We start from the raw sequence: 275820 nt of genomic DNA on the forward strand, positions 1-275820 counted from the left end.
TATTGTATATAGAAAATATTTTTTGAAAATTAAAATAATATCAAAGTGTTTTCGTGCAAATAAGCGTTTGTATTTTTCTATGTTTTACATTAAGAGCTTTAGAAATTCGTTTGACACTGCAAAGAATTCAATCACCTGAAAATGAATGAAGTTGAAATTTTGTACTTTACCTTATTAACACAAAACAAGTTATATATTATATTGGTTAAATTAAAAAAACAAAATGAACTTATTTAAAGAAATTATGTGACACAGTAGATTTATTGTAATGTAATTTTTGTTAATGTTTGAAATCATGCAGTGGAATTATTCTTGACTCAGAAACAGAAAATAACAAATTTGACGTCGATTTTTTTTCACATGATGCAGAAATAATCCATCGATAAACAAATATTATGTTTTGGATCAAACATTACGCCTTTCAAAAATAATAATGAGTTTCAAAATCATGCCTCAGAGTCGGTAGATTGTCGCATTTTTTTATTGTTACTATAATTAATATTTGACTATTCAAAATTTGGTCATTAAAATAAAATATGTCAAGAATTTGAATTTCGTATTCTAAACATTTCGCATTTGTACCAACATCGTGAAGTACGATCCAGAAGTTTTAACGATCTTGAAATCATTAAAATCAAATTAAAAAAAAAAAAACTCAACAATAATTGAGTTTCGTATTTATAAAATATAAATTTTTACCGAAGTAAAAGTCTCCATTGATAGTACAAGAATTTTTCCTGCAGTAAGTTGACATGAAATTTGGCTTCTCATGATTAGTAAAGTCACCAATCGCTGGGCTTTCACTGAACAAAGGTACCATTTTCCGTTCATTCTACCAAAAAATTAATTTCCATTTTCTACAAGGTTCATTCATAATTATGCAGAGCTGCGCTCTCCCTAATTATAATTTTAATAATATTTCTTCATGATTCTTCAGAAATTTTTTTTTCAATTTCTTGTTTGACATTCGATGGAAAAATAAAATTTCAACATATGAAGAAGTTCGAAATTTTGAGTCGGTTATGGGATGAATTATTTCTTCAAGGATCGAAAATAAAATTTTATCGCAATTTTTGTAATGAATAATTACAATTTTTGTGACAAACAAGTTAGTAAAACAAATCAAAACATTAACTTTTGATAATTGTCATATATCGTCAAAAACTCAAATTAATTTTCATTTTTTCCAAATTAAAAATTGGTGATCGTATTTCCGCATAGTTTTATTTGTATATTTATTAAGTATTTATCAATATTCGTATACTTACGCGCATTTTGGAATCAGTGAGCTACTGGTCAAAAGCTTTTGTGACAGAAAACAGTAGAAAAAAAGATGCAGCAATTGTACACCAGCAAATGTACCGTATTTCATAGATTGTATCACATTAGATGTCCCAGTCGTAAGCTGATAAAATATTCGAAATTTCTGTTTGGTATTTTAAATAAATTACCAATTTAGAAATATGTATTTTTACCTGCATCGCAGTTACACTCATTACAGGCATGTTCAATGTTATTACAATTCCAAAACACCATACGTAAATAGATTCAAGATTTTCAGCAAATCTTCAATAATTTCCAATTATTTTTCGTGAATATTAAAAAAATAATTTAATACATACTCTAATGCCCGTTTATGGCTTCTCATACATCTGACATAGTGTTCATATGCGACATCTTTCATTTTTTCTTCTGCATTTTCTTTGATTGGAACGTTTTCCAATAAATATCTGTATATTATAATGAAATCATTGAACTGTAAGAAAAATTCAAATATTCAGTAGCTATACTTACCCTGTGACTGAAAATAAACCAGTAACATGCTGCAATAGATTTATAAACATTGCGTCACTAGCGCAAGTGATACTTATAATAAAATTAGTATTCAATGTTTGAAATGATATTAAGTAATAGTAATATTTTTCGATGTCTGGAGTTTTCCAATATATAGGGATAGAAAATCTCTTGGGAATCGTTTCATTTTGGAACAGTTTGAAGAATGTTTGCTCGACGATAGGTTCCGTCATGAATACAACGGTTACCATATATACCGCTCCTGAAAGTAATTGGAAATTTTACCATTTTTGAGTCATAAGTTTCAGACTAATTAAAAATTCTATTTTGTCTGTTAAAATTTTTGGTCGCTAATTGATGAAGGCAAAATCCTTATTAAGGTAAAAAAATCTAATATACCCGACAAAAAAAACTTGAGAAGAATTATTGTTTCAAATGCATGCTTAAAGTACAGGTTAGAATTTTTCCAGTTTTCGTTTTTACACGCAGAAAAAGTGTAAATACACGTGCTTCTGAAATAGCGCTAGTACATAGAAGTGAAGGAAAATAATTTTTTCCCAGCATCGAGCCCTTTAACCGTCTCAATCAGTTAATTCGTTCGAGAAATATCGCTGAAGAAAAAACGGTAAAAAATTTTCTTTTTTCGAAAACAAAGGCATACAATAATATTTGCGAGCTCGAAAATGTATTCAGAACAATATTTTCGAGCTCAAAGAGGTTGAAAACAGCCGGAAGTTTTAGGGCTGGCCCGCAGGGTCAACCGATAGACAAATTTTTTTTTTTTTTAAATAATCGTATTAATTACAATAATTACCGACATATCCTAAAGAAAGAATTTTTCCCAAATTTGCGTAGTACTGCAGTATTTTTTTTTCCTCTTTGTTGGTGTATATTTTCCAATCCTGTTTGATACTTTCTAAAAGACCTATAATCTAAAAAAAAAAAAAGTAAATTAATTGTAATTAAATCACAATAAATGTGCAATAATCATCAACACTTATTTATAAAATATAAACAAACACTAACTGTATCCATTTTACATATTGTCGTTATATATTTAGCAAAAGTTATGACATCAACAATTAATGGTGAAATAGTCTCTAAAACCACTTCATGCTTACTTGAATAATTATCATAGTTACTATAAACCAGCATCTGAAAGTTTTATTTTAAAAAAAAATCATTAGTTTTGTTATTTAAATAAACGTTGATTTAGTATATATTATATAAAAATTAACCCTATGAAACATAGTGTATGACCACAGAGTAGACAGTATTATCGTTATAACCACTCTTTCTTTAAGAGTCTGATACGGCCAACGTCCTATCAAACACAATAAAGTTTTCATCCCTTTGTAGTAGTGACTGTCGAAAAAATCCATTGTTGAGTTTTATTTTGATATGAGTTCTTGATTTTTTATCACGCAATGTCTTTCACTCTTTGTATTCATATTTATTTTTTAGCTACTACAACATAAAAACTGTCAGTATGATTGACGGACATTTAAATTGCTTGTCGTCGCGGTGTCACGCCGGTGATAGACACATCAAATAAAAAAGTTTCGTGTAAAATGTAGATGACTTTTCCGTCTTATAAATTTTTTTTATTTTAAAGTCGATTTTGTTGCTAGTATAGTCATCAAACTGTCACGGAAAGTAACACGAGGGACGTATTTTTTCTGAAGTTACTTACAATTTCAATATTATAAGTTACAAAAGTAATATTTAAAAAAAAAAAAAACATTTTTAACATAAAAAAATATTCAAGTTTTCAGTTGATAACAATTCAATGATTTTTGAAGACGGTATCAATGCTCAAGTAGTTGTAAAATTAATTATGACTAAATGATATATTTTTTTATCATTTTCCGACAGTGAATAGTTGGAAAATAATTGAAGCATTTTATCTTTTCAAATGGTTTCTTGTATAGTGGAGGTTATGAGTGAATTATTATAAAAATTTGCTTATCAAAAAGTAATAGATTTTAATCAGAAATTTAGGGTCATGAGGATTTTGGGTTTTAGCTTCTCTTCAATCTCAAATAATTAAATATACTATGTATTGTTACGTAGAGAAAAAAAATGCGTTCACTGAGAAAAAATATATGCTGTGACTGCAGCGTTTTTCACTCAAATATTTAGTGTCATTGAATCAAAGGTAATTTTGATGAGTGGACTAAATCTAATTTGCAGAATATTTCTTTTTCTCAGTGTAAAATTACGTTGAATAATAGAGCTTAAAAAAAAATCACTGCATACAGAATAAATAGGAAGTTTGTTTTTCCAGCTGAGTGATCTGAATTTTATTTCAATCTGCATTCACTCATCAAAAATATCCAATTTTTAATGTGTTAATTAATTTTTCATTCGATATTGGTATCATTTTTTACAAACCTTCTTACTAAATATTAATACGTTGTCTGGTAGAGTTTTGGGTAAAGCGAATACTTAAATTTTTTTACAATTGCTGATGTATAACAAGTAATCATTAAATTCAGTTCGAGCGATTGTAAATAAACATTTATAATACGCAAAGACATGATATATTTTTTTAGTAACATAATATTCAATATTAGATAAATGATATTTATTAACACATTAACTGAAATTATAATAAAAATTATAATGAATGGATATTGATCATTGGACTGAAGTTAACACCGTAAAATATGACATTGACGTACGCACCACCTTAAAAAATTTTTGATTCATAAATAAAGTTTCAATTTCGTATAAATTATTAAAGTTTATTAACATACTGCGCTAAAATTTTGCATATTCAAAGTATAAAAACTCCCGGCTGTCAATTGACATGGAACAGAACTTCTCATTATGAATAGCTGGAGAAGCTTCCGCGATCTCATAGAAGTCAAGTACCATGCGCATCTGGTTCTATAAATATTTTTTGAAAAATTATGTAAATACAGTATTTGAATTTTTTTCTCAACAAGCGACGATTGAAAACGGTTAAAAAATTTTACAAACGTAGTTTCACTTATCCGTGCACTTTCGTCAGCCAATCTCTGAGACGGCCAGCTTTGAAAAAATAAATGAAATGTTTGAGTGATTGTGAATCCCGCATATCTAAAAGCTTCATCAGGGCGATCTAATTTCGTCGCAGCCTGATAATAAATACATGAAAAAATCGCTTATTAATTATTCGATTCTCTGCAGAATAATGATTAATGAAAAAACACTTACTTGAAACCCACTAAAAGTAATAGTGAGCATATTGAATCCTAATTGAAAAAAAAATGAAAGCGAATTTGCTGATTGGATCATTTGTGCATATCTGAAAAATAAAAATAATCAATGATCGGTATTATTACTTACATTAACTGTTCTTTATTCAAAAAGCATTTATATTTACGAACTTAAGAGCTTTACTATGTTGAACAATGCACTTGATCATTCTTTTATATGGTTCATCATTTGAAATATGTGGATGATAACAGAAATTAATGCTACTGTCATCCGCCAGATGTTCTAAACGATTTCTACTTAAAAGTAAATTTTTTTTTACTATTTGCTGATAGTTGTTTTGGTGTTAATAATGTTAATAATACCCGATGATGGCGAAAATTGCGCAAGCATGCTGGACATAGACCATAAACATCGAGTCGATTGCAACAGCAACGGTCATGTACGCTGTTGTACCGAAATATGAATGAATAACCAACGGATAGTAGTATTTATCTAAATCATAGAAGTATTCGACGTGGAAAAGTACTGGTTTTTCAAGAACGATACTACTGTTCTCGGGTAAAAAACCCGCAGGCATGAGCCTACAAAATATTGGCACTAGTGGACCCAGCATGAATGGAGCCATGGTTCCATAAAGAGCACCTGAAATATTATCAACAATTATTTCTATTTGAAAATTAAATTTTACATGTTTGCATACTTTGAATGAAATCACGGAAGTACCTGCATACATAATTGTATTTTTTCTACTGTCTTTAGCCCACGAGTGTAAAATTTTCATTTCTTCTTCATCACTTATTGAATTCCAATCAGCTTGTATACATTCGAGAAGTTTTTTCATCTGTTATTTGTTATTAATTTTAATAAAATAATTCACTATTATCATTTATAATTTCAATGATAGACGAACCTTATCAGCATTGTAATTGAAATTTACAAATTTAACGAGACACATGAAGCTTATTAAAACTGGTGCAATTGATTCCATAAATATCGGCTGATCACACTTGGCGGCTATCATCCCACCGGTCTTTGAAATAAACATTGAAATTTAATTAAAAACACTTTTCCATTAGAGTACGATTTAAAAAAAAAAAAATTTGAGTGATTACAGTACCTGAAAGTATGCCTGAGTAAGAAGAAAAAAAACCGCGTTTATTAGCGCAAATATTTTAGAAACTTGTTCTTGCTCTGGCCATTGTCCGAGTGATGACAAAAAAAGTCGATTTATACGTAAAAAACTGTCTACTGAGTTGTCCATTATGGCTCCCACGGCCAATGTGACTGTACCCCGGAATTGCTACTAAGTTGCAATCCGCTTGCGTGTCAGAAACTCAAACATTTAGCATCGACTCTAATTTTATATTCTCTTGGATCTTATATGTCGCGTTTGATATTTTTTCGGCTTTTGATATTTTTCATCGTTCTTTCTTCGACAATATTTTACCAAGAAGTGGCTAACACAAAGTAAATTATTTTTAATATTACTTTTAACATTTTTCATTGTTCTTTCTTCGAGAACATTTTACTAAGAAGTGGATAACACAAAGTACATTTATACTTTGTCATGTGAAATGACAATTTCATTCTCTTTCAAGTATTTATATAGTTTTTTAATTCTAGAAACACTTGCTTTCTTTTATCATTCTCTTGTGTCCGCTCGTAGGGTTAAAAACCGAACATATCTTTTATCAAAAAATAAAAAGTCTATTTCGATATTGTCGTTCTACATGGAAATTTATTTCAAACCGAATGGTGAATCAAGTTAATAACAAAAAAAATTAAAAATGATCATTACTCAAAATTGCTTGTTTGTATAACATATATGTAAGTATCAATACTTTTGTATATTTATTGCAATATTTTATCAATCGTGAAACAATGACATCACCTAAATATCGGATTACCTTCTAAAGAAATATTTTTTTCCTTTGGAATTTGTAATGAACAATTCAAATATTTATGATTATGCATTTTATTAATTACATACTGAAAAATATATTTTTGACATTAAACAATATTCAAATTTCTAAATTCATGAAAGTTTAATATGTTCAAAAAAAAATCGTAAATTTTTATAAACCATGTTCTCAGTTGATGACTTTTCGGTCTGAAAACTTCTCTCCTTAATGAAAGTCATAATTCTGAAAAGTGGATTAATACGGGCCAAATTTATTTTTTTAAATGTTAAAAGTATTTTTACTCCATACTTTTTGATGTTCGTATATCTTATATAAAAAGGCGTTGAGAATAAGAAGATTATGAAATTTTATTTACAACAAATGATGATTATTATAATAGAAATATTTATTATAAAATTCAGTACCAGTAATCATGAATAAGCATACTTACAATAAACAAATATTATATTTTTTTTAAGTTATACGATAATTTTGATGTTTGATTAAAGTAAATCTAGACAATTAACTAATGTCCAATAAAACATAAATGATATTGATCAACAAATATACACGGAGGAAAATTTACCACAACAATTACAGTATATTATAGGAATGGCTCCCATATCGTATAGTAACAGGTTTTTTTTTAAATATCGACTACAAAAATGGCACCCATACACTTTATGGTTACCATTTATATCAATATGGGTTTCATTTTTATACAATATTAGAATAGTTTCTATAGAATATGTGCCATTATGGCAATCGGTCCCATACTACTATGGTCACTTCCACCATTTATTATGGTAATGGTTATCTCAATATTATGGTAATATTTCATTTTGATATGGAACCGGTTACCATAATGGGGTTTATTTCTATATGCACCTAGGAACCGTTCCATGTGGTCATGGGATTCATTACTTTTACCATAATTATAGAAAGTATTCTCGTAGTTATAGAATTTTTCCCGAAATTATGAGCGTATATCCTATAACTCCAAAATATTAATACCATAACGTTATGGCTGATATATGGCTGATTTCATAAACAAATTAGGACCGGTTACCATAATCTTCTCTTCGTATAATGAGATAAATATCATACTTATTATAAAATTATATTAATCATTGCATTGAAGTTAAAACCGTGAAATATGACATTGACGTACGCACCACCTTAAAAAAAATTTAAATCCATAAATGATAAGAATCAATTCAATATTAATAATCAAATATAAATTATTATTAGTTAACATACTGCGCTAAAATTCTGCATGTTCAAGTCATAAAAACTTCCAGCTGTTAATTGACAGGGAACAGAACTTCTCATTATGAATAGTTGAAGAAGTTTACGCGATCTCATAGAAGTTGAGTACCATGCGCATTTAGTTCTATAAATATTTTAGAAAAAATTTAATAAAAAACGGAAAATTTTTTCGAAATCATTAAAAGTCAAGAAGAGTTTTAACAATTTCTATTGTACCTAAAATTTTTTGAAGATAACTTTACATACGTGTATTCGTTAATTCGCGCACTTTCATCAGCCAATCTTTGAGACGGCCAGCTTTCAAAAAATAAGTGGAATGTTTGGGCGATCGTAAAAGTTGCATATCTGAAAGCTTCGTCAGGGCGATCTAATTTTGTAGCAGCCTGATAATAAATACATTAAACCATTCATATATATATTGATTTTCTGCAGAGAAAAATTGCACTCACTTGAAATCCAGTGAAACTAATGGTAACCATATTAATTCCCAATTGAAATAAAAATGATAAAGAGTTCGCTGATTCTATCATTTGAGCATATCTAAAAATAATTAAAACAGTCATTGCTTGATTTTCTGATTTATTTAAAGCGAAAATTAAATTTACTAACTCGAGACCCTGACTGTGTTTAACAATACATTCAATCATTCGTTTATAGGGTTCGTCATTTGAAATATGTGGATTGAAATTGATGTTAATACTGTCGTGATCCACTAGACGTTCCAAACGATTTCTATTTAACAATTAATTTTAATATTATTATTTGCTAATAGGAGCACGTTTTGATAATTTTAACCATACCCGACGATGGCGAATATTGCGCAGGCATGTTGTACATAAACCATAAACATCGAGTCAATCGCAACGACGACAGTGATGTAAGTCATTGTACCGAAATAGGAATGAATGACCAATGGATAGTAGTATTTATCTAAATCATACAAGTATTCGACATGAAACATCACTGGTTTCGCTGAAGCCATACTATTATTCGCGGGCAACAAACCCTCAGGCATGAGTTTGATAAATATGGGCACCAGTGGGCCTAGCATAAAAGGAACCATGGATCCATAAACGGCTCCTAAAATTTAATCAAACATTATTTAAATTCAAAAATTAAAATTTATTTATTTCCACAGTTTGAATATAGAAGTACCTGCATACATAATTGTATTTTTTCTACTGTCTTTAGTCCATGAGCTTAAAATTTTCATTTCTTCTTCATCACTTATTGAATTCCAATCGGCTTGTATACTTTCGAGAAGTGTTCTCATCTGTTATTTGTTATTAATTATAATAAAATAATTGATTAGTCGTTTTCTATAATGTTAATGGTTAACAAACCTTGTCAGCATTGTAGTTAAAATTAATATATTTAATAACGCACATAACGCTTATTAAAACTGGTGGTATTGATTCCATAAATATTGGCGGATCACACAATGCAGTTATCATTCCTCCGGTCTTTAAAATAATTATTTTAATTAAAATTAAAAATTCAATTAAACAAAAAATTATTCAATCTAAGGCTTGGAATTTTTTTTTATTTTTTTTTTTTTTCTATTAGACATTTTTCCATCGAAGTGAAATTACAAAAAGTATTTTTGTGATTGAAGTACCTGTAAGTATCCTTGAGTAATGAGAAAAAATATAGCACTTATAATCGTACATGTTTTCGAAACTCGATCTTGTTGTGGCCATTGTCCGAGTGAAGACAAAAGCAATCGATTTACACGCAATAAACTGTCCAGTGTGTTGTCCATTATGATGTCTCCAGTGTTAATGTGAATGTATCCTTGGGTTGTGTGAAAGGTACAATGTGCTTGCGTGTCAAAACTCAGACATTTGATATCCACCCTCATTATATATTCTCTTGGATAGTACATACAGCGTTTGATATTAATAAATTTGCTAATACTGGCCATTGTCTGTTCTTGGATAATATTCTACTAAGAAGCTTTTATCTCGAAATATATATTGATAATTTTTAATGTGAAACGTATATTTAATATTCACTTTTAACAGTTTATTATTATACACTTTCAAGAAATCATAACTCAACTTTGTTATTCAATCATTTCTATATTTTGCAATTGAAAGATCGACATCTAGGCGCCATAATTATTCTACTCGATGTTTTAAATTTAAATGAAAATTTATTCACTCCCGAGCAACAAAGCAACTTGACAAAAATAACAAATAATAGTTACAAAATTATGTATCTACTAAATATGATCAAATTTAAAATATGTATGCAGGTATGAAAATTTTATATACTTGTGATATTTTGTTATTGATTGTAAACCAGTTACATGTAATGTGAGCATAAAAATGATTTCAATGAAAAAAAATTTCTCCTGGAAAATTATATTACAATTTTTATATATTTTAAATTATTTACCGCTCATGAATTCAAATGTCGAAGATGGAAAATTTTAGATTCAGGTAAAAAAAAAAAGCTTTTTCTTGTACTATTCATTTTATAAAATCTTTTGTAGGATTCGCTTATATAAAAGATCTATTTCAGTGAATGAAAAGTTGAACTTAGACATTGAGAAAAAAAAATTAGATCGATCTTAAAGAAGTATAGACTAATATATCAGCTATTTCCAAAATCTATGCAATGATGAAATAAAAATTTACCAGAGTCAAAATAGCTTCGAAGTTCAAGGTAAACTCAAGAGTCGGAGGTAACTGGAGGTACAAATATATTATTTTGTTACAATTTTGAGTAACTAATTTTTCATGAAATGAATCTTATATAATTTTATTGTAGTACACAGAAATATACCGATCGTTTCAAACAATTTATTCCACTAACACAAATGTATATTTATTTTATTCATTACAGAAACTCTTCATTTCATTGAATTTTCTTCAATATTTTCCATGTTATATGTTTAGTACGATCATTTGACGTGTGTACATTTGAGTATTTTGAAATAAGGATCACTGCATTGAACACAAAACCATAAAATATGACATTGACGTACGCACCACCTTGGAAAATTAAAATTTAAAAATTAGTACCAATTTTAAAATAAATAAAATCATAGAAAATTTACATACTGCGCTAAAATTTTCCATGTTCAAAATGTAAAAACTCCCGGCTGTTAATTGACATGGAACAGAACTTCGCAGTATAAATAGTTGAAGTAGCTTTCGTGATCTAATCGAAGTCAGGTACCATGCAGATCTAGTTCTATAAATGTTTTTTAACAAATAACGTTAAATAAAATATTTGTAATTATTTTTTAATGACCAACGATTGGAAACGATTGAAAACGTTTTCAACCGCACGTAATAATTTTTGAATATAAGTTTACAAACGTAGATTCAATTATTCGGGTACTTTCATCAGCTAATCTCTGTGACGGCCAGCTTAAAAAAAATAAAACAAATGTTTGGGCAATTGTAAAAGTCGCATATCTGAAAGCCTCGTCAGGACGATCCAATTTTGTGATAGCCTAATAAATATATGTATGCTAGTAGTTTATATATAGATTGCGTATAAGATATGAGTTATGATGTTCGACTACCAAGCCGGAACTCGGTTGTCAATCATCGCAACTCGGATCTTTTACGGATCTGTATTAGAAATATACATTAGTTTTTGTAAAAGATACTCGAAAAATACACCAATGAGTGCCTATAGGAAAAATTTTGTCACAAAATTACTCATTGACTTACTTCGATATTTTTTGTACACTACACAGAAAAAAAAGTTATCTTGAGTCAAGAAAATATTTTTGAAGACAAACGTTTTCGGGAACCAAGTCAAGATTTTCTTGAGCCAAGAGAATTTGTCTTGGTTAGAAAAAATTCGTCTTGGTCGGAGAAGGTTTCTACTTTATCTGAGAAAGTTTAGGTTTCCAAAAAAATTTTCTTGAATCAAGATTATTTACCTTCAGTTGAGAATTTTTTTTTTCTGTGTAGTTATAGTGCATGTGACTTAAAATTATATTTTTTTCACTGCTGATGTCGCAATTTGAATGATTAGGAATATTTACTACCCGTTATGTGATATATAATATTTTCAACTGCTGACTATAGGCGCTTCTAACGTACATTATAGCGAGTATGTGTTACAAAAAACATACATGTGTAAGGTAAGAGACCGAGTACCCGATCATTAATGCATTGGTATATCTATGTTTACTAAATATAGATACACGAATGCGTGGCGTGATCAGGTAATAGGCTTCTCCTTAAATATAAATTGTTTTTGGTAAAAAATAATTATCACGAAATAGCACTTACTTGGAAACCAGTGAAACTGATGGTAATCATATTGAATCCCAATTGAAAAAAAAATGAAAATGAATTTGCTGACTCGATCAACTGCGCATAACTAAATAATTTAAGTAATTTTAAAATCTTATAGTTATTTAATTGAGGAATTGTTTTTTATAAAAAAGTATGATTAAATTAACTAACTCAAGAGCCTTACTGTGCTCGATAATACACTTGACCATTCGGTTATAGGATTCGTCGTTCAAAATATTTGGTTTTGAATTAATATCAATGTTATCATTATCCACTAAATGTTCCAAACGATTTCTAATTGAGAAGTAATTTAGTTGTTTTTATTTCGTTCGATTAGTTTATTTGTTACAATAATGTTAACCATACCCGACGACCACAAATATTGCGCAGGCATGTTGTACATAAACCATAAACATCGTATCGACAGCAATAACGACGGTGATGTAAGTCATTGTACCGAAATATGAATGAATGACCAATGGATAGTAGTATTTATCTAAATCATACAAGTATTCGACATGAAACATCACTGGTTTCGCTGAAGCCATACTATTATTCGCGGGCAACAAACCCTCAGGCATGAGTTTGATAAATATGGGCACCAGTGGGCCTAGCATAAAAGGAACCATGGATCCATAAACGGCTCCTGAAATTTAATCAAACATTATTTAAATTCAAAAATTAAAATTTATTTGTTTCCATAGTTTGAATATAGAAGTACCTGCATACATAATTGTATTTTTTCTACTGTCTTTAGTCCATGAGCTTAAAATTTTCATTTCTTCTTCATCACTTATTGAATTCCAATCAGCTTGTATACTTTCGAGAAGTGTTCTCATCTGTTATTTGTTATTAATTATAATAAAATAATTGATTAGTCGTTTTCTATAATGTTAATGGTTAACAAACCTTGTCAGCATTGTAGTTAAAATTAATAAATTTAAAGACGCATACTATGCTTATCAAAACTGGTGGTATTGATTCCATGAATATTGGCGGATCGCACCATGCAGCTATCATTCCTCCGGTCTTTAAAATAATTATTTTAATTAAAATTAAAGATTCGATTAAATAAAAAATTATTCAATCTAAGGCTTGGAATTTTTTTTTATTATTTTTTTTTTTTTTCTATTAGACATTTTTCCATCGAAGTGAAATTACAAAAAGTATTTTTGTGATTGAAGTACCTGTAAGTATCCTTGAGTAATGAGAAAAAATATAGCACTTATAATCGTACATGTTTTCGAAACTCGATCTTGTTGTGGCCATTGTCCGAGTGAAGACAAAAGCAATCGATTTACACGCAATAAACTGTCCAGTGTGTTGTCCATTATGATGTCTCCAGTGTTAATGTGAATGTATCCTTGGGTTGTGTGAAAGGTGCAATTTGCTTGCGTGTCAAAACTCAGACATTTGATATCCACCCTCATTACATATTCTCTTGGATAGTACATACAGTGTTTGATACTAATATACTTTTCAATACTTGTCATTCTAACCTTGATGATATTTTAATCAAAGGCGCTTTTCCAAGATACATCTATCGTTTTTCCCGTTAACTGTGCCTTTTGTCATTCTTTATTAACAATGATTCTTTTTTACTTCTGAAATACTAACTCACCTTTGTCATTCTATTGATAATTCTATTCTCATACTCCAAAACAAGACACATTTGATCGAAGTAAACATTGTCTTACCATGTAAACTGAGTTACACAGTGTTCGATCTTGAAGAATAGTTTCAAAAAGTTTTATAAAAAAAAATGAAAAGAAATATTATTTAAAAATTTATAAAAAAAATCAACAATTAATTGCTTATTTATAAATTATAATTTATACATATTGCTTAATTTTATTATGATATTTTAAAAAAATAATTATTTAACGCATTGAAGATAATACAGTGAAAAAAGACATGGCATTTTTGAGTACCTTTGAAATAAAAATATAGAGTATTAAATAATTAAAATAATTATTAATTTTTATAATTAACTTACAATGCTAAATGTATCCATTGATAGAATATATAATTTTCCTGCGCTAACTGTGAATGGTTTAATACTTTTCAATAGAATAATATTGAGCAGATTTTGGTGATAACGAGGGAGATTATACCATTCAGATTCATAACTAAAAATATTTTTTATTTATAATAAAAAAATTGTTGCTTTTTTTTCTTTTTTTTTTATATTTTCGTCTACTCACATAGAGTTAAAAACTTTTTCGCTTTGTGTAATGAGTATTTGTCCTTGAAAACTGCTATAAAATAGATGAAAAAATGCGCCCATTGTAAATGCCCCAAATTTAATTGCCTCGTCAGGTTGATGCAGTTTTATAACTGTCTAAATATTTTTTATAATTTTTTTTATATTTATTTTTGACTATATAAAAAAAAAAAAACGTAAAAAAAGTGACTTACCGTCATACCAGTTACAGTAAGAACTAATAAACTTAACCCCAATACTATGAAGTAAGCAATATTTATAGATGCATCTAATTCCAATGCAAATCTTATCAGCCAGTGAAAAAAAAAGAAAGTGGTAATTAAATATACTATTTTAAACTTTTGCTTGAGGTAATTCATGCAGGGATAATATGAGATAGTAAATATACTCTCTAAATCTGAAACAGTGAAAACCACTGAAAAGTAGTGTATATACACTGTTTCAGATTTAAAGAGTATATAAAAAAAAAAAAAGCAGAAACGCGATATCAAAAAATTCTGGTAATATGTTTTTTGCATCAAATTTGAATTTGAAATGTAATTAATTAGATAAGAATGATCTGTTTCTTGTGTCACACATGTACAGTGATAAATATGTCTAATTTGCAATCATCTTCCAGGAAAAAATAATTTAGATCTAATGAGATCTAATTAGGTCAAGCGGGATTTAATTTTTTCAAATTTCAGATCTACTTTGTTATCAATTTAGATTCACTCCAATTTATCTAAGTCTCGTAAGATTTCAATTGATTTTTTTTCTTGAAAAACTTTAAATCTCTTTTAAAATTGAAATTTTGAATTTGTAGAAATATACTTTTTTTTTAAATGACCATAGATCCAAATAATGACAAAATTAGATCTAGGTAAATCTGGAGGATATAGTGCTTTGTAGATTTTAAATATTTTTTCCCGGGCTTTATTTACAGAAATTTTAAATTTGAAAAAAAAAAAATATTATAAGTTTCATATTATATAAATTATATATTAATTACTTACTCTAAGCTATTTTGATGCATATTAATACAATGAATTATTTTCTCACGTATTCTGTCCAATTTTTCCTTATCGTAAATTTTTTTTGCATCATTATCTATGTGTATTTTTGACAAATATGTACTAAAAAAAAAAACCTTTATTTAAACAGTTGAATTTTATAATGCATCACAACTTGGGATAATAAAAAATATCAAAACCTGAGTATTTCTAACATTGCACAAGCATGATGAATAAATGTCCCGAGCATGTTGTCAAAAAAAACGATGCCACCAACAGACAACGGAACAGTAAAATACGCGTGCAAAAGAATGGGGACGTAATATTCATCTTGATCAACATAATATTCCGTTTCGTATAAATATATGAGATTACGAGTTTCGTTCAATGGTTTAATAATGTCCAAAACTTTCGGTATAGCCGGTGATGCCAAAAACAATCCTAGTATTGGAAACATGGCAGCTATGCCAAAGCTTCACGTCACCAATCGTACTCAAATAAAGCAACAAAATTTAATGAACAAAGGAAAGTATTCTTTTGAGTCATTGATAACACAAAAAAATATCTTAAAAAATTTAACTTTACATGGTCATAGTAAAAAAATATATAAATGCATTAATACCTGTATAGGCAGATGTTATTTTTCGAGTACGAATTAGCCATCTTTCCATTATTTCTTTATCCTCTTCACTTTTCAACGTTTTTCCATCGCGTTCAATCAGCGAAAATAAACGTTTTATCTAAAAAATTATTAATTTTTTTTTTTTAAATTAAATATGCACGGAAAAAAGTGGGAAAATTACAGTTGCAAATATCAGCAAAGATTCTCTACATTGAAACTGTAAAAATTATAGGACGTAGAAATTATAAGGGTTTCGTCTGTTCAAAATACATTCGAAATTGTAAAATTTGACTTTTTTACAAGAAGTAGTCGAAATTATTACAGTTTTCAACTGTAATTTTTGAAGTTTGTTTTATAAGGACCCGGTTTTTGCACTAAAAACTGTAATTTTTTCACTGCTTTATTTCCATGTGAGTTGGAAAAAGAAGTACTCACTGATTTAGCATTGAATATGTAATTGATAAATTTAACAAAACCTAATAAATGTACGCAAAGCATCGGAATACACTGAATCATGCCATCAATATCGCCAAAATATTCAATGAACTTGATAGTCTGCTCGAATAAGTTATTAGTTTTTTAAAATAATTATTAACATTGAAAATTTATGAAAAATTTCAAAATTATAAGAAAAACCTTGGGTGTGAAAATGCTGAATATTCCTGTTGTTATAATAAATCTCAACAAATATTTGTTGCAACCAGACTGATGTGGCCACACTCCATAGCAGGAAATAATAAATCTATAGTTTATAAAATGACGGTTTTTAAAAATATCCATGACTGTTTTCTTGCGTTACCTCAAATACAATGTCAGCAATTGATGTGATGTCACTGTTTCCTCGGCTCAAGTTGTTGGAATCATTTAAAATTCTGTTTGAACTAGTAAACGCTACTTCTGCTGATAGACAGTCTTTTTCTTTAATTTTTAATAAACCAATTTTTGGTCGGTTAAAAATTTATACATTTCTTGTTAAGAATATCAATAGGAAATATAAATCAAACAGCATGCAACCATTTTTGATAAAACGTTGCAGTATTCATTTTTGCGACTGAAGTTCAGCTACATCTGCTGTACAGTTTAATAGTTTGAAATTATACTTATTCATAAAAATTGTTAGGAAATTTTCTACTGGGTAACTTTTAGACATTTATTTTGTAAAATGTATGATTCAGAGCTTAATTAATTGGAGAAAAATATTTTATAAAAAAATAGTTAAAATTTTCTTAGATAAAATAAATCTTTATTCTTTGAATTTATCGACATTTGCATAAATTTCGGTAAATTTGTATTGTATTTAGTGGAAAATGGATCTAACGCATTGACGATAAAACTGTGAAGAAGGACATTGCGTTTTTCAGAACCTTAATCAATAAAATATTATACATTAGATGAGTTTTTGAAATTTTATAGTTATAAAATAGCGAACTTACGATACTAAATGTATCCATTGATAAAATATACAACTTCCCTGCCGTAACGGCGTTGGGTCTCACACTTTTCATAATTATAATGCTCAGGAGCTTTTGATGATAACAAGGCAGATCATACCATTTAGATTCATAACTAAGTAATCAAAATTTATAATTAGAAATTTCAGTATAACAATATATGTCTTTTTTTTTTCGGAAAAAAATCTTAACTTTTTTTTCACAAGACGCCGAAATCTTTAGTAAAAAAAATTTTTGAACTTGTTGTAGTTTAATAATTCACTACAAATTACTTACATGGCGTGAAAAACTTTTTCACTTTGTGTAATGAGTATTTGTCCTTGAAAACTGTTGTAGAAAAGATGAAAAAGGGAACCCATTGTAAATGCACTAAATTTAATGGCCTCATCGGGTTCATTCATTTTTATAACCGTCTATATATTTTTCAATTATTGTAAATTAAAGTATGTAATTCAAAAGTGAATTTTTTTTTTATTTATTCTTTACCAGCCACAATAGTTTTTATAACAGAAAATATTTATTATTAATTACAAAAGTAGCATTAATTAATCAATAAATTTATTTTTGTGTCTATGAATTAATTTTGTCTGGTAAATTAATAAAAAAAAAAAATAATAATAATAATCGTACCGTCATCCCAGTAACAGTAAGTATTATTAAATTAAGACCTAGGACTATGAGCCATGCTATATTTATGGATGTATCCAATTCCGAAGTAAATCTAATAAAAAAAAAAAATTTTGCAAAAAATAAATATTTGATTTATTGTAAAAAATATTAAAAATCTATATAAATTTCTTACTCTAAACAATTTTGATGCATATGAACGCAGTGAATTATTTTCCTACGTATTCTTTCTAGTCGAATTTGATCATCTATTTTTTCAATTTTGTCTACATGTATTTTTTCTAAATATGTACTAAAGAAAAGCTTATTTAAATTGTTGAAGATTATTTATAATATTCGCTATATATATATATTTATATATATAGACGTAAAAAAATATTAGAGTGAATCGAAACCTGAGTATTTCTAACATTGCACAGGAATGATGAATAAATGTCCCAAGCATGTTATCAAAAAAAACGATGCTACCAACAGACAATGGAACAGTCAAGTATGTATGAATAAGAATTGGAACGTAATATTCATCCTGATCGACAAAATATTCCGTTTCATATAAATATATGAGATTACGAGTTTCGTTCAATGGTTTAATAATGTCCAAAATTTTAGGTATAGCCGGTGATGCCAAAAACAGTCCCAGTATTGGAAACATTGCAGCTATCGAGCATACATATACTCAAATTTCCCCATAATCAATCGCTCTCAAATAATTCTACCGAGTTTGATTAGCAAAACGAAATATTTTTTGTCATAACAATAATAAATAAATTAATTAATACCTGTGTAAGCAGATGTTATTTTTCGTACGCGTAGTAGCCATTTTTCCATTATGTTTTTGTCTTCTTGGCTTTTCAAATTTTTTCCATCGCGCTCTATCAGCGAAAATAAACGTTTTATCTAAAATGTCACACAATAATGCTCACAATAATTCCATTTATCACATAAAAGAAATTTTATAGTCCCAACGTACTAACAGAGTTATAATTAAATGTATAATTATAATATTTAACAAGACCCAGTAAATGGACACCGATCATGGGTATACATTGAATCATTCCATCAACGTCACCAAAATATTCAACGAATTTAATTGTCTGTAGAATCAAAAATTTTATTTACTTTATTAACATTACATAGTTAAATTTAAGTCGACAAATATATTAATCGTTTATTTGAGAAGCCCTATAAGTCAAGAAAACAAAATTTTTCAGGAAACACAAAAAACATTTTTCTGGAAAAATTTTTCATTGAAATAATAAATAAATAATTGAAGAAAATAATGTTTGCGATTCTGAAAAATATTCAAAAAAGAAAAATTCAATTTTTTAATTAAAACTACTTAAAAAAAATTATTTAAAGTTGATTGATTTATGGGGTTTCTCAACCAAACGGAAGAAAAAGTTATAAAATCATTGTTTTTTTAATTTTTCCACTCAAATAATTTATTAGACTGATAAAATGAAGTATATAATATGTATTCAAACTCTGAAACTCAGAAATTACAAAAAATAATAATTAATTTAAGTATTTTAATTATTCATATAATTTTTTCTTTTAAAAAAAAAAGCGCGAATTTTAAATAAAAAAGAAAAAAATTATTTCTTTAAAACTAAAACTGCATATGTTTATTTAAAAAACCCCATAAGTCATTGATTTATGGGGTTTCTCAATGAAATAAAATTTCTGTCACCCCGTTAATTGTTTTTTAAACACTGATTTGATGGATATTTTTATTAATTTCTATGGGGGTACATCCAAAGAACCCAAAAATGCAAAAAACCAAATTTCGAAAAAACATGACTTATGGGGTTTCTCAAATAAACGATTCATATGTGAATATATACATACATATATATATTTTTTAATACCTTAGGTGTTAAAATACTCAATACGCCCATTGTTATGAGGAACCGTATACTATTTTTTTGAAAATGTGACTGATATGGCCACTGTCCATAGCAAGTAAATATAAATTTATAATTTTTGAAATGACGGTTCTTCAAAATATCCATTGCCGTATTGTTACTTTTATTGAAATGTCAATGACAAACAAGCTACTCTGTTGTCTCGACTTAGTAGTTATTATCTTAGTTAAAAATTCTGTTAGAAATCAGTTACTCTGGCTTTTCGCTATACTGCGCAGTCTCTTGCATTAATTTTTAATTACTCAAGTTTCTTGTTAACCATAAACGTATATACGTCTCGATTTTGACTTCAAACGGATGATAAATCAAAAGACACGCAGGTAAATTCGCTGAAAAATTCAAATAATTTAAATAGTCCACCGTTTTCCTTGTCAAACTCTTAAGTTCAATCATTCTGCTCACAGTTGATGTTAAATAATGTTTCAGTTTTTAAATCTCATTGCTGAAATTTTTAAAAAAATAATTGTTCTCTTTTCTGTTACTTTACCTTTTATTCCTCTTTACTAAAGACAAAATACTTTCTCAACATTGATACAGATTATAAAAAAAAATCTATCTGTTGTGAAAATATGAAGAAATAACAAATATAAAAAAAATTTATGTTGCTATAAAATATAATGTATCAAAAATAATATTTATAATTTTGTTAAAAAAAGTGGTATTGAAAAATAGATATATTTAATTTACAATCAATGCTTATATAAACAGTATAATTATCGAGTCGATGACAGGACAGTAAAAAATGACATTGCTTTTTGGATTACCTAAAAATAATAAATTTATTTATTATAATAATGACCATTAGAAAAAAAATATAAAATTTATTACCATGCTAAATGTATCCATGGATAATACAAATTTTTTTCCTGCAGTAACTGTACAGGGTTTCAAACTTTTCATCATTATTGGAATTAGAAGTCGTTGGTACTGAGGAGGAATATTATACCATTGGGACAAATAACTAAATAAAATTAAAAACAGATATATTAATTAATTTTTTATATTGAGTTTTATTCCATGTTAATATAAAAAATAAAAATCATAACACATACACGGCATGAAAAACTCTTTCACTTTGTTGTATCAGTTCTTGGCCCTGAAAACTCGTATAAAAAAGGTGGAAAACGGCACCAATAGTAAATGCAAAAAATTTAAATGCTTCATTCGGTTGATCTAGTTTCATAGCAGTCTGTAAGTACTCGAAAATTTTTCATTGTTTTTTTATTGTCATGCTCAAAAATTTTTACAAATTAGAAAAAATATGTGTGTAGATTCTTACCACCATTCCAGTTATAGAAATTATAGTTAAATTATAAAACAAAACTATTAGCCAAGCAAATGAAACTGATGATTCTAAATCATTTGCAAATCTGAAAATTAAAATAATTGTTAATATTATTTAGATATTGTAAAGTCAGATGGGGAGAGTACCAGAAAAATTTTTTTTTAGTCGTTTTATTCATAAATTATATTTTTGACTTGAAATTTATCAAAAAATCATATTTTGGAAACGTAATTAAAAATTTGAATTTTTTTCTTTACGCTTTTCTGTTTTCGTTGTTCGGGAAAAAAATTTTCTGACTGAAATAAAAATTTTTATTCACCTCAAAGCATTTTTGTGCATATCAACACACCGGATTATGCTTTTACGTATTTTACGAGAATGTTTTTCAGCATTAATTATAGTTATTTTACTAACGTCATATTTAATATTTTCCAAATATGTACTGAAAGAATTTGCTATGTCATTAATAAAAAATATTTAATATCAGACAAATTCAAATTACATGTAAATAATATTTTTTACCTGAGTATTTCAAATATTGCACATGCGTGAGCGACATTTGTTGCGAGCATGTTGTCAAAATAAACAATTACAGCCAATGAAAATGGTACAGTCATATATGCATGTATCAATATATGAACGTAGTATTTATCTTGATCGACAAAATATTCTGTTTGATATAAATATATTCTTCCACGGGGTTCATTCAATGGAGCAATCATGTCCATAAGTTTTGGAAACACCGGAGATGAAAGATACAATACGAGGATTGAAAACATAGCAGCTGAATATGTAAAATAATTTTCAAATATTTAATTACATTTTTTATTATTATAAAATTTAATTACTGATCTTTCTTACTTCCGAGTGGTTTCGCTTATTTATTTTTATAGAATTAATCAGATAAAATTACATGTATGCATATATAATTAGTATATTAATGTATGACATTAAATTTGAAAAATGGCTTATTAACGTATTGAAATTTTCTATGATTTTAGAAAAATCGCAAGTCATTTTCCAATACTTTTAAAACCAACTTATCTAGATATTTGTTGAATTCCTGGTATTTAAATACACTGTAAAAAACGGAAATAAATTCGAAGTGATTACGGCTTTTATTTAAATCCGAATTCACTCCGATCTGGAGTGAGTTTCGCTCCAAGGTGATTAAGTAAATAACAAATCATCGGTTCCAGATTTACTTCAGATCTAATTCCCATTAATTTTGAAAATTTTTTAGTGTAAAAATATTTGAATTTAGTAAATATATAAACGAAGTTTTTCGAAAGTACTTCTACTGGAAATTGTATGTTATACTTATTGATAACTCATACTTGTATAACTCAATGAAATTTTTCGTATGTGCTCTAACCATTTTTTCATTATTTTAACATCTTGATCAGCTGTCAATTTTTTTCCGTCTCGATCAATAAGAACAAATAAATGGTTTACCTATTCATAAATATACATTATTATGTTTAATAATAAACCACAATTGGATATTCAGGGCACGATGAGGTACTTCGGGAATTATGTTTTTGAAAAATTTTTTTTTATCAAAATTTTGCATTTATTTGAATTTATCAAAAATTTTGAGTAAAATGGAGCATTCGAGTCATCTAGAAAACATTAGGTAACAAATTTTTTTCTGGTTCTCCATTTTGTCTAAAAAACTTTTTTTTTTTTTACTAAAACTATTGAAAAGTGATGACAAATTCGTTAAAATTACATCATCAAATTTTATACAGCCAATTACCCGCATTTGTGTACCCCTTCGTGTTCTGTTTTCTCTTCGTCTTTCTCTACCATAAAAAATTAAATTATCACGCGTCAATAAATTATAATTTTATAAATAACTAAAAATAAAAAAAAAAAAAATTTGTTGTTGAAATACCTTTTTCTCATTGAATATCCAATTGAAATATTTTGTAAGACTCACTAAATGAAGAATCACCATCGGTAAACATTCAATAACTTCATCAACATCTTTAATACTTTCAATTAATTTGATCATCTATTTCAGCCACATTTATTTATTTACTTATCTATTTTCATTTATCAATAAGTATTAATACATATTTAGTGCTGACAATTACCTTTGGTGTTATGATACTGAAAATAGCCAAGAGTACAACAAAACGTGCACAATATCGTTGACAGGGTGATTGAGAAGGCCACTGTCCCAGGACAAGGAGAGCGATTTTGAATTCTCGAAAGTGACGACTTTGTAGGATATTCATTTCACTGTACTTTTGATAATACGACTTTTAGATGGATGTCTGAAGCTTAATGTCCATTTACATTATTATAATTTAAACAGCTTTGTGTCTACCCTTCAGATGTTAATGGCGACAGTCTCATAATAATAATGTTATATGACATGCGATTCGTAAATAATTAATTAGCTCGAGCGTTTGATGGATGGAGAATAAATTAATTTATTATGATTTTCTTTACTCTTATCTACCTCTTTACAAATCACGCTATTCTTGATTACGTTTTTCAAAGCCAATCATAATATTATTTTCTTCTTAAAATTAAATTCGTCGAGACTATTACCAAAAAAAATTTTTTTTAATCATCTATTGGAAAATAAGCAAATAGTATACATCATCTGGTAAAATTTATATTTGTTATCAGAATGTTACAGTAAGTAATTTGATTTTTTTTTCTACATGTTCTGATGATGATATTTTGATAGGTTTATTTATTTTCTTATTTTTTATAACAAATATTTTTTAGAAATAATATGATATCAATAAAAACAATTGTATCACTTTTTGTCGAAGTTGTATTGCCAGTTGCTTTCAACGCATTGACGAGAGGACCGTGAAGAACGACATTGCCTTTTGAATTACCTTTTTGATAATATATAAAACAATTGGGTAAGTCGTCAATATTATTTTTATAATGAACAATCATGTTAGTTTGTTTTAATTAATTAGAGCAATGGTTATTGAAAGTGAACTTACAGAACTGAATGTATCTAGAGATAAAATATATACTTTTCCGGCAGATATTCTGCAAGGTGTCACACTTCTCATCATTATTGGAATAAGAAGTTTTTTATAAAAAAGCGGAATATTATACCACTCGGATAAATAACTATAAAAATTTATTTATTTAGTATTTTAGATTTAAAATTAGGATAAATAACGATAATAATAATAATAATAATAATAATTATAATAATAATAATAATTATAATAATAATAATAATAATAATAATAATAATGAAAAGGTGAAAAAATAACTGACGTCGAATAAAAAACCGCTTCACTTTCTTCTATAAGCAGTTGGCCTTGGAAACTTGTGAAAAAAAGATGAAAAACATGGCCTATGGAAAATGCTATAAATTTAATTGCTTCACTTGTTTGATTTAGTTTCATTACTGTCTATAATTATGAAAATATTTTTTTTATTAATCCTAATAACTACAGAAAAGATGTGGAAAAATTTATTTACTTTTATATGTTGAAAAATCATTTTTTAAAATTAAGATTGCTTTGAAGGTTATTTCGATTGAAAAATAAATTCGGGTAAAAGACATTTTCCCGATAGTAAAAGTCCATGTTTTCATTTTTAAAAACTCTTCATTTTTTTTAACCTAAATGTGATGGAGAAAAAAATTCAGACCCCCGTAAATAAAAAACATGAACCTTTTTCTATCCAGTATTCGTCGAAAAATTATTATCCTACACTATAATTATTATTATGAACCTCAATATAGAGATTTTTATTTTATACTATAATAGAATTATTAATTCCTAATTTAGAATAATAATATTTACAACAATTTATCAACAAGTTTTAAGTGTATAAAATATTTTTTAGTGTAGCATTATAATTTTTTAGTGACTCGACTTTTTATTTCAAGTTTGGTCGACAGCATAATAAAAATTCATAAATTTATTAATTTTTCAATTTTTTTTAAAGTAAAAAATTTTTTTCCATTTCTTTCTTTATAAAATATATATGTAATATATATATTTATATATTGGTAAATAAACTAACCGCCATTCCAGTAAAAGTGAGCGCTATTAGACAATAAGTTAGTAATATAAGCCAAGCAATATTGTAAGACGCTTCTAGTGCATTGGCAAATCTAAAAAACCAAAAAATAAAAATTTATTAAAAAAAAAAACTGTGTACAAGTAGTTAAAAATCAGTGTTTTTACTTACTCTAATGTATTTCTGTGCATATCAATGCAATGCATGATTTTTTTGCGAATTTTATTAGATATTTCTTCATCATTCAATTGTGTGTTATAAATATCGACATGTATTGTTTCTAAATATGTTCTAGGAAGGAGGAAAAACAATAATTTCAGTAAAGTACATGGAAGTAAAATTTTCCAAGTAACCTATAAGTAATTGATACCTGAGTACTTTGAACATAGCGCAAGCATGGTGTACGTGTGTTCCAAGTAAAATATCAAAATACACAAGAACAGTTACAGAAATTGGAACAGTCATGTATGCATGTATCAGTATATGAACGTAGTATACTTCTTGATCAACATAATATTCCGTTTGGTACAAGTATATGAGAGGACGAGATTCATTCAATGGACTGATTGCGTCCATTATTTTCGGGATTGCTGGCGATACGAGATACAATGCGAGGATTGAAAACATGGCAGCTAAATTCTCAGGTAGGAAAAAATACTCGAGTAATATGAAATTTGATAATTATGACTTTATCACATAAAAAAAAAATTTACTTAAAGTAGACTTTTTTTTACACTGTCAAAATATTTTTAATGTTTAGGGATAATTGACCTGGAAATTTAATAAAATTCATCAACTTTACATGAATATCAAAATGTTCACATTATTAAAAGTAATTAGAGTAGTCTTTAATGAAAATACAATGCTACTATTTAAAAATATATTTTCTATGTAATTAATCAAGATATCGGATTAGATTTACATTGAAAAAATTTTAAACGTACAGTATTGATGTTTTTCTTTCAAATCTTGATTAGTTTTTGATAATTATGCGTTATTAAATTCTTGCTATAGAATTGCAAGTCTTTAGAAACTAATTATTAGTGAAAAAAATTTTTAGTTGATGATAATAAAATAAATTGTAATTCAAATTTTTGTGACTTGAAAATTTAACGTTATCTAAAATCAAGATTTAAATTTCGAATAAAATTTTTGACAGCGTATGTGACTAAAATTAAATAACTATTTTCTGTTTTTAAAAAACAATTCATACTTGCGTAAGCGGTCGTAATACTTTTTATACGTTTTAACCATACCGTCATAATCTCAACATCTTGATAACTTTCCAGAGTCTTTCCGTCCCGTTCGATAATAATTAGAAGCTTTTTGAACTGTGCCAATTCAAATTTTAGGATTAAAGTACATTAATTTTAATTTATTACTAATAAATTTGAATACCTTATCCGCATTAAATATCCAGTTTAAATATTTAGTGAGACTTGCCAGGTGAACAAATATCATAGGTAGACATTCGATAACTCCATCTATATCTCTGATTACTTCAAAAAATTTAATCATCTATACCATCCACAAAGTTTAGGGTTATTCGTTTACTTTTTACATAGTTAGTGAAATATAATAAATTTATCATATCCAACTGTTACCTTTGGTGTCAGTATACTAAAAATTGCTAATAATACAAGAAAACGTGCGCAATATCGTTGTAGGGGTGACTGCGAAGGCCATTGTCCAAGAAGGGTGAGTACGACTTTGAATTCTCTAAAGTGACGACTTTTTATAATATTCATTTTTGTACGGTGTCTATACTACGACTAATATTTTGTTAGATCATAAGCTGAATTTTCATTTGAATAATTATTATTATCGGAGCTCGGTTCTCTATTCTGTATGATGTTTATGGCGACAGTGCCATAATAATAATAGTAATGAGATAGACGTATCAATAATTAATTAGCTCTATCTTTTGATGTGCGCGTAATATGTTTTACTTATTGTCAGCTTTAGTATTGCCTTCACATTAAAAATCACGCTATTCTTGAGAACTTCCAAACATGTCGTCATTTTATTACTTATCTTTTTCCGAAATAATAATTTCCAAGTTCACAATTAATCAACTTCATGTTCCTCGGTTTTACTTTTAGTGAATCATTATTTAACAAATTATTCTATGGAATATGAAGCAATGAGTTTGATTCTTTTTTATAAATTTGAAATTATTTAAATGGGAAATTAAAAATATTAAATTGACACTTTGAAACAATTAGTCATTAGTATTTTCGAAAATTGTCAAGTAATTTATTAATTATGTTTATTTACTATTTTTTTTAACAAATGTTTTTTAAGAACAATCCAATAACAATATTAATAAAAACAATTGTATCACTTTTTGTCGAAGTTGTTTTGCCAGTTGCTTTCAACGCATTGACGAGAGGACCGTGAAAAAAGACATTGCCTTTTGAATTACCTTTTTGATAATATATAAAACAATTGGGTTAGTCGTCAATACGATTTTAAAAATGAACAATCATGTTAGTTTGTTTTAATTAATTAGAGCAATGGTTATTGAAAGTGAACTTACGGAACTGAATGTATCCATTGACAAAATATATACTTTTCCAGCAGATATTCTGCAGGGTGTCATACTTCTCACCATTATTGGGATGAGAAGTTTTTTATAAAAAAGCGGCATATTGTACCACTCCGAACTATAACTACAGAATTTTATTAATTTAGTGTTTGAGATTCAAAATTAAGATAATAAATGATAACAATAATAATCATTGTGAAAAAGTATGAAAATTACTGACGTTGAATAGAAAATCGCTTCACTCTTTTCTATGAGCAGTTGACCTTGAAAACTTGTGAAAAAAAGATGAAAAATGTGCCCTGAAGAAAATGCTATGAATTTTATTGCTTCACTTGTTTCTTTCAGTTTTAATACGGTCTATAAATTTTTTAGATAATTTTTTTTTTTTTTTTTCAATTCCGAAATGTTCAAATTTTGACTAAGAAACTCACCGCCGTTCCAGTGAAAGTAAGTCCCACAAGACAAATAGTCAGTAATACAAACCATGCAGTACTATAGGATGCGTCCATTTCATCCGCAAATCTGATATAAAAAAAAAAAAATTATGTAAAAAAGTACAAACAGAAAATTTCAATTTTACTCACTCTAATGTATTTTTGTGCATATGAACACAATGAATGATTTTATCGGACTTCGCTTTATCACTTATTTCTGTGTTACAAATACTGACATGTACTGATTGTAAATATGTCCTAGGATGCCGAAAAATATATTTTGATAAAATTCAAATAGACGAAATTACCAAAAAAGACACTATAATGATTATTTGATCATACCTGAGTATTTCAAACATAGCGCAGGCATGGAAAACATGTGTGCCAAGTAAAATATCAAAATATATAAGAATTCCCATGGAAACAGGAACAGTCATATATGCATGCATTAATATAAGAACGTAGTATTTTTCTTGATCAACAAAATATTCTGTTTCATACAGATTAATTAGCGGCCTAGACTCATTCAACGGATTAACAAAGTCCATTATTTTTGGGATTGCTGGCGAAACAAGAAACAATCCGAGGATTGAAAACATGGCGGCTAAATTTTCAGGTAGGATCAATATTCAAAGTAGTATGTAATTAAAAAATACTAATTTTATAATGTCAAAAAAAAAAATTGACTAGTAGTTGTATTTTTTTTGTACATTACCAAAGTTCAATAATTTTTGTTCTAAAAATCAATGCATACTTGTGTAAGCAGTCGTAATGCTTTTTATCCGTCTTAACCAGTCATCCATGATCTCAATATCTTGACGAACTTGTAAACTATTTCCGTCGCGTTCGATAAGATCGATTAAATTTTTGAACTGTGCCCATAAAAATTTGAAAATTTCAGTACGTTGACTTTTACTAATTATCATTTAAAAAACAGAAAAGTTAAATTAAATTACCTTGTCGGCATTAAGTATCCAGTTGAAATATTTAGTAAGACTTGTAAGATGGACAAATATCATGGGTAGACATTCAATAACTCCATCGATGTCGTTAATTACTACAATACATTTGATTATCTATATCATCCACAAAGTTTAGGGTTATTCGTTTACTTTTTACATAGTTAGTGAAATATAATAAATTTATTATATCCAACTGTTACCTTTGGTGTCAATATACTAAAAATTGCTAATAATACAAGAAAACGTGCGCAATATCGTTGTAGGGGTGACTGCGAAGGCCATTGTCCAAGAAGGGTGAGTACGACTTTGAATTCTCTAAAGTGACGACTTTTTATAATATTCATTTTTGTACGGTGTCTATACTACGACTAATATTTTGTTAGATCATAAGCTGAATTTTCATTTGAATAATTATTATTATCGGAGCTCGGTTCTCTATTCTGTATGATGTTTATGGCGACAGTGCCATAATAATAATAGTAATGAGGTAGACCTATTAATAATTAATTAGCTCTATCTTTTGATGTGCGCGGAATATGTTTTAGTTATTGTCAGCTTTAGTATTGCCTTCACATTAAATATCACGCGATTTTTAGAAACTTCAGTTTTTGAATCTCGTGTCTTATAACTATTCAGACTAAATGATATTAATAGTGACAAATTTTACATGTATATAAAATTATTAGAATATATACATTTTAAACAGGATGGCACTCATCAGTGAGAGTGATTTTTAATATCAGTAATAGTCTGAGTGATTTTGTAAAATTTTTCATATATTTTCAAGGTAAAATGATATTTATAAACGGATTTAAGATATAATTAACTTTTGTGGATACTTTAAAGTTTGTCATGAGGTTATTTACGAAAATTTACATCGTAATGATGTTTTTTATATTCATAATGTTTCAAACTATGGTATAAAGTCTCCACAAATAGTGCAGTATCAAAAACAGGTGCCTCTACCATATGCTAATTTTACTAAAAAATAATTATAATTTCATTTTCAGTCGGCACAAATATTGATATTTTTCGTATATAAATTTATATTATTATCTAACAATTGTTGGCTGTAAAAAAATTTTTAAATTATTGACTTTATTAATCAGCCGAAAATGTTCCAGTGTCGAAAAAATTTATCAGATTTTTTTTTCACAGTTTTCCGGACTGGTTTGTTGGAAAAAACATTTTTGTCGAAGGAAGCTTAATCAGTATACTTCCATATGTAATTAGTATATTTCCACTCATTTACTTGTACCAGCAATTATCGCATTGATGACAGAACAGTGAAAAAAGACATGGCGTTTTTGAGTACCTCATTAAATAAAACAAAACATATATAGTTTTTGAATTAATTACCAAGTCAGATAATGGACTTACAATACTGAATGTACCTAATGATAAAATGTACAATTTTCCTGCGGTAAGTGTACTTGGTTTTGCACTTCTCATTATTATAATACTGAGCAGTTTTTGGTCATAACAAGTAAGATCATACCATTTGGATTCATAACTGTAAGAATTTTTTATTTTGTAGTTCAAAAACTTAATTTAAAGAAAAAAAAAGCTTATAGATTATGGTATTGGCGGGTAATAAGGCCTAGCTAAGGGAGATTTTTAATAGTCGAAAATATTGCATTTAGTTATCGAAATGTATTATAAATCTTTATTTCAATACATTAGCCATAAAATATGATGAAGCAGTGGTAATTTATTAGACTAAATATTCAAGTTGTACATACATAGCATGAAAAACTCGTTCACTTTGTTGTAATAGTTCTTGGCCTTGAAAACTCGTGTAAAAAAGATGAAAAACTGCGCCGATAGTAAATGCAAAAAATTTAAATGCTTCACTCGGTTGATTCAACTTCATGACTGTCTATAAGTATTAAAAAATAATTTATTCTTAACTATTAGTACAGGGAATTTAAATATCGCATAAAAAATTTATTTTCATGGATACGAAAAAATTCTTACCACCGTACCCGTTACAGAAATTATAGTCAAACTATAAAATAATATTATTAGCCAAGCTAATGAAACTGAAGATTCCAATTTATTTGAAAATCTAAATATTTCAACAATCATAAAAATAATTTATTAAAATAGTTTAGTAAAACAATAATAAACTTACTGCAAAATATCTTTATGCATTTTTATACAGTGTACTATGTAATGGCGTACTGCATGGGACATTTTTTTATCACCTCTTGTAGTTATTTTTCGAGCGTTAATGTTTTCTAAATAAGTACTGTAAAAATGTAACTTTAATGGAAAATTTTATATTTTGTAAATAAAAGGTAAATATTAAAATATGAATACACGGTTAAAAAATATTAAGGCCCTTAAGATTTACCTGAGTATCTCGAACATGGCACAAGCATGATGGACCTTCGTTCCGAGGACGTTATCGAAGTATACGAGAACAGCCACTGAAATAGGCACAGTCATATATGCATGTATCAAGATATGAAGGTAATACTCTTGTTGATCGATGAAATACTCTGTCTGATATAAATATATCCGTTCACGGGTTCTATTCAGCGGTGAGACCATGTCCAAAATTATTGGAATACCCGGTGATGCAAGATATAATATGAGAATTGAAAACATGGCAGCTACACAGATATATACGAGTGTTTTCACTCGATTAGAATTGTAAAATTTGCGATAGAATTCGGGTGGGGGACAAAATAAGGTTTTTAAGGAAATACTGATTTCTATTAAATTTTTTTTTTTTTTTATGATATTCTAAATAAATAGAAATAATTTCTGAAAATTTAAATTTCCATAATTACTTGATGACAAGGAAGAAAATAAATTTTTTACTAGTTTTTATCATAAAACAAAAGTCATTAACATTTTTTTGCAAAATTAAAATTTTTCAAAAACATTAAAAAATTCAAAATAATGCTTAATTGTATTGATTCCAGATTTTAGTCGCAAAACATTTTACAGTATGTTGTAAATGTAAAATAATAGTTCATACTTGAATAATTAGTTGAAACAGTGCTTATACGCTGCAGCCATTTGTTCATAATTTCAACATCTCGATCTAATTTCAAAGCCTTTCCATCACGATCGATCAGTACAAACAAATTATTTACCTATTGTAAAAATATATTTATTTTGAAAAAAAAGCGATAATTTATTTTTAAAAAAATAACTACGGCTTAGATCATTTGTGCCTACTAATCAAGAAGCAATTTGTATACATTAATAAATTGAATTGAAATTTGTTATTAAAAAAAAAAAAAAATTTGAAATACCTTTTTTTCATTGAGTATCCAATTGAAATATTTTGTAAGACTGACTAAATGGAGAATTATCATCGGCAAGCATTCGATAATTCCATTGACATCGTCAATAACTTCAAAAAATTTGATTACCTACCACATCCATATTCATTTTTTTTTTTTGCGTTAATCAGTAAATAATTTCGTGTGCGCAGAGTATTACCTTTGGTGTCAATATGCTAAAAATGGCTAACAATATCACAAAACGTGCGCAAAATCGTTGTAATGGTGGCTGGGTCGGCCATTGTCCAAGGAGAGTGAGCACGACTTTGAATCCTCTATAGTGACGGCTTTGCAGAATGTTCATTTCAAATGTAAATTTCGACTGCGACTTATACTTTCAAATAATACTTCAAATCACAATCAACTTTAGTTCTAGAAAATACGTTAAGTATTCTCTTAGAACTTGGTCGCGACAGTCTCATGATTATAACAGACACAGAGAAACTGACATGTTAATAATTAATAAGCTATAGCTTGAGAATACAAGAGTTAGTAAGCGCTTATTTAGTTTTACAAACACGATATGCATCTCACGCGACTTATCACTGCCTGTAACTGCACTTAGTAATGACAGTTTTTGTAATAAAATTTTTTTCTGCAACAAGTTTTTATTCAAAAGCAAAATTACAACATATTTTTTAAAGAAGTTGGCAGTAAGTTTATTTTATATTTTTATAATTATCAATACTAAATATTTATTAATATAAATGTCAAAAACATACTTCTACATATTTACTAATTCATTGTCTATTAAATTTTTTACTATTACAATAATAATATATCACACTTTTCTAATTCTACAATTATTCATAACGCGTTTAACGCATTGATGACAGGAGAGTAAAAAAGGACATGGCTTTTTGAATTACCTAAAAAGTATGTTAAAATATAAATTTTAATTTCAAAGCAGTTTTAGCATTGAAACAGAATTTATTTAACCCTTGACAGCCGCATGTGGTGACTAGTCACCCCAGGCTTAAAAAAGTGAAATTAGGAACTTATTACCTTTCAGATAAATTGATCAAAAAAATGAAGTTACCCCAAATGGCTGTTATGTGGCCTGGGTGAGGTGTGGCCGTTAAGGGTTAAATACACGATAGAATAAAATTATTGTTCGACATATTTAGATATATAAATTGAATCACTTACGGAACTGAATAAATCCGTGGACAAAATAAATATATTTCCTGCTGAAATTTTGCAGGGTACCATACTTCTTATCATTATCGGAATCAGAAGTCGTTGATATTGAGGCGAAATATTATACCAATCAGAAAAGTAACTGTATAAAATAGTTTTTTTTATATTACCTCGATGAAATTACTACTCACATAATATATGGTTTAACTTTAAATTATTTTTCAATTGAACAGTAATAAATTTTACTAACGCTGAGTGAAATACTGCTGCACTTTATTCTATAAGCTGTTGTCCCTGAAAAGTAGTGTAATAAAGATGACAAACATTGCCTGATGAGAATGAAATATATTTAATTGCTTCCATTGGTTCGTCTAGTTTCATAACTGCCTATTAAATTTTTCAAAATTACTATACAAAAATATAGAAATTTGACAACATTAAGATAAGGTGAAATACTGACCACTGTTCCAGTTAGAGTAATTACAAAAGTACATAATGTTAACATTATGAGCCAAGCAGTGCTGTAAGATGATTCTAATTCATCAGTGAATCTAATTGATTAGATATAATTTATTAATTATAACTTATAACAAATATCATATCATATTACTAATTCGAAAAGGACACATTTTTATTCGTCCTTTTGGCTTTTAAGAGTTTCGTAGAATCCAAAGGGTGTATAATTTTTTTTTTATCACAAATTTTTTTGGAAATTTATTTCAAAGCTCAAAATTAATAAAAAATTTTCAGCTTTAAAATAAGTCTACCAAAAAAAAAAAAAAAAATAAAAATAAAACGTCCTTTCGCGAGTAAAAATATGTCTTTTTGGAATTAGTAACTTATTGCAATTGAATAAAAAATATTTTGGAACATACTCTAATGTGTTTTTGTGTATTGTAATACAATAAACTATTTTTCTGTTAATTATTTCAGATTTTCTGGGATCATGATTTTTCATATTATGGATATCAAGATGGATTGTTTCTAAATATGATCTAGAAAAAACATAAATATAAATTTTGATAAAATAGATACAAATATAAATAACAAAATAATAAAAGTGAGTTCTTGATACCTGAGTATTTCGAACATAGCACAGGCGTGATAAACATGAGTCCCAAGCAAAATATCAAAGTACACAAGAACAGCTACGGAAACGGGTACGGTCATATATGCATGCATCAATATATAAAGGTAGTATTTTTGTTGGTCAACGAAATATTCCGTTTCGTACAGATTTATCAGAGGCCGAGATTCGTTCAAAGGATTTATTATGTCCATTATTCTCGGGATTGCCGGTGAAACGAGAAATATCAAGAGGATCGAAAATATGGCAGCTACTCAGGACATGCACAAATCCTCAGGTAGGAAATAATGCTCAAGTAATGTGAAATTAATAGTCATATTAAATTAGGTAGTGTAAGAAAAAAAAAAAAAAAAATTTAATTATAATCTTTTACTGAAATCAAATAATTTTTATTTGAAAAAGAATCCATACTTGTGTAAGTGGAACCAACACTTCGTATTCGTTCTAGCCAATTTTCCATGATTTCAATATCCTGATTGACTTCCAAAATTTTATTGAAAAACACCATTACCTTCTTTGCGTTAAAAATCCAATTTAAATATTTAGTAAGACTTACAAGATAAACAATTATCATCGGCAAACATTCAATTGCGCTGTCGATATCGTGGATTATTTTTATAAATTTGATCATCTATATCATCAATTGATTATTTTTTTATTTATTGCTTTATAAAAAAAAAATGAACAAGTTGTTCATTACCTTTGGAGTCAATATACTTAAAATAGCCAGTATCACTACAAATCGTGTGCAGTTTCGTTGAAGGGGTGGCTGAAACGGCCATAGCCCCAGGAGAGTCAGCACAATTTTGAATTCTTGAAAAATATTCATTTCAGTTTCGTGTCAATATTGTAACTGAAAACTTCCATAGAAACTCTTTATGTCTATTTTACCTCAAATATTACTATATTTTAACCTTTGTCGACAATTCCTTCTGAAGTCTTTAGCTACAGACAACTCATAATAATATAAAGATGTACGACGGCTTAAAAACTAATGACCCTGCGCTTATAATATGTTGATAATAAATCTACAACTTTGACTTTATATGTCACGCAAATTTTCTTCATTTTAGTTACTAATTTTAAACTACATTTCATTTTATCTGCACCATAATTCAGTATTATAATAATTACAGACATAGAAATTTTATTATCAAAAAAAAAAAATTAATTTTATGAATATTTTATTAGTATACAATAAAAAATTTTTCTATTAATTATTTCAGATGTTTTTGGATCACGCTCTGAAGTATTTTCAATTTCAAAATGTCTTGATTTTAAACACGATTTAAAAGATTAAAAAAATTTGAAATTTCTGTAAAATATATTCAGCCAAAATTGTTGAATCAAATTATATATATTTTACCAGAATGTTTTAACCATTGCGCAGAAGTAGGAGTATACATTCCAGATTATAATTCAAAAAAGTACTCCAACAAAACTTGGTACGAATACATGGACTTAATATTAATCTCGATCAACGAAAAATTTCCTACAATTCAAAATGCGATAATTAAATAAAATAAAATAATTAATGACGTCCAAAAGTTTTGGACTGATTTGAAAAATGACTTCTTCAGACATGCGCAAATCCTCTGGTAAGAACCAATAATCGGACAACGTGAAATTTAACAGCAATAATTTCATCATATAAAAAAATATTTATATAGTAATTTTTTTTTTTATTTTTTTTCTAAAATTATATGAAAGATTACATTAATATATGATTAAAATAATTATGTATAGATATGAGTATAAAAAAGTTACAAAAACTAATTGATACGTTATATATTTTGACTTAGTAGTAGCAGAAAATACTTGGTACGAAAAAGCGGCGCAACCAGTCCATTATTGTGCAAACTTTATTTTTGGTGTAATCATAGTTTGGTTATTTAATTTTTAAAATTAAACACGCATGGATGCAAACACAGTAAGGTATGAAAATGATGTTTTTACAATCTTTAAAAAGAAGTAAATGGTTCTTTTTAGTTTATATTAATTTAAACTACTTTTTACATATTACTATTTACTTACCATACTGAAACTTTTTAATGACATTTCAAACATTTTTCCTGCAGTTATTCTACAAGGTATTGCGCTTCTTAGTAGTAATGGTACCATAAGTTTTTGGGAACGTGTTGATGTGTTATTCCAGTTTGCTTGGTAACTAAAAATTTATTTATATTAATAAAAAAAATCAAATTTTAAACTAATTTGCGTGGAAAAAAAGTTCCTCTCTCAATACTAACCCAAAATAAAATATTGATTCACTGTGTTTCAAAATTAACTCTCCCTGCCAGCTGCTGTAAAAAATATGGCAAATTTCACCTAAAGTAAAAAATGCAAATCTTCCTGCTATCTCTGTGTCATTCATCGCCAGTTTGAAAACCGCCTAAAAGTTTATCAAAAATTATTTTCTTTATAAATTTCTCGATGAAATTTCGGTTACTTCAAAATAATATCTTTTAGAAAATTTAATATTTTTACCACTAAAGCAGATGTTGTCATCATTATTATGTTGATTCCAATGACAATGAGAAAACTAAGATGATTGGCGTCTTCAATAAGATTCGCAAATCTAGATTATACAAGAAAAAATTTTTTCATTATTCAAAACGAAATTTATTTTGGATGCTACTAATCCAATGTTTTTTTTTTTTTTTACAAAAAAGTACGAACTCAATTGCGCGGTTGTGAATAGCAATGCATTTGACTATTTCCCTGTAATCAATATCATCGAATTCTGCTGTAGACCGGTCGATATTTTGGTCATTTTTGGCAATTCGTTCCAAACATAATCTATTAATTATTCAAGATTTTTTTATTAATCACAAAATTGATTCATTTTGTACAGTAAATTTCTTACCCAAGTATTGCAAATTTAGCGCACCCATGTTGAATATAAACCATGAGCATCGTGTCAATTGCAATAATAATGGTCAAAAATGCAACGGTCCCCATATAATTATGAATGAATAATGGGTAAAAATATTTCTCAGCGTCAACTAGAAATTCGATTTGTTGAAACATCAAATGTTTCGGATAGCTTTCATTCATAGGAGCTATTACATCAAGTATAAGTGGAGTAATTGGTACTATAACTAGAGGTGCCAGTGTACCATAAAGTGCACCTGAAATATCTTTATTCAATTTCTCGTTCTTCTTATTTTTAATTTATTTATTGCTTATATTTATTAACCTGTATAGTATATAGTAACTTTACGCCCAAAATGAGCGTACTCGTTCAAAATTTTATTTTCAGGCCCCGATGCGTACATCTTCCAATCTTCTTCCATCGTAAGAAGTAATTTTTTCATCTAATTTCAAAATAATCAATGTTAACGAAATCAATTTATCTAATTATCTGATAAATTTTTTTTATATAAAATACCTTTGCAGCATTGACTGAAAAGTTGAACATTTTAATTCCGCAAATAACATCAGCCAAAACTGTTGGAATGGCTTCCAAAAAAACATCGATATCAATGCGCGCTGCTATCATTCCTGCAGTCTGTTATTAATTTTTCACATTAATAAAATATAAAAAAAAAAAAACTTGTAATGAATGCGTGTGTTCAAAATTTTATTTTGTTTTTTTGAATAATTTTTAAATGCATAAAAAATTTTTTATTTATTATATATATAGTGAGCACAAAATTTTTGAATCGTACATTAATTATTTGAAATTGATTTGATTATTCGTGTGACAACTCAAGTAATTATTAAGAAGGAGAGACGATTAATTTTTTGAGAAAAATTTGTGTTTTTCTTTTTTTTTTGAAAATTGCAAAATTTATTTTGTTTATTTTCAAGACACGTTAATTAATATCACCTGAAGATAACCCTGAGTAGAACAGAAAAAAAATAAAATAAGGTAACAAATCCATTTTGATTTTGTTGATTGATGCGGCCATTGACCGATGACACTCAGAAAAAATTTATTTATTCTATGATATGGTGTAGTGTTAGTTTCCATTATGACTATATTGCTAGTTGAAGCAGTTAAATGACTATGAGTTAACTGATATGACAGCGTTATTGCTGTCTATTGATTGTGATTATAAATTCTCTCAGTTGTTTTACTTCCTAGTATTTATGACCTTACGTGGTACAAATTGTCACGAAATTTGAATTTATGATCATAAGTTGTTACGCTAAAATAGTCGGCTATTTTGACTTCAATGTGGGACTTTGAAGAATAGACAGAAAATTAAATGTAAAAGGTTCTTACTTTTGTTGTTTTGTTACAATTCATTCTACTTAGACAAACTAGAGCTAACTGTGCTTTGGATTAGTGCTGTAAAGTTTATAATCAAGAAATTTTAGGCATTTTGGATTCTCAAAATTCTTTAATTATTGGAAATTTTAAAAGCTGGTAATTTGTGAAGAAATTATTATTACTACAACTAACTTACATGTGACTATCATTTTATTTTTATATAAAAATATATAACAATGAAAAAAAAAAATCCAAAGTCATTTTTTGTAAAAATTTTAAAAATTATTGAAAGGAAGTGACGTTCAAAGTATTTTTAGGGTTTAAAATATCAAAATTGAACAAAAAGACATTTTCACTGAGTATTTGTTATTGGAGATTAATCAGTAATGAGTTTGATTATCGCTTTATTTGTCGAAAATTCATAATTATTGTACTGTTTCAAAAAATAACTCACCATTATTTTAGTAGCAATCAAAAATTGCTGCCGCTAAAGAGATTTATAAAATCTTCCATTGACTAGAATTTTTGAAAAATTTCGAGCTAAGACTATGATAAATAAATAATTGAAAAATATAAACTGCAAGTGAGTATTTTTGAATATTTTATCAATATTAAAACATTTGGCGTGTTTTCAATCAAACAACATGGCTGCAAAAAGAAGTAAATTAACACATGAGAATTTTATGAAAATTTGAAAAGACTAGGAAATATATGATAGCTCTGAAACATTAATTAATAATTAGATTAAAATATTTATTATCAACAAATTAATAACTTAACGATCATCATAAAAATATATTAACGAAAGTTTATTGCATGGATAGAAGAACAGTAAAGTATGATCCGGATGTTTTCATCATCTGTAGGAATACAAAATTTACCAGAAAAAATTTTTTAAGAGCGTTTAGCAACAAATCTCATTGAAATCTTACCATTCCGAAGCTTTCTATAGATAAACCCATAATTTTTCCTGCGGTTAAAATACATGGCGCTTGACTTCTCATTGTCATCAAGATCAACAATTTTTGTGACTTTGTCGAAATATTGTACCACTTTCCATTAGCTCTATTCAAAATAATTGATAATGATTAGAGTAAATTTTACAAACAAGTTTAAAAAAACTTTTTCATTACTGCATATGTACATGTGTTGTTGAACTCGTAAGCTCATATCCGTCAATTGCTGGGATAAAAAACATTCGAAAAAGAGATGTAGCATCTGAGCTCCGGTAAACATTACGTATTTTATTTTCTGCTGCAACGTGCCCGATAGTGCAATAATCTGGAAAATTTCATTACATTTTTTTTTCTAATTTCCTTAATTTTCATAAAGAGAAGAATAAAAAATGGCAGTGTTACATGTCTACTTGCATCATACCTCAAGGAAAATAGTTTCAACTCGACTCACAAAGAACTTCTACCTTATCGATAACCTCTAAAGTAAGTGAGTAGAGTTGAAGCTGAGCTAAAAAATATTTTAGTCAATTCGATGGTGAGTAAAGATGTAAATGAGTAGAGTGATAACTATTTTCCTTGAGTAGACATGTAACTCTGCCGAAAAAAATATATATGTAAAATTTTTATGACTACCTGAACGCCGGTAATACTCATGAGCGGCAAATTTAATCCTACTACAACTCCGAAGCACCCAGCAAAAGTGCTTTCAATTAAATCGACATATCTATCTCAGCATGGCAATTTTTTTAAAATTAATAATGTGTTGATCACTTTTTCTTAAATAATAATTTTTTTTACATACTTCAAAGTCATTCTATGAATTCTTATACATGAAACCAGATGTTTGTAATGAACATCATGTGAGTTTTTCAGGGAATTTCGTTTTCTGTTGATAATTTTCAAACTTTCATCATTTGGCAAATTTTCAATTCGGTGACTATGAAAAAAGAACACTTGTTGAAATAAATTATAAATCAGTGTGAAAATAATAAATACCCTGTAATTGCAAATAATCCACAGGCATGGTATACAAAAGTTATAAATATAACGTCATAAGAAATTAACACTGTTAGAATCACCATAATACAGATACTAGAATTACTTAACAATAACCAATAATATTTTTCTTTGTCAATTATGATCCATTCCATTGGATCAGCAAATTTATGGGGAGCAGATAAATTCGTTTTCAAAATATTATTTAATAGTATCGGTAACACCGGTTCCGTTATAAACTGCACAGTCGCTACGTATACAAACCCTTAAATCAAATACTACTTTGATATTTAATAAACAATAAATTTAGTCCAGACAATGATGGAAAATTTAAACTAATCAAAAAAAAAAAAAAAAAAAAAAAAAAAACACTTTTATCATCAACCATTCAAAGCAAATAAACAAAATTTGAAAAATAAAAAATTTTGAAGTAAATATTTAAATCGAATTTTTTCAACCTGCGTATCCAGTCGCCATAAGTTTTCCAAATCCTGCATAGCTTTCTAAGATAATCTTTTCTCTTTTATCCGTCACTGATTCCCAATCATCTTTAATCCTTTCAAAAAGTATTTTAAGCTAAATATGATTATAATAATAACAATAATAATAATTTTATTATACAATGATCACTCAAAATTATGAGGAATTTTTCAAAAACGGTAACAAGGAGATATTTAAATAATTCAAACAATTATGCAACAAACCATTCTTGCATTGACAAAAGTGTTAATATATTTAGCAAATGCCATAACGTTCGTTATAGTCGGTGCCAATGTTTCGAGTATTAGTTCTTGATCATCAGAGTGCACTATGTCAGCTAGTATCTGCGAAAAAATTTTAACTAAATGTTACTATTCATAGTAAAAATACTTTTGATAGATAATTTGTAAATAAATTGTTTTGTTATCACAATAACTCTTGTACTTTTGGTCCGACTTGTAAAATGAACGCAGAAATAATGACGATCCCTATCAGGAAACTTTGTAAACTCGACTGGTACGGCCATCGACCTATCGAACGAGCAAAATTTCTTGGTAGCGTAAAATATGACTGCTCGAAAAATTTCATTGTTCTGAGGACTTTTTATTTCTGACACATTTTATTTTTTATTTCTGACATTTCTTACTTTTCTTTAAAATAGAAAACCTATTATTTAACGTTGATACTAAGCCCCTTCTCGTGGAATATTTAAGTGACAATGATGGACGTTTAAGCTGTTATTTCAATCATCTGTCATGATATCCCACTTTTGTGTTCGTAATGTTGTTATGGTAACTTCGATTACTTTTTTTTACTCTTATTGTTAGTGAAAAATATAACGTCGTTCATTCACCAGTTTTTTTTTCCACAACACAAACTATTTGAAAGTAGGCAAACTGATATTTCGAGGGTGCATTGACACAACTTTGTATCTTTCGATAATTTTATTTTGAAGATTCAATGTTTTGCGATAGTACTTTCGAATTTTATTCTACTATTTACTTTTTTCGTCTTTTTGTAATTTTTTTTTTTTAGATTTAACTAAATTAAAAAACGCACGAGATAATTTAACGCAACTTGCAGTTTTGGTTTCACTGAAAATAAAACTTGAACATTGGTATGTACAATTTTAAATAAAGTATATCTACATTTAATAATAAAAAATCAAAACTTAAGTGTTTGGTAATATAGTAAACAAAATTTATTAAATCGCTGAAAATTTAAAAAAATATTGTTACAGTTTTCCATTTTTATTTCCAAAAAAATCATAATTCAACGGTCATCATAAAAAATATAATGATGATAGCATTCATTGCATGGATAGAAGAACCGTAAAATATGATCCAGATGTTTTGATCATCTGTAAAAATATAATGCATAGCAAAAAATGATTGTGTGTGACACATTCTCAAAATATACGTCATCACTGTAAATCGACGTGTTATAATTTAAAACACCTGTGTTTAGTTGCCATTTAAATACACTGTAGTCACTTTCTAAACGTTTGCAAGTGTGTAGAAAGTGACTACCATGTATTTAAATGACAACTAAACGCTTGGGTGATTTAAATTTAAACACTTCGATTTACAGTGATTGAGCTCCTATATTCTGCCGCTAAAATATTGTATATACCCTGATAACACGAGTTGATCGTGAAAAAGTTGGCCATTCATTAGTTTCCGACCAACTTGACGACAAGTTATAGACAACTTCAGCTTTTGCAACTTTTGGCTACAAGTTACCGCCAACTTTCTCAGAAAGTTGGCGCCAGTATGGAGCCGCAACTGGAATGCAAGTTTCTGAGACAATTGAAAGGAAACTTACCGTCAACTTATGATTACCAATTTTTGCAAGCAACTTTTGCCACCAACTTTCTCAGAAAGTGACCGTCAACTTTTTGGATTTACAACTTTTGCCACCAACTTTCTCAGAAAATGTCTATCAACTATTGGAGGTACCAACTGTTGGCGGCCAACTTGGTATCCAGTTGCGGCTGCAAGTTTCTCGTCAGTTTCTCACCAACTTGGCTATCAGGGTAATCATTCAAATTGAGTCATCTTGTGACAAAAATTTTCATACATCAAGCGCCGTTTATTACCAGCGGCTAGTAACCTGCCTTCTATAGGCGCTCATTGGCGTACTATTTTAGTATTTCTTCTAAAAACCAATGTATACATTTAGTACTATTTCGTATAAGACGCTGGTTGTGTTGACAACTTTACCTCTGGGTCGGTAGTCAATCGTCACAATTCGCGTCTTATACACAATCGCACTATATATAAAAACTACTATTTCGATGGGAGTAAAAAATAACATCAAACTCTTACCATTCCGAAGCTTTCTATCGATAAACCCATAATTTTTGCTGCTGTTAAAGTACAGGGCACTTGACATCTCATTGTCATCAAAATCAATAATTTTTGTGACTTTGACGAAATATTGTACCACTTTCCATTAGCTCTATTCAAAATAATTGATAATGATTAGAGTAAATTTTACAAACAAGCTTAAAAAAACTTTTTAATTACTGCATATGTACATGTGTTGTTGAACTCGTAAGCTTATATCCGTCAATTGCTGGGATAAAAAACATTCAAAAAAAAGATGTAGCATTTGAGCTCCGGTAAACATTACATATTTTATTTTTTGCTGAAATGTACTTGTTTCTGCAATAATCTGGAAAATTAATTTTTCTTTAAATTCTTAAGATCTTTAGGAAAAAAAAAAAAAAAAAATAATAAATGTGGCATTTGCGGCTCAACTTGAATCCCAGTAATACTCATTAGCGGCAAGTTTAATCCAATAACTACTCCGAAGCATCCGGCAAAAGTACTCTCAATCAAATCAGCATATCTTAGGTAGCATGTTAATTATTATTATGGTAAATGCATTATTGGAATCGTATATTTTTTTTACGTACTCTAAAGCCCGTTTATGAATTCTTATGCACGAAACCAGATGTTTGTAATGAACATCATCTGAATTTGATGATGCATTTACTCCTGATGTAAGATTATTTTTACGTACTACATCATTAGGCATGTTTCTAATCCGGTATCTACAGAAAAACAAGAAAAAATTCAATTTGAACCAACTTGAATCAAATTCAAATAAATTTGGAAAAAATTGATACCCTGTAATTGCAAATAATCCGTAGGCGTGATGAATAAATGTAATAAATATGACGTCGTAAGAAATGAGTACAGTTAGAATAACCATAATACAGACACTAGAATTGCTAAATAGTAACCAATAGTACTTTTCTTTATCTATAACAATCCATTCCATCGGAACAGGAAACTCATGCGGAGCAGATATGTTTGTTTTCAAAATTAGATTTATAATCATTGGCAATAACGGCTCCGTTATGAACATCACAGTCGTCATGTATACAAATCCTTAAAAAAACTACATTGACGTTAAAAATAAAATCATTTAAAAGCAATTTAATTATTTAAGCCAAAGTTATGTTTAATGACTGCCCATTCAAAAAGAGATATTTAAAAAAAAAAAAAAAGTTGGGATTTATAGAAATAAATTTTCACAAATCCCGCATACATACAAGAGGAACCGGTTTTACTAGAGTTTGAAAGCAGAAAATAATCGTATTCACCCCAAAAATACGATACCATTTTTGGCAACTTCAAGAACAGTTTTGGATACTTCAAAAAATTTAACCAAAATAATTAGCAGCACAACCAATGTTATGATTACTTTTTTAAATGTGTTCGAAGATACTTTTATTACACTATGACAATGGAAATTTTTTTTTTTTTATTAAAATAGAGTATTGAAGGCCCAAAAATGGAGCAGTGGCCATAAACGGTACTTCCACCCTATCTTCTTTTGAATAGTCACTCTTCATTTATTCAAATATGAAGATATGAAATCTCAAAAAAAGAAAAAAAAACTAATGTAAGTCAGTATAATGGGCTCATTTTTAACCTACGTATCCAGTTGCCATGAGTTTTCCCAATCCAGCATATTTTTTCAAAATCAGTTTTTCACTATCATTCGACATATATGTCCAGTCGTCTTTGATTCTGTGAAGGATCTTTTTAATCTATATGCATTAAAAAATTTTTTATCATAACATGTAGTCACTAACATTAACAATACAAGTTTATAACACGTTTTGAAAAAAAGTAACTCCAAAAACAAACCATTTTTGCATTTATGAAAGTATTCATATATTTGGCGAATGAAGCGACATCCGTTATAGTTGGTGCCAATGTTTCAAATATTAGCTCTTGGTCATCAGAATGCACTATATCAGCTAGAATCTGTGGAAAAATATATACTTGGTTATGTAACTAAGAAACACTTTATAATTATATTGCTTGAATAGATTATTCAAATATATATTTATATTGTTGTATTATCACAATAACTCTTATACTTTTGGTCCAACTTGTAAAATAAATGCAGAAATAATAGCAATTGCTATTGTAAATCTTTGTCGCTCCGACTGGTATGGCCATCGGCCTATTGAGCGTGCAAAGTTTCTTGGTAGCTTGTAATAAGGCTGCTCAAAAAAGTTCATTGTTCTAAGACCTCTTTATTTCTGATATATTTTTCCTTTTGCGCTACAAAAATATCAACATATCATTTAACGTCAACACAACGATTTCCCTCGAAGAATATTTGAATGACGATGATGGACATTTTTGCGGTTGCCTTCAATCACTTGTCAAAATCAAAGAGTTTGTATTCACGAGGTTGTTATGGCAACTTCGATTACTTTTTTTTCACATTGTCGGCATAAAAATGAAGTATTGCTTATCGATTAGTTTTACTAGTGAGTACAAATAACTTATACTATAGGATAAACTCTTTTCGAAGGTCCATAGATACAGCTCCAGTAGTTTATGTGATTTTTATTCAAAAGATTATACAAATATTTTTTGTTAATGTGCTGACTTTATGGTTTTTAATGATTGTCGATTACATACAATGACATTTAATTTATAATATATATTGTAACAATTATAAAACGACTTGCATGAAATAGTTGACAATATTCCTGATTAAAAAAAGATTTAAAAATGGTGGGTACAAAATAAAATAAAATATTCATATATTCAATAGGATTTTCACTATTTTAAGCAATGTAAGGCCTGACAAACTGTTAATCAATAATTTTCGTCAGTTGCTCATCAATTGGCGGCTTCAGAATTGGCTATCAGTCATTTTATAAATTCAAAGGAAGTTTTAGCGTAAAAAAATTGATCATAACTTATTTGACATTCATTTGACGTCAGTTTGTTATTTTTTTTTCTTTATCTGAGTGACTTAATGATCAAAATGATTGTTTTTTTTAATGATAACGCTTGTCTTACTACTTATCTAATCATACCTATTGAAGCCCCGTGTCTCTCTTCTATCCCATATACGATTTTGGTTATTTTAAACTTTTTATACCCCGACTAACCTCTGAGATTCCCATCGCATTATTAGAATCCTGTATGTGTTTAATCCATGATGGCTAGCAAACTTAGTGAGAGTGAAACACATACAGGCTTTTGAAGGAGATCGAGTGTGAATTGGTCTGAATTACAACCCTTCTTATAAGTTTCATTTAACCCTTTCCCGGTTGACCTTCAGTCCCAACTCTCAATTTGAATCGTACGTCTTTGTCTTAAAGCGAGAAAGCGCGAGCTTGTTGAAAAGAAAAGGGGCAGAAAAAATAGTAGAACGGGGCGTTTGCATGTCTTACTACGATTAAATCGTTTCTCACACAACCTTAACAAAGAACTTTGATTGGCGCTACCCCCTTAGAGTTCACACTGATACATTTCGATACACACTTTCGGGAAAGGGTTGAAAACAGAATTTTAGGTTTTCTTGTTTTAGAAAATGCTAAAAATTGTTTATTCGATGGCTCAAATTTTTATCAGCAAATAAAAAATTCGCTGAACCTTAACCCTTTACATATGAAATTCATTGTCACTTAACGCATGGACAGAAGAACAGTAAAGTAAGATCCAGCTGTTTTTACCATCTGTAGAAAATATTAAATACGGTATGAAAAATAATATTAGGAAAATTACTGAAATTTTAATTTTACCTTTCCAAAATTTTCTATAGATAATTCTATTATTTTTCCTGCAGTCAGTTTACAAGGAACTTGACTTCTCAGTATCATTAAAAACAACAATTTTTTTGATTTTGCTGAATTATTGTACCAATTTACTCTAGTTCTATACAAAAAAAAATTTTAATATCATTATAAGTGTTCAGTGTGTAGATATTTGATAGAAAATTATAGTTTTATGAAAAGTGTATAATTTTCGAATATGGTGTAAGTGGAAAACTAAAAAAATTGAATATTAATCACTCGTACATGCATTGATGAACGTAGGAGCTCATGTCAGTTAATTTTTGTGCCATGTAGCAGGTGAAAAAGAGATATACCAATTGAGCTGAAACATCTGATATATTTTTGACAATGTCTTCGATTGTAGCGGATGGTGAAAGAATCTAAAAATTAAAGTTTACTTTTTATTAATCAGAAGGTTACTAAAAGTTGAGAATAATGTTAATTGATAATCAAACCTTGACCCCGGTGGCACTTATTATAGGTAAATTGAGTACAACTAATGCTCCAAGAGATAGGGTATAAATTTCTTCAATGAGTTTAGAGGATCTATTATATCGTATAAATTAATACAATAATAAACTTGTTCTGACATAATAATAATAATAAAAAATAATATCAAAGATTTAAACACTAACTCTAAAGCTCGCTTATGATCTCTAACACACGATACAAAATGATTGTACATGGTGTCGTCTAAGTTTGTAAAAATTTTTTTTTCTTCGATCGTAGAATCATAGCTTTCAACATTAGGCGAATTTTCTAAACGAAATCTGGTAAAATATCAGAATTAATAAAAGTGTATAATAAAGAACTAGAAATATTTCTGATTGCCGTGTATAAAATATAAATATGTTACCCTACAACAGCAAATATTCCACAGACATGTTGCACTAGTGAAATAAAAATAACATCATAGCAAACATAAACTATCGAGTATAAACTTATACAGATTGATGAGAAACTCAAAACTGGCCAATAATATTCTTCTTCGTCAAATATAATAAATTTCATGGGGACAAGAAATTTGTGAGGCGCAGACTCATTTGACTTTGAAATAGTATTTACAAGTATCGTTATAACTGGATCCATTAAGTACAATACTGTTGCTATCAACATTCCAGCTAACAGAAGAAATTATTATATTTAACAATAAATTAATTTATACTTCGGCTGTCCAATTTCAAAACACAGTAACTGAAAAATTTTTCAAAATCAATTTTTTGGTATTTTTTAGTTCCATTTGAGTCTTGTGAACTTGATTCAATGCATTTTTAAAAAACTTTTTTTGTCAGTTACTGTGTTTTGAAATTGGGCAGCCGACTTATTCAATTATAGCTTCTAATTATTTACCTACATAACCAGCTGACATTAATTTTCCTATGTTTAAGTGATACTTAAATACATCTTTTTCTTCATCATTTTGTAGTATTTTCCAATCGTCTGGAATTCTATCGAGGAATATTTTTATCTGAATTTCGAAAAAATTCATTAAAACTTTACACCATTACAATGAACTTTCTCTCTCTCTCTCTCTTACTTTTACACTCCGTATTTTTAAATTTCCCATACCCATGTTGTACGGAAAAAGTGTTTGTCTACTTCCGTGTATTCAGTAACTTTGATTTAAGAAATTTAAAGCTCCTCGTTGTCAAAGTTAGAGAGAAAAAGACAGAGACCAGTGTATCAAAAAAATAATACAGTTGATTATTTGGTTCCATGACATCTGATCCCCGATAAGTGATCACACGAAAATTGATCCCACAGACTAAATCCAACTGACAACTGATCGGTCGGTGGGATCAATTTCTAGGGATCACTTGTCATGGTATAAAATTGTTGGAGTCAATTGACAGCACACCTTATTATTTATGTAAAAAAAAACTAATCACTAACCGTTTTTGCTCTGTTAATCAGGTTAAGAAATTTTATCATACAGTCTATTTCCTGTACAACTGTTGTCAATAATTCAAACATTAAGTCTATATCGTAACTATCTACAAACACGGTGATTATCTGTAAAAATATATAATGTATATATGTAAATATTAATGTTTGTCTCTTTCAGACATTGAACGCGATAATGATACTTGAGGAATAAATTGGACGATATGCGTGATCCATAATGCAGTAGGGTATAGAACTCTCTTTAGTCGAGGCTGATAAGGCCACAGTCCAAGAAAACATAAGAAATTAATCATAATTTTATAGTATGATTCCTCGTAAGTATCCATTTTACTCAACACTATAACTACTGACGCTTTTACTACTCTGTGTGTGTATTAAATACATTATTTTACCTCATATATTTCCCCGGAAATAAATTATTCATTCAATAATAATACACTTTTTACTTCCTTTATCTATTTTCTTAATTTTACTACCTTAAGTATAAATAATTAAAATACTAATGATAGACTCTTAACTTCTTTACATATTTTCTGCACTTTATTACCCCAACGATAGATTATTAAAATAGTAATTATAGACATTTTAGCTTCTTTAGTTACTCTACTCACTTCGTTTTCTCAAGTATGAATTATTAAAATAATAATTATAGACCGTTTAGCTTCTTTGCTTATTTTCCTTATTTCATTTCTTGGAATTTAAATTGTTAAAATAATAATAATAGACTTTTTGTTTTCTTTATTTGCTCCCCACATTTTATACCCTTAAGTACAAAGTATTAAAATATTGATAATGGACGGAAAATTTCTATTTTAATTCACAAAGAAAACTGATCCCCTTTTGTAGTTTGTTAGTTGCTAGGGTTACTTCGATTTCGCTGCTACTAAAACTTAGTATTAACAAAGATAATAATAAAAGGCGCAGTTTACACATTCAAAAGTTCAGTAAGTGATCTTTATTAGCAAACATAGTATAAAGGTTTAAAATTAACTAATATTGTTTTTTTTATTTTGTTCAAGCATAAGAGCACTAATGATTATGAAGTACTTATGAAATTAAAAATATCTTATTAAGGTTGAAGTAAGAAAATTAAAATTAAAATGGAATGAAGATTTTTTTATATTGGCAAAAAAAAAAATGTGAATAGTGATCCAGTTATTACTTTACCCAGGTAAGAAAATTTCAAGCCGAAATAATGTTAAAATGTTTCTCTTCCGAAAAGTGGTCGAAAAAAGGCCTAGATAGTGAACGTAAAACTGAATTAGCTAGGCCGAAAAATAGTCGATAATTAGACCCAAAAGACATCGAAAACAGTCCGAAAATTAATCGGCCTATTTATTGAGAATAAAAAAATTCTATGGCTTCAGCAAGATTTTCGCCGAATTTAGGTTTCTTTGAATAAAATTCAATGGTTTTGGCTAGCTATAGCCTTTTCGGAAAAATATTTTTACCCGGGTAGGAATAATTTTTCTCAATGTTGCAAATAAATTGAACATAATTTCGGTAAGAAAATCATACTATTAATTTATAAAAGTATAAAAATGACACTGGGGAATACTTATATTCGATAAAAAGTGAATATCTCTGGATAAGGAAAATCTGGATAACGGTTAACCCTGTGGGCCAGTTTCAAAACTTCCCGCTGTTTTCGAGCTTCTTGAGCTCTGATAGTACAATTGAAAAATTTTAATTATTTTGAATAATTATGTATTTTATGTTTACATTCAGACGAATATTTTTTATTGTTGTCGTTAACATAACAAATTTTTTTCTCCCTTGAAGAGCAAATAGGCTTGAAGGTGTTGGGTCGGAAGATAACAGTCTTATTACGATTTAACGCATTGACATGAAAACAGTAAAATATGACCCTGCTGTTTTCATCATCTGCAGAAAATAGTCACTATTGTAAAGAAACTTTTGTTCAAAAAATAAATAAAATACCTTTTTATTTTTACCATTCCAAAATTTTCTATAGACAGTTCCATAATCTTTCCTGCAGTCAGTTTACAAGGAACTTGACTTCTCAGTGTCATCAAAATCAACAATTTTCTTGATTTTGCTGAATTTTCGTACCAATTGGCTTTAGCTCTGTACAAAATAATTTTTATTTACTATGAATAAATACTCCGTATTTGCATTAGAATGCAGTTATCAAATTAATACAGAATAAGATTTGATTAATAAAAGGTGATTGCATTTCTTAAGAATAATCAGCAAAAAATTAATAATATATACATGGAGTGCTGAATTTGGGAGCTCATGTCCGTCAATTTTTGTGACATGTAGCAGTCAAAAAACAGGTGAAGAATTTGAGCTCCAGTAAACATGATATATTTCATTGTTCCTTGCATTGAATTCGATTGCGTTAAAATCTGGAAGTAAAAAAATTTTTTTTGTTACTCAGAACTGAATCAGCAGTAGGCTGAAATGTTAACAACTAAACCTGGACTCCGGTAATACTCATTAGTGGCAAATTAAGTCCGACCACTATTCCAAACGATATGGCAAACGTTGATTCGATGAGTTCAGCGAATCTTTAAAAACATAAATATAACCAATTAACCTTTAAACGGTAGCCCTAAAAATTTGTACGCTACGGATGACGCCAGTCTGACAGACCACTATTAGTACACTCGGTTTTTTTATATTTAAGAAGGGAACTTTAATAAAACTGTATCATCATGAAAAAAAAAAACATGATTTAGTGATATTATAAACTTTATTTTGAAACTTGACATTAACTAAAAAATTTTATTGATTTTAAATTTGATTAGCAGTCTGTCAAACCTGGGTTAACGTTTAAAAGTTAACAATCATAGCATCATAAAATATTATCAAACCTACTCTAAAGCTCTTCTGTGATCTCTAATGCAGGATACAACATATTTATAATAAATATCTTGTGAGTTGATGCTAAATCTTGTTCCTTCAAGCAAATCATGGGAGATTGTATCACTCGGTGAATGTTCCAATCGGAATCTGAGTAAAATATCCCATGTGAAAAAAGTAAAAAATACATAAAAAAATAATTCAGTTATTGAACTTGATTTTGAGTTAAATAATGCCTTGAATTATGAGCTTGTAGTGTTATTAACAACCCTTATTAAAAGAAACGACTTGAAATAATTCGAAAAAAAAAAATTTGAATACTTTTCAATGCTTTTGAATACGTTGAATACTTTTGAATCACCATTCTTATGGAAGTTTAACATTGCAAATCGTTTCGAATCGTTTCTTTTAATCAGGGTACGACATAAGTACTCGCGTCTATTCTTATTGGTCTGCTCATACGTTGATTATTTCCCTTTCTCCATTTAAACTTGCTGCTTGCCCAGAAGAAATTGGAGACAGAAATTTTCCAATATTAAGTACTCATACAAGCTAGCTTGTCTTAAAATAGTGTAAAGTGTATTGCGAAACTTACAAGCTGACATAATCTAAGCATTACTTATCAAAAAACATCTGATAATTATTTTTTATTATCGATATTAAATAGATAGACGTTACCCAACGACTGCAAATATTCCACAGACGTGTTGCACAAAGGTGATAAAAATGACATCACAGCAAACAATGACATTAATTATAAAAATTATGCAAATATTTGACAAACTCGATAGTAACCAATAATATTTTTCTTCGTCAAATATAATAAACTGCATTGGGACACAAAATTTAAATGCCACGGAATCGTTTGATTTTGAAATAATATTTATGATTATTGGTAAAACTGGATCCGTTATAAATATCAATAATGTCACGTTTACAAACCCTTGACATAAAAAATCAAATAAGTGTGTATTTTTATTTAAAATTAAAGCTCGAAATTAAATGTACCTGCATAACCAATTGACAGATATCGTCCCATTTTCAGATGAGACTCTAGGACTAATTTTTCGTAATTATTTTTAGGTATTTTCCAGTCATCTCTAACTCTCTCGAAGAGCGTCCGTATCTAGATTTCATAACTAGTCGTCAGAATTTAACACTAATTACCAAAAACACATATTTCAGGCAATAGTTTAATAAAATAATACTTGAAACAAACCATTTTTGCTTTTTTAATAGTATTTACATATTTAGCAATATATATCACATCTGTTATAAATGGTGACAATGATTCCAACAGGAGTTCTTCATCGTCGGAATTAACAACCGCAGCAATTATCTATAAAAAATATTTATTTTAAAATCCATATAATATTTATCTATTTCACGAATTGTATCTCATACTTGTGGGATAACTTGAATGATAAATAAAGTCCATAATACTGATCCGAACATAAAACTGTGCAGTCGAGATTGGTAAGGCCACTGACCTATGAAAGAAGCGAAGTTTTTAGATATTTTGTAGTAGGGTCGCTCGTAAATGTCCATTGTACTGACAACAATTACGTCTGACGCGACGCATTTACCCTTATTGTTGGATCGAGTCTATTTTCTTGCTTTATATAATTTTCCCATCATAAAGTATTTAAAAGACATTGATAGACATATTAATTCCTGACGTCCGTCACAAGTCAAAGTGATCCGCGTTTGTAGCTATATAGTGTTGCTACGGTAACTTCGATTTCTCCGTTATTATGATTTATTATGAGTTAAAATAATACATTGGATAGTTTATACATCGGAAAGTGTACCTACTGATGTGCAAAAAAGCAAGGAATGTAGAGTATTTTTTATATTGAACGTTTTTTTTCTTATCATACACAAACGGAATTAAAAATATTTATTATAGAATTCAACTATACTTGGGTATTAGCTTAATTTATTTAAATATGTGTTTAGATTGAAATCTATTAACGTTTCTTCTGCAATGAAAACTGGCTGAAATTGTTGCAGTTCAAAAACAGTGAGTTTAATGCACCTACTACTCAAATGATTACGATATTTAAAATAATCGGTAGTCATGTTCATGATTACTCTTAACTCAATCGAATTAAACTTTTTTCTGGGAAGAGGGTCTTTGAGAGAGATCGTCTTGAGGCGATTTGTCGTGGGACCAATTGTCCGGGGATCAAAACGCAGGGGACTGATTTAAATATTTAATATCATAGATTCTGAGAGGTGACAGTTCATTTTTATTGAGATAAAAATAATGATGATTTTCGCTTATTTAATAGTTCCATATTAATAAATCACTACATACTACTATTTGAATTAGTGATATACTTTTCACTAGTAAACAATGAATAGTCATTATATTTACTATTTCGAATTTTTGAGAATTCAGAATCCATACTCTCTAAAATTTAGTTAGTAAAATTTATTGCGAATTTGTATGCTGAATTTTCCACCAACTTTCAGTATAACACTAATTCAACCAGCGGTGTACTTATCGCTAGTTTGCAGTGCATATTAGTTAATTTGTAATTAATTTTACTAATTGATTTTAAGGGGTATAAAACAACACGAATTAAAAATTTTAAAAATTAACCGTGAAAAATTTAATTGCAAAGTTTAAAGACTAATTATAAAATATAAAAATTTATGATGAGTTATACATATTTAGTAATCATTAAAAAATTCATAATTCATTGCACAGAAAAAAAAATATCTTGAGTCAAGAAAATATTTTTGAAGACAAACGGTTTCGGGAACCAAGTCAAGATTTTCTTGAGCCAAGAGAATTTGTCTTGGTTAAAAAAAAGTCGTCTTGGTCGGAGAAGATTTCTACTTTATCTGAGAAAATTTAGGTCTCCAAAAAAATTTTCTTGAATCAAGAATATTTATCTTCAGTCGAGAATTTCTTTTTTTCTGTGTGGTCATAGTATAAAGTATATAAATAAAAAATTATTGCATAGATAGAAGAACAGTGAAGTATGATCCAGATGTTTTCATCATCTATGGAAAAAAAAATTGAGTGAAATTTTTTTTTGATACATGCAGCAACTTCCGTGTACTTCTTACCATTCCAAAGCTTTCTATAGACAATTCCATGATTTTTCCTGCAGTTAAAATACACGGCACTTGACTTCTCAGTGTCATCAAAATCAACAATTTTTGTGATTTTTTCGAAATATTGTACCACTTTCCATTAGCGCTATTCAAAGTGATGATTAATCATTAAATTTAATTCTATTAATAATAAAAAATAACAGTTCAATTACTGCGTATGTACATGTGACGTTGGATTTGTAAGCTCATATCCGTTAGCTGTTGGGATAGAAAACACTCGAAAAAGAGATGAATTATCTGCGCAACCGCAAACACAATTAATTTTATTTTTTGCTGCAATGTATTTGTTTGTACTATAAGCTGAAATATAAAATTTTTTTTATTCATTACAACGCAACAAAAAAATTCAAAAAAAAAAAAAAAAAAAAGTATATGTAATATTTGTGTGACTAAACCTGAACGCCCGTAATACTCATCAATGGCACATTTAGAAACACAACAACTCCAATGCCCACAGTAAAAGTATTTTCAATCAAATTAAAATATCTTCAGTGTCATGAAAATTATTTAATATATATATATAAAATATTAATTGGGTTTTTACAACAACATGATGTTTGTACGTACTCTATAGCCCGTCGATGAATTTTGATACTCGAAACCAAATGTATGTAGTGAACATCGTGTGAGTTTCTTAATAGATATGATTGCGTTAGCTTACTGTTTAAGTTGACATCAGTAGGCAAATTTTGAAGTCGATATCTACAAACAAGTACATAATTTATGTCAATGAATGTGTCTTTAGATTAAGGTATGATTAATGTCATTTATTACCCAGCAATTGCAAATAAACTGCACGCATGATGTACGAACGTAATAAATATAACGTCACAAGAAATGAGTACGGAGAGAATTAACATAACACACACTGTGGAATTAGTGAATAATATCCAGTAATATTTTCTTTTGTCTATTATAACCCATTCCATTGGACAAGAAAAGTTATATGGAGCAGATATATTTGTTTTGAAAATAAAATTTATGATCATTGGCAAAGCCGGCTCTATTACAAATATAAAAGTCGCTATGTACACAAAACCTTTAAACAAATTTTATCTCGACAATAAAATCAATAAAATAAAAAACTAAAAAAAAATTTTTTTTTTCAACCTGCGTATCCAGCTGAAATAACGCTTCCTAATTTCGCATATTTTTTCAAAATAATTATTTCCCTTCTGTTCGTCACTAATTTCCAATCATCATTAATTCTTTTAAAAAGGATTCTAAGCTAAATATAATAATAATAATAACCTCATTATCTTAGTATATGATCAGCTTAATGATGAGTTAATAAAAAAACTAACAAGCATAACAAACCTTCTTTCCGTTTAAAAAAGTATTAAAATATACAGTTAATGTAGCAGCATTAGTTAAAAGTGACCCTATTGTTTCAAATATCAATTTTTGATCATCAAAATGCACTACGTCAGCTGTTATCTGTGAAAAAAAAAATATATTTATTTATAAATTAATTATAGAAACGTTACAATTTATATTCAAGATTGTTATATTTTATATTAATGAAATAAATTGCTTCGTTATCACAAAGTTTTGTACTATTGGTGTGAGATTTAGAATAAATGCAGTAATGATGATGACTCCTATCACAAAAGTTTGTAGTCGAGACTGTTCAGGCCATCGACCTATAGAACGTGCGAAGCTTCTCAATAACTTGTAATATGGTTGTTTGGAAAAGCTCATTGTTCTAAGACTTTTTTGCTACTAGTGTCTTGTTTTCTATCGTGCTTAAAAAATACGAACCTGTCATTTCACGTCAATACTACCTTCTGGCTCGAGAAATATCCGAGTGACGTTGATGGACATTTTCACGGCTGCCGTCAATCAATTGTCAAAACCAAATTGTTTGTATTCATAATGTTGTTATGGTAACTTCGATTACTTATTTCCTCATATTAATGGCGAAAAATTTAACCCCTTTCTTTTTCAATACTTATTCTTTGGATTACAATATATAACACATTTAGAAAATATACGTTTCGAGGGTTCGTTGGCTCAGCTCTATAATCACTGAGTATTTTATTTAGAAATATCATTTTTATAGTGTCCGCCACACTTTCTTCCATTCCGTCCATTTAAATTATTAATATTAATTTAGTTTGATTTAATTAAATCCAGGTAAGAAAGCTGAAGATTTTTTTCAGTGAGAATATTTTTTTCCTGAAATTGAAACTCAAAAATAAATATGTACGCGTCGAATAGTGTGAAAATTATCGATAATGATAGAATATCACTATAAAATTTTGTGTTTTTTATCCCAGTTTTATTTTATTTTATATTTTTAACGTGAAACATCAATTATGTACAATAAAAATTATTGCAACTCTCAAATGCTCAAAGTGTGCTTATAATTATCATAGTCAATTTATCATGAGTTGTTTTCTTTTGAACCATTTTTTTTTGTGAGAGATTTCTCTACTCCTATTTTCTCGATTCTCTAGAAAATAAAATTTGTGAACATATACCTTTTCAATTTTTTACTAACAAAAACTAGAATAAGAAAAAAGTGACGGAAGAGCAGACCGAGGGTCATTTCAATGGAAAGTGAGTAAATTAATTAATCAAAATTGTAGTGGTGATGTGGTAATAAAAATGAACCAACAGACGATATTTGTTGCAGTGTTATAAAATTGTAATTATAAAATACTGCAATTGATGATTAGTTATATCTATTTATTCACTATCAATAAATTCATAACTCAGTGGTCAATATAGAAATACATTAAATAAAATTCATTGCATGGATAGAAGAACAGTGAAAAACGATGCAGATGTTTTCATCATCTGTAAAAATATAAAATGTACCAGCACAATTTTTCTCCAAGGAAATAGTAAATAATAACATTTAACCTCTTACCATTCCAAACCTTTTCATAGATAATTCCATGATTTTTCCTGCTGTTAAAATACACGGTATTCGACATCTCCGTGTAATCAGAACCAATAATTTTTGTAATTTTGTCGAAATATCATAACACTTTGTATTAACTTTATTTGGAATAGTTATTCATTATTACAGTTAGCCATATTAACAAGTAAAAAAAAAGACGTTTTAAAATCAAATAGTGCGCATTTTAATCAGATATATTTTAGTGAATAATAAATAAAAACTAAAATATATGATTGAGTATGAATATAAAAAATTTTAAAAATTTGAAAATTTTATTTTGAAGCGAAGTAAAAATCGATTGAAAAACAATATTTGTAAAAAATATTAAATCTAAGACGGTCTTTGCTTACCTAAAAATATTTTTAACTATCTACATATAATAAATGTGAATTAATAATTTCATATGATTAATTTAATATGATTTTCGTAAAGAAAAAAAACTTGTAAAACTGTTATGTCTGCAGAAAAACCCCAAAACTCTCCGCTGTCTTCGAGTTCATGGAGCTGAGTGTAAATTATTTTTATAATTTCTTAGACAACGATCCTGATCAAAATTAAGCCGTCCGTTGGATGCTTGAAAACTCGATTTTCGAAAATCGGACCGAAACCAAGAATTTCCTTTTTTCGAAAATTTTAAATTATCATGGCGGAAAGTTTAAAAAAATGAGCTCTCCAAAGAGCATAAAGAAACCATATTAGTTGCAAAGTTTCAAATCCCTTAGTATAAAATATTGAAATTTATAATAAGTTGTACATGTTAATTCATCATTAATAAATTCATAGTTCAATGGTCATAGTATAAAGTATACAAATAAAAAATTATTGCATAGATAGAAGAACGGTGAAGTATGATCCAGATGTTTTCATCATCTATGGAAAAATAAAATAGAGTGAAACATTTTTTTTGATAAATGTTGCAACTTTCATGTACTTCTTACCATTCCAAAGCTTTCTATAGACAATCCCATGATTTTGCCTGCGGTTAAAATACATGGCACTTGACTTTTCAGTGTCATCAAAATCAACAATTTTTGTGATTTTTTCGAAATATTGTACCACTCTCCATTAACTCTATTCGGAGTGATTATTAACTAATCACGTAAATTTGACCATTAAATAAAAATTATAACGTATTCATTGTGTACTTACATGTCTTTTTGGATTTGTAAGCCCATATTTGTAAGCTGTTGCGATAAAAAACATTCGAAAAAAAGATGCATTATTTGACCTGCGGTAAATAAGACCAATTTTATGAGTTCTTGCATCGTATTTGTTTGCGTTATAATCTGAAAAATAAATTATTTTTTTTGGCAATTTAAGAACAAAATAAAAAAAAACATGCTATATTCGTGTGACTAAACCTGGACCCCAGTAATGCTGATTATTGGCAAATTTAATCCAATCACAACTCCGAAACATCCAGCAAAAGTACTTTCAATCAAATTGAAATATCTTCAGTAGCATATTAATTATTAAATAGTTATTATTATAAATAAATTTTTTAAATCGCATAATGTTTTTACATACTCTAGAGCTCGTCGATGAATTCTAATACATGAAACTATATGTACGTAATGAGCATCATCTGCGTTTGTTGATAACTTTAATTCCGTCAGATTATTCTTATAGTATTTAGCATTCGTAAGATTTTTGATTCGGTATCTACACAAAAATATACTATCGACCCAAAAAAAACCACTTTTTATAAAATAAAAATTAGTATCGCATATTACCCTCCAACTGCAAACAATCCACAGGCATGAAATACAACAGTAATAAATATGACGTCACAAGAAACAAGTACACTTAAAATCACCGTTATACACACACCCGAATTATTCAATAATATCCAGTAATATTTTTCCTTGTCTATTACGACCCATTCCATGGGAACAGAAAATTTGTGCGGAGCAGATAAGTTTGTTTTGAAAAAAAAATTAATAATCATTGGCAAGGCTGGCTCTGTTACGTACATCACCGTTGATACATACACAAATCCTAAAAGTAAATCCTATTGTAGCATTAAATTTATGCGAAAAAAAAAAAAAAAACTTTAATGACAGTTATTAAAAATAATTTTGACCAAAATAAATCATCATACAAAAGTAGTTGAATAAAATTGTTTTATTAAGGTCATTTTCAAACCTGCATATCCAGCTGCCATTAAATTTCCTAATTTTGCATATTTTTCCATAATGCACTTTTCATCACAACTTGTCACTACGTTCCAATCGTCGTTAATCCTTTGAAGAAGAATTTTGAGCTAAATATAATAATAATAAAAAAAATTCTATCACTTAAAATCAGATTAAACAATAAAATTTTCCAAACAAACCGTTTTTCTTTTTATAAAAGTATTCATATATTTAGCAAATGAAGCAAAGTCCGTTATAGCTGGGGCTAATGTTTCAAATATTAATTTTTGATCATCGGAATGCACTACATCAGCTATTATCTGTAAAAAATTTACAAGCATTTACTTAATTAATTAATTAGATACAAAAGTATGACAGTGTACAATAAAAACTGTTATATTTCATTTTTTTAGAACTAAATTGCTCTATTGTGAAATAATTTAAATACTATTGGTACGAATTGTAAGATGAATGCAGAAACAATAAAAATTCCTATAAGCAAAGTTTGTAGACGAGTCTGATCCGGCCATCGACCTATTGAACGTCCAAAGTTTCTCGGCAACTTGTAGTAAGGCTGCTCGAAAACGTTCATTGTTCTAAGACTTTTTTATATCTGGTATATTTTTTTCTATTGGGCTTCTAAACTCTGATCATATCATTTTACGTCCATACTACCTTTCCGTTCGATGAATATCCGAGTGACGATGATGGACATTTTCACGGCTGCCTTCAATCAATTGTCAGTCAAATTGTTTGTATTCATAAGGTTGTTATGGTAACTTCGATTACTTATTTCTTCCTACTGGCGACCAAGAACTGAACACCTTATTTTCTGATTACTTTTTTCTGAATTGTAACACATTATACACTGAGAAAATATTTTTTCTGACGTCACGACAACTTAACATCGTTTCTCTGGTGTTTTTTATTTAAAAAATATGATGTTGCTACAGTAGTACCCTTAAGCTTTTTTTTTTTTTTTTGATCCAGTCTATACCAATTTTCAATTTGATCATAACAAGTACGATAGCTGAAGACTATTATCAGAACAAATATATTTTTTGAAAGGAAAACTCGAAAATTGTGGTATGTACACTTTAATCAGTTAGTAAACTATTCATAAAAATAAATTACAACCGTGAAATTTTGAGTTTTCCCCTTAGTTTTTTTTTTTTCAAGAGATTTTTCTTTACTTAATTATTAAAGACAAATTAATAGAAATAAAAAATATATTCCTCCAGTCTACGTGCGGCCGGGTGGTACTATTTTTAAGGTAAAATCATTAAAGTTTTCATTGTATAACTTACACTTTCATAAATAAACAATAATACATTCGTTTCTTACTACAATACGGTTTTAATAACTTTATGTTGAAAAAACATTTTAACAAATTGATTTAGCATGGAGAAATTTGTGTAAATTTTTTTTTTACATCGACAAAATCATCGTGATATGATGCAGATGTTTTTAGTACCTGTAAGAGAAACGTTAACATAAGTTACACAGAATAACAAGAGTTAATGATAATAAATAAAAATATTTATATTATTACGACTGGGAAATTTTCAATAGATAAATCCATTATTTTAGCAGCGGTTATTTTACAGGGCACTTGACTTCGCATTGACATCAAAATTCGCAACTTTTGTGACTTCAGTGAGTTATTGTACCAAGTCGCATTACCTCTGTATAGTATAATTATTTAAATGTAGTATCAGGAACATTGAATTGATCACATAAACATAATTAATTAAGATGGATACCTCTAAGCCTTCTACAATCATTAATTTACTCAATTACCTGGACCACAATCATTACGGTCGACTAAAAAAATTCATAAAAAATTAAGCTTAATTTTTTTTAAACCACTCGAGTTTATTTCAAATCTTATCAATTTGATCATTTTCAATATTTTTATGTCTAGCGTAGACTCCTCCCACTTACAGACCAATCGAAATACTAGAAGAACTAGAGGCTTCTGGGAACAACGAATTGATCGAGGGAGGTTCAATTCGAAACTGCGAGCTCATCAGTAACTTGCTACCGCGCACTGGATTCACATCGTGCTGTTATTTTTACAAACTACTTGTAAGCTTTTGAAAAATTTTTTTTTCTCGTGTATTCTAATTTTGATTCATTTTCATAAATCAACTAAAAATCGTATGGCTTTAATTATACTGTTTTAAATTCTAAGGTTAATTAAAGTAAGAAAAATATCTAGTACGGAATTTATTACACCATAATTACATGTTTCTGGGATTCGTACTCATGTCTGTTGACATTTGTGACAAAACATTGAAAAAAGAGATGCGACGCCTGAGACAATGTGAATATTGCGTACTTTAGTAACTGCTCTAATGTATTGGATTGTGTTATAATCTGAAAAAAAATTCAATCATAAATTTATTTTGATAAATATATTGAAGCAGATTTGACAGACTACCGTTGGCGATAATTATCACTATTCCTTATATGAGTGATTACATATGCTGGTGCGAAGGATTATTATTATTACTCTTATTTGATTATTATTCAGAGATGATAATTATTATTTGTCAAAAACTGGCGGAGTGAATGTGGAGTGTATGATTGTTTATTTATTTAATCCTCTCGGAGTTGAATTCACTTCCAAAATGTGTTTATTTTTATATTAAAACTCCGAATTGGAGTGAATGCAGATTAAAATAAAATCAAGATCACATAGTGATCTTTTTTTAAGACTCTGGAACTCTGAGTGACAGAGTGAATTCAGATTGAAATAAAATCCGTAATCACTCTGAATTCACTCGCAATATTTTACAGTGTATAATCCAATTATTTTCAATAGTACTGTAGTTGGAAATTGAAAAATGACTACTATATTGTTAATACATTAAAAATACCCGGTAGCAAATACTACCATAAAATTCTTAGCATGTATTCTGAATTAAGTTCAAGACGAGTTTTTTTATTTAATTCGCCCGGTTGACAAATAAAAAGTGAATTTAAATTTTATTGCATCGACAGAAGCATCGTGAAGTATGATCCCGAGGTTTTCACCATCTGCAAATAAAATTGTAATTTTTAGGACGCACTTATTATTTAATATAAAGAATAGTAGTATTTATTCCTGAGTAGACACCCTTGAAAAAGTTACATCAGATTCACGCATGTAATTTATATCTAACGACACTTCAAAAATATATTTCTCCTGATCGAACTGATCAAATTTTTGATAAACTTTTTTTCTAATCGTAGGAAATTTTTTCTAAAAAATGCGATCCAAAATGGTGCGCATTTGAAAAAAAGACAGGGGTGATTTTTTCCCGTTGTGTCTTTTGAGGATTAATAATAGAACAAGTTTTGATTTTTACCACTCCAAAATTTTCAATGGACAATTCCATGATTTTGCCAGCAGTCAGCTTACTAGGCACTTGGCTTCTCATTATCATTAAAAGTATCAATTTTTGTGATTCTTTAGAATTATCGTACCATTTCACATTAGCACTGTATACAAAAGAAATGTTTCATTATATTATTGGAAAAATTTGGACAAATAGGGCTCAATGGACTAACTCAAAATTAGAAAAAAAACTTGGTTCTACAGTAAACTATTATTTTTTTTTGTTACCTACAAGGAAATTAATTTTTTATTGTTTAATTTGAAAACAGCGGTAAATTTGAATAAAATGTTTTGAAAATTTGATTACACGATTATTTAAAACCCGTATAAAGTTTACTCATGCATTGTATGTCCGACGTTTCCACTATGCCCTATCTTTCCGTGAGTGAATGATAAAAATGATTAATACATGCAATGCGGAATCTGTGAACTCATATCCGTTAAATTCTGTGATAGAAAACAGTCGAAGAAAAGATGGAGCATTTGGGCAAGAGCAAACATGAGGTACTTAAGCATTTGTTCCACTGTATTCGATTGTGTAATTAGCTGAAAATCAATTTCAATTAATACTGTTATAAACTAAGTTATGACCAATACATAATTGTTATGTTTATTGCCATACCTGCAATCCGGTAATACTCATAATTGGTAAATTTAATGCAACGACCACTCCAAAACTTGTAGAAAATGTTGTTTCAATGATTTCAGCAAATCTTTGATAACACATCAATTAATTGTTAAATTTAAAAATTATTGAATACAAGAACACACAATAATGCTTACTCTAGAGCTCTCCTGTGACTTCTGATGCATGATACCAAATGTTTATAAGCAACATCTTGTGAACTTTTCCGTGAACTTGCTTCTTTTTTATTCTTGCCCGTAATTTTACCCGTGGGTGAGCTTTGTATTCGAAATCTATGTAAAATTATAATAAACGAGTACATATACTTACAATAATGCTGTTAAAATATATAAAAAACAATGTAGTATAATTAAATAATTTTTTACCTACCCTACAACTGCAAACAGTCCGCAAACATGTTGTACGAATGTGATAAACATGATATCACAGGATATAATAACAACTATCATGTTAATAGCAAATATATTCGTAATGATTAACATTAACCAATAATGGTTTTCTTTTTCGAATATTATGTATTCCAATGGAAGAGCAAATTTTAGTGGAACAGATTCATTTGAGTTTGTTAATTTATTAATGATCCTCGGCAAAATTGGCTCCGTTACAAATATAACCGTTGTTATGAATGCAAACCCTTGAAATAACTTTTCGATAGTCAATGAAAATTATATACTTGTCTTATGATTTAAAAGACATGCCCACTAATTTACCTGCATATCCAACAGACATAAGTCGTCCAAGATCGACATGATATTCTAAAATTTTTTTTTCTCTATCTTTCGGAAGTAATCTCCAATCTTTTTTAACTCTCTCGAATAGAGTTTTTATCTAGATTTCATAACTAATTGTCAGAATTTATTACTCATTATCGCTTACAATCATGTTACAATAGAAACTTATATATAAAATAAAATACAAATTAAAAATTTTAATTAGTAATAAATAAACACAAACGAACCAATTCTGCATTGTAGAATGAATTCATATATTTAGCTACACAAACAATATCTATTATAAATGGTGCTAAAGCTTCGAGAAGTACCTCTCGATCATCAAAATGGGTAACAATTGCGATGATCTAAAACATCATTTGAATAAATATCATTATCGAATCTAATGAATGGAAAACATAACAAACTATTATTATTAATTCTCTGATACTTGTGGAATAGCTTGCAGTATAAATGCAATCCATATAACAGCGACTATCACTAAGCTCTGTCGTGAAGACTGATATGGCCATCGACCTATCAGAGAAGCAGAAATTTTAGTTATTTTGTAGTAGGGTTTATCGTATATATCCATCGTTCTGAGAACTTTGACATCTATCGCGTTGACCATTACCTTCGTTTTAAATTTAGTATTTTCCCTCAATTATTTTCCTCACTATGAGATATTTAAATGACGTTGACGGACGCCTTAATTGCTGCCTTTACTTCACATCAAAATCATCCGGCTTTGTGGATATAGTGTTGCTACGGTAACTTCGATTGCTTTGTTACCAGAACTTACTATTAGCAAAAATATTACAATGGCTTACACACTAAAAGGCTTTGTCGGTGATTTTCGAAGTTATTTGTAATATCAAAATCTTGATATCGATATTAAATGTTTGTTAATATTCAATTTATTTTATTTGCCTTCAATGTTTGTTTATTTTGTTTAAGGACTCAATCGATCGATCAAGTGAGTGTAAATTTATCTTTAAAAAAAATCGTCTCTGCGGTACAGGAACTTTTTATCCAGATTTTTATCACAGATTATCTTCTTTTCAACTAGAAGGACTTAAGATAAAATCATGCAGAAAATTGGGTAATGAAAATATTATAAAATAGAAATCATAGAAAAAATTCAACCAAAGATCATAAATAAACAATAAGTTTTACTATTTTAGTGACACTATATTTACTCTGTAGACCTTTTTTGTTTTATTTTACTCTTGACCTCCAATTTCTAACTTTGAACTTTCGAGTGAATAAAATTTAAAAAATAGTAAAAAGCAGTTTTTGGCTCTTTCTATTCTTCGAAAACACAAGACAAAAATTTTATTAAGCTCAAAAAAAGTGTCAGGTCTTCGGGGCGCAGCGCAGATTCTGTTTCTGAAATTTTTCAATGATCTTTACTTACATTAACGTCATGTCACATGATTTTGTAATATAATTAGAATAAATTCGTCGCTCTTAGTTCTAGATCTAGACATAAATATTTAATTCTCATTAAAAATAGAAAAAACGTAAACATTTAAAAATATTAATAAATAAATCTGAACTTCAGTAATATCTAATAATCTGATTAATTTTCATTTTTATAGTTATATATAAGCATAGAACTGGTGTAGAAATCAAAACTTTACCCATATTAATTTATTTTATTTAAAAAATGAATTGAAACAATCAGTTAAAAATAATGACGTCATTAAAAACTGTTGAGTTTTTGATACCACCATAAGACAAACTCATTTATTATCACAATTTTCCTCAAGTATAATATTTTATTTTTTTTTTTTTTTTCAATCAAATGGTTTTCCGTGAAATTATCACTCATGCGTAGCAATTTGAAGCCAATAGAATTTCTATTGCATTGACAGAAGCATCGTGAAATATGAGCCGGAGGTTTTCATCATCTTAAAAGAAAATATCAAAAGTGCCATTGAGCAGCAGTGATAATAAAACATTAAGTATTTTTTACCATTCCAAAATTTTCAATAGACAATTCCATAATTTTGCCAGCAGTCAATTTACAAGGTGTCTGACTTCTCATTGTCATCAAAAGTATCAATTTTTGTGACTTTTTCGAAATATTGTACCATTTCATGTTAGCTCTAAGTAAAAATTGATAAGTTATATTATGAAATTTTTGAAAATTGAGGGGAAGGTAATAGTATGAGGTAAAAATTATGGCAAAAATTTTTATTGCCATAAATCGTTTTGACCAAAAAATTTTATTTAACGACTAGTATGGAAAATTTAAAGATACTGAAAAAAAAAAATTTTTTAATAATTTTTTAGCGCAGCCCACTTGAAAGTGAAGAATAAAATGCAATAGAAGTTTACTATATTTCTATAAGTGTAAATATTTTCATTAATAACTAGTACCTTCCCCTGTACTAATTAGTACAATAATCATAATGTTTTAAAAATGTGTATACATGCACTGCGGAATTTGTGAACTCATATTTGTTAAATTTTGTGATAGAAAACAGTCGAAGAACAGATGCAGCACTTGGGCAAGGGCAAACGTGAGGTATTTCAATGTTTGTTCCACTGTATTCGATTGTGTTATTAGCTAAAATAAATTTTAAATTATATATTTTCAAAAAAATTATTGTTATGTCGATAACTATACCTGCAATCCGGTAATACTAATCATTGGTAGATTTAATGCAACGACCACTCCAAAAGTTCCAGTAAAAGTTTCTTCGAGGAGTTTAACGAATCTTTTACATAAATCAATCAATAATTGAATTTAAAAATAACAAAAAACAGTCACACAAAAACACGTACTCTAGAGCTCTCCTGTGACTTCTGATGCATGATACCAAATGTTTATAAGAGACATCGTGTGAATTTTTCCGTAAACTTACTCCTTCTTGCCTGCTGTCCGAAATTTTACCCGTTGGCGAATTTTCTATCCGAAATCTATAAAAAATTAATAAATATGTTCTGAAATGTTGTTAAAATATATAAAAAACAATGTAGTATAATTAAATAATTTTTTACCTACCCTACAACTGCAAACAACCCGCAAACATGTTGTACGAATGTGATAAACATGATATCACAGGATATAGTAACAATTATCATGTTGATAGCAAACATATTCGTAATAGCTAACATTAACCAATAATGATTTTCTTTTTCAAATATTATGTATTCCAATGGAAGAGCAAATTTCAGTGGTACGGATTCATTTGATTTTGAAAAGTAATTGATAACCCTTGGCAAAATTGGTTCAGACAGAAATATTGCCGTGGTCGTGTATGCAAATCCTTGACATTACTTTTTGATAGTCATAAAAAATTATATTTATTTGATAACTTAAAGCTCTATTGATAAAATTACCTGCATATCCAGTAGAAATAAGTCGCCCAATATTTGTATGATATTCTAGGATGCATTTTTCTTTAGCACGTGATAGTAATTTCCAATCCTGTTTCATTCTCTCAAATAGATTTATCATCTAGATTTCATAACTAATTGTCAGAATTTATTACTCATTATCGCTTACAATCATGTTACAATAGAAACTTATATATAAAATAAAATACAAATTGAAAATTTTAATTAGTTATAAATAAACACAAACGAACCAATTCTGCATTGTAGATTGAATTCATATATTTGGCTACAAACATTATGTCTATTATAAATGGTGCTAAAGCCTCGAGAAGTACCTCCCGATCATCAAAATGGGTAACAATTGCGATGATCTAAAACATCATTTGAATAAATATCATTATCGAATCTAATGAATGAAAAACATAACAAACTATTATTATTAATTCTCTGATACTTGTGGAATAGCTTGCAGTATAAATGCAATCCATATAACAGCGACTATCACTAAGCTCTGTCGTGAAGACTGATATGGCCATCGACCTATCAGAGAAGCAGAAATTTTAGTTATTTTGTAGTAGGGTTTATCGTATATATCCATCGTTCTGAGAACTTTGACATCTATCGCGTTGACCATTACCTTCGTTTTAAATGTAGTATTTTCCCTCAATTATTTTCCTCGCTATGAGATATTTAAATGACGTTGACGGACGCCTTAATTGCTGCCTTTACTTCACATCAAAATCATCCGGCTTTGTGGATATAGTGTTGCTACGGTAACTTCGATTGCTTTGCGATTATAACCCTCATTGGCAAAGATTGTACGATTTAGTCATAATACTTACATCGGTAGAAGTGCATGTTCATAATCATTCGCTACGATAAATCAAAAAAATCAAATACAAAAAAAAATCAGACTTTTATTGTTATTTTTAATTAGTAATCGGTTATTGAAAAAACAAGAATACTTAACCTCCCTGATAAGAAATCACCAGAAATGGCATCTGACGCACTACTATTTTTTTTTTAATTACAAAAAGTAATTTTCACAATAATCAAAGTATGTTTAATCTAAACTAAATTAATTTTACTTTTTTTAAAAAAACTATTTACGCATTAATACGTACTTATTGTGGAAACATATCGATTTTTTGACTGTGGCCAATAAAGGGGACTGGCCGATAGAGGGGTCACTTACCTTATAATTTACTCAAAGTTTTATTTTTTTATTTATTTCTCATTATTAAACACAATAACTTTTTTGTACTCTCAATATTTTTGAACGGTACTAAAAATTGTGAATTAAGTCATTTATACGTTGATAAGTCATCAATTTACTCGAAAGTTGATGATATACTTTCAAAATATCTGAAGCTGCCTGTTATCTTGGTATCATAAATACTGTGGGGTAAGTTTATAATTATCACTATGCATTATATGAGTGATTATTTATGTCAGTGTATTTATCTTATAGTTTTTATGATAATGATTGTATGAACAATACGATTCTTATTTCTTGTATTCAATACAAATAGTTAATCTTCTTACTGATAAGTTGTAAAATATCTAATTGAAACGAATCATGTCAAAATAAATTTTTTTTTAGATTAAATTACTAAACAAAAAGATTTCATTATATAACTTATATTTTCATAAAACAATAACAATGTATTTGTTTTTGATGCTACAACAGAGTTTAATAAACTCTACATTCAACTAAATTATTCTGGGTAGTGAAAAATGTAGAAGTTTGTTACTGGAACGATAAAAGCATCGTGAGGTACGATGCAGATGTCTTCAACATCTGTATAAAAAATATAAATACAATTAAAAAAGGATTGTGATAATTTGATAATTAATAATATTTTTTTTTTTTAAATTTTATTATTACCGTTGCAAAATTTTCAATTGATAAATCCATTATTTTAGCAGCAGTCAATTTACAAGGCACTTGACTTCTCATAGTCATCAGAATTAGCAACTTTTGTGACTTTACGGAGATATCGTACCAGCTTACACCAACTCTATAGATCATAATTTATAAATGTGTTACAAGGCACGCTGTCTCAATCACACAAAAATAATCAATTAATCTGCATATTCTAAGCCTTATACGATCATCAATTTACCCAAATATCTGGACCTGATCACTACACTGTAAAAAATTTAAGGAGTAAACGCGGAAGGGATGATTGTTTCTTTATTTAATCTTCTTGGAGTAAAATTTACTCCGAAGCGGAATTCATTTCAATATTGAAACTACGCATTGGAGTAAATTCGGATTTAAATGAAATCCAGATCACTCTGAAAATACTCCGCTGAAAAGACAAACTCCCTATTTACTCTATATGGAGAGTGATTTTTTGTAAAAATTCTGAAACTCCGAAGGGCGGAATGAATTCGGATTTAAATAAAATCCGTAATCACTTCAAATTCACCGACGATTTTTTACAGTGTACGGTCGACTAAGAAAATTTATAAAAAATTAAACTTAGTTTTTTTTAAATCACGCGAGTTTATTTAAAATCTTATCAATTTGATCATTTCAATGTTTTTATGTCTAGCTCAGACTCCTCCCATTTACAGACCAATCGAAATACCAGAAGAACTAGAGGCTTCTGGGAACAACGAATTGATCGAGGGAGGGTCAATCCGAGACTGCGAGCTCATCAGTAACTTGCTACCGCGCACTGAGTTCACGTCGTGTTGCTGCGTTTACAAACTACTTGTTTGTTTGATATCGTAATAAGTGCAAGTGATTATTTATCTTGATAATCGATTTCGTTGTTTTCTCGAGTGTTTTAATTTAATTCATTTTTATTGATTAACTAAAAATCGTACAAGGCTTTGATTATACTCAATAACCGATAAAAGTAGAGTAACAATTTCATTGTTACATGCTTTCTTGCATTTGTAAACTCTTGTCTGTTAACTGTTGTGACATAAGACATATAAAAAAGAGATGTGCCGTCTGAGAAAGGGCGAATGTTGTAGTTTTCAGTAACTGTTCTGCTGTATTGGCTTGTGTTACTACCTAAAAAATTAATGCATCTATTTTTAACATGAAAATATTTTCATTAAAGAGTAAGCCGGTAAATTACATTGAAATCATGAACCTAAACTCTGGAAAATAATTTTTTTTTTTTTTTTTTTTTTTTCAAAAGTTTCTGGGGGTTCTGTCGTGCCCGGGATGTTCGTATTGCTTTTAAACATGGTAAATGTATCGAACTCATAAAAATGTTAGGATTGTAAGAAAAAAAAAACCTCTTACCCAACATTGTGCAAAAACGTTGATAAAAGTCAGAATTGACGATTAATTCCAAATTTAACAAAAAAAAAAAAAAAAAACACATTTTTACCAAATTTATGGGGTATTTCGTTGTAATATTACCTGAACTCCGGTAATACTTATAAGTGGTAGACTCATTACTGCAGCCAATCCAAAATTTAGACAATAAGCGTTTTCGAGGAGATCAGCGAACCTTTAATGACATGAAAATAGATATCATTTACAGCACCAAATATTCATCATTATAATTTAAAATTATTTTACATACTCGAGAGCTCGCCTGTGGCCCTTGATGCAAGATACCAAATGTTTATAAGAAATATTTTTCGATTTTGACAAAAAATCTCTCCCTTTATGGCCTTCCAGATAATCTTTATCGACCGGTGTATTTTTTAGCCGACATCTACTCAAACATATTTACCATCAGTCAAAAATAGTTATTAGCAAAAATACCCTGATAGCCAAGTTGGCGAGAAACTGACGAGAAACTTGCAGCCGCAACTGGAACCAAGTTTACCGCCAACAGTTGGTACCTCCAATAGTTGATGGACATTTTCTGAGAAACTTGGCGGCAAAAGTTGCTTGCAAAAGTTGGCAATCATAAGTTAACGGTAAATTTCTTTTCAATTTCCTCAGAAACTTGCATTCCAGTTGCGGCTCCATACTGGCGCCAACTTTCTGAGAAAGTTGGCGGTAACTTGTAGCCAAAAGTTGCAAAAGCTGAAGTTTTCGATAACTTGTTGTCAAGTTGGTCGGAAACTAATGAATGACCAACTTTTTCACGATCAACTCGTGTTATCAGGGTAAGGAGTACATTGTACATTAAATACTTGGATGTTACCCTATAACTGCAAATAATCCACAAGTGTGTTGCACATAGGTTATAAAAACAACGTCGCATGAAACAATGACAGCTATAATATTATAAACACATATATTTGAAATTGTTAACATTAACCAGTAATGCTTCTCTTTGTCAATTATTATGTACTCCAATGGAAGCGCCATTTTTAATGGAACACTTTCATTCCTTCCTAAGACTATATTTAAAAATCTTGGAAAAACCGGTTCCGTTGTATAAATCGTCGCTGTCCCAAAGCAAATACCTTAATAACGTTTATAAATTATGGTCAGATGAAAAATTTAAATCGAAATTAATAATTTATAATTATCATTACCTACATATGAAGCTGAAAATAAATATCCCAGAGTTGATTGATATTGTAGTGGAACTTTTTCTTCTTCGTTCAGAAGTAGTTTCCAATCACGTCTAATACGTTCGAATAATTGTTTCATCTAATTTTAATAACTTATTGTTACTTAAATATTTGTCATGTTATAAAATTATTAAGTTTTCAACATCAATATAAATTCATGAGTTGATACTTTGCGCTTACTCAGGGAGCTAAAGACCTTTATTGTCAATGAATTTAACCGATTTTACTTTTTTATTATAACAGAATTATTGACTCGAAAGATCTGATAGTAAATTTGATAATTTAATTTATGACTTCTCCAGAACATGTTAACAGATTGATAAATATTTAATAAAGTAAAAGTCGACTAAAGTCGTTGCACTCCCTTGTGCACTAGCAAAATTTTAATATGTAGGTGCTCGAAGAGTAGATAAAAATAAATAAATCGATATAAGACATACCAGATCTGCATTACAGATTGCATTCATATATTTGATTATAAATCCGATATCTATTACCAATCCTGAGAATGCTTCAAATACAACATCTCTTTCTTTTATATGTACGACAAAAGCTATAATCTGTTACGTAAATAATGAAAAAAAAGTCGTTAAAATAAATGGTATAAATTTAGTATACTTGTGGAATAAATTGCATGAAAAATGCAATCCATATGATAGTTATTGTAATAAACTTTTTCGTAGGAGACTGAGACGGCCATTGACCTGTCAAACAAGACCAAATTTTTACTACTCTATAGTAGGGTTCTTCGAAAATATCCATTGTTATAATATCTCTTGATTCTGACGTCTTAAAGTTCGCAAGTGAATCGAATCTACTATTTTACTTTATTTTTTCCCTCTTTATAAATTTTTAAATGACATTAACAGACACTTTAATTTCTTACCTGTTTTATGTCAGATCGTTAATTATTGTGTCACAGTTATGCCATAGTAACTTGGATCTTTTTATAATTGAAAGTTCCCTCGAGGAAAAATACTCTACTGAATATTTAATGCTCCCAAGTGCGGTGTTCGATATCCTTATTGTTATAATATAGAGTAGAGTGCATCAGTAGAACAGTAAATTTATTTTACTTTGCACGTACTTTATAAAGTAACATTATAAAATACGGGTGAATGTAAGTTTTTTATCTTGGCAATAAAATTATGAAATTGTAAATTTAATTATTATTTTATACACCAAAAAAATCAGCCATAAAACTAACGATGCTTCACTGTGAAAAATTTAAGTGTGAGAATCGACTCGGAGAATTTTACACGCTCGTGTAAATTTTCCATCCGTGTAATTTTAACACGGTGTAATCTACTTTTTTTACGCCATTCCTTGTTACTCAGTATATTTTTTTTGGATGATATACAATTGATCATTGAATATTTTTAGTTACTTGGTCTTAATCCTTAATTAATAATATTTATATATTAAATAGTTTGTTGAACATTTCAATATATTTATTTCAAACATTTTTATGATTATTAATCTTGATTATATATATTATTATATGTCATTATAAATATTATTAAAACTAGTTATATAATTATTATAGGTAATTAGATAAATTCCATTATACAAATTTTAAATTCACACTGCCTAAATTTAACACCGGATTTCGTGTAATTTTAACACCAAAATTTTTACACGAAAAATTTACACTACACAGAGTCCAAAAAATTTTTTACAGTGTAATTGGTCAGAAATAAATGGGTTAAAATTAATGAAATTCTTAAATAAAATTTACAATTATAAATTACCCTTCCTCATTCTTTTTTTATAAATTAATTCTATAACGACCCGGATAAATTAAGATCCGGCTCTGGAGGACCATTATTATTTCCAGTGGTAAAAATAATTGAACTTTTAATAAAAAAAAAAAAATTAATGGTAAATTGACTAGATGGAAAATTTTGGGAACGGAATACATTTTTAGGCGAATCGGGCAGGTGGTTTATGAGTTATTCTCAAAAAAACTAAAAAAACAAAATTTCTAATTTTTATTTTTCATATAACTTGTAAACTACACGACCGATCGACTCCAAAGTCAAACCAATTTAAAGTCTTGGTGAGCCCTTTCGGGGGTATACTTCCATGTACATAAATGAACAAAAATATATATATTTTTGTCATGATAACAAATTTTAATAAATTCTACATAAGTATATTTTAAATTGGTTTTTACCATATAGTGAAGAATGTTGAAGTTTGTTATTGCGTCGACAAAAGCATCGTGAAGTATGAACCCGATGTTTTTACCATCTGTATGAAAAACATAAATACATTTTAGAAATATTGATAATAGTAAGGGTTCGCAAATGATTTGCGTATCCTTATTATTAGTATCTAATAAAATAATTTGAATTTTCGAATATTTTGAAAACTTCGCATTATCTGAAAATTATAGACTAAGGTTTTTCTTTAATTTATGAAACTTTTTAAAAAGTTTAAAATTCGATAATCGAAATTTGTATCGGGTATTGAAATTGAAATTGATTCAATTAGTATTCGGGCACCCTTAGTCTTAGATCAATGATAATATAAGAAATTTTTGATCATTACCATTCCGAAATTTTCAATAGACAAATCCATTATTTTAGCAGCAGTCAATTTGCAGGGCACTTGACTTCTCATTGTCATTAATATTAACAATTTCCGTGATTTTATCGAGTTATTGAACCATCTCACTTTAGCTCTGTGTAATAAAAATATTGGAATGTATTAACAGGAATATTGAATGAGTTCATTAAATAATATTGATTAACATATGTCATTATAAGTCTTCTTCGATTATTACTTTAGCTATTTACCCGGACCATAATCCATTCGCTGAATAGATGGAATTTACGTAGCATCAAACTTATGTTTTTAAAATTTCTCAGGTTTATTCTAAACCTAATTAGTTTATCACTACACAAAAAAAATATTAGTAAATATTACTGAGTAGAACGTAAGATATTAATAAAAGATGCATTTTTTTGACAAGTGTCTTGTAGTTTTTCAAGATTCAAGTACACTGTGAAAAATTTCCAACAAATTTTACTATGGGTGCATTGTAACCCTGGACCATAAAAAAACTGGTACAAAATTTACAAGCGTCCCATAGTAAACTTATGCGCATAGGTCCCAATCGTGTCGTCTGCGCATACCGTTTACTATGGAACACTTGTAAATTTTGTATCAGTTTTCTTATGGTCCGGTGTTACAATGCACCCATAGTAAAATTTGTTGGAAATTTTTCACAGTGTAGTAATTTTAAATAGTCAAGCAGTATGTTTAAACGATTAACTGTTAATTATAGCAGTTTAAACATTAAAATCATAATTTTACTGATTGAAACGACATTAGTTATTGAACATAACATAAATAATTACAAGTTGAACTACAATTATTATCAATTATTTTTTTCCATGCATTCCTAATGCCTTTACGATTCCTTCTCCTCGCAAACTATTAACTATTCTAGAAGAATGAGAGGATAAGGCTTCTAGGAACAACGAATTGATTAAGGAAGGATTAGATCCGCATTATGATCACACCGTGTTTTTATTTCATAAATTTTTTGTATACTTCATATTATAGCAGGTGTAGTATTCCTTATCAATTTTTGATAGAAAATATTTCAACAATATTTTTTAATTTTCTCGTGTGCTCTACTTACAATAAGTTTTTATTAATAAAGTGAAAATCGCAGAAGACTTAAAATATACGTGATAATCAATAAATTTGATATTGGATTTGATCAGTCCATAATTACATGTTTTCTTGAATTTGTAAGCTCATGTCTGTTAACTGTTGTGACATAAAACATTCAAAAAAAAGATGTAATATCTCGGTGAATGTAAATGATGTGTATTTCAATAACTGCTGGATTGTATTAGATTGTGTAATAATCTAAAAAATTATTGATATATATATATAAACACAGAGAAAAAAAAATTTCGATTGAAGGTAAATATTCTTGATTCGAGAAATTTTTTTGAAAACGTCAATTTTCTTGGATAAATTAGAAATCTCCTTTGATCAAGACAATTTCTTTTGGCTCAAGAAAATCTTGATTCGGTTCCCGAAAACACTCGTGTTCAAAAATGTTTTCTTGACTCAAGATAACTTCTTTTCCTACACTCCATATCAAATATATTAAACAATTTACCTGGAATCCGGTGACACTTATAACCGGCAGATTGAGTCCTACTAGCAATCCAAAACTTACACAATAAGCGTTTTCGAGAAGTTCCGCAAACCTTGAATAACATAAAAATAATCATCATTCACATCAACACATTTTACTTTATTAAATAGTATGAATTATTTTACACACTCTAAAGCTCGCCTGTGGCTTCTTATACAAGACACCAAATGTTTGTAAGGAACATCTTTCACGTTTGATAAATAATCGCCTCTTTTATGGATTTCCCCATCATTTTCATCTATTGGTGTATTCACTAGTCGACATCTACTCCTCAAACATGGTTATCATAAATGAAGAATCGTTATTCGAAAATATAAAACTAAAATTCAATATTAAAAATTTTTATGCTACCCTACAACTGCGAATAATCCACAAACATGTTGCACAAATGTAATAAACGTAATGTCACATGAAATAATAACAACTGCAATGTTTACAATGAGTAGATTTGTAATAGTTAACATTAACCAGTAATGTTTCTCTTTGTCAATAATAATATACTCTAACGGCAGCGCAAATTTATGTGGAACAGTTTCATTTGTTTCAATGAACATATTTATAATTCTCGGAAAAATCGGTTCCATTATAAAAATCATCGCTGACATGTATGCAAATCCTTTTGTAATATTAAAATTAAGTTTAACCATTAACTTTAGCTTCTTATTTGGAAACTACTGATACAATTACCTGCATATCCTGATGAAAAAATACAGCCGAGGTTGGTATGGTGCTGTAGTGTACTTTTTTCTACATCATTTAATAGTAACTTCCAATCAGATACCATTCTACTGTATAGCTTTTTCATCTATATAAATTTAAGAACCTATTGTTGCATGAATATATTATATGTAATTAACTTAAAATATTTCGTAAATTAGCGCGGACTTATTGGATCACTCTTTGCTTGTACACGAGGAGCAAATTGCCGTCACTGTCCTTAACCTTTCATCCGTTGTGTATCCTTTACGGAAGATCGTTAGTCTCACGATGAGATAATCACCACAATGTTAATTTTAATGCAATGTTGTTGCGTCGATTTCGAAGTTAACCAATTAACATTAAATTATTCATTTTTTATTCACATTTTTTAAATAAATACTATCGGTAAATTTTATTTAGAATTTGTCGGATAAGGCTTCATATATTGTTTAACTTATTGAATCAGCTGATAACGTTTTTTATAAATATGGCAAACACGAGGATTCCCTCATTGCGCGACAGATGAAAGATTAAGATTATTAATTAATTTTCTTTTTATTAAAAAATGAAATAATTCAAAGGGGTTAGAACTTAATGAACATAAGTGACAAAAAATTTATTTTTCTCATATTTTTTTTTTAAAAAAAAAGCTAAATTTTCTGAGCTTAAAATCATGATCAGCGGTTATAACCTCTTTAATTTTTGAAAACATGATTTCGAACTTGAAAAGCAGCTTTGTGTCTTCTACAAAGTAGTCTAACGTTTGAAAGCTAATTTAGGGTGACAGTTGACTAAGGTAGTTTAATTCTCCTGTGCACAAACCAGAATTTCCATTCAGAATATTCGCATTTGAAGAGTCAATAAAAAAAAAAAATTTTAATAAAAAAAAAAAACAAATTAATTTTAAAAATAACATACCAAATTTGCTTTGTAAATTGCATTGGAATACTTGAAAACAAATGCTAAATCAATTACCATCGAGGAAAATGCTTCAAATAGAATATCCGGATCATCGAGATGCATCACAATAGCTATAACCTTAGACACAATTATTTTGAAAATAAAAAAAATAGTTTAATAAATGGTATAAATAAAGTATACTTGTGGAATAAACTGCATGAAGAAACCAGTCCATATGATTATTGTTATCATCATTTTTTTCTGCGGAGACTGATTCGGCCACTGGCCAATCAAATGAGAAGAATTTTTCACTACTCTATAGTAGGGTGCATCGAAAATATCCATTGTTATAATATCTTCTGTTTCCGACAGTTTCAAGTTTACATATGACTTAAATCCACTATTTTACCTTATTGTTTCCCTCGCTATAATCTTTGCTTGACACTGACAGACATTTTAATCGCTCAATTGTCTTATTTTGAAATTGTAATTCACTGTAGATGGAGGGCTGTCATGGTAACTTCGATTTTCTCATTACTACAGCGTTCCGCATGGAGAAACAATATCTTGAATATTTGATACTTTGAAACTAGGGTTCATTACTCGTACAGTTGTATTATAAAGGACTTCTTTTAGTGAAACAGCAAAGTTACTGTTCTCAAAATATATTCTACGAAGTGCTATTGACAGAAACAAATTATTATAAGTTATGGATCTTTATTGTTTTACATAATTATCACTGCTATAGTTATTTATAAATAATATTACATTTGCAGATTTTTTTAATATCGCGCAAAAATCAAGATACAATTATATATCACCATTTGCATATCATTTTTTTCCAGGTAACAACAAAATATAGTTATTTTCTTCACAATATCAGGTTCTGAGTAATTCACCGTAGGTATATTTCAAACTAAAAAGTCAACTACGGTAAATTGATTCTTGTGTACAAAGACAAAAATTGCCATCCAAAATTTACGCATGTAAAGAGATAATAAAAAAGGGTTAAATATTCAAATATTATTATATTTGAAATATACTAGATTCATTTTACAAATTATATTGATGTATTTTATTGCGGTCACGAAATCTACTGCCGGCAAATTCAATGCAACTACTGCTCCCAGACTAATAGAGAAATTAGTTTCAAGCAGTTCAGCATATCTTTGAAAATATATTACCCGATATTATTTGAGCCGGATAAATATACAAATAAATAATTAATTTATGATGTAACTATTTTTCGACCCACTTCAAAGCTCTATTGTGAGCTTTGACACATGAAACGTAATGTTCATACCGAGCGTCTCGTAAAGTTGACGAATTATTTGTTTGACTATAATTTTGTCGTATTTCAACCCTTGGAGGTACATTTTCAATGCGAAATCTGCGTAAAGATATTGTATGTGTGAATAACTCATCCAAGACTGCAAATAATCCGGTCACATGATGAACACACGTTACTAGTAAAACATCACTGGCAATAACAACGCTCTTGATCAATGATAAAAAGACATTCGATATGAATAACAATAACCAATAATATTTATCCTGGTCAAAAATAAGATATTCCAGTGGAAGAGGAAATTTACGTGGAACCGGGTTGTTTGATTTATAAAATATATTTATAATCCAGGGTATTATTGGCTCGAGAATATACATTATACATGCTGAATAAACGGACGCTTGAAACACAAAAGTTATAATTATTCAAAAATTTTTTCAGCTCTATAATAGAAATATGTTGTGATTTACTTAAATTACAATAACATTACCTGCATATCTAACTGCTACCCATTGTCAAAATTTCGAATGATGAAGTAGTATCTCTTTTTCTTTATCATTAATCAGTAATCCCCAATTCAATTTAATCCTGTCGAAAAGTTCTTTCATCTATAATTAATAACTAATCATCAAATTGAAACTTGTATTTGTAATTTAAAATACCATTAAATATAAATCGCTGGAAAAAATTTAGAGTCTGCGGTGTGGTGTGAATGATTTGGTTTGAAAATTTTCAACACCACCGATGTGAAAATTACACAACGAACGGTGTTAAATTTTTTTTTTTTAGCCAGCTCTAAAACTTTTCGCTGTTTTTGAGTTCACAAAGCTCGAAAAAATTACTGTGAATACATTTTCAGACCGAAATGGATGTAAGTAATCAAAATAAGGAATTGGATGAGTTTCAACCTTAAATCAGAGCGCCAATATTAAACGATGGCAATAGTGATCATCCCGGGTGTTAAATTAGTATAAAGATCATTATCACTAAAATATTTGCTACTGTTGTTATATCACATGAGTATTATAATAGTCGGAGACAATTATGAGAAACCGTTGATAACAGAATTAAAAAAAATTTTTTTTTTTAGTTGTTTAGAAATTTCTCAAAAACGACTAGATAAATCAATTTTAAAATCTGACCAGCTCTAGAACTCAATAAAATGCGTCGATTGCCACCCCAACCTTCTCAATCGGTCAATTCGTTTGAGAGATATAGTGGGATAAAAATGATAAAAAACATTGTTTTCGAAAACAACGGCATACAAAAGTATTTTCGAGCTCGAAAATGTATTCACAAAAATTTTTTCGAGCTCAACAAGGAAATTTGGGGGCTTGCCCGTAGGGTCAACTGATAGACCGATTTTTTTTTCTGTAATTTAATCTATTTTTAGAACATATTTACTTATACATATAATTTTATAAAAGTGTATCACCCAAGAATTGAGATATAATTATATACAACCATTTATATATGATTATATATCATTATTTCTTCTGGGTAATAACAATATATATTTACTTTTATCGCAATATCAGTTTTTGCCTAATTCTTCATAAATATATTTAAAACTAATTTTTACTACATGAAGAAGATTGTGGAAGTTTGCTATTGCATTGACAAAAGCATTGTGAAGTATGATCCAGATGTTTTTACCATCTACATGAAAAACATAAATATCCCTTAGAAATAATGATAATAACAATAGTGTGCGAAAAATTCACACTCACTAATTATTAATGTCTAATCAAATAATTTGGATACTCAAATAATTCATAGGATTTGAATTTTTCGTGAATTATAGAAAATTCATTTTTTTAATTTACAAAATATGAGTTAAAAATTCAACAAAATAAATTCAGAAGAAATATTTGAATTCGAGTCGATTCAAGCATTATTTGGGCATCCTTAGATGTTAATTAATAATAGTAAAAAAAGAAAAAATGATTATTACCATTGCGAAATTTTCAATAGTCAAATCCATGATTTTAGCAGCAGTCAATTTGCAGGGCACATGACTTCTCATGGTCATTAATATTAACAAGTTCCGTGACTTTATTGAGTTATGGAACCATTTCACATTAGCTCTGCGTAAAAAAAATATTTGAATATATTAACGGAAATAAAAAATTACTGATTTAAATAATATCAATTAACATATATTAACTAAGCCTTGTACGATCGTTAACTAAACTATTTACCTGAGCCGTAATTAATACATCGTAAGCTTTTAATTCTTTTTCTGTATCTCGAATTCCTTTTACTTACAGATCAATTATATTGCCAAAAAAATAAAAGGCTTCCGGAAACAATGAATTTCGTGACTCTTCAACAATTTCGTGATTTTCTCGAGTTTTATAATTTTTATTAATTAACTAAAAATCGTACAAGGCTTTGATTATACTTGATAATCAATAAATTTGATACTGGATTTGATCAGTCCATAATTACATGTTTTTTTGAATTTCTAAGCTCATGTCTGTTAACCGTTGTGACATATAACATAGAAAAAAGAGATGAAATATCTGAGAGAGTGTGAATGTTAAGTACTTTAACAACTGCTCTATTGTATTTGATTTCGTTATAATCTTAAAAATGATATATAGATATATATATATGTATATATATTAAATGTCTTTATCATTTTACCTGGAATCCGGTGATACTTATAAGTGGCGCATTGATTCCTACTAACATTCCAAAACTTGAACAATAAGTGTCTTCGAGAAGCTCCGCATATCTTGTATAACATAAAAATAATCATCATATATCAACACACTTTACTTTATTAAATAGTATGAATTATTTTACACACTCTAAAGCTCGCCTGTGGCTTTTTATACAAGATACCAAATGTTTGTAAGGAACATCTTTCACGTTTGATAAATAATCGCCTCTTTTATGGATTTCCCCATCATTTTCATCCATTGGTGTATTCTCTAGTCGACATCTACTTTTCAAACACAGTCATCATTAATCAATGGTTAATATTTGCAAAAATAGTAACTATGTTCTACATTAAATACTTGGATGTTACCCTGTAACTGCAAATAGTCCACAAGCGTGTTGCACAAAGTTAATGTACAAGATGTCATTTGAAATAAGAATTATTATTATATTATAAACAAATAATGATGTAAAGAACAACATTATCGGGTAATGCTTCTCTTTGTCAATAACAATGTACTCCAGTGGAAGAGCGAATTTATATGGATCAGTTTCATTTATGCTTATGAATATTTTCAAAATTTTTGGGATAATCGGGTCAAATACAAATACTGTTGCTGATATATATGCGACTCCTTTAAATAAGTTGATAAATTATGATTAGCCATTTTATTTTACGTACAATTTGGAGACTGTAATTATCATTACCTGCCCATACAGATGAAATTATAGAACCAAGGTTGGCGTGCTTCGCTTGTGTATTTTTTTCTTCATCGTTACGAACCATTCCCCAATCAGCTTTTATTCTATCGTGTAGATTTTTCATCTGTATAAATTTAATATCTTATTGTAGCATAAATATATATTATATAAAATTAAAATGGAATATTTTGTAGATCATTGCGAAATAATTGGAAATCTCTTTGCTTGTACTCAAGGAATAAATGACCACTACTGTCTTCAGTGCTGATGAGTAGAATTTTTTCTGATGAGAATAATGTTAAATTCGAATAAAAAATATCATTAAATTTTTAAATATTTTATGACATTGTGCAAAAATTTAAAAAAAAATTAAAATTTTATATAATTTTAGAAAATAATTTTCTTACAGATTATTAAACAGATAATTTAAAACGAATAAAAAAATCAAACAAAAAAAAAAAAGAAAAGAATTAATTTAAGTGGGATTCGTACCCACGCTCGCTAGGTAATTTTAAAAATAGTTGTTATAATTATTATTATTTCAGGCCTGGTTTCATCGTATTTATTCTTATGCTTCATCTTGCACGGTCAAAACAGGCGTCTTTTAGACGTTGAATGAAACATCAACCTTCTACAGAGAATTCTAATAGAACAGTATATTGAGGTAGTTTAATCCGTTTGTGCAAAGGCGAAAATTACCATTAAAAATTTACGCATTTGAAAAGATAATGAAGAACAAGGGTTAGATACTCAAAAAATGATATACCCTAGCTGATTTAGACATTGCGTTGATATATTTTATTGCGGCCCCGAGATATACTGCCAGATTTGAACATGCTTCGAATTGAACATTTGTATCATCGATATATACCACAATAGCTATAATCTTTAACGTAATTAATAAATTAAAATTTTTTCAAAAATCGTTATAAAATTAGTATACTTGCGGAATCAATTGCGCGAAGACAAAAACCCAAACCATAAATATAATAAATATCCGTGTTCTACGCGACTGATAAGGCCATAGACCTATTATTTTCGCAGAGTACTTCATTAGTCTATAGTAGGGTAAATCGAAAATATCCATCGTTAGAAGTACTCTTGTTTCTGTCCCCTCTAAGTTTACAAATAAATAAAAACCACTATTTTACCTCATTATTTCCCTCTATATAAATTATTTAAATGACATTGACGAACATTTTTAATTTTTACTTGTCTCATGTCATGAGTGTTCACCGTTGTAGATGGAGAGCTGTCTTGTCAACTTCGATTTTTTCGTTCCTACAATGCCCCACGAGGAGAAACAATATAATGAATATTTAATTATTCTAAAAGTAGGGTTCGTTATTATTACAGTCTTATTATAAAGAAAGGTCTTCTAGTGGAATAGTAAATTTATATTGCGAAGTGCGATTATAAGAATCAAGGAAATTTATTTTAATTTATCGCAACCAAGTCTAACATAATTTATTCTTAATATCTATAGGAGTGGGGTTCATTATTCTTATAGTGATATTTTGAGAAAGGATGGATTGTCCAAAAAGTGAATTTATTTCGTTGAATATTCACGATCGTTTCGAAATTCTCAAAAATGAGAGAATATTTTTTATTTTTTTTTTTTTTTTCATGTAAAACTATAAAATTACGAATTTTTTCATTTGTTGATACTAAAAAAACACAAGGAATATTACAATTTAATACAATAACGCGGCGTTTAAAATTGAAAACTAAAAACATATGGAATAATTATGTGAAAATTACAGCTTCAAATAATTATCTTACTAAATATTATTTTCAGCAATAAGTTTCAAAAGTTGGCAAGGACTTTTGACTCAACGTCAAGCGAAATTGTTTTCATTCGAAACTGTCATTTTTTTAGTTTTTGATTCAAAGCGTTGCGTTACTGATACACTGTGAAAAATTCCCATTAAATTTTACTATGGGTGTGCGCATAGGTCCCAATTGTGTCGTCTGCGCATACGTTTACTATGGGATACTTGTAAATTTGGTACCAGTTTTCTTGTAGTCCGGGGTTACAATGCACCCATAGTAAAATTTGTTGGAAATTTTTCACAGTGTATGTGAAATTGTAATGTTCCTTATTATATGTTTTTATATGTTTTTCGTGTATAACTGCTATAATTATTGAGAGATTATAATAGTATAGGTACAGATTTAGTTTAGTTTACATACAAATAATAAAATATCGAGTATCGCGTTGACAGTATAGAGTATTATCTATTTTTGAAAACCTTTTACTTGCATGATTAGCAAGTATAGAAACGTGTGTAGATAATCATATACTTGAAAAATTTTTCGATCATAAAGCACTCTCTGATGCTTCACATCATGAGTCGTGCAATTGTATGCTTGTATAATTTTTTGAAAATCCTTGCTGTTTTATTTTATAAAAATAGAATAATGGTGTCCCATAATGGGATTTTCTTTTATTGTTAACCATAAATAAATTTTATAATTTTTAATCCTCTTGCATGGAACTCAAAATTGTGAAATAAGACATTGTTGTTTTGAGAATCTTCGAACATGGAAATAAAAAATATATTTATTACTAAAAATGACTGAGAATAACGTTGATTGTAAATTTTCAAAGTTTGAGTCTCTTACCATACCGAAAGTTTCCATCGACATAATAATCATTTTTCCGGCTGATACAGAACAAATAACTTGACTTCTCATAATCATGAAAGTTAGTAGTTTTCGTGATCTCATTGACAGAGTATACCATTTTATCATACTTCTGAAATAATAATAACAATGCAAAGCATTTTTTGTTATGTATAAGAGATTACCGGGCTAATTACATGAATTTTTGATGTTAACTGAAAAAAGAGTTTTCAATCAAAATATGGTATTCCAAAAAAAAAAAAAAAACAATTTGCCCAGTTTTCTTCTATATTCAAAATTAAAAAAGTAATATTTACATTGCATCATTAATTCCACCACTGTAATTTATTAATTGCTGAGAAATTGCGTTTTCAATAAAAACGTGAACTAGCTGACCGAATGCAAATGGTCCGTAACGGAACAATCCATCAATATTACTCATTTGTGATACTAGCTAATGAAAAAAATATAATTACTTATTTATCAAAGCTAAAAATGACAAACTATTGAACTATAAAACTTCAAAATTTTAATTTTAAAAAATATCTTTTGGGGCTTTATAGAAAAAATTTAAAAAAAATCTTGAAATTGAAAATCTAATAAATTTTATCAGATTTAAAACATCTATTGACATCAATGCACTGTAAAAAATTTGTGGAACATCAATCTGAAATCACTACGATGCGAAAAAAACCCCTATTTAATTTCATATGCGGGGTAATTTTTTTGAAGCTTTATAATTCCAAGAGGCGGAGTGAATCTGGATTTAAATAAAATCCATATTCACTCCTGAATTTTCAATGTGCGTAGATTTAAAAGACAAAATTTTTCAAAATAATTACCTGTACACCTGAAAATGTCATAAGCAGTGTTTCTAAACCGACACTTATGAAAAATATCCAACAATATGAATTTTCAAGTAATTCTGCAAATCTTATCAATTAAATTTATATGTAGATATATAGATATTTTCTACTTACTTTAAACTTAAAAAAAAAAATTTATTTCGCTTACTGAATTGCCTTATTGTGTTTTTTTATACAATCCGAAATTACCCAAAATGCTCTGTCATTGATTTTGCTTGGATGTAGATCGATATCCAAATTACTCGAACTCACCAAATTTTCTAATCGATAACTGAGGGATATAAATAAAAATTAAAAAAATAAATCAGCAAAATATCATTAAAAAAATATCAAACCTTATTATCTTAAAAATTCCGCATATGTGCTGAACCAAAACAATAAAAAGCGTGTCAGCAGCTATAATTGTTGTAATAACAAGCGTTGAACAGAAACTTATATGCGTTTCTATAGCATAAAAATATTTATCGTGATCAACTCCATAATTAACTGGATACGGAAAATCAAAATCAGCCGGTCCTTGCGACAACCCCAACCACGTCATAACTTTTGGCCTCATCGGTAATAAAAGAAATACGACCATCGAATTATAATACCATACTGTAAAAATATTTATCGATTCATTACGTTTATCACTTTTTCGAATAAAAAAATTATAATTAAAAAAACCATAACTCGATATAAAAAGAGTCAATTTTTTTCCTTGATCCAAATGTTTTTTCATAATCTCACATTCGGTTTCCGATTTTAATTTACTCCAATCTTTTTGTATGGTTACCAATAATTCTATTATCTTCAAAAAAAAAAATTTCGATTAAATATAATTATTAGCATTTTTTTTTTTTTTTTTTTTTTTTTAGCTATACCTGATTAACTTTTAAAGTACTTATGATCATTTTGGCACCAGCAATAATAGCGACTGTGAATGGGGGAATAGTTGACGTTAATGTATCCATTCCAAAATCAGTTATGCAAACACATATCTAAATATTTATAAATAAAAATGAAAAAAAAAAAATATGTATATATATTTGATAATTGTAGAACATAATATATTTACTTGTGGTATCATTTGAGATGAAACAAAAAATGCCCATAGAAAACGCAGTAATTTTCCCTCAAATTTTGACTGATATGGCCACAATCCGCATATTCTCAAAGTTAGAACGTTTACTCTATAGCAAGGTCGATTAAAAAAATCAGCGATTACTTGTGTAGAATTACTTGAATACATCGTAGACCGTACTATTCAGTGTAAAAGTTTATTCAAGAGTGCACTATATACTCATTTTCAAATGAAAAAATTATTTTCCCTTCTCTGTGTAATTTTTATTGCCGATAAAAAAAATGGTCTTATAAATGACACTTTAATTATTTATGTACATATTTAAGTGAGAGGGAAGAAAAAAAGTATTGTTACCTTCTGGATGTCATTTTTTTTAAAATGCGTCATTTACACTTACATGACAAGTTAATTATTTATGCGCATATTAAAAGGGAAAAAAGTTATCAAATGGAGGTTTTTAATGTTTTTATATTTTTTAAAATGGGGAAGTTAAAGTTATAAATATACTAATTGACGTGACGTGTAATGTGTCTTAGTTCCCTTTCTTAACACTTTTTGTCACGTTCAAAATATTGAGACGCGCAATTTTTTCTGTGTAAAGGCTATCAGTTTATTGTTCTAACTGAGAAATATAAAGTAGAGAGTAGTAGTAGAAATACATATATAAGGTTACGGAAAATTGAGTAAAAAAATATATATCAAAAAAATTTAATATTCAAATTTCAATTCTGTGATTTTTACTATGGCCCACTGCTTTTTGCTGTTACTTGTGCTGTGAATAAATTATATTTTTAATAATATATATAATATATGTTTTAAAAACACTTAACTCTAAGCTTTAAGTGAATTTTTTTTTTATTTCAGATCGAGGTGGCAACATCCAGTTTCAAAAATGAATTGAGGAAAAATTATTGACCGGCATCAATTAAATTAGTTGGGCATCAAGATAGGATTTAATTTATGGGTAAATTTTCATTTTTTTAAAAACATATATATGAAACAAAGTTAATATATATTTTTTTATCAAATCCTGTGTAGTTATTAATAATTTCAGTTACAACTAAAGTGATAGTTGGGTATTATGCCCGTAGTTTAATAAAAAAAAAAAATTTCTGTTACATCAGAGAAATTTTTTTTGAAACTAAAAGTAGAAAAATCTTTTATTCTTTCAAATTCAATATTTAAAATTCATTTTGTAGGAGCATGTAAAGAACAAATTTGGAAAAAAATTTCAGCAGCTGACTAATACATTTACTCAAAAATTTATTTTATTATTTCAAAGTTTTCGGAATATATTACTCAGCTATCAAAAAATTAAATACATTTTTAAAAGAATCATATTTATAAATAAATTGGTTCATATTTTTAGTAAACTAAATATACGTGTCAACAATTAAACAAACATCTAAAATAATAACTTTTGAAAAAAAATATTTATTCAAAATTTATGTAAGTACCATATTATTGAAAAGACAACAAAACTGTAAAGTACGACATCGATGTTTTAACCACCTTGAAAAAATAAATAATACAAATATATGTTCAAATAATAATAATTCAAAAATTTGTTTCAGCATGACTTTTTCAGTCATCACATATAATCTTACGCCAGTAAAATTTTCGAAGGACATGAGATAAATTTTTCCAGCTGTCAGCTTACAAGGAATGCGACTTCTTAATATCATCATATGTAGTAGGTTCTTTGATTTACTTCCAGCTCGATACCAGTTTCCAGCAAAGCTATTCATACATTATTTATATTATTCCAGGATTATTCCAACAATAATTTGAATACTCAAAACTTATTATATTTACGTACATTGCGTCACTTGTTTTCCAACTATTGTCAAACAACATTTGAGCAGGATAGCTGTTGTAAAAAATATGAGTTATTTGTGCTAAAGTGTAGACACCAAATCTAATGGCTTCAGTGGGTTGGTCCAATTTCATTACTGTCTACAATAAAAAATAATAAAGGATGAATCAAAATATTTTTTGATTATAGATCGAGTCCTTTTGTCTAACCTGGACTCCAGTGATACTTATTGCGGCAATATTGACAAGGAGAACAAAGAAAAAATATGTCACACGTGATGATTCTAAAAGATCAGCGTAGCTTTAAATAATAATAATTTATTATAAATCAATGGTACCAAATATTTAAAATTTTAAGTAATAAACTAACTCTAGCGCTCTTTTATGAAGAATTGCACATTGTACAACCATATTGTATGTCGTTTGTTTTATTTTTTCATCATTTTTGTAATCTGCTTCATCGTCTTTGATAACCAAATTTTCTAATTTATATCTAAAAATAGTTATATCCTTAAAAAATAATTATCCAAATTCATTATAACCTTAACTCCTTAATAAACATTAATATAAATTCAAAATATCTATTCTAATTTGAGTCACTTAAATTATCAGCAGCATAATTATAATTTGAATGTATATAAAAAATATATGTTTTTTGGATCAAGTATTCAAATGACTCAAATTGACAACTGTGAAGTAATTTTACTAGTTTTTCTCGATATTTGAATATTTCTTCTGGCTCAAAAAAATTTTTGATCATTATAATGTTTTTTTGAAAAAATAAAAAGTTGTAATAATTTTTAACCTCAAGGCTGAAAAAATTCCAGAGCCATGTAATGCTTGAATGGCATATTCAGTGTCAAAAGCAACTAATATTGAAACAGCAACTGCGCATGTAATGTAAGCATGAATCAAAATTGGATAGTAAAATTTTTGCTGGTCAATAAAATATTCAGCTTCAAATAAATATAATTCTGGGCGTGTTGTATTTAGTGGCAATACTATATCCAGTACTTTTGGAATTATTGGCATGCAAAAATATACCAACATCGTTGCATACATATAAGCTGAAAAAAATTTTTATATTCAAAATTAATGAATACGCTTGTGGAAATATTTTTCTGAAAAAACTATTGAAAAATCTTATAAACGTACAAAAAAAAAAATTGTTGAAAAAATTTCTGTCTTGTAAATAACGAAACCTTGAAAATTTTTTAAGTAAACAGTATTAAGGCTGATCTGTACTCAACAAACTCTCGGACTTTAGATTTCCATTAATTTTTTAATTCATTATCATGACAGCATACTTTCTTCAGCTTCCAGAAAAAGCATAAGACGAACTACCTCGGAAGATTTTTATCATTCAAGTCCCATAAATATTCAAAACTTAGTTAGAAATCTAAAATCCGGAAATTTGGTTAGTACTGACGACCCTTAAAAATATCTATTCATTGCCCAAATTGGTTTTCTTCCGTAAAACTATTTCAGAGAAATAAAAATTTCTGTTATTAGAAATTTTCAAAAGGCAATGAAACACAATTATTAATATTATTATTATTATTATTATTATTATTATTATTATTATTATTACATACAAGCATAATACTGCGATAGTTTTTTACCATCTTCGGCATATTTATGCATTATTTCAAATTCTCTTTTGCTATAATTGAGCCTCCAATCATCTTGGATCCTATCAAAGAGTTCACGCATCTGTACTTTACACAATAATAATAAATGGTTTTATGTTTTAAAAGTATTTTAAATTCAATTAACTATTTATTTAATTAATTATTTTTAGTACCTTTTGAAAATTAATAAAACCATTAACAACTTTAACAAAATTAACAGCGTCAAGTAGTAACATTGGTATGCACTCAACAATCATATCCAAATTACCCCAAACTTTAATAAGTTTTATGATCTAAAAATCAGCGTTTCCATTGTAAAATAAATATTAATCACAGAAAATATGTTATATTAAATACCTTTGGTATAATAATACTAGCACTAAGAAAATAAACAATACTCCGTATAAATCGTCTTTGAGTTGACGTTTGGTATGGCCACTCGCCTAAACATGACAGTAAAATTTTATTTAATCGGCAATACGGACTTGAAAGATAGTCCATTGCATGCAAACGCTATCATGAAAATATTTCTTTGGTGTCGTAGAGTATACATGGAATCAATTTAACAACTGGAATTAAATATTCTCTTGGAACTACATCTACTGTATTGAAAAGCACAAAAGGGAATAATAATAATCAAACTACAAAGCAATGGACGTTTTCAACTTTTCATTTATTTAGTATACATACAAATACATTCAGTATTGCGTGACTATTAACGCTTGAATAAATCCTTTGACTAAGTAACTTTGTGTTACTTAAACAATACTCAGAACAAAGCTTCGTTACAATTGTACAAAATATTTAAATCAGTAAGAAAAAAAAATATGTGACATCAGTGTTAGTTTGTAATAAAATTATTGAAAATTACAAATAAATTTTATACAAGTCTTTTTTATTTTTACTTTTACTTTATATATATTAGTCAAGTTATTTAATTATAATGTATTAAATATAATAAAATAATAATAGTAAGACAAATTTATATATATTATACTCGATAATTGTAAAAATATTAAATTAAAATGGTCGCTGAATTTGAAAAAAAAAATATATATATATATTAATATTTTTATGATAAATTTACTCCTTTCACATATGAAACCATATGAAGGGTATTTAATTATGGTAAGTTTTAGTTATGAGATAAAAATTATCCACCTAAATAATTTAAAGCTGTTGATAGTTAAGATACTAACAAAAAAATTTTTGAATGTATAGTAATTTATATATGAAGTTAAGTGATAAATATGATTTGTAATAAATTTGAAAAATTTTCTGCGAAAATAATATCCAAATATTATGAATTATGGAAAATAAATTATAATATTAAAAAAAAAGTTCGACCAGCTCTCATCTATTTTTTATTTCGAATAATTTTTTTATAAGCTTACAAATTATTCGTTTTCATTTTTTTTTCCCTATCTTCCTAAGATAAAATTTAGATGAAATATTTGAATAATATTTTCGTTGCATGATACCATTTTTCCAAAATAACTATCTCGAGGTTATTGAATTATCCAAATTTTTACTGTTATCGATAATTACTTATGCTGGATAATTGATAAAAATTAATTAAAATAATAAAAAAACTGTGATGTCAAAACGCTCTTCCCGGATTTCAAATGTCTCCTTAATAATAGAAAACAAAACTAAAATATATAACTTTGTTTTAAAAATAAATTTCATGTACAAAAATTGGAAAAAACAAAAAACTAAAGCGGCGCATAGTGTAAATTTCGTGAAACTGAATCTGTTTCGACATTTTCAAAGCTTATCACAAACAATTCTCTTTACCTATCGCAGTTACTGTTATTGATCAACAGTAATAAACTTCTTATACTTTTGTAGCGTAACATATATACATAGAACTCGGCTTATCAAAGGTGGATTATCAACCCTTGTAGGTAAGTCACTCACGATAACCCTGAACTAAGTCTACAATACCTTCGTTACCAACAGTTTTATTGATCCCAAAGACAGGTTCAAAAAATGAATGAAATTACATATAGTGATACGACTTTCTTATAATTAATATTATCTACTATAATAAATAATCATACTCACAAAACACCGGCATTAACTATTAGTTCCTTTCCATACCCTTTTTAATTTTTCCAACACAAAAATTATCTCAAGTAAATTGAAAGTGAAGAATTCAAATTCACTTGTTCAAAAATTCAAATTTTCTATAATTAAATTTTTCAAACATTAATTATTTCATTATTGTTTCAATAAAAATTTATTTCAATACAAGTCCATTGTAACTTTTAAAAAACACAAAACTTCAAATGATAAGAAAAAAAAAATTTTTAATATTTTCACATAAAAATAACTTTCAATACTCGAAATGTTCGATTGAAAATCACTAATAAATTCTGCAATCACTTGTAAAGTAATATATGTAAATATGTATATATTTTTATAAGACGAAAATCATGAGATGTTTCATGAACGTGAGTCAATGTCAAACTAACTATTGATTCAACAATAGCAATGACTTATGGAATAAAACTATATTTAGTTGAAATTATTACTACATACAGTGTATTTACTTATATCATTTGTACGCAAAGTTTCTTGGAAAGCTATCGCGTCAACTATGACTTCCGCAAAAGTGGGGAAAATCGAATCGTCCATTTCATTTCTTATAACAACCCCATAAACTCTTCTAAAAGCGGCAAAACAATGAATCAGCGAAAAGTTAAAATTGAAATTACTTTTTTTAATTTTTCTGCGGTTTATTTTTTACTAGAAAAGGGCGAGGCAAAACGGCGTATCAAGAAATTCATCTCAAAAAATAATTTTTTTTAAAAATTGATTCTGATCGTGATTTATTACTTTTTTATAAAAGTCTAAGCAATTCTTCATTCAAATGTAAATACTAATGAGTACAAAAAAGGCTACATATATTGGTAAAAAAATGTAAAAACGTGTTACAAGGATCAGAAAGAGGAACTCTAGCGTTCGATTTGGGTCAAACTTTGATTCGCGTATTAACGATTCAGCGACGATCATCCAGAAATGGACAGAATTTGTTTTATATAGAGGTTTTAGCTTTTTTTATATTCATAAAAATTTTATGAAATCGATATTTTTTAATTTATATAAATATATAGTAGGACATTTTACTGTAATTTATTTTATTCTAGAAAAATTTAATAGGAATTATAAGCTTCGACTTTTAACATCATTATAACATTATTTTTTCGGTTTTAGTTGTTTTTTTTATCAATAACAATTAATATTCGTCTCGATTTATTTTAATTGAAAATAATCAAAAAATTCAAAATTTAGTGTACTTGTATTTGATTTCTGATTAATAGTAAATAGGATCTTTGTTCAGTAAAAATTTATTTTTGTTAATTTCGAATTTCTAAAAATAAAATTTTTCAAAAGATTTCAAAATAAAATTCAGTTAAATAATATGAAAATTATGTAAACTGATTTTTTTTTTTTTTTATAGAAATTAACTGAAGCCATTGATTTCGTTTTTGCGACGGAAAATTATCTTTGTGGATCTCGTAACGACGCGCTGTTCTTTGAATTTAAATAGCGCTCTGACATCATAAAGATTCTGCGAGTAAAACAACTGATTCGTCGACTAATTCACTTGATTCGATTTCTTACTGAATCTTCCCCAAGTTATCTAGACTATTCTATCTTCTTCCTTCAGTTTTCGTACGTGATTTCTTGTTTTTTTTTATCCCACCAAACCAGACCTTATTTACAAACAGTATTACTTCAATTTATTATCATTTCGAATTATTGATTGCTATTAAACTGAGAAAACATGAATAAGATACAAATTGTAATTGAAATTTTGTTTATATTACAAGCCATTAAAAATAAAAACACATACTAAAGATAATGATACAAAAATAAGGCCAATGGGTTATCATTTAAAAACTCAAAAATAAAATTTAAGATAAAATGCCATAGAAAAATTTTCTATATCAGCATATTTGAGTATTTTAAATAATTGAAATAACAAACTAAATATTTCGTGCGGCTAAAAATTTGATGTCGGATACGATTGCGACACTTTTTACTGATTGACAAATCTGTTGAAAAAAAAATTTTTAATACTGGTGTCATATATAAAATAAAAAATTACTGATTAAATGTCATGTCATGCCATTATCTTCTGTCTATATAAATATAAGTGTTACATAAATTCAATATAAATAAAAATACCAAACGCTAAACTTGTCAAAAGCATTACAATCGATAAAAGAGCAGCAAACCAGATGTTTTGTTTTTTTTTCGATGAATACTGAGCCAATTGAAAATCTTTTCGCATCTAAAATTTATTTATGTTCAATATAAGTATTAATAATATTATTTCCTACATAAATTGATTCAACAAAAAAAAAATAAAATAAAATAAGCACCGTTATTTCTAACTTTTGAGTTTTTTTCACAAGCTCTTCAAGTCTTTGACCTCTGTCAATAAGTTTTTGTACAGATTCAATCAGTACTTTTCTCACTTGAGCGAGTTCGTCTTTTACTATTGGCAAAGAAGGGACTTCTTGATAATTTTTAGTCGTCTAAAAAAAAATTCCAAATTATCTCAATAAAAATATTTTTTTTATATTGAGTACTATAATAAAGTTAATTACTATAATTTTTAATAACGGCTCGGAAAAATTAATCTTTGTTACTTTAAGTGATTCATGTGTAAAATCTGTTAAAATAGCCAAATCACGATATACACTTCTAACTTGTTCCAAAAATTCTTGCGCATCAAATTTTGTATCCAGTGAACATTCATTTGGTGTCAAACATACATAATATAATTCTCCAGTAAGCATATGCACAGTAAATCTATGTAAAATATATGTACAGAAAAAAATGTAAAATAATTTGAATTAAAATAAAAATTAAAACAAAAAGGTATTTGTTACCTCTCACTTGGAATACAAATTTGATCATCTTCAACACCCGTTAAATCCAGAATAGTATTAACAACCACGTCTCTATAATAAGGATTATCCTCAAAAGGATAAGAAGCTAACACTGTACAGTCGTTTTTTTCTCTATGGACCACTGATGCATGCAGAATATAATCCATGTTAAATATAATCAATAAATAGTATATATAAATTTTGATAATAATTTTTTGAAATATATTTTCAACATCAGACTTTATAAGAAACTGCTAGCAAACACATTTTATGGTAAACAAGCGACAAATGACTGAGACTTGGACACTAAAAAAACGGACTGAGTATTTTTATCTCAATTTCATTATCATTGTAATTAAAACCAAAATAAATGATAATAATAATAATAATTTAAAGGGTACTTTGGTCAACGGATTAGACTATCGATTTAGTATTGAATTTTTGATATCTGTAATATTTTTATATTTTTTTCATACATCTATAAATATTGATGTAAATAATCTTAATTGAGTTGATTTAAAATAATTTACGATGAGAGCTAGATTATTTTTTTTTTTTTAAAGATAAGTTTTGAATGAAAGATAAGTCATTGTTCTGTACAATGAGTTTGAATGTATGAATATATATATAAATATATATTATCAATATATTATATGTGAAGAACGTAAAAGTAAAGTGAAAGTGGAAGCATCGCAGACGGTGTAGAGAAGGGGAATCACATTCTTCTTTATTGTGATAATATTTTTCGACGCCAATGGACCGCTACTAATTTATATTAAAGATATTTACAATAATCACAGTGAGAAAATTTTCGATTTTATAAAAAAAAATATTTTTACCGGTAGTAAAATTGATTATTTGTTTTTTTTTTCTTTTCTTAAATAGAAAAGATAAATTAGTAAATTTTTTATATTTTTAAAATGTCGCATCAATATAAATTGACGTACTTTAACGTAATGGGACTTGGTGAACCTATACGGTTTCTTTTGAGCTATGGAGGTAATAAATTTGAAGATATCCGGGTCGATCGTCAAAATGAATGGCCAAAAATGAAACCAGGTAGTTATATATTTATTTTATTCATTAATTTACTCAAGTATGTTAAGAATAAATAGCTGAGATAATAATATTTGTAAAAAATATTTCAGACACTCCCTTTGGACAATTACCGATTTTAGAAATAGACGGTGAGATTTATTGTCAATCAGTACCTATTTGTCGTTATTTGGCAAAACAGTTAGATTTAATTGGTAAAACAGATTTAGATGCTTTGCGAATTGATTCTATCGTCGAAGCACTTTATGATTTAAGAAAACGTAAGAGCAAATTAATTTTAATAATTTATTTATAGACATTAGTTTGGGTTATAATTATAAAATTTATTTAAATTACAGAGGTTGCATTATTTTATAGAGAAACTAATCCTCAAATAGCAGCTGCAAAAAAAGACCAAGTACTGACTGAAGTTTTGCCATTTTATTTGAATAAATTAAATAATCTTGCTAATAACGGCTACTTTGTTGATGGACAGGTAAATATTTAAAATAATCCTCTGATTGTTATGTAATGACTGATACATATTTATTTGCAGCTGAGCTACGCAGATATATTTTTCGCAGCAATCCATGATTCCCTTGCAAATGCATGTGGGATAGAAATAACAAAAGGTTATGAAAATTTGAAAAAAATTCGTGAGAACGTACTATCTATCCCAAAGATCAAAGAATGGGTTGACAAACGTCCTAAATTAGAATTTTAAAATGTAAAAATTTTCACATGTAAACTCTATTGCTATTATTATTATATTATAATAATAACAATGTAATTGTCAATGTATAAAAAATATTTTACACATTTAATTTTTTCCTCGGTCATATAATGACATTATCCTAACTATTTCATAATGACTAGTAGAATAAAGACAGTAATAATAATTATCAACATCTTCGTGAGTTGATTGAGACATCTGAAACCTAAATACGTTTATCTTAATCTCCATAATCCGCTTAGCGTGAAGTTAGCAACAAGTCTACAGCAAACTCACAGCAGCGACTAGAGACTCTGTAAAAAAAAGGTAAAATCGTAAGAAAATACAAGAAGCAGGGAATTATTTAATCGACATTGGGACGCAGTTGGTGGCGCCAACTACTAAAATATTGTAAAATTATAACGTAAAACGGGTGGTTGGGTGGGCTGGGCGTAAGTAGCGCCGGCTGGTGATGAAAAATAACATCCCGTGACCTCGAAGAGACTGATCCTCTAGATATTAGCTGCGCGATGTACGATGCGCATTAATAGTTTAGCGGTGTTCTGTGTAGTATGTGTGTGGTGGATCGTCCGTCAGTGCTCGCGGCGCGTAGCAGAACAGACATCTTGTAGTAGAATTTAGCGGCGTGGTCGACCGTGGGTGTCGAGCGAGTCGCGGTGCGTCGTGGTGGTTACGGGTTACGGTGGTGTCGTGCGTGAGAGCACCGTGTGCCCGTCGTACGTACCCGCTTATACATTATTCAATTCAATTGTTGTTATAATTATTGTTTATAATAATAACAATAATTACGATAAGTTGTTGTTGGGCTTTTAAAAGCCCCCACCACATTACTAATTTAAAGGTAGAGACTTTACTTACTCTACAGATTGCACTCTGCGCTACCTAAAAGTATACTACCTATATACATATATTTATATATATATAATATTTATATGTATAGATATATATATATATATATATACAAGTCAGCGCAATCGTCTGAGCAGTTGTATTTTGTGAGCTAAACCGTGCGGTGTGATAATCAACCGTAGCCTACACATATATACACACTCACATACATCCACACATAAAAACATAGACAACATATATATATATATACATATAAATATATATACACTTAACATTACATTACATTGAACAAACTAAATTAGTTTGTGAAAAAACAATAAAACGTAATAAGTTTTTTTTTCCAACAGATAAATACAATAAACATATGTATGTACGTATTTGTACATATATAATTAACAATTGACGGAAGTTTTGAAGAAAAGTAGAAAAACCCGTATTAGTTACGCCCGCAGTAGTGGGTCAAGCTGCGGTCACTTGTCGACGCGATTGTCGTCGACGTAAAAAATAAAAAAATAGACGTAGCAGCTAAATCAACAGCATAACACTATCAATAATAGATAAAAACTTTGTGTGGCTTGCTCGCGTGTGTGAACGTTAAATATCGTCCAGAAGCCCTTGGCAGACGACACAGACGTGGAAAAAGAAAACGGAGCACTGAAAACCAGCAGCCATCACCGGAGCTAGCAGTAAATTTAACTTGGACGAAAGTTAAATTTCAGACAAAGCATATTAATAGGAATAACATAAAGTATAATATACGAAAAAGTAAAAAGAAAAATTGGAGTAGTCATAGCTGATGCATGATCATCACGGGCGATAATATCTGGCGCAGCTTGCAGCTGCCACCATCCACATAGTTGCTGTCGACTGCCGTATTGTATACGTTCCTCGCGCCATAACGTGACGGATAATCTAGACAGTAAAGATACTCCCGAATCCTCCCGTGTCCCCCTTCCCTGTTTCCCGAAGCCGACGATTCCCTCCCCGTCCTGTTGTTGTCAACACACCGAGAAAAGTCTAGCAATAGAGGCTGCGAGCAGGTTAACTTGGTAAATAAAGTACTGGCAAGACTCTGGGCAACGTCATCTGCTAGCCGTTAAACAATTGTTGAGGGAGTAACATACGTTTAGTTGGACTGCGGGTGAATCAGTGAGAGCAGTGACAGTAGTGAGATAAGGTGTGCGCGGCTGGTTGTCAGCCGCTTAAAACGAACACTATATCACCGGAAAATATCATCCAGTATGACCTCCAATAATTCACCGAAGCTCTCCACCACCGAACGTGTCATTAAAAGTAAGAATACTGATGATTATCCTCGTAAATTTATACTATTTACTCCAATAAACTTTTTCCACGCTGCTTTGCTTTCATCTTTTTGTTTTTCTTGCTCCTATTTTTTTTTTTTTCCGTCAGTGTATTGATACTACGCTTGCTGTTAATTTATCCAGCGACCTCGGTCGGTACTGCAGAGCGGGCTTTAACTTGACGTACTACATAAAGCTTAAATATTAATGGCAGATTGTAGATGCCAAGGGAAGTAAAGTTGTGAAAAATAGGAGTAAAAAATAAAATAGTGTGGATGTAGATGCTCGGCCTTACGAGTCCCGGCGATTCTATCGCTGATGAGAAAGAGAGAAAACGAGAGCCGTGTACATGAAAACAAGGCCGACCGGCGTCAAGCCGAGATTGATTTTCTCCGCGGGGTCGCGGCGCCATTGCTATCGACCACCAACCGGCCCTCGAGTCACGCTTTTCCGTTTTCCGAGACCGTCGTCTTGTGCACTAGCTTCGTTTCTCATTTATACATTACATTATATGCTTTTATTATTATTTTATCACCCCATATTTTTAATTGCATTAACAAGTCATTTTTATTCCTTTTGTTGGTATATTTTTAAAATTGAAATTTTTATTTATAATAACCAGAGGAAATGTCTGTTAATTATTTGTAAAATTTGTTCATATGATTTATGTCTGTAATTAATCATCGTAATTTTTAAAACCTATTACAAAATAACATGCTTCAGTTGACACTTCCAATGACAAACAGCCTCACAGAAATAGCTTAAAAAAATATTGCTGTATATTTATAAACAAATAACCCAAGAAAAATATAATGAAATAATAGAGTTTAATTTTTCTAGCTTTAATTTTCTTACTTAAAACTGTCGACCTGAGTTTTAAGTTTTAACTAAACTTCAGTATTCTATTCTAAGAGACGCCACGTGGGTGTAATATGATTTGTCCGTTACCACAAATACGGGATATAACTTTATCCCATACTAAACAATTTATTTAAGAATTCAATGCATAAATTTACCTCCACATTTCACATCAAAGTACACATATAACACACACTCGAAAAAAAATAAATAAAATAGAATAGAATACAGTAATAGGTATTTTTAAAATGCTTCAATAAAACAACTCAAAGCTCCCTTTTCCGGCCATGCCTATTTCAGATTTTGAAATTTTTTTTAAAATTACGTTAAACATCGATCCCGATTACGTGGGCGCAGTAACGTCAACATTTCTAAACATTAATGTGAGTGTGTATATATATTTAAGCTCATCAGCAAATACATCGATAGTATGTCAATTTTGTGTTTCGTCACTTGTTCAATAAACGTCACGATATGTTTTAAACTTACTAACATTAAATTGATATGATACCTGCGGCGACTGTGTCACCTCAGGTTAAATTATAGTTATCGTAGTATCCGATCACTTTCCTAAATTTTACGTTCATCGGAAAAATAATATATACATATATATTTAGAAGGGTAACAACAATTTCCCAGTTTGAATCCGAAACTTTCGCAGAGAGAAAAAATAACTTTTAGAAACGTCTTATTTTCTTCATACTGTAAAATTTTCCATTGAAAATTTTCACTCTCATATATTTTTGGAGTGAAAATTTGAAAATTTTATTTAAAATGATTTTCTTAATCGCGAAAATCTAAATTTAGCTCAAGATATACTGATGTTCTTTTTGAAAATAGTGTAAACAAATTTTGATTTTTTTCTTTCAAGAAAATTATTCTTCAAGTTGGATAAGTCACTTTTGTCTGAGTGTTCAATTTAAGAGATCGCTCAAGAATTTCGAAAATCTTGAATACTAAAAAAAAATCAAATTTTTTTTCTGTTACAGTAAATGTCAACTACCTGATAATTATCAAAACCTGTACCTTATTTGAAGGTCGCTAAAAAATATTAAAAATTTATGTCTTGAGTGATCTCTGAAACTTAAATTTTCTAACTCATATTCGGTGGGAATTTTTCTTCCAACGCACAAACTTTTCGAGGAGTGAGAGTTAAATAAAAAAAAAAATCAATTTTTTTGAGCCACCCTAGAATTCAACAATATACTAAGATATATATATGTTTATAGTTATTAATGATCTCAGTAATTGACGGAAGTTTGGGAAAACTTTTATAATCCCCTCGACAGTATGTGTGTTAATAATAAAAATAAAAGTTTACAGTTCAGTATTGAGAACGAAAAATAGGGTTCATCTTTTCAGTGAGCTTTTGATCCGGTGTCTGATAATATATGACTGCGGTACTCAATGCAGCTGGTCGCAGCTGGGCAAACTTTTATGATCTTGGTATATATTTTTATTGTTCAAGTTTAAAGAAAAAGAAGAGTAAGACAGAGTAGTTGAAAAAAAATAAAAATTTCGGAAAAGAGCAGGAGTGAAAAACTCGATGCAACTTAAAATTCAATACATTATTTATTGTAGCTTTTATTGTCTTTGTCTTGTGAAATTTAACGGTCGTGAGTTGACAAAATTTCTAACAAGGTGCTAATGATATAAATTATTCATGAAGCAAGGTCATTTAAGTTTCATATACATTTATGTGTGGGTTTATATGCTTGTATATTATGCATGTGGATAAAACTTTTTAGCTGATGATAAAGGTATATTCTGTAAGTTGACGTTAATAGGTAGAGGCTAAGAAGTTGCCAAATGGCTTCAGTTGCTGCAGACTCCCGAGTTAATTTTATGAGATTGAGAGAAATTCAGAAATATATACCCGTGCTTGCTTGTATTTAAATGTTTAATTTAAACTAGAATAGTAGGTTAGATGCGAGTAATCGTACCTGTAAATCTACTTGCTTGTAAAATATTTTCAAAATTAAAAAAAAAAAAAAAAAAAAAAAAACAAATTTTGACTGTTACTTTTTTTTACACCAGACCTGCAGTTATTGATGATAATTTTGATTATTTAATAGAAAAACACATTTATATTTTTTATTACTCTGAAAATATAAGAACTATGAAAAATTTTGTTCTTTTGATTCTGTTATATTTCAATGTAAATAAAAAAAAATTATTGGAAAAGTGTCGATCAAATTTTAACGTCAGATATTTTAAATTCATTTATAACTTATAATTCGTCGAAAAAACCGCTTATATTTAAGATTTAATTATAAATTATTAAAATAATCAATGATAAATTTAAAAAATATTTTATCAAAATAAATTATTTATTTAAAAATTTATAAATATTTTTTTTCCACCGAAAATTTTTTCATTGCATCAATACGAAGCAATAAATATCTCGTAAATTCATATTATTTCTTTTTTTTTATTACAAATATTAAAAAGAAATTATCATTTATTCATCATATATTTCGTCACAAATATTGAATACCAAATATATATTTCACAAGTACGTGTATTGAATTATTTCTTATCATTAAGTCGATAAAGAAGGGGGGGGGGGGGCAACAAATGAGTGTAATTACAGCCAGATGATAATTTCCTCTAACACTTGTAACAAATAATAAAATAAATAAATATAATAATAATAATAAGTGTAAAAGTAATTAATTTATCTGGTGAATAAACTAACCACTTGGTCACACACAATCATGCGTGGGATGACGTTAGTTGGGGGCCACGTGAGTAGCACATGTGGAAAGACAGATGTGCTGTGAACAAGTTGATGCATAAAACCACGCCAATGAAGAGTCATATCACTAAATAATCTTGTAGTATATTTAATTAAATATAAATACACACCGTACACCTTATTTTTACATCAACATTCAAATTATCTTCAATTAATTTACAACAAATTAGTGTTAAGTATTTTATTTTTTATATAAAAAAATCCGCGTCTCTTCTTTTTCCTACACTACACTAAATTATTGCTACATTTTTTGTCCCACTAGCACAATAAATATGAAGTCAAAAAAAAATTTTTAGCTTTGAATTATTTTTCAAAATAATAAAAAATTTTTATTTATTTATTTTTGTCGCTCAAAATCGTATGAGCTCTACTCCCATATAATTACCAAAAAATTTTAAAACTCATTTTTGGAAGTTTTGGAAGACGACGAACTACAATTTTTTTTTTTTTTTTTTTTCAAACTTTAAAACTCATTTGACAGAAAACGTTCCATGTATTTCTTTAATTTAATCACTTATGAATAAAAAAATTAGCGGATGTGTTTCGAGAAAAATGGATCAAGTTGAAAAAGTATAATAATTAAATGGTACTAAAAATTTTATTTGCAAGCATGAAAATAAAATATTTATAAAAGGAAGAAGCAAAAAATATTTAACAGGAACAAGACCGGTTATCGAACGAGTATGTTAAACTGCCGGACTTCCTAGTGTAGTGTAGGGTTGAATTCGAGTGGAAGCAGTCTGAGTAGAGTAGTCAAGTCACTTGGTCGTCGAGATCTCCTGGACACTCGGATAGGAGAGTAGAATTGAGTAGAGTAGCGAATATTGCAGGCATTCTCACCACAATCGACGCTTCTATCCTATCATTTACTTACTCCACATACATATATATGTGTATATGTAATTTTAGGTTGGTAGTAGTGGGCCGTGGCTCACGGCCGGCTGGAGTATAATAATAGACACAAACAAACTCATTTGGCCGGATGGCCAACTACATTTGGCTTGGCTATATACCCAGTTACTCTGTTTAAATACACCGATCGTCGGCCTATGTTTCTCAATTTATGTCGTTAATTTTTACTTTTCAATTTTATAATTTTGTTTTTTTTTTTTTTTTACTGCAAAAAATTAACAGAGTAAATCCGGAGTGAATGCGCAGCGGATGACTGTTTATATATTTAATCTCCTACGAGTGGAATTTACTCCGAACGGAAGTTGATTTTAATACTGAAACTTTGGTTCGGAATAAAATTTACATCTAAAAGAAGTTTATTTCAATATTAAGACTACAAATCAGAGTGAATGCGAATTTGAGTAAAATCCAGATTATTCTGATAAAAAAAAACAAACTCCCTATTTACCCCGCGGAGTGATTTTTTATCAAGACTCCAGAACCGAGTGACAGAGTAAATTATGATTTAAATAAAGTCCGTATTCACTAGAACTTTTTTACAGTATACGATCGAAAGTATGTTTTTTGACTAATTTACTTACGTTAAATCATCCCTACTAAACGTCTTTTCTCTCCGTCTATTTTGGTTGCATATTTTTCTAACAAAAAAAAAAAAAATAAAAAAAGTGTTAAATGTGGAATCAAAGTGTTGACAAGATTAATTTGCTGATAGATGGATTTATAAAAAATTAATAATAATAGTATTGTTAGTTGACCCCATGGGAATTATTTCTAATTTTGTCTCGCTTAATTGAAAGTTACATGGAATTCTCAGGAGTACAAGTACCGACAATGATAATAACAAGACACTTTAATATATATATCAGCGGCTGTTAAATCTTGAATTACGGTCGACGGCCGGACAGAACACCAAAACAGTAGTTCAGTAGTATAACGTTTAATGTTGGGTTGGAAACTTGGGCTCGGGGTAGAGTACGAGCTTTTAGACCCAAGTTTGCCTGGTGGTTGTCACAAACGGTTCTGTTCTTACTACATAAACCACACACACAACTGCATGGTTCTGCTTGATGTTAAATAATGTCATTGTGTTGCTACTTACGTCACAAAGCTTTTATCAAAAATATATTCTATATATATTATTGAATATGAATAAATATTTTAATTTTTGTCCCCTGTCTCTTCTGTGCTTTTCACCTGCCCATTGGAAATTTAAATACTTTTTTTTTAATGAATTTAAAAAATTATTTATAAATTACATGGAGATTTTATATTTTATTTTAAAATAACACGAGTCGCGATCTCGTCCTTGGGACTATCTAAGTCCTTGGGTATGCATCAACAGGTGAATCAGTTTACGTGGAAATACAAGGACGCGGTGAATTATAGGGCGCTTTGCTATGACCAATGTCTGGTTATTAATGGAAAGCATAATCACGCTTCTATTAGTAGCTTAATATCAAAGGATAAAAAAACCATGAATAAAAAAATTTTTAAAAAATAGCAATAATTATAAATAAGGTCGCGGTGCATTTTAATTATGACGGATAGACGTCATATTATAAATTCACGCAATAAAGCATGTATAAAGATGTTTAATGAAGAAAAAAATTAATTATTAACTACAGAGTAATTAAATAAAATGATTTAAATTATGAACCACAAGCTCGTATTTTTACTGAGAGATGGAGCCTGCAGTCGGATCAATATACTACCAGCCTTCTAACGTTAGAATTTCTTTATTCACTGCATGTACTATTTTTTTTTTTTTTTTGCATGCCGCTTCATTTTTTATGAATATTATTGTGACTCAATTTTGTAATTTATGTCCTTGTCTTACAAATTCCTAGTTCATTGATAATTGATAAATTTATAGGAGAAAAAGTTAGGTCGAAAAATATTATCAAAGAAATCTTGAAAGATAACTTTTGTAGTTTTTTTTTTTTTTTTTTTTTTTTTTTGTAAAAAAAAAAAAAATAAAGTTTGTAAGTCACCGGGTCATTAATATAATTTTTTATTTCAATCCTCTTTCCAAGTCACTGTTTTTAAATTAAACTTGGACATTACGTATAAAAGTTATCCAAGAAATGACTTGAATTTTTCCAACAAAAAAAATGACAGCAAAGTTTTGGTTTAAAAGTTAAATAATTGGATTACACAAAATAAAAATTTATTTTAATTAAATTGTTCAAGTTATTAGATGTGTGTATTAAATGCTGATGCGTTAAAGCCCATTGAATACAACAACAACAATAACAATAATAGCCAGTCAAGTCTCAAAAGTCGACTAAGTCTTGTAGGCGATTCAGAGAAAATCCTGCAACGCGGGTCTACATCCCAACACAATCGATGTATTCGCGCGTGCGTCCACAAAATCCATTCTCGCCTTCAAATCCAACCTCTTCTTTTTTCCATCAGCTTTTCTCTATTTTTCTTCTTCATCATATCATTTTTTTTTTATTTTTCCGCTGATTTTCTCTCCTCCAGCAGATGCATTGCCAAGAGATTTCCCGACGCTCTCTATAACCCAAATAATATATCTTTTTTTCGCTTTGCCTCTTCTTTTTAAATCACCCTTAAAAATTTTTAGCTTGATTAACTGCAGGATTAAAAATTTTATATATTTTCAATTTCAAATTCCCGCGGTTTTTTTTATTGAAAAAATTTCAGAGCTTTTTGAAATTCAATTAGGTTTAAATTTTTTATTTATTTATAAAGCGTAAGAGGTTTATTTTATAGTAAATAAAAAATATCTCACGATTTCTATCAATCAAGACATTTTACTCGTACATCCCCATAATCTTATTTCCCAATAAAGTTTCCTCAATGGAATTACTCAGATGTCTACTCAACACCATTCACAATTAGTAGAATAACATAATTAAATATAAGCGCCCTAACAATACAAATAATTAATATCAACTAATTGAGATTTTTTATATATTTGTTTCAGGTAAGCTCTATGGAATATTTTTCTCATACTTTCGTCTATTGGTAAGAATATATAAATACTAAAATTTTTTAATTTACCGCTAAAAAATTTATCCACCATAAAAGCGCAATTGTAAAAAAAAGTGAACCATTAAAAGTACAATTACGTAGAAGCTGCGATACGCGATACGCTTTCTAACCCGAAACTGTAAGAATTACATTACTTCTGAGATGTTACACTTTCATAGAAGACTTTTCCCAGTGCTTAATAGAAAACAGGTTTTCAACCTTCAGGATTTGTCTAGGATTTCTCTAGGATTTGTCTAAGAGTTTTTCTAAGTTTTCTCTAGGATTTGTCTAGGATTTGTCTAGTATTGTCAGCAAAATGAATTTTTCTAAGTTTTCTCTAGGATTTGTCTAGGATTTGTCTAGAATCTGTCTAGGATCGTCAGCGAAATGAATTTTTCTAAGTTTTCTCTAGGATTGGTCTAGGATTTCTCTAGGATTCTCAGCGAAATGAATTTTTCTAAGTTTTCTCTAGGATTTGTCTAGGATTTGTCTAGGATTTGTCTAGGATTGTCAGCAAAATAAATTTTTCTAAGTTTTCTCTAGAATAAGTCTAGGATTTCTCTAGGATTCTCAGCGAAATGAATTTTTCTATGTTTTTTCTAGGATCTGTCTAGGATCGTCAGCAAAATGAATTTTTCTAAGTTTTCTCTAGGATTTGTCTAGGATTTGTCTAGGATTTGTCTAGGATTTGTCTAGGATTGTCAGCAAAATAAATTTTTCTAAGTTTTCTCTAGAATAAGTCTAGGATTTCTCTAGGATTCTCAGCGAAATGAATTTTTCTATGTTTTTTCTAGGATCTGTCTAGGATCGTCAGCAAAATGAATTTTTCTAAGTTTTCTCTAGGATTTGTCTAGGATTTGTCTAGGATTTGTCTAGGATTTGTCTAGGATTGTCAGCAAAATAAATTTTTCTAAGTTTTCTCTAGAATAAGTCTAGGATTTCTCTAGGATTCTCAGCGAAATGAATTTTTCTATGTTTTTTCTAGGATTTGTCTAGGATTTGTCTAGGATTCTCAGCGAAATGAATTTTTCTAAGTTTTCTCTAGGATTTGTCTAGGATTCTCAGCGAAATGAATTTTTCTAAGTTTTCTCTAGGATTTGTCTAGGATTTGTCTAGGATTGTCAGCAAAAAGAATTTTTCTAAGTTTTCTCTAGGATTTGTCTAGGATTTGTCTAGGATTCTCAGCGAAATGAATTTTTTTAAGTTTTCTCTAGGATTTCTCTAGGATTCTCAGCGAAATGAATTTTTCTAAGTTTTCTCTAGGATTTGTCTAGGATTTGTCTAGGATTGTCAGCAAAAAGAATTTTTCTAAGTTTTCTCTAGGATTTGTCTAGGATTTGTCTAGGATTGTCAGCAAAATAAATTTTTCTAAGTTTTCTCTAGAATAAGTCTAGGATTTCTCTAGGATTCTCAGCGAAATGAATTTTTCTATGTTTTTTCTAGGATTTGTCTAGGATTTGTCTAGGATTCTCAGCGAAATGAATTTTTCTAAGTTTTCTCTAGGATTTGTCTAGGATTTGTCTAGGATTGTCAGCAAAAAGAATTTTTCTAAGTTTTCTCTAGGATTTGTCTAGGATTTGTCTAGAATCTGTCTAGGATCGTCAGCGAAATGAATTTTTCTAAGTTTTCTCTAGGATTGGTCTAGGATTTCTCTAGGATTCTCAGCGAAATGAATTTTTCTAAGTTTTCTCTAGGATTTGTCTAGGATTTGTCTAGGATTTGTCTAGGATTGTCAGCAAAATAAATTTTTCTAAGTTTTCTCTAGAATAAGTCTAGGATTTCTCTAGGATTCTCAGCGAAATGAATTTTTCTATGTTTTTTCTAGGATCTGTCTAGGATCGTCAGCAAAATGAATTTTTCTAAGTTTTCTCTAGGATTTGTCTAGGATTTGTCTAGGATTTGTCTAGGATTTGTCTAGGATTGTCAGCAAAATAAATTTTTCTAAGTTTTCTCTAGAATAAGTCTAGGATTTCTCTAGGATTCTCAGCGAAATGAATTTTTCTATGTTTTTTCTAGGATTTGTCTAGGATTTGTCTAGGATTCTCAGCGAAATGAATTTTTCTAAGTTTTCTCTAGGATTTGTCTAGGATTCTCAGCGAAATGAATTTTTCTAAGTTTTCTCTAGGATTTGTCTAGGATTTGTCTAGGATTGTCAGCAAAAAGAATTTTTCTAAGTTTTCTCTAGGATTTGTCTAGGATTTGTCTAGGATTCTCAGCGAAATGAATTTTTTTAAGTTTTCTCTAGGATTTCTCTAGGATTCTCAGCGAAATGAATTTTTCTAAGTTTTCTCTAGGATTTGTCTAGGATTTGTCTAGGATTGTCAGCAAAAAGAATTTTTCTAAGTTTTCTCTAGGATTTGTCTAGGATTTGTCTAGGATTGTCAGCAAAATAAATTTTTCTAAGTTTTCTCTAGAATAAGTCTAGGATTTCTCTAGGATTCTCAGCGAAATGAATTTTTCTATGTTTTTTCTAGGATTTGTCTAGGATTTGTCTAGGATTCTCAGCGAAATGAATTTTTCTAAGTTTTCTCTAGGATTTGTCTAGGATTTGTCTAGGATTGTCAGCAAAAAGAATTTTTCTAAGTTTTCTCTAGGATTTGTCTAGGATTTGTCTAGGATTTGTCTAGGATCTGTCTAGGATCGTCAGCGAAATGAATTTTTCTAAGTTTTCTCTAGGATTTGTCTAGGATTTGTCTAGGATTTGTCTAGGATCTGTCTAGGATCGTCAGCAAAATAAATTTTTCTAAGTTTTCTCTAGAATAAGTCTAGGATTTGTCTAGGATTTTCAGCAAAATGAATTTTTCTAAGTTTTCTCTAGGATTTGTCTAGGATTTGTCTAGGATTTGTCTAGGATCGTCAGCGAAATGAATTTTTCTAAGTTTTCTCTAGGATTGGTCTAGGATTTCTCTAGGATTCTCAGCGAAATGAATTTTTCTAAGTTTTCTCTAGGATTTGTCTAGGATTTGTCTAAGATAAGTCTAGGATTTGTCTAGGATTCTCAGCGAAATGAATTTTTCTAAGTTTTCTCTAGGATTTGTCTAGGATTTGTCTAGGATTGTCAGCAAAAAGAATTTTTCTAAGTTTTCTCTAGGATTTGTCTAGGATTTGTCTAGGATTTGTCTAGGATCTGTCTAGGATCGTCAGCGAAATGAATTTTTCTAAGTTTTCTCTAGGATTTGTCTAGGATTTGTTTAGGATTCTCAGCGAAATGAATTTTTCTAAGTTTTCTCTAGGATTTGTCTAGGATTCGTCTAGGATCTGTCTAGGATCGTCAGCGAAATGAATTTTTCTAAGTTTTCTCTAGGATTTGTCTAGAATTTGTCTAGGATTTGTCTAGGATTTGTCTAGGATTGTCAGCAAAATAAATTTTTCTAAGTTTTCTCTAGAATAAGTCTAGGATTTGTCTAGGATTCTCAGCGAAATGAATTTTTCTATGTTTTTTCTAGGATTTGTCTAGGATTGTCAGCAAAAAGAATTTTTCTAAGTTTTCTCTAGGATTTGTCTAGGATTTGTCTAGGATTTGTCTAGGATCTCTCTAGGATCGTCAGCGAAATGAATTTTTCTAAGTTTTCTCTAGGATTTGTCTAGGATTTGTCTAGGATTCTCAACGAAATGAATTTTTCTAAGTTTTCTCTAGGATTTGTCTAAGATTTGTCTAGGATCTGTCTAGGATCGTCAGCAAAATGAATTTTTCTAAGTTTTCTCTAGGATTTGTCTAGGATTTCTCTAGGATTCTCAGCGAAATGAATTTTTCTAAGTTTTCTCTAGGATTTGTCTAGGATTTGTCTAGGATTTGTCTAGGATTTATCTAGGATTGTCAGCAAAATAAATTTTTCTAAGTTTTCTCTAGAATAAGTCTAGGATTTCTCTAGGATTCTCAGCGAAATGAATTTTTCTATGTTTTTTCTAGGATTTGTCTAGGATTTGTCTAGGATTCTCAGCGAAATGAATTTTTCTAAGTTTTCTCTAGGATTTGTCTAGGATTTGTCTAGGATTTGTCTAGGATCTGTCTAGGATCGTCAGCGAAATGAATTTTTCTAAGTTTTCTCTAGGATTTGTCTAGGATTTGTCTAGGATTTGTCTAGGATCTGTCTAGGATCGTCAGCAAAATAAATTTTTCTAAGTTTTCTCTAAAATAAGTCTAGGATTTGTCTAGGATTTTCAGCAAAATGAATTTTTCTAAGTTTTCTCTAGGATTTGTCTAGGATTTGTCTAGGATTTGTCTAGGATCTGTCTAGGATCGTCAGCGAAATGAATTTTTCTAAGTTTTCTCTAGGATTGGTCTAGGATTTCTCTAGGATTCTCAGCGAAATGAATTTTTCTAAGTTTTCTCTAGGATTTGTCTAGGATTTGTCTAGGATTGTCAGCAAAATAAATTTTTCTAAGTTTTCTCGAGGATTTGTCTAGGATTTGTCTAGGATTTGTCTAGGATTTTCAGCGAAATGAATTTTTCTAAGTTTTCTCTAGGATTTGTCTAGGATTTGTCTAGGATTCTCAGCGAAATGAATTTTCCTAAGTTTTCTCTAGGATTTGTCTAAGATTTGTCTAGGATCTGTCTAGGATCGTCAGCAAAATGAATTTTTCTAAGTTTTCTCTAGGATTTGTCTAGGATTTCTCTAGGATTTGTCTAGGATTGTCAGCAAAATAAATTTTTCTAAGTTTTCTCTAGAATAAGTCTAGGATTTCTCTAGGATTCTCAGCGAAATGAATTTTTCTATGTTTTTTCTAGGATTTGTCTAGGATTTGTCTAGGATTCTCAGCGAAATGAATTTTTTTAAGTTTTCTCTAGGATTTCTCTAGGATTCTCAGCGAAATGAATTTTTCTAAGTTTTCTCTAGGATTTGTCTAGGATTTGTCTAGGATTGTCAGCAAAAAGAATTTTTCTAAGTTTTCTCTAGGATTTGTCTAGGATTTGTCTAGGATCTGTCTAGGATCGTCAGCAAAATAAATTTCTCTAAGTTTTCTCTAGAATAAGTCTAGGATTTGTGTAGGATTTTCAGCAAAATGAATTTTTCTAAGTTTTTTCTAGGATTTGTCTAGGATTTGTCAAGGATTTGTCTAGGATCTGTCTAGGATCGTCAGCGAAATGAAATTTTCTAAGTTTTCTCTAGGATTTGTCTAGGATTTGTCTAGGATTCTCAGCGAAATGAATTTTTCTAAGTTTTCTCTAGGATTTGTCTAGGATTCCTCTAGGATTCTCAGCGAAATGAATTTTTCTAAGTTTTCTCTAGGATTTGTCTAGGATTTGTCTAGGATTTGTCTAGAATCTGTCTAGGATCGTCAGCAAAATGAATTTTTCTAAGTTTTCTCTAGGATTTGTCTAGGATCTGTCTAGGATCGTCAGCAAGATGAATTTTTCTAAGTTTTCTCTAGGATTTGTCTAGGATTTCTCTAGGATTCTCAGCGAAATGAATTTTTCTAAGTTTTCTCTAGGATTTGTCTAGGATTTGTCTAGGATCTGTCTAGGATCGTCAGCAAAATGAATTTTTCTGAGTTTTCTCTAGGATTTGTCTAGGATCTGTCTAGGATCGTCAGCAAAATGAATTTTTCTAAGTTTTCTCAAGGATTTGTCTAGGTTTTATCTAGGATTTGTCTAGGATCTGTCTAGGATCGTCAGCAAAATGAATTTTTCTGAGTTTTCTCTAGGATTCGTCTAGGATTTGTCTAGGATCTGTCTAGGATCGTCAGCAAAATGAATTTTTTTAAGTTTTTTCTAGGATTTGTCTAGGATTTGTCTAGGATTTCTCTAGGATTCTCAGCGAAATGAATTTTTCTAAGTTTTCTCTAGGATTTGTCTAGGATCTGTCTAGGATCGTCAGAAAAATGAATTTTTCTGAGTTTTCTCTAGGATTTGTCTAGGATTTGTCTAGGATTTGTCTGGGATCTGTCTAGGATCGTCAGCAAAATAAATTTTTCTAAGTTTTCTCTAGGATTTGTCTAGGATTTGTCTAGGATTTGTCTAGGATCAGTCTAGGATCGTCAGCAAAATGAATTTTTCTAAGTTTTCTCTAGGATTTGTCTAGGATTTGTCTAGGATTCGTCTAGGATTCGTCTAGGATTTGTCTAGGATCGTCAGCGAAATGAATTTTTCTAACTTTTCTCTAGGATTTGTCTAGGATTTGTCTAGGATTTGTCTAGGATCTGTCTAGGATCGTCAGCAAAATGAATTTTTCTAAGTTTTCTCTAGGATTTGTCTAGGATTTGTCTAGGATTTGTCTAGGATTTGTCTAGGATCTGTCTAGGATCGTCAGCAAAATGAATTTGTCTGAGTTTTCTCCAGGATTTTTCTAGGATTTGTCTAGGATTGTCAGCAAAATAAATTTTTCTAAGTTTTCTCTAGAATAAGTCTAGGATTTGTCTAGGATTCTCAGCGAAATGAATTTTTCTAAGTTTTCTCTAGGATTTGTCTAGAATTTGTCTGGGATTTGTCTAGGATCTGTCTAGGATCGTCAGCAAAATGAATTTTTCTAAGTTTTCTCTAGGATTTGTCTAGGATTTGTCTAGGATTCTCAGCGAAATGAATTTTTCTGAGTTTTCTCTAGGATTTTTCTAGGATTTGTCTAGGATTGTCAGCAAAATAAATTTTTCTAAGTTTTCTCTAGAATAGGTCTAGGATTTGTCTAGGATTCTCAGCGAAATGAATTTTTCTAAGTTTTCTCTAGGATTTGTCTAGAATTTGTCTAGGATCTGTCTAGGATCGTCAGCAAAATGAATTTTTCTAAGTTTTCTCTAGGATTTGTCTAGGATTTGTCTAGGATCTGTCTAGGATCGTCAGCAAAATGAATTTTTCTGAGTTTTCTCTAGGATTTGTCTAGGATTTGTCTAGGATTCTCGGCGAAATGAATTTTTCTAAGTTTTCTCTAGGATTTGTCTAGGATTTGTCTAGGATCTGTCTAGGATCGTCAGCGAAATGAATTTTTTTGAGTTTTCTCTAGGATTTGTCTAGGATTTGTCTAGGATCTGTCTAGGATCGTCAGCAAAATGAATGTTCCTAAGTTTTCTCTAGGATTTGTCTAGGATTTGTCTAGGATTGTCAGCAAAAAGAATTTTTCCAAGTTTTCTCTAGGATTTGTCTAGGATTTGTCTAGGATTTGTCTAGGATCTGTCTAGGATCGTCAGCGAAATGAATTTTTCTAAGTTTTCTCTAGGATTTGTCTAGGATTTGTTTAGGATTCTCAGCGAAATGAATTTTTCTAAGTTCTCTCTAGGATTTGTCTAGGATTTGTCTAGGATCTGTCTAGGATCGTCAGCAAAATGAATTTTTCTAAGTTTTCTCTAGGATTTGTCTAGGATTTGTCTAGGATTTGTCTAGGATCTGTCTAGGATCGTCAGCGAAATGAATTTTTTTGAGTTTTCTCTAGGATTTGTCTAGGATTTGTCTAGGATCTGTCTAGGATCGTCAGCAAAATGAATTTTTCTAAGTTTTCTCTAGGATTTGTCTAGGATTTGTCTAGGATTGTCAGCAAAAAGAATTTTTCTAAGTTTTCTCTAGGATTTGTCTGGGATTTGTCTAGGATTTGTCTAGGATCTGTCTAGGATCGTCAGCGAAATGAATTTTTCTAAGTTTTCTCTAGGATTTGTCTAGGATTTGTTTAGGATTCTCAGCGAAATGAATTTTTCTAAGTTCTCTCTAGGATTTGTCTAGGATTTGTCTAGGATCTGTCTAGGATCGTCAGCAAAATGAATTTTTCTAAGTTTTCTCTAGGATTTGTCTAGGATTTGTCTAGGATTTGTCTAGGATCTGTCTAGGATCGTCAGCGAAATGAATTTTTCTTAGTTTTCTCTAGGATTTGTCTAGAATTTGTCTAGGATTTGTCTAGGATTTGTGTAGGATTGTCAGCAAAATAAATTTTTCTAAGTTTTCTCTAGAATAAGTCTAGGATTTGTCTAAGATTCTCAGCGAAATAAATTTTTCTAAGTTTTCTCTAGGATTTGTCTAGGATTTCTCTAGGATTCTCAGCGAAATGAATTTTTCTAAGTTTTCTCTAGGATTTGTCTAGGATTTGTCTAGGATCTGTCTAGGATCGTCAGCGAAATGAATTTTTCTAAGTTTTCTCTAGGATTTGTCTAGGATTTCTCTAGGATTCTCAGCGAAATGAATTTTTCTGAGTTTTCTCTAGGATTTGTCTAGGATTTGTCTAGGATCGTCAGCGAAATGAATTTTTCTAAGTTTTCTCTAGGATTTGTCTAGGATTTGTCTAGGATTTGTCTAGGATCTGTCTAGGATCGTCAGCGAAATGAATTTTTCTAAGTTTTCTCTAGGATTTGTCTAGGATTTCTCTAGGATTCTCCGCGAAATGAATTTTTCTAAGTTTTCTCTAGGATTTGTCTAGGATTTGTCTAGGATCTGTCTAGGATCGTCAGCGAAATGAATTTTTCTAAGTTTTCTCTAGGATTTGTCTAGGATTTGTGGAGGATTTGTCTACGATCTGTCTAGAATCGTCAGCAAAATGAATTTTTCTAAGTTTTCTCTAGGATTTGTCTAGGATTTGTCTAGGATTTGTCTAGGATCTGTCTAGGATCGTCAGCAAAATGAATTTTTCTGAGTTTTCTCTAGGATTTGTCTAGGATTTGTCTAGGATTTGTCTGGGATCTGTCTAGGATCGTCAGCAAAATGAATTTTTCTAAGTTTTCTCTAGGATTTGTCTAGGTTTTGTCTAGGATTTGTCTAGGATCTGTCTAGGATCTTCAGCAAAATGAATTTTTCTAAGTTTTCTCTAGGATTTGTCTAGGATCTGTCTAGGATCGTCAGCAAAATGAATTTTTCTAAGTTTTCTCTAGGATTTGTCTAGGATCTGTCTAGGGTCGTCAGCGAAATGAATTTTTCTAAGTTTTCTCTAGGATTTGTCTAGGATTTGTCTAGGATTTGTTTAGGATTTTTAGCGAAATGAATTTTTCTAAGTTTTCTCTAGGATTTGTCTAGGATTTCTCTAGGATTCTCAGCGAAATGAATTTTTCTGAGTTTTCTCTAGGATTTGTCTAGGATTTGTCTAGGATCGTCAGCGAAATGAATTTTTCTAAGTTTTCTCTAGGATTTGTCTAGGATTTGTCTAGGATTTGTCTAGGATCTGTCTAGGATCGTCAGCGAAATGAATTTTTCTAAGTTTTCTCTAGGATTTGTCTAGGATTTCTCTAGGATTCTCCGCGGAATGAATTTTTCTAAGTTTTCTCTAGGATTTGTCTAGGATTTGTCTAGGATTCACAGCGAAATGAATTTTTCTAAGTTTTCTCTAGGATTTGTCTAGGATTTGTGGAGGATTTGTCTAGGATCTGTCTAGAATCGTCAGCAAAATGAATTTTTCTAAGTTTTCTCTAGGATTTGTCTAGGATTTGTCTAGGATTTGTCTAGGATCTGTCTAGGATCGTCAGCAAAATAAATTTTTCTAAGTTTTCTCTAGGATTTGTCTAGGATTTGTCTAGGATTTGTCTAGGATCTGTCTAGGATCGTCAGCAAAATGAATTTTTCTGAGTTTTCTCTAGGATTTGTCTAGGATTTGTCTAGGATTTGTCTGGGATCTGTCTAGGATCGTCAGCAAAATGAATTTTTCTAAGTTTTCTCTAGGATTTGTCTAGGTTTTGTCTAGGATTTGTCTAGGATCTGTCTAGGATCTTCAGCAAAATGAATTTTTCTGAGTTTTCTCTAGGATTTGTCTAGGATTTGTCTAGGATCTGTCTAGGATCGTCAGCAAAATGAATTTTTCTAAGTTTTCTCTAGGATTTGTCTAGGATTTGTCTAGGATTAGTCTAGGATTCGTCTAGGATCTGTCTAGGATCGTCAGCGAAATGAATTTTTCTAAGTTTTCTCTAGGATTTGTCTAGGTTTTCTCTAGAATAAGTCTAGGATTTGTCTAGGATTCTCAGCGACATGAATTTTTCTAAGTTTTCTCTAGGATTTGTCTAGAATTTGTCTGGGATTTGTCTAGGATCTGTCTAGGATCGTCAGCAAAATGAATTTTTCTAAGTTTTCTCTAGGATTTGTCTAGGATTTGTCTAGGATTCTCAGCGAAATGGATTTTTCTAAGTTTTCTCTAGGATTTGTCTAGGATTTGTCTAGGATCTGTCTAGGATCGTCAGCAAAATGAATTTTTCTAAGTTTTCTCTAGGATTTGTCTAGGATTTGTCTAGGATTTGTCTAGGATCTGTCTAGGATCGTCAGCAAAATGAATTTTTCTGAGTTTTCTCTAGGATTTGTCTAGGATTTGTCTAGGATCGTCAGCGAAATGAATTTTTCTAAGTTTTCTCTAGGATTTGTCTAGGATTTGTCTAGGATCTGTCTAGGATCGTCAGCAAAATGAATTTTTCTGAGTTTTCTCTAGGATTTGTCTAGGATTTGTCTAGGATTTGTCTAGGATCTGTCTAGGATCGTCAGCGAAATGAATTTTTTTAAGTTTTCTTTAGGATTTGTCTAGGATTTGTCTAGGATCTCTCTAGGATCGTCAGCAAAATGAATTTTTCTAAGTTTTCACTAGGATTTGTCTAGGATTTGTCTAGGATCTGTCTAGGATCGTCAGCAAAATGAATTTTTCTAAGTTTTCTCTAGGATTTGTCTAGGATTTGTCTAGGATCTGTCTAGGATCGTCAGCAAAATGAATTTTTCTAAGTTTTCTCTAGGATTTGTCTAGGATTTGTCTAGGATTTGTCTAGGATCTGTCTAGGATCGTCAACGAAATGAATTTTTCTAAGTTTTCTCTAGGATTTGTCTAGGATTTGTCTAAGATTTCTCTAGGATTCTCAGCGAAATGAATTTTTTTAAGTTTTCTCTAGGATTTGTCTAGGATTTGTCTAGGATTAGTCTAGGATTGTCAGCAAAATAAATTTTTCTAAGTTTTCTCTAGAATAAGTCTAGGATTTGTCTAGGATTCTCAGCGAAATGAATTTTTCTAAGTTTTCTCTAGGATTTGTCTAGGATTTGTCTAGGATCTGTCTAGGATCGTCAGCAAAATGAATTTTTCTAAGTTTTCTCTAGGATTTGTCTAGGATTTGTCTAGGATTTGTCTAGGATCTGTCTAGGATCGTCAGCGAAATGAATTTTTCTAAGTTTTCTCTAGGATTTGTCTAGAATTTGTCTAGGATTTGTCTAGGATTTGTCTAGGATTGTCAGCAAAATAAATTTTTCTAAGTTTTCTCTAGAATAAGTCTAGGATTTGTCTAAGATTCTCAGCGAAATAAATTTTTCTAAGTTTTCTCTAGGATTTGTCTAGGATCTCTCTAGGATTCTCAGCGAAATGAATTTTTCTAAGTTTTCTCTAGGATTTGTCTAGGATTTGTCTGGGATTTGTCTAGGATCTGTCTAGGATCGTCAGCAAAATGAATTTTTCTAAGTTGTCTCTAGGATTTGTCTAGGATTTGTCTAGGATCTGTCTAGGATCGTCAGCGAAATGAATTTTTCTAAGTTTTCTCTAGGATTTGTCTAGAATTTGTCTAGGATTTGTCTAGGATTTGTCTAGGATTGTCAGCAAAATAAATTTTTCTAAGTTTTCTCTAGAATAAGTCTAGGATTTGTCTAAGATTCTCAGCGAAATGAATTTTTCTAAGTTTTCTCTAGGATTTGTCTAGGATTCCTCTAGGATTCTCAGCGAAATGAATTTTTCTAAGTTTTCTCTAGGATTTGTCTAGGATTTGTCTAGGATTTGTCTAGGATCTGTCTAGGATCGTCAGCAAAATGAATTTTTCTAAGTTTTCTCTAGGATTTGTCTAGGATCTGTCTAGGATCGTCAGCAAGATGAATTTTTCTAAGTTTTCTCTAGGATTTGTCTAGGATTTCTCTAGGATTCTCAGCGAAATGAATTTTTCTAAGTTTTCTCTAGGATTTGTCTAGGATTTGTCTAGGATCTGTCTAGGATCGTCAGCAAAATGAATTTTTCTGAGTTTTCTTTAGGATTTGTCTAGGATTTGTCTAGGATTTGTCTAGGATCTGTCTAGGATCGTCAGCAAAATGAATTTTTCTGAGTTTTCTTTAGGATTTGTCTAGGATTTGTCTAGGATTTGTCTAGGATCTGTCTAGGATCGTCAGCAAAATGAATTTTTCTAAGTTTTCTCTAGGATTTGTCTAGGATTTGTCTAGGATCTGTCTAGGATCGTCAGCGAAATGAATTTTTCTAAGTTTTCTCTAGGATTTGTCTAGGTTTTGTCTATGATTTGTCTAGGATCTGTCTAGGATCGTCAGCAAAATGAATTTTTCTGAGTTTTCTCTAGGATTCGTCTAGGATTTGTCTAGGATCTGTCTAGGATCGTCAGCAAAATGAATTTTTTTAAGTTTTTTCTAGGATTTGTCTAGGATTTGTCTAGGATTTCTCTAGGATTCTCAGCGAAATGAATTTTTCTAAGTTTTCTCTAGGATTTGTCTAGGATTTGTCTAGGATTTGTCTAGGATCTGTCTAGGATCGTCAGCGAAATGAATTTTTCTAAGTTTTCTCTAGGATTTGTCTAGAATTTGTCTAGGATTTGTCTAGGATTTGTCTAGGATTGTCAGCAAAATAAATTTTTCTAAGTTTTCTCTAGAATAAGTCTAGGATTTGTCTAAGATTCTCAGCGAAATAAATTTTTCTAAGTTTTCTCTAGGATTTGTCTAGGATCTCTCTAGGATTCTCAGCGAAATGAATTTTTCTAAGTTTTCTCTAGGATTTGTCTAGGATTTGTCTGGGATTTGTCTAGGATCTGTCTAGGATCGTCAGCAAAATGAATTTTTCTAAGTTTTCTCTAGGATTTGTCTAGGATTTGTCTAGGATCTGTCTAGGATCGTCAGCGAAATGAATTTTTCTAAGTTTTCTCTAGGATTTGTCTAGAATTTGTCTAGGATTTGTCTAGGATTTGTCTAGGATTGTCAGCAAAATAAATTTTTCTAAGTTTTCTCTAGAATAAGTCTAGGATTTGTCTAAGATTCTCAGCGAAATGAATTTTTCTAAGTTTTCTCTAGGATTTGTCTAGGATTCCTCTAGGATTCTCAGCGAAATGAATTTTTCTAAGTTTTCTCTAGGATTTGTCTAGGATTTGTCTAGGATTTGTCTAGGATCTGTCTAGGATCGTCAGCAAAATGAATTTTTCTTAGTTTTCTCTAGGATTTGTCTAGGATCTGTCTAGGATCGTCAGCAAAATGAATTTTTCTGAGTTTTCTCTAGGATTTGTCTAGGATTTGTCTAGGATTTGTCTAGGATCTGTCTAGGATCGTCAGCGAAATGAATTTTTTTAAGTTTTCTTTAGGATTTGTCTAGGATTTGTCTAGGATCTCTCTAGGATCGTCAGCAAAATGAATTTTTCTAAGTTTTCACTAGGATTTGTCTAGGATTTGTCTAGGATCTGTCTAGGATCGTCAGCAAAATGAATTTTTCTAAGTTTTCTCTAGGATTTGTCTAGGATTTGTCTAGGATCTGTCTAGGATCGTCAGCAAAATGAATTTTTCTAAGTTTTCTCTAGGATTTGTCTAGGATTTGTCTAGGATTTGTCTAGGATCTGTCTAGGATCGTCAACGAAATGAATTTTTCTAAGTTTTCTCTAGGATTTGTCTAGGATTTGTCTAAGATTTCTCTAGGATTCTCAGCGAAATGAATTTTTTTAAGTTTTCTCTAGGATTTGTCTAGGATTTGTCTAGGATTAGTCTAGGATTGTCAGCAAAATAAATTTTTCTAAGTTTTCTCTAGAATAAGTCTAGGATTTGTCTAGGATTCTCAGCGAAATGAATTTTTCTAAGTTTTCTCTAGGATTTGTCTAGGATTTGTCTAGGATCTGTCTAGGATCGTCAGCAAAATGAATTTTTCTAAGTTTTCTCTAGGATTTGTCTAGGATTTGTCTAGGATTTGTCTAGGATCTGTCTAGGATCGTCAGCGAAATGAATTTTTCTAAGTTTTCTCTAGGATTTGTCTAGAATTTGTCTAGGATTTGTCTAGGATTTGTCTAGGATTGTCAGCAAAATAAATTTTTCTAAGTTTTCTCTAGAATAAGTCTAGGATTTGTCTAAGATTCTCAGCGAAATAAATTTTTCTAAGTTTTCTCTAGGATTTGTCTAGGATCTCTCTAGGATTCTCAGCGAAATGAATTTTTCTAAGTTTTCTCTAGGATTTGTCTAGGATTTGTCTGGGATTTGTCTAGGATCTGTCTAGGATCGTCAGCAAAATGAATTTTTCTAAGTTGTCTCTAGGATTTGTCTAGGATTTGTCTAGGATCTGTCTAGGATCGTCAGCGAAATGAATTTTTCTAAGTTTTCTCTAGGATTTGTCTAGAATTTGTCTAGGATTTGTCTAGGATTTGTCTAGGATTGTCAGCAAAATAAATTTTTCTAAGTTTTCTCTAGAATAAGTCTAGGATTTGTCTAAGATTCTCAGCGAAATGAATTTTTCTAAGTTTTCTCTAGGATTTGTCTAGGATTCCTCTAGGATTCTCAGCGAAATGAATTTTTCTAAGTTTTCTCTAGGATTTGTCTAGGATTTGTCTAGGATTTGTCTAGGATCTGTCTAGGATCGTCAGCAAAATGAATTTTTCTAAGTTTTCTCTAGGATTTGTCTAGGATCTCTCTAGGATTCTCAGCGAAATGAATTTTTCTAAGTTTTCTCTAGGATTTGTCTAGGATTTGTCTGGGATTTGTCTAGGATCTGTCTAGGATCGTCAGCAAAATGAATTTTTCTAAGTTGTCTCTAGGATTTGTCTAGGATTTGTCTAGGATCTGTCTAGGATCGTCAGCGAAATGAATTTTTCTAAGTTTTCTCTAGGATTTGTCTAGAATTTGTCTAGGATTTGTCTAGGATTTGTCTAGGATTGTCAGCAAAATAAATTTTTCTAAGTTTTCTCTAGAATAAGTCTAGGATTTGTCTAAGATTCTCAGCGAAATGAATTTTTCTAAGTTTTCTCTAGGATTTGTCTAGGATTCCTCTAGGATTCTCAGCGAAATGAATTTTTCTAAGTTTTCTCTAGGATTTGTCTAGGATTTGTCTAGGATTTGTCTAGGATCTGTCTAGGATCGTCAGCAAAATGAATTTTTCTAAGTTTTCTCTAGGATTTGTCTAGGATCTGTCTAGGATCGTCAGCAAGATGAATTTTTCTAAGTTTTCTCTAGGATTTGTCTAGGATTTCTCTAGGATTCTCAGCGAAATGAATTTTTCTAAGTTTTCTCTAGGATTTGTCTAGGATTTGTCTAGGATCTGTCTAGGATCGTCAGCAAAATGAATTTTTCTGAGTTTTCTTTAGGATTTGTCTAGGATTTGTCTAGGATTTGTCTAGGATCTGTCTAGGATCGTCAGCAAAATGAATTTTTCTAAGTTTTCTCTAGGATTTGTCTAGGATTTGTCTAGGATCTGTCTAGGATCGTCAGCGAAATGAATTTTTCTAAGTTTTCTCTAGGATTTGTCTAGGTTTTGTCTATGATTTGTCTAGGATCTGTCTAGGATCGTCAGCAAAATGAATTTTTCTGAGTTTTCTCTAGGATTCGTCTAGGATTTGTCTAGGATCTGTCTAGGATCGTCAGCAAAATGAATTTTTTTAAGTTTTTTCTAGGATTTGTCTAGGATTTGTCTAGGATTTCTCTAGGATTCTCAGCGAAATGAATTTTTCTAAGTTTTCTCTAGGATTTGTCTAGGATTTGTCTAGGATTTGTCTAGGATCTGTCTAGGATCGTCAGCGAAATGAATTTTTCTAAGTTTTCTCTAGGATTTGTCTAGAATTTGTCTAGGATTTGTCTAGGATTTGTCTAGGATTGTCAGCAAAATAAATTTTTCTAAGTTTTCTCTAGAATAAGTCTAGGATTTGTCTAAGATTCTCAGCGAAATAAATTTTTCTAAGTTTTCTCTAGGATTTGTCTAGGATCTCTCTAGGATTCTCAGCGAAATGAATTTTTCTAAGTTTTCTCTAGGATTTGTCTAGGATTTGTCTGGGATTTGTCTAGGATCTGTCTAGGATCGTCAGCAAAATGAATTTTTCTAAGTTTTCTCTAGGATTTGTCTAGGATTTGTCTAGGATCTGTCTAGGATCGTCAGCGAAATGAATTTTTCTAAGTTTTCTCTAGGATTTGTCTAGAATTTGTCTAGGATTTGTCTAGGATTTGTCTAGGATTGTCAGCAAAATAAATTTTTCTAAGTTTTCTCTAGAATAAGTCTAGGATTTGTCTAAGATTCTCAGCGAAATGAATTTTTCTAAGTTTTCTCTAGGATTTGTCTAGGATTCCTCTAGGATTCTCAGCGAAATGAATTTTTCTAAGTTTTCTCTAGGATTTGTCTAGGATTTGTCTAGGATTTGTCTAGGATCTGTCTAGGATCGTCAGCAAAATGAATTTTTCTTAGTTTTCTCTAGGATTTGTCTAGGATCTGTCTAGGATCGTCAGCAAGATGAATTTTTCTAAGTTTTCTCTAGGATTTGTCTAGGATTTCTCTAGGATTCTCAGCGAAATGAATTTTTCTAAGTTTTCTCTAGGATTTGTCTAGGATTTGTCTAGGATCTGTCTAGGATCGTCAGCAAAATGAATTTTTCTGAGTTTTCTTTAGGATTTGTCTAGGATTTGTCTAGGATTTGTCTAGGATCTGTCTAGGATCGTCAGCAAAATGAATTTTTCTAAGTTTTCTCTAGGATTTGTCTAGGATTTGTCTAGGATCTGTCTAGGATCGTCAGCGAAATGAATTTTTCTAAGTTTTCTCTAGGATTTGTCTAGGTTTTGTCTAGGATTTGTCTAGGATCTGTCTAGGATCGTCAGCAAAATGAATTTTTCTGAGTTTTCTCTAGGATTCGTCTAGGATTTGTCTAGGATCTGTCTAGGATCGTCAGCAAAATGAATTTTTTTAAGTTTTTTCTAGGATTTGTCTAGGATTTGTCTAGGATTTCTCTAGGATTCTCAGCGAAATGAATTTTTCCAAGTTTTCTCTAGGATTTGTCTAGGATCTGTCTAGGATCGTCAGCAAAATGAATTTTTCTGAGTTTTCTCTAGGATTTGTCTAGGATTTGTCTAGGATTTGTCTGGGATCTGTCTAGGATCGTCAGCAAAATAAATTTTTCTAAGTTTTCTCTAGGATTTGTCTAGGATTTGTCTAGGATTCGTCTAGGATTCGTCTAGGATCTGTTTAGGATCGTCAGCGAAATGAATTTTTCTAAGTTTTCTCTAGGATTTGTCTAGGATTCGTCTAGGATTTGTCTAGGATCTGTCTAGGATCGTCAGCAAAATGAATTTTTCTAAGTTTTCTCTAGGATTTGTCTAGGATTTGTCTAGGATTTGTCTAGGATTTGTCTAGGATCTGTCTAGGATCGTCAGCAAAATGAATCTGTCTGAGTTTTCTCCAGGATTTTTCTAGGATTTGTCTAGGATTGTCAGCAAAATAAATTTTTCTAAGTTTTCTCTAGGATTTGTCTAGGATTTGTCTAGGATTTGTCTAGGATCTGTCTAGGATCGTCAGCAAAATGAATTTTTCTGAGTTTTCTCTAGGATTTGTCTAGGATTTGTCTAGGATCGTCAGCGAAATGAATTTTTCTAAGTTTTCTCTAGGATTTGTCTAGGATTTGTCTAGGATCTGTCTAGGATCGTCAGCAAAATGAATTTTTCTGAGTTTTCTCTAGGATTTAACTAGGATTTGTCTAGGATCTCTCTAGGATCGTCAGCAAAATGAATTTTTTTAAGTTTTCTCTAGGATTTGTCTAGGATTTGTCTAGGATCTGTCTAGGATCGTCAGCAAAATTAATTTTTCTAAGTTTTCTCTAGGATTTGTCTAGGATTTTTCGAGGATCTGTCTAGGATCGTCAGCAAAATGAATTTGTCTGAGTTTTCTCTAGGATTTGTCTAGAATTTGTCTAGGATCTGTCTAGGATCGTCAGCAAAATGAATTTTTCTGAGTTTTCTCTAGGATTTGTCTAGGATTTGTCTAGGATCTGTCTAGGATCGTCAGCAAAATGAATTTTTCTAAGTTTTCTCTAGGATTTGTCTAGGATTTGTCTAGGATCTGTCTAGGATCGTCAGCGAAATGAATTTTTTTAAGTTTTCTCTAGGATTTGTCTAGGATTTGTCTAGGATCTGTCTAGGATCGTCAGCAAAATGAATTTTTCTGAGTTTTCTCTAGGATTTGTCTAGGATTTGTCTAGGATTCTCGGCGAAATGAATTTTTCTAAGTTTTCTCTAGGATTTGTCTAGGATTTGTCTAGGATCTGTCTAGGATCGTCAGCAAAATGAATTTTTCTAAGTTTTCTCTAGGATTTGTCTAGGATCTGTCTAGGATCGTCAGCGGAATGAATTTTTTTGAGTTTTCTCTAGGATTTGTCTAGGATTTGTCTAGGATCTGTCTAGGATCGTCAGCAAAATGAATTTTTCTAAGTTTTCTCTAGGATTTGTCTAGGATTTGTCTAGGATTGTCAGCAAAAAGAATTTTTCTAAGTTTTCTCTAGGATTTGTCTGGGATTTGTCTAGGATTTGTCTAGGATCTGTCTAGGATCGTCAGCGAAATGAATTTTTCTAAGTTTTCTCTAGGATTTGTCTAGGATTTGTTTAGGATTCTCAGCGAAATGAATTTTTCTAAGTTCTCTCTAGGATTTGTCTAGGATTTGTCTAGGATCTGTCTAGGATCGTCAGCAAAATGAATTTTTCTAAGTTTTCTCTAGGATTTGTCTAGGATTTGTCTAGGATTTGTCTAGGATCTGTCTAGGATCGTCAGCGAAATGAATTTTTCTTAGTTTTCTCTAGGATTTGTCTAGAATTTGTCTAGGATTTGTCTAGGATTTGTGTAGGATTGTCAGCAAAATAAATTTTTCTAAGTTTTCTCTAGAATAAGTCTAGGATTTGTCTAAGATTCTCAGCGAAATAAATTTTTCTAAGTTTTCTCTAGGATTTGTCTAGGATTTCTCTAGGATTCTCAGCGAAATGAATTTTTCTAAGTTTTCTCTAGGATTTGTCTAGGATTTGTCTAGGATTTGTCTAGGATCTGTCTAGGATCTTCAGCAAAATGAATTTTTCTAAGTTTTCTCTAGGATTTGTCTAGGATTTGTCTAGGATCTGTCTAGGATCGTCAGCAAAATGAATTTTTCTGAGTTTTCTCTAGGATTTGTCTAGGATTTAACTAGGATTTGTCTAGGATCTGTCTAGGATCGTCAGCAAAATGAATTTTTCTAAGTTTTCTCTAGGATTTGTCTAGGTTTTGTCTAGGATTTGTCTAGGATCTGTCTAGGATCGTCAGCAAAATGAATTTTTCTGAGTTTTCTCTAGGATTTGTCTAGGATTTGTCTAGGATCTGTCTAGGATCGTCAGCAAAATGAATTTTTCTAAGTTTTCTCTAGGATTTGTCTAGGATCTGTCTAGGATCGTCAGCAAAATGAATTTTTCTAAGTTTTCTCTAGGATTTGTCTAGGATTTGTCTAGGATCTGTCTAGGATCGTCAGCGAAATGAATTTTTCTAAGTTTTCTCTAGGATTTGTCTAGGATTTCTCTAGGATTCTCAGCGAAATGAATTTTTCTGAGTTTTCTCTAGGATTTGTCTAGGATTTGTCTAGGATCGTCAGCGAAATGAATTTTTCTAAGTTTTCTCTAGGATTTGTCTAGGATTTGTCTAGGATTTGTCTAGGATCTGTCTAGGATCGTCAGCGAAATGAATTTTTCTAAGTTTTCTCTAGGATTTGTCTAGGATTTCTCTAGGATTCTCCGCGAAATGAATTTTTCTAAGTTTTCTCTAGGATTTGTCTAGGATTTGTCTAGGATCTGTCTAGGATCGTCAGCGAAATGAATTTTTCTAAGTTTTCTCTAGGATTTGTCTAGGATTTGTGGAGGATTTGTCTACGATCTGTCTAGAATCGTCAGCAAAATGAATTTTTCTAAGTTTTCTCTAGGATTTGTCTAGGATTTGTCTAGAATTTGTCTAGGATCTGTCTAGGATCGTCAGCAAAATGAATTTTTCTAAGTTTTCTCTAGGATTTGTCTAGGATTTGTCTAGGATTTGTCTAGGATCTGTCTAGGATCGTCAGCAAAATGAATTTTTCTGAGTTTTCTCTAGGATTTGTCTAGGATTTGTCTAGGATTTGTCTGGGATCTGTCTAGGATCGTCAGCAAAATGAATTTTTCTAAGTTTTCTCTAGGATTTGTCTAGGTTTTGTCTAGGATTTGTCTAGGATCTGTCTAGGATCTTCAGCAAAATGAATTTTTCTAAGTTTTCTCTAGGATTTGTCTAGGATCTGTCTAGGATCGTCAGCAAAATGAATTTTTCTAAGTTTTCTCTAGGATTTGTCTAGGATCTGTCTAGGATCGTCAGCGAAATGAATTTTTCTAAGTTTTCTCTAGGATTTGTCTAGGATTTGTCTAGGATTTGTTTAGGATTTTTAGCGAAATGAATTTTTCTAAGTTTTCTCTAGGATTTGTCTAGGATTTCTCTAGGATCGTCAGCAAAATGAATTTTTCTAAGTTTTCTCTAGGATTTGTCTAGGATTTGTCTAGGATTTGTCTAGGATCTGTCTAGGATCGTCAGCAAAATGAATTTTTCTGAGTTTTCTCTAGGATTTGTCTAGGATTTGTCTAGGATTTGTCTGGGATCTGTCTAGGATCGTCAGCAAAATGAATTTTTCTAAGTTTTCTCTAGGATTTGTCTAGGTTTTGTCTAGGATTTGTCTAGGATCTGTCTAGGATCTTCAGCAAAATGAATTTTTCTGAGTTTTCTCTAGGATTTGTCTAGGATTTGTCTAGGATCTGTCTAGGATCGTCAGCAAAATGAATTTTTCTAAGTTTTCTCTAGGATTTGTCTAGGATTTGTCTAGGATTAGTCTAGGATTCGTCTAGGATCTGTCTAGGATCGTCAGCGAAATGAATTTTTCTAAGTTTTCTCTAGGATTTGTCTAGGATTTGTCTAGGATTTGTCTAGGATCTGTCTAGGATCGTCAGCAAAATGAATTTTTCTAAGTTTTCTCTAGAATTTGTCTAGGATTTGTCTAGGATTTGTCTAGGATCTGTCTAGGATCGTCAGCAAAATGAATTTGTCTGAGTTTTCTCCAGGATTTTTCTAGGATTTGTCTAGGATTGTCAGCAAAATGAATTTTTCTAAGTTTTCTCTAGAATAAGTCTAGGATTTGTCTAGGATTCTCAGCGAAATGAATTTTTCTAAGTTTTCTCTAGGATTTGTCTAGAATTTGTCTGGGATTTGTCTAGGATCTGTCTAGGATCGTCAGCAAAATGAATTTTTCTAAGTTTTCTCTAGGATTTGTCTAGGATTTGTCTAGGATCTGTCTAGGATCGTCAGCAAAATGAATTTTTCTAAGTTTTCTCTAGGATTTGTCTAGGATTTGTCTAGGATTTGTCTAGGATCTGTCTAGGATCGTCAGCAAAATGAATTTTTCTGAGTTTTCTCTAGGATTTGTCTAGGATTTGTCTAGGATTTGTCTAGGATCGTCAGCGAAATGAATTTTTCTAAGTTTTCTCTAGGATTTGTCTAGGATTTGTCTAGGATCTGTCTAGGATCGTCAGCAAAATGAATTTTTCTGAGTTTTCTCTAGGATTTGTCTAGGATTTGTCTAGGATTTGTCTAGGATCTGTCTAGGATCGTCAGCGAAATGAATTTTTTTAAGTTTTCTTTAGGATTTGTCTAGGATTTGTCTAGGATCTCTCTAGGATCGTCAGCAAAATGAATTTTTCTAAGTTTTCACTAGGATTTGTCTAGGATTTGTCTAGGATCTGTCTAGGATCGTCAGCAAAATGAATTTTTCTAAGTTTTCTCTAGGATTTGTCTAGGATTTGTCTAGGATCTGTCTAGGATCGTCAGCAAAATGAATTTTTCTAAGTTTTCTCTAGGATTTGTCTAGGATTTGTCTAGGATTTGTCTAGGATCTGTCTAGGATCGTCAACGAAATGAATTTTTCTAAGTTTTCTCTAGGATTTGTCTAGGATTTGTCTAAGATTTCTCTAGGATTCTCAGCGAAATGAATTTTTTTAAGTTTTCTCAAGGATTTGTCTAGGATTTGTCTAGGATTAGTCTAGGATTGTCAGCAAAATAAATTTTTCTAAGTTTTCTCTAGAATAAGTCTAGGATTTGTCTAGGATCGTCAGCGAAATGAATTTTTCTAAGTTTTCTCTAGGATTTGTCTAGGATTTGTCTAGGATTTGTTTAGGATTTTTAGCGAAATGAATTTTTCTAAGTTTTCTCTAGGATTTGTCTAGGATTTCTCTAGGATCGTCAGCAAAATGAATTTTTCTAAGTTTTCTCTAGGATTTGTCTAGGATTTGTCTAGGATTTGTCTAGGATTTGTTTAGGATTTTTAGCGAAATGAATTTTTCTAAGTTTTCTCTAGGATTTGTCTAGGATTTCTCTAGGATCGTCAGCAAAATGAATTTTTCTAAGTTTTCTCTAGGATTTGTCTAGGATTTGTCTAGGATTTGTCTAGGATCTGTCTAGGATCGTCAGCAAAATGAATTTTTCTGAGTTTTCTCTAGGATTTGTCTAGGATTTGTCTAGGATTTGTCTAGGATCGTCAGCGAAATGAATTTTTCTAAGTTTTCTCTAGGATTTGTCTAGGATTTGTCTAGGATCTGTCTAGGATCGTCAGCAAAATGAATTTTTCTGAGTTTTCTCTAGGATTTGTCTAGGATTTGTCTAGGATTTGTCTAGGATCTGTCTAGGATCGTCAGCGAAATGAATTTTTTTAAGTTTTCTTTAGGATTTGTCTAGGATTTGTCTAGGATCTCTCTAGGATCGTCAGCAAAATGAATTTTTCTAAGTTTTCACTAGGATTTGTCTAGGATTTGTCTAGGATCTGTCTAGGATCGTCAGCAAAATGAATTTTTCTAAGTTTTTTCTAGGATTTGTCTAGGATTTGTCTAGGATCTGTCTAGGATCGTCAGCAAAATGAATTTTTCTAAGTTTTCTCTAGGATTTGTCTAGGATTTGTCTAGGATTTGTCTAGGATCTGTCTAGGATCGTCAACGAAATGAATTTTTCTAAGTTTTCTCTAGGATTTGTCTAGGATTTGTCTAAGATTTCTCTAGGATTCTCAGCGAAATGAATTTTTTTAAGTTTTCTCTAGGATTTGTCTAGGATTTGTCTAGGATTAGTCTAGGATTGTCAGCAAAATAAATTTTTCTAAGTTTTCTCTAGAATAAGTCTAGGATTTGTCTAGGATTCTCAGCGAAATGAATTTTTCTAAGTTTTCTCTAGGATTTGTCTAGGATTTGTCTAGGATCTGTCTAGGATCGTCAGCAAAATGAATTTTTCTAAGTTTTCTCTAGGATTTGTCTAGGATTTGTCTAGGATCTGTCTAGGATCGTCAGCAAAATGAATTTTTCTAAGTTTTCTCTAGGATTTGTCTAGGATTTGTCTAGGATTGTCAGCAAAAAGAATTTTTCTAAGTTTTCTCTAGGATTTGTCTGGGATTTGTCTAGGATTTGTCTAGGATCTGTCTAGGATCGTCAGCGAAATGAATTTTTCTAAGTTTTCTCTAGGATTTGTCTAGGATTTGTTTAGGATTCTCAGCGAAATGAATTTTTCTAAGTTCTCTCTAGGATTTGTCTAGGATTTGTCTAGGATCTGTCTAGGATCGTCAGCAAAATGAATTTTTCTAAGTTTTGTCTAGGATTTGTCTAGGATTTGTCTAGGATTTGTCTAGGATCTGTCTAGGATCGTCAGCGAAATGAATTTTTCTTAGTTTTCTCTAGGATTTGTCTAGAATTTGTCTAGGATTTGTCTAGGATTTGTGTAGGATTGTCAGCAAAATAAATTTTTCTAAGTTTTCTATAGAATAAGTCTAGGATTTGTCTAAGATTCTCAGCGAAATAAATTTTTCTAAGTTTTCTCTAGGATTTGTCTAGGATTTCTCTAGGATTCTCAGCGAAATGAATTTTTCTAAGTTTTCTCTAGGATTTGTCTAGGATTTGTCTAGGATCTGTCTAGGATCGTCAGCAAAATGAATTTTTCTGAGTTTTCTCTAGGATTTGTCTAGGATTTAACTAGGATTTGTCTAGGATCTGTCTAGGATCGTCAGCAAAATGAATTTTTCTAAGTTTTCTCTAGGATTTGTCTAGGTTTTGTCTAGGATTTGTCTAGAATCTGTCTAGGATCGTCAGCAAAATGAATTTTTCTGAGTTTTCTCTAGGATTTGTCTAGGATTTGTCTAGGATCTGTCTAGGATCGTCAGCAAAATGAATTTTCCTAAGTTTTCTCTAGGATTTGTCTAGGATCTGTCTAGGATCGTCAGCAAAATGAATTTTTCTAAGTTTTCTCTAGGATTTGTCTAGGATTTGTCTAGGATCTGTCTAGGATCGTCAGCGAAATGAATTTTTCTAAGTTTTCTCTAGGATTTGTCTAGGATTTGTCTAGGATTTGTTTAGGATTCTTAGCGAAATGAATTTTTCTAAGTTTTCTCTAGGATTTGTCTAGGATTTCTCTAGGATTCTCAGCGAAATGAATTTTTCTGAGTTTTCTCTAGGATTTGTCTAGGATTTGTCTAGGATCGTCAGCGAAATGAATTTTTCTAAGTTTTCTCTAGGATTTGTCTAGGATTTGTCTAAGATTTGTCTAGGATCTGTCTAGGATCGTCAGCGAAATGAATTTTTCTAAGTTTTCTCTAGGATTTGTCTAGGATTTCTCTAGGATTCTCCGCGAAATGAATTTTTCTAAGTTTTCTCTAGGATTTGTCTAGGATTTGTCTAGGATCTGTCTAGGATCGTCAGCGAAATGAATTTTTCTAAGTTTTCTCTAGGATTTGTCTAGGATTTGTGGAGGATTTGTCTACGATCTGTCTAGAATCGTCAGCAAAATGAATTTTTCTAAGTTTTCTCTAGGATTTGTCTAGGATTTGTCTAGGATTTGTCTAGGATCTGTCTAGGATCGTCAGCAAAATGAATTTTTCTAAGTTTTCTCTAGGATTTGTCTAGGATCTGTCTAGGATCGTCAGCGAAATGAATTTTTCTAAGTTTTCTCTAGGATTTGTCTAGGATTTGTCTAGGATTTGTTTAGGATTCTTAGCGAAATGAATTTTTCTAAGTTTTCTCTAGGATTTGTCTAGGATTTCTCTAGGATTCTCAGCGAAATGAATTTTTCTGAGTTTTCTCTAGGATTTGTCTAGGATTTGTCTAGGATCGTCAGCGAAATGAATTTTTCTAAGTTTTCTCTAGGATTTGTCTAGGATTTGTCTAGGATTTGTCTAGGATCTGTCTAGGATCGTCAGCGAAATGAATTTTTCTAAGTTTTCTCTAGGATTTGTCTAGGATTTCTCTAGGATTCTCCGCGAAATGAATTTTTCTAAGTTTTCTCTAGGATTTGTCTAGGATTTGTCTAGGATTCACAGCGAAATGAATTTTTCTAAGTTTTCTCTAGGATTTGTCTAGGATTTGTGGAGGATTTGTCTAGGATCTGTCTAGAATCGTCAGCAAAATGAATTTTTCTAAGTTTTCTCTAAGATTTGTCTAGGATTTGTCTAGGATCTGTCTAGGATCGTCAGCAAAATGAATTTTTCTAAGTTTTCTCTAGGATTTGTCTAGGATTTGTCTAGGATTTGTCTAGGATCTGTCTAGGATCGTCAGCAAAATGAATTTTTCTGAGTTTTCTCTAGGATTTGTCTAGGATTTGTCTAGGATTTGTCTGGGATCTGTCTAGGATCGTCAGCAAAATGAATTTTTCTAAGTTTTCTCTAGGTTTTGTCTAGGATTTGTCTAGGATCTGTCTAGGATCGTCAGCAAAATGAATTTTTCTAAGTTTTCTCTAGGATTTGTCTAGGATTTGTCTAGGATTAGTCTAGGATTCGTCTAGGATCTGTCTAGGATCGTCAGCGAAATTAATTTTTCTAAGTTTTCTCTAGGATTTGTCTAGGATTTGTCTAGGATTTGTCTAGGATCTGTCTAGGATCGTCAGCAAAATGAATTTTTCTAAGTTTTCTCTAGAATTTGTCTAGGATTTGTCTAGGATTTGTCTAGGATCTGTCTAGGATCGTCAGCAAAATGAATTTGTCTGAGTTTTCTCCAGGATTTTTCTAGGATTTGTCTAGGATTGTCAGCAAAATAAATTTTTCTAAGTTTTCTCTAGAATAAGTCTAGGATTTGTCTAGGATTCTCAGCGAAATGAATTTTTCTAAGTTTTCTCTAGGATTTGTCTAGAATTTGTCTGGGATTTGTCTAGGATCTGTCTAGGATCGTCAGCAAAATGAATTTTTCTAAGTTTTCTCTAGGATTTGTCTAGGATTTGTCTAGGACTGTCAGCAAAATGAATTTTTCTAAGTTTTCTCTAGGATAAGTCTAGGATTTGTCTAGGATTCTCAGCGAAATGAATTTTTCTAAGTTTTCTCTAGGATTTGTCTAGGATTTGTCTAGGATCTGTCTAGGATCGTCAGCGAAATGAATATTTCTAAGTTTTCTCTAGGATTTGTCTAGGATTTGTCTAGGATTCTCAGCGAAATGAATTTTTCTAAGTTTTCTCTAGGATTTGTCTAGGATTTGTCTAGGATCTGTCTAGGATCGTCAGCGAAATGAATATTTCTAAGTTTTCTCTAGGATTTGTCTAGGATTTGTCTAGGATTCTCAGCGAAATGAATTTTTCTATGTTTTCTCTAGGATTTGTCTAGGATTTGTCTAGGATCTGTCTAGGATCGTCAGCAAAATGAATTTTTTTAAGTTTTCCCTAGGATTTGTCTATGATTTGTCTAGGATTTGTCTAGGATCTGTCTAGGATTGTCAGCAAAATGAATTTTTCTAAGTTTTCCCTAGGATTTGTCTAGGATTTGTCTAGGATTTGTTTAGGATTGTCAGCAAAATGAATTTTTCTAAGTTTTCTCTAGGATTTGTCTAGGATTTGTCTAGGATTTGTCTAGGATTAGTCTAGGATTCGTCTAGGATCTGTCTAGGATCGTCAGCGAAATTAATTTTTCTAAGTTTTCTCTAGGATTTGTCTAGGATTTGTCTAGGATTTGTCTAGGATCTGTCTAGGATCGTCAGCAAAATGAATTTTTCTAAGTTTTCTCTAGAATTTGTCTAGGATTTGTCTAGGATTTGTCTAGGATTTGTCTAGGATCGTCAGCAAAATGAATTTGTCTGAGTTTTCTCCAGGATTTTTCTAGGATTTGTCTAGGATTGTCAGCAAAATAAATTTTTCTAAGTTTTCTCTAGAATAAGTCTAGGATTTGTCTAGGATTCTCAGCGAAATGAATTTTTCTAAGTTTTCTCTAGGATTTGTCTAGAATTTGTCTGGGATTTGTCTAGGATCTGTCTAGGATCGTCAGCAAAATGAATTTTTCTAAGTTTTCTCTAGGATTTGTCTAGGATTTGTCTAGGACTGTCAGCAAAATGAATTTTTCTAAGTTTTCTCTAGGATAAGTCTAGGATTTGTCTAGGATTCTCAGCGAAATGAATTTTTCTAAGTTTTCTCTAGGATTTGTCTAGGATTTGTCTAGGATCTGTCTAGGATCGTCAGCGAAATGAATATTTCTAAGTTTTCTCTAGGATTTGTTTAGGATTTGTCTAGGATTTGTCTAGGATCTGTCTAGGATCGTCAGCAAAATGAATTTTTCTAAGTTTTCTCTAGGATTTGTCTAGGATTTGTCTAGGATTCTCAGCGAAATGAATTTTTCTAAGTTTTCTCTAGGATTTGTCTAGGATTTGTCTAGGATTCTCAGCGAAATGAATTTTTCTATGTTTTCTCTAGGATTTGTCTAGGATTTGTCAAGGATCTGTCTAGGATCGTCAGCAAAATGAATTTTTTTAAGTTTTCCCTAGGATTAGTCTATGATTTGTCTAGGATTTGTCTAGGATCTGTCTAGGATTGTCAGCAAAATGAATTTTTCTAAGTTTTCCCTAGGATTTGTCTAGGATTTGTCTAGGATTTTTTTAGGATTGTCAGCAAAATGAATTTTTCTAAGTTTTCTCTAGGATTTGTCTAGGATTTGTCTAGGATTCTCAGCGAAATGAATTTTTTTAAGTTTTCTCTAGGATAAGTCTAGGATTTGTCTAGGATTCTCAGCAAAATGAATTTTTCTAAGTTTTCTCTAGGATTTGTCTAGGATTTGTCTAGGATCTGTCTAGGATTTGTCTAGGATCTGTCTAGGATCGTCAGCAAAATGAATTTTTCTAAGTTTTCTCTAGGATTTGTCTAGGATTTGTCGAGGATTGTCAGCAAAATGAATTTTTCTAAGTTTTCTCTAGGATAAGTCTAGGATTTGTCTAGGATCTGTCTAGGATCGTCAGCGAAATGAATTTTTCTAAGTTTTCTCTAGGATTTGTCTAGGATTTGTCTAGGATCTGTCTAGGATCGTCAGCAAAATGAATTTTTCTAAGTTTTCTCTAGGATTTGTCTAGGATTTGTCTAGGATTTTCAGCGAAATGAATTTTTCTAAGTTTTCTCTAGGATTTGTCTAGGATTTGTCTAGGATTCTTAGCGAAATGAATTTTTCTATGTTTTCTCTAGGATTTGTCTAGGATTTGTCTAGGATTTGTCTAGGATCTGTCTAGGATCGTCAGCAAAATGAATTTTTCTAAGTTTTCTCTAGGATTTGTCTAGGATTTGTCTAGGATTCTCAGCGAAATGAATTTTTCTAAGTTTTCTCTAGGATTTGTCTAGGATTTGTCTAGGATTTGTCTAGGATCTGTCTAGGATCGTCAGCAAAATGAATTTTTTTAAGTTTTCCCTAGGATTTGTCTAGGATTTGTCTAGGATTTGTCTAGGATCTGTCTAGGATCGTCAGCAAAATGAATTTTTCTAAGTTTTCTCTAGGATTTGTCTAGGATTTGTCTAGGATTTGTCTAGGATCTGTCTAGGATCGTCAGCAAAATGAATTTTTCTAAGTTTTCCCTAGGATTTGTCTAGGATTTGTCTAGGATTTGTTTAGGATTGTCAGCAAAATGAATTTTTCTAAGTTTTCTCTAGGATTTGTCTAGGATTTGTCTAGGATCTGTCTAGGATCGTCAGCAAAATGAATTTTTTTAAGTTTTCTCTAGGATTTGTCTAGGATTTGTCTAGGATTTGTCTAGGATTTGTCTAGGATCTGTCTAGGATCGTCAGCAGAATGAATTTTTTTAAGTTTTCCCTAGGATTTGTCTAGGATTTGTCTAGGATTCTCAGCAAAATGAATTTTTCTAAGTTTTCTCTAGGATTTGTCTAGGATTTGTCTAGGATTTGTCTAGGACTGTCAGCAAAATGAATTTTTCTAAGTTTTCTCTAGGATAAGTCTAGGATTTGTCTAGGATTCTCAGCGAAATGAATTTTTCTAAGTTTTCTCTAGGATTTGTCTAGGATTTGTCTAGGATCTGTCTAGGATCGTCAGCGAAATGAATATTTCTAAGTTTTCTCTAGGATTTGTTTAGGATTTGTCTAGGAATTGTCTAGGATCTGTCTAGGATCGTCAGCAAAATGAATTTTTCTAAGTTTTCTCTAGGATTTGTCTAGGATTTGTCTAGGATTCTCAGCGAAATGAATTTTTCTAAGTTTTCTCTAGGATTTGTCTAGGATTTGTCTAGGATTCTCAGCGAAATGAATTTTTCTATGTTTTCTCTAGGATTTGTCTAGGATTTGTCTAGGATCTGTCTAGGATCGTCAGCAAAATGAATTTTTTTAAGTTTTCCCTAGGATTTGTCTATGATTTGTCTAGGATTTGTCTAGGATCTGTCTAGGATTGTCAGCAAAATGAATTTTTCTAAGTTTTCCCTAGGATTTGTCTAGGATTTGTCTAGGATTTGTTTAGGATTGTCAGCAAAATGAATTTTTCTAAGTTTTCTCTAGGATTTGTCTAGGATTTGTCTAGGATTTGTCTAGGATTCTCAGCGAAATGAATTTTTTTAAGTTTTCTCTAGGATAAGTCTAGGATTTGTCTAGGATTCTCAGCAAAATGAATTTTTCTAAGTTTTCTCTAGGATTTGTCTAGGATTTGTCTAGGATCTGTCTAGGATCGTCAGCAAAATGAATTTTTCTAAGTTTTCTCTAGGATTTGTCTAGGATTTGTCGAGGATTGTCAGCAAAATGAATTTTTCTAAGTTTTCTCTAGGATAAGTCTAGGATTTGTCTAGGATCTGTCTAGGATCGTCAGCGAAATGAATTTTTCTAAGTTTTCTCTAGGATTTGTCTAGGATCTGTCTAGGATCGTCAGCAAAATGAATTTTTCTAAGTTTTCTCTAGGATTTGTCTAGGATTTGTCTAGGATTTTCAGCGAAATGAATTTTTCTAAGTTTTCTCTAGGATTTGTCTAGGATTTGTCTAGGATTCTTAGCGAAATGAATTTTTCTATGTTTTCTCTAGGATTTGTCTAGGATTTGTCTAGGATTTGTCTAGGATCTGTCTAGGATCGTCAGCAAAATGAATTTTTCTAAGTTTTCTCTAGGATTTGTCTAGGATTTGTCTAGGATTCTCAGCGAAATGAATTTTTCTAAGTTTTCTCTAGGATTTGTCTAGGATTTGTCTAGGATTTGTCTAGGATCTGTCTAGGATCGTCAGCAAAATGAATTTTTTTAAGTTTTCCCTAGGATTTGTCTAGGATTTGTCTAGGATTTGTCTAGGATCTGTCTAGGATCGTCAGCAAAATGAATTTTTTTAAGTTTTCTCTAGGATAAGTCTAGGATTTGTCTAGGAGTCTCAGCAAAATGAATTTTTCTAAGTTTTCTCTAGGATTTGTCTAGGATTTGTCTAGGATCTGTCTAGGATCGTCAGCAAAATGAATTTTTCTAAGTTTTCTCTAGGATTTGTCTAGGATTTGTCGAGGATTGTCAGCAAAATGAATTTTTCTAAGTTTTCTCTAGGATAAGTCTAGGATTTGTCTAGGATTCTCAGCAAAATGAATTTTTCTAAGTTTTCTCTAGGATTTGTCTAGGATTTGTCTAGGATCTGTCTAGGATCGTCAGCAAAATGAATTTTTCTAAGTTTTCTCTAGGATTTGTCTAGGATTTGTCTAGGATTTGTCTAGGATCTGTCTAGGATCGTCAGCAAAATGAATTTTTCTAAGTTTTCTCTAGGATTTGTCTAGGATTTGTCTAGGATTCTCAGCGAAATGAATTTTTCTAAGTTTTCTCTAGGATTTGTCTAGGATTTGTCTAGGATTTGTCTAGGATCTGTCTAGGATCGTCAGCAAAATGAATTTTTTTAAGTTTTCCCTAGGATTTGTCTAGGATTTGTCTAGGATTTGTCTAGGATCTGTCTAGGATCGTCAGCAAAATAAATTTTTTTAAGTTTTCTCTAGGATAAGTCTAGGATTTGTCTAGGATTCTCAGCAAAATGAATTTTTCTAAGTTTTCTCTAGGATTTGTCTAGGATTTGTCTAGGATCTGTCTAGGATCGTCAGCAAAATGAATTTTTCTAAGTTTTCTCTAGGATTTGTCTAGGATTTGTCGAGGATTGTCAGCAAAATGAATTTTTCTAAGTTTTCTCTAGGATAAGTCTAGGATTTGTCTAGGATCTGTCTAGGATCGTCAGCAAAATGAATTTTTCTAAGTTTTCTCTAGGATTTGTCTAGGATTTGTCTAGGATTTGTCTAGGATTCTCAGCGAAATGAATTTTTTTAAGTTTTCTCTAGGATAAGTCTAGGATTTGTCTAGGATCTGTCTAGGATCGTCAGCGAAATGAATTTTTCTAAGTTTTCTCTAGGATTTGTCTAGGATTTGTCTAGGATCTGTCTAGGATCGTCAGCAAAGTGAATTTTTCTAAGTTTTCTCTAGGATTTGTCTAGGATTTGTCTAGGATCTGTCTAGGATCGTCAGCGAAATGAATTTTTCTAAGTTTTCTCTAGGATTTGTCTAGGATTTGTCTAGGATTCTCAGCGAAATGAATTTTTCTATGTTTTCTCTAGGATTTGTCTAGGATTTGTCTAGGATCTGTCTAGGATCGTCAGCAAAATGAATTTTTTTAAGTTTTCCCTAGGATTTGTCTATGATTTGTCTAGGATTTGTCTAGGATCTGTCTAGGATTGTCAGCAAAATGAATTTTTCTAAGTTTTCCCTAGGATTTGTCTAGGATTTGTCTAGGATTTGTTTAGGATTGTCAGCAAAATGAATTTTTCTAAGTTTTCTCTAGGATTTGTCTAGGATTTGTCTAGGATTTGTCTAGGATTCTCAGCGAAATGAATTTTTTTAAGTTTTCTCTAGGATAAGTCTAGGATTTGTCTAGGATTCTCAGCAAAATGAATTTTTCTAAGTTTTCTCTAGGATTTGTCTAGGATTTGTCTAGGATCTGTCTAGGATCGTCAGCAAAATGAATTTTTCTAAGTTTTCTCTAGGATTTGTCTAGGATTTGTCGAGGATTGTCAGCAAAATGAATTTTTCTAAGTTTTCTCTAGGATAAGTCTAGGATTTGTCTAGGATCTGTCTAGGATCGTCAGCGAAATGAATTTTTCTAAGTTTTCTCTAGGATTTGTCTAGGATCTGTCTAGGATCGTCAGCAAAATGAATTTTTCTAAGTTTTCTCTAGGATTTGTCTAGGATTTGTCTAGGATTTTCAGCGAAATGAATTTTTCTAAGTTTTCTCTAGGATTTGTCTAGGATTTGTCTAGGATTCTTAGCGAAATGAATTTTTCTATGTTTTCTCTAGGATTTGTCTAGGATTTGTCTAGGATTTGTCTAGGATCTGTCTAGGATCGTCAGCAAAATGAATTTTTCTAAGTTTTCTCTAGGATTTGTCTAGGATTTGTCTAGGATTCTCAGCGAAATGAATTTTTCTAAGTTTTCTCTAGGATTTGTCTAGGATTTGTCTAGGATTTGTCTAGGATCTGTCTAGGATCGTCAGCAAAATGAATTTTTTTAAGTTTTCCCTAGGATTTGTCTAGGATTTGTCTAGGATTTGTCTAGGATCTGTCTAGGATCGTCAGCAAAATGAATTTTTTTAAGTTTTCTCTAGGATAAGTCTAGGATTTGTCTAGGAGTCTCAGCAAAATGAATTTTTCTAAGTTTTCTCTAGGATTTGTCTAGGATTTGTCTAGGATCTGTCTAGGATCGTCAGCAAAATGAATTTTTCTAAGTTTTCTCTAGGATTTGTCTAGGATTTGTCGAGGATTGTCAGCAAAATGAATTTTTCTAAGTTTTCTCTAGGATAAGTCTAGGATTTGTCTAGGATTCTCAGCAAAATGAATTTTTCTAAGTTTTCTCTAGGATTTGTCTAGGATTTGTCTAGGATCTGTCTAGGATCGTCAGCAAAATGAATTTTTCTAAGTTTTCTCTAGGATTTGTCTAGGATTTGTCTAGGATTTGTCTAGGATCTGTCTAGGATCGTCAGCAAAATGAATTTTTCTAAGTTTTCTCTAGGATTTGTCTAGGATTTGTCTAGGATTCTCAGCGAAATGAATTTTTCTAAGTTTTCTCTAGGATTTGTCTAGGATTTGTCTAGGATTTGTCTAGGATCTGTCTAGGATCGTCAGCAAAATGAATTTTTTTAAGTTTTCCCTAGGATTTGTCTAGGATTTGTCTAGGATTTGTCTAGGATCTGTCTAGGATCGTCAGCAAAATAAATTTTTTTAAGTTTTCTCTAGGATAAGTCTAGGATTTGTCTAGGATTCTCAGCAAAATGAATTTTTCTAAGTTTTCTCTAGGATTTGTCTAGGATTTGTCTAGGATCTGTCTAGGATCGTCAGCAAAATGAATTTTTCTAAGTTTTCTCTAGGATTTGTCTAGGATTTGTCGAGGATTGTCAGCAAAATGAATTTTTCTAAGTTTTCTCTAGGATAAGTCTAGGATTTGTCTAGGATCTGTCTAGGATCGTCAGCAAAATGAATTTTTCTAAGTTTTCTCTAGGATTTGTCTAGGATTTGTCTAGGATTTGTCTAGGATTCTCAGCGAAATGAATTTTTTTAAGTTTTCTCTAGGATAAGTCTAGGATTTGTCTAGGATCTGTCTAGGATCGTCAGCGAAATGAATTTTTCTAAGTTTTCTCTAGGATTTGTCTAGGATTTGTCTAGGATCTGTCTAGGATCGTCAGCAAAGTGAATTTTTCTAAGTTTTCTCTAGGATTTGTCTAGGATTTGTCTAGGATCTGTCTAGGATCGTCAGCAAAATGAATTTTTCTAAGTTTTCTCTAGGATTTGTCTAGGATTTGTCGAGGATTGTCAGCAAAATGAATTTTTCTAAGTTTTCTCTAGGATAAGTCTAGGATTTGTCAAGGATCTGTCTAGGATCGTCAGCAAAATGAATTTTTCTAAGTTTTCTCTAGGATTTGTCTAGGATTTGTCTAGGATTTGTCTAGGATTGTCAGCAAAATGAATTTTTTTAAGTTTTCTCTAGGATAAGTCTAGGATTTGTCTAGGATTCTCAGCAAAATGAATTTTTTTAAGTTTTCTCTAGGATTTGTCTAGGATTTGTCTAGGATTTGTCTAGGACTGTCAGCAAAATGAATTTTTCTAAGTTTTCTCTAGGATAAGTCTAGGATTTGTCTAGGATTCTCAGCGAAATGAATTTTTCTATGTTTTCTCTAGGATTTGTCTAGGATTTGTCTAGGATTTGTCTAGGATCTGTCTAGGATCGTCAGCAAAATGAATTTTTCTAAGTTTTCTCTAGGATTTGTCTAGGATTTGTCTAGGATTCTCAGCGAAATGAATTTTTCTAAGTTTTCTCTAGGATTTGTCTAGGATTTGTCTAGGATTTGTCTAGGATCTGTCTAGGATCGTCAGCAAAATGAATTTTTTTAAGTTTTCCCTAGGATTTGTCTAGGATTTGTCTAGGATTCTCAGCAAAATGAATTTTTCTAAGTTTTCTCTAGGATAAGTCTAGGATTTGTCTAGGATTCTCAGCGAAATGAATTTTTCTAAGTTTTCTCTAGGATTTGTCTAGGATTTGTCTAGGATCTGTCTAGGATCGTCAGCGAAATGAATTTTTCTAAGTTTTCTCTAGGATTTGTCTAGGATTTGTCTAGGATTTGTCTAGGATCTGTCTAGGATCGTCAGCGAAATGAATATTTCTAAGTTTTCTCTAGGATTTGTTTAGGATTTGTCTAGGATTTGTCTAGGATCTGTCTAGGATCGTCAGCAAAATGAATTTTTCTAAGTTTTCTCTAGGATTTGTCTAGGATTTGTCTAGGATCTGTCTAGGATCGTCAGCAAAATGAATTTTTCTAAGTTTTCTCTAGGATTTGTCTAGGATTTGTCTAGGATTCTCAGCGAAATGAATTTTTCTAAGTTTTCTCTAGGATTTGTCTAGGATTTGTCTAGGATTCTCAGCGAAATGAATTTTTCTATGTTTTCTCTAGGATTTGTCTAGGATTTGTCTAGGATCTGTCTAGGATCGTCAGCAAAATGAATTTTTTTAAGTTTTCCCTAGGATTTGTCTATGATTTGTCTAGGATTTGTCTAGGATCTGTCTAGGATTGTCAGCAAAATGAATTTTTCTAAGTTTTCCCTAGGATTTGTCTAGGATTTGTCTAGGATTTGTTTAGGATTGTCAGCAAAATGAATTTTTCTAAGTTTTCTCTAGGATTTGTCTAGGATTTGTCTAGGATTTGTCTAGGATTCTCAGCGAAATGAATTTTTTTAAGTTTTCTCTAGGATAAGTCTAGGATTTGTCTAGGATTCTCAGCAAAATGAATTTTTCTAAGTTTTCTCTAGGATTTGTCTAGGATCTGTCTAGGATCGTCAGCAAAATGAATTTTTCTAAGTTTTCTCTAGGATTTGTCTAGGATTTGTCTAGGATTCTCAGCAAAATGAATTTTTCTAAGTTTTCTCTAGGATTTGTCTAGGATCTGTCTAGGATCGTCAGCAAAATGAATTTTTCTAAGTTTTCTCTAGGATTTGTCTAGGATTTGTCGAGGATTGTCAGCAAAATGAATTTTTCTAAGTTTTCTCTAGGATAAGTCTAGGATTTGTCTAGGATTCTCAGCGAAATGAATTTTTCTAAGTTTTCTCTAGGATTTGTCTAGGATCTGTCTAGGATCGTCAGCAAAATGAATTTTTCTAAGTTTTCTCTAGGATTTGTCTAGGATTTGTCGAGGATTGTCAGCAAAATGAATTTTTCTAAGTTTTCTCTAGGATAAGTCTAGGATTTGTCTAGGATTCTCAGCGAAATGAATTTTTCTAAGTTTTCTCTAGGATTTGTCTAGGATTTGTCTAGGATTCTCAGCGAAATGAATTTTTCTATGTTTTCTCTAGGATTTGTCTAGGATTTGTCTAGGATCTGTCTAGGATCGTCAGCAAAATGAATTTTTTTAAGTTTTCCCTAGGATTTGTCTATGATTTGTCTAGGATTTGTCTAGGATCTGTCTAGGATTGTCAGCAAAATGAATTTTTCTAAGTTTTCCCTAGGATTTGTCTAGGATTTGTCTAGGATTTGTCTAGGATCTGTCTAGGATTGTCAGCAAAATGAATTTTTCTAAGTTTTCCCTAGGATTTGTCTAGGATTTGTCTAGGATTTGTTTAGGATTGTCAGCAAAATGAATTTTTCTAAGTTTTCTCTAGGATTTGTCTAGGATTTGTCTAGGATCTGTCTAGGATCGTCAGCAAAATGAATTTTTCTAAGTTTTCTCTAGGATTTGTCTAGGATTTGTCGAGGATTGTCAGCAAAATGAATTTTTCTAAGTTTTCTCTAGGATAAGTCTAGGATTTGTCAAGGATCTGTCTAGGATCGTCAGCAAAATGAATTTTTCTAAGTTTTCTCTAGGATTTGTCTAGGATTTGTCTAGGATTTGTCTAGGATTGTCAGCAAAATGAATTTTTTTAAGTTTTCTCTAGGATAAGTCTAGGATTTGTCTAGGATTCTCAGCAAAATGAATTTTTTTAAGTTTTCTCTAGGATTTGTCTAGGATTTCTCTAGGATTTGTCTAGGACTGTCAGCAAAATGAATTTTTCTAAGTTTTCTCTAGGATAAGTCTAGGATTTGTCTAGGATTCTCAGCGAAATGAATTTTTCTATGTTTTCTCTAGGATTTGTCTAGGATTTGTCTAGGATTTGTCTAGGATCTGTCTAGGATCGTCAGCAAAATGAATTTTTCTAAGTTTTCTCTAGGATTTGTCTAGGATTTGTCTAGGATTCTCAGCGAAATGAATTTTTCTAAGTTTTCTCTAGGATTTGTCTAGGATTTGTCTAGGATTTGTCTAGGATCTGTCTAGGATCGTCAGCAAAATGAATTTTTTTAAGTTTTCCCTAGGATTTGTCTAGGATTTGTCTAGGATTCTCAGCAAAATGAATTTTTCTAAGTTTTCTCTAGGATAAGTCTAGGATTTGTCTAGGATTCTCAGCGAAATGAATTTTTCTAAGTTTTCTCTAGGATTTGTCTAGGATTTGTCTAGGATCTGTCTAGGATCGTCAGCGAAATGAATTTTTCTAAGTTTTCTCTAGGATTTGTCTAGGATTTGTCTAGGATTTGTCTAGGATCTGTCTAGGATCGTCAGCGAAATGAATATTTCTAAGTTTTCTCTAGGATTTGTTTAGGATTTGTCTAGGATTTGTCTAGGATCTGTCTAGGATCGTCAGCAAAATGAATTTTTCTAAGTTTTCTCTAGGATTTGTCTAGGATTTGTCTAGGATCTGTCTAGGATCGTCAGCAAAATGAATTTTTCTAAGTTTTCTCTAGGATTTGTCTAGGATTTGTCTAGGATTTGTCTAGGATTGTCAGCAAAATGAATTTTTTTAAGTTTTCTCTAGGATAAGTCTAGGATTTGTCTAGGATTCTCAGCAAAATGAATTTTTTTAAGTTTTCTCTAGGATTTGTCTAGGATTTCTCTAGGATTTGTCTAGGACTGTCAGCAAAATGAATTTTTCTAAGTTTTCTCTAGGATAAGTCTAGGATTTGTCTAGGATTCTCAGCGAAATGAATTTTTCTATGTTTTCTCTAGGATTTGTCTAGGATTTGTCTAGGATTTGTCTAGGATCTGTCTAGGATCGTCAGCAAAATGAATTTTTCTAAGTTTTCTCTAGGATTTGTCTAGGATTTGTCTAGGATTCTCAGCGAAATGAATTTTTCTAAGTTTTCTCTAGGATTTGTCTAGGATTTGTCTAGGATTTGTCTAGGATCTGTCTAGGATCGTCAGCAAAATGAATTTTTTTAAGTTTTCCCTAGGATTTGTCTAGGATTTGTCTAGGATTCTCAGCAAAATGAATTTTTCTAAGTTTTCTCTAGGATAAGTCTAGGATTTGTCTAGGATTCTCAGCGAAATGAATTTTTCTAAGTTTTCTCTAGGATTTGTCTAGGATTTGTCTAGGATCTGTCTAGGATCGTCAGCGAAATGAATTTTTCTAAGTTTTCTCTAGGATTTGTCTAGGATTTGTCTAGGATTTGTCTAGGATCTGTCTAGGATCGTCAGCGAAATGAATATTTCTAAGTTTTCTCTAGGATTTGTTTAGGATTTGTCTAGGATTTGTCTAGGATCTGTCTAGGATCGTCAGCAAAATGAATTTTTCTAAGTTTTCTCTAGGATTTGTCTAGGATTTGTCTAGGATCTGTCTAGGATCGTCAGCAAAATGAATTTTTCTAAGTTTTCTCTAGGATTTGTCTAGGATTTGTCTAGGATTCTCAGCGAAATGAATTTTTCTAAGTTTTCTCTAGGATTTGTCTAGGATTTGTCTAGGATTCTCAGCGAAATGAATTTTTCTATGTTTTCTCTAGGATTTGTCTAGGATTTGTCTAGGATCTGTCTAGGATCGTCAGCAAAATGAATTTTTTTAAGTTTTCCCTAGGATTTGTCTATGATTTGTCTAGGATTTGTCTAGGATCTGTCTAGGATTGTCAGCAAAATGAATTTTTCTAAGTTTTCCCTAGGATTTGTCTAGGATTTGTCTAGGATTTGTTTAGGATTGTCAGCAAAATGAATTTTTCTAAGTTTTCTCTAGGATTTGTCTAGGATTTGTCTAGGATTTGTCTAGGATTCTCAGCGAAATGAATTTTTTTAAGTTTTCTCTAGGATAAGTCTAGGATTTGTCTAGGATTCTCAGCAAAATGAATTTTTCTAAGTTTTCTCTAGGATTTGTCTAGGATCTGTCTAGGATCGTCAGCAAAATGAATTTTTCTAAGTTTTCTCTAGGATTTGTCTAGGATTTGTCTAGGATTCTCAGCAAAATGAATTTTTCTAAGTTTTCTCTAGGATTTGTCTAGGATCTGTCTAGGATCGTCAGCAAAATGAATTTTTCTAAGTTTTCTCTAGGATTTGTCTAGGATTTGTCGAGGATTGTCAGCAAAATGAATTTTTCTAAGTTTTCTCTAGGATAAGTCTAGGATTTGTCTAGGATTCTCAGCGAAATGAATTTTTCTAAGTTTTCTCTAGGATTTGTCTAGGATCTGTCTAGGATCGTCAGCAAAATGAATTTTTCTAAGTTTTCTCTAGGATTTGTCTAGGATTTGTCGAGGATTGTCAGCAAAATGAATTTTTCTAAGTTTTCTCTAGGATAAGTCTAGGATTTGTCTAGGATTCTCAGCGAAATGAATTTTTCTAAGTTTTCTCTAGGATTTGTCTAGGATTTGTCTAGGATTCTCAGCGAAATGAATTTTTCTATGTTTTCTCTAGGATTTGTCTAGGATTTGTCTAGGATCTGTCTAGGATCGTCAGCAAAATGAATTTTTTTAAGTTTTCCCTAGGATTTGTCTATGATTTGTCTAGGATTTGTCTAGGATCTGTCTAGGATTGTCAGCAAAATGAATTTTTCTAAGTTTTCCCTAGGATTTGTCTAGGATTTGTCTAGGATTTGTCTAGGATCTGTCTAGGATTGTCAGCAAAATGAATTTTTCTAAGTTTTCCCTAGGATTTGTCTAGGATTTGTCTAGGATTTGTTTAGGATTGTCAGCAAAATGAATTTTTCTAAGTTTTCTCTAGGATTTGTCTAGGATTTGTCTAGGATTTGTCTAGGATTCTCAGCGAAATGAATTTTTTTAAGTTTTCTCTAGGATAAGTCTAGGATTTGTCTAGGATTCTCAGCAAAATGAATTTTTCTAAGTTTTCTCTAGGATTTGTCTAGGATTTGTCTAGGATCTGTCTAGGATCGTCAGCAAAATGAATTTTTCTAAGTTTTCTCTAGGATTTGTCTAGGATTTGTCGAGGATTGTCAGCAAAATGAATTTTTCTAAGTTTTCTCTAGGATAAGTCTAGGATTTGTCTAGGATCTGTCTAGGATCGTCAGCGAAATGAATTTTTCTAAGTTTTCTCTAGGATTTGTCTAGGATCTGTCTAGGATCGTCAGCAAAATGAATTTTTCTAAGTTTTCTCTAGGATTTGTCTAGGATTTGTCTAGGATTTTCAGCGAAATGAATTTTTCTAAGTTTTCTCTAGGATTTGTCTAGGATTTGTCTAGGATTCTTAGCGAAATGAATTTTTCTATGTTTTCTCTAGGATTTGTCTAGGATTTGTCTAGGATTTGTCTAGGATCTGTCTAGGATCGTCAGCAAAATGAATTTTTCTAAGTTTTCTCTAGGATTTGTCTAGGATTTGTCTAGGATTCTCAGCGAAATGAATTTTTCTAAGTTTTCTCTAGGATTTGTCTAGGATTTGTCTAGGATTTGTCTAGGATCTGTCTAGGATCGTCAGCAAAATGAATTTTTTTAAGTTTTCCCTAGGATTTGTCTAGGATTTGTCTAGGATTTGTCTAGGATCTGTCTAGGATCGTCAGCAAAATGAATTTTTTTAAGTTTTCTCTAGGATAAGTCTAGGATTTGTCTAGGATCTGTCTAGGATCGTCAGCAAAATGAATTTTTTTAAGTTTTCTCTAGGATAAGTCTAGGATTTGTCTAGGATTCTCAGCAAAATGAATTTTTCTAAGTTTTCTCTAGGATTTGTCTAGGATTTGTCTAGGATCTGTCTAGGATCGTCAGCAAAATGAATTTTTCTAAGTTTTCTCTAGGATTTGTCTAGGATTTGTCGAGGATTGTCAGCAAAATGAATTTTTCTAAGTTTTCTCTAGGATAAGTCTAGGATTTGTCTAGGATTCTCAGCAAAATGAATTTTTCTAAGTTTTCTCTAGGATTTGTCTAGTATTTGTCTAGGATCTGTCTAGGATCGTCAGCAAAATGAATTTTTCTAAGTTTTCTCTAGGATTTGTCTAGGATTTGTCTAGGATTTGTCTAGGATCTGTCTAGGATCGTCAGCAAAATGAATTTTTCTAAGTTTTCTCTAGGATTTGTCTAGGATTTGTCTAGGATTCTCAGCGAAATGAATTTTTCTAAGTTTTCTCTAGGATTTGTCTAGGATTTGTCTAGGATTTGTCTAGGATCTGTCTAGGATCGTCAGCAAAATGAATTTTTTTAAGTTTTCCCTAGGATTTGTCTAGGATTTGTCTAGGATTTGTCTAGGATCTGTCTAGGATCGTCAGCAAAATGAATTTTTTTAAGTTTTCTCTAGGATAAGTCTAGGATTTGTCTAGGATTCTCAGCAAAATGAATTTTTCTAAGTTTTCTCTAGGATTTGTCTAGGATTTGTCTAGGATCTGTCTAGGATCGTCAGCAAAATGAATTTTTCTAAGTTTTCTCTAGGATTTGTCTAGGATTTGTCGAGGATTGTCAGCAAAATGAATTTTTCTAAGTTTTCTCTAGGATAAGTCTAGGATTTGTCTAGGATCTGTCTAGGATCGTCAGCAAAATGAATTTTTCTAAGTTTTCTCTAGGATTTGTCTAGGATTTGTCTAGGATTTGTCTAGGATTCTCAGCGAAATGAATTTTTTTAAGTTTTCTCTAGGATAAGTCTAGGATTTGTCTAGGATCTGTCTAGGATCGTCAGCGAAATGAATTTTTCTAAGTTTTCTCTAGGATTTGTCTAGGATTTGTCTAGGATCTGTCTAGGATCGTCAGCAAAGTGAATTTTTCTAAGTTTTCTCTAGGATTTGTCTAGGATTTGTCTAGGATCTGTCTAGGATCGTCAGCAAAATGAATTTTTCTAAGTTTTCTCTAGGATTTGTCTAGGATTTGTCGAGGATTGTCAGCAAAATGAATTTTTCTAAGTTTTCTCTAGGATAAGTCTAGGATTTGTCAAGGATCTGTCTAGGATCGTCAGCAAAATGAATTTTTCTAAGTTTTCTCTAGGATTTGTCTAGGATTTGTCTAGGATTTGTCTAGGATTGTCAGCAAAATGAATTTTTTTAAGTTTTCTCTAGGATAAGTCTAGGATTTGTCTAGGATTCTCAGCAAAATGAATTTTTTTAAGTTTTCTCTAGGATTTGTCTAGGATTTGTCTAGGATTTGTCTAGGACTGTCAGCAAAATGAATTTTTCTAAGTTTTCTCTAGGATAAGTCTAGGATTTGTCTAGGATTCTCAGCGAAATGAATTTTTCTATGTTTTCTCTAGGATTTGTCTAGGATTTGTCTAGGATTTGTCTAGGATCTGTCTAGGATCGTCAGCAAAATGAATTTTTCTAAGTTTTCTCTAGGATTTGTCTAGGATTTGTCTAGGATTCTCAGCGAAATGAATTTTTCTAAGTTTTCTCTAGGATTTGTCTAGGATTTGTCTAGGATTTGTCTAGGATCTGTCTAGGATCGTCAGCAAAATGAATTTTTTTAAGTTTTCCCTAGGATTTGTCTAGGATTTGTCTAGGATTCTCAGCAAAATGAATTTTTCTAAGTTTTCTCTAGGATAAGTCTAGGATTTGTCTAGGATTCTCAGCGAAATGAATTTTTCTAAGTTTTCTCTAGGATTTGTCTAGGATTTGTCTAGGATCTGTCTAGGATCGTCAGCGAAATGAATTTTTCTAAGTTTTCTCTAGGATTTGTCTAGGATTTGTCTAGGATTTGTCTAGGATCTGTCTAGGATCGTCAGCGAAATGAATATTTCTAAGTTTTCTCTAGGATTTGTTTAGGATTTGTCTAGGATCGTCAGCAAAATGAATTTTTCTAAGTTTTCTCTAGGATTTGTCTAGGATTTGTCTAGGATCTGTCTAGGATCGTCAGCAAAATGAATTTTTCTAAGTTTTCTCTAGGATTTGTCTAGGATTTGTCTAGGATTCTCAGCGAAATGAATTTTTCTAAGTTTTCTCTAGGATTTGTCTAGGATTTGTCTAGGATTCTCAGCGAAATGAATTTTTCTATGTTTTCTCTAGGATTTGTCTAGGATTTGTCTAGGATCTGTCTAGGATCGTCAGCAAAATGAATTTTTTTAAGTTTTCCCTAGGATTTGTCTATGATTTGTCTAGGATTTGTCTAGGATCTGTCTAGGATTGTCAGCAAAATGAATTTTTCTAAGTTTTCCCTAGGATTTGTCTAGGATTTGTCTAGGATTTGTTTAGGATTGTCAGCAAAATGAATTTTTCTAAGTTTTCTCTAGGATTTGTCTAGGATTTGTCTAGGATTTGTCTAGGATTCTCAGCGAAATGAATTTTTTTAAGTTTTCTCTAGGATAAGTCTAGGATTTGTCTAGGATTCTCAGCAAAATGAATTTTTCTAAGTTTTCTCTAGGATTTGTCTAGGATCTGTCTAGGATCGTCAGCAAAATGAATTTTTCTAAGTTTTCTCTAGGATTTGTCTAGGATTTGTCTAGGATTCTCAGCAAAATGAATTTTTCTAAGTTTTCTCTAGGATTTGTCTAGGATCTGTCTAGGATCGTCAGCAAAATGAATTTTTCTAAGTTTTCTCTAGGATTTGTCTAGGATTTGTCGAGGATTGTCAGCAAAATGAATTTTTCTAAGTTTTCTCTAGGATAAGTCTAGGATTTGTCTAGGATTCTCAGCGAAATGAATTTTTCTAAGTTTTCTCTAGGATTTGTCTAGGATCTGTCTAGGATCGTCAGCAAAATGAATTTTTCTAAGTTTTCTCTAGGATTTGTCTAGGATTTGTCGAGGATTGTCAGCAAAATGAATTTTTCTAAGTTTTCTCTAGGATAAGTCTAGGATTTGTCTAGGATTCTCAGCGAAATGAATTTTTCTAAGTTTTCTCTAGGATTTGTCTAGGATTTGTCTAGGATTTGTCTAGGATCTGTCTAGGATCGTCAGCGAAATGAATTTTTCTAAGTTTTCTCTAGGATTTGTCTAGGATTTGTCTAGGATTTGTCTAGGATCTGTCTAGGATCGTCAGCGAAATGAATATTTCTAAGTTTTCTCTAGGATTTGTTTAGGATTTGTCTAGGATTTGTCTAGGATCTGTCTAGGATCGTCAGCAAAATGAATTTTTCTAAGTTTTCTCTAGGATTTGTCTAGGATTTGTCTAGGATTTGTCTAGGATCTGTCTAGGATCGTCAGCAAAATGAATTTTTCTAAGTTTTCTCTAGGATTTGTCTAGGATTTGTCTAGGATTCTCAGCGAAATGAATTTTTCTAAGTTTTCTCTAGGATTTGTCTAGGATTTGTCTAGGATTCTCAGCAAAATGAATTTTTCTATGTTTTCTCTAGGATTTGTCTAGGATTTGTCTAGGATTTGTCTAGGATCTGTCTAGGATCGTCAGCAAAATGAATTTTTTTAAGTTTTCTCTAGGATTTGTCTAGGATTTGTCTAGGATCTGTCTAGGATCGTCAGCAAAATGAATTTTTCTGAGTTTTCTCTAGGATTTGTCTAGGATTTGTCTAGGATTCTCAGCGAAATGAATTTTTCTATGTTTTCTCTAGGATTTGTCTAGGATTTGTCTAGGATTTGTCTAGGATCTGTCTAGGATCGTCAGCAAAATGAATTTTTTTAAGTTTTCTCTAGGATTTGTCTAGGATTTGTCTAGGATCTGTCTAGGATCGTCAGCAAAATGAATTTTTCTAAGTTTTCTCTAGGATTTGTCTAGGATTTGTCTAGGATTCTCAGCGAAATGAATTTTTCTAAGTTTTCTCTAGGATTTGTCTAGGATTTGTCTAGGATTCTCAGCGAAATGAATTTTTCTATGTTTTCTCTAGGATTTGTCTAGGATTTGTCTAAGATCTGTCTAGGATCGTCAGCAAAATGAATTTTTTTAAGTTTTCCCTAGGATTTGTCTATGATTTGTCTAGGATTTGTCTAGGATCTGTCTAGGATTGTCAGCAAAATGAATTTTTCTAAGTTTTCCCTAGGATTTGTCTAGGATTTGTCTAGGATTTGTTTAGGATTGTCAGCAAAATGAATTTCCTAAGTTTTCTCTAGGATTTGTCTAGGATTTGTCTAGGATTTGTCTAGGATTCTCAGCGAAATGAATTTTTTTAAGTTTTCTCTAGGATAAGTCTAGGATTTGTCTAGGATTCTCAGCAAAATGAATTTTTCTAAGTTTTCTCTAGGATTTGTCTAGGATTTGTCTAGGATCTGTCTAGGATCGTCAGCAAAATAAATTTTTCTAAGTTTTCTCTAGGATTTGTCTAGGATTTGTCGAGGATTGTCAGCAAAATGAATTTTTCTAAGTTTTCTCTAGGATAAGTCTAGGATTTGTCTAGGATTCTCAGCGAAATGAATTTTTCTAAGTTTTCTCTAGGATTTGTCTAGGATTCTCAGCGAAATAAATTTTTCTAAGTTTTCTCTAGGATTTGTCTAGGATTTGTCTAGGATTTGTCTAGGACTGTCAGCAAAATGAATTTTTCTAAGTTTTCTCTAGGATAAGTCTAGGATTTGTCTAGGATTCTCAGCGAAATGAATTTTTCTATGTTTTCTCTAGGATTTGTCTAGGATTTGTCTAGGATTTGTCTAGGATCTGTCTAGGATCGTCAGCAAAATGAATTTTTTTAAGTTTTCCCTAGGATTTGTCTAGGATTTGTCTAGGATTCTCAGCGAAATGAATTTTTTCAAGTTTTCTCTAGGATGAGTCTAGGATTTGTCTAGGATTCTCAGCAAAATGAATTTTTCTAAGTTTTCTCTAGGATTTGTCTAGGATTTGTCTAGGATTTGTCTAGGACTGTCAGCAAAATGAATTTTTCTAAGTTTTCTCTAGGATAAGTCTAGGATTTGTCTAGGATTCTCAGCGAAATGAATTTTTCTAAGTTTTCTCTAGGATTTGTCTAGGATTTGTCTAGGATTTGTCTAGGATCTGTCTAGGATCGTCAGCGAAATGAATTTTTCTAAGTTTTCTCTAGGATTTGTCTAGGATTTGTCTAGGATTTGTCTAGGATCTGTCTAGGATCGTCAGCGAAATGAATATTTCTAAGTTTTCTCTAGGATTTGTTTAGGATTTGTCTAGGATTTGTCTAGGATCTGTCTAGGATCGTCAGCAAAATGAATTTTTCTAAGTTTTCTCTAGGATTTGTCTAGGATTTGTCTAGGATTCTCAGCGAAATGAATTTTTCTAAGTTTTCTCTAGGATTTGTCTAGGATTTGTCTAGGATCTGTCTAGGATCGTCAGCAAAATGAATTTTTCTAAGTTTTCTCTAGGATTTGTCTAGGATTTGTCGAGGATTGTCAGCAAAATGAATTTTTCTAAGTTTTCTCTAGGATAAGTCTAGGATTTGTCTAGGATTCTCAGCGAAATGAATTTTTCTAAGTTTTCTCTAGGATTTGTCTAGGATTCTCAGCGAAATAAATTTTTCTAAGTTTTCTCTAGGATTTGTCTAGGATTTGTCTAGGATTTGTCTAGGACTGTCAGCAAAATGAATTTTTCTAAGTTTTCTCTAGGATAAGTCTAGGATTTGTCTAGGATTCTCAGCGAAATGAATTTTTCTATGTTTTCTCTAGGATTTGTCTAGGATTTGTCTAGGATTTGTCTAGGATCTGTCTAGGATCGTCAGCAAAATGAATTTTTTTAAGTTTTCCCTAGGATTTGTCTAGGATTTGTCTAGGACTGTCAGCAAAATGAATTTTTTCAAGTTTTCTCTAGGATGAGTCTAGGATTTGTCTAGGATTCTCAGCAAAATGAATTTTTCTAAGTTTTCTCTAGGATTTGTCTAGGATTTGTCTAGGATTTGTCTAGGATCTGTCTAGGATCGTCAGCGAAATGAATTTTTCTAAGTTTTCTCTAGGATTTGTCTAGGATTTGTCTAGGATTTGTCTAGGATCTGTCTAGGATCGTCAGCGAAATGAATATTTCTAAGTTTTCTCTAGGATTTGTTTAGGATTTGTCTAGGATTTGTCTAGGATCTGTCTAGGATCGTCAGCAAAATGAATTTTTCTAAGTTTTCTCTAGGATTTGTCTAGGATTTGTCTAGGATTCTCAGCGAAATGAATTTTTCTAAGTTTTCTCTAGGATTTGTCTAGGATTTGTCTAGGATTTGTCTAGGATCTGTCTAGGATCGTCAGCGAAATGAATATTTCTAAGTTTTCTCTAGGATTTGTTTAGGATTTGTCTAGGATTTGTCTAGGATCTGTCTAGGATCGTCAGCAAAATGAATTTTTCTAAGTTTTCTCTAGGATTTGTCTAGGATTTGTCTAGGATTCTCAGCGAAATGAATTTTTCTATGTTTTCTCTAGGATTTGTCTAGGATTTGTCTAGGATCTGTCTAGGATCGTCAGCAAAATGAATTTTTCTAAGTTTTCTCTAGGATTTGTCTAGGATTCTCAGCGAAATGAATTTTTCTAAGTTTTCTCTAGGATTTGTCTAGGATTTGTCTAGGATTTGTCTAGGATCTGTCTAGGATCGTCAGCGAAATGAATATTTCTAAGTTTTCTCTAGGATTTGTTTAGGATTTGTCTAGGATCTGTCTAGGATCGTCAGCAAAATGAATTTTTCTAAGTTTTCTCTAGGATTTGTCTAGGATTTGTCTAGGATTCTCAGCGAAATGAATTTTTCTATGTTTTCTCTAGGATTTGTCTAGGATTTGTCTAGGATCTGTCTAGGATCGTCAGCAAAATGAATTTTTCTAAGTTTTCTCTAGGATTTGTCTAGGATTTGTCTAGGATTCTCAGCGAAATGAATTTTTCTAAGTTTTCTCTAGGATTTGTCTAGGATTTGTCTAGGATCTGTCTAGGATCGTCAGCAAAATGAATTTTTCTAAGTTTTCTCTAGGATTTGTCTAGGATTTGTCGAGGATTGTCAGCAAAATGAATTTTTCTAAGTTTTCTCTAGGATAAGTCTAGGATTTGTCTAGGATTCTCAGCGAAATGAATTTTTCTAAGTTTTCTCTAGGATTTGTCTAGGATTCTCAGCGAAATAAATTTTTCTAAGTTTTCTCTAGGATTTGTCTAGGATTTGTCTAGGATTTGTCTAGGACTGTCAGCAAAATGAATTTTTCTAAGTTTTCTCTAGGATAAGTCTAGGATTTGTCTAGGATTCTCAGCGAAATGAATTTTTCTATGTTTTCTCTAGGATTTGTCTAGGATTTGTCTAGGATTTGTCTAGGATCTGTCTAGGATCGTCAGCAAAATGAATTTTTTTAAGTTTTCCCTAGGATTTGTCTAGGATTTGTCTAGGACTGTCAGCAAAATGAATTTTTTCAAGTTTTCTCTAGGATGAGTCTAGGATTTGTCTAGGATTCTCAGCAAAATGAATTTTTCTAAGTTTTCTCTAGGATTTGTCTAGGATTTGTCTAGGATTTGTCTAGGATCTGTCTAGGATCGTCAGCGAAATGAATTTTTCTAAGTTTTCTCTAGGATTTGTCTAGGATTTGTCTAGGATTTGTCTAGGATCTGTCTAGGATCGTCAGCGAAATGAATATTTCTAAGTTTTCTCTAGGATTTGTTTAGGATTTGTCTAGGATTTGTCTAGGATCTGTCAAGGATCGTCAGCAAAATGAATTTTTCTAAGTTTTCTCTAGGATTTGTCTAGGATTTGTCTAGGATTCTCAGCGAAATGAATTTTTCTAAGTTTTCTCTAGGATTTGTCTAGGATTTGTCTAGGATTTGTCTAGGATCTGTCTAGGATCGTCAGCGAAATGAATATTTCTAAGTTTTCTCTAGGATTTGTTTAGGATTTGTCTAGGATTTGTCTAGGATCTGTCTAGGATCGTCAGCAAAATGAATTTTTCTAAGTTTTCTCTAGGATTTGTCTAGGATTTGTCTAGGATTCTCAGCGAAATGAATTTTTCTATGTTTTCTCTAGGATTTGTCTAGGATTTGTCTAGGATCTGTCTAGGATCGTCAGCAAAATGAATTTTTCTAAGTTTTCTCTAGGATTTGTCTAGGATTCTCAGCGAAATGAATTTTTCTAAGTTTTCTCTAGGATTTGTCTAGGATTTGTCTAGGATTGTCAGCAAAATAAATTTTTCTAAGTTTTCTCTAGAATAAGTCTAGGATTTGTCTAGGATTCTCAGCGAAATGAATTTTTCTAAGTTTTCTCTAGGATTTGTCTAGGATTCTCAGCGAAATAAATTTTTCTAAGTTTTCTCTAGGATTTGTCTAGGATTTGTCTAGGATTTGTCTAGGATTCTCAGCGAAATGAATTTTTTTAAGTTTTCTCTAGGATAAGTCTAGGATTTGTCTAGGATTCTCAGCAAAATGAATTTTTCTAAGTTTTCTCTAGGATTTGTCTAGGATTTGTCTAGGATCTGTCTAGGATCGTCAGCAAAATGAATCTTTCTAAGTTTTCTCTAGGATTTGTCTAGGATTTGTCGAGGATTGTCAGCAAAATGAATTTTTCTAAGTTTTCTCTAGGATAAGTCTAGGATTTGTCTAGGATTCTCAGCGAAATGAATTTTTCTAAGTTTTCTCTAGGATTTGTCTAGGATTTGTCTAGGATTTGTCTAGGATCTGTCTAGGATCGTCAGCGAAATGAATTTTTCTAAGTTTTCTCTAGGATTTGTCTAGGATTTGTCTAGGATTTGTCTAGGATCTGTCTAGGATCGTCAGCGAAATGAATATTTCTAAGTTTTCTCTAGGATTTGTTTAGGATTTGTCTAGGATTTGTCTAGGATCTGTCTAGGATCGTCAGCAAAATGAATTTTTCTAAGTTTTCTCTAGGATTCGTCTAGGATTTGTCTAGGATTTGTCTAGGATCTGTCTAGGATCGTCAGCAAAATGAATTTTTCTAAGTTTTCTCTAGGATTTGTCTAGGATTTGTCTAGGATTCTCAGCGAAATGAATTTTTCTAAGTTTTCTCTAGGATTTGTCTAGGATTTGTCTAGGATTCTCAGCGAAATGAATTTTTCTATGTTTTCTCTAGGATTTGTCTAGGATTTGTCTAGGATTTGTCTAGGATCTGTCTAGGATCGTCAGCAAAATGAATTTTTCTAAGTTTTCTCTAGAATTTGTCTAGGATTCTCAGCGAAATGAATTTTTCTAAGTTTTCTCTAGGATTTGTCTAGGATTTGTCTAGGATTCTCAGCGAAATGAATTTTTCTATGTTTTCTCTAGGATTTGTCTAGGATTTGTCTAGGATCTGTCTAGGATCGTCAGCAAAATGAATTTTTTTAAGTTTTCCCTAGGATTTGTCTATGATTTGTCTAGGATTTGTCTAGGATCTGTCTAGGATTGTCAGCAAAATGAATTTTCCTAAGTTTTCCCTAGGATTTGTCTAGGATTTGTCTAGGATTTGTTTAGGATTGTCAGCAAAATGAATTTTTCTAAGTTTTCTCTAGGATTTGTCTAGGATTTGTCTAGGATTTGTCTAGGATTCTCAGCGAAATGAATTTTTTTAAGTTTTCTCTAGGATAAGTCTAGGATTTGTCTAGGATTCTCAGCAAAATGAATTTTTCTAAGTTTTCTCTAGGATTTGTCTAGGATCTGTCTAGGATCGTCAGCAAAATGAATTTTTCTAAGTTTTCTCTAGGATTTGTCTAGGATTTGTCTAGGATTCTCAGCGAAATGAATTTTTCTAAGTTTTCTCTAGGATTTGTCTAGGATTTGTCTAGGATTCTCAGCAAAATGAATTTTTCTAAGTTTTCTCTAGGATTTGTCTAGGATCTGTCTAGGATCGTCAGCAAAATGAATTTTTCTAAGTTTTCTCTAGGATTTGTCTAGGATTTGTCGAGGATTGTCAGCAAAATGAATTTTTCTAAGTTTTCTCTAGGATAAGTCTAGGATTTGTCTAGGATTCTCAGCGAAATGAATTTTTCTAAGTTTTCTCTAGGATTTGTCTAGGATCTGTCTAGGATCGTCAGCAAAATGAATTTTTCTAAGTTTTCTCTAGGATTTGTCTAGGATTTGTCGAGGATTGTCAGCAAAATGAATTTTTCTAAGTTTTCTCTAGGATAAGTCTAGGATTTGTCTAGGATTCTCAGCGAAATGAATTTTTCTAAGTTTTCTCTAGGATTTGTCTAGGATTTGTCTAGGATTTGTCTAGGATCTGTCTAGGATCGTCAGCGAAATGAATTTTTCTAAGTTTTCTCTAGGATTTGTCTAGGATTTGTCTAGGATTTGTCTAGGATATGTCTAGGATCGTCAGCGAAATGAATATTTCTAAGTTTTCTCTAGGATTTGTTTAGGATTCGTCTAGGATTTGTCTAGGATCTGTCTAGGATCGTCAGCAAAATGAATTTTTCTAAGTTTTCTCTAGGATTTGTCTAGGATTTGTCTAGGATTTGTCTAGGATCTGTCTAGGATCGTCAGCAAAATGAATTTTTCTAAGTTTTCTCTAGGATTTGCCTAGGATTTGTCTAGGATTCTCAGCGAAATGAATTTTTCTAAGTTTTCTCTAGGATTTGTCTAGGATTTGTCTAGGATTCTCAGCAAAATGAATTTTTCTATGTTTTCTCTAGGATTTGTCTAGGATTTGTCTAGGATTTGTCTAGGATCTGTCTAGGATCGTCAGCAAAATGAATTTTTCTAAGTTTTCTCTAGGATTTGTCTAGGATTCTCAGCGAAATGAATTTTTCTAAGTTTTCTCTAGGTTTGTCTAGGATTTGTCTAGGATTTGTCTAGGATTGTCAGCAAAATAAATTTTTCTAAGTTTTCTCTAGAATAAGTCTAGGATTTGTCTAGGATTCTCAGCGAAATGAATTTTTCTAAGTTTTCTCTAGGATTTGTCTAGGATTTGTCTAGGATCTGTCTAGGATCGTCAGCAAAATGAATTTTTTTAAGTTTTCCCTAGGATTTGTCTATGATTTGTCTAGGATTTGTCTAGGATCTGTCTAGGATTGTCAGCAAAATGCATTTTTCTAAGTTTTCCCTAGGATTTGTCTAGGATTTGTCTAGGATTTGTTTAGGATTGTCAGCAAAATGAATTTTTCTAAGTTTTCTCTAGGATTTGTCTAGGATTTGTCTAGGATTTGTCTAGGATTCTCAGCGAAATGAATTTTTTTAAGTTTTCTCTAGGATAAGTCTAGGATTTGTCTAGGATTCTCAGCAAAATGAATTTTTCTAAGTTTTCTCTAGGATTTGTCTAGGATTTGTCTAGGATCTGTCTAGGATCGTCAGCAAAATGAATTTTTCTAAGTTTTCTCTAGGATTTGTCTAGGATTTGTCGAGGATTGTCAGCAAAATGAATTTTTCTAAGTTTTCTCTAGGATAAGTCTAGGATTTGTCTAGGATTCTCAGCGAAATGAATTTTTCTAAGTTTTCTCTAGGATTTGTCTAGGATTCTCAGCGAAATAAATTTTTCTAAGTTTTCTCTAGGATTTGTCTAGGATTTGTCTAGGATTTGTCTATGACTGTCAGCAAAATGAATTTTTCTAAGTTTTCTCTAGGATAAGTCTAGGATTTGTCTAGGATTCTCAGCGAAATGAATTTTTCTATGTTTTCTCTAGGATTTGTCTAGGATTTGTCTAGGATTTGTCTAGGATCTGTCTAGGATCGTCAGCAAAATGAATTTTTTTAAGTTTTCCCTAGGATTTGTCTAGGTTTTGTCTAGGATTCTCAGCGAAATGAATTTTTTCAAGTTTTCTCTAGGATGAGTCTAGGATTTGTCTAGGATTCTCAGCAAAATGAATTTTTCTAAGTTTTCTCTAGGATTTGTCTAGGATTTGTCTAGGATTTGTCTAGGACTGTCAGCAAAATGAATTTTTCTAAGTTTTCTCTAGGATAAGTCTAGGATTTGTCTAGGATTCTCAGCGAAATGAATTTTTCTAAGTTTTCTCTAGGATTTGTCTAGGATTTGTCTAGGATTTGTCTAGGATCTGTCTAGGATCGTCAGCGAAATGAATTTTTCTAAGTTTTCTCTAGGATTTGTCTAGGATTTGTCTAGGATCTGTCTAGGATCGTCAGCAAAATGAATTTTTCTAAGTTTTCTCTAGGATTTGTCTAGGATTTGTCTAGGATTCTCAGCGAAATGAATTTTTCTAAGTTTTCTCTAGGATTTGTCTAGGATTTGTCTAGGATCTGTCTAGGATCGTCAGCAAAATGAATTTTTCTAAGTTTTCTCTAGGATTTGTCTAGGATTTGTCGAGGATTGTCAGCAAAATGAATTTTTCTAAGTTTTCTCTAGGATAAGTCTAGGATTTGTCTAGGATTCTCAGCGAAATGAATTTTTCTAAGTTTTCTCTAGGATTTGTCTAGGATTCTCAGCGAAATAAATTTTTCTAAGTTTTCTCTAGGATTTGTCTAGGATTTGTCTAGGATTTGTCTAGGACTGTCAGCAAAATGAATTTTTCTAAGTTTTCTCTAGGATAAGTCTAGGATTTGTCTAGGATTCTCAGCGAAATGAATTTTTCTATGTTTTCTCTAGGATTTGTCTAGGATTTGTCTAGGATTTGTCTAGGATCTGTCTAGGATCGTCAGCAAAATGAATTTTTTTAAGTTTTCCCTAGGATTTGTCTAGGATTTGTCTAGGATTCTCAGCGAAATGAATTTTTTCAAGTTTTCTCTAGGATGAGTCTAGGATTTGTCTAGGATTCTCAGCAAAATGAATTTTTCTAAGTTTTCTCTAGGATTTGTCTAGGATTTGTCTAGGATTTGTCTAGGACTGTCAGCAAAATGAATTTTTCTAAGTTTTCTCTAGGATAAGTCTAGGATTTGTCTAGGATTCTCAGCGAAATGAATTTTTCTAAGTTTTCTCTAGGATTTGTCTAGGATTTGTCTAGGATTTGTCTAGGATCTGTCTAGGATCGTCAGCGAAATGAATTTTTCTAAGTTTTCTCTAGGATTTGTCTAGGATTTGTCTAGGATTTGTCTAGGATCTGTCTAGGATCGTCAGCGAAATGAATATTTCTAAGTTTTCTCTAGGATTTGTTTAGGATTTGTCTAGGATTTGTCTAGGATCTGTCTAGGATCGTCAGCAAAATGAATTTTTCTAAGTTTTCTCTAGGATTTGTCTAGGATTTGTCTAGGATTCTCAGCGAAATGAATTTTTCTATGTTTTCTCTAGGATTTGTCTAGGATTTGTCTAGGATCTGTCTAGGATCGTCAGCAAAATGAATTTTTCTAAGTTTTCTCTAGGATTTGTCTAGGATTCTCAGCGAAATGAATTTTTCTGAGTTTTCTCTAGGATTTGTCTAGGATTTGTCTAGGATTGTCAGCAAAATAAATTTTTCTAAGTTTTCTCTAGAATAAGTCTAGGATTTGTCTAGGATTCTCAGCGAAATGAATTTTTCTAAGTTTTCCCTAGGATTTGTCTATGATTTGTCTAGGATTTGTCTAGGATCTGTCTAGGATTGTCAGCAAAATGAATTTTTCTAAGTTTTCCCTAGGATTTGTCTAGGATTTGTCTAGGATTTGTTTAGGATTGTCAGCAAAATGAATTTTTCTAAGTTTTCTCTAGGATTTGTCTAGGATTTGTCTAGGATTTGTCTAGGATTCTCAGCGAAATGAATTTTTTTAAGTTTTCTCTAGGATAAGTCTAGGATTTGTCTAGGATTCTCAGCAAAATGAATTTTTCTAAGTTTTCTCTAGGATTTGTCTAGGATTTGTCTAGGATCTGTCTAGGATCGTCAGCAAAATGAATCTTTCTAAGTTTTCTCTAGGATTTGTCTAGGATTTGTCGAGGATTGTCAGCAAAATGAATTTTTCTAAGTTTTCTCTAGGATAAGTCTAGGATTTGTCTAGGATTCTCAGCGAAATGAATTTTTCTAAGTTTTCTCTAGGATTTGTCTAGGATTTGTCTAGGATTTGTCTAGGATCTGTCTAGGATCGTCAGCGAAATGAATTTTTCTAAGTTTTCTCTAGGATTTGTCTAGGATTTGTCTAGGATTTGTCTAGGATCTGTCTAGGATCGTCAGCGAAATGAATATTTCTAAGTTTTCTCTAGGATTTGTTTAGGATTTGTCTAGGATTTGTCTAGGATCTGTCTAGGATCGTCAGCAAAATGAATTTTTCTAAGTTTTCTCTAGGATTCGTCTAGGATTTGTCTAGGATTTGTCTAGGATCTGTCTAGGATCGTCAGCGAAATGAATTTTTCTAAGTTTTCTCTAGGATTTGTCTAGGATTTGTCTAGGATTCTCAGCGAAATGAATTTTTCTAAGTTTTCTCTAGGATTTGTCTAGGATTTGTCTAGGATTCTCAGCGAAATGAATTTTTCTATGTTTTCTCTAGGATTTGTCTAGGATTTGTCTAGGATTTGTCTAGGATCTGTCTAGGATCGTCAGCAAAATGAATTTTTCTAAGTTTTCTCTAGAATTTGTCTAGGATTCTCAGCGAAATGAATTTTTCTAAGTTTTCTCTAGGATTTGTCTAGGATTTGTCTAGGATTTGTCTAGGATTGTCAGCAAAATAAATTTTTCTAAGTTTTCTCTAGAATAAGTCTAGGATTTGTCTAGGATTCTCAGCGAAATGAATTTTTCTAAGTTTTCTCTAGGATTTGTCTAGGATTCTCAGCGAAATGAATTTTTCTAAGTTTTCTCTAGGATTTGTCTAGGATTTGTCTAGGATTGTCAGCAAAATAAATTTTTCTAAGTTTTCTCTAGAATAAGTCTAGGATTTGTCTAGGATTCTCAGCGAAATGAATTTTTCTAAGTTTTCTCTAGGATTTGTCTAGGATTTGTCTAGGATTCTCAGCGAAATGAATTTTTCTATGTTTTCTCTAGGATTTGTCTAGGATTTGTCTAGGATCTGTCTAGGATCGTCAGCAAAATGAATTTTTCTAAGTTTTCTCTAGGATTTGTCTAGGATTTGTCTAGGATTCTCAGCGAAATGAATTTTTCTATGTTTTCTCTAGGATTTGTCTAGGATTTGTCTAGGATCTGTCTAGGATCGTCAGCAAAATGAATTTTTCTAAGTTTTCTCTAGGATTTGTCTAGGATTCTCAGCGAAATGAATTTTTCTAAGTTTTCTCTAGGATTTGTCTAGGATTTGTCTAGGATTGTCAGCAAAATAAATTTTTCTAAGTTTTCTCTAGAATAAGTCTAGGATTTGTCTAGGATTCTCAGCGAAATGAATTTTTCTAAGTTTTCCCTAGGATTTGTCTATGATTTGTCTAGGATTTGTCTAGGATCTGTCTAGGATTGTCAGCAAAATGAATTTTTCTAAGTTTTCCCTAGGATTTGTCTAGGATTTGTCTAGGATTTGTTTAGGATTGTCAGCAAAATGAATTTTTCTAAGTTTTCTCTAGGATTTGTCTAGGATTTGTCTAGGATTTGTCTAGGATTCTCAGCGAAATGAATTTTTTTAAGTTTTCTCTAGGATAAGTCTAGGATTTGTCTAGGATTCTCAGCAAAATGAATTTTTCTAAGTTTTCTCTAGGATTTGTCTAGGATTTGTCTAGGATCTGTCTAGGATCGTCAGCAAAATGAATCTTTCTAAGTTTTCTCTAGGATTTGTCTAGGATTTGTCGAGGATTGTCAGCAAAATGAATTTTTCTAAGTTTTCTCTAGGATAAGTCTAGGATTTGTCTAGGATTCTCAGCGAAATGAATTTTTTTAAGTTTTCTCTAGGATTTGTCTAGGATTTGTCTAGGATTTGTCTAGGATCTGTCTAGGATCGTCAGCGAAATGAATTTTTCTAAGTTTTCTCTAGGATTTGTCTAGGATTTGTCTAGGATTTGTCTAGGATCTGTCTAGGATCGTCAGCGAAATGAATATTTCTAAGTTTTCTCTAGGATTTGTTTAGGATTTGTCTAGGATTTGTCTAGGATCTGTCTAGGATCGTCAGCAAAATGAATTTTTCTAAGTTTTCTCTAGGATTCGTCTAGGATTTGTCTAGGATTTGTCTAGGATCTGTCTAGGATCGTCAGCGAAATGAATTTTTCTAAGTTTTCTCTAGGATTTGTCTAGGATTTGTCTAGGATTCTCAGCGAAATGAATTTTTCTAAGTTTTCTCTAGGATTTGTCTAGGATTTGTCTAGGATTCTCAGCGAAATGAATTTTTCTATGTTTTCTCTAGGATTTGTCTAGGATTTGTCTAGGATTTGTCTAGGATCTGTCTAGGATCGTCAGCAAAATGAATTTTTCTAAGTTTTCTCTAGAATTTGTCTAGGATTCTCAGCGAAATGAATTTTTCTAAGTTTTCTCTAGGATTTGTCTAGGATTTGTCTAGGATTTGTCTAGGATTGTCAGCAAAATAAATTTTTCTAAGTTTTCTCTAGAATAAGTCTAGGATTTGTCTAGGATTCTCAGCGAAATGAATTTTTCTAAGTTTTCTCTAGGATTTGTCTAGGATTCTCAGCGAAATGAATTTTTCTAAGTTTTCTCTAGGATTTGTCTAGGATTTGTCTAGGATTGTCAGCAAAATAAATTTTTCTAAGTTTTCTCTAGAATAAGTCTAGGATTTGTCTAGGATTCTCAGCGAAATGAATTTTTCTAAGTTTTCTCTAGGATTTGTCTAGGATTTGTCTAGGATCTGTCTAGGATCGTCAGCAAAATGAATTTTTTTAAGTTTTCCCTAGGATTTGTCTATGATTTGTCTAGGATTTGTCTAGGATCTGTCTAGGATTGTCAGCAAAATGAATTTTTCTAAGTTTTCCCTAGGATTTGTCTAGGATTTGTCTAGGATTTGTTTAGGATTGTCAGCAAAATGAATTTTTCTAAGTTTTCTCTAGGATTTGTCTAGGATTTGTCTAGGATTTGTCTAGGATTCTCAGCGAAATGAATTTTTTTAAGTTTTCTCTAGGATAAGTCTAGGATTTGTCTAGGATTCTCAGCAAAATGAATTTTTCTAAGTTTTCTCTAGGATTTGTCTAGGATTTGTCTAGGATCTGTCTAGGATCGTCAGCAAAATGAATCTTTCTAAGTTTTCTCTAGGATTTGTCTAGGATTTGTCGAGGATTGTCAGCAAAATGAATTTTTCTAAGTTTTCTCTAGGATAAGTCTAGGATTTGTCTAGGATTCTCAGCGAAATGAATTTTTTTAAGTTTTCTCTAGGATTTGTCTAGGATTTGTCTAGGATTTGTCTAGGATCTGTCTAGGATCGTCAGCGAAATGAATTTTTCTAAGTTTTCTCTAGGATTTGTCTAGGATTTGTCTAGGATTTGTCTAGGATCTGTCTAGGATCGTCAGCGAAATGAATATTTCTAAGTTTTCTCTAGGATTTGTTTAGGATTTGTCTAGGATTTGTCTAGGATCTGTCTAGGATCGTCAGCAAAATGAATTTTTCTAAGTTTTCTCTAGGATTCGTCTAGGATTTGTTTAGGATTCTCAGCGAAATGAATTTTTCTAAGTTTTCTCTAGGATTTGTCTAGGATTTGTCTAGGATTCTCAGCGAAATGAATTTTTCTATGTTTTCTCTAGGATTTGTCTAGGATTTGTCTAGGATTTGTCTAGGATCTGTCTAGGATCGTCAGCAAAATGAATTTTTCTAAGTTTTCTCTAGAATTTGTCTAGGATTCTCAGCGAAATGAATTTTTCTAAGTTTTCTCTAGAATAAGTCTAGGATTTGTCTAGGATTCTCAGCGAAATGAATTTTTCTAAGTTTTCTCTAGGATTTGTCTAGGATTTGTCTAGGATCTGTCTAGGATTGTCAGCAAAATGAATTTTTCTAAGTTTTCCCTAGGATTTGTCTAGGATTTGTCTAGGATTTGTTTAGGATTGTCAGCAAAATGAATTTTTCTAAGTTTTCTCTAGGATTTGTCTAGGATTTGTCTAGGATTTGTCTAGGATTCTCAGCGAAATGAATTTTTTTAAGTTTTCTCTAGGATAAGTCTAGGATTTGTCTAGGATTCTCAGCAAAATGAATTTTTCTAAGTTTTCTCTAGGATTTGTCTAGGATTTGTCTAGGATCTGTCTAGGATCGTCAGCAAAATGAATCTTTCTAAGTTTTCTCTAGGATTTGTCTAGGATTTGTCGAGGATTGTCAGCAAAATGAATTTTTCTAAGTTTTCTCTAGGATAAGTCTAGGATTTGTCTAGGATTCTCAGCGAAATGAATTTTTTAAGTTTTCTCTAGGATTTGTCTAGGATTTGTCTAGGATTTGTCTAGGATCTGTCTAGGATCGTCAGCGAAATGAATTTTTCTAAGTTTTCTCTAGGATTTGTCTAGGATTTGTCTAGGATTTGTCTAGGATCTGTCTAGGATCGTCAGCGAAATGAATATTTCTAAGTTTTCTCTAGGATTTGTTTAGGATTTGTCTAGGATTTGTCTAGGATCTGTCTAGGATCGTCAGCAAAATGAATTTTTCTAAGTTTTCTCTAGGATTCGTCTAGGATTTGTCTAGGATTTGTCTAGGATCTGTCTAGGATCGTCAGCAAAATGAATTTTTCTAAGTTTTCTCTAGGATTTGTCTAGGATTTGTCTAGGATTCTCAGCGAAATGAATTTTTCTAAGTTTTCTCTAGGATTTGTCTAGGATTTGTCTAGGATTCTCAGCGAAATGAATTTTTCTATGTTTTCTCTAGGATTTGTCTAGGATTTGTCTAGGATTTGTCTAGGATCTGTCTAGGATCGTCAGCAAAATGAATTTTTCTAAGTTTTCTCTAGAATTTGTCTAGGATTCTCAGCGAAATGAATTTTTCTAAGTTTTCTCTAGGATTTGTCTAGGATTTGTCTAGGATTTGTCTAGGATTGTCAGCAAAATAAATTTTTCTAAGTTTTCTCTAGAATAAGTCTAGGATTTGTCTAGGATTCTCAGCGAAATGAATTTTTCTAAGTTTTCTCTAGGATTTGTCTAGGATTTGTCTAGGATCTGTCTAGGATCGTCAGCAAAATGAATTTTTTTAAGTTTCCCCTAGGATTTGTCTATGATTTGTCTAGGATTTGTCTAGGATCTGTCTAGGATTGTCAGCAAAATGAATTTTTCTAAGTTTTCCCTAGGATTTGTCTAGGATTTGTCTAGGATTTGTTTAGGATTGTCAGCAAAATGAATTTTTCTAAGTTTTCTCTAGGATTTGTCTAGGATTTGTCTAGGATTTGTCTAGGATTCTCAGCGAAATGAATTTTTTTAAGTTTTCTCTAGGATTTGTCTAGGATTTGTCTAGGATCTGTCTAGGATCGTCAGCAAAATGAATTTTTCTAAGTTTTCTCTAGGATAAGTCTAGGATTTGTCTAGGATTCTCAGCGAAATGAATTTTTCTAAGTTTTCTCTAGGATTTGTCTAGGATTCTCAGCGAAATTAATTTTTCTAAGTTTTCTCTAGGATTTGTCTAGGATTTGTCTAGGATTTGTTTAGGATTGTCAGCAAAATGAATTTTTTTGAGTTTTCTCTAGGATTTGTCTAGGATTTGTCTAGGATTTGTTTAGGATTCTCAGCGAAATGAATTTTTCTAAGTTTTCTCTAGGATTCGTCTAGGATTTGTTTAGGATTGTCAGCAAAATGAATTTTTCTAAGTTTTCTCTAGGATTTGTCTAGGATTTGTCTAGGATTCTCAGCGAAATGAATTTTTCTAAGTTTTCTCTAGGATTTGTCTAGGATTTGTCTAGGATTCTCAGCGAAATGAATTTTTCTATGTTTTCTCTAGGATTTGTCTAGGATTTGTCTAGGATTTGTCTAGGATCTGTCTAGGATCGTCAGCAAAATGAATTTTTCTAAGTTTTCTCTAGGATTTGTCTAGGATTCTCAGCGAAATGAATTTTTTTAAGTTTTCCCTAGGATTTGTCTATGATTTGTCTAGGATTTGTCTAGGATCTGTCTAGGATTGTCAGCAAAATGAATTTTTCTAAGTTTTCCCTAGGATTTGTCTAGGATTTGTCTAGGATTTGTTTAGGATTGTCAGCAAAATGAATTTTTCTAAGTTTTCTCTAGGATTTGTCTAGGATTTGTCTAGGATTTGTCTAGGATTCTCAGCGAAATGAATTTTTTTAAGTTTTCTCTAGGATAAGTCTAGGATTTGTCTAGGATTCTCAGCAAAATGAATTTTTCTAAGTTTTCTCTAGGATTTGTCTAGGATTTGTCTAGGATCTGTCTAGGATCGTCAGCAAAATGAATTTTTCTAAGTTTTCTCTAGGATTTGTCTAGGATTTGTCGAGGATTGTCAGCAAAATGAATTTTTCTAAGTTTTCTCTAGGATAAGTCTAGGATTTGTCTAGGATTCTCAGCGAAATGAATTTTTCTAAGTTTTCTCTAGGATTTGTCTAGGATTCTCAGCGAAATTAATTTTTCTAAGTTTTCTCTAGGATTTGTCTAGGATTTGTCTAGGATTTGTTTAGGATTGTCAGCAAAATGAATTTTTTTGAGTTTTCTCTAGGATTTGTCTAGGATTTGTCTAGGATTTGTTTAGGATTCTCAGCGAAATGAATTTTTCTAAGTTTTCTCTAGGATTCGTCTAGGATTTGTTTAGGATTGTCAGCAAAATGAATTTTTCTAAGTTTTCTCTAGGATTTGTCTAGGATTTGTCTAGGATTTGTCTAGGATCGTCAGCAAAATGAATTTTTCTAAGTTTTCTCTAGGATTCGTCTAGGATTTGGTTAGGATTGTCAGCAAAATGAATTTTTCTAAGTTTTCTCTAGGATTTGTCTAGGATTTGTCTAGGATTGTCAGCAAAATAAATTTTTCTAAGTTTTCTCTAGAATAAGTCTAGGATTTGTCTAGGATTCTCAGCGAAATGAATTTTTCTAAGTTTTCTCTAGGATTTGTCTAGGATTTGTCTAGGATCTGTCTAGGATCGTCAGCAAAATGAATTTTTTTAAGTTTTCCCTAGGATTTGTCTAGGATTTGTCTAGGATTTGTTTAGGATTGTCAGCAAAATGAATTTTTCTAAGTTTTCTCTAGGATTTGTCTAGGATTTGTCTAGGATTTGTCTAGGATTCTCAGCGAAATGAATTTTTTTAAGTTTTCTCTAGGATAAGTCTAGGATTTGTCTAGGATTCTCAGCAAAATGAATTTTTCTAAGTTTTCTCTAGGATTTGTCTAGGATTTGTCTAGGATCTGTCTAGGATCGTCAGCAAAATGAATCTTTCTAAGTTTTCTCTAGGATTTGTCTAGGATTTGTCGAGGATTGTCAGCAAAATGAATTTTTCTAAGTTTTCTCTAGGATAAGTCTAGGATTTGTCTAGGATTCTCAGCGAAATGAATTTTTTTAAGTTTTCTCTAGGATTTGTCTAGGATTTGTCTAGGATTTGTCTAGGATCTGTCTAGGATCGTCAGCGAAATGAATTTTTCTAAGTTTTCTCTAGGATTTGTCTAGGATTTGTCTAGGATTTGTCTAGGATCTGTCTAGGATCGTCAGCGAAATGAATATTTCTAAGTTTTCTCTAGGATTTGTTTAGGATTTGTCTAGGATTTGTCTAGGATCTGTCTAGGATCGTCAGCAAAATGAATTTTTCTAAGTTTTCTCTAGGATTCGTCTAGGATTTGTCTAGGATTTGTCTAGGATCTGTCTAGGATCGTCAGCAAAATGAATTTTTCTAAGTTTTCTCTAGGATTTGTCTAGGATTTGTCTAGGATTCTCAGCGAAATGAATTTTTCTAAGTTTTCTCTAGGATTTGTCTAGGATTTGTCTAGGATTCTCAGCGAAATGAATTTTTCTATGTTTTCTCTAGGATTTGTCTAGGATTTGTCTAGGATTTGTCTAGGATCTGTCTAGGATCGTCAGCAAAATGAATTTTTCTAAGTTTTCTCTAGAATTTGTCTAGGATTCTCAGCGAAATGAATTTTTCTAAGTTTTCTCTAGGATTTGTCTAGGATTTGTCTAGGATTTGTCTAGGATTGTCAGCAAAATAAATTTTTCTAAGTTTTCTCTAGAATAAGTCTAGGATTTGTCTAGGATTCTCAGCGAAATGAATTTTTCTAAGTTTTCTCTAGGATTTGTCTAGGATTTGTCTAGGATCTGTCTAGGATTGTCAGCAAAATGAATTTTTCTAAGTTTTCCCTAGGATTTGTCTAGGATTTGTCTAGGATTTGTTTAGGATTGTCAGCAAAATGAATTTTTCTAAGTTTTCTCTAGGATTTGTCTAGGATTTGTCTAGGATTTGTCTAGGTTTCTCAGCGAAATGAATTTTTTTAAGTTTTCTCTAGGATAAGTCTAGGATTTGTCTAGGATTCTCAGCAAAATGAATTTTTCTAAGTTTTCTCTAGGATTTGTCTAGGATTTGTCTAGGATCTGTCTAGGATCGTCAGCAAAATGAATCTTTCTAAGTTTTCTCTAGGATTTGTCTAGGATTTGTCGAGGATTGTCAGCAAAATGAATTTTTCTAAGTTTTCTCTAGGATAAGTCTAGGATTTGTCTAGGATTCTCAGCGAAATGAATTTTTTTAAGTTTTCTCTAGGATTTGTCTAGGATTTGTCTAGGATTTGTCTAGGATCTGTCTAGGATCGTCAGCGAAATGAATTTTTCTAAGTTTTCTCTAGGATTTGTCTAGGATTTGTCTAGGATCTGTCTAGGATCGTCAGCAAAATGAATCTTTCTAAGTTTTCTCTAGGATTTGTCTAGGATTTGTCGAGGATTGTCAGCAAAATGAATTTTTCTAAGTTTTCTCTAGGATAAGTCTAGGATTTGTCTAGGATTCTCAGCGAAATGAATTTTTCTAAGTTTTCTCTAGGATTTGTCTAGGATTTGTCTAGGATTTGTCTAGGATCTGTCTAGGATCGTCAGCAAAATGAATTTTTTTAAGTTTTCCCTAGGATTTGTCTATGATTTGTCTAGGATTTGTCTAGGATCTGTCTAGGATTGTCAGCAAAATGAATTTTTCTAAGTTTTCCCTAGGATTTGTCTAGGATTTGTCTAGGATTTGTTTAGGATTGTCAGCAAAATGAATTTTTCTAAGTTTTCTCTAGGATTTGTCTAGGATTTGTCTAGGATTTGTCTAGGATTCTCAGCGAAATGAATTTTTTTAAGTTTTCTCTAGGATAAGTCTAGGATTTGTCTAGGATTCTCAGCAAAATGAATTTTTCTAAGTTTTCTCTAGGATTTGTCTAGGATTTGTCTAGGATCTGTCTAGGATCGTCAGCAAAATGAATTTTTCTAAGTTTTCTCTAGGATTTGTCTAGGATTTGTCGAGGATTGTCAGCAAAATGAATTTTTCTAAGTTTTCTCTAGGATAAGTCTAGGATTTGTCTAGGATTCTCAGCGAAATGAATTTTTCTAAGTTTTCTCTAGGATTTGTCTAGGATTCTCAGCGAAATTAATTTTTCTAAGTTTTCTCTAGGATTTGTCTAGGATTTGTCTAGGATTTGTTTAGGATTGTCAGCAAAATGAATTTTTTTGAGTTTTCTCTAGGATTTGTCTAGGATTTGTCTAGGATTTGTTTAGGATTCTCAGCGAAATGAATTTTTCTAAGTTTTCTCTAGGATTCGTCTAGGATTTGTTTAGGATTGTCAGCAAAATGAATTTTTCTAAGTTTTCTCTAGGATTTGTCTAGGATTTGTCTAGGATTTGTCTAGGATCGTCAGCAAAATGAATTTTTCTAAGTTTTCTCTAGGATTCGTCTAGGATTTGGTTAGGATTGTCAGCAAAATGAATTTTTCTAAGTTTTCTCTAGGATTTGTCTAGGATTTGTCTAGGATTCTCAGCGAAATGAATTTTTTTAAGTTTTCTCTAGGATAAGTCTAGAATTTGTCTAGGATTCTCAGCAAAATGAATTTTTCTAAGTTTTCTCTAGGATTTGTCTAGGATTTGTCTAGGATTTGTTTAGGATTCTCAGCGAAATGAATTTTTCTAAGTTTTCTCTAGGATTTGTCTAGGATTTGTCTAGGATTTGTTTGGGATTGTCAGCAAAATGAATTTTTCTAAGTTTTTTCTAGGATTTGTCTAGGATTTGTTTAGGATTCTCAGCGAAATGAATTTTCCTAAGTTTTCTCTAGGATTTGTCTAGGATTTGTCTAGGATTTATTTAGGATTGTCAGCAAAATGAATTTTTCTAAGTTTTCTCTAGGATTTTTCTAGGATTTGTCTAGGATTTGTCTAGGATCGTCAGCAAAATGAATTTTTCTAAGTTTTCTCTAGGATTTGTCTAGGATTTGTTTAGGATTGTCAGCAAAATGAATTTTTCTAAGTTTTCTCTAGGATTTGTCTAGGATTTGTATAGGATTCGTCTAGAATATTCAGCGAAATGAATTTTCCGAAGTTTTCTCTAGGATTTGTCTTAGAAAATACAGACTTAATACAGACTCAATGTTCACAATTGAAAAGGATTATCATTTCCGTCCACTTTTAAGTGCTAGCGTTATTTTAGCAGCCTTTTTTGAAGCTTCCATAGAAAATACAGACTCAATACAGACTCGATACAGACTTGGGGTTCGATATTCGGAAGAATAATTATTTTCTTTCATATTTATGTGCTAGCGTTATTTTAGCAGCCTTTTTTGAAGCTTCCATAGAAAATACAGACTCAATACAGACTCGATACAGACTTGGGGTTCGATGTTAGAAAGCATAATTTCATGTATTTCCAACCATTTTACGAGCTAACTAAAACAGTAAAATTGAATTTGTCTCGGATTCGTCTAGGATTTGTCTAGGATTCTCAGAGAAATAAATTTTTTAGTTGACTTTATTCCATTTAGAAAATAAATCACATAAGTGGCCGGTTATGAATAGAAAATTTACTAGATTCCAAATAAATTTATAATTCAATACAATTTATACATAAATATATAAGTGTATATAAAATGTTCAGTCATTTATAATGGATGTGGAGGAGAAAACTACGGAGATAAAAATTTGAATGGATTAATGTATTCAAGGGAAATGTCACAGCATGCAAATAGCTTTGTTTAAAAATAAAAAAATGAGGAAAAAAATGACAATAGGAGTAGTGAGGTACTGAAAACATTCTGCAGTTCGTTGCTCATCGTCACGTCCCTGTTACTATACTATTTACCTCTGTCCTTTAAAGCTTCACTTCGTTTTATTTATCTCTGTTTTATTTTACTTTATAATGCAGTCGAGATAAAAAGAGACCGACCGATGTACGGGATGAAGTACAAAGAAGTTGAGAATAATTTAATTGATCTCGAATTTCTCGTTACCGTTCTGATGCGCGAAACAAATCTGACTATGGCTGAGGAATACTGTACTATTTTTATCCATCGTGATCTTATAGTCTTGCTGGGGTACTTGAATACTTACCAATCCTATATATACTTGTTTTGTACATGTAAAAAAACTCGCGTGGCACTCGCACGCCTCTCGTGTGACTAGAACATTCAAGTTTCTATACAACTCGTTCGTGATTTTATTTATTTTTTTATTTATTTTTTTTTTTTCACTTTTATTATATTGTTTTTATCTTTTCACATTTTTTATTTATTATTTATAAATTTATTATTTAATTTTTTTTTTTTTTGTTGTCTCAAGTATCGAGAATGCTCCATTTATGTTACGCTAAAGTTATGATGCATGTTGCAGTTTGTAAAGAAATTCCAATATTATTATTATTTTTTTTCCAATACAACGTTTTCATTAAGTGAATTAAATTTTTTTTCCCCTCGAGTATTGAATTTTTTCAATTAAAAATATTTTTTTTTTTACAATTACCTTAAATCAATTTTATAAAAAATGAATTTAAATTTGATTGCTTGTATTAAATTTTAATTTATGTTTATTTTATTATTTTTTTTTTTATTCAAAATTTCAAGAGATAAAAAAAATAAATTTATTGATAATTTGAATTTTTAAAAATAAACATACTGATATAAAATAGTGAGTATTAAAAATTAAAATAGAAGGTAAATATATTTGATATTGAATTATTTAAAATAACACGACGGCCATGAGTTATAAAAGCTCCAAATTGAATGCTCGTAGAATAAATATTTGTTGGACACTAATGCAAAAGTAAATTACATTGAGATAATAGTAAAAAAAATAAAAGAAAAATAAAAAAATAAAATGATACGAGTAAAATAGTAAGACGTTAAATGAATTACTGTGATGACCTCGAACGTGACTCTGTTTCCTTATCAACTTATCACTAACTCGTCATTCTTTCAATAGTATAATTCGTGCTTAACGTTTTTAATGTAAATAAATATTAATATGTATTATGTTATGTACACATTAAATATAAATATATATATTCATACATTTATAATAATAAATAGATAAGAGACGCTGGCACAAACATCCGCGTGAAAGTGCCGGCATACAAGTTCGTCGAACTTAATTGTCTTGATTCGATAACGACAACAATAACAACAACCAACTGGAAGCCTTCACTCCATATTGGTATATATATACATATACATGTTCATATATATATTTTACAAGCTTGGTTGATGCGTGAGTTTCATTCATATCGCGAAATTTCATCGTTATTCTCAACACAAATAAGATAACTAGTCGACATATATTTAAGTTTCATTACTCATCATTAATTTTAACAAATGATATGTGTATATATATATATATATATATATATATATATATATATATATATATATATATATTTATTTTTTTTTTTCTAATAAATCTTATACTTGAATTATTTCTCCATTAATTAAATTTTTTTTTAAGCGCCAAATAAAATAAAGATATTAAAATAAAAATTAAATTTGTTATTCTAGATCATTTATTTTTGATTGAGAAAAATTACGAAAAATTTTTAATTTTAATAAAAATAATAACTATTTTTTTTTTTTTTCGTTTTTAAAGACATTTAAAAAATATTACTTGCGTATTAATTCAGATAAAAAATATGATTAGTAATAAATTTTAAACTTGAAACCTTGAAAATATCAAATTTTTTAAAAATTTTCCCGGCCCTCCCTTATATTTTTCTATCTTAAAATTATTTAATTTATTTAATTAATTAATTAAACAATTTCTGTATTTCTGTCATATAAATTAAAATGGTTGCAACATAAATTGTGATTATGCAACAAATAAATATTAAAGCGGATTACTGCAATAAAAATTTTAAATCAGATAAAAACTGTTTATCAATTACTGATTAATCATATTACCGTGAAGTTATCACTATAACAATAGTGTAGTTATAAAATAAAAACGAACAACATTAACAAAATAAATATTAAACGTTTAAAATTAATTAACAAAACAGTTAATTTAATCAATAACTTTTTTTTTTATAAAAAAATCTGCAGAACAAACAAATATTTTATTTCATTCCCCCGAGATAAATATAATAAAATAAATTTAATTTAAATACTTTTTTTCTCGGTTTATTTTAAAGTAAAAAATCTAAAAAAATATATGAAAATAATTAAAAAAATAACGATGTAGAGTCTGTGTGTATAAAAAGATCTATATCGAATACAACAACACCAGAGTAAACAATCTATGGTATAGAGTATAGGGTACAGTTTATATTGCATATTTTTCATTGTATATACCATAGTGTGGGTGTAGAAACATATATATGTATATATAAGTAAAACCCATTGGGAAATTGATCCTTTAATTTAGCAGTCAAAAACGTAACTAGATATGTGTGATATGGCGATAGAAAGAGAGAGAGTGAGAGGGAAAGAGATAAAAAAACAGAGAGAGAGATAGAGGGAGAGAAGCAGTTGAGGCAGGAACGATATCCACGTGCACGTGTACTATACCAAGTAAAGTGTCTCAACGGATAATAGAGTGTCAACGAGAATGAAACGAGGCGTCATCGGTCAGATGAACACAAGTGCAAGTGCGTTGTCACTACTTGTCACTACTATCTCATTTATCGGTTATTTTTTACATCGGGTACCAGTTTTACTGCCCAGTACTGTCCTGTATCAATAGCATCGGCACTAATAGTACAGGAGCCAGTAGCTGCAGCAGTCGCAGAACCAGTTGTACAGATCGCGTCATGCCATTTAAAGTCCGTATGAGTAAAATATATATATATATATATATATAGATATATATATATGTAATAGAGTAGTTACAGTGCGTCGGAGCACGTTTTAGCCACGTATCCGTTTTCCTGTAGCGTGGATAGGAGATACAGCACCGGCAGACAGCTATCGCGTCGCAACCCCGCGGATCAATATTCTGTCCGGTCCATCCTCTGACCCATATCTCTCGTGCCTCTTAAGGTTCTCTGCTTCTCCCTTTACTTCTCCTACATCTGTACACCAGATCTCTACTACTACTACTACTACTACTACTACTACTACTACTACTACTACTGCTACAACTCATACTGATGCTACACTACTTCTTCACCCGGCGATCATCCTATATGCTTACCCTTGTATTCAACAACCCCTATTTCTTTGTTCTTATTATCATACTGAGTTTAGACTGAATTTTTTATAGTTATCTTTTCTATCTTCACTTTAACCTGAAGAATTCTTCAGACGATCTTGACTCTATGACTTTTACTATGGATTAATGGTATTTTTATTTATTTATTGAATTTTTTTTATAAATTATTTATTATTTCCCTTTTTTTTATCGTCAAGAATTATCCAAAATTTATATATGCATATATATTATTAAACTAAAAAAACAATTATTTTAATTTAAAGGTGGACCCGAATTATTACAAGAACTCATTAAAAAATTATTTTTTACACTTATATTCTACCTTCTTGTAAACAAAATATATTTACAAATTTAGATATTTATCTCGTGAGTGAACTAATTAAATGTCATCATAAGTGAGTTAAACATAAAACTTGATAGTGATATTTTCTAGCAGCTGTAGAATGATATGATGGTCCGTGAAAATAGAACAGTTAATGTACATAAATGTTTAATGACTTCATATATATACATATTTGAAATATATGTTGACATAGTATCATTCAGATGAATCTAAATACACGCATTTTCAAATAACGTTGCAATTAATGACTATGAATTATATCAAAGCATCAAACGAGAATTGAATATGCGTATATTGGTAAATTTTCCAGCCAACCAAGCATTCACTTTGTGTGTATGAGTATGTATGTATATATATATATATAGTGTTGTCATACCGTCTGAATTTATATGATACGAGAGGACTTTGTGTGTGACCTCTCGACCCACATACTCTGGCTTCTTCCCTCCTTCGATTTAATTCTCCTTCTTCAACAGACGCGTTTAATTTATTAGGATACACGCCAGTTCATACTCATCAAGGAATAATCTTTACTTCATATTTTATCTATTTAATTATCTTTTAAAAATAATTTTCATAATTAATTAATTTTTTTATCATCATTGCGGGATAAGAATAAAATAAGTATATTTTTGACTCATCGATTACTAGATAATGCCGGTAGCCAATGTTGAAAATCAACATTAATTGTGATAATAGATTTTAAATGAGAAGGAAATTGTGCGATCGCTGAACTCGGAAACATCGTATTCAATTATTAATAGTCGTGGCCAGAGTAAAACATCCATAGGTCACATTAACTGGGTCATACTTACTTCCTCGTCCTTCGCACGACACTTCTTTGTTTTATTTTCATCATTATTATTATCATTATTTATATTTTTTTTTTTTTTTTTTTTTTTTTCATTTTGATTATCTCTTATCTTCCAACTTTATCTCGTCTCATCAACACGTTTTGTACTTCAATCAAGCAGCAAAACAATTGAAAAAAAAAAAAAGTTTTTTTCAATACTAGGGCGATTTTTTAAATTTATTAAATGCTGTGAAAAATATATTACGTTACTTTATTTTAAAAAGTTTAATTTTCTAAAGCTGCCACCTATCGGATTGCATGTCCAAACGTTTGACAATTCGTTCAGCTCGACTTACCGCAAGGGAAAAGTGATATCCGAACTAAACCAAGTACTGACAAACTAAAGTGGACTGGCCGACAGCCAATATCTGTTACTTCCATGATATCATATTGTAACGATAAATTTTACAGTATTTAAATACACATTCTATTTACGTTATCAATACTACACTTTAATCTCTGCCTTGCCAAAAAATTTAACAACTCAAAAAAAAATTTTGAATCCCATAATCTCCAATTGGATAAAATTTCATTCAAATTTTCTCGCGCTCAATCAATTTAAATGATAAATAATCGATTATCGATTGTTAATATCGTATCGATTTAATTTTGAATTATGATAGACACTACGACATCTTATTACTTGATTTACAATCATTAAATTACACCTAAGGATCATGATCCGACTTTATTACTTCTACTTACTAGTGTCCCAATGGCCAATGGGGCATGTCATATATTTTATAAAAATAAACAAGTTTTTATTTTATATAAAATGTAAGTATATAATAATTTTAAAAGTAAATTAAAAAATATAATAATTTATCTCAAGTGCTTTTTATAATTTTCGAGATAAAAAAGTTTAAAACTTTTATTTAAAAAGTTATTTTATTCATTTAAAAAATATATAAAGTTGTGTCACTTTAAATTTATTTTAAGTAAATTAAATTAAAATAAATGTGTATGTATATATTCATGCCCATTGTAAAAAATCATTTACTATTCATTAAAAATAAAAAAAAAAAAATTATTTTGTTATAGCCTTCAATTATAATTTCAAAATTTCCCATATAAAATTACATATACAGAAATAAATTTCTACATGATTGAATTTTGGAGTTGCATGTAATTTAATGGCTTACAAAAAAAGTCTTTTTGAAAAAAATCAAAAAATTGAAATTTTGAAAATTTTATAAATTAAAAAAAAAGTTGAAATTGGAAAAAAAAATTTTTTCAATTAATTTTTTCTAAAAAACTTTATAAAAAAGATATGATTGATAAATAAGTGATTAAAAAAAAATTTTTTTAATTTTTAAAAATAATTTTAAAGTAAATGATAAATTTTGAGTGACGCAATAAAATTATAATTGAGCTCCATAATTAAAAACATTTTTTTAAATTTATTCTAAATGATTGTGAATGATATTTACATACATACATAATTTACTTAATTAAAAATACAAAAAAAAAAAAAAAAAAATATATATATATCATATATATGATTGAATTAAGCAAAGAATGTCTTTAAAATTGGACTCATTTCAAAGACACACGTGTTTACACTAACGACAAATGGCAAGCAAGCCTTGACCTTGTTGTATTGTTGTATTAACTTATAAGTTTAACACAGTCTTCTTACAATAAAATTCACTATTTAACTAAATGCTAATAATGTTTTAAATAAACTCTATTTTTACGCCGGCTCAATAAAAACGTTAAATAAACTTAGCAACTGCAATAACTTAAAGAAAATAAAATAAATAAATAAAAAGCCTCGAAACTTTGACTACTACGTAATAGTGATTTAACAAATTTTATATGTTTTTACAGAGTCATGTATTATTTAAAACTTTAACGACAGTCTCATAGTTAAATATCTTGGTAATATTTAATGGATAATTTACGAGCTTTGGGAACTCGTTATGATCTAATTAACAAACTAATGTCTTTCATACTTTTATTGTTTTATTATTACATAAATTTTCATTCAAATGGTGAGTTGATGCGCTGAAAATGCGGTTTTCTTTTATATCATTTAGTAAAAGTTAAAAATAAAATTAAATAATAATTATTATTTAATTCAGTTAATAATAAATAAATTTAAGTCACAAGCCCGCATGTGTATTTTTGTGTCTATTTATATTTTATTTTTGGCACGAAAATCATCATCAAACTTTAGTCAGTAGACATGATAATTTTCCTTTTTTTTTTTTTTTTTTTTTTTTTTTTCATGAAATCATTTTATGAATTTTTAAAAAATAATTATTGGTGTGAAAAAAAAAATTTACACTGTAAAAAATCGAATGATTGTGGATTTTATTTAAATCCGCATTTACTCCAATTTTAAGTTTTAATATTAAAATAAACTTCCCTCTGGAGTAAATTTTACTCCAAGGGTATTAAATAAATAAACAATCATTTGCTCCGAATTTACTCCGAATTTAATCCGCGAATTTTTTTAGTGTAGTGGTAAATTTTTATTTAATTTTATTTTTAAACTTAATATTTTTTTTAAATTACGTATATATTAAAGCTAATGATATTGGGTATAGATTCACAAAAGGAAATCAATGGGTCGAAGGTAACTAACTCGACGACCGGAATATCTAGACGAGATGCTGGGAGGTCATCGACGTCTCGATACCGGGCAACGATTATTCACCGGAGATACTGTTTGAATAAATTTAAAGAATAATAACCACCGGAATAGAAGAACTCAAGCCGTAGAGCCAATAAAAACTCATAAAAAAAAAAAATATAAATTTAATTTAAAAATAGTTATCGCCGCACAATTAAAAAAAAAACTTCCACACTTAAAATTGCGTGTAAGTGTCAATTACAAAAAATATTTTTATTGAAGTGACAACATTTTAATTCTTGACGCTTACAGAGCAACAAACTTTTAAATTTACGACTATAGTTTTTAAAAAATGTTATTGATCACCAACACGGCAATTAAAATTAATTGAAGAATATTTGCGCCAATTATTTACGGTTATGAAACATACACTAGATATATTTATTTCATTATTATCATTATCACTATTGACATTATGTGATTATTATAATAATTGTTTTTTTTTTTATGACTCTTGCTGACTCTAATGAACGACAGAGAGATAGTTAACGTTATTACACGGAATTTACCCGTTAATTGTTTAGTATTACGATAATACGTAGGGATAAAATTCCCACAACAAAGTGAACCGGATAGTCTCTCATTTGATTCAAACGGCTAACACAATTTACGATCGTTATCTTTGTAGTAGAGGAATTGCGTTACTAGCTGATGCTTGCAATTGGAAACATTTACCCTCTTCTATCCGCAATTATTTATCCCCAAAATTATTGTATGCTCTTTCTCTCCTCCTACATTTTATCTTGATCGTAATTATTTTTCCACCGATTATCTATTGATTCATTGAGAATAGTATTTATTTTCTAACAATAATCATAATAATAATAATTATTATTCTTTGTTATATTTCAGTCCTTCAACTGTGATATTTCCAAAGAATGATAACTTTATATAAAAGATGTTTTTAATTTTCAACTAAAATTAATAATTAAAAATATTTAAATTATCTATCTGATTAATGAATCAGTATAAAGTTTTTTTTTTACAATTATTTATTGATAAATTTATTAATCATTTGTAAATATCACCAGATTATATTATTAAATAACTTTAATTAATTTTTTAGTAATTAAATTTTTATAAATGTCTCGAGGTGCTCCAGATAATTCTTTTAAAAATTTAAATTTTTAATAATAATTTTTATTTTTAACGAATTAAATTATACTGTCAATTAACAGTATAATTAATTGTACTGCAAGATAAAGTTATCAATTTTTCTTGTAAATTTTTTAAAATAGACTTAAGTCTTAAAAATTTAATTATGAGTGTTTGGTTAAATTTATATGCAATAGGTAATTTTATATTTATAAGATAGAAATAGTGTATGAATTTAAATTTAGTATATTTAGATTTTATAATTTTAGTTTAGGATAAAAATAATTATTTACTGTAGGTAAAATTATTTAATTAAATGGCAATATTATGTAACAACAGTTTTTAAGTCTAGATAAAAAATAAATAATAATTTTAATGAACAAAAAAAAAAAAACAAATAACTAAATTGGAAATTTTATTTTGATTTTTTGGAAATTATATTCATCTGATCATTGCAGAAATAAAGTAAAGAAACCGGGGGTAAAATGAGACATAATTTAAAAAAAAAAAATTTTTATAAAAATTAATGACCCATTTTACCTCAAAGTTAATTTTCCTATTTCAAAAAAAAAATTTAATAACAAACATAAAAAAAATTTTTTTTTACTGTAATTTCAAATTTCCCGCGCTGCCACGCTGACCAACTTGCCCCAGTTTTTTTTTTCTATTGAAAACTGACTAGTTATTTTTTAAGGAAAAATTAATTTATTTTGTGTCAACAATGATGACCCCGCCCTTACAGATCTGGGTAATTTAAATACCGTAAAGTTGTAATATTTGTTCGGTATTTGAAATATTTTCCGATAGAGCTAATGTAAAAAATAAACAGCAGAGCAAGTGTTGGTTGAGATATAAATTGTAACGAATTTTGGATACTATATTTACTGAGAAAGGATAAAAATACGAAGGTTAAAGTTCCGAAAAAAGGAGAAATGAGTGGTGAAAGTGATGATATTTGTGTGCTTTCATCTGTGGGAGAAGATTCTGCTGAGAATTCAGTAGATTGCTCAGCTAACATAAATTCTAAGGAACACAATGAAACTCGTGATACATGTGACGATTTGACCCAAAAGGAGCAAAGGGAAACGCTTTACATTCAAACTCGTCGGAAATTGAACAAAGTCAATCGCATTTCCAAGAGCACTCTGCCACCAGCCCCGAGAACTCCTTCTAAAAGTGGAGTCATCCTAGAATCCAGTCTTGGAAAATTCAAAGACATCCAAGCTATCTTTGAGAAAAATATTTTCAATAGTAAAAAGACACCGGGATCTCAATCACGGATTAAATTGTCGCCAAATAATATAACTAAAAAATTTTCTGATTACTTTTCCCTTCACAAATCTCCTCGTCGCTCATTGAATTTCTTGGGTAATACTTATACTTAATACTTTATTTTCAATTTATTCACCAGCAAAATAAAAATATAAATATTTAAATTATTTATTTTTTCTTTCAGAAGTTGAAAAAATGCCAGATCCTAAATTCAAATCCGAGGAAATTTAAAAAAATGATTTATAAATAAATGCATGAATAAATAATTAATTTGAAATTATTAATTTAATATTTCTATTATATACTTCAATCATGTATTTTTAAAAAATAATCTTTCATTAAAAGTATAAATTTATAAATTTCATAATTATTATTATTTGTTTTTTTTCTATTGAAGCAATTAAATAATTTTAATCAGACAGGAAGTGATAAAATAAAATAATTATGATTTCACTATATAATTAAATTACTAAGTTGGTAAGACTGACCAGCCAAATATAGTTACTAGGACATTGCTAATGACTAATCATCATTAAAATAAACGTCCGTAACTACTGCGTCCATTGCAGCTAACAATAAATAATTATTAAATTGTATTAAAAAATTAAAACCATCTGCAAAAAGTGATTGCGAGTGTTAATAAATAAATGAAAAAAAATTAAAGTAGTAAAATAATTACAGTAATTAAAAGTAATTCAGAAAATTAAAACAAAAAGTACAGTTATGGCAGGGACACCACCTGAATTAAAAAAGATCTTTTTCCCCTTTGCAACAAGTAAACCATCAAATTCCGACGAAAGCTCGTCAGATGATAAACTGATCGACAATAAATTCTTTTCATTATTTGGCAATAATTCAAAGGGATCATTAAATAATGTGTCGGGTGGTAGCGACAATAATGGAGAAGACATTGAAAGTTTGAGAAAAACTAAATCAGAACCAAATTGTTCAAATTTAGTTTCCGAATTTGAACAAGTTACAATAGAAGAGCACGAGGTGAGTGATTCTATTGAAGAAATCACCGAGGAATCAAGTGGCCAAGATCCTCTGGGTCAAGACGAACCAGCTGCAAGTGGTTTAGACAAATCAACTGAAGACAACGTGGTCCCAGAGTTTCTAGAAAGTTTGAAACTCAAGAGAAATTCATCATCTTTCAAGCGTAAAAAATCAAGCAACCAAGATCAGCCATTGTCATCAATGAAGCCTAGTGATTACGATGAAACACTTGATAACACAACAGAACATTCAAAAGCTATGGATTTGGCTGAGCATAACGACAGCCCGAAACGCGTTAGAAAAATAATTACCAACGAAAATGATCCGTCTTCTTCAGTGTCACGATTGCAATTTGACGGTTTTGAATCAAACGAGCCAGTTAATTATTTACAGACACCAAGTGCCATTGCTGAAGGATCGAGTGTCGGTGAAGCTGGAGATCAATCATCACAATTAAATGATTCAGATATTAAAAATAATCGTTATTCTAATGCTTCTACTGTGGAGTTTGATGAAGTGTGTGATAGCTAGACGTTACTTTATTTGATCAATCTATCAATTTATATACCAGATACTCTGCAAATACAAGTTACGTTTATTGTTATTATGTAGTCAAACGCAAAGCTTTTATATACCTGAGTCACAAAGGAAGCAAGAAGTTTGATTACATTTTATGATAATTAAGAAGTCGAGGATACACCGAGAATGATTAATGAAGACTCGACCTACAAGTATAATGAATTTTCAAGAGTTCAGTTCATTGAATCAAACTAATAATTATAGGAAATTTAAATTAAAAGCTTTCTTTTCATTTTTTTTTTTTATGTAAGATAAATTGATAGGTTTTAAAAAAATTGAGGATATTTAAAAAAATATTGAGTATTGATGATGATAATTATGAATTTTTATGTAATTTATTACTTATGGAATGTAAGAAATTTTTTTAATGTCAACAATTTTGTTAAATATTTAAAAAAAAATTTAATGTGACATAAATGTCAATTTAAAATTTTTTACGTATTTATACTTTTGATGTACGATAGGTGTAATATTTTTTATGGGAATTTTTGTAATAATTTATTGCCCATGAGTTTGTATTTTATTACTCGTGTATTTTTATATTTAATGAATAATATGAATTTAAATGAATTATTTTTTAAGAAGATTAAATCATGAATAAAATAAAAAATGTTTATAAATAATAATAGTAATGAATGTAATCAGTTTTTGATTTATTTAATATAAGTGGCCATCGTGTATTAATAAAAATTTTTTATAGTTGATAATTATTTATAATTCAAAGTAATAAAATGTCATCCTCTCACATTTGTAATTTTATTTGTTTATAATGAATATTGAATGAAAATTCCGAATGCATTCAATTTAAAAATGAATGATGTAACAGACATAAAAATTTTAAATTATAAATAAATAGAGTAAATATTTAAAAAAAAAAAAAAAATTTATAAAAAATGCACTTATTAATTTAGAAATTTTTTGAATGGGCTTTTTTTAAAAATTTTATTTCATTAATTATTTACTCTATTTATTTATAATTTACAATTTTTCTGATGTCTGCTACATTCATACTCATGTTTAAAAAATATACTCGAAATTTTTGATCTTTATTAATAATTTATTAATTATTTCCATTACTTGCGCGGTAAATTTAAAAATTTCATAAATAAATTATTAGAAACTGAAAAAAAATTTTAAATCGTAAATCAAAATAAAATGGCGGCAGAATATGAAAAAATATTTAAAATATTAAAAAAAAACACTTGAATGTTTGAACAAATATTGATACTGACTGCCGCTATCGAACCGTCAGTTGTTACAAATTAATCGATTTTGCGTTTCATTCGACCCCTCCCCCCAATATAGCAAAAATTTGAACGGCGAGGACAGCGACGTGCAGTAGCGCCAACTTGGCGCGAAATTTCAAAATTGAAATTTAATTATTTTATTAAAAATTATTCGTGTCAATAATTGTATTAATTAGGATACATTTATAAATGATTTAGCCTAGCTCTCGATACATAGCAACGCTTAGCTAAAGCTAGAGTTCGAGCTTTTTCGAATGCACCCAAATTAAAATTCGTATGGTAAATAAAATGGCGGCAGAATATGATAGAAAAATAATTAAAAAATATTAAAAAAAAAAACACTTGAGTGTTTGAACAAACCTTGGCGGGGAAATAATATGCAGAAGGGTGTCCAAATACACTTGGAGATTTGAATTAAATTGCTCCAAGTGTATTCCAGCTAAAAAACGTCACTTGACTGCTATTTCCCCACCAGACGATGCCAGATGATTTTGGTCAGGAACTTGGAAGTCATCAGCCATCAGCATCTTACACTAGCACTGAACTCTTAATACTTTTCACTAGCACTGAATACTCAACATGACACCACAATCACTTTGCACAATTTAAATTAACAAAAAAAAAATTTTACAATCACTGCACAATTTTACACGACTTAAGTTCAATACTGCGTTTCAATTCAAACGTAAAAAAAATCTGGACTACTGCTGCCATTACATCGATGATACTGACTGCCGCTATCGAACCGTCAATTGTTACAAATTAATCGATTTTGCGATTCATCGACTGCCCCCTCTAGCAAAAATTTGAACTTCGAATACAGCGCCGCGCAAAAAATAAAAAATCCACATTTTTTAATTTTTATTGTACTTACATTTTATTTTTTACTATAAAATTTTCAAAATTGACACTTTTCAAATATATTCACACTCATCATAAATTATCTAATATATATAAGTATATTTTTATTTAAATTATTTATTTCGTTGAAAATTCAAATTATAAGGTTGGTAAAATTGTAAAAATAAAAAAAAAAAGCACAAGTTCTGAAGGTGACGACAAAAAAAAACGTCTGTTACTACTACGTCTATTGTTCGCGAGTGCTTCAGTATTTAATCAATCATTAAATTGTTTATGAATAAAAAAAAAATAAAACCAATTTAAAAAAGTGTTCCCGAGTGTAAATAATAATTTATTATAAATAAATATCAAGTAAATTTTAAATATTTATTAAAACAATAAAATTTAGTTAAACAAAAAGTCAAAATGGCGTACCGCCAAGTGCCTCCAGTGATGGAGGACACGCCACAAAAACCAAAACGTATTTTTTTTTCTTCTGAAGATGATAAAAAAGAAGCAACTGCCGATGATGACAATCCTCATCATCATGACGACTCAATGTCAACGGACACACCAAATACGTCCATTGATGCAGGAGTTGATAAATCTACAGGATCAGTTCATCAGAATTTGTCACCGGTACGTGAAAATATTAAAACATTTTCCGGAGAAAGTCCGTCAATGGACATGCTGATAAGACGTATGACTCGTCTTGGTTTGAAAACTCCCGTCATTCAGCTCAAGTCAAGAAGATCATCGCTGATGAACCGAAGCTTCATGGAAAATGTTGAAGACCAGCAAGATGTCCAGGAGTCAAGCCAAGGAACTTTCAAAAAAACACTTTTTGATTCATCAATAGCTGAAGAAAAATCACCGTCTCAGTCACTGAAAATTGATGATGATTATCTTAATGCCGCACTGGAACGCACTCACGCGCATCGCAAACGTTTGTCTGAGCGGCCATTTATTTCAGAATCTTTTTTATCGACTGATTTAATTTCCTGGGATAACTCAGCGTCACCAGAAAATATAAATGATAATAAACCGCGTGATGATAACGTTATTGTCAGCGGCAGCACATCTGATGTCCAGGAGAATTTACTAAAAGATTCTGGTATTGATGCTGCAATAAAAGTCGATGACGCTGACGGTGATGGCCGAGGTCTTGAAAAAGTTGAGAGTCCACTCAAACAGTCCGCGACGTCAACGCCACTTCAGTGTCTTCAATTAGCGGGCACTCAAAATAATAATTCGGATTTAGAAGAGAGTCTTGTTTATGTATCACAGATCTTGTTTTACTTGGCCCAGGTTAACAAAAAATGTTCAATGATAAATAAAATTTATTCTAAATGTGAAGATTTGTCAGCAGAGGTTGATAACGATGAGCTTGCGGATAATGATGATGGTAAAGTTATATTACAAAATGCTATTGATGAAGCTGTTGGTGATTTATTGGAGCCACGTCAACAAGAAGTGGTTCGTAAAAGTTTTTTTAAAAGTTTTAATGAGGAATGCGTTAAATTAATTGATGATCCTGGAGAGTTTGATAAAAATAAATCTTTCAAAGCTGATAAAAATGAGTATCAAGATTTTCAAGCAATTAGAAAAATAAAATCTGAGCCTGATTGCTCTAGTTTGGGCTCTGCTTTGGAAAAAATAAAAGCTGCTACTATTGTTGAAACTAGAGATGAAGAAGAGTCAAGAGATCCAGATGCTGGTCAAGACAAATTAGCTACTGCTGACCATTTCAGTAAAATTACAGGTCACAGCTTCATCCCAGAGGATCAAGCTTCTTTATCTTCAATAATTAGTGATCAAAGTCCAAAGTCTTTTATAAAAACACCAGCTGATACTAAGGATCATCAATCAATGTCATCAATGCAGTCCAGTTATTCAAGTGAATCGATAGCTGGTGAATTAAATCCAGGAGCTTCAGAAACTTCAAGTCTTTCAATGAATTACGATAGTCCACGAGCTCTCAAGAGATCTAGTTCAATTGATACCAAAGACCATCAATCATTATCATCATTGCATTCAAGTAATTCCAGCGAATCAATGGCAGCAGATTTTATTCCTGAAAATCAAGAACCTTCGAGTTTACTAGTCAACATTGGAAGCCCAAAACGCGTAAGAAAGATGAGTACAAGTGTTCCTAAAAATTTACCATCGTCTTCATTCTCCCAATCGCAACTTGATGATTCTAATTCAAGTAAATCAGTATCTAATTTACAGAGCGTAAGTACGTGTGCCAATCAGGGATCCAGTGTAGAGCAAGATCTGTCAGAAGCTGCGTCTTTGCTGCTAGATTCTGATGGAAGCAAACATTCAAATCTTTCTACGAATAAATTTGATGAACACTATCCTAGATTTTCTGAAGCTTCTACCTTTGATTTTGACAGACGCTCGCCAACGAGAAGTCATCATTCCGCTTGTAGCTTTCGGAGATTCTCTCCAAACAGGCGCTACAGCAATGCTTTTAAATTTGATGCTGGTGCTGTGAGTATCGAGCAAGACAGTGGACCAAAAGGCTTGATGGTACTAGAAGAAGAAGAAAATCCAAGTCCTCAGTTGATGCCAGCACGCCCGTTTCCGTCTGGTGATTTCGGTCATTTTTACTTTAGTCCTGGGAATCAGTTTCTTCTTGCTAGGGATGCTGGGGATGATGAAGGAAAGGATACTTCGAGTATGATCGTCGAAGCAAGTACGTCTGAACCAGCTAGTATTAATGATCCAGCTGAAAATGTCAGTCTACTAGACCAGTCTTTCAGTTCAAAAGATTCTATTGATTTCGATGCTTCTAATTTTGGTCTCCAGTTCAGCAAATCTGACATACTTTGCGATCCTCTGGAAATGGAAAAAAATTTAGCAAAAATTGATTTCAAAAAGTTAGGTCTTGAAAATATTTCAATGACCGAGACTGAAGGTGAGTCAAAAAATATTAATAAAATATGCAGTATTGAAGTTACGGAAATTGAAGATCAATCGTCAACTAATTCACCTGAATCGGAAAGTATGGAAGCAACTGGAATTGAAGATGAGTCAAAAACTTCCCATGAATTGGAAAGTATGGAAATGACTGGAACTGAAGATGAGTCAAAAAATACTGATGAGTTGGAAAGTATGGAAGTAACTGGAGTTGAAGAAGAGTCAAATAATAGTATTGAATTAAAAAACATCGAACTAATTGACGTTAAAGGTGAATTCAATAAGACAATAGAATTAAATGACTCTGTCGAAGTATTGGTAAAAGAATCAGCAGCTTTAGGAACAGAAATTGCCGTTCAAAATTTAGACACATCGAATCGTACAATTGATCTGGATTCCACGGTGGAAATAAAAGATGATTCATTCGTGTCGCCGATGGAAACTTCTTTTGGGCCTGACGGAGACGAACAATTAAGCTCAGTCATTGACTCTTCAGCCGTAGATTCAGCCAACACCACAGCGTTTTACGACGCACTTGAATCGCTTGATAACTCGGAGCTAGAAGAATCGAAGCCTTCGACATCCAGCTCCACTGATGTTAAATCTCCCAAAACTCCGACCCCGCGGTCGAGAAGAAAAGCAGTGAGTCTGTTCAAGAAATTAATGCAAAAAACTCCTCATTCAAGTTCAAAACCCATCGCGTCATCGACTGCCGTTGAAGATACTGACAGTTCTATTTCAATAAAATTTAATCAGTCTGAAAAACAACCAGCGCCTGTTTACAAGAGAGCTGAAGGTTTCATTTTTAATTTTTATTTTTTTAAATATTTTACAGCCGGGATCTACTTTGGGACAGTCGTTAGCCGACACTAAATTTCTATTGGTTACTTAAATTATTAATTCTACCTGCTTTAACTTACTTCGTCATTGGTTAATAATTTCCCTCTCCCTCTCTCTCTATCTATTCTAAACTAATTATCAGGTAGATAAAATACTGTGTCTAATTTATAAAGGTCCTTGACCATTAGAACTTTGGTATCGTACCAACTAAGTCTCAATGACGATACAGGTTTCAGGGTATAGAATTAAATTTTCTCGGCAACTTAAACTTTGAATAGTATTAACCGCGAAAATTAAAAGTTGGAAATTTAAAATAATTATTCAAATTAAATTAAACTTGTTAATTTATAAATTAACATTTATGCAAAAAAAATAAATAACGAAAATAAAAATTGTGTTAATAGGTGTGCCATTTCCACCGTCTCACAAACTGACAGTGGCAGAGGTCTTCGATGCACGAACAGGAAGACCTCGACCAGATGTACTCAAGCATCACTTCATCCTTGAAGGAAGAATTGACGAAGCGGCAGCACTGCGCATCGTCAATGATGGCGCTTCTCTCCTACGATCCGAGAAGACAATGATTGATATCGAGGCTCCAGTAACTGGTAAGTCATTACCGCAATTCCCAGTATAATAAATAATAATTATCATTAGCTACTTAATTTTTTTTTTCTGATAAACCAAAAAGCAATAGACATTATATCAAGTATTATTTGATCACTTAGTGGCGGTGATTAAAGTAAATCACTTATCGTTAAGAAATAATTATTTTCCTCTGAAATACTTAGCACCTCTTTTATTATCATCATTATCATTATCATCACTATAAATATGGTTCTTTTTTTTTTTACTCAGTACACTCATTTTTTTTTCTTTACCCTCGGACTCAATGCTCCATTATCATTTTCTTCACATCGATTAACGGTTAAGGACAAGCCGCACTGAGTGCTGGTATCTTCGGTGACACTTGCAGTGTAAACTCCGTCTGGAGTTGCTATCATAATCCATATTATATTATATTATATACATACACTATATACTATATAGTATATTAAATTATACTAGAGATAATCCAATAAGGCGTGCATACAGTTCTCGCTCTAGTAACGGCCTTGACAAAATTCATCCAGTTCTCCATCTGATTATCCCTTGTCTAGATAAATGTATATATATATATATATATATATATATATATATATATATATATATATATATTTGCAAGTATAGTGTCTAATAATAATAATAATAATAATAATAATAATAGTAAAAAAATAACATGAATCAATAATTGATATTAATTAATATGCGCTTGTAACAACATTACGATTGAGAATTTAATTAATTTGAAATTTATCGAATTGCTACTATAGGTAATTTAGGGCAGAACATTGTATGTACTTGTAATTAATTTAAATTTCAATAATAATTGATGATAAGAGCGCGAGCTATGCAATATTAAGCATATTTAAATAATGTGTTTTGTGTAATTTCAAATGATTTGTTAATTTAATATCCACTTATTCTACTTTAAATGTCAATGAAAATTTTTATGTAGAATCAAATATTTATGATACTGAAATTTGTAGACAATTAATAATTTTCGGATTTTTTTTCACCAATAAATTACAACAAAAAAAAACTAAAAATATGCATGCAGAAAATTTAAAAAACTATAGGTGCAATTTTGTAAAATATTTTTTTTTGTAATTTATGATTTTTTAAAAAATTCAAAATTTATTAGACGTCTAACTTTAGTGTTAATTAAAATTTTTAATTTTTTATGGGAGAGGTGATAATTTGATGAAGTTAATTTTAGTAAATTTATTTATGAACTGATAGACACTGATGAGGGGACAGTTGATTGAATGAAAACACAAAAATATTTAGAAAATTATTTTAGTCTTGTAGTTGAATTGAGAACTTTTTTTTTACTAACGTGAGAACTGAGTTTTTAATCTTCACACCTAGATACTCAACCTGTTTCGGTAATTTAACCAGTAATAGGCCTCTTGTGACACAGAGCGTAAAAAAAAAAAAGTTTAAAATTTTGTTACAAATTTTCTATAAAATCCGCGAATTAATAGTAAGCGATGAAGGGAAATTGCGTAATTAAATAAGAAAGTTTATTTTGAACCTGAAAAAAAATTAAATAATAAAAGGATTTAAGTGCTGGAGGAATTAGTAAAGAAAAAAAATTAAGTTTAGGATTTTCGTGTAGTATGCGTTTGCAGTACTGGTGAAAAGGTTAATATAAAGAAAACGGGGAGCGCATATAGTGGAGAGTTGAGTTGAGTTGAGTTAGTGAGTAGGTTTAGAGAGTTTGAGTGAGGGAGAAGGAGAGTTGAGTGTGTAAAGGGTGAACATGAGAATAAAGCTAGTGTGGAAGCACATTAAAGCACACTGGTGCTCAAACTGGGTCACGGTTTTTTAGTTTTAAAACCCGGAGCGAACCCCCAAGTGGAGCACTAAAATCCATTGATTCATTTTTAAAACTCTTTTTACAAATAAATTTTTACATTTGCTTTATAAATTCAGATTTAACATTCATTACAGCATGCGCACTTGGTACTTTTTTATTTTTTAATTTAAAATAAAAAAAAATACCCCAAGGAAAAATGATAATCAATATGAGCCAATATATGATCATACATAAATTACCATATATAAAAAAATGTTAAGTTAATATTTTATATATTTTGAAATTGAATATTTTTTTTTTCTTTCGCTTGATTTGAAATTCAAAAGGACAAATTTATTTTTATTTACTTGAATCGATGGTGAGGCAGTTAATTAAAAATACTTAAGGGTCACAAATGAAGTCGGTTAATTTCCCAGCTCTCGAGAGAGGCATTGAAGAGAATTTAAAAAAAGTAATATAATTTTTATTACGAGATGAAATAATATATAAAGAAGTGCATCAGTAGTGAGTGACGAGCTGAGTCAGCCAGAAGCGGGTGAGCCAGAGGTTGAAATATACTGATGGTGGTAAATGAAAAGTCGTTAGCTCGGGGCGGAATCTTTGCGTCGGGAATTTACACGGACTGAGTAAACATTGGAGCGAACTGTGTGCCTTTGACTTGCTCCGAGATTGAGGTCGACAACGCTGCCCGAAAGATGGAGAGAGATGGGAAATAAAATATAAAAAAGTTGCGGAAATAAAAATAAAAGGGAAAGAAAAGAAAAATATATATATAAGAAGGAAGTATTCTTTACCTGCTTTACCGGGGTCTTTTTATCTCTTTTCCCGGCAATTTCTCTTCAGCTACTCTTACTCTTCAACAGTCAACGGTCGAAGCTAGAGGGCACGTAGGATCCCAAGAATAACCAGACAACTCCCTTGAGAAGTCTCTCCCTGTATTCTTAAGGAAAAGAATAGTCATCCGCTTTTTTACGCCTTTCTTTTTTCATATATATATATATATAGATTGATAGATACAGATGTGTAGTTACTTGAAATAGTTAGCAATAGCAATAGCCATAGATGAAACAAACAAGTTCCTATTTTCCTTCCCCATGAGAAGATCCCAGTTAAACTTGAACTGAAAATGCCTTTGGTTTTATTTCTCACTCGAACGACGTACTCCAAGGTTCTTCAACGTTCATCCTGATGAGATACGCGAGAAAATAGGGACTTAAATGTACGAGCAGAGCGATCGCTTCAATCCCAATGCCCCGAAATTGCCTCGGGTAAAAATATAAAACAAAAAATAAAAAAATATATACTGTTAAAAGAATTCAATCTCTGTTGGCTGTATCCGCGATTTTATTGCCCGGTTTATATTTATTTAAATGTTGAATTACACTGACTTACAGTGCGCCATTGACGTAAAAGTAAATGATAAATAAATTTAATGCTTTTTTTTCGCAAAATGAATTTGTATGAAATTTAAAACTGACTGAATAGAATAAATAAGGGCGGGTTTTTAATTCGACTTTGTTTGTTTTTATTGTCGGAAATATATGTATATATGTGTAACGGTTATTGATGTCATTATGGAGATAAGAAGTCTCTCAACTGTAGAAACGGCACCTTGTAAGATTGTAGACTGGATTAAATCTAGTGACATAATCACAGTCTTGTGCTAAAATAAATAAAAAAAAAAACTTGAGACAAAAGTACTGGTTTTACAAGCTCTTGGTTTAATTTTTTAGCGGGTGTGCTGAGTTTACGGGGCTTTGCTGTGAGAAAAAAGGGCAAATTGAGTGTACAAGTGATAAAAAAAAAAATTACGGGATAAAATGAAATTCAAATTTTATTTAAATGTTAATTAAATCGTATTTTTACTTTTAAATAAAAATTGTCTTTGCGTGGATGAAAAATAAATTTAAAAATTTGAGTCAAGGGATTAAATCAAGTTGAAGAATTAAATTATCAAAATAAGAACGGGGGAATAAAAAGATAGTGAATTCAGTTGAACAAGATGTAGATTGATGCATAGATTAAACCAAGTGCAAGAGTCGCGGTGGCATAAGAATTGCTTATCGCTCCTCTCAATTTGCTTTACGTAACTTTCAGTGACGCCCGGCAGCCTGGTTTAATAATAGATTATTTAGAAGCGTCGTGCGAAATTCCAAACTATTAATAAAAAATTTAATACTCTTATACATCAAAGTGCAATCTCACAGTCGATCATTTTAATTTTTAATTTAACTAAAAAAAAAAATTCCTCAACTTCTGCCCTCAGACATTTAATAAAATATTTTTTTATTATTGATATTAATTTAAATAATTTAGTTCCTTAATTTTTACGATAAAAAGTTAAATCGATAATCGAGACTCAGTGAGTTTTCAGGGATGAAAATAAATAATTAAGTTCGTGATTTATTTATTTAATAGTCTCGGAAAATTGTTCTGGTAAATAATGGAGGATTGCGACCGCACTAACATTGTATTTTATTTTATTTTATTTTTATTTTTATTATTATTATATATAGTTTTTTTTTTATGACTCAGACATAAATGAGAATTGTGTGACACGAGTGCACAATGTTAGCGGGTTGAAAAGCTCTTACTCGCCTCCAACCCCTTTTCTTGCAACGGCAATCTATTTTTCGATCTTCGTCGCTCTGCACACTCGAGAGTCGCATTAAACTGGCACGCGAGGGTGTAAATTTTTGCTTATACTTTAGATACTAGTTACTAAGATTAAACTGAGCGTGTAAACTATTTGCATAATTTTTAGCATAATATAAAAAATTCTCTATAAAAAAAAAAAAAAAAAAAAAAAAAAAAAAAAAAAAAATTATAGATAAATTTTTATTCAGAAAAGTATAAAAATTCTACTAAAAAAAAATATAAAAAACTAACAAATAAATTTCCATTGAAGAGAAAATAAAAAATTCCACATATAAATTTTTATTTAAAAAAAAAATCTTTATAAATTTTAATGGGAAACTTTTTATTAAAAAATATGTAACATAAAATTTTTTTATTTAGTGTAAAGTAAAGGGGTTTTTTTTTTAGTGAACTATAAAAAAATGTTATTAAAATTTTTAATATATATATTAATAAAGGTAGGAAGCAAGTGTAGGATGGATATAATTTTATGGATAAAAGCAAGTAGGAGGTATCTGTCGTTAAGTCTCAACTGTGAAATGTCTTGTATTTCGCACGTGTCATATCAATCGATCGTTTTATCACGGTCTGTGTAATAAAGAAGACCTAAGCTCGTTCATCCCTCTCAGGCAATTCGTCGAGAGCCCATAAACTTTTGTCGAACTATGAAACTCTGTAGGAATTTTAGCGAAAGCATTGCCATAGTATAGAACTCGAATCACCCTCAACAATCTTCTTTCTCAGGGCAATCGTTACAACTCGATTGCCAATTTTTTTCTTTTTTTATATATTTGTATTTTTCTTCATTTATATAGACCGCGCGTGCTACCGACAGAGATAAAAGAATTAACAGGAAAAATGTGGCAAAATGCTAAAGGGTAAGGGTGGATAAAAAAAAAGTGGATGAAGGAGAAAAAGTGAGCCTTCCGTTTTCTACGGATCTACAATTTGTCACAGAGTTTATCAAAAATCTTTATACTCTTAGATTTTTTTTTGACTCAGTTCATTTTTTTCCCTTTAATTAGATCACGGAAATTTTTTCTTCATGAACGTTAATTATAAAAAAAAATAGTCTTTGATTTAGAACATAAATTTTTATGAGATCATGTTAATAATCTTGTAAAAAATAATTTTCATTATAAAAGCCTTGGCAAACAAAAGTGTAGAACTGAGGGAATAAAACTTTAAGTGAAGGAGTTAGAGTTCGATCTATGTCTAACTTGTCGCAACTCAAGTATATTCTCAACTCTCGACTGCTTCCTACACGATTCGGATCGAAGTATAACACTTTGAGTGAGAAATGTTAAATCTCAGAAAATAAAATAAAATTACTCTTGCTTCGACATGTTTGTTTGAAAAAATTATTTTCTTTTAAATATTTTTAAAAATCAACAATTTCACTTTATCCGTTTATATAATAAAGTATCTCAGGAAAATTAACCCCTCGGGGGTTCGTCTCAATAATTTTCTTTAAGTATCTGACAGGCGAAAATACTCGATAACATTTTCCTCTGCAAAGTCGCTTAATTTACCGGAACAATTTTAGCAAACTAAAAAAAAAATTTTTTTATAATTAAAACAAATTAATTTATTTTCTTAATTATAGAATTTTTTTTTTTTTGTTTTCATTTTAGGAAATTAATAGGTTATTATGTAGGGAATTTATAAAGGGGCTAATTGAATTTACTCGTAATTATAGAGGCACGATAGGGCAATAATTTAAATTTAATGAAATGGCTTTTAATCTTGTAGAAATAAAATTTAAAAAGTTTAAGCAACAGTTTGTGTAATATTATTTATATATATATATATATTTGTAATTTAACCACACAAGCAAATTGTGTCATGTGGGTTAAAGTACACACATATAAACAGTTCACGTATACATAGAGCTATTTAACTCAAAACGATCTGTACACCACGCACGCCTCAGGCAACAAATATAACTAATCCCGCGTACGAATGTTTCGTTGAAATATAATGCATTTTCATGTGTTAATATACCTTTATTGCCTCATTGTAAAAATAAATTTTAAAATACACTATCAGCTAGCATAAAATTACCATTTCATTGCGCTGTAATTGAGAGAACAATTTATTTTTTAAATTCAAATAAATTTATTTAACTGCAATGACAAATTTTATTATTCTAAAAATTATAGGGAAGGGCTGAGAAAATTTTGTCGTGAAGCAAAAATTAATTTTTTTCATCCTGAATTAAATCGTTAACTTTTTCTTGATATTAATAAAAAATTTTTAAAATAGATTCAGGCACTTTGAAATATTAAGTAAAAATGAAATTTCATTTTTTTCACATATAAATATATAATTACAAAAAAATATGAAGTTTGAAAATAATCAAAAATTGTTTTCTAAAAAAATGAGCTCAAAATTTATTAATCCAATTTATAAAATATATATTAGATATAAACGTGTTGTAGTATAATAAAAAATATGAGGATGCTTTAGATAGAACAGAGAGCCGTGTAGTGAAATAGAGGGTGTGCCGCTGCGCACGAAACCTGCGGCACACCCTTCCTTATGACCTTGTTGCTGATGTGTTTTGACTGTAGTAAATCACCGTTGTAGCTTATGCTCATTTATAACGAACATCCTTCTTCACTCATTCTTATTTTAAATTTCTATCAAGTGATCGAAAAATCCAGTTCCCTAATTTCGATATTTTTTCACCATTGTTGCCGCATTCCGTAATACCAAGTCAACAATACTTTCCCTGAAAACAATTAATTCACTTAAATAATTTATTGAAAAATAAAAAAAAAATAAAAAAAAAACAAATTATAATAGTTAACATTATAAACAACGAAATGTCTATAATATATTTTTTTCCCACTGTTAATATTGACAAAGCACCCAAGTTAGTTTCTACACTAACCACCGCAGTAGGTCGTCTGTAAATATTTGACTTTAAAATTACTTGAGATTAACCTTGTAGTCCGTTGAAATTTATAATTTAGTTTACTGAAAACTTGAATAAACTCTGATATCATTATTATTTTACACAATAAATATACATTGGTAGACATAAGAGATGAATAACCTTTGAGTTTTACGAGCATAAAATTGTTAGCAACTTTACTGTTGATTCAAAATATTCAAGTAGCAATACAATGCTTCTTAACTCACACTAACAGCTATACTACTTAGTTAAACTTAACTGTAAGCTCGTTCAATCGAAACTTGTGCTATGCTCAAATATTTCTCGGGGTCAGATCTTTTACTGAGATATACGATAACAGCCCTCACTATGCACGCATTAAACTTCACTCACTGAATATCTCATGAAAATTTTATAGGAATATATTATATATATATATACATATATATAGTTACCTACTATATCTATATCTATGTACATGCATTATGTAGTTGTTATACTCATGTATGTCGTATGCATGTATATATGCATGCAAATAAACGTACGCTGAGCACATGCATGTTAACTGTTCACTTCTTTGTCTTCCGGCTCATTTACAACGATCGATTGTTGTCACGTGCAAGCAAATTATAATGGTCGACACGCATAATACAATGCTGCAATTACTATATTTATTTACTTTTTTTTCATTATTAAGTGACGTTTTTTTTTTTATGTCAATCTGTTGTAAATATTTTTTTAATAATAGTAATTTTATCGATAATTATCATTATTTATTTTTCTTTTGTGTGCTTATGGTACATTAGAAAATTTTATTATTATACTTTAGAATGATAAAATAGAAAAGTTGGTTTTTATTTTATCTTTATTTCGATTGCTGGCGATATATCTTATCGTATAGGGGTGGTTACAATGAGGACAGAGAAAATGTATAATTTTTTATATAGAATATTGTCACACTGTATAAATGAAAGAAAATTTTTTAGTGTCGTTGAAAAATTATTTTTTTACGAAGAGGGTGATTAGTTTGTAGGAAATATGATTTGTGGTGTAATTTTAAAGCGAAAGTAATGAATAATGGAGTTTTGGGAAATAAATTTTGAAAAATAGTTCACGGGTACGTCGATCTGCTTGGAAATAATTGTGACAGTAATAAATGATAATTTTAAACAACAAAATTTTGAGTAACCCATTTTCCCCGCTTTTCTCTATAATGTTTCATAAAATTTGAGTGATCAATAGTTTTAAAAATTTATAAAGTTTCCTAGAAAACTTGAAAGAAATTTTGAATAATCTGGAAAATCCCGAAAATTCTTGAATTTTTTTATTTTGAAATTTTTCTCGACTATTCTCAAAAATTTTAAAACATTTCAAAAATATTAAAAAATTCCACGAAGGCATTTTCTTTAGAACATTTCAAAAATTCTTAAAATTGTCTGTAATATTTTGAAAAATTAATTGAAAAAAAAAAAAAAAAAAAAAAAAAAAAAAAAAAAAAAAAAATGTCACTGGTTCAAAACACAATAATAAATTAAATTTAAAAATTAAAGTATTAAAAATCATTAATGATAGCTAGAAGTATCAGTTTACATATAATATACTTGTAATTTATTTAACATTTCTATTTTTACTTTCCGGATTTAATTTAAAATAAAAAAAAAGTTTGTTTGACTTTTAAGAAGTACTTTATTATTTTAAATTGAAATGAAACTTGAAAAAGTACTTTATTGTTTTAAATTGAAATAAAATTTTTATGAAGCAAACAATGGAAATAAATAACGTAACACAATAAGAAGCATATATATATTTTAAAGATATATAAATCGATAAAATAATGCCAATCCATTGGTATTAATTACTTTACCATTGGGTGCAATTAAAAAAGATTTACTGAGAACGATTTACAACCGTCCATCGTTTCTCAAGCATTTACAATTTTTTTTAGTTTCTTTACTTTTATTTTTTATCCACATCCCTAACAATCCATTAGACATCAAGTGCTTTTGTAAGCCGTTGAAAAAAAATTATTTCTTGGTACAAGTGACCTCAATACCGCAAAACTATTTATTTATTGTACGTCCGTTATTAATTGTTAAAGATTATAAGACTAAATAAATAATCCTCTCTATTTTTATGACCCGATAAATTTTTAAGGCATTTTTCGAATAAATCAATACAATCCTGGTTATTGTTAAGCTGTGGGGTATCATGTAGTGCAATACTTGAGCGAATATTACAAACCACATGAGCTGGTGAACTAACTAGTATGCAGGATAGCTCACAATTAAACTCCTCAGCGATTATATTACCCATAACCTTGTTATTATTATACCTAAACGTCACGGTAATCTGAGACCACAAAATTTTCCGATATGTAAATATAAAAATAGGATGACCTAGAATATCTCAAGCCAATCCCATAATTTTATTCGACTTATATATTAGTTATTCTTCATGAATACACTCGGCAAATTATTTTTTAATAATTTATTTCAAACCTTATTTATTTATTGTTCTTTTTTCAAGCGAAGAAATTATATTTTTATATCGAAATCATCTAAAAATGGCTAGAAATTTTTTTTTAAAAATACTCACTACATAAACAAGTATTTGAAAATATTTAAAAAATATTTATTTATTTTTATCAATGGCCGATTTTTTTTTCTTTTACTTTTTTACAAAAATATCCTACTCAAAAATGACACATTAAATTTATTTTTTCATTGTTCATCCCACTGAATTTAATAAAAAATTTAAACAAAAAAAAAAAAACTTGCAAACTAAAATTGATGGATTTCCGCTCCATATTAAAAAAGCTTTATTTATAAAAAAATTTATTCACAAAAAAACCGATATTTATCTTTACTTCAAACTTATTTTCATTACCAAGAACTTTAAATTAAATTAAAATAATTATTCGTTGAAAAAATAAAAGTTACAAATTCTAGATCTAAATCTTCTGTAAATTTAATTTTGTTCAAAAGTTAATCGAGCTAAGTAAACTTTAAACTTATTCATCAATGTTTTAAATTCACGCATTTTTAAAAACTGACCCCATTCTTATTTCCATATAAATTGAAACACGAAATTGAACCCCGATCCTTTGCAAATATTATTTGACAAAGAAAACCTTAAACAAATAGCTAAAATTCTTGTTAAATAATATAATTAAATCCAAATAAATATAGAGTGCCTACTAAGGATAATTAACATAATACATTATTCAAGTGTCTTCGCATGTACCGGTTTGTACTCGTCTGTTAACTTGACCCATCTAACCGCACCTGAGCTACACCATCAGCAGCCAAGTACAACCAACATATATATATATATGTATACAGTAGCTTTACACTAAGCTTTTACTGGGTACTACTTCGCTACTAAGCACCAGATAGTAAGTTGTCTTACACAAGCTTTTCCAAGATACTAAACTTGAAATCTCTTTTGAAATCTCAATAGATCGTAGTGCTTTTGAACTTACTCACCATAACAAGATTTCCGTATAATACTAACCATAATCCATACAATTATTTAAACTATATATATATACTATTTAAACTATATATACATATATATTTCCCATTATACTTATATTTAAATGACGTTCAAGTAAAGTTACTTGGAATAGTTGTAGTTTCGTGACACTTTATTCATCCAGTTGTTCTTATTCTCATCAAGTTAATGCATATGTCTCATTAATATTACCGCAAGCATCTACCAGCAGTTGCGCCATCAGTACCACTTTCAGTAACACTAACAGTAGCAGAGGTACAAGTAGAAGTAGTAACAAAGCGCAAAGTAATATCAAATAGATTAATCATAATGTCGCGCAAAAGCTACCACTCATACAACTGTCTAGAAGATATTCATTGCCACTGCTGGATAAGACATTATGTTATGAGATGAATATTAATAATCTTACTGGTGGACAAGCTCACCACTGTCATACCATCGCTATTGCTATTGCTACTAAATATATCGCGTTATTAATTCCAAAAAGACTTATAGATTTTTTTTCCATTTCCAGTAGTTTTGGGAATTTATTTTAATATTTGAAATTTAAATTACGCGCCCTTTTGACTTTAAAAACTTTTAGCTTTAAAATAAGTCTACAAAATGATTGGTCATGAGAAAAATATAAGCTTCTTAAATCCAAAAGGGCATAAAAAATTATGTTCTTTTGGAATTAGTAATGTGAAATATATTTATTTATTTATTACAAAGAGAGTTACTTTTAAATTAACGACAAATGACTTGCTCTTGATAAATTTATATCACAAAGTACTTTTCCGTTATATGTATGTACATAAATATATAATAGAAAAAGCAAACTGTCAAAAGTTGAATGAATATGACCGGCTAGTTGCGACAACTCGTGTTACAAATTCAAATACTGGGTATTGTCTCGTCGGAGCTTCGGTTCACAAGATAAATTAAATGTATATCAAAATAAAGATATATAAATATGATGATAACAAGTTTTTAATGCCTGTTGTTTCCATACAATAATCAGCTAAAAATAAAATTGGGTTGATGTTGCAATGTATAAACGTCGGTATATTTATTTATTAACAATGAGGAGCGATAAAGTTGACATTTATGATTGTATAATAAGTCTATCATGGTAAATAATAAATGTTGGTGTGTATTTATTCGAATTTTATTAATGAACGTAATACACGTAAAGCTGGTGGTATCGATGAGTAGGAGGAGATATTGATGATTTGCTACATGCCAGTACAGACGCAAACAAATCAGCACTCAGTATGCTATCGGAGTGACATTGGCTGACCACAACACGCTCAGATGATGACTGCATACACCGCGAATGTCGGTTGCCAGGTGAGAGAGTACACTCTCATTTCGCTCTGCATTATGTACATGTATCTACAAGGATAAATAGATACAGATATACATATTTATGCACACGTGTATGTGTGTGTGTGTGTTGTGTGCATCTGGAAGGCTCACGTCCTACTACATTTGCCATTCTGTGATCGCTCAAATTGAAATTACTAGCGAGGAGATAGATATAATGAAAGCGGTTTACAATCGATCCGCCTGCTCTGCATGTCATGGTAACTCTGATAAAGCGTTATTATTCAATTCACCACGTACTTCCTTGATTTGTAAAGATCACTTTATTTATTAATTCAACTAAAATAATTAACTTACATTATTTATATGCATTTTTTATTTTTTTTTTTTTTAACTTCCCGCCATGAAAATTTTAAATTTAAAAACAAAGGGAAGTCATTTGTGTCGGTATGATTTTCGAAAATCGACCATCAGATTTCGACGTTTTAAAGTCCTAAGAAGCTATGCCGACTACTTTCGGTGGATATCCGGTCGTGTGTATGTGTGAACTTTTTCGTCCGAGAATATTTTTGGAACGAATCATTCGATTTTAGTATTTTTGGCGGCACTTGAAATATCTGACCAAGACTTAGAACTGATTTGATTTTGAAAAAAAAAGAAAAATTAAATTTTCTTTTAGATTTTTTTCGTATAATGAAAAAGCATCTATCGGACGCCTCGATTTTTATCAGACAAACTAGAGCCTGCGTTCGAAAACAGAAGGAAGTTTTGGAGTTTTATCGCAGGGTTAACCGTTTTTCAGATTTTTTTTTTTTTTTAATTTTTTCTTGAATTACATTCAGATTTATTCAATTATTAAAATCATTATTTAAAAATTTTTTTTAATTTTTATACTAAAAATACACTAAATTGAAAATTTTCAATAGCGTAATTTTTTGTAGGAAAAAAATCTAATATTTCTAAAGATTTTTTTTTCTTTCAGTGTGAAAATAAAAATCTCATTTAATTTTAATTTATTATATTTTATTTACGGAGATAATAAAATTTAACTAGCTCATGTTATTTTTTTTATCGTGTCATAGATCACAATTGACATTAATATTTACTCAGATAATCTATATATATATATATATATATATATATATATATATATATATATATATATATATATATATATATATATATTTGCACCTTATGAAATTATTAAACTATTTTATTTTACTGCTTTCATTATACTAACGATACTTAAATAAAATTTATTATGTTTATTTTTAGTATACTCTGATAATATTTGAGATACAGTAAATCATTATTTCCCGGTGATTGAATTTATTTATTAAATATATTATTATTATCATAAATTTATTAAAATATTGTTTACAAAAACCCAAATGGTGGAAAAAAAATTTGATAAATTGTAAGTAACAAAAGGAGAATACCCGAACAAGGCAAATGATGTATTGGATGATTTATTTAAAGAGAAACAATACACAGATTGATGGTTGTTGTACGATCATCAGTGTTTTTTTTTTCTTTCTTCGTTAGTTTATTTTTCCTTTTTTATATTCCATCATCCTTTACATCTCAGAGAATCTATTTTCCAAGGGCTGCTAAGGAAAAAAAAAGAAACGTTTTCTTTGAGGCTACACTACGATAATGCTTATAACATTACTTTTAACTTAAAAACTTTTTCTGTATATATACATGGGGTTTTCAAAGAGTCATACGGTTCAACGGTAAATTGAAAAGAAACTAAAAAAAATTCTGAATGAAAAAGGTTGCCAATTTTTTTTTTTTTTTTTCAGACATACCGATGAATAAAAAAAAAAAAACATTTTTACTTTACAAAATATAAATTTATATTTTGTGATACTGAAGTTATCCGACGTCTTATAATTTTTGGATTTTTTTAAAAACGATAAATTATAAAAAAAAAAAAAAATTTTTGAAAAAATTGCACCTATAGCTTTTTAAATTTTCTACATGTACATATTTTTAGTTTTTTTTTTTTGTAGTCAGCTTGTTGAAAAGAAAATCCGAAAATTTATAATTTTCTACCAACTTCAGGATCATCTGAAATTAATAGGCAATTTTCAGATTTTTTTTTTTTTTTTTTTTTTTTTTTTTTTTTTTTTTCGACAAATTAATGAAAAAAAAAAAAACTAAAAATATGCACATGTAGAAAAATTAAAAAGCTATAGGTGCAATTTTTTCAAATATTTTTTTTTTAATTCGCTGGCTAACTTTAGTTCCATTATATTTTTATTTGCTAAAATTTCTAATGTGATGTTTTATTTTTAAATTGCAGTATGCGGTGACATCCATGGACAATTTTACGACCTTATGAAATTATTTGAGGTTGGAGGTCCACCCTCGACAACAAAATACCTCTTTCTGGGTGACTACGTGGATAGGGGTTACTTCAGTATCGAGGTACGTTTATAAATACAAAATAATCAGTAGCAATAAGACTAATAATTACTGATGATGATGCTGATAAATACAAAAATACATTCGACAAAAATAACTCATGTTTTATACACTTAATATTTATTTCCAACTCTGGTCTATTTTTTATCTGGTGATTTTTTCACATGACTGGCAACAAACAAGACCTGTTTAAATAAATCAGTTTATCAATGAAATAATTTATTTGCAATCCAGCAATTTTATTTACTTACTTTTATTTGGTGTTTTTATTTTATTTATTTTCGCTCGGGACTCGGGATAAATTGTCATTTGAAAAGTTTTTTTTTTATGCTAGGAGTGTGAAGAAAAAAAAAATATAAAAATATAAAACAGTTTGGAAGTAGATCAAGGAACTTGAGAAGTTTACAATAACATCAGAGAGGAGGTCGATCCGTGTGATACAATAAATGTAACTCATGATGATGCCAAGTCACACATTTTACGCGTCTCACCTGTTACGATGTTGGCAATAGACGTGATGTGTGATGTTGTCATGACAAAACTATTTAATTTAAAATTTTTAACAACTTTTACATATTTTAGATTTTTTATTTTCATTCCCAGTATTTTTATTTTTTCAGTCAAGAAAATTTTATCAAAAAAATTAGAGATCATGGTAAAATTGCCCCTTATATTTATCAATATTGAAACAAACCAGTCATTAATTTAAAAAATTTTGTGAGGTAAAATGGGCCCATAAAAAATTTTTTTAAATCCATAGACTCGATAATTTTTTTTAGACAATTTTCAGTGGACCAAATTACCCCATCAAATTCGAGTTGTGCATAAATAAATTTTTTCAAGTTCTGTGTGTCCATTTTACCACTTCCCTTATATTTACAACACTAATAATGAAAAAAAAAGAAGGAACAAATAGATGTCAATTTATAAGAATGAAAATTTAAAAAAAGTAAAAGATTAAAAAAAGTTTATTAAAAATATTGATATCTGAGAATGGAAAAAAATGATTGAAGATGTCAGGGGGATTTCACACGAGAGCTTAACTTATGATCTTTTAAGCACGTATTTCTCAGTGATCCGTATTTCGTGCTTTCTCCTGTACATTGTGACGGTGAACAGTAAAACCCGACGGCTGTTACGGATAAAGCTTTTTAATGCTCGTAGTTGAAGGCTCGGCACATATTCACATCCATCTATCCCTACATTCATACATACATACATTTTATACTCACATACTTGTCTCTGATTTTCTTTATTTTTCCTTTTCATCGTTTTATACGTACCCATTCTTTTATGTCTTTGTGAAAAATTTTTATGCCATAATGTGGAAATACTATAAAAATTATACGACCAAATACTTGGAGTGCTATTGAAAATATAAATTATTTTTCAATATCAAAGGTAAATTTTATTGTCAAAAAAAAAATATTTAATATTTTTACTAATTTACCTTTGAGGTTTTTCTGTTAAAATACTCTCGGGTAGTCAATAAAAAATAAACCCCAGCAATAAATAATTAATTTAAAAGTCACGTCGACATCAAGTGAATCTTTAAAGAGTATTCGTTGCCAAATAGTTTAACTTAAGCATAATAATATTTCAGTAAAGTAGCAGTAGCAGTGGTAGTAGATGTAGAAGTGGGAGTGAGAGTGGGAGCGTCAGTAGCTACAGGAATAGTTAGTTAAGTGAAATTACCGCGTCTGCCACGACGTCCACTTGACTACTTTCCGTAAGACTGCTATCGTCAGACGGTAGTCCAAGCAACCGACGCTTCTGACTCACCGTCAAACTTGAGACAAACTTTGAAACACTATCAACAAAATACCACCAGACCATTCACTGGCACCCTCAATAAAATTCCTTACGTCTACAAGCAAACCGACATTTTAATTTCCCACCCATCTATTATTTATAAACAAAAATATGCTCGTCTGCACCGACTATGTATATAAACAAATTACAACAATCAGTATTTATTATTAATTCAACAGCGTTTTTAGTAACAAACCGTTGAGCGGTTTGTCAATTGTCACTAAAACTTATGACCGCTGTCTAATTGGCCTGTCTTATTATTTTATTTCAGTGCGTATTGTACCTGTGGGCATTGAAATTGTGCCATCCAACCACTCTCTTCCTACTCAGAGGCAACCATGAGTGCCGGCATCTCACGGAATACTTCACATTTAAACAAGAATGTAAGTATTCATACATATACATATATATTTGTAACGGAGAGAATAGTTTACATATTCAAGCTTTTCCATTATACCATCTCCCATTCAAATTCCCAGTACAGGTTTATCTTATTCATGCCAAGGATTTCATATAAATATATATATATATATACTTAAACAAAAGTAACTATACTCATAAATCTCATTCCGATTCGCTGTATAACTTTTTTTGTTCCTGGCAAAAGGTTCGATTTTTTTTTTTTTTTTTTTTTTTTGCTGACAATTTTTATTTTTGCCATAAAAAAATTTAATCTATTTATTTTATTTAATAAATTTATACTGTAAAATTTGCGGAGAGCCGGATTAAATCTGGAGTGAAATTGACTCCGAAGGAGAGTTTATTTTTTTTATTAAAACTACGAATTGGAGTGAATGGAAATTGAAATAAAATCCGTATCCCTCTGGAATCACTCCACTGAAAAGAGAAATTTTGAAATTTTTTATTTACTCCTTATGCGAAGTAATTTTTTTTTAAAAATTCCGAAACTCCGAGATATAAAATCCGAGTTTACTCCCGATTTTTTACAGGATAGTATCAATAATAAAAAAAATAATTAGATTTAGTATAATTAATAATATTTTTTCAAGTGATAATAATAAGAAATTGGCATATGAATATATTAGCTTGGAAATATATATAGATATATGAGGTATGAAATAAAAATTAAAGACTTAAATACAAAACACAAATACTGGATTAATGCCAGACATGTGCTGTGAGTGGTTCAACAATTTTCGTCTCCGAGAGCCAAATCCTATTGTCTACAGTTGACAATGTGAATGAGTAATAAAATGAAAATAAAAATAAAAATGATAAAATAGTTGGTAAGATTTTAATTTATCACGACAATAAAACAAAAACCCGTAGATTTATTGATACAAGAGACAGTAATCACTATTGCCAATCAATTTTACCGGTTCTCGTATCTATCGTCTAATCCTGTTCGCCCGTCAATCGGTACCGGCCTCCTTGGTGTCCGTTTTATTGACGACAAATCCCTCTCAAATGTCACTAGGACTCGGAAATTTCCGACGACCAATCGCCTTTACATCTTTTCTGGCCTTTTTTTATTTTTTGTTTCAACGCTTTATTGTCACGTCAACACACCAATAAAGTATACGGACAAGCCACAAAAAATACTCATATATATAGGTATATAAAATATAATAAAATGAACGAATGGCGAATTTTTTATCCAAGTAATTTTGAAATTGCATTGAAAAAAATTTACTTTTGTAAAAATAATATTTTCTTAAGTAGTAAATCAAAATTATTATACGAATAATTTTATATTTAAGTTGAAAAATAATTTCTTTCGGAAAAAATCGGAATTTCTTTATAGTATTCCAAAAAAAAGGTCAGAATTTCGCGAGCTGAGCTCGGATTTCCTATGCCTCAAAATCTGAAGCTTTCGCGCAATGAAAATTAAAAAATTTGTAATTCGACTGCTTAAAGCTGATAAGGGGTAATTAGGACATGGCGAAAATTTTCGGCTGATATACCAGAGAAAAATGCGAAAAAATTCATAAATCTAGATCCAGTAGATTTTTTATTTTTCATTTTCGCTCCGTAGAAAACGTTCCGATCTTTAGGTACATCAGATTTCTTCGATTAAAAAAATGATTTTCAATGAAATTTTCAAATTTTCGTATTAAAAATATATTAGATTTTAAATTTTCAATAGAATAATTTTTTGTAAGAAGAATATACAATATTTATAAAAGTTATTATTTTCTCAGTATGACGTACGTATAAACAAAAAAACTCCTTAAAACTTGATCACTGATGTGAAAATTTACCATTTTCACTTTAAAGAAACTTCTTAGTATCAACTGTCTGGTTTCTTCACTTGAGTTTCGCCATTAATTTCTTTTGCTCTTAAACTGAACACGTCTTACTCGTACTCTTAACTTCTCTCTAGCTCCGCAGTTCAGTTGCTTCAGTAATGTTACTTTGTAATTTAAAATAAAAACCGAAGGTAGCAAAAAGTAAAATAAATAAACAAAGAAAATTAACTTGAAACCATGAATGGAAATGAATGCTCATAATTAATGAGTTCCCTGGCTTCATTCAAAATGAAAAATAAATCTAGTACGATTGGTGAATATTTAAAAGCGTAATGACTTAATCGAAATTAAGGTGAATTATATTTTAATGAAATTGTTCAAATGAAGACTAAATATTTTCTGGTAACCAAAACTTGTGGAATAAAAATTTAAAATGAACTTAATTTTCTATGGTTGATGTTTGTTATTATGCAGTTAAATTATTACTTATCACGACTCACGCTCATTAAAATGTTAAATTTATTCAAATTCTTACGGTTTATCTACAACTTAATCCAAAATACTTGTTCCTGTTTTAAAAACTTGCATTCCCTGTCTAACTCTTGCGTAATTACTATTTTCAATGGTAAATCCCTCATTAAGGTTAAATATGGGCTTAAGACAATGCAATCTAAAATCCCACAGATAAATCGAAATAAAAGACATTATTAATTTTAAATTTAATTATCAAAAAAGTTTCTTTTCAAATTTGAATAATTTTTAGTTTTTTTATAAATTTATATTACGCTGTAAAAAATTTGCAGAGTGAATATGGATTGAATCAGGAGTTTACAACAAATATGAAAAAGCATAATTACAATTAATAAATGAAATTGATTTTATAAATAAAAAATAATCCTGAAGTTAGTAGACAATTAATAATTTTTTTTTTTTTTTTTAATAATTTAATTTAAAAAAAAAAAAAATAAAAATATACACGTGTCGAAAATTAAAAAAACTATAGGTGCAATTTTGTAAAATATTTATTTTTTTTAAATTATCATGAGCGACAAGTTTTTTGACTTAATTTTGAAATTAATGCTTTAAATGTTGAATATTACGGCGAAAATATTGGTCTTATAAAAAAAGTTTTGAAACAAAAGTTGTGAGAAATTTAGTTTTCTAAAAAAAGTGACTCTTATGATTTTCTTATACGACCAATAGTTTCACCGTAATTTAAAAATTAAGATTTATAATGTATGATTCAAATTTTTGTTAATTATTAAAATCTTAATTTTGAAATTACGGCTTATTTTTTGGTCCTAAGAAAAAATTATAAGGAACATTTTTTTTGTAAAATTAAATTTGGAACAACTTTTATTTGAAAAATTTTTTTATACGACCAATATTTTCGACGTAATATTAAAAATTCGACACCATTAATTACTAATTGTTATTTATAATTAAGGCGAAAATTCTAGCTCTATCATTTAAAAATGATAAATTTTAAAAAAATCTAAAAATTATTATTAGACCGGCTTATTTCAATATCATATTAAAAATTTCAAATTTTTATGATTTTTTTCTAGTAATTTTTATTTTACTAAAATTATCCATTCTAAATGTTATATAAATTTTTTTTTTGAATATTAAAAAAATGTTAAAAAATTAAATTGTTTTAGGCAAAATAAAATACTCGGAGAAAGTATACGATGCGTGTATGGACGCCTTTGACTGTTTACCACTAGCTGCCCTGATGAACCAGCAATTTTTGTGCGTTCACGGTGGCCTATCACCCGAAATCCATCACTTAGAAGACATCCGGAAGGTAAGAAAAAAAAACTAATACAAAATATCAGTAGACTTAATCAATTTGTCTTATCTACAACCGTCATCCCACCAAAAATTCGACCAATATGCGCTACAATGTAAATAAATTATAAAAAAACTATCCGGCGATAGTATCTGGCCTTTGTAGCTGATGCTAATTGTATAAATGACATTAAACATATTCTTAGCCTTAGTCTAAATAAAATGATTGACGAGGAATCGGTTGATCCATTAAAATGCCATGCAAACCCAAGGCACACAAGCGGAAGTGAACTAGGAAACTAACCCAATGTGCTGCCACCTGCTCTATCGATCGCCCACCCACGCTTATACCTTTCATACTCCAGACTCACACACCCACACTCACACGCTCACACATGCTTAAACTTTATACTCATTTTTATTCAACATAAAAAAATATATAAGTATAAAATATAAACATATATCAGGATTTTTCCAACTGAATTAACCGACTCCGTATCATCCTGACGTCGCAAATCCAACGATCCCCTTTAAATTGCTACAGTTTTTTATCGCTGGATTTTAAAATGTTAAATAATTTTTTTTTTCTTAATTTAAATATATCATCCATTGAATTAAATTATTTACAGCCAAAGTTTAAGCAGCGATACCATAAAAAAGAGTTAAAAAATATTTGGAAAAAGCGATCGTGAAAAAAAATAGTTGATAGTTGAGCATAAAAATAAATTTCTAGAAGCGTATCGCAGTTATATTTTCCATCCCCTTTCCACGGTTCGTTTTTATGCAATCCAGCGAAAGGGGATTTTAAATTGTATATAAAAATTCAGCACTTAGAGCCAGCCATAAAATAGTTAAAAGTCCTCACGAACCAGCAATCATCAGTTTAATGCTCATTGTCATCGCGTCCCAGGCACTTACTTGCTCACCCATTTTACTTTCATTTTAACGTCTTGGTAAAAAATATTCCCGCGATGCGCTGCATTACCATCCGCCAACGGATTCTTATAAACCACTAGAATATATGAGGACGTTCTGTTAAATCCATCGGCCTCCTTCCGTTCTGTTTCCATCGCATATCGGAAGATATCTGCAACATATGCTAATGTTCTTATATCTTGATCTCTCCTGAGTATATGTACCACATACCTTTTTACATTTTTACATATATTTACTACAATCCCGCACATCCTTTTCAGATTTTTCATGACGCATTCGATCGACGATAAAATAAACCCAGAATATTTTTATTTTCTTACTTCGTAAATAAATAAATTAATAGATATATACTATACACTCTTACAAGAAACTCTGGCGCAAATGAGTCCCCATTAAAAAAAAAAATGTACTTAGTAGATAAAAGTGACAGATAATTGCGCTAATTAAATAAATTAATCAACAAGCTGTAGGAAAATTAATTGATATTACTCATAATTTATTGTCAAGCTTACAAACTTTGGAAATTAGTTCCAGCAAATTTTTTTTTTATTAATTTCCCATTCGATCTCGGAGTCAGCTGTTTCCGGTTTGCAATAAAAGAATTCAGGTAACAAGCACTTGAAAAAAAAAAAAATTTTGTATCAAATTCACAGCTATCGCATTCCTCTGGCTGACCAACCTGCCCCCTCATTTTTACGAATCGTAACAAAAAAATGACTTTTATAAAAAAAAGTGTCTCATTTCACCCCCGATTTTCCTAAATGTAAATTCTCATTTAATTCAAATAATAATGCGGTCAAAATATTAAAATTAGCATAATGTCATTATTTATCTAAATGCTATCATTTAATCCGAGTGTGACAAATTTATTTTAAGTTTATTCAAAGGGAAATGTTCGATTTAACCCTAGAGACAGTGCAAAGAAATATATATACATATAATCTATATTATAAAAAAGAAATAAAGATAACCGATGAATGTCAAAAGATATAAATATACAAATATATATAGTGGTATAGAACATGAGAGGGAAGTTGTTCTGGCAATGTTACATTGTGATCCATTATTCCTCAGGTTTATGTGTGTCTGAGTAGTCAGTTGCCGGGTTTGCGGGCCGCTGAGGTCGGATGAATACAAAATTTATGTATAAAACAAGCGAACACGATCGACCAGCAACAGAGATCCTCACAGCTCGCTTCAAATTTTACTCAATGACACACTGTACCTCCATCACACCCTACATCATCATTCACAACTAATTTATAATATAATACACTGTAATATTTAATTTTCCAATTACATATAGTGCTTTTCTCCATAAAACAATTTGTTTCGACACCGATCACACAGTCTATTATTACATTTTGTTCCTCGTCTGATCTCACCTCTATTTTAAAATCATCCTCTCCAGTTATTTATTATCAAACATAAATAATTTGAAGTTTAAACAGCGTTTCGTAATAAAGTAATTTGACAAATTAAATGAAATAAAATAAAATGGAAACAAACTGAGCGTGGATGTTTACCACGACAGATGAAACATTTAATTAGCGAAATAAAGTGGATGATTTATATATATATATATATATATATATATATATATATATATATATATATATATACACATAAATGTTGAATAACATTCGGCGCAATGAGAAAATTCAGTTTCCTGCCTCACTTACATCACTTGCTCTCTAAATTCTCATTAAACACAAGGATAACTCTGCACCGAGACTTTGCTTTATGTTTAATCATCCCTACGCCTCAGTTAACATTTAAACTAATACTGAATCCGTAAAGTTATATTTAAATATCATATTTACTTTGCAATATTAATCAGCCATATGCTTCCAATGCCATTTATTATCCTAAAATAATAATATTATTTTATTAATGATATATATTCATTAATTTTTACAGTTGGATAGGTTCAAAGAGCCCCCAGCTTATGGACCGATGTGTGATTTACTATGGTCGGATCCACTCGAAGACTTTGGTAACGAAAAAAATGCCGAACACTTTTCTCACAATAGCGTTCGGGGTTGTTCGTATTTCTACAGGTAAACTTTTTTTCTACAATAAATTAAACTCTTCAGTAATCACTGACCAGACGTGTCTCTAATTCTAAGACTGTTGCTAATCAGTTCATTATTATTATTATTATTATTATTATTATTTCATTGACATACATTAAATTCATATAAAAAATTAAATCTATTGACTATTGAGCTTTTGTCTGTTTAATTGTAGGGAGAGACTGAGAATATTTTTTTTTTTTTTTTTTTTTTTTTTTTTTTTCAAAATTGGGAAGGGGGTCGTACCCCGGATATCTGGTATCGTCGTGCCTTGATATATATGTATGTGTGTGAGTAAATGTATGTTCAGTATGTACAAGCTGGACTTGCGCAGGACATAGATCACACGCGAGGTCATCCGTCGGAAAAGTTGCTAACACAATAGCTCAAGTGGGATAATTTTACCCTGAAGTGATAAGGGAGCTCAAATTGTTGAAGCGTTTGTAAATTATAACACACTATCACCAATTATTATCACCACTTACGTGTTTTTATTATTTATCCATGTGCATTAGTCGACCTTCAATCTCAGTTACAACTTTACTTGCTTACTTTGTCGATATTAAATAATTCAAATTCTGTGTATATATAGAAGAAGGGAAGAGAGGTAAAATGGGTCCCCAACAATTTTTTATAAATTAAAATTCATCTTAGGGGAAAAAATAGACTGAGAATTATTTTTTTTTTTAAATCGTAGAGAAGATTTTAATTAATAATTAAAATTAAATTCTTGAATAATAAGATTATTTGTTTTTTAAATTAAAATTTTTTTTGAGTGGCTCATTTTACTTTATGTAAATTTTTTTTTTTTTAGGAGGGTCCATTTTGCCTCTTGTTCTCTATTATAGAGAATTTGATATTTAAAAAAAAAAAAATAGTTTTATCAATTGATTTTAATGACATTGTAAAAAAAAAAGCGTGAGATTTATGAAAGAATCACTACCGGGTGAAGAGCTGAGGGAACACGATTTAGTGTACAGTAAAACTGTCTCTCATGGGAAATTAAAAATAAAAAATGTATACTCGGGGGTGTTTTTGCACATGTTATAGCTCGGCGATGGCTAAATTAACAACGTACGTTTTTGTGTATGTGCTATTTAGCTGGTGAATTTTTAATTGAAATAAAATAACCATTCGCTGGAAATATACAAATTATTTGCATTATTTATAAATGCCTAATTAAATTATATTCAAATTAATATTCATCGCTTTTTACGGCACTCTAATTTATAATTGCGTTTAATTAATTTCCGATTTGTTTTCATTATTTATTTTGTTTAAAAAAAAATCACCCATATATTTATATATTTACATATAAAGAAAGTATTCAATCGAACGTCAACCTTCAAATTCCCAACTGCTGGCAAAATTAATGGCTCTACGGTGATACTTTTTCGCGTAATTGGCACTGCAAAAAAAAAAGTTAAATAAAATAGCAGCAGATACGAGAGTGAGTTACGGGCGGACTAAATGTGGATCTACGCTACTGACAGTATAACTATCTTAAATCCCCTTTGAATTGATAAAATTTGTGAGCCGAGCTTGCAATATTTTTCCGTCAAAGTCGCTCTGAGAATAATTCATTATAATTTTTTTTAAACTCTACCGAGAAAATGGAAACTTTGTATCGCGTGAACACGAAATTACTTATATTTTTTTTTTCCCATAAAAATAAACAATTCAATTAACGTCAGAAATAATTTAACGACAGTACAAACTTATATATAAATTATTAAATTAACAAACGTTTAATTCAAGTTAAATTTTCATTTTAAATAAATTTACGCGCCAAAAAAAATTAAATTTTCTAACGAGTTTTTTTTATTAATTAAATTATCTGAAATCGATTAAGTAATTTAAGACATTGTACCAAAGACATTTATTATTAAATCACTTTTAAAATTCGTGAGATTTAGTAATGATTTAAAAAAAAAAAAAAAAGTTTTACTTCAATTCGTTGAAGAGCGAAATTTAAATTTATAATTTTTTTCATGACCCCGAGGATCTAGATATCCGAGGGAGATTTATGTATATAAAAATAACAAGAGAATGTTATTATAAGTATATATATATATATATGAATTTATATTTTTAACAGAGTTTCCATTATTATAACAACTCTAGTGTAGTCTATAAACATAGAAGGTTGGAGCGCAAGTTGATGGAATGAAACTAATGTAACTTTTGTTAACAGCTATGCAGCGTGTTGCGACTTTCTGCAAAACAACAGTCTCTTGAGTATCATAAGGGCGCACGAAGCACAGGACGCTGGCTATCGTATGTACCGTAAATCCCAGACGACGGGCTTCCCATCGCTCATAACAATATTCAGTGCGCCCAACTACCTCGATGTTTACAACAATAAGGTCAGTTTTATTTCATTCCTCATTAACGTTTTTTCTTTGCAATTTGTTATTTTTGTTACTCAACTCGTTAATAACTTCCCAGTCATTTGCATATTTAGATTCAAAATAAACTTAATAAAAATAATATGAATATTTATTTATTCATTTTAATAAATATACTATTCCGCGGTCTTTCATTTTTTTTCAATGAAAAAAAATAATATTTTTGTAAGATTTTTTTTTTTTATTATCTGCTGACTTAGTAATTGATAAAAAAATTATTAGATTTTTTTTAATGAAATTTTTTTCATCAGCAAAAAATAAGTTTTTAAACTGGATTACGTATATTTTTTTTTTTAGTAATTAATTGAAGAAAAAAATTAGGATTGAATTAGAAGACTTTAGTCAGAGAAAAAAAAATAATAATAATGATGAAAAGTTTAATATTTAATTATTTTAAAAAAATTGTTAGGCGGCCGTGCTCAAGTACGAGAACAACGTAATGAATATCAGACAATTCAACTGCTCGCCACATCCATACTGGCTGCCAAACTTTATGGATGTGTTCACGTGGTCCCTGCCCTTCGTCGGTGAAAAAGGTAAGAGATGACTTTTCAATGCCGTCATCAAGAAAATACAATCAGCTACAGGCATGTCATTGTGATATAGTAAATAAAGCTCATGGTTTAAATAAAATAAGGAGCCGAAGGAGTCGATAAAAGTGATGGTTAAGCTTAAGATGAAGACTTGCTCGACATTTTTTTTATTAAAATTACTAATAGATATAACGGTAGACATTTATTGTTTTATTTTTTCACAGTAACTGAGATGCTGGTTAATGTATTGAATATTTGTTCGGATGACGAGCTCATGAGCGACGGAGACGACGCCCTCGAAGAAGGTAAAAAACTTGTTTACTATCCACTTTTTTTTATCTTCTATCGCCCTCCCACATATATTTTAATTTATTCCTTTATCAGTTACCCGCACTCTAAATCCGATAAAATAAATATAAAGATCAGAAAATACTTAGCAAATCTCGGTTAATCTGTATTATCCGAGATTATATATATGTATAAAATACGTATAAATAACGTACGATTAGTAATCGGAAAAAGTACAAAAGTAAAAAAGAAAAAAAGCTATTTTTCATCAGCTATTTATCAAGTTGAAAAATTCAGATGCCTCGCGTCGAAATTGCGGAAATTCCACATCCACTATTACTACGTCGTGATGCAATTTCCACTAAAATTTATGGCCTATTTGCATTCCGCTCTCACATGTTCATTTTTACATTCCTATCGTCATTGCGTGGTAAAACAAACCTGATTTTTAATATTTTACTCGAACGTAATTTTTATAATTAATGTTCATACATTTTTAACCAAAAATTAACATAATTAATTAACTACCAATTTAAATTATAGTTCCCTGAAATTTCGACGTGAGGTATTCCATTCACTAAAAGTTTTATTTTATTAAATTACCCTCATTACTTCTTAAAATATTATTTAACTAAAATATTCTAAAATTATAATAATTGTCTGTTTACATATTTTACGCTGGTACGGACAGATGGTAAGAAAACATCAATCGACTGTGCCTTATATATCATACTCATATATTCATATATCACATCATATCATCATATATATATCATAAGGGATGAATCGAATTATTCGTAATTTTTCTAACTACCCGATTTGAATTTAAAAAATTTTCATCAGTTTTGAAATATTATATTTTTATTTGAAGTTTAGTTTTTAAAGGAACAAAAAAAAATTTTTTTGTAGATTCGTGTCTGAGTTTTATTTAACTCTGATAAAAATTTGAGTTATTGTAAAAAATATTAAAATTTTAAGTTGTAAGAAAAATTTCAGAATAATTATAAAAATTCGAATTACCCACACCCCTAATATATATATATGTATATATCATAATCATACTAATAATAATATTAATATTAAAATGCTTAATCAATCATAATCACCCACATCTACATACATTTAAAATTTATCACATCTCAACTATCGCCTTTATTTTACCAACTTATTATTTATATTTATTCATCACTGTGTACATACATTTAAATATTAAAACCACACAAATTACCATAGACCGTACGCTATCATAGTGCACATGAAAAAAATTTTTCAAATTTATCTCTCTTATCGCAACTTTTCTCTTCTTTATTTATTATCTCGTGTACATATATAGATATATAAATATATTTAACCAAACAGTATAACTATTTTCTCTACACATTCTTCATAAAATATTTGCTTCTTGAAACATTATTTATCTTGTTCTACCCGAGCTACTATCTACTGTCTCAATAATCAATACACTTTTTCAACCCATTACTATTATTATTATTTTTATTACTCACCGTATTAGTGAAAAATAATTTTATCCGCTTCATCCATTAAATGAAGCTTCGGCTTCCCATGCTCGACAATATTTTTATTATTTTTTAAAACCCCTGCTAAATGCGCCCCATTTAATTCCCGTAACTTTAGCCGTACCATCAACCATAAGTGTTTAATATTTTTTTTCGTTAATGCATCGGTCATTAAAACTTATTGTTTACTATTATTTATTATTAGTATAAATACGACCTCCATTCCATTACATCTAAATATAAATTCACTCTTCGAACTGGAATACGATGATTAGGATGCTTATTAAATGCTAGGAAATATTAAAGGAAATGAGATATTTACATATATATTACTTGAGCATTCGCTCCATCGATTTTCATTTCGAAATTGCCTTGCAACTTTTATTATTATTTTTTATATATTCTTAAGAAAGATCATTATTATATTCTATATATATTCATCTTATCCCCTCTTAATTCCCAATTATAAATCTCCCACTTCAAATTCTAGTTAAGCAAAAATATCAGTAACCATTGTTATATATATTTAATATGAATAGTGATCTTTCTTGACATTAATAGTGCAAACCATGGACACAATAAAAAAAAAAAAATATATATATATATATATATATATATGTATGTATGTATGTATGTATGTATGTATGTATGTATGTATATATATTATTTGAATTGATTAAACGCTAGATCCAATTTCCTCTGCTGGCTATGATATGGATTGGAATGACCCTTTTGTCCATTCCAAGTTAAATGCTCATACAATTTATTATTTGCACGTTAGTTTAATTTGTTTTATTTATATAAAACACGCTTTCGTTTACGCACTCGTTGACAAAAGCGTGATAATATTTTTTTTATTTATTTATTTATTCATGACCATAAAAAATTTGATAACTTGAAAAGTTAAAATCTACTTGTACGCTTGCAGTAATTTTCTTAAAATAAAATAAATTCTAACGTTAAATATTATAAAGAACGGATAATTCAAAGTTATGAAAAATTTTAATTTTTTAACTAAAAATTATTTAGTAAAATATTGGAAAAAAAAATACACGCCCAGATTTGCACTTTATTGTCTTTTATCGTACTCCTTCTTTATTATATTTGTGTCAATCACACTGGCCTTGGACTCCTCTTAAATCGGCACGACACTATGCTACTACTACCTCTACTACTTCTACTACTACCACTCAATACTCCGTTGATACGGGAAACTCCAACCCCATTAAGTCGCAGCCAAAGTCGTTGTCCAAAAAAAAAATGGTAAGTCCGCTTGATGACTTACATTGCAAAGTTGAAAAAATTAACTCAGTACCATACGTGATTTAAACTGCCGCCAAAACCAATAAATTACATTCTCTAAATCGCGACTGTTAACGCGGAGTTGTATTTAATTCGCGTGTTTACGTTTCGTGTCGTTGTCGCTATTTTATTTGCTGCTGGATCCGCTTTTCATTGTTACCAACTGTCATTATAACACAACCTTTTTTTTTTTTGTAAAATTATAAATTATTTAAATACAAATATTACCCATTACGTATCACATATTTGTACTTATATTTGTCTCATAAATTAAAAATCATTGTTGGCTTTTAAATTTTAAAAACTCGTCGCCTAGAATAGTTTTATGCAAAAAATATTTATACGAAAAAATACTATTTATATTTATATACATATACATTTATAATTTGCAATTCATACTATTCATCGACTGTTAAATTATTTTTATTTTATTTAACTCTTACATATTTTAGTTTATTTTTAAAAACCAAAAAAAAAATATCATTAATATTTATTTTATTTTTTCATTTTAAAGTGCATAAATAATCTGATTCCTCTGAATAAATCTACAGTAAAATAATACTGAATATATATACATATATTAATGTATAACATATAAATATAAATGAAAATAATCGTTAGCCAGTAGCGCGACTTCGTCACGAACGTTTTCACACGTATGTTATACTCTCATTATTATTATTATGCATAATAATATTTAATATTATTTATTTTTCATTTCAAACAACGTATATATATATATATATATGTTGGTTTTTATTTTTTTCATTTAATTATTTTTATTTCATCGCCTCAATTATTACTGAATTAAATTAAACTAAATATATATGTATATATATATAATGAATACAATTATGTACATATATATCGTTGGCACTGAATTGTGTCCACGTTGCACGCGTCAACATTATTACTGCTCACACGCTCACACTTATCTTATTTCACCCAAAAATTAAAAAAAAAAAAAAAAAGTTAGTATTTATTTGTTTGTCAACAAAAATAAATAATATTTTTTTCACTTGTTTGTGGGCAAAGTTACATTTTATTAATACTAGTAAACTAAAAAAGTATAGCGAGAATTTATTTGTTGAATTTATTTTTACTAACCCGTGTGTCGTGTTAATAAAGTTTTTATTTAATTTAATCTAACGCTTAACCATGTGTGGTATCGTGATTAAAAAATATAAATTACAAATAAACGTACGTTGATAAAATTAATCGGGTTATACAATAAGTCTATTGAAGTGATAATTAAAGAGTAATTAGAGTTTTATTTATAGATAAAATTTCATAAAAATAAAGGAGACGAATTGAATAAAAAAAAAAAAAAAAAAAAAAAAAAAAGAAATTATATGTAATAGGGGATGTTTTATTTAAAAATCGATAAAACCAACAAGAGTTTTAAACAGTACTGGAGATAAGAGACAAAACCCACGGGCATCGATCACCCCTTTGAATCCCGGGTTAGTCCCCTACTCTACTCGAGCAAACGACGTCTCCAGCGTGCATCCAACCCCGTCGAGGCTGTGCTATCATCCCTCCTTAACCTCCGCTCTACTCTCGATATGCCCGGGCTCTACAATTCCATCTTAACTTTTTTATAAATTTAACTGAACTATACTTAAATCAACCATCTATCTAAATCTATATCTGTCTATCTATTAAAAAAAAATAAAAAAAATAAATTAAACCCGACTAAAACGTGTCGGTTTAAAAAATATCAAAACTTCACTTCCATTTCCCGCATCTGGCCTTAACCTCGAGCTTTTGTTTTAAATTCAAATCCTCTAACTATTATTCAAATACGGAAACAATTGTAACATGCCTCTTTATCAGTTATATATTTTTTACAGTTACTCAGCTTTATCACAACTCATGTTTCATTACAATATAGATTTTTTTTTATTCATTTACTTTTACATTTTACTTTAATATCTAATTTATTTCTCATCATATTAGTCGTGACGTATAGAAAAGTTATTAAAAAATTAAATTATAAATCTGATGCTATGAAGTTTTTATTTCTTTTTGAATTAAAAATTTTTTTTAATTTCTCTGAATATTTTAGTTAAAAATTTTTTTAATTAAATTTAATAATGAGTAATTTAATATATATACCAAGTATATAATAGTAAGTTATGTTAATTATTAATTTAATATTCTGGTACACGGATAGTGTTATAGTTAATTAAAAGTGTATAAATATATATATATATATATATATTTATGTTCTTTAATTTACTATATGACTTTTCTATATGGGCATTGAATAATCCAACTGCATGTCTCATAGTATCTATTTTATTTTACGTAAAATTAGTTTGGAAAATTATATTTATATGTAATATATATTTCTCTTTATACATGATAGTTTACATATATTAGTGTTTATCATTTTCTTATTTTTTAATATAATTTTTTTCCCGCTCAAAAATACTTTGTTTTAAATTCAAACTCGTGTCAAAAAAACCGCAGTAATTTATAACTGAGTTGTCAATTTTGAAATTTAAAACTAAAAAAATTAAATTTATCATTATTTAGTGGCTTAAGTTTAAAAAATTTGAAAATGTCAAAATTTTGAACTTGTTAATTTTTTGATACTGAAGTTAGCCAACATCTAATAATTTTTGGATTTTTTTTTAAACGATAAATAATAAAAAAAAAAAAATTTGAAAAAATTGCACCTATAGTTTTTAAAATTTTCTAAATGTGCATTTTTTTAGTTTTTTTGAAAAAAAATCCGATAATTGTTAATTGTCTGTAAATTTCAGAATCATTAATTTTTTATTTATAAAGAAAATACTAAATCTATTAGATTTTTTTTTTTTAGATTTATTTTCAAAACTCGAGTATATAAAAAAAAGATAAACAAAAAAAAAGGTCCAGAAATGATAAATTCTAATATATATAAATATAAATTTATTATCTCAGTTAACATAATCCAAGAACGTGTAGTTTTTTATTTAAGAAATTTCCTTTGAGCACGAACAGAATAATCCCCGTAGAGAATACACACGATTTTTCATATTATATATATACTTATATAAAAATACATTATATAATAATATCCCTTGAAATATAATTCGAGTACTGTAGTTCGCTCTTCTTTACTCAACGACGTCAAGGGTCATATACTTCCAAGTATCTTATATTATTATTTCCCCATATTTTATTTTATTACTTTTCCACTTGTCGAGTTTTCCTTAAAATAATATTACCAAGAGCAAGAAAAATTTCTACTCACATTTTAAACTTTTTAACGTAAAACTTTTATCAGTAAATGCTCTTGTGTCCTTGTGAACGTGACATGACAACCTCATGATCCTCGACGTATTTCTTAAACTTCATTAATCTAATTTTTCTCTTTTGAGAGGTTGTTTTTTTTACAGGAAGCTTCTCTAAACATATATTTATGCACAACTATATTTTAGCGTAACAACTAGTCATTTTTTAACAACTAAAATTTCATTTAATTAATTAATTAGTTTATAACTTTTTTCTTTTGTATATTAATTTCAAATTTAATGAGTACTCCATTTTTTTTTTAATTAATTAAAATCTCTAATAACTAATGAATGCAAAAAAATTTAAATTAAATATACATATATCTATATATACATATACATATATATGTAATACTGTAAAAAGGGTATTGTATAATTGCTAAAAGAATAATTATAATTTGCTCCAGGCAACTAACTCGCTCAATCTATTATTATTATTATTATTATTATTATTATTATTATTATTATTATTTTGCCTGTAATTATTAAAACTTATTATGAACTCAGTATTGTTTCGAAAAATGGAGATAAAAAATAAAAAATTTTGATTATGCTCGGCTGCCCATTTTCGGAACAAAGTAACTGACAAAAATAAAATTTTTAAACTATGAATTGAATCATGTTCACAAGACTTCACTGGAACTACAAATAATAAAAAATTTTTCCCTTACTGTGTTTTTAAATTTGACACAGGAAGTTGAGTCCCCAAAAATATATTATGCTACACTTCAAAAAATGTCATCCATTTAAAACCGATCGATTTTAATGAAAATTATTCGTCTAAAATATAAATTATAGTAGAAAATAAAAAATTCAGAGACGATAATTTTTTGGTAAGTCAACTTCCTGTCAAGTTTCCTCGACTGCATAATAAAAATTTATGGATTTATCTCCATTTTTTTCCGTTTGTAAGACGGGTTTAAAAATTGAAAAAAATAAAAATTCAATTTCATCAAAGAAAAAAAAATGGAGTCTCAGTAATTTTGCTAGAAATTTTTCTAAAAATCTAAAACCAATATATAATAATATAGTAATTCCCTTTATTTAAATAATATAAAATGATAATAATTAGCACTAGCTTGAGAATGCAATTACTTATGCTGTGCACATATTTTTTTTGTCTGTTCTATGTGTTGTTTTATTTCCACACTTCTACCTTCGCTATAACTCTACTTCAATATATATTCGTCGCTGATAAACTACTACATCACGTATCGCCACGATACCATCACCCTTTTAATTAAACAAATATATGTTAAATATGTGTAAATATATATTTAAAAAAAAAAAACAAAACAAAAAAAAAATATGGGTGAATTGGTGCTGCTCTCACATTGGTACTTCTGTCCTTTAAATCACGACTTGCCGTTGACGTTGCCATCCACCGCCGCTAACTGTACGTTATTACACCTTGTAACGTGGTCCAATGGTTTACCCAACGTGCTCACAATCGAATTTCACCCCAATAATAAACGCGTACGGTGAGTTTTTTTTTTTATTTATATTCTCCATAATTAAATGTATGATAATTATAATAAATAATATTTATTCAATGGCCAATATTCAATTATTCAAATTTCAAACAAAATTTACTAAAATCAATTTAAATTAAAAAATAAAAAAATTTATTTATTCATTTTATATTTTAAATAATTATTGATTTTAGTAATTATTTGTATTAGAATATTTGGCGGTTATATTTGTTAATCGGTAAATAAAATAATTGTTAAAAAAAATATATAAATTAAATAATGGTTCTGGAGTTAGAAGACAATTCAAAATTTTCGGATTTTTTTTAAACAAATAAATTACAAAAAAAAAAAAAAAAAAAAATAAAAATATGCACTTGTAGAAAATTTTAAAAACTACAAGTGCAATTTTTTTAAATATTTTTTTTTTATAATTTATCATTTTTAAAAAAATCCAAAAATCATTGGACGTCGACTAACCAGTATCATATTAAATATGCGATAAAAAAAACTTTTTTTTTTTTAGACACAAGTAGTTGAGCATGAAAAAAAAAAGCACGGAGAATGTGTGACTATTTTTTAGGGATGTGTGAAAAATTCGAACAATTTAAAAAATTCACTATTTATAAATTTTCAAAATATTTTTTATTTTTTTTACGCGAATTAAAATTAAAATATTTGAAACTAAAATAAAAATCGATTACTTGCAAATTTTATTCGCACATCCCTACTATTTTAGAGAAAAAAAAAGGCCGCGGTTGTAAAAAAAATTAATTTTTATTTTTCAATAAGAGAAAAAAAAACAATTTATTTAAACCAATAACGTACTGTGCGGTTTATACTCAATATCGATGTTCATATATTTAATATCATATATTTTCTATATTTTAAAATATCTATTTTTCGTTATTTTATTTACTGCATGCGTGATAATTTATCGATTATTATTAAATCGAGAGCGTTACGGATATCGAGTTTCCTCGTCAATGAGATACGACAATTTAGGGCATGATCGCCTGGAATTCATGAGCATGCGATCAAACTTTACCGTCCTAATATCAATACGGTCTTTTTAGTAAACTTTATTTTATAAATAATAAATAAAATTACAAATAAGTTTATTTTTTATCTGTAATTACTTTTTATACCAGCAAACATCTCTTTGTATCAAAAGAATTTCCTGTAATACTAGTCTAGGTCGTTGAAAAAAATTCAAATCGGACAGTAGAGTCAAAAAAAAACTCGGATCGTTTGATAAAATAGTTCGTGTAGATCAAATAGGTCAAAATCTTTTGCACTCGTACTCGGTAAAATTCTTTTAAAATTCGAGTAAAAAAAAGTTTAATAAAAAAGTACGTGATTAAAAAAGTATATTTACTAAATATATATTTAAATATTTCCCTGTACTGCATGCGCATGTTATGTATAATGCATCTGTAAAACACTCAGCGTGTGCAGCTTTTAATGCACGCAATAATAAAAATAATAAATATATAAATATATTTTTACGCGCCGAATAACGCCACGTGTTTTTTATTTTTTAATATTTATTATCATATTTTCTAAACAATTTAAATTAAAGCTCACGTTGTGATTTTGTATAAATAATTCTGCCGATTTAAATTTAATTATATTAATAAATACTGTAATTTAATATTTAATAAGGACATATATTTTAGTCATATTAAATATCAAGGAAAATTTATAATTAATTTTATCCATTCATTTTTTTTTTTTAATATTTAAACAGGGAATTTTTAAATTTCGCGGTTTAAAAAATTTAAAAAAAAAATTAATAGTTATGGAATTTAAATAAATGAATAAATTTTCCTTATTAAATAAATTAATTAAAATAATTTAAGTGGTATTTTAATAATAAATTTAAATTAAATAGGTGCAGCAGCGAATTTACGCAAGGAAGTCATCAGGAACAAAATCAGAGCGATTGGAAAAATGGCACGAGTATTTTCCGTCCTCAGGTAAGTGATACATGTAAAAAATCGGGAGTAAATTTGGAGTGATTACGGATTTTATTTAAATTTGAATTCAGAGTTCCGAAGTTTTTTGTAAAATCTCTCCACTTAAAGTTTGTCTTTTCGGAGGGATTTATATTTTATTTAAATCCACATTTACTCCGATTCGGAGTTAGTATTGAAATATACTACCATTGGCGTAAATTTCACTTTGGGGAATTGAATAAATAAAATGTCATCCGCTCCGGATTTATTCCGAGTTCACTCCAAAAATTTTTTGCAGTATAATAATAATTATTATTATTATAAAAATGGTAATAAATGTAATGATGGATATTGATAATGATAAATTTATTTCAGAGAGGAGAGCGAGAGTGTATTGCAGTTGAAAGGACTTACGCCCACGGGTGCTCTTCCTTTGGGAGCACTGTCAGGTGGCAAGACGTCTCTGAAAAACGGTAAGGCTAAAAGCCAATAAAGATAGTCTGGACAATTTAACATAAAAAAAAAATATATATATATATATATGATAAGAGTATTAAGCGATGATCAATAATAGTTTTATATATATTAAGATAAAATGGTTAAATATTTATGAGAATGAGATAAGTTGGGTAGAGGCATAAAATAAAAATAAAATGTTACAGCGCTCCAAGGATTCTCACCGAACCACAAAATTACGTCGTTCGCTGAGGCCAAGGGTCTCGATGCCATAAACGAGAGAATGCCACCGCGAAAAGACGCACCACCTACGCCAGTAAATGAAGAAAAACCCGTGATAAAACCTGCGGCAGCAGCTACTGGAGAAAAGCGGGACCAGTGCACACCTCAGCCCCACTCGTGAGTCTCATAAACGTCTTATATGAGGTAATAACATTTATTCTACTACAATTTACTTTTTTAACTTTAAATACATTCGTTAATTTAATTAATAAAAAATTTTAATTTAATAATTAACTAATTTATTTTAAAAAAAATAAAAAGTAAATTTATTACTGCAGAAATTATTAACTGTATGAAATTAACCCATTGACTTTTAATTTTCAGGTGACAATGAGTTTTTAAAATCTCATTGCTCTTTAAAATCATCAATGTTACATTGCTCGTCTACCCTAAATTAGAAATAGCCGTTGTATTTGCATCGAGCCAAACCAGATAACCAAGAGGATAAATTTCAAAAAATAAAAAAAAATATAAAATAAAAAACAAAAAAAAAAATATTTAAAAAAAAAAAAAAGAAGAAAAAGAAAAAGAAGAATAAAAGGATACGTGACATCTCATCACCGACTCGTATACTTAAAATACATGCGCAGACATCCATACATACATTTTTAAATATATATATATATATATATATATATATATATATATATATATATATATATATATATATATATATATAATGTCAAGGTGAATAATACATGTTAGACGAATATATGAGAATGTAAAATGAAGTTTTGAAATGTACATATAAAAATGCATTATTCTTTCACGCGTGCGTGAAGAAATACAAGTTTAGTAAAACGTCAGAGAAATGAACAACGCCCACCTTATAAACACAACATTCTTATAAATTATTTCAAAACTAAGACAGGTGTTACAATTAAATATTATTTTCTACCAAAAAAAAAAAAAAAAATTCAATTTAAAATTTTTGGCGCAAAAAAATCTTTGCATCTCAAAATAAAAAAAAAATTCTCAGGACTAGAAAAAAATTCTCTCAAGAAAATTTTTCGAGTCAATAAATCCTTTTTTTTTTATGAGCAGGCAGCAAAAGTTCAATAATTAAAAAAAAATTGTAAATTTTTGATTCTCTGGTCTCACATTAATTACAATAATAAATTTGTCTTTGCGTATCTGTAGCTAGTTAGTGTATAAATAAAATATGTAGAGTGTATGTATGTACATTTTGGAGCCATCAAATAGACATTCCCGTATATCGCGTTGCGTCTCAAGAGAATACACAATACAGGATACATAACATAACACAACACAACACGACACATACTCACACACATGAACAGAGCATACGCCCAGCAATATGCAGACGGAAGTTAAATGCCAGTGACAGTATGTATGGTTTATTAATGAAAATGAAGTTAAAAAATAATAATTCAATGATTGCACACCGTAATGGCAGCTGGTCTGCCGCGGGTGGATGGACCTTTCGTTCCTACTTCAAGCTTACTGAGAAATAATTATTATTATTATTTAATCTATATACATATATATAATTAAATATACATATATTATACAAACACCTTTTCATTAAACGTACACGCGAGAAATACAAGCGACCACGATTATTTACTGAGTACAAGTGTCGGTCTGCAAAATAATGCCAACTTTAAAGTCTTATCATTAAACATTTCGTTAATTAAATTTATTTATTTGTTTGTTTGTTCATTACTGATAACGCCGTTTGGAGCTCTGAGTTTTTGTTTATTAATTACAATGGTTAATTATTATTTATAATTAGAAATAGTTTAATTAAGCGCATTATTGCCATTACAAACACATAATTTTTATTTATTTTTTTTTTCCTTTAAAAATCGCGTTGAAAAAAAATCTCGGGTATTTTATTTCTTGCCATTAATTAGCTACGGGCATAATTAAAATTATCTTCACCTTGACTAATTATTTAAACCTTTAAATTAGTAAAATATAAAAATATATATACGAGCTCGGAATTGTGATAAGATCATTGGAGATCAAGTAAAATCTAGTCAACGCAAATTTAAAAAAAAAAAAACATAATTCTTAATATTCTTTTTCTTCTTTTTAAATAATCTCATAAAAGTGCAATATCGCTATTTGAATCTCAGGTTAATTTTTTAATGGACTGTATTTATTTATCCATGCTGAATTTATTTCATTAATTATTGTTTAAGATAATAAGTAATTATTAAGGTCATTCTTGGACCCCCCCCCCACTTTTTAAAAATATTCACTGATTTTGAGCTGTCAAATTCATCAAAATTTTATCAATTAATTGGAAAAAATAAAATTTCACCAAGGTGTAGAATTTTTAAAAAATTGATTGCAGTTGACATCAATTAGATGTCAAAAGAAAATTTTTTAAATAAATTTTAGCATACGAAATTTGAAAATTCAAACTATAAATAACATGGAAATTTATTTTTCAAATTTTGTTTGACTTCTAATTGATGTCAACTGTAACTAATTTTTTTTAAGCTTTATATTTGGGCAAAATTTTCTTTTTTTCAATTAATGTTTTAATTTTTTTAAAATATTGACAACATTTTGATACATTTGACAGCTGAGTCATCGAAAATTTTCAAAAATTGGAGGGAATCGTCTGAAAATGTCCTCAATAATTAACGGATGTTACGTATCGAGACTCCAGACGGCTGCAGTTAAAAAAAAAATGAATCTCGCGATAAATATGAATTAATTTAAAATAAATGATGTGAGGATTTATAGAATAATTATATAAATAATAATAATTACTATAATAATATTAATAATAATAATAATGTTAAGCCATGACACTTCGGTCCCTTTTTAAATTTAAAAATTAGCGCTCGTTATTTTAAAAGCGCATCGAATGCACTCGCATCCACGCGAGAAGAGTGAGAAATCAGCAACAAATAAATAAATAATAATAACAATAGCCGTATTTATTTAAAATATAAATTGCATTGGGGATCGTAAGGAATAAAATGGTAAAAAAAATGATAAATAAAAACTAGCGTTAAAGATTTTAAATGTGTGTTGCTATCGAAATAAAACTGGACGAGTATTCAGTAAAATCCGAGTGTCGTTTTTAAATATTAAGTACACAGAAAGCGGAGTTTTTGCCGATACCAAGTCAACAAAAAGTTTAACACAACCCTGAGGTTTTAATTCCCTTCGTGCATCGTCGCGCTATTAAATATAAATTTTAACAAAATTTATTAAAAATATCACTTACATATTATATTTATTCTACACATAATCCCTCATTTTTAATCCACCGCCTCAGTTACATATGTTGTATATCGTTAACTATAATATTAATGTAAACATTAATTAATTAATCAACTCATTAATTAATACATGTGCGTACAATGAGAGTCATATCGCGTCACTAATTCCAAAAGGACTTTTTTTTTTTTTATGGAATTTTAGAAAACTCTGTAAAGTCAAAAGGGTGTAAAATTTTTTTTTTATTACCAATCGTGTTGAAGAATAAGTCTACAATATGAGTAGGAATTTAAAAAAAATATAAGTCCTTTTGACTTTGGTCACTAGGTCTAAAACCAAAGGGCTACAATTTTTTTTTCATTACCAAGCATTTTGTTGACTGATTTTTAGGTAAGAGACCTAGTACCCAATCACATATTTGTATATCTATATTTAGTAAATATATATACAAATTCATGCATCGATCGGATACTAGGTCTATTACCTAATTTTTTCAAAATTTTAAGCTTTAAAATAAGTCCACAATATAATTGAGATTCAAAAAAAAAATTTCGCGCCTTTTTTGGTTTTCAAAATTTTCAGCTTCAGCACAAGTCTACATTAAGAATTAAAAAAAATTCTATGCTCTTTTGGTTTTAAATTTAGCAACAAGTCAAAAGGGAGTATAAAACATGTCCTTTTGAAATAAGTCAGGCGATATATATAAATATATAAAGAAACGCATGGCAAAGATCCCTTTCCTGTTAAACAGCAAGGGTTTAAAAAATAATAAAATATCTCTTTCTCAATTTGTCTCTTAATCTTTCTTTATCTTCACTTTAATAATTATTATTATATAATATTAATAATAAAATAATAATAATAATAATATTAATATTAATAAAAATAAAAATAATTCTATCTCTCTTTGCTACCAAGTTGTACTTATTCTTAATTTACTTGTACAAATAAATGAAAAAAAAAAAATTAATTAAAAAATGTGTTAAATAAAATACATTTTATGATAAATATTATTAATTATTAATTATTACTATTAATTAATTAACGTACATGAAATAAAAAAAAAAGTAATCATACATATATGTATGTGTAATGTTGTAAATACATGTATGTATGTATGTGTACGTATATCATAATAATAAACTTACTATTCATTAATATCACTATCGAAAATTTAAATTACTATTACTGTTCAATTATAATTATAATTATTATAATAATAATAATGATATTAATTAAATAAAAAAAAAAAAAAAAAATAACGAATAGAGTGAGTGAAGAGTATGGATCATTTTGCCGACACTTAGATGTCAACTCTGGTCATACATCCTAGTGCGAGCTGGAGAAATTTTAAAATTAATACGATAGGAATGTTGTTAAAAAAATAATTAAAAATGAAAAAAAAATATAAATATATATAAATAAATAAATAAACATAATAAGATCTAATGCAAAGAAAATGCAATTTTTAATAACTCTTCTCCGTGTGTAAAGCTATAAATTAATAAGTCGTTGAATCAATACAATGATTAATATTTATAATTAATGATTAATTATTAATAATTAATTTAAACAAATGTGTATGTGAATGGAGTTGTAAACGTGTTCAAGATATCCGTATTCATTTGAAACTTTTTTTTTTATTTTTTATTTATTTCCATTTTTTTTTTTTTTGGCAATTAATTATTTTTTTTTTTTTTGGTACTGCAATGAAGGTCATCTTTAACTACTTATATTTAAATATATAGATTTTTTCCTGTAAAATTATTAAAATAAATGTTGGATTTAAATTTTAGTTGTCAATTTTATTTTTTTTTTTCTTTTAATAAAATTCGCACCTAATTTTAAAAATGAAAATTCATTTAATTTGAGTAAATTAATTATTCTTGATTGTAATTTAAAAAAAAATCTAGTGTGTATTGACGAAAATAATGTAAGATCGTCAATAAATAATTAAGTGAATGATTGAGTGTAGAAAACAGGGGACTAAAAATGTCCCAGCGCCTTTCTCTCAGACTGACGAGCTGAAAATTTCAAAATTATCGATCGAGTATCTCGCAATTCATACTGTGTATTGTGAATGGTTTATTATTATTCTTATTATTATTATATAGTACGGGTATTAATACTCAGATGATAATTTTTGAATAACGAGCAACTCAAGTCTATTAAAAAAATCTTTTAAAAATATTTAAAATTTCGTAGTCACTTTTTCTGTCACTCGCATATGTTTATAAATACCTTTAGATAACTAATTATATAGTTGTACAATATACAGATTGGTTAAAACAACATATGGTTAAAATAATTATAAATAAATTTAAATTAAGGTATTGGTTGCCTACCGTTGCATTCCAAATTAATCAAATATTTAATTATTTTAATTTCTAAAAAAAAAAATTGATAAGTATAGTCAAATTGGTGACAAAATTTCCTCTTATTTGAGTACCTACATCAATATATTTAAAAAAAAATTATTGTCCGCGAATTAACCGCGAGTTGATTAATGAGTGATTAACTTTATTTAAATATATCGATGTGGGTATTCATTTTAAAGAGAATTTTATTTCTGTTATGAAAATCAAATTTATTTTATAAAAAAAAAAAATTTTTCAAAAAATCCATTTTTGAGTAAACAAAAAATTTTTTTTTCAATATTCAGGAATTTATTTTTTTAAATGCAACTGATACCTCAAATAATAAATTGTAAACACTTCTAGAAAATGCGCACAAAAATTTATCATTTATTTATTTTATTTAATAATAAAATTTCAAAATATTAGGGGAATTAAACCGATAACATTATAAATAAATAATAACCAGTCTGTATATATTTATATCTATTGCATATAATCATCAGTCTTCAAAAAATTCTAAAATCTTTCTTCCCGCTGAGTGGTACGTGCAATTTTAACAAAACTCTTATAATGAAATATTCATAAATATATAATAAATAAATAAATATAAACAATCATAAATAATAAATTTTAAATTCTACTAAATTATAAAATAAAAAAAAAATTATAACGCGCGTACAACTCAAACGTCCAGAATTATAATTTTTTTCACATTCTCATACTAAATTAACCGCTAAAATGTATTGACAGTATGAAAGTACTACTATCATTTAATAATTAATAAACATTTAAAAAAAAATATAACTCATGTAATTTATAAATTGTACTTTTATTTATATTTATATTTACAATTATAAAACATTAACATTTAATATCCGACAGTGAGATCAATTTAAATCTTCTCCGTTTAGTTACTCGGTAAATAAATTTATCATTGAAAGTAAGGATGAAGTATTTGGTCACTGTTTTAATAATCCATTTATTTATTCATTAATTTTTATTCGTTTATTTTTAATGATCCTGAAGTTAAATATGATCCTGAAGTTGCTGACAATTTAAAATTTTTTAATTTTTTTTTAAACCATTTAATTTAGAAAAAAAAAAATGAAAAATATGCACTTGTAGAAAATTTAATAAACTACAAGTGCAATTTTTCAAAATATTTTTTTTTCTGTAATTTACCATTTTGAGAAAAATAAAAAAATTATTAAACGTCAGCTAACTTCAGTATCATAAATTGGCAATGTAAAAGTTTTGGATTTATTTTATCAAATTAATTACAAAAAAAAAACTAAAAAAATGCACGTGTAGAAAATGCAAAAAACTACAGGTGCAATTTTTCAAAATATTTTTTTTTTATCATTTGTCGCTTTGAAAACAAATTCAAAAATTTTTAGTCGTCTGCTAACTTCAGTATTATTTTTAAACAACAGATTGACGTCTGATGTCACGAGTAAAAAAAAAAAAAAAAAATAAAAAACAGAATCGTGATCGTGAATTTATAAAAAAAAATGTATAAAAAAAACGATTCAATAATTAGATAGAATAGAATGAACTGGACATAAGTAATAAATAAAAATTTGTGTAATTTTTAATGAAAATATCAAAACAACTAATTAATATTTGTCTTAATCTTAAATATTTTTAGATAATAAATTTATTTAATTGCAATATAAATTGTAAAAATCTACTTATAGCTATTGGACACTTCATATACGCGATAAATTTATTAAATAATACTGTAAATAAACGTGCGTTTACTATTATCTATTATCTAGTACTGTTACAGACTTCGTAAGACCTTCGATTAAACTTTATCTTAAATTTAATTTAATTATTATCAGCTAGATTTGTCAAAGGACGTGTTTCAAAATCAAGATATTAAAGGAAATTTAAAATTGAGGGTACGCAACAAAGCTAATTTATTAATTGCGTTAATTGTTTTAAGCAAATTCAATATTTAAGACAAAATATTTAAACGTGTGAATAATTATTATTATTATTAATTATTATTATATATATGCATTTATATATTGATGGTAAATTAAGTATCTTATGAATATGCATATATATATGAATATATATGTTATTGTCAATGATTAATAATTAATTGCAATTACTAATGACCACATTCGAGAGAATTAAGATGAAAATAATAAATTTCACTTACATGATTTTAAAATACAGATAATTACATCGTCATATATAATATATATATAAGCATAATGATTATTAACTATAACTATTATTATAATATCTTATTATTCTTATTATGATTATTAAAAAAAAAAAAACTAAGTACCCTATTCCCATTTGTTGTGAATGTTTACGTTGTTTAATAATACTCAGATTATTCTTAAAATAAAGTCTATGATTTCCACGCGAATGTCATTATTATTGTCATTTTTTTTTTATTATAAATTCATACCTTGAGTACACTGTAAAAAATTGAGAATTAGAATTTCATTTCACTGTTGTCTGGAGTTTAAAATATAAAATTTAAAAACTCCGAAGTATACTTACATATGTGAAGGAAATTGAGAATTTTTTTTTATAAAATTAATTTCGGAGATTTTATTTCAGTCCATATTTAATTTGATTTGAAATTTCGATGGTGAAGTAGACTTTTGTAGAAAGATAAACTTCATATCTGCCTGTACTTAATAAATTTTTTACAGTGTAATTATAATTAATTAATTTATTTATTTTAACAGAAAATTTTAAATTTTAAATTTGAATTTAAATTTTACAAATTGAAGGTTATATTCCCAGGTAGCAGACTTGCCTTTGTGACATCTATAAAATATCAGTTTTTTGGCTACTTTTTGACTTTTGAATAAGGCATCAATATGTTGACAAAATGATCAGAAATTAATGTCACTGAAAAAATACCTAGTTAAAAGACTTAACACAAGTGACGACAGAAAGTAAATTACAAATAGTGGTAAAATGGTGTCCTTTTAAAAGACGTCTTGAAGTTGACTCTGTGCTACTTGGGTAAGTTTAAAATAAAAAATTTAAAAACTCTGAAGTATACTTACATATATAAAGAAAATCGAGAATTTTTAGATTTTAGATTTTATTTCAGTCCGTATCCAATTTGATTCGGAATTTCGATGATGAAGTGAACTTCTGTAGAAAGATAAACTCCGTATCTGCCTGTACTTCATATATTTTTTACAGTGTAATTATAATTAATTAATTTATTTTAACAGAAGATTTTAAATTATAAATTTGAATTCAACTTTTCCAAATTGAAGGTTATATTTTTAAAAGTTCAAATTTTTTACATTTAAATCAAAACAAAGAAATAAATGAAGTTTGAGTATCATATTGAAAAAAATAATATTTTGTCGCAATAAATAGAGGATTTTTTTTATAATTAATTTAGTTAAAAATAAGGAATAGGAAAAATAAACAAATACTATAATTTCTACAGCAAACATTTTTTTTTATTTAAATATTTTTTCTTTGACACTCGGTATAAAAAGTTTTAAAAATCACACTGTAAAACCCACACAAAAATCGGTTACAAAGTTGATTAAATATTCAAAACACCAATCTAAAATTTTAATTACTATTACAAGTATTTTTTTTTTTTAATAAATATTAAATACGCAGTATAAATTACACTCATAAAATTATTAATGACTAATTATACTTGTAATTACGTTAATATAAATAGACTAGAATAAGTAAATTATAATAGTTTACACTTAAATGACTTATGTAAATCTATTTACCCACAGATTGAGATCAATTTACCCTACTTTGTAATTATTTTTAACAATTTACTTTTCGGGTTGGTATCTGTGGTTTTTGACTAGAGTTTCACTCGTATAATTTTTTTTAAATTATATTTTTTAAATTAAATAAATATTATCTTAATTAATTAATTACTAATTACGTCAATTGGAAATTAAAGAATAATTTTTTTTATGATTAGAAGTTTGTTAAAATAAACACAGCCAGCTAATACTTATTTTTTAATTCCGGAACAAAAAAAATTAATTAGTCCGTAATTATTATTTTTTTTTTTTTTTTCAAATTACAAGACTTTTAATTACTAATTTATATTTTTTGTTCTGACTAGCTGCCACTAGGACTTTTTTTACTTATTGTATAAATTATTTTAATTAAATAAGAATTACAAAAAAAATCTAAATTTCCAAAGTAAAAAAAAAATTTTGTTAACTTTGAAAATTTTTAAGTTTCAGTACAGAGGCACTCAATTTTTACTATTAATTTTTTTTTTTTAATCAATTATATTTACAAATGATTCGAATTCAAAATGGAGTTGAATTAAAAAATAAAAAAATTCTAAGTTTTAATTTTGATTTAAAAAAAAATATTTTAACTTCTAATACTGGCACGCATCCCTCTAGTGAAATTAATCAACTAGACACATTTCTGTTAATAATAAAAATTATAATTAATTATAATTAATTACTGACTTAAAAAATATTATCGGTAATAAGATAATCTACCGAGTGAATTAATTTTTTATGGCATCGCATCCACGGGCAGTGATTTTAGCCTTTGTGATTGTCAATGTGATAATTGATCAATGATTTAATTTACTTATACGTATATATATTTATATATTAATGATTTATGATACAGATTATACAGCTATTTAATAAATACCATTTACTATTTTAAGTATTTATACAGATAGTAATTAAAATTGCATATGAAATCGGCCTGCACATTATTTAGGACCCATTTGTTGTTTTCCTTTTTCGGTGGTTCGAATTAATTGTTACTTTATTACATTAGTGACTAGAATATAATTTCTTCAATAGTAATTATATATAGATATATATTTCTCTCTATTTATTTATTTATAATTTGGAATGTGCGCTGTATGGATTTGCGAAATTATTTCGGCAAATTTTTCTTTGGTTGCTTAGAAATTATTTTATGACTAATTTTATTTTTTATTTTTAGTGACTAGATTTTTTAGACTAGAATTTGGGACTAGATTTTATTTTTCGATGACTAGATTTATTTTATTGATGGTAAAATAAAATTTCTGTGGCGCGAAAAAAAAATTTTGAAATTGTAAGCCGGTAAAATAAATTTTGTAATTAAAAATAAATTAGTGGGTTGATTTTTGACTTGACTAAAATTTTTAACATTTTTTGGATTTATGACTAGATTTTTTTTTTGGATGACTAGAATTTTTGTATTTTATTTTTATCAATGACTAGAATTTTTGTATTTTATTTTTATCAATGACTAGAATTTTTGAATTTTTTTTTGACTAGAATATTTTTCAATGACTACAAAATTTTGACTAGATTATATTTTGGTATAAAATGACTAGAATAAATTCTTTCTTATATTTTATTATTGACTAGAATATCTCACTTTTATTTTTTATTGACTAGACTATTTTTTTTGGTTTTATAATTAATTGACTAGATTTTTCTCACTCAATTTTTCACTGACTAGATTTCCTTAAAAATAATTGACTAGATTTTTTTTATAAATTACTTTGAGACTAGAGTTTTGAGATCTTATTTTTTCTTTCTTTTTTTGGTTTTATAATTATTTGGTGTCTGTGTTACGGTATCACATGCAAATTTCAAAAATTTGTCTGCAGTTTAATTTTTTAAAAATTAACTTATCATATTAAATTAAAGTACAGTTTATCTCACTACTAGATTATAAATAATTGATAACTAAAGCTAGTGAGTCGTTTCGAAAATGATAATCTATTTATACAATGCGAGGAAATGAATTAAAAATTGTATAAACAAAAATTTATAATTCATCAGCGTACCTATTGCGAGTTAACTATTGACACGGTGGGATGCTGGTGTCTGTTATCGATTTTTCTTCTGTCGACTCCGAAATATTCCTTAGATTGTTAATTTTTTTTGACTAGATTGTGATAAAGCAGCAGTAGTTTTTTGACATCGGGTTTGAGTTTAAATTTGAAGTTCTTGAAGATTTCCAGTTTTGTTTTTTTTATATTTTTGTATTGATCCATTTTTGAGTGTCAAAATTTATACAAGTATGTATAAAAATGTAAAAATGAAAATTATTTTTATGGTACTGCTTTATATCACTCCAGTAATTTAAAAATTAATTTGTACATTTTGTGCTCGTTTTTATTTTCAAAATAATAAACGTCTGACTCTCTGCAATCAAAAATTTATAATTATTTAAATTTATTCACTTTAAATTTAAAAATTTTTTTGTAAAATTCATCAAATTATTTCTATAAAAAATTACACTTTTTTTTTCAAAAATTTAAATAAAAATTATTTTTCAAATAAAAAATTAATATACACTAACACTTAAAAAAATCACAGTACACTTAAAAAAAAAAAAAGTTTAATTAAAACTAAAAATTAATTTTTCTCAAAATTACTCAAAAAAAAAAATAATTGAAAATTTTGAATTTTACTAAAAATAAATAAAATATAAATTTATAATTACTTACCAACTGACAGTTTGTCCGCAAAAATAAATAAAAAAACAAAAACTTGTTTTTTTTTAAAAAAAACTTCAACAGAATCAAAGTAAAAAAAACCAAACTAGAAGCCAGTGAGTTCGATGTTGAAAAAAGAGATGACTCAGAGAGTTATCACAGCGATAGGGGATGAAGCGAAGGCTCGCGTGGCCCGGAGGACGCGACCGCGTCTACCCCGCGAGCCACGCAAGCGTACACTACCCAGTCGCTCGCCAAACGCAGACTAATTCCTGCGGGGCGCGTTGCACTCTACGACACTTCTCGGCGTCTACCCCTACCCCGCGACACGTGCCTCATATATATATCTACATCACATCACATCTACTTCCCCTCCACATAAATCCCCCACCCATCTTTTTACCCCCACCCTGAAAACTTCAACCCCCGCCGCGACTTGAAAGACTCTCGCCGTGAAATCCGCCCTTACTATGCGCGCGTTCCACTATTCAATCGCTAAATTATCTCATTGGCTAATATGTCCCGATAAATATTCACCCCCAACCTAAGCTTGGTCTTGTATGTCTCTCCAAAAATACCAGCTCAAGGGGTAGATAGAAATTTCTCGTGCTTACAGATTCCAGATGCGCCCACAGTGCGGAGCGTGACGGCACGCGTCAACTTTGCATTAATTAATTAATTCAAAAATTTTTATTTTTTTTTATTCAAATTTTAACTTATCCCTTTTTTCTAATTTCCATAAATTATAAATTCAAAATTTTTTTTAAATCACTTTTCAGATAAAAATTTACCCTTGATTCAAATTGTCCATCTGACCTTGAAACTAGTTCAAGGAAAATAATTACGCAATTAAGTGTATCATTAATATATATATATATATATATATATATATATATATATATATATATATGTGTATTGAAAAGGTCAGGATAAGAATAATGCGGGTTAAAATGAGATTTATTATAGAATTTACGATATCATAAATAAATATATATATATATGTATATATTTATACATTCAAGGTTTATTTATTAGCAATGCCAGCACATCAGATTATAAAGAGCCCGTATTATTTATTTTTCACGGACAAGTTGTTACATCTTTTACACAATACTTATTTTAAATACTTATCATATATTATTTTTATCTGTTCAAATTATTGTTTTCATAATTTACAGAATAATGTATTTTTTAAAATAATAGTAAGTATGTAATTAATATGCCTGGATGTTTACACGACTAATAATTCACTGCAGGCCAGCTGAGATCTTTTCACGGTCGAAAAAAAAAAAACTAAACTAAAACGTCAAGTGTTACTTATGTGGTTTTGACTGATGAGCCGATTGCCGCTCCTGTAATTAGTGTTTCCTATATATATATATCCGATGCAATTTCAAAGAATCGCTCCTTGATTCCCCTACACTAGACCACCTGGGAGTAAGGACTCCCTTCAGGACGATGACCGACACCCTAAAATATTTCCAAGATGCCAGCCTCATATATCTATTATATATAAATATATATATATATTTTTTTTACTAAATTAAAATTAAGCTTTTGAATTAAAAAAAATAGTCATAAATTTTTTTTAAATGCACGGATGTGTCGTAAAAATAATTATTTTGAATTATCTAACAAAATTTTTAAAAATAATAAAATTAGTGATAAATAACAATAATAATAATTACTATTGACTTGGGAATATTTGGCCGAGTTTTGGTAGCGCAGCTGCTAAACGAGGGCGCGTGATACCAGAATATGAGTAGCCCAAGAAACCCAACAAAGCGTTTTAAATTAATATTATATATATATATAAATTTATAATAATCATAAGCTGGTTCTTCGTGTTTAAGAATTAATTAATTAAGAAATGGTCACGGTGTTCGACTGTTAGGGGATTCAGTTCCTTTTGCTAATATTATATTATGCAAACATATACAAGGGTTGAAAACTCGTTTGCTTTGTAAGTATACATACATTAATAACTAATCTAATATATGTGGGACCAAATATTTCAGTGTTTTAATTTCCAATCAAGTTAATTAAATTATTTCATGATAAAATTATATTATTCGGTTGAATTAAATTCTTAAGTATAGAAAAAGATTAAAATAAATTGATTTGTTATTAAAAAAAAAAAAAAAAAAAAAAAAAAAAAAAATATAAAGAAGTGAATGAGTCAGTCAATAAGTGCATCTGCTTTTTTTTCTTTACGTCCTAAAAAAAAAAAAATAATACTGACACTTCACAAAACCTTTTGATAAAATTTATTCGTGGGTGGGTCTTTTATAATCAATATTATGATTAATATATCTGTATATTTATGTATATATGCTCTAGATCCAAAAAATGTTTTTGAATGAATTGGTTTTTTTTTTTTTTTTTTTTCATGAATCATGATAGTTAATTATAATCAATATATATTTGTTTTATGGCGGAAGTTTTAAAAACACGAAATTTAGTGCGCGCTGCATTTAAAAAAATATATTTTTGACAATATTCTTATTAATAATTATTAATAATATATATGATTGTTTCAAAAATTTATAATTTTTTTTTTTGACTGAAAGTCATCGGATAGTAATCGAAATTAATTATAGGCTTTAATTATTTAATATAATTCGTGAGTCAGAAAATAACATTTTATTTTTTGCTGTCAAAAAAAAATTTCGATTCTTAAATTGTTTCTAAGCTCAATTTTTTTAACTTCCGGTAAGAAAATCGATGACTTTCAAAAAGTTCAGGAATTTAAGTTGCATTAAATTTTTCTGTCCCATAATTTTATTAAAAAAAAAAAACTATGGCCAAAAACAGGCCGATTCAATTGTCGCCAATTTTCAACCTGTTTAAAACTAAAATTTTTCGGCGCGATTTCAGCCAAATATTTTTGCCCAAGTGGTTTTTTCAGTGTAAATAATAACAACAATAAAAAATGAAAAAAAAATTTTCTATGGAATAGAAAATAAAGAGCATTAACGCGGAGAATAAAGGGTCGTTACTAATCACGATAGTATCGAGTAATAAAAAGCCTCAATTGTCATCTATATCTCCACTCTAGTTAAGCACATTGTGTTATATATTGACAATACTGATAATAACAATAATATCTTTTGGGTCAGCCCTAAAACCGGTTTGCATTGATCTTGAGTGCCCGGGAGAACGGCATGCAGATGCGGCCCAAAAATATATTCTCAAATCCAAACTAAGTAACAATAGCAGGTTAAAGAGGCGTACTTGGGTATTAAGATTGTGAGAAATATTTTTTTTTTTTTTTCAACCATATACTTATATTTGTATGCATAACACTTTGACAATGCATTTTTTAACCCACTTAAATCTTATTGAGATAAATTACTATTGTGTGGGTTTGTCATTTTAATTTGTATTAAAACTCATATTTTAACAGGTGGTAAATATTTGCTACACTCAATTTATTATATTTATTATTGAACATATTTTTATATTTTATTTTTGTGTAACATATATATAGATATAAAATTATAGAGTTGATAAATAATTTTAACGGTTTTGATTTAAATTACAATAACCAGGATATATGTAGTGTAGTATTATTTATATAAATAAATAGTTATTTGTTGAATTTCATCGTGGGAATTTATGACACGATAAATATTTAACCATTGACAGCATATATATTTTAATATTGCAAGTGTTTAATGGAAACATATGTCAGCTAAAAGTATGTGCATTAAAATTTATATTATTTGCGTATATTTCTTTGCAGGGGTGCGACTGTTTCCCATGTAAAATATCAAAGTTATACTTATATGAAAAAGGAAAAATATAAATAGATAACAACGGAAAATTGCCGGGCAAAAGTTATAATAAAAAAGAAAGCTTGGGCAGGAAGTCAAAATTATATGTCCGGTAAATAAAAAATTCAATGACAATAGAGAAAAAAATTTATTTTTATTTATTTCTGTGGGTTACATATATATTTTTTTATACTGGGTATTATTGATAAAAGCAGTTTTTAGAAAATTAATTCATGCGCAGAAAATATAGGAGAGAATTTTTAGTTAGCACAATCAGATTGGGCTTTCCATCAATTTGAGCCATTTTTAGTTCTCTTATTGGTGCTTCATTGAGAAATATTTTGAGCATTGGAAGACTTTCGAATTGAATTTTAAATAAATTTAATATATTCTGAAGTTGATATATAAAAATATTCCCTTAAAAATAATTAAAATATTAGTCGTGTTTAAATTCTAAGAGACAGAAAGTTCGAGCAAAATGGAAACTCTTAAAAAATATTTTTTTTAATTTCCTGCTAAGAAAATTTAAAATTTTCAAAAATTCGAAAAGTTATTGGTTTCGGTCCGATTTTCGAAAATCGAATTTCTAACAGATGTTGACATTCTGAGATTCTAGGAAGCTATTCTGACTAATTTTTTTTTTTTTCATTTTTCCATCAAATAAAGGATTTTGAAATAACTAAAAATAATAATAAAAGTGTTCAAAATGGTAATTTTAAACAATTTTTAAAAATACCAAATTTTAACACAAATTTTTGGTTTCCCATTTTACCCGACCATTTTCTCAAAAAAACATATGAATAATTAATTATCATAATTACCTCGCTTAGTAATTATTAACAAGAAATTTGCGAAAAAATTAAAGTAGAATACTATTTCATCACTTATATTATCTGGTAGTTGATAATTTGCCTGCTTTGCGACAGCTGGTTCCCGTCCATGACGCGAAGTTTTCAAAACTATAACGCTAAATTTTTTATCTGTTATCGAAACAAAGGACATGTTAATTAATAAAATTACTTGTAGCAGTAAAATTAAATTTAAAAAAAATTATATAGACAGAAAAAAAGGATTTCTTGGAGCTAGAATTTTTTTCTCGACCCAAAAAATGTTTTCTTGCCCTTAGAAAATTTTTATTTTTATCCTTTCTTTCTGTGTAGGGATCAGATAATTGCTGACAGGATTTACCGATTAATCATTTGAGAATAAATAAGTTTTTAAAAATTTTTATAATTTTTAATCGGAAAATCAAAAGTCGCGGTCTGCATGATTAACTTTAATTGAATACCTCTCTTGTGGTAAGCCATCAGGAGTTTAAAAGTTGGAATAAAAAATGTTTGCATCGGAGAACCAGTCTCGTGAAATACTGTTGTCGTATAATTATTATCACTGACACTTATATTTATTGGTTCAGACAATAATTGAGGAAATTTAACAATTGATACTGCTAACTTTGTAATAGCGAGTCTCTCTGTTAGACGTGGATGCAATAGATAAATTAACATTATCTGTAGGAAAAAAAAATTAATTTATACATACAAAAATTGAATATTTGTGAAGAAAAAAAAAAAATATATATATATATATATAATTATTACTTTGCGTTTTTTAACACATAATCCTTTATAATTGTAAAAAAAGTAGTTTTCAACATCAATATTCAAAATTTCATTGGCTATTACTTCATTATCATCACTCAATTCTAGTTGAAAAATTGACAATTTTTTATGATCATGTTCATTTATAATAAAAACGTCGTTATTAAATCCTCGGCTATAACAAATAAATAAAAAATGATTCGTTTATGAATGAATAAGAGATAACTTATTCTAAAATTTTTTTGTAATGTACCTTAGGTACAAAGATTTCCGTACATCAGTGAGAAAGATTTCAGGAGTTTTATATTTTCTTTTTTCTTCAACGTTCCAAAGTAAAATTTGATAGTTCATATATATTACAAGAATTATTTTTCCATCGTCTACAAAAAAAAGTTTTTTGAAAAAAATCATATTTTATCATATAAATATCTGCATTGAAATTCAGAGATTTTACGTCAGAAATCAGTCACGTTGATTAAATTTGAAACACAATCGCGTGTCCAAAATTAGTTAAATGAATTATTTAATAATGTATTAATGATTATTTTGAACCCGATAAATTTTCATTGGTCCAAAATTGACTAGTTTTGACTTAACTGACTATAAACAGACATTGACACTTGAAATTTCAATGCGGGTTGATATAAAAGAAAATATACAGTAAATATTGTAATAAAATTTTGATAGTACCAGTACGCCAAATTTTAATTTTGATCCGGCCGGAAGGAAATACTTCATGAGTATTTAAATCATCAACATGGTCTTTAAATGCTATCGGATCCATCTCACCTTTACCGGTTTTCAAGTTGAATAAATGTATCAAGCCAGAAAAATAAAATCCGACAGCCAAATAATTTTCTGTAGAATATTTAATAAAAGTACAAGTATGAATCATTAATTATAAATATATTAGATAAATATGTTTTTGTCTTACCTAATGAGTCACAGTTATATTTAAATGTATTGACATCAAAACCAGGTTGAGCCGAATCGAAGTATCCTTGAATTTTTTCAGTACCACTTTCCAATAAAGAACACCATTGCAAGTACAAAACAACAATGTCTTTAAATTGTTTAGCTGTCAAATTTTTGTAATGTTCATTTTCCAAAAATGGAAACTTCATTTTTATCAACTGATATTTCCATGGTTTTATGTCACCACTAGAACACAATTCTTTCCAAATATATAAATTATCAATATAATTTTTCCAAGTCACGTGAACTCGGCTAAGTCTCAAAAGTTCCCTTGGATCTTTAATATATTTGAAAATATTTTCAAGCACATGCTGAGGGAAATATACTTCCATTTACGTTATATTTAAACCAGGTATTAAATTAGTAAATTAAATTTTTGAATTACGATTAATGGATTAGAAAAATTGGCTTAATTGCACGAACAGAAAATAATCACGATCAATTGACAATTAATCACTAAATGAATGTGCATAAGACATTTCTCATTAATATATATGCATATGTATCGTAGTTATACGAAGAATTAATGATAATCGAGAAATTATTGAACATTATAAAAATTGTCTTCATGACAAAAATATATTTTAATGACAATTTTAATTTTATTACGTAATAAAAATCTTCGACACCTAGAAACTTCGAAAATTAAATATTTTAATAAATTCTTAATTTTAAATCATATTAATAATAAATATAAGAATTTTTCATCATGAAATATAATATATATATTTATAAAAAAAATATTAACGACTTACGGAATTTATAACTCCAAAAATTTCAATTTTATAAAAGTACAAATATATAATTACGATTTTTTTTTCATATATATTTCTTAGATTTGAGGTCTTATACATAGTTATATATATATATATAAGGTCATAAAATTCTTAAAATATTGTGTCGAGGCCATGAGTATGTTGATCAAGATAATATACATTTATATATATATATATATATATATATATATATATATATATTGCATACAACACTATGATTGGCGACGTCTAGAGTCACAAAAGTTTAACAACAAAAATCATTACAGCCTAATGTGTGATCGTAAACCGTGAAATTTAGATTTTAGCTGTAAGAAAATTATTTTATAAGTGTAAACCATAGCCAGTAATTTTATTTTATATTTTAAACCCGAGCCGAACTCAACAATCGACTATAATGATCAAAATCTGAGTCGTTGATAAAAATCTTACTTAGAAAAAAAATTAATTGCATTGTTAAATAATATAACACATACATACATACATATATATATATATTTTTTTTTTCTTTAAATAATTGGATGGATACAAAACGTGAGTAAAATAAGCGATGAAACTCAACATTAGCAATCTGAGAAATTCGTGATATATCGCAACCCCAATATTTCAGTACTGGCGTCCCTGCAATCGTGTCAAGCAACACACACCCCATACACTCTCATGTGTGACACTTGAATGACAGGTATATAGGGACGTTATGACATGCCGCAATGGCAAAGTGTCGGTGCAATCGTAAAAATTGCTCGCCAGAGCCAGACAATTACTTATATATTATCATCTGTATACTGTACAGCAATCACTTTAATCTCAAGTCGATTTCAATTAACGTTATTTCATTATAATTTATAATAATTATTCAATGCAAATGTAATTTGTTAAACACGTATTTGGTAAAGTAAAAAAACTTTATCATTTTTATGGACTCTTTAATATTGAATGTCACTTCCTGGATCAAAAGGATCCGGATCATATAGTGGCACGTGCACAGGATCATACTGACAACTAATTTTTAAATTTTGTCATCCATTAATTCAGCACTATATATATAATTGCAGTGCATCTTGTCACTTTACTTGAAAAAAATAGTCTAGACTACTGTCTAAAGACAGACCAACAGAGTTATACTTTTATTGTTAAATATATATAATATAAGTTCTGCATATCTCCTGCAATAGTTTTATAAAATATAAAAAGTCCAATATTTTCCTTTGATAGAAGAGACGATTCCGTCGTCTATAGATATAAATTTATTGTAACGACACTGATATTATTACGTCGGTAGACAGCACTGACGATAAGTGCAAGGGTGAGATCTATAAAAAAAGCACAATGAGAAAGAAAATTAGAGCTCATATGATATAAGAAATAAAGGGGTTCAATCATTCATTCACTTTGTAAATTCCACCTTGCGCGCAAACCAGCCGCTCTTTATATTTATATACGTATATATAAACGTTGAGGTGTGCTATTTTGATGTAAAGTGAGTACTGGAAACAGTATGGGATATTATAAGAACTTTTCACCCTTTGACAAGTTTAAACGCAATGCCGGGGGCTCGATAACACGTTTCATATCATGGATATATTTTTTTATACGCATAAGTGCCAAGTAGGAGATACGTTTATGATAGATGTCTTTGTGATTTCAACACTACGGCTCCGTTATGTCGCACTAAATTATTTATAAATTTTTTTTTTGTTAGACAAATAGGGGAGGGCCGCAGAAACCGCGGCCTCTGAGAAAATCATACACTTTTATAAAATTAAATACTGGATATTTTATTTATCACTTATATTTTTAACTTAATTTCAAAAAATGAAAATACAGAAAAAAATTTGTCTATCGGTTGACTCTGCGGGCCAGCCCCAAAACTTCCCGCTGGTTTCGAGCTCCTTGAGCTCGGAAGTATTGCTGTACGCTGGCACATAGCAGTAAAGGAAAAAAATTTCTCTAGGATTTTTTTAGGAATTCTATAGGATTTTCAAAAATAATTACGCTTCGAATTAATTTTGAAAAAAAAATTGGGCACTTATTCAAACCCGACTTTGCTTCACTCGATTGTAATTTGAAATGTATGAGAATTGAATAAAAGTAATGGATGACTTATAAATGTCTGTAGTCACCATCAATGTCCAGGTCTCACGATTCTCATGAGGTGCCAATCGAGTGTGTCGTCCCTTTGAAAAATATTGTCATTGTCTTGGGTGTAGATAACAAATGTACATTGTAGGTACAAATTTTTTTTATTTTATAATTATTATTATTATATATATTTTTTTACACTAACAAGACACGAGAGAAAGATAAAAGTGCGGGGGTACCGGGATATAATAATTTTAGGGCGTGACAAAATGTCGAGCAGTGCAGACAGGACATGCAGGAAGGAAGTGTCGTGGTCGGCTCTTCCGGGCAGCTGTTCCTGTACTGTACTTTTTTATACGCACATAATCCACCTATGTGTCTTAGGTAAAGCTATCCAGCATGAGACAACCCTACAAGTGCCATTACTACCGGCTATGGTAATGGTACCGGCTTCATTTAATATCGCACTTAAATAATTCCCATCTTCAATATTCAAATTTTTTTTATCCCTAATGAACAAAAAAAAATTTTACCCTTTTCTTAAATTTTCATAATATTTAAGGGATGACGGGGCAAGAAGGGTCGCAAATTATTCAAAAATTTAATTCAAATAAAATTACAATTGAACAGAATTTTTTTTTAAATTTCCCGCCAAGGAAATTTAAAATTTTTAAAAATTATTTGAAGTCTTTACATGCAGAAAAATTTTAAATTTGTTTTTTTTTTTTTTACACAGGAATTATTTGAGATTTTTTTCAAGATTTCAATTTATAAAAAATAATTAAATGTTCAAAAAATATATTGAACTATATTAACACCCCCTCCCCCCTCTTATATATATAAATTATTAATAAAATACAAAATAATTTAATTTAATAATTTGTATGCAAAAGCCCGAAGACCTGGAAACAAGCAACAGCTAAATTGCGTTTAAAGTCTCGTGTTTATAAATAATTTAAAAAAGTTTTGTGTAACTACATAGAACGGACTTAATAATAAAGGTGAAAAACTCGCAGGTAATAACTTGTCGAGTACTTTCTCAATGTACAAAGTGTATTACGAATGGCCGCGTTCAATTAATAAAATATAAGGGAGCGAATCACGAGACAGTTCAAGAGCTACCAGACAAACTCCAAGTGAAAAGCATCGACGGTTGCTATACATAATAATAATAGTCAAGTAATTACAGTATACATTAATGGACATACCAACTTTATTGTATTTTAAATTCCAAAAACCTTATTTAATAAATTCTTTCCTTTAACTTTTTTAATTACCACCGTTATTACACTTTATAATTTATTTATTGATAATATTAAACTTTAAATTTTAATTTAACGTCAGTTAAACTATTAAAGTGTTTTATTAACATTAATGAACTACATATAGGTAGGTCGTAAGTGGGAATAATAAAAATAACTGAAGACGAACATAATCTGCCCGCAGATCTTATAAAAATTCTTGGATCCTGAACCCGTATCCTGAGCTGCGTCGCGCACCTTCATATGGGTTCAGTATTTAAACACTAAGTAGGTAACCGGCTTGAATAAATAAAATTTCATCACGAGTATTTGTGTATGAGTATTTGTATTTGTATTTGTAGTCTTATTATTGTATAAAGTTAGCCCTCATGCTCGATAGCTTTCTGAATGATCGCTTTGATAAGATACTATGGGGCTTAACAGACATTTGTATCCATTTTTCAAGAGGAAACCGCCGCAAACTAACAACTAATCACTCCACATTATCCGGCATCTATGATACCTGCTGAGATACTGCGGGTTTTATTTTTAACTCATTTTTTTTAAATACCGTGTGATTGGATGATGATATTTATTCCCAAGATCCGTTACTGCTATAAATTATGATTCTTTGGAATGAATAAAAGAATTATAATTTTTTTTTTTTTTTAATTGACAGTAAATCAAAAAAATTTCGGTGAAATGGAATAGCTGATATATATTTTTTGAAAATTAATAAAAGAGATAATAAATATTTTTTTTTAGCAAAATAAAATTTAAAAAAAAAATTTTTCATTATTTTGACAAAATTTTTTAATTAATAAATTTATAAATATGACACATTAAAATCAAAGTAAAAAATCTAATAATTTTTTTAACTGTTTTTCAAAACAGTAAATCATAAAAAAAAAAATATTTTAAAAAATTGCACTTACAGTTTTTTAAATTTTTTACATGTGCATATTTTTATTTTTTATTTTATTGTCATCGATTTGTTGAAAAAAAAATCCGGAAACTGTTAATCGTCTAATTTCAGAATTTTCAGCTAAACAATAAATTGGTTCTAAAAATATCTTAAAATTTTCATAAAAAATTCCTTCGTACAAAATCCATCGTTGGTTTTTTTTTTTCCAAAAAATTTTATCATAACAAAAATAATAAAAAAATTTGAGTATTTACTCAGCATGATAGGGATGCTGGTGGAACAGATGTGTAAGTGGTCGCCCCCCACGAAGCCGATCGCCACCCCCAAAGCAATGACACAATACAGTCCTAAGGGAGTGAGTGGATACGGCGAAAAAGCTTCTCTAGATCCTTAGTGCTTTGAGTAAAACTACTCAGGATTACTAATATCCGTTTTACTCTTAAAATCACCCCAGATCATTTAGTGCATTGTAATACCATCATACCAGGTCATACATTATTCCTTAGCCCTGTCTAATAATATTTTCCCTACAAACTAAATACTACACAACATTATTTTATTTTCTCTCGCATAATGTTATTTTTCCCTCATTAATTTAATTATTTATCAGCTTATAAATCGACCGCATCCATGTAAACAACCGAAGCCCTTTTTGTAATCTCGATTGACTTTGCAGGAAAGGATCAGCATTTATAACCATATATATAATATATATGAATATATATACAGATGTGAGCACATTTACAGAGCCAGTATGTAGTGCCGGTATTATATTTGTAGTTCTTCGCTCTTTACTTATTCCTTTATTCACATCACCCTTTCAAGAGCGAATCCAATGAATTCGCGAGTGCCCAAAGTCGACAATCACTTCACAATTCAACTGTATGATGGATATAAGTGTATTTTAGACAAGACTCCCCCTAATTTACAAACAGACTTTTCACGAGCCTACGTACGTTTTGTCACAATTCACGCGCTATTACTTACTACCAGTACTTTGTACATATATTTTTTTTATTATTATTATTTCATGTGTATATATATATGGGCGTATGTATTAAGAGGTATTCAAGGCATCTAACGATTGTACTTGATGATCCCGCCCGCATCATCGAAGCTCTACGCACAGATGCGTTTATAGACTGTGATTTTTTTATTTTATTTTTTTATTCTGATTATTCTTTACTGTGGCCTCGAGTTATATATACTGCAAATAGACTTGAATAGTTTTACAAGTACATATCAACTTATGTTCCATTTTTACATCTGGCTTAATCATTTTTTAATTTTTTAATTTATTTACTCAAAATATTTAAAAAATTTTTTTTATTTTCTTAGAAAAAAAAAATATATATAATTTTATTTGAAACAAATCAAAAGCTGTATAATTGAGGCTTTTTATTGACGACTCTTTTGTACCAGATTATTAAATCCTGATATAAAAAAAAATTTTAAGATAACGTGGGTTGAAATAATTAAATTACTAAATCTCTCGGTTAAAATCATCATTCAATTACTCAAAAAAATTGAATAATCTAACAATAGATTTATTTTCACAGTATATCTGGTGAAAAAATAATTTTTAAAAATAAAATTGATGATAAATCAAAGCAAAGGTAAAATTTTCCAAACAATTATTTAAACATATACCAGATGTCTCAAGTCATTAACACAGAGTATTTTTATACCCTAATAATACAATATCACACCCTCAGAGATTAAGAGTATAGAAAAAAAAAAAAAATAAATACGAAGGATGAATTGTCATAAAAAAAAAAAAAGGAAAGTATCAGGGTGGGCGATATCGAAAATCTAAAGACATTGGGGTCAGATATATTTTTTTACTACCCCAATATAGCTTTTGATGATGGCATGCGGTATCTGTTCTTGAATCGAGTGCGTTACCTGATTGCTCCCCGGTTTCTGGAGATAGTCTTGGCCCCCAATGCTGGCATTCCCTGTCCACCTATGCAGGCATCCATTCGTAAAAACACGGCCTCGTGTGCGCGCGTGCTTACGAATGAGGATAAAAGGAAAAAAAAGCACGTGCCCTGATCGAAAAGCAAGTTGTAGTATAAAGTATACCAACACTCCTCCTTTTACCTTTTTCCCTTCACCCTCTTTTAAATTAAACTTTCTCTCTTGTTCTTAAACTTTTACCCTCAGCTTATTCTCTCAGTGTAAGCGTATTTATATATTTATCGGCGCGGGGTCTAGTCGAAGCCCGGTGTGCAAAATAGAGACGAGGGGGCAACTCGCGGGCAGACCAGGTGGTATGACGTCGCTCACTCTATGGGGCCACGCATGGGGGTCGCCAAGGCAGCTGTGCCTTTGACAATGCTTATGGATAATGCGACATAACACATCACGTACATATTATATATATACACATATATCTATACATGCTTTCAAAGGGAACGGGGAACGGGACGACGTATGCTCTAAGACTTTTTGCGATTATGGATCACCCCAATGACATGACAATAAAATTTTTATATTAATTTTTTAAGCCCTGATTTCATTTATTATCAGTTTATCAATTTACAATTTTACTTATAATATAAATTAAATAAATTATTTATTGACTTTTGGATTTTATTTATTTATAAATTACAAATATTTTATATTATATATGTAATTATGTTGTATTGTATAATTAGACATCCCCAGTAGGTGAACTGGAACAGGTTTAAAAATAAAATTACCATTTTTTTTGACTTGAATACAAGCGACTTAATTTACATTACAATAAATAATATTTTATTATAATGTAAATAATTATAAAAATATTTTTTTTAAAATATTAAATCAATTTCTATTATATAAAGTAATAAAAAAAAAAAATCAATGGCTAAAAATTAATGGAAGATATATAAGAAAATTATTTGAAATCTATGACATTAGAAAGAATAATAAATAAATTTGCGAGCTGCTACGTCATGATGTCAAGTCTTGATGATATAGCTGACTATAGGATTACATAAAACAGCATACCTTAAAGACATGTCAAAGTATGACGTCAGCGATAATTACGTCACAAGACACCCACGTGCTGCAGGTTGTTCCGGTGTACGGGTATACTGTTCCCCAGTTGGAGTCTTGTTGAAAGCTCATGCACGCAGGCTGCACTGCAGTTACTTTTATTTGGTATGCCCGGGAGTGGAACGAAACGTCAAAGTGTGCGAGTCACGAGTGTAAAGATTTTTATGACGGATACGATCTTTGGCTGCGTCGCACCTTGCAAAAGGCTCTCGGTTATTTTTTTTTTTTTAGCTCCTTTATATATGTACTTATAGATATGCTTGTGTAAGTTCTTTAAAGGCGGCTCACATACGTCACACACTCAAGAAGCCAATACAACTTATACTGTCCCCCTTAGTACAGTGGCTTTACAAAAAGGAACTCAGCAAGGTGATTCGTTTGTAAAGAGTAAACCTGAGGTTACTTCAAAGAACTATGAGTACACTAGTTATTTATGGTGCCCACCTTACTCTGTAATTTTAATTATTTTTCTTTTCTTTATAATTTATTATTTTATTTTAATATGAGCTGGGCTCAAAAATTATCTCAAGTAACATACGTCGGATATAAAAATGACTTTTAAAATTACGAGTATGTCCATTAAGCAAATATATTTACTTTAAATTATTTTTTTTTTTTATTCATATTTCATATTTATTATTTGTGCCGGTATAGAAAGTCTTTAAATATTTATGATAATTTTTTTTTCCCGCTAATATATGTGACCATCTAAAAATTTAATATATTATCAAGGACAAAAAATATGATATTTTTTTGTCATATCCATTTTCCCTCTGTTTTGAAATATAAAATAAAATCAAATGAACACGGAAAAAATAATCAGTAGCTGCTACCAATTGGTGATTTGTAGCCGCTACCAATTAATTTTCGGTAGCCGCTACTGATTAATTTTCGGTAGCTGCTACTGATTGGCGATTAGTAGCCGCTACCAATTAATGTTCAGTAGCTGCTACCAATTATTTTTCGGTAGCCGCTACCGATTATTTTTTTTCATGAACGATTAAAAAAAAAATGACAAAATATTTTTGTTTTTAAAAAAATTTATACTTTTGTATATTTACCAAAAGTATTAATAAAAAAAAAAAAATTATGCGTGAGATAGAAAATGTGTACGAATTTAAAAAATACATCACGCGATCTGTAATTTATTTTTGCTTGTTCGCGAGTTAACTTTTTTTATCAACATCAATGTTTTGTTTCGTGTCTTAGAAATATTCGTTGGCTGATAAAGTAGGGTCAACAAGTGTTTAAAAGTTTAGCAAAAGCTTCTTGAGCCGATTCACTAAATAAAATATATATATATATATATTTTTTTTAATATTTGGTGTTTAACGTTAATTAATTAAAATGGTGAATGTGATAACTGATAAGTAACGTAGCCGGTAATAGTGGGAAGCCAAAACAAAAGTTTGTATTATCAGTGAGCATTATCCGTTGACACAATGATGAGAGGGCGATGCCGACTCACTTCACTTCAGTTAACAGTTATGTTCGGTGGGGCCACGTCAAAAGGTCATACCCAGTGTACACGCATCTGTGTTTCGTTGCTATGGTGTCTTGTTTCACGACTCCTGTATACGCCTTTAGTAAGTTCAATTGTATGTCTCTGTACACATCGGACCATCATCAGAGACCAAACAAAAGCTACTGGTATATCCTGTGTACACGTGATATACGTCATTCAATGTCGTCAAATGGATTGCTCTGCACAACGTCAATCTTTACTCTAGATCAAAAGAATCCTTCAACAAATCTCGCGACACATCCAAAACATTTCTTTTTTTTTTTTTTTTTTTTTCAAAATTTGCTTTTTTATAGAAAATTATTTTTTTTATTGCAAAAAATTTGGAGTAAAAATTATTCAACATTTTTTTTGTATTAGATGGTTACTCAGAGGACACTAAGGATTTTTTTTTTAGTGTCCAGAAGTCTTATTTTATTTAGATTTTTTAAAAATTATAATTTTTTCAGCTGAAAATAATTAAAATTCCTTTTAGATAATTAAAAAATTTTAGAATAAATTTAATTATTTTTATTATTAAATTGTATGACTCAATAAAAGTATGGTAACTAAATACTGTCATCGTCCGGTCAATTATAAGATTAGTTATATATGTAGATATATAATATGTATAATAATTTTAGTGATATATTAACATCAACAAGGACCATATGTCGTAATGTTTAGAGCATGACAAAACGCGTGCCAAAATAAACACGCACTGCTGACTTATGTTTGTTAATTAATACATAATCTAACTAATCTAAGTATGTTGATAATATTTATATATATATCTATATCAAACATATATTGCCTACAAAATATAAGCATATGCTCACACATGATAATTTACTTTTTAAATTATAAATTTTTGAGAAATTTATAATTTTTTTTTACCTCTCCCCGGTAAAAAAAAAACATATAAATATATATAAATTTTATGCCACATATATCTCATATATAATATATATGCGCACAAAAAAAATTATTTGGAAGTCAGCAGACATTTAAAAATTTTCGGATTTTTTTTCCAACAAATCAATTACAAAAAAAAAAAAAAAAAAAAAATGCACATGTAGAAAACTAAAAAAACTATAAGTGCAATTTTTTAAATATTTTTTTTTTTACAATTTAGCGTTAAAAAAAAAAAATAAAAAAATTATTAGACGTCGGCTAATTCAGTATCATAAAAAAAATATGTTTGATAAATTGCACATACGTCAAAATATATATGAGCTAACGTAAAAAACCATATGCACATATATGTTATATAGATTTTTCATCTATATATTTGTATGGGTGCTGGTAGTTTGGATTAATAATGTCAGTATGTAATAAGTAGTGAGAGTTTTATAGTAAAATAATATTACTACAAGAGAGAGAGATGGTAAAAATATTTTTGGCACGTGGTAAAAGTAATTTAACAAGTCGCGTGTATATCTATGTAGAGTAATAAAGAATAAAAGGAAGATAGAGGAGGCTGCAAGAGCTTTAGGCATTCAAGCAAATATATATTTGCTACATTAGTAGTAGTTGTAGATAGTTGTTACTATAAAGTACATATATATATATATGTATATGTATATGACTAGATATAGGAATTATTTGAGTTTAGTTTGGGTTCAGATCGGACAGTATAGTGTTTAATATATGTAGTATATGTAGTATGTAGTGGGTAGTGGGTAGTGTAGAGTCGCGTGCTTGGCACACCAGGGCGACAAACAATGACGAAAATCAGGCATTGTGGTAGGCATTGTGAGGCAAAAAGCTGTGACATCGAGTTCGGCCAGCTGCACTTTGCCCCTCTGTCTTCTATGCCCCTTGAGCTACTGTACTGACGCTGGTTGAGTACACTAAGGGGTAATGTGTGTGTACATGTGAGGGGAAAGGGGGAGAGAATAAGGAGAGGGTAATGTATATATATGTATATATGTATATATGTATGTAGATATCGTACAGATGGATAAGGGACGCAGGGGAGAAAAAGGACCAGGGGAATGATCGAAGGGTGGCTGACAGACTTGAACTGAAACTTGATTTGTTGGATTGCGCGTGCCTTAACTTTACGGCTGTATATTATTAATTTTCGTGTGTGTGACGCTACATTATTTTAGACACATTGTGATTCATAATTTACTGATGATTTTGTAGATAGACAGATATATAAATGCATTGTTATTTTAAGGGGGCGGCTTTGACGCCTTACGGTTGACACTCGGGAAATTATAATGACTGATTAGTGTAATTTATTTAATATTTTTTTTAATATTTAAAATTTTTTATTTTCCGTAATTGAACTTGGGCAGTGTTAAAAAAAAAAATTATGACAAAATGTCAGTCTAAATTTAAAAAAAAATTTTAATTAATTAATTAATACGTAAAATAAAATTTTAATCAAAATTTGAATCAAATTAAAATTATATTTAAATTTAATAAAAATTAATAATAAATTTTGAATGAAAAGTTAATCGATTTATTTAATCAGCATCATAAATAAATCGTATTATTATAAAATCGATTGATCAAATCGAAATTTGTTTAAATTGAATCGGACGAATAAATAAAATTTAAATTTAATCAATATGGAAATAAATCGGCTCATTAAAAAAATCGATATAAATCGAACTTCGATTGCGATATTCGATATTACGTAAAAATCGAAAAAATCGACCTGAAATTTATTTATAATAATTTAAAATCAAAAATCAAAAATTAAAAGTCAGAAAATAAATCGATACTTGAATTGATAGGAAACAGGGGGGGGGGGGGGGGTAGAGGCCTGCAGTGCAAGCTGGATTAATTGAAAAATATCAAAAACCACAAAAAAAAATGATTTATTATTAGAAATGAAACTTTGTCACGGAGAAAAAATAAAAATTCAGTATAATGTGAAAAATGAATAGAAATACGGAATAATGTGAAAGGTGTAAGAAAAAATCGATAAGCAATTGTCGCCTGCAAGCCTATGTAAAGTAGCGTGGGTTCAACGGATTGTAAAAATGCATATGCAGCTGCCAGATTTATATATTATTGTAACACGCGTCCCATTGTAAATGAAAAAATCGTAAGGATTACTTGAATGCAAAAGTGTGCTGCCCGAAAGCTGCTGCAGAACTGTAACGATTTCGAATCTGTTAAACCTTTCCTATTATTCATCTTCATTATTGTATTCATTTTTTTCTTATTCTCATACTTCTTATAGTTAAAATAATAATAATAATAATAACAAGAAAAAATATCGTCTATTTATATTGATGCGTGTTCTCGTGATCAGATGTCCGTACACTCATTCGATTTAACCGTTTGAAAACATATACCTACAGGTATAACAAACGCCCTCGCATCATCTGCACTCTTGAGATATATATTTTATTGTACTGAAGAATATATGATATATATAGATAGATATAAAAGATCTTCCAACGGTTTTTCTAGGTTTAGTGAAACTCTAGACTTGTTTTTATATATATGTATATGTATATATTTCTATAGATGGACAACAGATGCCTCGAAAGCTGTGTTTAATGTAATTAATACTGTTGATTTAATTTATTTAAATATTTATCAATACTAATAAAAAAATTTAACCTTTTAATTTTTTTATTTTATTAGAACAGCTCGTGACTAATTTTTTTTATCCCTGGTCAATTTTTTTTAATTATAGCTTCCAAATTTATTTAATTCAATTTTTGAAAAATTTTAATATTTATTTTTTTATTTTACTTGAGGTAACTCAAAATTAATTGTCAATAGAAATTTTTTTGGCAAATTAGCAGTCAATTAAATAAAAATTCACGTAAACGTAAACAAAAAAAAATTTTTTATATAATTTTATGGCAAAGATAAAAAAATTAAAATTTGGAATAACAAATTTCAGAAATTTAAAATTAATTGTAAAAATAAATTGAAATTTGAAAGCATTTACAAAAAAAATTTTTACCAAAATTATTGAATACTTGATTTCGCCCAACTCTTTCCCGATCACTGATAAATTTTCAAAAATATATTTTTGGAAAATTTATTTAAACTAAAAATATTTAATATAATACTAAAAGTCAAAATTTGATAATAGCTATTCAAAAACATCAAATAAATGCCCAATTACCGGGATATTTTAAATGTACATACGAAAAATAAGCTAAGAAATTTTTTTTCTCCCATAACAATTTAACTATTCAACAAAAAAAGTCAAGATGTCAATAGTAGGTACACACCAATAATTGGGACATTAACCTTCCCATAATTGCCTATAAATCAATTTAAATATTTACAGCTAATTAAGTTCAAATAGTTGAAAAAAAAATTCAACAATAAAAATAAAAGCAAAATTTCTTTCAGCTCAAGACATCATTAACATCATTTTAAACTTGATGTTCATTGTGCTCTGTTTAACAAAAAAAAAAAAAGCCTAAAGAAAAAGGTAAAAGTCCAGAGATGTTACAAAGCCTTCCAATAACGAGACGTTTCCATTGACGGTCACGTGCCTCGCACGAGTCAACCCCTCGGGTGACTGATGTTCTGGCAAGAATCCCTACGGTTTCTTGGCATAGGTCGCATTACTCGACTCCAGCTCGTGCGTTCATTCATACATACATACATATATATATACTACCAGAAGTATCATCATAGGCATTATTGCAACCGACCCATACATTTTTGGATTAAAAGATGCACATTTACATCTACACCCACACCTACACCGACTTCTTCACCTTCACTTTTACTTTTATACCCTCAACTACCCTACAGTCACACCTACACCTACACTTACACATTCTATACAAAAGCATATTATATATAAAAAAAGACCCTTAATAATATGAGCAAAAAGTAAAGGTGTCGAGGTAACAAACCGAGACACCTTTCCCTTAAAGGTGTATCATCGGTAGCTCTCTTTCTTACGCTTACATAAACTAGCGTCTTCCTGTTCTGGTCTCTTCTCACATATCACGTCTTCTTTCTTTCCTCTTTCTCTTTTCAAGGGTGGCTGCTTATGGTTACTAGTGTACCATGTAGACTAGTGTATAGTGTGTATTTAGCTACCGAGGTACACACCTATAATACACACGTGGATTATACTTCCGGCTCGGTAGTTTTCGTTCATTGATACTCTGGTGTGTGGTACTTGTTGGTTCCCTTTCACGTGAGTCTAGATCCCAAACGAGACTGGGGGACCCTCGACAATTCTACACCATCGACACAACAAGACTTGCGTCTTCAATGAAAAGACATTACGTCTGTTTAAAATGAATGAATGCAAGGTGGACATATATATGTTTGTTATATTCTTTGAGCGTTTAACAGGTCTTACTTACTTACTTTTACTTGTCTAACACTTTTTATCATTTTTTTACGGCTTTTTATTCATAGTCTTGTTATTTTATTACAAAAAAAAAAAAAAAAAAAAAAAAAAAAAAAAAAAAAAAATACTGTAAAGTAAAAATTGTCTTAATTTTTGAAAAATATCTTGAGCTCAATTATTTATAAAAATTTTAATTTTAATTGCGTTAATTAATTTTTCATAAGAAAAAAAAATTTTTAATTATTAATGCCAGTAAATTAATTAGGTAAATTTAAAAAAAAAAATATTTTCAGTTATTCATGTGTAAACATATAAGTCTTCATATGAAATTAGATTCCTACATGTATCATCGTAAATAGTATCATGTATCATTACTATACATGATACTATAATTACCCAAACATCTCATCAGAGGTTTCATCTCGTATCCACATTACATCATGTCCATAAATACCAAACAGTCCAATATATATGTAAATCAATGTACATATGTATGTATTTATATATAGGTTATTTATCCAAGTGATTGAGGAAGAAGTAAAATAAAAAGTAAATGGTAAATTGAACAGATGGCTTAAGGTAATTGAGCATTGTTTGGATGAAAAGACGATAGAAAAATTCCTGAAGATAAAAGTAAACTAAACATAAGGCACGAGCTCTCTCCTCCCTTTGCGATATGATGTGTGTACATGGTTCCTCAACATTAACCATCTCCCCTTTTTTTCCTGGCGTGGGGTGTTCCGGTGTGGCATAAATCACATCCTTGCTTGCTACCATATCCTGTCCATCCGGCTTCATGCTACACGAATAAGTGCCCTTTCAACCTCCCTCAAGCACGCACGACACACATGGATTATTATTATTATTATACTTATATATATATATATATATATATATATATATATATATATATGTATAAATATGTGTGTGATGTGGAGAAAATAATTGAGAGCAAAGTGTGAGTGAAAGAGAACTAGATTAAATAAAAAGAGAGAAGCGAAAGATGAAAGGATCTGGAAGGAAATTGTGTGCGTGCGCAAGAGTGTGATGGTGTAGCGCGTGCGTGTTTTGAAATTACGCAACCCGAGGGTCGCGGGTTAGGGGGAGAAGAAAACTAAACACATGAGGGGCATTAAATGATGGAAGGTATGGCGAAGAGGGTAAGGAGAATAAAGGGCGAGGGGTAGAAAAATGAGAAAGAAAAAGACCTTGATGGCTGTGGGGAGATTCTAGAGGGTGACTCATCACCTGGCCCGTGCCACCAACTATATACAGGGATAGACGATTGCATTGGCTCGTAGTAAAAAGTAAAAGGGGCAGGTGATGAGGACTTTTGGTCACGAGCGGGCGGGGGGTGTTACGAACGGGAATTTGATTCCCCTTTCGAGTTTGTAAGGGATGCATGCGGCTTTTTGAGAAATCATAAGGGGTAGACTGTGTGTGTGAGAGTGTTTAAGGGGAGGAAAAAAAAAGAAAACGAGATGCGTGATAGCTACTATCCGTGTCATGACGCTTTTAAGTATCGCCTTTCGCTCAGATTACGAAGCTAACTATCGATTTCAAAGTTTTTTATTTAATGTCGTAGTAAAATATTTCAATAATTCATTTTATTTTATTTTTATTTTTTTTTTTTTTTTTTTGATTGATTGGGTATTGAGTACTACTAGAAATTCTTGGAGACATATGTTTATTTTTTTTCATATTTTTTATTGAGTAAAGGGGTAAGATTATGACGTAATTTTATCATGAACTTATGGTTTGACGTTTCTTAAGTAATTATTTATTTTATTATAAAAAATCGAAACTGATTTTTTTTGGGTCAAAATAAGATTGTCAAATTCCAATAAAATTTGATTCCGTCATTAAAAATTTTATTTTGGAGCAAAATTAATATTTTCAAAAAAATGTTAGCTGCCCCATATTACCCAGCTTTCACTGACTTAATTTTTTTTTTAACAAACTCAATTAAGAATTAACTTAATTTTAAAATTTCATATTTTTCAGTCGTTTTAAAAAATAGAGCCAATTATTTAATTATTGATCTGCAAATTTAATAAATAATTTAAAAATTGCTCGACAATAAACTTGAATAAAGATCAACGAGTATTGAATGACAAGTAAATAGTGTCTTCATCCATCCATACATACATACATATCTATATAAATACCCATCCATCGATCTTGTTATTGTATAGTCCCCGCGTTAACATCGCGATCAGCTCCCCGCAGCCGATTTCTATTTTTATCCATTTACGCGCTGTCACATCAACCTCGACAGTCATGTCTGCTCTATCTTACATTACTTGCAGTATATAGCTCTCCTGATATAAGTTTCTACAATGGACACTTCCAATTAAATCGATCGTCTTGCCCATCATCAGCCAGGTGCTACGTCCAATTCAATTGCATACTTAATTATTTAATAATTTTATTACCGTCCCCATCTCGGTTCTCGTAATCCATTATTTAAATAATCATTTATATGTAAAATAATAAATAATTAAATTTTTTTATTTTATTTAAATTTTTAAAATGAGATTTTAATTCCACTAGGGGGTTGCATTGGCACATATTTATACTCCGTTAAACACTGAGCTTGTTCTCTTTTCAACATACGCCATATGGTGTCTTTTTATATATATACAATATATATATATATACGCATTATATCATTATCCACTACTATGATTTATATAATTCCCTTTTAGTTCATAGGGTATCAGTAAGATTTTATTAATTATCTTAGATTTTTTTTTTCATATTTGAATTTCCCGCCATTTCAAAATATTGATTTAGCTAAAAATAAATAAAAATTATATAGTTAAAAATAAAATTAATAAATTACTGTAAATTGTCATTTAAAAGTTCATGTATATATTTACATATATATATATATATATATATATATATATATATACGCATTATATCATTATCCACTACTATGATTTATACAATTCCCTTTTAGTTCATAGGGTATCAGTAAGATTTTATTAATTATCTTAGATTTTTTTTTTCATATTTGAATTTCCCGCCATTTCAAAATATTGATTTAGCTAAAAATAAATAAAAATTATATAGTTAAAAATAAAATTAATAAATTACTGTAAATTGTCATTTAAAAGTTCATGTATATATTTACATATATATATATATATATATATATATATATATATACGCATTATATCATTATCCACTACTATGATTTATACAATTCCCTTTTAGTTCATAGGGTATCAGTAAGATTTTATTAATTATCTTAGATTTTTTTTTTCATATTTGAATTTCCCGCCATTTCAAAATATTGATTTAGCTAAAAATAAATAAAAATTATATAGTTAAAAATAAAATTCATAAATTACTGTAAATTGTCATTTAAAAGTTCATGTATATATTTACATATATATATATATATATATATATATATATATATATATATATATATATATATATATACGCATTATATCATTATCCACTACTATGATTTATATAATTCCCTTTTATTTCATAGGGTATCAGTAAGATTTTATTAATTATCTTAGATTTTTTTTTTCATATTTGAATTTCCCGCCATTTCAAAATATTGATTTAGCTAAAAATACATAAAAATTATATAGTTAAAAATAAAATTAATAAATTACTGTAAATTGTCATTTAAAAGTTAATGTATATATATATATATATATATATATATATATATGAATATATGTGTAATCGATTACAGTCGGAGTAAACTTAATGACAGAAAGTTTTTTTTGTTGTAAAAGTATATAAAGTTGGGTGATTTAAAAACGATTTGATAAAAGCAAAGAAAAAGTTTATAAATTACACTAAAATACTATACGCGAGCAATCATTTTTTTAAGTATCAATAGAGTAAGTTCTGTTAATTTTTTTTTTTTTTTTTATTGTAATAATATCGCTCGATATTTAATTTCAGAGCGATCCAATGAGGACGACCAAAAGGACATGTGACCAGTGACATTTCGTGTTTCGCTGTATCCGGATTATATTTTTTCTCGGTCACTCTGCGCAGGGATTGGATATATAATTTAAAAATTATTTTTATACGAGCACAGTGAATTTAATTTAATTTCGGTGTGTTAATTATTAATAAATATACTTAATAACAATAATAATTAAATAAATAAATAAATAACCATTGTTTTCATGTAACAATAAAATTATTATATATTTGTAAATATGTAATTTCATAAATATTATTATTTAATTACTATGTTGACAAAATTTCATAAATAATGTTGACGTTTAATTGTAAATAATATAACATTTCACCATCAATAATTTATATTTTATTATATTTTAAATTTTTTCAGGTAAAACGGGGTAAAAAAATACTAAAGAAAAAAAAATATATTTTTGCTCCTACGTACTCAAAATTTTGAACTTCTTACTGTCAGAAAAATAAAAAAAAATTTTTTTTTTAATTTTGGACAAAATGGGGCAGCTTAAAAAATTTTTATAAAATCCGTCATTTATAGAAATTCACAAATTTTAATATGAAATATTTTTTGCGAAATAATACCTGGAAAAAAAGTGATCCCTGATTTTTGTGCAACTATTTTTGGTTAAATAAAAATAATTAACTCAAGTAATGAAATTTAAAGTTAACACTAATATCGTTCCTATAGACAAGACACGTCGATCGAGTCATTGAATATTCAATTTGTAGGGAATTTGCTGTACAATCTGGTCGGCTTGTTGAGACGTACTTTACATACATCCAAATACAAACCCTTATAACATATATATATGTATATAGGTATATAACATAATAATAAAATATAAACCAGAGTTGTAAGAGTAGTTTGGGAGAGAAAACGTTTAAGAGCCACTTTCGATGCAAATTCATTGTACCCTCAGTGCTCGCTCGACAACTCGGGGGTACACTTCCCTTTAGTGAAGACTTTTCCTCGCCTATTCCCCACACCCACACCCACACCCACACCCGCTGTCCTCAAGTAGACTCTAGCCAATTTATTCTCACGTTACGTACGAAAGGAAAATTGGAAGAAGCTTGGCTACTTATCTACCGCAATATTAATAATTGCTCGCGGGTTTCCTTACTTTGTAATTATTTTTTTTTTTTTTTATATCAAAATTTTTTTTCAACCCATTAAATATTAATTTCTTGCTAAGTTCTCAAAACTATTTGAGTTATTTTTCACTGGTCTAACAAGAGACTGTGGGTTGAATTAAGACCACTGCGGGGGATAATGGACCATGGCAAGTATTAAAGTTGAGGGTAAGAGAGAAAACGTCCAAGTTATTCATGAACCTGTTGAAGCGCTCGAGATGCGTTTAGGGATGAAGGAGACTCGACTGCCTCGACAGTAGATATAAGGGTAGTTAGCGCCCTCACGCTATTCAGGGGAATGAAATCACTACAACGACCAAGGACTCGTGAAATTACCCTCTTTAAAATACTTGTCTATTTTATAAACTTTGTAAAATTATTACCAGTAATTTTATTTAAATATTTACCATATTTGCTTTCAAATTAAAATTTAAACCGATAAAAAAAAAACATACTCGACACTAGACTATTAATTTTTTTATCAAAACAATTAAATTAATAATTTTAAATTTCGCAAATTTATAAAATAATTTACTTACACTGAGTTTCTTCTAAATTTTTTTTTTTATTTTACTAAATTTTGACAAAAAAAAAAAATTCAAAAATTGTCATTAATTTTTGCCAAAGTTTTGAGTCATCCTTGTACCCCAGTCACTAATAATTTTATTTTGAAAATTATCACTCCCAAAAAAATGTACAAATTGATAAAAAATAAAAACAAGAAATAATAAATTTATTTAATAGGAAATTATTATGATTGAATAAATTTAAAATATTTATTTGTGAAGTGAGTATAGAATGAATATTAAATAACTTTCGGGAATATATGGATAAAAATAGTAGAAAGAGGGAATTTTTAAGGTAGCAGTGGAAACAGGTCTTTCATAGTCAGACAAGCCGTAACATGAAAGCTGCATGATAATAACTATGCTTATTACATATACATATATATATACATATATATGCTGCAGGGGTTCTTATACGAGACAGGTGTGTCTTACACATTATGAAAAGGTGCATACACTCGCCCTTACCATAGCGTGACACTTTAAGACCTCTCAATCATCGGTATTATGTTATCATTACTATTATTATTTTTATCATTATCAGTATTTTTAAAATTTTATTTATAACCTCATATTTATCATTATCGATGATTAAAATTTCAAAGTATTTTTTATTTTGTTATGTAATAAAAATGGTGATCGCGGACTAGGATTAATGAGTATTGGATTAATTATGATGAGAGTAATTATAAATAGTGGGGTAAATTAATTATTTGAGATTAACAATAATTATAAGAGTATGTAATGTGTATGTATGTAATGTGAAGGGTCGCAAGGGCACCGTTGCAAGCAAATGGTCGTCGAATGTCGATGGGTGGGCGACGTTGAGCGTCTAGACGCCACCGTACCGACGTCGTCAGTCGTCGGACTGACTCACTTGGCGTCGGCGTTTACCTTTATACGTATACATTATATATATATATATATATACATTTACACATATAGATAAAAGGGGAGTCCAGCTTTACACAGAATATTGCGTGTACACGCAATGATACATGAAAGTGAGTGCGGAAATAGTTTCACTACTCAGGCCATTAGCTAATCGATACTGTTATTTCAAATTGTAATGAAAAATAAATAACTTGAAATAAAAGTATTTATCTAATAGACAATTATTATTTTTTTTTATTTTTATTTTTTAATAAATAAATGAAAAATTAAATTGTAAAATAAGAACCAGTGATTCAGTATTTACTATGTATATGTATATATATATATATATATATATATAAGATTAATTTAAATTTAAGGAAAAAAAAAGTTGTCCAGTGTCTAGACTGGCTCCATGCATGACACACTGGCGTTAAGTGTCGCGTCAACATATATTTCACTTAAAACATAACATGACTCAAAAAAAAGATTCACCTTCTAGTGCTCTAATACCCTCACTATGACTCACTGATGATCTAATATTCAATAAATTATTAAATCTCTCAATATTTCAATGATTTTAACTAAAAAAAATGTATTTAAAAAAATTGTCACAAATTTATTACTAGATTTTCGTTATAAAAATTGAATCAATTACAAATACAACAAATGAGCAAATGACATACTTGTACTAACGAGGCAGCCGACTTGTTTTCAATTAACATTACAGCATAACAATAAATAAAAAAAATATAATAGAGCCGCGTATAAAATATAACTGTCAAATAATTACTGTAACAATAGTACAGCTGTAAAATAAATAAAATAAAGGCCAGCACAAAGTAACGTAATAGGAAGTGTGTAACAATGATGTACAAATGCCATAAGTATTCCCACAATCCATACAAACATTTTATAGTACTATTAAATGCATTGTCGGGGTTAAATTTATTTTACCGGCAACGTTCTATCGCTATCTGTCTTCCACTATCCATATCTATCATATATATGTCTATATCTATATCAAACGTACAAAAATAGAGTGTGGAGTATAGTGCGAGTATATAAAACACATATCTATATATATATAAAACGTACATACTCGATCGAGCAACGAGGAACCCTTCTTGAGGACAACCGATGAGCGTCGCACATTATCAGGGGCGCGATCGGTTAATGCGTACGACCAAATACCCCCGGACATCCTCTATCATTGCACAAAACTTTACCAAACAAACCTCGTGTGGAAGTTTTACTTTGTAACCCCGTGGGAGAGTTACGGGGCTTTAATTGCCAGCTCGGCGTCCCACTGTCCCGACTCACAACCGTCTAATATAAATAAAATAAAAAACCGACATGCCGCGACGGTTGATTGGTGATTCACCAGCAAACTCATATCTACTTTACGCAGCAATACAACAACTTGATATTTTTCGTTCCAACTTATACGCGGTGTTACCGATAGATATTTTAAAAACTACCCTTACATACATACAGATATATACATATATATTTACGGTGTATTCGCGTATATTTACACCCTTTGTTGTACGGCAGACAACCAGAGAGTAGAGTGCAGGTGCGGCCAATTTTACACCCCCTTATATTACTTGCTACTGTTTCATATACTTTACTTATTGTGTCTGACAGTACTGTATTTAATATTCTCACAATTTAATGTTCTATAACATTTACCTTTTTCCACTTGTTCAAATATTTATTGCTCGAGTAAACTACCACTGGTCAAATTTTTTTTTTATTTTTAAAAACTTTTTTACTCGAGTATTAGTACTGATGCAGTAGCGGGTTTGTTCCAAACTTTTTAAGTGGAGATAATAATCGATTTTTAAAAAATAACGTTCGTTAGATTAAACATCGACCGTTACGTCAAAGTTTGTGACCCCTAATTTTTATCGATGTCTATTTGACCGTTACGACGGTTTGTTTTAGTCGTTGGTGTAAAGTAACTAAAATTTAATTTTTTTTTAATTGCCGATGTGATAAGATTGTATATATATTTTATATATGTATGTATATATATTTTTAAGGATGTAGCTAAATGGATATAAATAGTTAAATCTCGGTGGGAGATATAATATGACGTTATATATAGAATGGGATGAGAAGTAAAAGAGAAAACGAGATACTCAACGTGGTAATGGTGAGTTGAAATTCGTTAGCGTCTTAACAAATATTGTGAAATGTGTACGTGACTTTTCAGGGAGTACTTTGACACTTTTAATACACATAATACTGCAATGTAAAATATTCTGTCAACGGCACGTGCTCATTAGGCTCCACGTCCACAAGTCTATTGTACTTTATACTCAACAGAGATTCTCATGTAATTAAAATTTATAATAATATAAATAAAAACAATACTTGGAGATAAATTGTAAGAATAATAATGATGATCTAACAATGACAGCATTGTACATTAAATTATTAATTGAAATAAAAACTTAAAAAAAGCTTGAGATTGAAAGTAAAAGAAAAAATTTTTTGAAAAATTTTAATTTACATATAATTTTTTAAACTTTCAGATCTTAATTAATTTTTTCAGTCTTTTGGTCTCTGAAAAAACAAAATAGATTATTTTTATAATGAGAATTTTCCTGTAGATTTGGATCTTCGAATTCAAATAGATCAAAGTAGAACACGGGGTCCAAGTTTCTGTAGATCGAAATTTTTTTTTTCTTCGATATTAAAAAAAATTAATACATTAAAAACCAAAAAAAAAAATTTCTATTTAAAAATATTCAAACTCCAATTTCTTAAAATTCTATAGATCTAAATTTATCCATAGATCTATTAAAATCCATCTAGATCTAAAAATTTTTCTGTAATCTTTCAGTTTCCTAGAAAATTTTCCTGTAGTTTTAGATCTACTCCAGATTTAAATAGATCCAAGTAGAACACGGGGTCCAAGTTTCTGTAGATCGAAATTTTTTTTTTCTTCGATATTAAAAAAAAATTAATACATTAAAAACCAAAAAAAAAAATGTCTATTTAAAAATATATAAACTCCAATTTCTTAAAATTCTATAGAACTAAATTTATCCATAGATCTATTAAAATCCATCTAGATCTAAAAATTTTTCTATAATCTTTCAGTTTCCTAGAAAATTTTTCTGTAGTTTTAGATCTACTCCAGATTTAAATAGATCCAAGTAGATCGGGATTAAGTCTCTGCAGATCAAATTATTTTTCCCAGGTATTAAAAAAAAAAAAAAAAAAAAAAAAAAAAAAATGTAAATACTCGACAATGTTTGTTATATATCGGTAGTTTACTTGAAATAACTTCGTTATCCAGTTGAGAGTAGTACAGAGTACCGTGGAGTGAGAACTCGTGCAGAGAAGCCTGACGTAGAAACAGAGAAAGATAGTGTCGGGTGTGTTATAACCTTATTACGCGTTTACGGAGAGCTTATTTGCCAAACGTAATCCTGTCAAACTATAACTCTCACGAGTCTGGCTCTATATAGAGCAAAAGAGAGGAAGAGAGGATGAGAGGAAGAGCTGGTGTGCAGTACATAAATGCCCTTTTCTCTTATTGGTTGAACTGGATCACCCGTATCTGGTGTCACCTCTCTCGGCTCTCGACTCGAAGCGGCATCCGTAATTCGAGGTACACCCGTTAATTACTGTATTCACGGTACCAACTGCGAAGGGGTTATGCCCCGAGCTCGCATCTGAATAGCGAAGCTAATACTGCGGACTAATTCGTTTATGGGAACGCTGAAAGTCGGGATTTGTTTTAAGACGAGTCTTGATAACACTTGTCTCTTTGTTTATTAAAAACACTAATCACATTTTTATTTTTCACCTTCATTACCTATATTCTTACAAAGATAATTAAATCACTGATAAATAACAATAATTAATATTTTTTTTAATTATTATCAAACAAATTTTATTTAAAAAAAAAAAAAGGTAATGAGGTTTATAATAATACGGCTGTCAAGTTTAAGAAGTAAACGGCAATTTCATATATAAAATGTAATATCCCATGATTCAAGTTCACTCGAACTTGATCTTTGTGGTCCCTATTCTCTTGTAAGATACCAACTACACCATCTTCCCTTCGTCTTTATAAATAATCGAGGGGACGACGGATTCTGTCTTTGACACGTTAGTCAATCAGACGATGCTTATTTATTTTTTATTACTCGTTAAATTCTTTCATGACAAATCATGTGGGAAAATATCCTTAGATTTTTTTAATTAGAGCAAAAAAATTAAATTTTGGAAAACTGCCAGAAAACTCATAAATTCCGATAATGAAACCTAAAATTTTTTTTTACAATTTGGATCTGGCCTCTGACCAGTGTCCAAATTTATTGCCCAAAATTTTCAATGTAAAGTTGTGCTTTTGTTGTGTAAAATTTTTAAAAAATTAACTTTTAAAAAATGAATCGAGGGTTAAAATTAAAAGTAAATTTTTTTAGAACGAGTGGTTGTGACCGTATCTTGTTTAATTCCAGCATAACTAAAAAGACGGCTCGTGGCAGTCATTATGAGTAAACAAGATGGCTATTTGATCGATATATACAATTCCCCTCGATGAAATGTTGCAAAAGCTGGCACCCTTTGAAAGAAAAAAAATTAACGGTGACTCAGAAGCAACGCAGGTACCACCCATTCCTGTCTCACCTTATCTACCCTTCGATACGTGATATTGCCCTTATACGACCATACACTTTTCGATAATTCTCCACGCAATATTTTACAACAATAAATATTTGCTCATAAGGTACACCTTCACAAAAATAAATTTTAAAATAAAATAAAATAAAAACCAGCTCCCGGGATTTAACGCTTCTCCATTCGAAAATCAACTTAAAAATTACGAATCGATTTTTTTAATTAACCCTCGAGTTGTAAAAGCTTTGAGGTGTTTGGAAACAATTTTATCAAATAAAACTTCTGAGTATATTTAAAACTCTTTCGGTCTTGTCGCTAAATTTATTAACGATTCAGTTGAGCTTTATTTACTTAGTCAGTAGGAACTTCCGGTTCGTGTAATTTGAACTAGAGTGGACACGAGAACCTACAGTCTTTTTGGTCGTTTTGTAAGCTTACGTGTCACTTGATTAGCTTTATACTTAAAATCATCTGTTTTAAATGATAGTTTTTTTTTAAACTTTTATATTAAATAAAAAAAAAAATAATGATAATAAAACCCGGATTCCGAGAATAATCCATGTGTAAGATTACACAACTCGCCACACACAAAGGGTCACACAAATGTGTACACCGTGCTCTTTTTTTATCACACTCTGTCAACCTCTTCACTCACATACGACGTCTTTGATGTTTTCTGTTGATTTTGCCCGACAAAAAAGCACGTGTACTTTTTTTTTTCTTCATCTTTACTTCATTGTTCAGCAACAAATTAATTTTTATCTCATCTAAAAGTTATAAAAAAAAAGTTTTCTATTAAATAAAAAATAATTATTTATACAAAAAATAATTTTACGAATGACTCAGACCGACGGTATTTTTCGTCAATACGAAACAAAAAAAATTTGACAGTAAAAAAAAGTAAATTGACGAGGGGTTGAAGAGATAAGTTAAGTATATATATGTTTTATATATACGTGTGTTTACGAATGGATAAATGGACGGTTGGAATGGTGCGTAAGTGTGTAGACATATAGTAAAGTTGGAGCAAAAGCTTATACGAAAAAGAATCCCGCAGCGATTGCCGATGAGGTAGTGGAAACAAGTCGCGTGTCATGCACGTGGCCGGTCGTCAATTTCCTATCGTTGTGTACAGTGGTTGTAGTAATTGTAGTAGCAGTAGTTTATAGTAGTAGTAGTAGTAATAGTAGTAGTAGTTGCCGAATATAAGTACATTGCGTTCAACAAAACTCGTATATCCGTAGTCTGTAATCCGCCTACCGCGTACCGTTCCCATGGCAAGCCGGCGAATTGTGGCATACGACTCGTCTAGTTCAGATAGTACATTGTGCCATACAGTAAACATAATGTTCGCAGTCAGCTAGACCCTGAATCCTATCCTATCCTATCTTATATTCTGTTGAAGTAGACTCTATCGTGCAACATACACGCAGCCTAGTGTACTCCCTCGGGTGGTTGGAGCGGCGATTGGAAGCCTCTCAGATATAATAGCTTATGGACAGTAAATCCCACCAACTAAAAATCATACCCTTGAGAATTTTTATAAAACCCAAAAAGGATTCATTAATTAATCGATTGTATTAAAAACTTTTTTTTTAATTTTCAATCGAAATCACTGATCCACTGTAAAAAAAAAATCCGGGGTATGTCCAGGTGGTGTAAAATTATTCTTTAAATTTTTTTTTTTAAATTTCTATACGTGGACTTTTTTTTTACACCTGTATTTTAACACCACTAACTTACACCGCACGGTGTTAAATTCGAGTAGATTTTTAACACCACTCTTTTTACAGTATAATAATTTTTTATAAAAATAGAATTATAATTTTTTTGAATTAAAAAGATTTTTGATTATTTTTTAGTATTAAAAAAAAAATATCCTACAATGCGGTGAGTGGTTTAAAAATAATAGTTGAACGCATATAATGTACGGTACACCCTAATGAGTATCGGTAAAGAGGGAGTGGTTTTTAATCAAAAGTGTTGGTCCCATGCACATTGTCTGGGCCAAGAGCATCATCAAAGTCTTGTATGAGTTTTTCACGTGGTTCCCATGGTCCTGGCGCTCCTGTGGGAACGTGCCGTTACGCTCTATATCAACGTTGAGACTGCTGTCGCTGCTTTAGTTTAGTATCAAGGGTACAAGGGTGTAAGGGGGCGTAAAGCCGTAGCCCTCGTTCAATTCCTATGGGAAATATCTCCTGCTCGACGACGTATCGTCATTGCCGGGCTTCATAGCGTGCAAATTGGTTTACACGAGGGCTACAGATCTCACTGCATCCCATCTCGCTTCTTCACCATCCATTCTTATTCGGCTTTCATCTTTTCACGTGGGTACGCGACATCCCCTCTGTGCGATTTATTCACGATACCAATCACTCGTGGCATTTTATTCTGTGTATCACCGTACGAAAGTGGTTATGTAAGTATCTGCTGATGCACACTCAATAATAATGTCACCCCGTGGACCAGTTGTCTGATAATTCAATAATCACTTCTTCACACCCGATCATCCCGTCTTCAATGTTCTTTTAATTTCATTTTATGTTTTCCAATAAATCTTTCCAACATAATATCCTTTATTTTTTATAATTTATTGCCATAAAATACGATTACCAAATTTTTATCAATTAAATTATTTTACTTGTAGTCTATAAAAAAAACTGAGGCATGATGGCTTACTTAAGCCGCTAATTAATTGTTTGAAGATGGGGGAGGGTTCAAAATGCCCCAATCTACCCTTATTTTTCTCACAAAATTTAAATGGAATTTTTTTTCCATATCAAAAATTAATACAAATTTGAATATAAATTTTTATAAAAAAAAAATTAAATTAATACTAAAAAAAAAAAACTATTATTGTTGACATGTTTATGACATGTAATCGACGGCTATTAGAGTAAAAAAAAAAATTAAAATAAAGGCGATAAATATCTGTTTATATTCCAACTACGAATAAAAAAAAAAATTGCAAGTATACATATAAAAAGAAAACGTGTGAGAGAGAGAGAGAGAGAAGTAAGTGAATATAATATAACATAATAATAAGAAAAGACGGTAATAATGCCAGTGAAATGTAATTGTGGCGAGTGAGAATAGAAGTGTAAGCGCGAATAATTTAGTCCGCCCTCACACATGCAGACGTTATTAGTTGTGGGAAGAAATAGCGTAGGTTTAATGCCAAACAATTACGCGGCGTAATAATTAGTTATTTTACGTACGAGGTATCAAAGAGTTACGACTACAACTACAACAAAACCACTGAAAGTATTAGCGAGTGTGACTTAAGTGGTAGCTAAGTGTTATGTGGGCCACCGATTACCCCCAGCTGACTTCTCTTTACCCTTTGTAATTGAT

At 29.6% G+C, this 275820-nt stretch overlaps 23 protein-coding genes, 1 long non-coding RNA gene and 3 pseudogenes across 28 annotated transcripts; 4 read left to right on the top strand and 23 right to left on the bottom strand.

Annotated features, from left to right (window-relative positions):
* Nucleotides 1-561: 561 nt before the first annotated feature.
* LOC103572438 (uncharacterized) lies at nucleotides 562-9930 on the bottom strand (annotated as a pseudogene).
* Nucleotides 9931-11022: 1092 nt separating this feature from the next.
* On the bottom strand, nucleotides 11023-13764 carry LOC103572464 (uncharacterized; annotated as a pseudogene).
* A 549-nt stretch (nucleotides 13765-14313) lies between these two features.
* LOC106693811 (odorant receptor 13a-like) lies at nucleotides 14314-16121 on the bottom strand. The gene is made up of 5 exons (XM_014443060.2): nucleotides 15850-16121; nucleotides 14852-14942; nucleotides 14638-14774; nucleotides 14430-14562; nucleotides 14314-14364 (listed from the first exon to the last, which is right to left on the bottom strand). Exons 1-5 carry the CDS (start codon nucleotides 16104-16106, stop codon nucleotides 14314-14316), a joined length of 669 nt encoding a protein of 222 aa, XP_014298546.2. The 5' UTR covers nucleotides 16107-16121.
* Nucleotides 16122-17584: 1463 nt separating this feature from the next.
* Nucleotides 17585-19088, bottom strand: LOC128668485 (odorant receptor 4-like). The gene is made up of 5 exons (XM_053741591.1): nucleotides 18745-19088; nucleotides 18353-18443; nucleotides 17999-18135; nucleotides 17705-17837; nucleotides 17585-17635 (listed from the first exon to the last, which is right to left on the bottom strand). The coding sequence occupies exons 1-5, from the start codon at nucleotides 18999-19001 to the stop codon at nucleotides 17585-17587; spliced, it is 669 nt and encodes a 222-aa protein (XP_053597566.1). The 5' UTR covers nucleotides 19002-19088.
* A 1899-nt stretch (nucleotides 19089-20987) lies between these two features.
* LOC106693812 (uncharacterized) lies at nucleotides 20988-23802 on the bottom strand. Its single transcript, XM_053741592.1, has 7 exons — nucleotides 23659-23802; nucleotides 23457-23576; nucleotides 22897-23014; nucleotides 22082-22343; nucleotides 21879-22001; nucleotides 21103-21235; nucleotides 20988-21038 (listed from the first exon to the last, which is right to left on the bottom strand). Exons 1-7 carry the CDS (start codon nucleotides 23800-23802, stop codon nucleotides 20988-20990), a joined length of 951 nt encoding a protein of 316 aa, XP_053597567.1.
* Nucleotides 23803-24369: 567 nt separating this feature from the next.
* LOC128668486 (odorant receptor 13a-like) lies at nucleotides 24370-27091 on the bottom strand. Its single transcript, XM_053741593.1, has 8 exons — nucleotides 26972-27091; nucleotides 26830-26904; nucleotides 25944-26230; nucleotides 25745-25864; nucleotides 25577-25667; nucleotides 24821-24957; nucleotides 24535-24667; nucleotides 24370-24420 (listed from the first exon to the last, which is right to left on the bottom strand). Exons 1-8 carry the CDS (start codon nucleotides 27089-27091, stop codon nucleotides 24370-24372), a joined length of 1014 nt encoding a protein of 337 aa, XP_053597568.1.
* Nucleotides 27092-27947: 856 nt separating this feature from the next.
* Nucleotides 27948-32919, bottom strand: LOC128668487 (uncharacterized). Its single transcript, XM_053741594.1, has 10 exons — nucleotides 32911-32919; nucleotides 32507-32624; nucleotides 31874-32135; nucleotides 31652-31768; nucleotides 31495-31585; nucleotides 31260-31396; nucleotides 28553-28643; nucleotides 28342-28478; nucleotides 28113-28245; nucleotides 27948-27998 (listed from the first exon to the last, which is right to left on the bottom strand). Exons 1-10 carry the CDS (start codon nucleotides 32917-32919, stop codon nucleotides 27948-27950), a joined length of 1146 nt encoding a protein of 381 aa, XP_053597569.1.
* Nucleotides 32920-34229: 1310 nt separating this feature from the next.
* Nucleotides 34230-35872, bottom strand: LOC106693813 (uncharacterized). Its single transcript, XM_014443062.2, has 5 exons — nucleotides 35744-35872; nucleotides 35455-35674; nucleotides 35032-35293; nucleotides 34417-34507; nucleotides 34230-34343 (listed from the first exon to the last, which is right to left on the bottom strand). The coding sequence occupies exons 1-5, from the start codon at nucleotides 35870-35872 to the stop codon at nucleotides 34230-34232; spliced, it is 816 nt and encodes a 271-aa protein (XP_014298548.2).
* A 1076-nt stretch (nucleotides 35873-36948) lies between these two features.
* LOC103572466 (odorant receptor 13a) lies at nucleotides 36949-39019 on the bottom strand. Its single transcript, XM_014443144.1, has 9 exons — nucleotides 38876-39019; nucleotides 38435-38554; nucleotides 38243-38360; nucleotides 37910-38174; nucleotides 37723-37842; nucleotides 37531-37621; nucleotides 37293-37435; nucleotides 37078-37210; nucleotides 36949-37002 (listed from the first exon to the last, which is right to left on the bottom strand). The coding sequence occupies exons 1-9, from the start codon at nucleotides 39017-39019 to the stop codon at nucleotides 36949-36951; spliced, it is 1188 nt and encodes a 395-aa protein (XP_014298630.1).
* A 1052-nt stretch (nucleotides 39020-40071) lies between these two features.
* Nucleotides 40072-42436, bottom strand: LOC106693827 (odorant receptor 67c). The gene is made up of 9 exons (XM_014443145.1): nucleotides 42139-42436; nucleotides 41919-42038; nucleotides 41673-41790; nucleotides 41215-41479; nucleotides 41021-41155; nucleotides 40852-40942; nucleotides 40407-40570; nucleotides 40195-40327; nucleotides 40072-40122 (listed from the first exon to the last, which is right to left on the bottom strand). The coding sequence occupies exons 1-9, from the start codon at nucleotides 42280-42282 to the stop codon at nucleotides 40072-40074; spliced, it is 1221 nt and encodes a 406-aa protein (XP_014298631.1). The 5' UTR covers nucleotides 42283-42436.
* A 567-nt stretch (nucleotides 42437-43003) lies between these two features.
* Nucleotides 43004-46237, bottom strand: LOC106693828 (odorant receptor 13a-like). Its single transcript, XM_014443147.1, has 9 exons — nucleotides 46094-46237; nucleotides 45858-45977; nucleotides 45640-45757; nucleotides 44828-45092; nucleotides 44615-44752; nucleotides 44457-44547; nucleotides 44234-44370; nucleotides 44022-44154; nucleotides 43004-43054 (listed from the first exon to the last, which is right to left on the bottom strand). Exons 1-9 carry the CDS (start codon nucleotides 46235-46237, stop codon nucleotides 43004-43006), a joined length of 1197 nt encoding a protein of 398 aa, XP_014298633.1.
* A 5295-nt stretch (nucleotides 46238-51532) lies between these two features.
* Nucleotides 51533-54076, bottom strand: LOC103572439 (odorant receptor 67a-like). The gene is made up of 9 exons (XM_008551068.1): nucleotides 53933-54076; nucleotides 53748-53867; nucleotides 53537-53654; nucleotides 53207-53471; nucleotides 52544-52678; nucleotides 52143-52233; nucleotides 51935-52071; nucleotides 51655-51787; nucleotides 51533-51583 (listed from the first exon to the last, which is right to left on the bottom strand). The coding sequence occupies exons 1-9, from the start codon at nucleotides 54074-54076 to the stop codon at nucleotides 51533-51535; spliced, it is 1194 nt and encodes a 397-aa protein (XP_008549290.1).
* Nucleotides 54077-55492: 1416 nt separating this feature from the next.
* LOC106693830 (odorant receptor 67c-like) lies at nucleotides 55493-57358 on the bottom strand. Its single transcript, XM_014443149.1, has 9 exons — nucleotides 57215-57358; nucleotides 56975-57094; nucleotides 56768-56885; nucleotides 56432-56696; nucleotides 56225-56359; nucleotides 56053-56143; nucleotides 55821-55957; nucleotides 55610-55742; nucleotides 55493-55543 (listed from the first exon to the last, which is right to left on the bottom strand). Exons 1-9 carry the CDS (start codon nucleotides 57356-57358, stop codon nucleotides 55493-55495), a joined length of 1194 nt encoding a protein of 397 aa, XP_014298635.1.
* A 2026-nt stretch (nucleotides 57359-59384) lies between these two features.
* Nucleotides 59385-61292, bottom strand: LOC106693826 (uncharacterized; annotated as a pseudogene).
* Nucleotides 61293-63691: 2399 nt separating this feature from the next.
* Nucleotides 63692-66033, bottom strand: LOC103572440 (odorant receptor 22c-like). The gene is made up of 9 exons (XM_008551069.3): nucleotides 65890-66033; nucleotides 65687-65806; nucleotides 65439-65556; nucleotides 65098-65362; nucleotides 64866-65000; nucleotides 64705-64795; nucleotides 64492-64628; nucleotides 64054-64186; nucleotides 63692-63742 (listed from the first exon to the last, which is right to left on the bottom strand). Exons 1-9 carry the CDS (start codon nucleotides 66031-66033, stop codon nucleotides 63692-63694), a joined length of 1194 nt encoding a protein of 397 aa, XP_008549291.3.
* A 1267-nt stretch (nucleotides 66034-67300) lies between these two features.
* Nucleotides 67301-69384, bottom strand: LOC103572441 (odorant receptor 22c-like). Its single transcript, XM_008551070.1, has 9 exons — nucleotides 69241-69384; nucleotides 69038-69157; nucleotides 68790-68907; nucleotides 68452-68716; nucleotides 68232-68366; nucleotides 68074-68164; nucleotides 67877-68013; nucleotides 67417-67549; nucleotides 67301-67351 (listed from the first exon to the last, which is right to left on the bottom strand). The coding sequence occupies exons 1-9, from the start codon at nucleotides 69382-69384 to the stop codon at nucleotides 67301-67303; spliced, it is 1194 nt and encodes a 397-aa protein (XP_008549292.1).
* Nucleotides 69385-70536: 1152 nt separating this feature from the next.
* On the bottom strand, nucleotides 70537-74051 carry LOC106693814 (uncharacterized). The gene is made up of 9 exons (XM_014443063.1): nucleotides 73908-74051; nucleotides 73730-73849; nucleotides 73251-73368; nucleotides 72914-73178; nucleotides 72341-72475; nucleotides 72175-72265; nucleotides 71681-71817; nucleotides 70675-70807; nucleotides 70537-70587 (listed from the first exon to the last, which is right to left on the bottom strand). The coding sequence occupies exons 1-9, from the start codon at nucleotides 74049-74051 to the stop codon at nucleotides 70537-70539; spliced, it is 1194 nt and encodes a 397-aa protein (XP_014298549.1).
* Nucleotides 74052-75491: 1440 nt separating this feature from the next.
* Nucleotides 75492-79416, bottom strand: LOC103572468 (uncharacterized). The gene is made up of 9 exons (XM_008551096.1): nucleotides 79273-79416; nucleotides 79090-79209; nucleotides 78160-78277; nucleotides 77824-78088; nucleotides 77602-77736; nucleotides 77434-77524; nucleotides 77038-77174; nucleotides 75843-75975; nucleotides 75492-75542 (listed from the first exon to the last, which is right to left on the bottom strand). The coding sequence occupies exons 1-9, from the start codon at nucleotides 79414-79416 to the stop codon at nucleotides 75492-75494; spliced, it is 1194 nt and encodes a 397-aa protein (XP_008549318.1).
* Nucleotides 79417-81967: 2551 nt separating this feature from the next.
* Nucleotides 81968-84815, bottom strand: LOC106693829 (odorant receptor 67c-like). Its single transcript, XM_014443148.1, has 9 exons — nucleotides 84672-84815; nucleotides 84495-84614; nucleotides 83735-83852; nucleotides 83397-83661; nucleotides 83175-83309; nucleotides 83009-83099; nucleotides 82811-82947; nucleotides 82314-82446; nucleotides 81968-82018 (listed from the first exon to the last, which is right to left on the bottom strand). Exons 1-9 carry the CDS (start codon nucleotides 84813-84815, stop codon nucleotides 81968-81970), a joined length of 1194 nt encoding a protein of 397 aa, XP_014298634.1.
* A 1392-nt stretch (nucleotides 84816-86207) lies between these two features.
* LOC103572442 (odorant receptor 13a-like) lies at nucleotides 86208-88450 on the bottom strand. Its single transcript, XM_008551071.1, has 9 exons — nucleotides 88277-88450; nucleotides 88083-88199; nucleotides 87892-88009; nucleotides 87555-87816; nucleotides 87368-87490; nucleotides 87196-87286; nucleotides 86671-86807; nucleotides 86354-86486; nucleotides 86208-86264 (listed from the first exon to the last, which is right to left on the bottom strand). The coding sequence occupies exons 1-9, from the start codon at nucleotides 88448-88450 to the stop codon at nucleotides 86208-86210; spliced, it is 1212 nt and encodes a 403-aa protein (XP_008549293.1).
* Nucleotides 88451-89743: 1293 nt separating this feature from the next.
* LOC103572469 (uncharacterized) lies at nucleotides 89744-92237 on the bottom strand. Its single transcript, XM_014443146.1, has 9 exons — nucleotides 92086-92237; nucleotides 91902-92021; nucleotides 91693-91810; nucleotides 90903-91164; nucleotides 90468-90590; nucleotides 90308-90398; nucleotides 90102-90238; nucleotides 89890-90022; nucleotides 89744-89794 (listed from the first exon to the last, which is right to left on the bottom strand). Exons 1-9 carry the CDS (start codon nucleotides 92227-92229, stop codon nucleotides 89744-89746), a joined length of 1179 nt encoding a protein of 392 aa, XP_014298632.1. The 5' UTR covers nucleotides 92230-92237.
* A 3490-nt stretch (nucleotides 92238-95727) lies between these two features.
* On the bottom strand, nucleotides 95728-96875 carry LOC103572444 (uncharacterized). The gene is made up of 4 exons (XM_008551072.2): nucleotides 96636-96875; nucleotides 96351-96555; nucleotides 96123-96278; nucleotides 95728-96031 (listed from the first exon to the last, which is right to left on the bottom strand). The coding sequence occupies exons 1-4, from the start codon at nucleotides 96800-96802 to the stop codon at nucleotides 95897-95899; spliced, it is 663 nt and encodes a 220-aa protein (XP_008549294.1). The 5' UTR covers nucleotides 96803-96875; the 3' UTR covers nucleotides 95728-95896.
* Nucleotides 96876-97316: 441 nt separating this feature from the next.
* On the top strand, nucleotides 97317-98532 carry LOC103572445 (glutathione S-transferase). The gene is made up of 4 exons (XM_008551073.3): nucleotides 97317-97694; nucleotides 97784-97951; nucleotides 98030-98166; nucleotides 98227-98532. Exons 1-4 carry the CDS (start codon nucleotides 97556-97558, stop codon nucleotides 98392-98394), a joined length of 612 nt encoding a protein of 203 aa, XP_008549295.1. The 5' UTR covers nucleotides 97317-97555; the 3' UTR covers nucleotides 98395-98532.
* A 468-nt stretch (nucleotides 98533-99000) lies between these two features.
* On the top strand, nucleotides 99001-232534 carry LOC103576807 (serine/threonine-protein phosphatase 2B catalytic subunit 3). 5 transcript variants are annotated; one of them, XM_053741388.1, is made up of 14 exons: nucleotides 99001-99244; nucleotides 99600-100545; nucleotides 190946-191149; nucleotides 205626-205750; nucleotides 207831-207942; nucleotides 211431-211576; nucleotides 214417-214556; nucleotides 216766-216937; nucleotides 217389-217515; nucleotides 217737-217817; nucleotides 227267-227351; nucleotides 227706-227803; nucleotides 227993-228212; nucleotides 228393-232534. In XM_053741388.1, the coding sequence occupies exons 2-13, from the start codon at nucleotides 100494-100496 to the stop codon at nucleotides 228187-228189; spliced, it is 1539 nt and encodes a 512-aa protein (XP_053597363.1). In that variant the 5' UTR covers nucleotides 99001-99244; nucleotides 99600-100493; the 3' UTR covers nucleotides 228190-228212; nucleotides 228393-232534. The 5 variants fall into 5 exon arrangements, with proteins under 5 accessions (XP_053597363.1, XP_053597364.1, XP_014298721.2 ...); XM_053741389.1 differs by lacking the exon at nucleotides 99001-99244 and adding an exon at nucleotides 99267-99291; XM_014443235.2 differs by lacking the exons at nucleotides 99001-99244; nucleotides 99600-100545 and adding an exon at nucleotides 187013-190497.
* On the top strand, nucleotides 178810-181769 carry LOC103576809 (uncharacterized). Its single transcript, XR_549385.2, has 3 exons — nucleotides 178810-178886; nucleotides 179940-180103; nucleotides 180662-181769. It is a non-coding gene; the product is annotated as an uncharacterized LOC103576809 (long non-coding RNA).
* LOC103576808 (uncharacterized) lies at nucleotides 182653-183386 on the top strand. The gene is made up of 2 exons (XM_008557202.3): nucleotides 182653-183210; nucleotides 183299-183386. Exons 1-2 carry the CDS (start codon nucleotides 182775-182777, stop codon nucleotides 183343-183345), a joined length of 483 nt encoding a protein of 160 aa, XP_008555424.1. The 5' UTR covers nucleotides 182653-182774; the 3' UTR covers nucleotides 183346-183386.
* An 11447-nt stretch (nucleotides 232535-243981) lies between the features above and the next one.
* On the bottom strand, nucleotides 243982-246919 carry LOC103576806 (uncharacterized). Its single transcript, XM_014443264.2, has 7 exons — nucleotides 246380-246919; nucleotides 246136-246303; nucleotides 245699-245825; nucleotides 245446-245620; nucleotides 245136-245355; nucleotides 244669-244827; nucleotides 243982-244264 (listed from the first exon to the last, which is right to left on the bottom strand). Exons 1-7 carry the CDS (start codon nucleotides 246750-246752, stop codon nucleotides 244074-244076), a joined length of 1413 nt encoding a protein of 470 aa, XP_014298750.2. The 5' UTR covers nucleotides 246753-246919; the 3' UTR covers nucleotides 243982-244073.
* Between the last annotated feature and the right edge of the window lie 28901 nt (nucleotides 246920-275820).

Source organism: Microplitis demolitor, chromosome 8 (genome assembly GCF_026212275.2).
Source record: "Microplitis demolitor isolate Queensland-Clemson2020A chromosome 8, iyMicDemo2.1a, whole genome shotgun sequence".
Lineage (NCBI taxonomy): Eukaryota > Metazoa > Arthropoda > Insecta > Hymenoptera > Braconidae > Microplitis > Microplitis demolitor.

Bases quoted from the DNA above. Each gene is read 5' to 3' on its own strand.
- LOC106693830 (XM_014443149.1), bottom strand. From the start codon at position 57,358: ATGAGCTTTTCCAAACAACCATATTACAAGTTATTGAGAAGCTTCGCA. The intron at 56,886-56,974 runs GTTTGTTATGCT...TATTATATTTAG, and splicing joins CTTTTTTAAACGGAAAGAAG to CTTAGAATCCTTTTTAAAAG. The intron at 55,544-55,609 runs GTAAGAAGTACA...TTTTTTCCATAG, and splicing joins CTATAGAAAGCTTTGGAATG to ATGATGAAAACATCTGGATC.
- LOC128668485 (XM_053741591.1), bottom strand. From the start codon at position 19,001: ATGTTTCCAATACTGGGACTGTTTTTGGCATCACCGGCTATACCTAAA. The intron at 18,444-18,744 runs GTTTCGATTCAC...TTTTTTTATTAG, and splicing joins GCAATGTTAGAAATACTCAG to ATTTACTTCGGAATTGGATA. The intron at 17,838-17,998 runs GTAAGTAATTTG...TTGATTACTTAG, and splicing joins GAAAAAGTTTTTCACGCCAT to TTATGAATCTAAATGGTATG.
- LOC106693828 (XM_014443147.1), bottom strand. From the start codon at position 46,237: ATGAACTTTTTTGAGCAGCCTTATTACAAGCTACCAAGAAACTTTGCA. The intron at 45,093-45,639 runs GTTAAAAATGAG...AGTTTTTTTAAG, and splicing joins CATGGCAACTGGATACGTAG to GATTTGTATACATGACGACT. The intron at 44,753-44,827 runs GTATCAATTTTT...GTTTTTCTGTAG, and splicing joins GGATTATTTGCAATTACAGG to ATACCGGATTAGAAACATGC.
- LOC103572466 (XM_014443144.1), bottom strand. From the start codon at position 39,019: ATGGAAACTAACACTACACCATATCATAGAATAAATAAATTTTTTCTG. The intron at 38,555-38,875 runs GTGATATTAATT...AATTAATAACAG, and splicing joins CTACTCAGGGTTATCTTCAG to ACTGCAGGAATGATAGCAGC. The intron at 37,003-37,077 runs GTAAGTAAATAG...TTCTTTTTAAAG, and splicing joins CATTAAAAAGTTTCAGTATG to ATTGTAAAAACATCATTTTC.
- LOC106693827 (XM_014443145.1), bottom strand. From the start codon at position 42,282: ATGAAATTTTTCGAGCAGTCATATTTTACGCTACCAAGAAATTTTGCT. The intron at 42,039-42,138 runs GTACAAGAGTTA...ATTTTTTCGCAG, and splicing joins TTTTACAAGTCGGACCAAAA to ATACTAGCTGACATAGTGCA. The intron at 40,571-40,851 runs GTAGTCATAAAA...TAAGGAAATTAG, and splicing joins TGAGTATTACCGGCGTTCAG to AAAAAAAAATGTAATGAAAT.
- LOC106693814 (XM_014443063.1), bottom strand. From the start codon at position 74,051: ATGGATATTTTCGAAGAACCCTACTATAGAGTAGTAAAAATTTGGTCT. The intron at 73,850-73,907 runs GTATACTAAATT...TTTACGTAACAG, and splicing joins TCATGCAATTTATTCCACAA to ATTATAGCTTTTGTCGTACA. The intron at 70,808-71,680 runs GTAACAATGAAA...TATGATCTATAG, and splicing joins TTACAAATGCAAGAAAGCAT to AGTTGGTGTAAGCTGGTACG.
- LOC103572445 (XM_008551073.3), top strand. From the start codon at position 97,556: ATGTCGCATCAATATAAATTGACGTACTTTAACGTAATGGGACTTGGT. The intron at 97,952-98,029 runs GTAAGAGCAAAT...TTTAAATTACAG, and splicing joins ACTTTATGATTTAAGAAAAC to AGGTTGCATTATTTTATAGA. The intron at 98,167-98,226 runs GTAAATATTTAA...ATTTATTTGCAG, and splicing joins GCTACTTTGTTGATGGACAG to CTGAGCTACGCAGATATATT.
- LOC128668487 (XM_053741594.1), bottom strand. The intron at 28,479-28,552 runs GTGAGTTTCTTA...AAAAATTTATAG, and splicing joins TTACTTTCACTGGAACGGCG to ACCGTATTAAAACTGAAAGA. The intron at 27,999-28,112 runs GTAAGTTCACTT...ATTATCAAAAAG, and splicing joins CAATGGATACATTCAGTTCC to GTAATTCAAAAGGCAATGTC.
- LOC103572441 (XM_008551070.1), bottom strand. From the start codon at position 69,384: ATGGATATATACGATAAACCCTACTACAAAATAACTAAAATTTCTGCT. The intron at 68,717-68,789 runs GTAATTTTATCA...AGTAATGTCAAG, and splicing joins TATTTCTACTGGATATGCAG to GATTTGCATACACGACCACG. The intron at 68,367-68,451 runs GTAGGTAAAAAA...AATTTTTTATAG, and splicing joins GGGTTGTTTGCAGTTGTAGG to ATTTCGGATAGAAAATTCGC.
- LOC128668486 (XM_053741593.1), bottom strand. From the start codon at position 27,091: ATGATTAAATTTTTTGAAGTAATCAGAGATATAGATGGAGTTATCGAA. The intron at 26,905-26,971 runs GTATTCAAATTT...GAATTGGCACAG, and splicing joins GGATATTTAATGCGGATAAG to TTCAAAAAGCTTCTAATTAT. The intron at 25,668-25,744 runs GTAAGTAAAAAC...TTGGTTTTTTAG, and splicing joins ATGCACAGAAATACATTAGA to ATTTGCCAATGCACTAGAAG.
- LOC103572442 (XM_008551071.1), bottom strand. From the start codon at position 88,450: ATGTATTCAAGTAATTCTACACAAGTAATCGCTGATTTTTTTAATCGA. The intron at 88,200-88,276 runs GTAAATATATTA...ATAAATATTTAG, and splicing joins CATCTCAAATGATACCACAA to ATATGTGTTTGCATAACTGA. The intron at 87,287-87,367 runs GTAAGCGAAATA...TTAATTGATAAG, and splicing joins AAACACAATAAGGCAATTCA to ATTTGCAGAATTACTTGAAA.
- LOC103572439 (XM_008551068.1), bottom strand. From the start codon at position 54,076: ATGGACATTTACGAGCGACCCTACTACAAAATATCTAAAAACTTCGCT. The intron at 53,868-53,932 runs GTATGAGATACA...TATTTTTTATAG, and splicing joins TCATTCAAGTTATCCCACAA to ATAATTGCTGCGGTTGTTAA. The intron at 52,679-53,206 runs GTAACGTCTATC...TATTTTACTCAG, and splicing joins GGAATATTTGCAGTCGTTGG to ATTCCGATTGGAACATTCAC.
- LOC103576806 (XM_014443264.2), bottom strand. From the start codon at position 246,752: ATGGAAGTATATTTCCCTCAGCATGTGCTTGAAAATATTTTCAAATAT. The intron at 245,621-245,698 runs GTACATTACAAA...TATTTGTTATAG, and splicing joins CGGAAATCTTTGTACCTAAG to CCGAGGATTTAATAACGACG. The intron at 244,265-244,668 runs GTAATTATGATA...ATTATTTTTAAG, and splicing joins GTTAATAATTACTAAGCGAG to GGAATATTTTTATATATCAA.
- LOC103572440 (XM_008551069.3), bottom strand. From the start codon at position 66,033: ATGGATATATACGATAAACCCTACTACAAAATAACTAAAATTTCTGCT. The intron at 65,363-65,438 runs GTAAATTAGTGG...AGTTATTTCAAG, and splicing joins TATGTCTGTTGGATATGCAG to GGTTTGCATTCATAACAACG. The intron at 64,629-64,704 runs GTATGGCAATAA...ATTGATTTTCAG, and splicing joins TGAGTATTACCGGATTGCAG to CTAATTACACAATCGAATAC.
- LOC103576808 (XM_008557202.3), top strand. From the start codon at position 182,775: ATGAGTGGTGAAAGTGATGATATTTGTGTGCTTTCATCTGTGGGAGAA. The intron at 183,211-183,298 runs GTAATACTTATA...TTTTTCTTTCAG, and splicing joins TCGCTCATTGAATTTCTTGG to AAGTTGAAAAAATGCCAGAT.
- LOC103572469 (XM_014443146.1), bottom strand. From the start codon at position 92,229: ATGGACTATCTTTCAAGTCCGTATTGCCGATTAAATAAAATTTTACTG. The intron at 90,399-90,467 runs GTTAGTTTATTA...TATTATTTAAAG, and splicing joins CTTCATAAAAGAGCGCTAGA to CTACGCTGATCTTTTAGAAT. The intron at 89,795-89,889 runs GTAAGATTATAT...TATTTTTTCAAG, and splicing joins CCTTCGAAAATTTTACTGGC to GTGGTTAAAACATCGATGTC.
- LOC103572444 (XM_008551072.2), bottom strand. From the start codon at position 96,802: ATGGATTATATTCTGCATGCATCAGTGGTCCATAGAGAAAAAAACGAC. The intron at 96,279-96,350 runs GTAATTAACTTT...ATTTTTTTTTAG, and splicing joins AGCCGTTATTAAAAATTATA to ACGACTAAAAATTATCAAGA. The intron at 96,032-96,122 runs GTGCTTATTTTA...AATAAATTTTAG, and splicing joins CTCAAAAGTTAGAAATAACG to ATGCGAAAAGATTTTCAATT.
- LOC106693829 (XM_014443148.1), bottom strand. From the start codon at position 84,815: ATGGATATTTTCGATTTACCCTACTATAGACTAATGAAGTACTCTGCG. The intron at 82,948-83,008 runs GTAAAATGATAA...ATCATTTTTAAG, and splicing joins TAAGTATCACCGGATTCCAG to ATTATAACGAAATCAAATAC. The intron at 82,447-82,810 runs GTAATTATGGAC...TTTTTTACGCAG, and splicing joins TTAGAAATTCAAAAAAACAT to AGCTAATGTGAAATGGTTCC.
- LOC106693811 (XM_014443060.2), bottom strand. From the start codon at position 16,106: ATGTTTCCAATACTAGGATTGTTTTTGGCATCACCGGCTATACCGAAA. The intron at 14,943-15,849 runs GTTTTGATATTT...CTGGCTGATAAG, and splicing joins GCAATGTTAGAAATACTCAG to ATTTGCATTGGAATTAGATG. The intron at 14,775-14,851 runs GTAAGTCACTTT...AAAAATATTTAG, and splicing joins TTACTGTAACTGGTATGACG to ACAGTTATAAAACTGCATCA.
- LOC103576807 (XM_014443235.2), top strand. From the start codon at position 187,203: ATGGCGTACCGCCAAGTGCCTCCAGTGATGGAGGACACGCCACAAAAA. The intron at 211,577-214,416 runs GTAAGAAAAAAA...TAATTTTTACAG, and splicing joins ACTTAGAAGACATCCGGAAG to TTGGATAGGTTCAAAGAGCC. The intron at 216,938-217,388 runs GTCAGTTTTATT...AAAAATTGTTAG, and splicing joins TCGATGTTTACAACAATAAG to GCGGCCGTGCTCAAGTACGA.
- LOC103572468 (XM_008551096.1), bottom strand. From the start codon at position 79,416: ATGGATATTTTCGATGCACCCTACTATAGAGTAGTGAAAAATTCTTCT. The intron at 77,525-77,601 runs GTGTGTAAAATA...ATGTTATTCAAG, and splicing joins AGCCACAGGCGAGCTTTAGA to GTTTGCGGAACTTCTCGAAA. The intron at 75,543-75,842 runs GTAATGATCAAA...TTTTTCATACAG, and splicing joins CTATTGAAAATTTCGGAATG to ATGGTAAAAACATCGGGTTC.
- LOC106693812 (XM_053741592.1), bottom strand. From the start codon at position 23,802: ATGAATATCCTACAAAGTCGTCACTTTCGAGAATTCAAAATCGCTCTC. The intron at 23,015-23,456 runs GTATTTCAACAA...ATTTATGAATAG, and splicing joins GGATATTCAATGAGAAAAAG to GTAAACCATTTATTTGTTCT. The intron at 21,236-21,878 runs GTGAATAAAAAT...AATTTTATTTAG, and splicing joins ATGCACAAAAATGCTTTGAG to TTATTTGTCCCAATGGTATA.
- LOC106693813 (XM_014443062.2), bottom strand. From the start codon at position 35,872: ATGAATATTTTTCAAGAATTCAAAATTGTGCTGACTCTCCTGGGGCTA. The intron at 35,294-35,454 runs GTATGGATTCTT...TGTCCTGAGTAG, and splicing joins TGTTGGTTCCACTTACACAA to CTGCCATATTTTCGATCCTC. The intron at 34,344-34,416 runs GTCAGTATTTCA...AAAATTTAATAG, and splicing joins TTACTCTAACTGGAACAGTG to GCAGTTATGAAACTAGACGA.